Source organism: Canis lupus, chromosome 17 (genome assembly GCF_003254725.2).
Source record: "Canis lupus dingo isolate Sandy chromosome 17, ASM325472v2, whole genome shotgun sequence".
Classification (NCBI taxonomy): Eukaryota; Metazoa; Chordata; class Mammalia; order Carnivora; family Canidae; genus Canis; species Canis lupus.
In genome coordinates, this window is record NC_064259.1 from 21,200,396 (window position 1) to 21,475,455 (window position 275,060).

The 275,060-nt window shown below is 46.4% G+C and overlaps 17 protein-coding genes, 3 long non-coding RNA genes and 1 pseudogene across 56 annotated transcripts in view; 9 read left to right on the forward strand and 12 right to left on the reverse strand.

The window, feature by feature from the left end:
• Positions 1-17,892: 17,892 nt before the first annotated feature.
• Positions 17,893-18,023, reverse strand: LOC112665153 (U4 spliceosomal RNA; annotated as a pseudogene).
• Positions 18,024-25,198: 7,175 nt separating this feature from the next.
• On the reverse strand, positions 25,199-37,223 carry SLC5A6 (solute carrier family 5 member 6). 7 transcript variants are annotated; one of them, XM_025454378.3, is made up of 18 exons: positions 37,083-37,223; positions 36,333-36,398; positions 33,992-34,080; positions 32,205-32,744; positions 31,819-31,884; positions 31,429-31,480; positions 30,984-31,051; positions 30,507-30,661; positions 29,954-30,094; positions 29,638-29,767; positions 29,025-29,113; positions 28,486-28,598; positions 28,065-28,132; positions 27,553-27,639; positions 27,223-27,404; positions 26,925-27,028; positions 26,586-26,701; positions 25,199-26,180 (listed from the first exon to the last, which is right to left on the reverse strand). In XM_025454378.3, exons 4-18 carry the CDS (start codon positions 32,592-32,594, stop codon positions 26,031-26,033), a joined length of 1,911 nt encoding a protein of 636 aa, XP_025310163.1. In that variant the 5' UTR covers positions 32,595-32,744; positions 33,992-34,080; positions 36,333-36,398; positions 37,083-37,223; the 3' UTR covers positions 25,199-26,030. The 7 variants fall into 7 exon arrangements, with proteins under 7 accessions (XP_025310163.1, XP_025310160.1, XP_025310158.1 ...); XM_025454375.3 differs by lacking the exon at positions 37,083-37,223 and adding an exon at positions 36,804-36,944; XM_025454373.3 differs by lacking the exon at positions 37,083-37,223 and adding an exon at positions 36,585-36,759.
• Positions 37,160-42,199, forward strand: ATRAID (all-trans retinoic acid induced differentiation factor). The gene is made up of 7 exons (XM_025454379.3): positions 37,160-37,294; positions 38,012-38,133; positions 40,655-40,726; positions 40,937-41,008; positions 41,109-41,230; positions 41,522-41,619; positions 41,841-42,199. Exons 1-7 carry the CDS (start codon positions 37,196-37,198, stop codon positions 41,943-41,945), a joined length of 690 nt encoding a protein of 229 aa, XP_025310164.1. The 5' UTR covers positions 37,160-37,195; the 3' UTR covers positions 41,946-42,199.
• Positions 42,200-42,384: 185 nt separating this feature from the next.
• On the forward strand, positions 42,385-65,180 carry CAD (carbamoyl-phosphate synthetase 2, aspartate transcarbamylase, and dihydroorotase). 5 transcript variants are annotated; one of them, XM_025454369.3, is made up of 45 exons: positions 42,388-42,667; positions 42,927-43,066; positions 44,833-44,962; positions 45,827-45,969; positions 46,143-46,284; positions 46,486-46,657; positions 46,869-47,054; positions 47,236-47,348; positions 47,678-47,823; positions 48,084-48,215; positions 48,308-48,541; positions 48,671-48,892; positions 49,097-49,285; positions 49,534-49,658; positions 49,832-49,962; positions 53,128-53,240; positions 53,881-54,125; positions 54,323-54,569; positions 54,962-55,060; positions 55,240-55,464; positions 55,542-55,724; positions 55,933-56,151; positions 56,433-56,600; positions 57,196-57,378; positions 57,516-57,620; positions 58,051-58,290; positions 58,531-58,612; positions 58,897-59,063; positions 59,207-59,371; positions 59,551-59,682; positions 59,898-60,099; positions 60,461-60,651; positions 60,750-60,890; positions 61,084-61,185; positions 61,663-61,759; positions 62,006-62,056; positions 62,350-62,394; positions 62,499-62,668; positions 62,780-62,854; positions 63,362-63,574; positions 63,752-63,877; positions 64,077-64,232; positions 64,317-64,418; positions 64,621-64,715; positions 64,816-65,180. In XM_025454369.3, exons 1-45 carry the CDS (start codon positions 42,586-42,588, stop codon positions 64,916-64,918), a joined length of 6,729 nt encoding a protein of 2,242 aa, XP_025310154.1. In that variant the 5' UTR covers positions 42,388-42,585; the 3' UTR covers positions 64,919-65,180. The 5 variants fall into 5 exon arrangements, 2 of the variants coding, with proteins under 2 accessions (XP_025310154.1, XP_025310155.1); XM_025454370.3 differs by lacking the exon at positions 62,006-62,056; XR_007403308.1 differs by lacking the exons at positions 62,499-62,668; positions 64,077-64,232; positions 64,317-64,418; positions 64,621-64,715; positions 64,816-65,180 and having other exon boundaries at positions 42,386-42,667.
• Positions 65,181-74,235: 9,055 nt separating this feature from the next.
• On the reverse strand, positions 74,236-82,903 carry SLC30A3 (solute carrier family 30 member 3). Its single transcript, XM_025454368.3, has 8 exons — positions 82,619-82,903; positions 78,821-79,002; positions 78,016-78,162; positions 77,767-77,920; positions 76,753-76,951; positions 76,390-76,495; positions 75,998-76,132; positions 74,236-75,070 (listed from the first exon to the last, which is right to left on the reverse strand). The coding sequence occupies exons 1-8, from the start codon at positions 82,711-82,713 to the stop codon at positions 74,922-74,924; spliced, it is 1,167 nt and encodes a 388-aa protein (XP_025310153.1). The 5' UTR covers positions 82,714-82,903; the 3' UTR covers positions 74,236-74,921.
• Positions 82,904-88,617: 5,714 nt separating this feature from the next.
• Positions 88,618-96,430, reverse strand: LOC125752849 (uncharacterized). The gene is made up of 3 exons (XR_007403312.1): positions 96,164-96,430; positions 94,519-94,652; positions 88,618-88,993 (listed from the first exon to the last, which is right to left on the reverse strand). It is a non-coding gene; the product is annotated as an uncharacterized LOC125752849 (long non-coding RNA).
• A 170-nt stretch (positions 96,431-96,600) lies between these two features.
• On the forward strand, positions 96,601-100,290 carry DNAJC5G (DnaJ heat shock protein family (Hsp40) member C5 gamma). Of its 5 annotated transcripts, none has more exons than XM_025454362.3 (6): positions 96,601-96,750; positions 97,538-97,653; positions 97,960-98,173; positions 98,392-98,533; positions 99,020-99,090; positions 99,292-100,290. In XM_025454362.3, the coding sequence occupies exons 2-5, from the start codon at positions 97,541-97,543 to the stop codon at positions 99,070-99,072; spliced, it is 522 nt and encodes a 173-aa protein (XP_025310147.1). In that variant the 5' UTR covers positions 96,601-96,750; positions 97,538-97,540; the 3' UTR covers positions 99,073-99,090; positions 99,292-100,290. The 5 variants fall into 5 exon arrangements, with proteins under 5 accessions (XP_025310147.1, XP_048952046.1, XP_025310149.1 ...); XM_025454364.3 differs by having other exon boundaries at positions 96,606-96,744; XM_025454363.3 differs by having other exon boundaries at positions 96,651-96,792.
• A 902-nt stretch (positions 100,291-101,192) lies between these two features.
• On the forward strand, positions 101,193-122,354 carry TRIM54 (tripartite motif containing 54). Of its 2 annotated transcripts, none has more exons than XM_025454357.3 (9): positions 101,193-101,733; positions 117,373-117,545; positions 118,063-118,234; positions 119,774-119,869; positions 120,502-120,735; positions 120,993-121,015; positions 121,126-121,250; positions 121,419-121,512; positions 121,815-122,354. In XM_025454357.3, the coding sequence occupies exons 1-9, from the start codon at positions 101,566-101,568 to the stop codon at positions 122,167-122,169; spliced, it is 1,440 nt and encodes a 479-aa protein (XP_025310142.2). In that variant the 5' UTR covers positions 101,193-101,565; the 3' UTR covers positions 122,170-122,354. The 2 variants fall into 2 exon arrangements, with proteins under 2 accessions (XP_025310142.2, XP_035556173.2); XM_035700280.2 differs by having other exon boundaries at positions 101,200-101,733; positions 120,996-121,015.
• Positions 122,329-123,929, reverse strand: UCN (urocortin). Its single transcript, XM_025454367.3, has 2 exons — positions 123,149-123,929; positions 122,329-122,882 (listed from the first exon to the last, which is right to left on the reverse strand). The coding sequence occupies exon 2, from the start codon at positions 122,867-122,869 to the stop codon at positions 122,489-122,491; it is 381 nt and encodes a 126-aa protein (XP_025310152.1). The 5' UTR covers positions 122,870-122,882; positions 123,149-123,929; the 3' UTR covers positions 122,329-122,488.
• Positions 123,930-124,079: 150 nt separating this feature from the next.
• Positions 124,080-134,562, reverse strand: MPV17 (mitochondrial inner membrane protein MPV17). Of its 4 annotated transcripts, none has more exons than XM_025454358.3 (8): positions 134,391-134,547; positions 133,820-133,894; positions 127,025-127,140; positions 126,721-126,813; positions 126,532-126,627; positions 126,244-126,276; positions 125,936-125,988; positions 124,080-124,991 (listed from the first exon to the last, which is right to left on the reverse strand). In XM_025454358.3, the coding sequence occupies exons 2-8, from the start codon at positions 133,887-133,889 to the stop codon at positions 124,922-124,924; spliced, it is 531 nt and encodes a 176-aa protein (XP_025310143.1). In that variant the 5' UTR covers positions 133,890-133,894; positions 134,391-134,547; the 3' UTR covers positions 124,080-124,921. The 4 variants fall into 4 exon arrangements, with proteins under 4 accessions (XP_025310143.1, XP_025310144.1, XP_025310145.1 ...); XM_025454359.1 differs by lacking the exon at positions 134,391-134,547 and adding an exon at positions 134,174-134,384; XM_025454360.3 differs by lacking the exon at positions 125,936-125,988 and having other exon boundaries at positions 134,391-134,562.
• A 1,864-nt stretch (positions 134,563-136,426) lies between these two features.
• GTF3C2 (general transcription factor IIIC subunit 2) lies at positions 136,427-161,177 on the reverse strand. 4 transcript variants are annotated; one of them, XM_035700279.2, is made up of 19 exons: positions 161,155-161,177; positions 150,584-150,854; positions 150,094-150,415; positions 149,244-149,529; positions 146,839-146,933; positions 146,343-146,420; positions 146,131-146,229; positions 144,426-144,653; positions 144,155-144,266; positions 143,849-143,957; positions 142,736-142,761; positions 142,432-142,561; positions 139,758-139,902; positions 139,491-139,652; positions 139,206-139,293; positions 138,669-138,797; positions 138,086-138,235; positions 137,828-137,935; positions 136,427-137,543 (listed from the first exon to the last, which is right to left on the reverse strand). In XM_035700279.2, exons 2-19 carry the CDS (start codon positions 150,828-150,830, stop codon positions 137,325-137,327), a joined length of 2,733 nt encoding a protein of 910 aa, XP_035556172.1. In that variant the 5' UTR covers positions 150,831-150,854; positions 161,155-161,177; the 3' UTR covers positions 136,427-137,324. The 4 variants fall into 4 exon arrangements, with proteins under 4 accessions (XP_035556172.1, XP_048952041.1, XP_025310140.1 ...); XM_049096084.1 differs by lacking the exon at positions 161,155-161,177 and adding an exon at positions 160,665-160,951 and having other exon boundaries at positions 142,736-142,758; XM_025454355.3 differs by lacking the exon at positions 161,155-161,177 and adding an exon at positions 160,665-160,949.
• Positions 161,178-164,853: 3,676 nt separating this feature from the next.
• Positions 164,854-169,882, reverse strand: EIF2B4 (eukaryotic translation initiation factor 2B subunit delta). Of its 7 annotated transcripts, none has more exons than XM_025454345.3 (13): positions 169,740-169,882; positions 169,316-169,359; positions 168,847-168,985; positions 168,450-168,653; positions 167,693-167,775; positions 167,435-167,526; positions 167,085-167,199; positions 166,807-166,883; positions 166,510-166,612; positions 166,120-166,247; positions 165,802-165,979; positions 165,222-165,402; positions 164,854-165,101 (listed from the first exon to the last, which is right to left on the reverse strand). In XM_025454345.3, the coding sequence occupies exons 1-13, from the start codon at positions 169,768-169,770 to the stop codon at positions 164,902-164,904; spliced, it is 1,575 nt and encodes a 524-aa protein (XP_025310130.1). In that variant the 5' UTR covers positions 169,771-169,882; the 3' UTR covers positions 164,854-164,901. The 7 variants fall into 7 exon arrangements, with proteins under 7 accessions (XP_025310130.1, XP_025310129.1, XP_025310128.1 ...); XM_025454344.3 differs by having other exon boundaries at positions 168,450-168,656; XM_025454343.3 differs by lacking the exon at positions 169,740-169,882 and having other exon boundaries at positions 169,316-169,609.
• A 70-nt stretch (positions 169,883-169,952) lies between these two features.
• On the forward strand, positions 169,953-175,695 carry SNX17 (sorting nexin 17). The gene is made up of 15 exons (XM_025454354.3): positions 169,953-170,221; positions 170,691-170,765; positions 171,737-171,854; positions 172,369-172,433; positions 172,713-172,823; positions 172,934-173,024; positions 173,181-173,268; positions 173,525-173,594; positions 173,879-173,971; positions 174,070-174,273; positions 174,370-174,495; positions 174,658-174,735; positions 174,876-174,950; positions 175,044-175,085; positions 175,185-175,695. The coding sequence occupies exons 1-15, from the start codon at positions 170,159-170,161 to the stop codon at positions 175,296-175,298; spliced, it is 1,413 nt and encodes a 470-aa protein (XP_025310139.1). The 5' UTR covers positions 169,953-170,158; the 3' UTR covers positions 175,299-175,695.
• A 108-nt stretch (positions 175,696-175,803) lies between these two features.
• Positions 175,804-179,482, reverse strand: ZNF513 (zinc finger protein 513). Of its 3 annotated transcripts, XM_025454352.3 has the most exons (5): positions 179,048-179,208; positions 178,636-178,797; positions 177,064-177,651; positions 176,296-176,972; positions 175,804-176,082 (listed from the first exon to the last, which is right to left on the reverse strand). In XM_025454352.3, exons 1-5 carry the CDS (start codon positions 179,100-179,102, stop codon positions 176,020-176,022), a joined length of 1,545 nt encoding a protein of 514 aa, XP_025310137.1. In that variant the 5' UTR covers positions 179,103-179,208; the 3' UTR covers positions 175,804-176,019. The 3 variants fall into 3 exon arrangements, with proteins under 3 accessions (XP_025310137.1, XP_025310138.1, XP_025310136.1); XM_025454353.3 differs by lacking the exon at positions 179,048-179,208 and adding an exon at positions 179,338-179,482 and having other exon boundaries at positions 175,804-176,972; XM_025454351.3 differs by having other exon boundaries at positions 175,804-176,972.
• Positions 179,483-179,848: 366 nt separating this feature from the next.
• On the reverse strand, positions 179,849-199,775 carry PPM1G (protein phosphatase, Mg2+/Mn2+ dependent 1G). Of its 3 annotated transcripts, XM_025454350.3 has the most exons (11): positions 199,489-199,629; positions 186,058-186,156; positions 185,715-185,784; positions 185,149-185,234; positions 184,674-184,806; positions 183,199-183,614; positions 182,260-182,394; positions 181,682-181,916; positions 181,168-181,297; positions 180,782-180,884; positions 179,849-180,461 (listed from the first exon to the last, which is right to left on the reverse strand). In XM_025454350.3, exons 3-11 carry the CDS (start codon positions 185,740-185,742, stop codon positions 180,255-180,257), a joined length of 1,473 nt encoding a protein of 490 aa, XP_025310135.1. In that variant the 5' UTR covers positions 185,743-185,784; positions 186,058-186,156; positions 199,489-199,629; the 3' UTR covers positions 179,849-180,254. The 3 variants fall into 3 exon arrangements, with proteins under 3 accessions (XP_025310135.1, XP_025310133.1, XP_025310134.1); XM_025454348.3 differs by lacking the exon at positions 186,058-186,156 and having other exon boundaries at positions 199,489-199,775; XM_025454349.2 differs by lacking the exons at positions 186,058-186,156; positions 199,489-199,629 and adding an exon at positions 196,982-197,053.
• Positions 180,340-187,401, forward strand: LOC125752850 (uncharacterized). The gene is made up of 2 exons (XR_007403313.1): positions 180,340-180,477; positions 186,568-187,401. It is a non-coding gene; the product is annotated as an uncharacterized LOC125752850 (long non-coding RNA).
• An 18,762-nt stretch (positions 199,776-218,537) lies between the features above and the next one.
• Positions 218,538-231,190, forward strand: NRBP1 (nuclear receptor binding protein 1). 5 transcript variants are annotated; one of them, XM_025454333.3, is made up of 19 exons: positions 218,538-220,338; positions 223,302-223,531; positions 223,697-223,819; positions 224,011-224,112; positions 224,554-224,643; positions 224,797-224,837; positions 225,211-225,305; positions 225,794-225,817; positions 226,793-226,876; positions 227,060-227,118; positions 227,252-227,350; positions 228,814-228,946; positions 229,124-229,229; positions 229,583-229,633; positions 229,731-229,866; positions 230,044-230,097; positions 230,188-230,251; positions 230,507-230,562; positions 230,639-231,190. In XM_025454333.3, the coding sequence occupies exons 1-19, from the start codon at positions 220,167-220,169 to the stop codon at positions 230,741-230,743; spliced, it is 1,824 nt and encodes a 607-aa protein (XP_025310118.1). In that variant the 5' UTR covers positions 218,538-220,166; the 3' UTR covers positions 230,744-231,190. The 5 variants fall into 5 exon arrangements, with proteins under 5 accessions (XP_025310118.1, XP_025310120.1, XP_025310124.1 ...); XM_025454339.3 differs by lacking the exon at positions 218,538-220,338 and adding an exon at positions 220,794-220,937; XM_025454334.3 differs by lacking the exon at positions 218,538-220,338 and adding an exon at positions 220,961-221,140.
• Positions 231,191-231,231: 41 nt separating this feature from the next.
• KRTCAP3 (keratinocyte associated protein 3) lies at positions 231,232-232,928 on the forward strand. The gene is made up of 7 exons (XM_025454340.3): positions 231,232-231,392; positions 231,530-231,714; positions 231,811-231,870; positions 232,044-232,250; positions 232,370-232,504; positions 232,610-232,722; positions 232,843-232,928. The coding sequence occupies exons 1-6, from the start codon at positions 231,365-231,367 to the stop codon at positions 232,715-232,717; spliced, it is 723 nt and encodes a 240-aa protein (XP_025310125.1). The 5' UTR covers positions 231,232-231,364; the 3' UTR covers positions 232,718-232,722; positions 232,843-232,928.
• A 76-nt stretch (positions 232,929-233,004) lies between these two features.
• Positions 233,005-270,518, reverse strand: IFT172 (intraflagellar transport 172). The gene is made up of 48 exons (XM_025454331.3): positions 270,302-270,518; positions 266,829-266,972; positions 266,498-266,610; positions 266,020-266,059; positions 265,664-265,729; positions 265,372-265,451; positions 265,076-265,163; positions 263,964-264,178; positions 262,787-262,910; positions 262,293-262,388; positions 260,531-260,692; positions 260,165-260,218; positions 259,816-259,919; positions 259,554-259,639; positions 255,949-256,061; positions 254,961-255,128; positions 251,138-251,274; positions 250,864-250,971; positions 249,407-249,491; positions 249,013-249,105; positions 248,419-248,496; positions 247,942-248,190; positions 247,684-247,762; positions 247,359-247,479; positions 247,050-247,194; positions 243,797-243,886; positions 243,128-243,225; positions 242,810-242,945; positions 242,611-242,727; positions 242,154-242,296; positions 241,251-241,344; positions 241,072-241,136; positions 240,720-240,900; positions 240,368-240,477; positions 240,120-240,249; positions 237,392-237,490; positions 237,116-237,225; positions 236,921-236,984; positions 236,717-236,803; positions 236,304-236,420; positions 235,625-235,735; positions 235,324-235,443; positions 234,719-234,814; positions 234,442-234,501; positions 234,262-234,360; positions 233,786-233,939; positions 233,557-233,648; positions 233,005-233,162 (listed from the first exon to the last, which is right to left on the reverse strand). The coding sequence occupies exons 1-48, from the start codon at positions 270,338-270,340 to the stop codon at positions 233,073-233,075; spliced, it is 5,250 nt and encodes a 1,749-aa protein (XP_025310116.1). The 5' UTR covers positions 270,341-270,518; the 3' UTR covers positions 233,005-233,072.
• Positions 270,519-272,314: 1,796 nt separating this feature from the next.
• FNDC4 (fibronectin type III domain containing 4) overlaps positions 272,315-275,060 on the reverse strand; it is a 3,252-nt gene continuing 506 nt past the window's right edge. Inside the window, exons 2-7 of one of the 2 annotated variants that reach the window (XM_025454329.2) lie at positions 274,884-275,028; positions 274,689-274,804; positions 274,256-274,460; positions 273,714-273,803; positions 273,093-273,217; positions 272,315-272,927 (exon numbers count right to left, since the gene is read on the reverse strand). In XM_025454329.2, coding sequence (XP_025310114.1) covers positions 272,892-272,927; positions 273,093-273,217; positions 273,714-273,803; positions 274,256-274,460; positions 274,689-274,804; positions 274,884-275,004 — 693 coding nt within the window. In that variant the 5' untranslated portion in view covers positions 275,005-275,028 and the 3' untranslated portion in view covers positions 272,315-272,891. The remainder of the gene's footprint in view (positions 272,928-273,092; positions 273,218-273,713; positions 273,804-274,255; positions 274,461-274,688; positions 274,805-274,883; positions 275,029-275,060) is intronic. The other variant, XM_049096088.1, reaches the window with a different exon arrangement.
• LOC125752851 (uncharacterized) lies at positions 273,803-274,807 on the forward strand. The gene is made up of 2 exons (XR_007403314.1): positions 273,803-273,994; positions 274,647-274,807. It is a non-coding gene; the product is annotated as an uncharacterized LOC125752851 (long non-coding RNA).

Genomic DNA, 275,060 nt, shown 5'->3' on the forward strand with positions numbered 1-275,060 from the left:
AGCCAGCCAGGTGCCCCTTACTTTTTTTTAAGCAGCTCCACATTCAACGTGGGGCCTGAACCCATGACCTGAAATCCAGAGTCACATGCTCTACCAGCTGACCCAGCAAGGGGCCCAACTCCATCCTTTTTTTTTTTTTAAAGATCAATGTATTTATTAGAGAGCAAGAGAGTGCACGTGTGAGTGGGGGGAGGGGCAGCAGGAGAGAGAGAAATCCTCAAGCAGACACCTTACTGAGAGTGAGCCTGATGTGGGGCTGGATCCCAGGACCCTGAAATCATGACCTGAGCGGAAATCAAGAGCCGCACTCTCAACCAACTGAGATGCTCAGGCACCCCCAACTCTATTCCTTCTTGAAACACTTTTCTTTAGGTTCCCTGACCATCTGTTCCTTTTCTTCCTGGCCTTTCTTTCTCTGTTCTATTTCTAAATGTCAAAGTAGTATGGAGAAAATTAGCAAGACAAAAACCACTATAAGCAAAGTCAAAAGACAAATGATAAAACGGACAATTGTAATGGAAAAAACTCAGTTTTTCCCTTCCTAAGTAGGGGAAAACCGAGTTTCCCCCTGCTCTGTGTTTTTCTCTTGTGTGTCTTCTTTACCTTTGCAGAGAATACTGTACTTCTGACACTTCTGGTCACAAATGTATGAGGGTTTCCCCCCCACAACAGTAAGCAACTCTCCTGACACCAGCTGGATGTCCTACAATTTAAGTCAATTATCTACATTATCTACCTGAGATAGAGTCAGATCTGATAGGTAAGGGCTCAGTCCCACAAGACTGCTCCTCACTCCCACCCTCACTTCAGATACCAGTCTCAAGCTCAGGTTATCATCTGTGCGTCTTCTTTTATTTTATTTTTTTAAGATTTATTTATTTATTCATGAGAGAGAGAGAGAGAGAGGCAGAGACATAGGCACAGGCAGAAGCAGACTCCCTGCAGGGAGCCCAATGCAGAACTCATCCCAGGACTCCAGGATCACGCCCTGAGCCAAAGGCTGACACTCAACTGCTGAGCCACCCAGGCACCCATCATCTGTGCTTCTGATCTACTGGCTAGAGACTCCTCCTTGGTTTAATTAATTTGCTAGCGTGGCTCACAGAACTCAGGGAAACACGTTTTCTAGTTTATTAAAGTATATGATAAAGGAAAGAAATGAGCAGCCAGATGAGGAGACACATAGGGTGAGGTCTGGGAGGATCCCAAGAGCAAGAGTTTCTGTCCTGGTGAATGTAGGGTACATCACCCTACTGGATGTGTTTGCCAGTCTGGAAGTTCCCTGAACCCCATACTATTGGGATTTTATGGAGGCTTCCTCATGTAGGCATGATCAATTATTAACTCCATTTCCAGCCCTCTGGAAGATGAGGTGTAGGGCTGACAATTCCAAGCTTCTCATCGTAATGTGGTCTTTCTGGAGACCAGCCTCCATCTAGGAGCCCACCCAGAATCACCTCGTTAGAACAAAAGGTACAGGGATCCCTGGGTGGCTCAGCAGTTTAGTGCCTGCTTTAGGCCCAGGGCATGATTCTGGAGTCCCTGATGGAGTCCCACATCAGGCTCCCTGCATGGAGCCTGCTTCTCCCTCTGCCTCTCTCTCTCTCTCTCTCTCTCTCTCATGAATAAATTAATAAAATTCAAAAAAAAAAAAAAAAAAAAGAACAAAAGATACACCTGGTTCTCTCATCCCTTAGAAACCTGTGAGGGTTTTGAGAGTTCCTGGTGCTCTTATCATTTACAAAATTACAAGGGTTTTAGGAGCTGGGGGCAGAGGCCAACATATATATTTTCTTTTTTTTCTCATAACAGTATCTACAGGGGATCCCTGGGTGGCTCAGCGGTTAAGTGCCTGCCTTCGGCCCGGGGCGTGATTCTGGAGTCCCGGGATCAAATCCCACGTCAGGCTCCTGCATGGAGCCTGCTTCTCCCTCTGCTTCTCTCTCTCCCTGTGTCTCTTATGAATAAACAAATCTTTAAAAAAAAATCTTTAAAATCTTTAAAAAAATAATAACAGTATCTACAGATCAGGTCATGGACATAGTGATAATATCCCTAATATTTCAAGAGAATTCTCCTTATCCTAGAAATCAGTAAGAAAAAGACCAATCGGGATGCCTGGGTGGCTCAGTGGTTGAGCATCTGCCTTCGACTCAGGTCATGATCCCCGGGTCCTGGGATCGAGTTCCACATTGGGCTCCCTGCAGGGAGCCTGCTTCTCCCTCTGCCTGTGTTTCTGCCTCTCTCTGTATCTCTCATGAATAAATAAAATCTCAAAAGAAAAGAAAAGAAAAGAAAAGAAAAGAAAAGAAAAAGACCAACCACCCAATAGAAAAATGGAGAAAAAATATGAACAGATGGACCTCAGGAAAGGGATACAAATACTCTTTAAGATACAAAGATATAGACAAATTGATTAAAAATAAAGAGAAATAAAGATGAAAGTCACACCAAAATATCATTTTCAACTATCATACTGATAAAAGCCCCAAAGTTTGACAGCATGTTCTATGGGAAAACAGGCCTCACATATTGCTGTGAAATTAATATGAAAAGATTTCTGAGCTAGATCTTTAAATGGATAAAAAGAAAAGGATAAACCAGCCTATCTACTATGCTCCCAGACGTATATGATTTCCATTTTTATTTTCATAAGGATATACACAAACACAAAACAATGAAAAGCTGTTATTTGTTGCAGTGGGAACTGGAGTGGATGGGGGATAAGATGAAAGTGAGTCTTTCAAGTGTACAGCTTTTAACAAAAGAAACAAAGAACTATGGTCCAAAGAATGTCCTAAAAGGCACACCATTAGATGTGATAAAAATAAAATATTGTTTTTTAAAAAAGGTATCCAGAAGTTTTGAAATGTACCCTATGGCTATGACTCCTATATGTACAATTGCACAAAATATTTTGTATGTGTATCTGGATCCTGGCATGACTGCTTATTTCAGAGAAAGTTAATTGACAGAGAACTTTTTTTTTCTTTTTTACATCAAAAGGGTGATTAAAGGGTATCTAAAGTGCCAGAAAAAATAATGTGGTGCAATGGTTTCTTGGCAGCCCTTGAACAGGATGTTACAACACATTTCCCAAACATTCTGTTAATAGGAATCCTCCTGGTAACACAGAATGACAATGAGCTTATTTCATATGAAATGTATCAATATGGTGGCTATGAATAATCTGAGAGGCAGAGCAGGAAATGGACAGTCAAGTGAAATACTCTTACTGAACATTTACAGCATCAGAATTTGCTGTCCTTTCCATCATTCAAAATATGTTCTGACCAAGCAAGGGAAGCCACACAATCAATTGATTTAAAAAGACAAATATCATATCATTTCCCTTATATGTGAAATCTAAACAAACAAACAAAAAAAACCTGTATAGATACAGAGAACAGATTGGTGATTTCAAGAGGCAGGGAGTAGGGGGTGGGAGCAATAGGTAGATTTTTTTTTTTAGTTTAAATAAATGGAATAAAACATTTTTATAAGGACAAAATATGGAAGCCACCTGAGTGTCCATTGACAAATGAATTAATAAGCAAAATATGGCTTATATATGTACAGTGGAACATTATTCTGCCTTAAAAGAAGGAAATTCTGCAATATGTTACAACATGGATGAAAAACTTGAAGACATTAAACATAGTGAAATAAGCTAGACACAAAAAGACAAATACTGTGTGATTCCACTTACATGAGGTACTTAGAGTAGTCAAAATCATAGAGACAGAAAAGAGAATGGTGGTTTCCAGGGGCTAGATGGAGGGGTGAATGGAGAGTTATTGATTAAGAGTTTCAGTTTTACAAAATGAAAAGAATTCTGGAGGTGGATGGTGGTAATGGTTGCACAACAATATGAATGTATTTAATACCATTAAGCCATACACTTAAAAATGGTTAAGATGGTAAATTTTATGTTATGTATGTTTTACCACAAGAAAAACAAATGGAAAAAATGCAAGCTACAGTGGCTTTGTTAATATCAGACAAAGTAGGGGCACCTGGATGGCTCAGTTGGTTGAATGCCTGGGATCAAGTCCTGGGATCAAGCCCCACTTTGAGCTCCCTGCTGGGCAAGGAGTCTGCTTCTCCTTCTCCCTCTGCCTGCCACTTCCCCTGCTTGTATTCTCTCTCTCTCTGTCAAATAAATAAATAAAATCTTTAGAAAATATATCAGACAAAGTAGATTTCAGAATGATAAAACTACCGGAGATAAAGAAGAACATTTTATAATAAAAGGGCCAGTTGACAAGGAAGAAATAATAATCCTAAGTGGATATTCATATAATAACAAAGTTTTAAAACACATGAACTAAAAACTGATAGAAACAAAAGGAGAAACTGACAAATACAATTATACCTGGAGATTTCCACACTTCTCTCTGTGTAACTGATAGAACAAGTAGACAGAAAATCAATAAGACAAAGAAGCTCTGGATGGAATTAACTTGATGGAATTAACATTTATACAACAACAACAACAACAACAACAGGAAGTCTTTCTTTTCAAATGCACATGAAATATCCACATCCAATAAGGTGGACCATATTCTGGGCCATAAAATAAATCTTAACAAATTATTAAGAATTAAATCACACAAAGTATATTCTATAACCTCAAAAGAATTAGATTAAAAACAGTAACAGGAAGATATCTGAATAATTCCCAAATAATTGGATATTAGACAACACACTTCTAAGTAACCCATGGATCAAGGAAGGAGTCTTCAGTGAAATTAGAGAAAATATTTGAGCTAAACTAAAATGAAAATACAGTATATTAAAACTTGTGAAATGCAGATGAAGCACTGCTCAGAGGGAAACTTATAGCATAAAAAGCTTTTATTAGATAAAATGATCTGAAATCAATCATCTAAGCTCCCACCTTAAGAAATGTTTTAAAAAATTTTTAAATAAGAACAAATTCAACTGAAAGCATGCAAAAGAAAATAAAGATAAGAGCAGAAATCAATATAATTGAAAAGAAGAAAACAACAGAGAAAAATCAATAAAACTCTAAGCTAGTTCTTTGGGAAGGATAATAAAATTGATAAACCTCCAGCCAGACTGAAAAAAGAAGAAAATTATCCATATAGGATAAAAAGGGAAATATCACTACAGACCCTACAGATCCTAAAGACATTAGATGTAACAAGGAATATTTCAAAAAAACCAAAACCAACCAACCAACCAACCAAACAAAGCCCTCTATGCCCATAAATTTGATGACTTCGATAAAATGGACTTATTTGTTAAAAGATACAAATTACCAAAATCCATTCAAGAAGAAATATATAAGCTAAATAGTCCTATATCTATCAAAGAAATTGAATTCATTGTGAAGAGCCTTCCAACAAATAGGCTCAGATGGTTTAACTGGTAAATTCTAACAAATATTTAAGTAAGAAATAATACCGACTTGACATAATCTCTTCTAGAAAATAGAAGAGAAGGAAACACATCCCAAGCCATTTATGAAACCAACATTTCTGTCTTAGTCCAGGCTGCTATAATGAAGTAGCATAAACTGGGTGGCTTATAAACAACAGAAATTTATTTCTCAGTTACTGAGGCTGAGTCCAAGATTAGGGTGCCAGAATAGTTAGAATTCTGGTGAAGGCCCTCCCCTGGGCTACAGATTGCTGTCTTCTCATTGTATCTTTATATAGTAGAAACACTGCAAGAGAGCTCTTTGGGATCCCTTTCATAAGGACCCTAATATCATTCAAGAAGTCTTTGCCTTCATGACCTAATTTGCTCCCAAAAGCCCTACATCCTAATACCACCACATTGGGGAATAGTATTTCAACATATGAATTTTGGGGGAAACAAACTTTCAGTCCAAATGTAATTACCTTAATATCAAAACCAGAACCAGTGTGGTATTAGGTTAAAGGATTGGCACATAGGTAGAAGGAACAGAGCACAGAGTCCAAAAATAGACCAACACAATTGATTTTTTTAAAGTAGGCTCCAGGCCCAGTTTGGAGGCCAACACGGGGCTTGAACTCACAACCCTAAGATCAGGACCTGAGCTGAGATCAAGAGTCAGATGCTTAACTGACCGAGCCACCCAGACACCCCTACACAATTGATTTTTCACAAAAGTGCAATGGCAATTCAATGGAGAAATAATTGTCTTTTGAACAAATAGTGGTGGAAAAACTGGATATCTATTTGCAAAGCAAAATGATCCACCACCCATATTTCACATTTAACCCAAGAATTTATAAGAATTATATAAGAATTGTATAAGAATTTAACTCAAAATGGATCATAAATTTAAATATAACATCTAAAAGTATAAAAACTGTTTTTTTAAAGATTTTATTTATATATTAAAGAGAGAGAATGAGAAAGCACGAGCATGGGGGAGGGGTGGTGGGAGAGGGAGAAGCAGACTCCCCACTGAACAGGGACCCCAATGTAAGACTTGATCCCAGGACCCTGGGATCATGACCTGAGCTGAAGGCAGATGCTTAACTGAGCCATCCAAGCGCCCCTAAAAGTATAAACCCTTTAAAAGAAAACACAATAGGAAATCTTTGTAACTTGAACATAGGGAAAGATTCTAAGAAATGACACAAAAAGCACAATCTATAAAAGAAAAACTTGACAAATGGGATTTCATCAGGACTTAAAACTGACTCTGTGAAGAATACTCTTAAGAGAATGAAAAGACAGGGATGCCTGGGTGGCTCAGCAGTTGAGCGTCTGCCTTCGGCTCAGGACGTAATCCCAGAGTTTCGAGATTGAGTCACGCATTGGGCTCCTGCATGGAGCCTGCTTCTCCTCCCTCTGCCTATGTCTCTGCCTCTCTCTGTGTCTCTCATGAATAAATAAATAAAATATTTTTAAAAAGAGAGAATGAAAAGACAATTCATAGATGGGAAGAAAATATTTAAAAAATCACATATCAGGGGAACCCTGGGTGGCGCAGCGGTTTGGCGCCTGCCTTTGGCCCAGGGCGCGATCCTGGAGACCCGGGATCGAATCCCACGTCGGGTTGTTCCCGGTGCATGGAGCTTGCTTCTCCTTCTGCCTATGTCTCTGCCTCTCTCTCTCTGTGACTATCATAAATAAATAAAAAATTAAAAAAATAATTAAAAAAAAATCACATATCAGACAAAGGACATATATAAGATACATAAAGAACTCTCAGAATGCAGTGAAAGGAAACCAAATTTTTAAAAATACACAAAGATTTGAAACAATAAAAACACTAGAAGAGAGCACAGGCAGTAATTTCTCTGGCATTGGCTATAGCAACATTATTCTAGATATGTCTCCTGAGACAACGGAAAGAAAAGTAAAAATAAACTACTGAGACTATATCAAAATAAAAAGCTTCTGCACAGCAAAGGAAATAATCAACAAAACTAAAAGACAACCTACTGAATAGGAAAAGATACTTGCAAATGATATATCCAATAAAGGGTTAGTACCCAAAATACATAAAGAACTTACACAGCTCAACATGAAAAACAAAACAAAACAAAACAAAACCCAAATAATCTAATTAAAAATGGGCAGAAGGGATGACTCATGTCAGTTAAGTATCTGACTCTTGATCTCAGCTTAGGACCTGACCTCAGGGTCATGAGATCAAGTCCTACATTGGACTCCACACTGGGTCTGTAGCCTACTTAAACTGAGCCTGGAGCCTACTTTAAAAAAAAGGAGGGGAGGGATCCCTGGGTGGCGCAGCGGTTTGGCGCCTGCCTTTGGCCCAGGGCGCGATCCTGGAGACCCGGGATCGAATCCCACGTCGGGCTCCTGGTGCATGGAGCCTGCTTCTCCCTCTGCCTGTGTCTCTGCCTCTCTCTCTCTCTCTGTGTGTGACTATCATAAATAAATAAATAAATTTATTTAAAAAAAAAGGAGGGGGGCAGAAGTCATGGATAGACATTTCTCAAAGAAGACATATCGATGACCAACAGACAAATGAAAAGATGCTCAACAACACTCATCATCAGAGAAATGCAAATCAAAACCACAATAAGATACCACTTCATCCCAGGAAGAATGAGTAAACTAAAAAAACACAAGAAACAAGTGTTGAGGAGGATGTGGAGAAAAATGAACCCTCATGCAGTGTCGGTGGGAATGAGAACCAGTGTAGCCACTGTGGAAAACAGTATGCAGTTTTCTCAAAAATTAAAAATAGAATTACAGGGATGCCTGGATGGCTCAGTCAGTTAAGTATCTGCCTTCAGGTCAGGTCATGATCCCAGAGTCCCAGGATCAAGCCCTGTGTCAGGCTCAGGAGAGAGCTGCTTCTCCCTCTCCCCCTGCCCCCCACTCATGCGCTTGCTCTCTCTCTCTCTCAAATAAATAATCTTAAAAAAAAATAAAAATAGAATTACATATGATCTAGTATCCACTACTGAGTATTAACCCAAAGAATATGAAAACATCAATTCGAAAAAATATATGCACCCCTATGTTTATTGCACTATTTACAATAGCCATATTATGGAAGCAACCCAAATGTCAATCCATAGATGAATGGATTAAGAAGATGTGGTACATATACAATGGAATATTTCTCAGCCATAAAAATAGTGAAATCTTGCCATTTGCAACAACATGGTTGGTTCTAGAGAGTGTAATGATAAATCATTCCATCAAGAAAGATGAATACTAAATGATTTCACTCATATGTGGAATTTAAGAAAGGAAACAAATGAACAAAGAAAAAAAAAGACAAACCAAAAAATAGACTCTTAATTATGGAGAAAAAATTAATGGTTCCAAGAGGGGAGATTCATGAGGAGATGGGTGAAATGGTGAAACAGGTAAAAAGAATTAATATTACACTTATGATGAGCACTGAGCAATGTAAAAAATTGTTGAATCATTATATTGTACACCTGAAACTACTATAACACTGTATGTTAACTATACTGGAATTAAATTTTTAAAAAGTGGGGGGCAAAGATTTGAACTGACATTTCACCAAAGAAGCTATGTGGATCACAAATAAGTACATTTTGAAAAAATGCTCAAAATCATTACTCATTAGGAAACTGTAAATCAAAATCATAATGGTATACCACTTCATACCCATTGAGATGGCTATAATAAAATATACAGACAACAATAAGTGTTGATGAGGATGTGGAGACATTGGAACTCCAGTATACCATTGATGGGAATGTAAAATGGCACAACTGCTGTGAAAAAGTTTGGCAATTCCTCAAAAACTTAAACATAGAATTACCATATGATCCAGCAATTCTCTTCCTGGGTATATACCCAAGAGAACTGAAAACATGTTCACACAAAAACTTGTCCAGAAATATTCATAGCAGCATTATTTATACCAGCCAAAATGTAGAAATAACCTAAATATTTGAGTGATGAATGGATGAGCAAAATATTGTATATCCATACAATGGAGTATCATACAGCCATAAAAAGGAATGAACTATTGACACATACTACAATATGGATAAACCTTGAAAACATTATGCTAGGTGAATGCAGTTACAAAAGGCCACATGTTACATGACATGATCCCATTTATACGATCATCCAGCATCAACAAATCCAGAGATAAAAAGTAGATTAGTTATTGTCAGAAGATGGAGGTAGAGGGATTCAGCAGGTACAGGGTTTCTTTTGCAGGTTATCTTAATCAACTGCAGCTGCCATAACAAAATACTATAGACCGGGTAGCTTTTTAAAAATATTTTATTTATTTGTTCATGAGAGACATACAGAAAGAGGTAAAGACATAGGCAGAGGGAGAAGCAGGCTCCCACCAGGGAGCCTGATGTGGGATTCGATCCCCGGACCTGGGATCACGCCCTGAGCTGAAGGCAGATGCTCAACCGCTGAGCCACAAAGGTGTCAATAGAGTGAGTGGCTTAAACAACAGAAATTTATTTTTCACATTTTTGAGGACTGGGAAGTCTAAGATCAAGATACTGGCAAAGTAGGTTTTATTCTGAGGCTCTTCTCTTGGCTTGTAGACAGCCTTGTTATGTGCTTGCATGGCCTTTTCTTGGTGTGTGCACATGGAAAGAGAGATCTCTCCTCTTCTTATAAGTGCACTAATCCCATCACCCTCATAATGTCATCTATCTCTAATTACCTCCCAGAGACCCCATCTCCAAATACCTTCAAATTGGAGAGTAGGACTTCAACATGAATTTGGATGCAATTCAGTCCAGGCAGAGACTGATGGAAGTGTTCTGGAATGAGATAATGGTGGTGGTTGCACAACTTTGTGAATATACTAAAACCCACTGAATTGTATACTTAAAACACACACACACACACACACACACACACACATAGTAAGTAAGATACCATGACACATCTGCTAGAATGGCTAATATTAAAAAATAAAACAAAACACAAATGACAATATGAAGTGCTGCCAAGAATGTGGAGGAACCAAAACTCATATATTGCTGATAAGAGTGCAAAATGGTACAGCCACTCTGAAAACAGTTTGGAAGTTCCTTACAAACTTAAACATACACATACCACATGACCCAGGAACTTCACCTCATGTTATTTACCCAAGTGAAACAAAAATCTGTGTTTACAAAATAACTGAAAAACCACTACACAAATGTTTGTAGTAGCATTGTCTGTGATCACCAACACCTGGAAACAATCTAAAAAAAAGTGGCACACCTAAAAAATAGATTGCTAGTTAGCCATTAAAGGGAAAAAAGTATTGATACTACAACAGCACAGGGGACTCTCCAATGCATTATACTAAATGAAAGAAGCCAGATTCAAAAACTTACATACTTTGGCATGATTCCATTTATGTAATATCCTGGAAAGGCAGAAGTGTAGAGACAAAGAGCCAATCAGTGGTTGCCAGAGATACACTGTGCCTTCCACTCCCAACCCTTTGCTGTGTTTTGCTGGCCCAATCCACTTTCTTTTTATTGAAAGGCCCGCCACTCCCCACCTCCACCTGCAGCACCCCTCCCACCAGTGCACTTAGGCTTAAACTTCTCCATTCCACTAAATCAGTTATATTACTCCTCCATCTGATTTCATTTTCCAGAATTGTGTTGACATTTTTTAACTCTTGTCATTTTCTCTCTTCTCTTTAACCCTATGGGTTTATGGTCTTTTTATTTCTTTATTGTTATTACAGTGGGGATTTGGGAGGTAACAGATAAATACATATTCAATCTCTCATGTTAACTGACACAGCTCTCCTTTAATCAAGTCTACAACATATGGGATGCCTGGGTGGCTCAGTGGTTTGGTGCCTGTCTTCGGCCCAGGGCGTGATCCTGGAGTACCGGGATCAAGTCTTACATCGCTCCCTGCGTGGAGCCTGCTTCTCCCTTTGCCTCTTTCTCTGTGTCTTTCATGAATAAATACATAAATAAAAAATCTTTTAAAAAGTCTACAACATAAATATAGTTTAGGAAATGGATACTATTTTCTCATAAATATATATAAAGTTTATCACTGGCCAACCTCAGAAAATATAGGCATTTACCAGATATGATCTCTGTAAGTATATCCATGCAAGCCATCTGATTTTTGTCTACCAGAGGGGACACTCTTAAAAGAGTTGTCTCACGGTTTCTCGTCTGATAGTGAGAATTTCCAACTGCTGCCTAGGTTGTGGGCCAGAGTTCATGAGAGTCTGGCAAACCAACAGTTTTACATGGGGCCATGGGAGCTGGGGCAGGCCCCTAACAGTGGTAAGCTGGTGACTCAGCAAAGGAGTTGTAGATCTGTGTGTGTCAATGAGTAACATCCCAGCAGTCACACTTGTAATCAGGACCCAGAAATGCCTTCTTATTACTTACGTCATAATCATCCCCTTACATAAATGCATAAAAATAGTGTTGAAATAACACTGACTCCCATAGGAAACATTCTTATTCTCTCTCATCATTTCTATGGCATCGTGATCATCACTCCCAAGTGGTCTTTGAAAAGGCAGTAATACTCAAATCTTTCACCTCAGGAAGAATCCAAGGTCTCAGGAAGCAGCTGGGCTGTTGTTTTCCTCTTCTTTAGAGGCCACATAGCAAAGCTAAAGAATACTAGGTAGTGGCTTTTAAGACTTTGGATCACACAAATATAAACTGCAGGTTGTAGTATGCTTTACACACATCTTACTTTTAACAGTTCTGTCACTGTTCACCTTTGTCAGCTCACTCACGCACACATACACACACACACAACATACACACAAAGATAGAACTGGGCACCTTTGTGCTATGTGAAAACCCTGGGCCATGTAAACCAGGACTTTCTATTTTGTGTATAAGGGTGTACAGCGCACTTTATTGATGATACATGACAAGGTAGGGCTGCCAAAATGCCTCCCCTTATTCAAGGCATCTAGGATGGAAACGGCGTCAAGGACAAAAGATTTTCAGTGTATCAGAGGGTTTGTTTGGGGCAAGGACTCCTCAGCAGCTGGGGCCTCTGTTGATCTCCTGGGGCTGCTGTGTTCCAGGAGCTCTTATTCCTTAGAGGCCATGTGGACCATAGGTCCCTCACCCTGTTGCCATAGACAGATTCATTTTCATCACGGGAAATGAGCTTGACGAAGTGGTCATTGAGGGCATGTCAGGCCAGCATCAAAGGTGGAAGAGTAGATGTCACCATTAAAGCTGCAGGCGATAACCTGGTCCTCAGCATAGCCCAGGATGTCTTTGAGGGGGCCCTCTGATGTTCACTTCATCATCTTCTTGACGTTGTCATATTTGACGGCTTTTTCCAAATGCAGGTCAAGTCCACCACCAACACATTGTGGGTGAGGATATGGAAGGCTGTACCAGTGAGCTTCCCATTCAGCTCAGGAATGACCTTGCCCACAGTCTTTGCAATACTGGTAGAAGCAGGGATGATGTTCTGGACAGCTCCTCAGCTATCACCACGTAGCTTCTCAGTAGGGCCATCTACAGTTTTCTGGGTGGCAGTGATGGAATGTATTGTGATCGTGAGAGCCTCTCTGATGCCAAAGTCATTATGGACAACCTTAGCCAGGGAGCCAAGCAGTTAGTGGTGCAAAAGGCATTGTGGACAATCTTGAGAAAGTTGTCATACTTCTTTCTCATGGTTCATGCCCTTCACAAGCAGAAGAGGCAAACATGATGACCCTTTTGGCTCTATCCTTCAAGTGAGCCCCAGCCTTCTTCAGGTTAGTGAAGATACCAGTGGATTCTACAATAAATTCAGCACCTATCTCACTCCAGAAAGATAGAGATGGGCTTTCCATTTAATGACAAACTTCCCATTCTCAGCCTGGACTGTGCCGTTCAACTTGCCATGGGTAGAATCATACCAGGCCATGTAGACCATGTATTGAGGTCAATGAAGGTGTTATTGATGGAGACAATATTCACTTTGCCAGAGTTAAAAGCAGCCCTGGTGACCTAACATAGCCAAAGCCATTTAGTTGGGCCTTCACCATCATGTCTCAGGGACACAGCTGATGTCAAATAGGGAGGGCCAGAGAGCCAAAGGGAGCCAGGATTTTCTTGAACAGAAGTTGAAAGAAATCTTGTAAATCAAAGATGCAGACTGTTAATTGCTACTTTTAGGCACTATTGTCTTATTCTTGCTAATGGAACACTGATTTTGTTAAGTATGGTCTGGCAACAGACTCAGGAAAGATAAGGGTGTCACCCAGCAGCATTGCCAGAGTCTCAAATAAAAATATAGGACATCCAGTTAAAATTGAATTTCAGACAAACAAATAATAGGCAACCCTATTCACCTATACCACCCCCTCAACCTCCTCTGGGGATGAACTGTGATTGGTTAAGACAAGTGTGGTAATATCATTCCCCCTTGCTAAAGATTGGTTCGGAGATGGGCATATCATACACTTCTGACCAACTGCACATGGTAAAAGCTTCTAGGGGACTTCTGGGAAAGATTTTGTTCCCTGATTAAAAACAGGAGAGCCAGCACATGAGCAAGTGAGAGAAAGCACAAGATCAAGCAATGTGGGTACCAGCGTAGCTCAGTTGGTTAAGCGGCTGCCTTTGGCTCAGGTCATGATCCCAGAGCCCAGGGATGGAGCCCCACATGGAGCCCTCTGCTCTGCAGGGAGCCTGCTTCTCCCTCTCCCTCTGCCTGCCACTCCCCCTCCTTGTGTGCATTCTCTCTCTCTCTCTCTCTCTCTCTCTCTGTCAAATAAATAAATCAAATCTTAAGAAAAAAAAAGCAAGCAATGTGGAAGTTCTTCATTCTTCGTGCCTTTATTAATCTCATGTGGAAATACAGTGCTGGGAACAGCAACAGTCATTTTGTCACCATGAAGGAAAAGTCATGAGGAAGTCAGAGACATTGAGCCAGAACTCTGCCATTGTTGAACTTTTGAATGAGGCAGCTCTGGAATTTTCTTCGCCAGACTTCTTGTTATGTGAAATGATGAATGTCCTCACTGTTTGAGCTTCTTTTAGTTGGGTACTCTGTTTATGCTGCTGGAAACATCTTAAATGATTCAGCTGAAAGTATTTTGAGTCTCACTCAGTGGGTGTTAAATGGCTGTGGTTAATAGACCTAATCTCCTATCCAGATAAACAAAACTATTTTGTTATAACATCTTCTGGCCTTGAAATTTCGCATGGACTTTCTCAACTTCTCACAAAAGAATCACAGAAACCCTCCCACAGAGTTTGGGGTGGGCAGGAGACTATTTCTTGCTTCTTAGAATAGAATAATTATTCTATCTATCTAGAATAATATGGGACAGATGGATACTATTTCCCAATTGTGGGTTTGAGATAGGCAATCTTTAGCCCAGAGAAGTTGAGGTTATTGACTCTGACATATCATTAGCATCAGTAGCATCTGTGCTGTCACTTTTTTAAAAAAAATATTTTATTTATTTATTTATTTATTCATGAGAGACACAGAGAGAGACAGCCAGAGACACAGGCAGAGGGAGAAGCAGGCTCTACGCAGGGAGCTTGACGCGGGACTCAATCCCGGGACTCCAGGATCACGGCCTAGGGTGAAGGCAGCGCTAAACCACTGAACCACCCAGGCATCCCTATTTCCAAATATTTCCTATTTTATTCTGAAATGAATAAAATTTATCAACTGTTTAATGGCCACAATATGTGGCAAACACTTTTACTTTTTAAAACTTCGAATAGATTATATATGCATATGGCATGTATAGAATTCAAACCAATATGTCCCCCAGCCATCCTAGTCTCCTTTCTCCCTTCTCTGGAGGCAACCATTATTATCAGTTTCTTGTGTATCCTTCCAGACTTTTGTATACGTGAACAAATACATAAATAGCTCTTCCTAAGATACAGATGATAGAACATAATACACATTAATTATATCTTGGAGATTATCCCACATCATTATTTTTTAAACTACCTTACCCTGTTTAAGAGCTGCATTGTATTCTAATGCAAGGATGTGCCACAATGTATTAGCTATCTCCAATTAATAGACTCTTCAATGGACACTTGTCATGTTTTCTGGTTGGCCAACTCCTTTGGAACATTTTTCACGTTCATGGAAATACTCTCTAGTCTCCTTTGAAATTCCACCAACCAGCTGGCACCTATATCAATCTCCAAATCAGAAGTGGACCCTAGGAGGGTCTGAGACAAATATTTTGTTTCCTTCTAATTTGTTATTTTATCATCTATTATTTATATTATCCTTCCATATGTCTTTATACCTGTGTGAAAGTAAATCTGTGGCATAAAGTCCTAAAAATGGAAATGCTCTGAAAGAAAATATTTGCAAACACATCTGAAAAAGCACTCTTAAAACTAAACAAGAGGGGATCCCTGGGTGGCGCAGCAGTTTAGCGCTTGCCTTTGGCCCAGGGTGCGATCCTGGAGACCCGGGATTGAGTCCCACGTTGGGCTCCCGGTGCATGGAGCCTGCTTCTCCCTCTGCCTGTGTCTCTGCCTCTCTCTCTCTCTCTCTGTGTGACTATCATAAATTAAAAAAAAAAAAAAAACTAAACAAGACAACAGTCCAAATAAAAAAAATGGGCCAAAGACCTTAGTAGACACCTCACCAAAGAAGATATGCAGGTGGCAAATAAGCATATGGAAAGATGCTCTACAATATATATCATCAAAGAAATGCAAATTAAAACAACAGTGAGAAAAACTTTTTTTTTTAATAAAACAATAATGAGATACCACTGCACACTTGTTAGAATATCCAAAATCCAAAAAAACTGACAACACTAAAAGCTGAAGAGGATGGTACAGCAACAGTAACTCTCATTCCTTGCCGGCAGGGTCGCAAAATTATACCACCACTTTGGAAGATAGTTCAGCAGTTTCTTGCAAAATTAAACATACTCATCATAAGATCCAGCAATCATACTCCTTGGTATTTAACCAAATGAGTTGAAAACTTATGTCCACAGAAAAACCTGCACATAGATGTTTATAGTAGCTCTATTCATAATTGCCAAAAGTCGGAAGTGCCAAGACATCCTTCAGTAGGAGAATATATTAAAAAAAACTATGGCTTGGGACACCTGGGTGATTCAGTCGGTTAAGCCTCTGTCTTTGCCTCCGGTCATGATTCCAGAGATGCAGAATTGAGCCCTGCATTGGGCTCCCGCTCAGCAGAGTCTGCTTTTCCCTCTGCCTCTCACCCCGCTAGCACTCCCTTGCTCGCTCGCTCTCTCTCGGTCTTAAATAAACAAATTAATTAATTAATTAATCTTAAAAAAAACAAAACAAAACCCTATAACCCCAAGAGCAAGAGTCACACATTCCACTGATCAAGCCACCCAGGCGCCCCAACATGAGGAACTTTAGAAAACATATTGTTAAGCAAAAGAGGCCAATCTGAAAGGGCAATCTACTGTATGATTACAACTGTATGACATTCTAGGAATGACAGAACTATGGAAAACAGTAGAAAGATCAGTTGTTGCCAGTGATTCTAGGGGAGAGAAGGATGAATAGGTGGAGCACAGCAGATCTTTAGGACAGTAAAACTATTCTGTATAATACAGTAATGGTAGACACATGTCATTATACATTTGTCAAAACCCATAGAATGTATAACACAAAAAGTAAACCCTAATGTAAACTATGGACTTTGGTTAATAATAATGTATCAATATTGTTCTTCAATTATAGTACCACACTAATACAAGATGCAAATAATTGGGGAAATTGCATGTTAAGGGAAGGGGATAGGTGGGAAATTTCTGTGCTTTCCAATCAATTTTTTTGTAAATCTAAAACTGCTCTTGAAAAATAGAATAAAATACAAAACAACACCGTATAATGAGAACTTTTTCATACCCACTAGAATAAAAAAGATGGACAATAAGACTTGGCTAGGATATGGAACTCTCATACATTGTTGGTGGGAATGTAAAATTTGCAGACAGTTTGAAAAACAAAAAGAAAAAAAAAAGAAAAACAATCTGGTAATCCCTTAAAAGGTTAAACACAGAGTTACCATATGACCCATATGGAAACATATATCCCCATAAAAACTATCCAAAGACTGAAAGAGGAGCTCACTATAAGCACCATCAATGCTTTGGATTTTGAGGATCCCTTATTAAAAATTCATACAGGGGATCCCTGGGTGGCGCAGCGGTTTAGCGTCTGCCTTTGGCCCAGGGCGTGATCCTGGAGACCCGGAATCGAATCCCACGTCGGACTCCCGATGCATGGAGCCTGCTTCTCCCTCTGCCTGTGTCTCTCTGCCTCTCCCTCTCTCTGTGTGACTATCATAAATAAATAAAAATTTAAAAAAATAAATAAAAAAAATAAAAATTCATACAGAACATGGCTTCCTGGGATTGCCTGTCAGAATCAATAATAAATATTCACAAAGTAGACTGCATGAAAGCCACTCAGATCCAGCATTAATATCACTCTAGCATGGAAAAACTGTTTCTATGCTATTGCCAACCAGGACAATCAAATTAATTTATACATTTAATGCAGTCCCAACTAAATCTTAAGAGAATTTTTAATTAGCAATAATTGCACCTCAGATAAACCTCATTGGCTATGATACTGCCACTGCGCAAAGCTTAAGAGAATTTTTAGACTGGAATTCAAGAATTCTGATTCTTTTCTGGAAGAGAGAATGCTCAATAGTAGCCCCCCAAATCTGAAAAAGAATATTGAGTGGGAATTTGCTCTGTAATATATGAAAAAAGAAATATAAAAATATATAAAGCTATGTAAACATTAACACAAACAGATTTAGCAACATAAGGGATGAAAATAGGTCAGTAGGATAAAGTGCATAACAGATCCATATATCTCTGCAAATGAAGCTTACAATAGAGGCAACATTTTTTTAGTTAATTTCTTTAGCAGCAACATTTAAACTATATGAAGGAAGAGTAGCTTTTTAACAAATCATGTGAGATAATTGGCTATCCACTGAAGAAAAAATAACATTAGATTGAACCTCCTGCCCCATCACATCAAACACAGATGGTACAAATAAACATTTAAAGGGAAAAATATTTTAAAGGTTTTTAAATTATCTTTTAAACAATATTGGGATGGAGAATGCCTGCCTAAATAAAATACAAAACCCAGAAGCCATAAAAACGAGAAATTTGTTCTCGAAATTTTAAACTTCTGTTAAAAGGAATACTATAGTAGAGGTTATAAGAAAACAGAAAGTGCAGGGGTAAATCATTGCTCAGAATTAATACTCAGAATATATATAGAATTCTGACAATTATTTAAATCAACAGAGGATATGATCAGGAAACTCAGAGAAAAATCCAAAGCAAAAAAGAAAGAAGTAGAGGAAAACAATGAGAAGGAGAAAAGGAGGAGCAGGGGGAGGAGGAGGAGAAAAAAAGAGAGATAAAAAAAGGTGCTCAAACTCAATAGTAATCGAGAAAAGTAAATTAAATGAGACTTTTTTTCTTTTGCCCATCAGATTGTTCAACATTTAAAAGATCGCTTGTCTAATTGCTCTGTAATGTTCTAGTTGCAATATCATTCTAAAATGGTTTATAATTTCCAGTCTGATTTTATCTTTGATACAAGTTTATTCAGAAGTATTTTTTAGGGCACCTGGGTGGCTCAGTATCTGTCTTTGGCTCAAGTCATGATCCCAGGGTCCTGGGATGGAGCTCCACATTGGGCTCTCTGCTCAGTGGAGAATCTGCTTCCCCCTCTCTTCCTGTGCTCTTCTCTGCTTTTGCTTGCTTGCCCTCTCGCCCTCTCTCTAATAAATAAAATCTTTTTAAAAAAAGTATTTTTTAAACTTCCAAGTGTATAGGGCTTTAGGAAATATTTTAGTATTGGTAATACGGAATTGTTCGACACCAAAATGTGTAAGAAAGTGTAGAGAGATGAAGAGACAAGGTACCCCCCTCCACCTCTGTCTTCTTGTCATCCCATCCTCTTTCACATGCAGGGAGACTCCCCTCTTCATCATGGTTCCTTCTGTACCTTTCCAGAGACACTTTGTGCATGTATAAACAAGTTTTTCAAAAAAATATTTTATTTATTCATGAGAGACACACACAGAGAGAGAGAGAGAGAGGCAGAGACACAGGCAGAGGGAGAAGCAGGCTCCGCAGGGAGCCCGATGTGGGACTCGATCCCAGGACTCCAGGATCACACCCTGGGTTGAAGGCGGCGCTAATCCACTGAGCCACCCGGGCTGCCCTTTTTTTTAGATTTTATTTATTCATATGAGAGAGAGAGAGAAAGGCAGAGACACAGGCAGAGGGAGAAGCAGGCTCCATGCAGTGAGCCGGATGTGGGACTCAATCCCGGGACTCCAGGATCAGGCTCTGTGCCGAAGGTGGCACTAATCCGCTGAGCCACCTGGGTTGCCCACAAACAAACATTAATGTATTCTTTTCCACATCATTTTTACTACAATGACATATTATTCTCTATCTTGCTTTTCTTCTTAATGTTAGGAAACAGCTGTGTTAATGAATATTCGATTACAATTTTTTGCTGAAAAATGTACACAGAGCCTGTAACACATACTTGTAATGCTTAAAATGAACCTTTATGATATTCTCATTCAGTGAAGAACTAGAATATCGCAGGTGACTGCAAAGTCCCTCCCTGATCACATTATCCACCCTCTTCACTTGAGGTCAGCTCTCTCCCAGCCTTAGGGTTAAGCATTCTCTTGGTTTTATTGTTTTTGTTCTTTTAATGGTTTTACCACCTTTGGATGGGTCCAAAAGAATAAAGCATAATTTTTGTTTTGAACTTTAACAAATGGAATCACAGTGTTTTCTTCCATAACTTGCTTTCTTTTGATCAACACTTGTTGGTGTGTTTGGTTGCGGTTAATTTTTTAGCATTCCTGTAAGAATTAACACGAGTCGTTATGAAGTTTGGGGTTGTCTTTATATTATGTTGCTAAGAAAGTTCTTGCACATCTCCTTGGTTAGGGCAAGAATTCCTAAAGTGTGGTCCATGAACCCCTAGGGACCTCTGGGGCCTTATCCAGGAGTCACTGGAGTTGATTTTTCTTTCATGTTCATACTAAGATGTAATTTGCCCTTTTCACGCTGTGAGCATTTGCACTAATGGTACAAAAGCTATGATGGTAAAATTATAGTCAGCTTAGCACAAAATCAAGTTGACAGCTCCAACCTATACCTGGAGTCATTTTTTGCCATTTTGGGTTAAATATGTAATTGCATGTTATCTTGGTTTTAATTGGCATATCCCTGGTTCCTAATAAGACTGAATTCCTTTTGTCATATTTGTAGATCATTTGGATTTCCTCATTTGTAAAATGTCAATCCAATTCTTTTCCCCATTTTTGAGTTGTCTTTAGATTCTTAGTTGTCACATGCTCTTTAAGTGATCTTAAGGTCTTTAAAATGTTACAACTCTATTTTCCCCACCTTTTCAATGTTCTTTTTCACTTTAATGTCTTTTACTGAGACATTTTTAACATGTCAAATTCATCACTTTTCCTTGGAGTTTTTGTGACTGCCCACTAGAATATCAAGTACAAAGGTGAAATGAAATTATAATAGCATCTTCATCTGTACCTGATCTCTCAGAGAGAACTCTTAACACCTCACATTGAATTTTTCCTCTTTAAAAAGAACTTTGATTAGTTAAAAGAATTATTTTACCTTTAATTTTCGTTATAGTTTTAAAAGCTTTGTTGTAGGTTGTTTTCATAGATACACTAAATCAGATTAAGGAAGTCCTTCTAGTGCTAGTTTTTCTAAATGAATGTTGAACTTCATCGAAGTTTCTGCATCTGAGATGATAGCGATATTTTTGTCCTGTTAAGAATCCTATTGAGTTTCTTTTTTCTTTTTTTTTTTTTAATATTTTATTTATTCATGATAGATTGGGGGGGTGCAGAAACAGCCTCCATGTGGGGAGCCTGATGCGGGACTCGATCCCGGGACTCTAGGATCACGACCCAGGCCAAAGGCAGGCGCTAAACCACTGAGCCACCCAGGGATCCCCTCCTATTGAGTTTCTATTGTTAAAGCAACCTCTCATGTAAGATAAACTCAATGATATTTATTTTTTATACACATTGCTGAATTCAGTTCACTAATATTTTATGATTTTACAGCTATATTCATGAGTAACATTGACCTATTCCTTCTTATGCTGTCTGGTTTGGGTATCGGATTGATGCTATGGTAAAAGCATAAATCTAAAGTTTCATGCCTTAAATGTTGCTAGATAATAGATTAAAACTTAACAGTGAAGTCAGGTGAGCCTGGGGTTTTTCCCATTAGATGGTTTTATTTAATATTTTTTCTATTTTTTTTAATTTTTTTTTATTTATTTATGATAGTCACAGAGAGAGAGAGAGGCAGAGACACAGGCAGAGGGAGAAGCAGGCTCCATGCACCGGGAGCCTGACGTGGGATTCGATCCCGGGTCTCCAGGATCATGCCCTGGGCCAAAGGCAGGTGCCAAACCGCTGCGCCACGCAGGGATCCCTCTTTTTTTTTTTTTTAGATTTTACTTATTCATGAGAGACCGAGAGAGAGAGAGAGAGAGAGAGAGAGAGAGAGAGAGAGAGGCAGAGACACAGGCAGAGGGAGAAGCAGGCTCCATGCAGAGAGCCTGACATGGAACTTGATCCCGGGTCTCCAGGATCACGCCCTGGGCTGAAGGTGGCACTAAACCACTGAGCCACCCGGGCTGCCCTTTTTCTATTTCTTTAATGGGACTAGGACTACTCAGATATCTTATTGTTTTTGGAGTCTCTTTTAGTGATATTTTGCTAGTAATTTGTCCATTTTAATATAAAATTTCAATTTTCTTGGCCTAAAGTAGTTCATAATTTATATTAGTATCTAGGTATCTGTAATGATGTACCTTTGTCATTTCTGGAATTGTGTCTTCTCTTTTGATAATTTTTTAAAGTTTTTTTTTTAAATTTTATTTATTTATGATAGTCACAGAGAGAGAGAGAGAGAGAGAGAGAGACATAGGCAGAGGGAGAAGCAGGCTCCATGCAGGGAGCCCGACGTGGGATTCGATCCCGGGTCTCCAGGATCGCACCCTGGGCCAAAGGCAGGCGCTAAACCACTGCGCCACCCAGGGATCCCTTTTTTAAAGTTTTTAACATTTTATTTATTTATTCATGAGAGACAGAGAGAGAGGCAGAGACAGGCAGAGGAAGAAGCAGGCTCCATGCAGGGAGCTCGATGTGGGACTCGATCCTGGGTCTCCAGGATCAAGCCCTGAGCCAAAGGCAGACGCTCAACCGCTGAGCCACCCAGGCATCCCTCTCTTGAGAATTTTTGCCAGATGGTTTTATTATTCTCTCAAAGTCCCAAATTTTGACTTGTTGAGCAATGTGAAATTAGACTGCAAATCCACAGGAGAGCTTTTTAGCGATTTTCCAGATTTTTTTTTTTTTTCACTGCTCTGCTTTGCTGTAATCCAAACTCTCTTTGCATAGGGCTGGCCCCTATGTGGATGTCTTCATCACCCTGGTAGGTTGACACCACACCCTAGACTGCCTCACCCTACTTGGGCTCCCATCTGACCACAGGGCTTCCTCCCATACACATGCCCTTACTCCACTCAGGTTCACAGCCTAGGCTAGGCTGATCCCACATGCAAATGCGGTTTGAGTTCTAATTCTCCAGGTGGGACACACACACACACTGGCTCTGACAACCCACATCAAGCCACCTTCCATGTGATTGCCCTCCTCAGACTATGATGTCCAAGCTGGGCTACTCCCATGTATGGTCTCCCTCATTTCACTTGAGCTCTCATATGCACACCATACAGCCAACAGCACCAATACTACCTTGCACTGCTCCACCCAATGATTTTAGGACTGAATCATCCAGGAAGAGAAGGGGAGAGAGAAAGAACTCAGAAAATATTAACTATACCCAGAAATATTTTTCATTAAATGTTCTAGTCACATACTGCAATGTATGAGTGTACTGGCTCATAACATGAACATATTCTTACTGTGGGTCAAAGATTTGAAAGCCACTGACCTAGGAAGTTTTAGAATGATGATACAGTAGCGTCCCATTTAGTGTGTTTTTTGGACTCCCATCTCAAGACTCCTTGCCACCTGTGTGAAAACCCCATCCACACTCTTCCCTGGCAACAGATCCACTTTGCTGGGCTACTGGGAGTCAGACCTGGGCTCTAGTTCTGCCGCTCAACTTCTCGCTAGCCAAGCAATCTGGTTACCTTACACACTAAAAATGCAGATGATATGCAACATACTTCCCTCCCAAGACAAAAAATCAGGTAGTACACGAAAAGTGCTTTGAAAACTACTGTAAGGGCACCTGGGTGGCTCAGTGGCTGAGCATCTGACTTTGGCTCAGGTCGTGATCCCGGGGTACTGGTATCAACTTTCACATCAGGCTCCCTGTAGGGAGCCTTCTTCTTCCTCTACCTAGGTCTATGTCCCTCTGTGTCTCTCATGAATAAATAAAATCTAAAAACAAAGAAACAAAAACAAAAACAAAAAAACCCACACACAAAACCCAAACCTGCAAATACAATCACAACGGACATCCAAGGAATGTGTAAGTTCACTACATGCAACCTAAGTGAATCTTTAAACAACTCTGAAATTCACACTTAAAATAGATGAGATTAAAGCTTAATGTTGAATGGCTCAAAAAATATTTCAATCTAGGTCTATACATTCAGCTTCATCCTCATATTCATTAAGTGGTACTTTTAAAGATTTTAAGTAATCTCTACACCCAATGTGGGGCCCAAACTTACAACCTCAAGATCAAGCTGCCTGCCTGCTCTTCTGACTGGGCCAACCAGGTGCTATGTAAGTGGTACTTTCAAAATGTGTGAATGTTTAACTTTGTTAAAAGTGGAGCATCTTTGTTCTGTTATGGAGTCTGAATTATTTATATGAATATGGAGAACCAAATGTATTTACCATTTTCTCTTAAACATCCTGATTCTTGAAAGCTTTGAATCCTCTGGATTTTCACCCTTTCCATGCAAACATAGCCAACAAGAAAGGATTCAAACCAAATGAGGCAACCGTGAAATGACGGTGGTATCTGGTGCAGGGTCCTGGGGTGGCAGTCATTTCCTTAGATGCAAAATGGTGGCCAAGTTTAAGGCCCTTGCATGTAGGTGATGGGAACATGTATTGGAGAATGAACACATGGGAGCCTGGTTAGGTTTGGAACTCTGGCAGCTCAGTGGGGTGGGGTAGTTAGCCAAGACCAATGTCCCCTCAGCCCCTAGGATGAAGGGCTGTCTAGAGGGCAGATCTTGGGGCAGAATCCACAGGCCTGCCTGGGATTAAGTCTCTGCTGAGAGGCCTGGAGAGCCTATGTAGAGCTACTTCTGAGGAGCTGGATGAGGCTAGGGCAGGGCAGGGACCAGGGGTGAGTGGGCCTGAGCAGTGTTCTTCACAAGAGTCCAGCTAGTGTTCTATTTTTAAAGCCAAGTAACAGAATTCTTCCTCCAGCCCCAAAAGTGAAAATCCAAGCAGCAGTGATTGTTCTGATCAAGGAAAAGGTGTAGGGGCACAGAAGACAGCCACAGGGGATGAAAAACAGCAGAGGGAGAGTGTGCATCAGATGAACACAATGCTGTACCCTGAGGACATGCCAACCAGTCACCAGATCTTAAAGAGCCAGTGCCAATCCCCTTTCACCTCTCCCCAGCAGAGGAAAACCTGTGCAGAAGAAGGAGCACTTTACTCCTGCCATGGATAGGACAGGGGTGGACCAGAATAGCTGTGAACAGTACAGGAGTCCAGATTCCAGGTCCGTTAAGTTTTTATTCCCTCAGAACAGAGATATGTGGGAAAGAAACTCCAACAGAAAACGTGAACAAAAAAATGACACTAGGATAGTGTGCCAGATGGATGGCACACTCCACAGTGGACATGGTCATGCCCTGGTTTCCTAGATTGACATGTGCCCCATCTCCAAGTGCCCATAACATAGGTGGAGGGTGGGGGCAATGAGGTGGAAAGCTTCCCTACTCTATGCAAGGGAGATGAATGTACCAGTCTATTCTGAGGTCTCTCAGGAACACCAAACCTTCCCCCTCAAGAATGGAGGTAGACAGGTAAGAATGAGAGGGGTCTGGGCATCATAGACAACTGGAAAGTAGTCACAGACCCTTTGTGGGTAACAGAATCTATGCTTAAATAGTACCACAAGAGAAGCAACAGCTGGCCAAGGCAGCTTTGTGTTTCATGGTAAACATGGCCAACCTTGTCAAATCAGGCTCCAGAGCAGTGATAACTAGCACTACTGTTTCTATTTACTTCAAAGGAGCCTGATGATGGTTAATCAGAAGCCATTATCCATTTCCTAGAGGATCTGCTTCGATCCCCTTTTCTAACAAAATCCTGTCCCCCACAAGCCTGGTCCTCTAGAGAAGAGACTGTCAAGGGACAAGTAAAAACCCTGTCCTGCCCTCAGACTTCCCGTGACACGACAGCTTCTACTGCAGCCCAAACACCTAAAAACAAGGTACTTTGGTGGGCTAGATAATCCAGTCCTTGATTGTCCCTACATGGTACATCATGTGACTCATCTCTATACTACAGAATGGCCTCTAGCATTGGGATCTGAGCCCAGATCACAGTGAGGTCTCTTGGAGGATGAAGGTGGGGCTGTTCCCCTGGTGAGCTGAGCCTTCTTCAGGCACTGCCACGGCCTCATCTCTGCTGTTCTTCAACATCCCATTACTCATCTTCTCTGGAAATTCAGCAGTGTCTGCCGAGAGGTCCTAGAGAACACACAGAGCAAAAGGAGTGGAAGGGGTGGGGTGAACATGAAGACATAGGGGTGAAGGAACTCAGGCTGAAAAGGTGAAAGACCTTGCTTTGATCCCTACTGGAAGGGAGATCAACAAAGGGCGGTGGGGAAGAAAGGGAGTAGCAAAGCACAAGGTGAGTGGTGGGGGGCAGGCAGCAGAACAGAGTTGGGCACCTCTCTGGGCTGGGACCCTTCTGCCCACTAAGCCAGCACTCCACTGAGGGGAGACGCTGGGACAGTTGCTGGGGGACAGTCCAGGTTCAGACGAATAATGAGAGTTGCTGGGGAGGAAAAAGGAAAGGGATGAAAGGGAATCTGGAAGGTCTGGTAGTGATCTGGAGAAGAAAGGGTATAATCTAGACAACACAGCTGCTACCTGGCTGTAGCTTATGCAGTGAAATCGCTTCTGACAGGACAAGGGCAGGAGAGCAAGGAGTCTTGGCAACACTGGGTAAATGGTCCGAGGATTCAGGGTCCGGCCCCGCATTCCCCCTGAAGGCAAAGGTACTCCTGAGTTTCCCACCGTGTAACCAGTGTACACCCAACAAGCCATCTGTTCTCAGGGGTATGAGTCCCCAGCCCCTGCCCACCTCCCAGAGCTCAGCCAAGAAGCCCAAGGAGCCCAAAGGGCAGGGTCAGTTCTCCCTGAGTCCAGATTCCTTGAGTGGCCTACCTCAGTCTCACTTTTCTGGGTCCCCATTCAACATGCCCTTACCAGTAAGCAGACTGACAATCAGGCCCACCACAATGACAGTGGTGGAGTTGTGTGCGCTGTACCATAAATATGACAAGGAATAGAGCCGTTTCAGCCCTGTAGGTCTGGGGAGAACAGGAATAAGGATAGTCAGCAATTTGCTGACAGAGTTATTCCTCAGGGACACAGTCCCAGGATCTTGGGATGCAACACCCAACACATCCCAGAAGACTCTGGTGGCCCATTCCTTACCAAGAACTCTGGAAAACCCCTCAAAAATGAGCTATTCTCTCCAAGGAGTGAGCAAGACCCAACTCACTTGGAGAGGGTGGTTGAGGGCATCAATGTGGTCATGGTGACAGTGGTCAGGTTGCTAGGCAGGAAAAAGCTGGATGTATTAGAGGGAGAAGGAGCCATGCCGGAGGCCATGTTGGTCACTATGCTCCCGATGCCGATCCAGAAGGCCATGATGAGTCCAGCCAACAGGCCCACAATGGCACCCTGCCCAGAGACACAGTACATTCTCCTGTCATGATGCCAGTCTTAATAAATCTTCACACCAGTTCCCAGAACTCACGAGGAGAGCCCTGCCAAGCCATTCCTCACATCCACCCCTGTACACAACTGTGGAACCAGACGGATCACTCACAGGAGGGTTGGCACAAGGAAAGAACATCCCAAGGCAGAAGAGTCCCAGCAGCGGCCCCCCAACCATGCCAAAGATGCTGAGTGCTGCCTGTGGAGAACAGGATGGGGGGCGGGGGGGAAGAAAAAGGAACATTCAGGCTCAGAGACCTCCAGCCTCAGCAGTGTAGAGCACGGCCACCCATCAACACCTCAGTGCCCCATTCATCAGATCTGTCTATATCTTCTACCTGGAAACAACAGAATGCAGGATTCCAGAGGGTGAATCCTGGGAATGTTAATGGAATGTGCTTCGGGATCTCCTCTGAGACTGATCCCTAAGATGTCTCTGAGCCAACAATATCCTGGGAATGACTCTGGGGAAGGCTATTTACAGCTAAAGGTGTCCATCAAAGGTGAATTTGTAATACTCATCTCTGTACTATTTCCTTCACATCAGCTGTCTTCCTCAACTTCCTGTTTCAATCAGCTTCTTCTCTCCCTTAAAAACTAATTTCTTCTCTGCATAGTCCTTACCTGTAGCACGGGTCCCATCTGGGAAGAAATATAGGCCATTCCCAGACAAAGCAGCCCATAGCCAAAGGCTGGGGAAAAAGAAGGGAGAAAATAGGCAAAGGTAAGTTTACACATTACAAAGGGGGAAAAGTAGAGCACACCTCCTTCCCCAGCCAAACCACTATCTCTGTGTTCCTGGAAAAAGGGCATATTACCTCCTGCCCCAGCTCCAGTCCCTCCCACTTGGTCTTCCCTCCTATGTGACTCAGAGACCTTCCCAGGAAATGCCCTGATATCAACAAGGTTGTGTGCTTCGTTGGGCAAGCGCTGAGCCTAAGCTAAAGCTGGTGCTGTAAAGCAGGCTGATGACTTAAAAAGCACCCCTTCTAAGGGTGTGTCTTAGAAAAAATACAACTGAAAAGATGAGGAAGCACAATCCCACCAAGGATTCTGGAAAGCATGATGGCCTGGACTTCAGAGAACTGAGGGAACCAGGGTCGGATCAGATCTTCCATCGTAACAGTTGCCAATGAATTAAAAGCAGATGATATGGTGCTGAAAGGAGGAAGACAAAGACGAACCATACTGAGTCTGGGAGTTGAGAGGCAAAAGCAACAGGGGCCCTACTGAGGGAGTAGCACCCTAAAGGCAGGAGAGGACATATGCAGCCAGAAGCTGTCCTCACAGTTGGCAGTGGAAGAAGAAGCCAGAAGGCAAGGACATCTTGTCCTTTTCTGAATGAGGTACAGGTTTTAATCAAGTAGAATCAATTCCTGGTGTTGTAAAACAAGAATCCTTCACCAACAAGGAGGCATCTCCTGGAGAGGATATACTCTATTCTACACAGATGAGCTGTCCCTTGTCATCCACAGATGGATGGGCACATTGAGAAACTCAGAGAGGTCCCCTCCTCCGCCCATCACTTTGTGCCAAGTAGGGATCAGGTGCACCAAGCCTGAGGGAAGTGGTCAAAGGAGATACCTGAGGGAGCCACTGAAGAGGCAGGCAACAAAGAGCCCAGGCAGGCCCGGCAGGCCTTTCAGGAGATCCATCACAAAATACAGGACAAACTGCAGGCAGAGCAGAAGTGCACAGCTCTCTTGAGAAAGGAGCCCTTCCCCAAGGGAAGTCCCCAGGTGTGCCCCTACCAGTCTATGGAGAGTGGGTGATTAAATAAGAGGGTTAAGCACTGAAAGTGACCCACAGTTAGTGGAGAGAAAATGGGCTCTAGATAGAGTATAATGCAGTTCATACCCTAGCCCTGCCCCTGACTAGCAGTGTGATGAGCATTCTGACCACCTGGATGAGGCTTTTTCTTTCCCGTAAAGTGAGGCTGTGTAAGGATTAGAGAAGACCAGATACGTGACAGCTCCCAGCAAAGCGCATTACACAGTACACAGTGGTGAGCCAATTAAGAAAGGGCCCCACCCCAGCAGGGTGAGCACTATGATTAGGTGATGCCGGCCAGGGGCTGGGACCCTCATGTGCTAGACTGTAGTATCCCACAGTGAAAAACGACTTACATCCATTTCCTACCCAGGGTGAGAGTCCATTCGGGCCTCATGGGCACAGAAGGGTGCCGAGGACTTCTCACCTGGTCAGGGGCTGCTTGAGCCTGCTGGGTACTCATGGGACACTTCTGGTAGTAGACAAACATGACCAGGCCAATGAGGCAGCTCATGCAGAGGACCACCTGCTGGCAAGGGAAGACTGCATAGCAGGAGCTGCAAAGAGACCAGTGCCAACGAAACCGAGGCTGTTAATCGACACCCTTAGGCATGCCTCTGAGCCCCAGAAAACAGACCGATATCCTGACCCCAATGGGTATAACCTGCCCTAATTCCAAATGCCCCATGGAACTGGGACTCCTCTTCTCCCCTCTTCCCTGGACATCATGTCCCTGCACTCACAGCACAGCGGCCTTCTCTGTGCGGGAACTGAGGTAGCGCTGCACCTGAGCCTGGTTCACTCCATACAAGGAGAGCATCATGAAGACACCCCCGAAAGCCAATGTCCAGAAAGTGTGCCGAACAAAAGGATCTGGATCCAGCCTGCAACAGACACCAATTGCTCACTGTGGCATAGGCCCAGACAAACATAGTCTTCCTTGAACTCCTCCAATGGGGGGACTGAACAGAGTGGAGATGCTGCTGCAGGGCTAAGGAGCTACTGGAGCTACTGAAGTTAAGAACCAGGTAGACACAACAAACACTGCAGCAAGATGGAGGATAGGTCCCATTCCTCCACCCCACAGACTCATGCCAGGTACTAAAAACACTTTGACCCTCCTTCCCCACTAGCGAGATCCCTGTGATCACTCTCCATCTATGCAGTGGCAGCTTGTCTCAGTGCTGCCCCTAAGGCTTCCACAGTCTGTCCTCTGCCTGCTGCAGCCCTGAGTTCAGGCCCTAGGATGGGTTGGTTCCCAGACACTACAGATCACCGGGATAAGGGTATACTTACTCGATCCCAGAGATGCGGCCATGCTTGGAAGCCACTTCCCACACATGCACCATGCCGCCCACCTTGCGTGACCCCACTATAATAACCACCAGCTGTCCTAGGAACATAACCAGCGTCTGGAACACGTCTGTCCAGATGACTGCCTTCAGCCCACCCTGCAGGGCAAAGAAAGCATGTCTGCCACACATGTCTTTAAAACCACCCACAGTGAAGACACCATACCACCAGCAAGGAACCATACTGTCACCAGGGAGGGCTATAATTGCTGAGACTCTGCTGACATCATTCCCACCCCAACCCCTACTTTTGTACACCATCCCCTTTCCTACATCCTACCCCCCACCAAAGTCCCATTCCAACTCCTACATAGCATTTTATCCCACTCAAGAACTTTATTCCATTTCATCTACACTTTTACCTCACCCCTTTTTATTTCCTCCCTTCTCCCCCATCTCTCCTAAGACTTGGTACACTTACCAGAGCAGTATAGACAGTACAGACAATGCCTATGGTCAGCACTGAGAGCCACAGGTCAAAGCCAGTTACTGCAAACAGATAAAAACCATATTCCTATCTTTGGAAGAGGGTTTCCCAACAGAGAAACCAAAAAACCTCAGTAAGACAGGAAACATTTGGTAATTAAGGATGAAATAAATCATTCACCACAATGAAAAAGAATGTTTGAACCCCACCAAAAGGTGATGATTAACCAATTCAGATGAGACATGGTAATCTTTGATTAGCTTTCAGAGTGAGGTGAACCAAGAGGTAGAAGTAACTCTAGGAGACTAGCCAAGGGCTCATACAGTGAAGTAACTCCTAGCCAAAGTTGGATTCTTTTCTGCACTCTCCTCTAGCTGCCCCTCCCAGAGGTGTTTTCCCAGCTTGCTGTGGCTGAGAGCCAAGGGCTATTACTCCTCACCTGCATTGAGGGCCAATGATGGTGCGTAGAGCACAACTCCCATGTAGATCACCTGTTGGGTGTGGAAAAGAGAATGTGAGGGGGAAGGGAAATGAGGGTGGGTAGAGAGAAAAGATGGACTTCAGCTCCAATATCCTAATGGCCTTCCTTCATCTAGGCTCACTTCCGTCTCCCTTCTAAATCTTGGCTTGCTGCCTCCAAAGTGACTATGCTGGAACTGGAAAGAATAGGAAGCAGGATGCCTCTGGTGACTTCAGGGACACTGACCCCTAGTGGGACCTTCAATCTTGCCAGTCTGAGAGCAGGGAAAGCTCAGAATATTTCAATATACTGGAGTCTGAGTCCTGCTACCATATCTCAGGCTCAAATTATACCCTCATTTCTACTTACCATCTGGAAGATGAAAGTCACGGTCCCACAAACCCGCACAGCTTTATTGAATCGGAGCTCCAAGTACTAGAATGTATACGCATATATATAAATAAATAAAGTATTCTTCCCCACTCTATCCCCACAATTCATCCAAAACTTCCCTCAAGAAGCCCAGGAACACAAAGAAATATCCAACTCCTGACCGTTCTGGGCCTCTCAGCACAGCACCCTCCTTCCCCTCATCTGACTTCACCCAGAAAGAACTTGGAAACATGATGTGTCCCATCACTCTCATTAGGCAGAAGAGGTCCAGGGGCCCAGACTCCTCATCTTCCTTCTGCCCTCTTCCTTCTTCCCATCCCTGATCCTAATGGTCCTATGTACTCCTCTTCCTCCCTGCTTACCTCATAGGCACTGGTGAGATGCAGGCGGTAGAAGACAGGGATGAAGACATGTGCAGGGATCAGCAGGCCCAGGAAATAGGAGCAGCCCAGGAACCAATACTGGGTCCCAAAGCGGTAGATCTCAGATGGCACACCCAAGATGGCCACGGCTGATTGGAAAGTGGCCAGCAGGGACAGAGCCACAGGAAGACAGCTCATTTTGCGGTCCGCCATGAGCAGTTGGCCAACGGTGTGCTGGCCCCAGCCCCGAAGGGCATGGTAGAGGCCAATAGCAAGTGAGAAAACCAGCAGCAGAACAAACACCACATAGTCCACAAGGGAGAAGGTAGACGTGACCGTATCTGTGTCTGTGCCTGGGAGCCAGGGGCAGGTGTCCACCCCTACACTCATATCTTCACTCTGTCTGTGACCTACAGCCACTTGCTGCTCCTGGGCTCTGGGCTGCCACTCAGCTGGGCAGTAGCAGGCAGGTGGCTACAGCCTGGACTCCAGCCACGATCTCACAGTCCTTCTCCACCAAGTGACATTGTCCAAGGTGAGCTGCAAAGGAATCATCTCCTAGTCAGAATACGCTGCCTTCATGGGCACCCATCCTCAGGCCTGTGTATCCCACACCCATCAAACTTGGACCAGCCAGCTCTGTACAGCCCTTGTCGGTCTGGAGGTCCTAGTATAGCTTTGGTAGGGGAGGGAGGAAGGATGCAGCAGAGTGAGACAGCCAGGAGACAACTGCTTGCTTGTCCAAGACCATTTTTGGCATACACAGCTGTGAAATATAAGAACCTTCTTGGGGTGCCTGGGGGGAGGTGTAATCAGTTAAGTGTCCCACTCAGTTTTGGCTCAGATTGTGAGATCAAACCCTGTGCATCACGCTCTGCACACAGTGTGGAGTCTGCTTAAGATTCTCTCTCCCTATGCCCCTCAGCCTCCTCTCTAAAATAAATTAAATCTTAAAAAAATGAAAGAGAACCTTCATAGGTCTCTACCTCAATATCTCTCTCTCTCTCTCTCTCTCTCTCTCTCTCTCTCTCACACACACACACACACACACACACACACACACACAAATCAACCCTGGCCCACACACACACAAATCAACCCTGGCCCGCACTTCTTTTCAAAGATTTCCCTGCCCACTTACAGGCACAGACCCAGTCTCTATAATATACCAAGCCAGCAGACCCCAGCCTGGCGCCACAGCCCAGCAGGGAAGAAAGAATGGAGACTGGGGGCACTGGGTAACTCAGTGATTGAGAGCCTGCCTTTGGCTTGGGGCCGGATTCCAGGGTCCTGGGATCAAGTCCCATATCAGGCTCCTCACAGGGAGCCTGCTTCTCCCTCTGCCTCTCTGTGTCTCTCATAAGTAAATAAAATCTTAAAAAAAAAAAAGGAAAGAAAAAAGGAAAAAAATGGAGACTAATAACAGCATGGCTTCCTCTCTTTCCCCTAGCCTAAGCCCCCAACTCTCATATTCCCAGTGTCACCTTCCTAACAGGGTCCCTTCTCAGTACTGATCCCAAGTAAGATTATCTACATGGCAGCCCCAAACTCCATTCCACGCATCCCCAGGCCAATCTCTTCATTCTCCCCAACACTACTAGATAAGCCCTGCCACCTACCACTCAGACCCTCTCTGTATAACACTATAATCGACAGGAGATCTGGGAAGAGTGCTGGGATTCAAAAGTGAGAGGGCAACATGCTGGAACCAGAGGTTCAGAGTTACAATTACAGAAAAGCAAACCAGCCAGGTAAAGTGTTCATTTCCTCTTGGGGCAGGCACCTACCTGGAGAAGACTCTGTTCTGAGGCAGTGCTGTCTGAAGCTGTGTGTGTCTGGAGCTGGGCAGAAGCTGAGGGTCTGGCTCTATAAGTAGCTGAGGTGAAATCAGGAATTAGGGGCGGAGTGAAGCTCGGCAGCTATTTGCTCTGGCCCCTTCAGGGAACCAATCAATGCGATCCAAATGGCCCTATTACCCTGTGGCCCCCAAACTCCAGCTCAGTCCTAGAGGCTCCAGAGTGGGGAATAGGGAGCTCACATTCAACAGCATTCCTAGCTGGATTAAGCTTTCACTGTAAGTCACACTTGGCACTATGAGCTAGAGAGAATTAGAAAGGAGCCCAGAGAAATGGGAAAGTTGCTTTCCTGACTCCTGCACAAAAAATACTAATCCTCAAAGAATATAGCATTATCCTCAAAACAAGGACAGGATTATATTACTTCAAAACTTGAGAGAACGTTAAGAGATCACTATCACAACCCCCTTAGTTACCAACAAAGACACTGTGGCCCAGATGACTCAAGTGATCTTTCCAGAACCACAGAGCTGATTATCATCATCATCGATTAGAGCTCAGGTCTACTGATTCCCTGTCCATCCACTCTCCATGTACACCACAATGTCTTTAGAGGATATCCATGAGAGATACTACTCGTTGACATAGAGAAAAAAAAATTCAAAAGCATGTCAGGTTTTCAGATAGCCTAAATGATGATAGTTAATGCTTTCTGAACACCCCCCTTTCTTTTTCTTTCTTTTTTTTTTAGTGAGGCAACTCAGCTCTTTTTGCAACCCAGCGGTGTGCCATGTATGTTACAAGCTTTACTAGTGATAAACAATGAAAAAGTACCCCTTGGTATCACCTTTCGGTTTATGAACTTTGCACGAACTCTCTAGTTCTTAAGGAAACAGAAAAATTAAAGAACTTGATTAAGGTTACAAAGCATGATACAAAACAAGAAACATAGAAAGGTGCTATCTGCACGGAAGACAGGTGGCTTTCCAGGGGCCTTAGGGCAGGTGATTTACCACAGGGCTCATTCTCACTATTCCTAGAACCAGGGCAGAAGCAGAATGTTAATTGTAGTCAGTCATTCATGGAACAAAGTTTAGATTCCAACTAGTCTAGACACCTGTTAACCTATGTCTTCTGTTCTTGCCCACTAGCAGAAAGATCAGCCTGCCTGTCTTTAGTTCTTCTACACTGTGTTCTTGGGCAGATGTTGCCTGGCTGGCAAGATACGGCCTTACACAGACCAAACCTGAACTCTGAACCTCATGGGGCCAACAAAGAGAGGAAATCAGAGCCGCAACTCTTGGATCACATGTTCTACAAGTCACAAATGTTAGTATCCAGAACAATGTTCCCAAGAGGCCACTCTGGTTTAACCTAAAGATGCCCTGGGCCTTTGTACATTGCAACATACTTAGTTCTCCCTACTCCTTGGCAAATTTTACTATGATAGAGGGAATGGAAAATACTGGAGAAAAACAGAAGGTATCTGCTGTGTGCAAATAAAAAAAAACACATAGCCATAAAGGGTTAGTGATAAGGCGATGGCAATTACGGAGAGGAAAAAAGGTCTCAGCGTAGACTTGAACACAGACATACAGGAACTAGAGACTCTCCTGCTGCGGTACACTGGTGGAGCTTCTTGATAGAATTCTATTTTCATGAAGTGTAAAGAACCTTCCTGGATAAGCTGAAGAGAACCAGGCAAGACAAGAAAAACCTGATCCAGTAACAAAGTGTTCCTCCGACAGGATTTTGATTCTAAGAACAGGATAGTTAGTGGTTTTCTAAAAACTACACTGTTCTAAACCTCATGGATTTACATCTCTTTGAGACAGGGGGTGCCCAAAGGGTGGACTGGTTTCACTAAAACTGTAACACACAGTAGTGGGCTGGGAGACCCCTTTTAAAAAGTGTAATACACACAGAAAGGGAAGGGAATCATTCTACACCACCCTACCTCCCTCACACCCATCTGCACTGAATGCCTGGACTCCTCCAAAAGGCAAAAGGGGACACCTGCAGGAACAACTGTCCCAGAAAAGATTCCTTCAAAATCTGTCCTTGTGCCTTGAATTCCTCAAGGTCTGAAAGGCTTTGGTACCCTTATGAAAATACCTTAGAAAACGAATGCTTTAGAGAACGTGGTGGCCCGCTGAAAGCAAATCCTTTTAGGAGATTCCACATGTGGAAGGGAAGCCCGGGCTGGCCATTCAAGATGGGTCAGCCCTGACGAGCTTCTGCCTGGCCCTAACCAAAGGGAACACGCAGTCCCTGCGGGCGCGAGGTGCGCGGCTCCCCAGGGCTACCCTGGTAGCGCTCGGCTTTCCCTTACCTCGTGGCTCAGCCAGGGCTAAGAAGGTCCGGCCGTTCTTCCTGAGATCAGCATCGCTTCGTTTTTCTGGGAAGGAAGTGGGAGATGAGAAGGCAGGCAAGCGCTTATCCCGCCCCTCCCTCCTCACCAAGACTCCGGCCGCCACGCGGACTCCCGACTGAGGTGAAAGGGCCAGGGTGCCCGGGACCTTCCCAGGCTTGTCTCCTCCCGCCAGAGTTTGCCCTTCACTCGTCGCTCCTCTATCACCCTTACCCTCTTTATTTGCTGGCTTCCCGCCTTCCCTCCACACGTGAGGTAGCTGAACCACTACACCACGCGTTCTCAACTCAGATCTTCCCGCGCCTCCACGCGGGGAGCCGGTTCGCCCCGCCCCTGCCCTCCCCGCCTCGCGCCACTCTCAGGAAGCCCCTGGGCCCTGGCCCCCATGCGGCGGCCCGCCCCGGTCCGGCCCATCTGCAGGGTCTCCTCAACCTTTGGGCGCAGCGGCACGGCAGAGCCGGGCACGCCACGTGCCGGCTGAGTGACAGCGGAGGCCCGCCCCCTGGCCGCCTCACGTGGCGCCGCCATGTTTACTGAGGGCGGACGGAGTGGGCCCCGAGCCACAGCGGTGACGCGACCTCGGCGTCCGGAAGCGAGGAATGCGGAGCTGAGAGAGCGGCACCGGGGTAGCCTTCGCTATCAGGGAAAAAGGAGAAAGAGTTGACCAGTCCTCCCCAACGGGGACTGGGGCGCACAGAGAAGAGCTCTGACCTCAAGCAGCAGTAAGCCCCAGCCCGTGCGGGGCACTAGGCCACGCCCGGGGAGGGCTGGACCACACGCGCAAATCTCGCGAGGCGCTGAGAAGGACGAAGGGAGCAAAAAAAATGGCTCTTCACGGGTCGCGCGGTTCTTCGTTCCTGGTGCCTTGGGCAGCGGCCGTGCTCCTCGCTCTGGGCGCGGAAAGGGCCCTGGCGCTACCCGAGGTACAGAAGCAAGCTAGAGGTCGGGCCGAAGCAGAGTTGCTGGGCAGCCTCGCTTCGCGATCGCCCGCCCTCGCCTCTCCGCTCTCCCCAGCCCGCCAGTGGGTCGGATTTGGTCCTTGAGGCTTCCCCAGCTGTAGCCCAGCCGGCTGCGGCTCCCGAGTCCGCACGCTGCGCAGGTCTCCCAGTGCCCTCGACCTGCTGACGTAGACCTTTAAAATGTGATCTCCTTCTTCCTTAATCTTTGAATAACTTTAAATGTTTCGACTACTGACCGAGTCCTCTGGCTCCTCTTCAAGCTCGTCACGCGCGAATGCCGTATATCGTGCCCGGGCAGTACTGTACTTTGTGTAAAGCTCGATGAGTTCTTTTTATACCTGGCCAAACCGGGTCTGTCAGATTGAGAAGTCAATGGGGAGGGCATAATAAGTATGCCCAAGCAGTGATCCTCGAAGATGAGGGCCTTTCCTGGGCAAGGTGTGGTGCAGAAAGTCTAGTGTGTTGATTTGGCTCCTGGCTCTAGGAGAAGAAACGAATACCTTAGTCAAACTTGATGATAAAGATAGGACGCTTATCTGCCCAATGTTAAATAAGGATTCCGAAGAGTGTACTGGCAGTTAACTTTTTTTTTTTTTTTTTAATTTTTTTTTTTATGATACCTGTTTGTTCTTTTCTTAGCTTTTCTTTCTGGAATCTTAATAGTTTTTTTCTCTTCTGCAGATATGCATCCTGTGTCCAGAGAGTGTGCGAAATTTGTCAGAAGTGACCCTTTATTGTAAGCAGACACCAGGGCTAATGCTGCACAACCGCTGCTGCCTGAATCAAGAGGGCACCATTGTGGGGTGAGGGAGGAAAAGACAACTTTGGATACTGGAAGAGTTCCCGAACCGGATTCTTCTTCTTTTTTTTTTAAAGTAGTCTTCAACCTAACGCAGGGCTTGAACTTAGACCCTGAGATCAAGAACTGACATGAGGGCAGCCTGGGTAGCTCAGCGGTTTAGCGCGGCCTTCAGCCCAGGGTGTCCTGAGTCCCATGTCAGGTCCCCTGCAGGGAGCCTGCTTCTCCCTCGACCTCTCTCTCTCTCTGTCTCTCATGAATAAATAAATAAAATCTAAAAAAAAAAAAAAAAAAGACTTGACATGAGATCAAGGTCCAACACTTAACCAAATGAGCCACCCAGGCACACACACCCCCTAAACTGGATTTTTTTTTTTTTAAGATGTTATTCATTTGAAACAGAGAGAGAGAGAGAGCATGAGCAGGGGGAGAGGCAGAGGCAAGAGGGAGAAGCAGCCTCAGGGCTGGATCTCCTGTCACAGAAATCCTGACCAGAGCAGAAGGCAGACACTCAAACATCTGAGCCATCTAGGTGACACCTGCCCCCCACACTGGATTCTTAAAGGCTTGTCTGATTGGCTTTTGGGATGAATATTGATGCCTGTTTTAGGGACATCCAAACCATGATTCTCACACATTTAAATGTGTTATCGCATTTTTAGCTAGGTAAACAACCCTGTGATTCTTCCTGATTGAAATTGCAGAGAAATCATAATTTTTACCCATTAAAAAAAAAAAAAAGCCTTTTATGGATTTCTCTTAAGAGAAGCCTTGTTTTATTTTCAATTCTGGATTACTTAATGTGTGTCTCCATGAAATGACTCCCTTAGCCTCCAAGGCACTATGCTAATAGGGTATCCTTCCCTTTCAATTAATTCAGCCTTTGAGGCTAATTCCTCTTCTGCAAATTCTGTGCCCTGATGGTTAGTCCCTGCATTTTCTCCCTTTACACTCTGAGGATCCACCTCTTCTTATGGCTTCAGCTCTAACCACCATGCAGGTATTTCCCCAAACTAGATCTCTTAGTATCCTTGGCCCTCCCTCCAAGCTGAGGGTACACAAGATTCTTCTAGCGTCCTATTAAATATTTCCTCTTGAGTGTACCCTCACTTGAGAATCCTAAATGTCATCTATTCTGCTTTCATTCTCTTTGCCTAATTACCTAAATTCTTCTCTATAGCAAACTATCTGAAAATCAATTTTTTTCTATCTTTCTTTCCTCTCTGGTTTTAAAATTAGAATTGTCTGTTGCCTTCAAGATAAAGTTCAAAGCATAAACTACCACAGATTGGTCTCAATCCACCTTTCAAACATTTTTTTCCAAATATTTGTCCACTAAAACCCTTCATGAGAATCTGGCTTCAGCCAGACTCTCCTGCTTCCAAAAGCATTCCGTTTTTGTTTCTTTGTTCAGTCCCTTCTCCTTACCTGAAATTTCCTTCCTCTACCAAATTAAAACATATCTGTCCTTCAATTCTAGCATCTTCTGTGAATGATATTACTCAGTGCTAGAGTAGTAGCTCATCTTTTTTACTTTCTTTAATCCTTAGGGTAGTACCACTCAAAATTATTCGTATACTGTCCTGTGATTTCTTTCAGATTGGTTTTTTTTTTTTTAAGATTTTATTTTTATTTATTGATGAGAGACACAGAAAGGCAGAGACATAGGCAGAGGGAGAAGCAGGCTCCCTGTGGGGGGCCTGATGCAGAACTCGATCCTAGGACCCAGAGATTATGATTCTGAGCAAAAGGCACTCAAACACTGAGCCACACAGGTGCCCCTCAGATTATATTTTACTGTTCATATTGTTTATACATTTGGTGAGGGTCTTCCTCTATCACGCTGTAGGCCACTTGAAAGCTAAGATACTAAGGCTTTTCTTTTTCTCCCAATTTTTGCAGTTATTAGGCACTGTATTTAAAGAATAAAGGAACAGACAGCAATATATAGTGAAGAAAAAATAAGGTGGCATGGTCCTTAATATCCAATAATTTACCTCCCATCCATGGTAGAAAATGCACTTGGAAAAAACTTTCATTTACGTGACTTCAATTTTTTCTCCTATTTGAAGGCTTTTTGCAGATCTGAGACTCATAGTACTACAATGTGAGATTCACTTAGACAAGGAACAAATTTCTTTCAATATATGCACAGATGCATAGATACACTGATTAGAACAGTACTTTCCAATAGAACTTCCTGCCATGATGGAAATGTTCTGTATCTGCACTCTCCAATAGAGTAGCCACTGATCACATGATGAGTGGTTACTGAATACTTGAAATGTGGCCAGTGGAACTGAGAAACTGAATTTATTATTATTATTTTTTTACCTAATTGAAATAGCTACATGTAACTAGTGGTGACTGAATTGGATAGTGCAGAATTCAAACATCTACCACAGGATTTAGTTTGTGGCCCTGAACACAGCTGTATTCAATTAGTTTTAGCTGAAAAGAGGGTTATATTAGTTTACCACGGATGAGGAGAGACATAAAATTACACTGATTACTTTTTTCCCCAGGCTGGATCTCCAGAACTGTTCTCTGAAGGACCTTGGTCCAAAATTTCCTCAGGCACATACTGCTGTCATCATGTAAGTGGTTAGTTATCTTCCCTACCTAAAGGCAACTGTGGTGAAGGGTTGATAGTAAAGTCTTTGAGAATGGACTCCTAAAAACAAGTCTGAATATTAATGTCCAAACTTGGACAACTCAGAATAGGAACTGGATTACCAGCCCAAGAAGATATCTGAGTGGAAGTAGTGTTTTCCTAGAGCACAGTGCTAACAGTGTGTACTTTGCAGAGACCTGCAAGCAAACCCCCTCAAGGATGACTTGGCCAACACCTTCCGTGGCTTTACCCAGCTCCAGACTCTGTAAGTAAGGGTATAGGGTTGGGGAGAGAACCAAAGAGGGACAGCACTGTGAGCTCAGTAATTTTGAACTGTGCATTATGACTACCTATGTTGTGTTCAGGATACTGCCACAGGATGTCAGCTGTCCTGGAGGTATTAATGCCTGGAATACTGTCACCTTTTATATAAACAACCAAATCTGCCAAGGGCAAAGGAACTTTTGCAACACCACTGGGGACCAAGGTATGCTGTTTCACCTCCACCCTTCCAGGAACTGCCTTTCCTCCTTTCGTATTCACCATTTTAGATCTGACAGTAAAGTTGCTTAAGTGCTGCTTGTACAGGTTTCTGAACCTCTAACCCCTTACGAAAGATGTCGTAAGATATGTTGTATTATTTTTGTTATATTCTGATTATCTGAAATTTTCTTTTACGTCTGACCTAGAAATAATTGAGGAATCTAAGTTGAAGCAGATATTTGGGAAACCTACATAATGAGATCCAGTAATGTTTCTGTTTTTCTCTGGCTCACAGAAATTTGTCCTGAGAATGGATCCTGTGTACCTGATGGACCCGGTCTCTTGCAATGTGTCTGTGCTGATGGCTTCCATGGCTACAAGTGTATGCGCCAGGTGAGGAATTAGGCCTTCTAAATAAAGGTAAGAGACATGCATAAGGAAGAACCTCTTGGAAAGAGCCATAAGAGGAGAGCTGCCGCAAATCATCTTGAGAAGAAAACTATAAGAGAATTGCCCTGGGAAAGGGGATAGATAAACTAGGAAAGAACTAGGTGTTAGGATGTAGTCCTTGGTGTAATGATGTATGAGGGGTTTTTTTGGTCTGTCATTCACAGGGTTACTTCTCACTGCTTATGTTCTTCGGTATCCTGGGATCCACCACATTATCTATCTCCATTCTGCTTTGGGGGACCCAACGCCGAAAAGCCAAGGCTTCGTGAACCACATAAGTCTTCATACTGACATAAAGATCTTCTTGATCTTAGCCCAACCCGGGAGATTTTACCCCTAGACAACCATGGTTGGCCTGCAGATCTTCCTCAAGACTGAAGCCACCTTTGACAGAAAGATGGACGGTTGCATAGCCTTGGGGTATTGTGGACACTGCAGTCCAAGAATGGACTAGAATCGGTGCCCCATTTGTGCTGGACTATAATAAACATCTTTTTTGTCGTTCTTTTTTCTATTTTTTAGAGAGAGGCGTCCTGGCTTTGTGTATTTCTTGGTTAGAGCGGGAGAGAGTTTTGAGGTAGTCGGTTTTCTTCTCCAGGTTTCCCCGGGCTTTGCAGTGGGGCGGAGTTGGGTGGAGAGGAGACGCTGGCCACGCTGTTGCAGGCTTGGCCCCGCCCCTTACGTGCTCGGCCCCGCCCCTCACGCTGCCGGCTGCTCGCGCCGCCGCAGTCTGCCGCCGCCCAGCGCGCTTGGAGCTCCTGCGCCTTCCGCGGTCCGCGCTCTAGCCACCGGCGCGGTTAGCCACGTGGACCGACTCCTGGCGCGCCGACCTCACGTGGTTCCAGCATCGGCTGGGGCTTGCTGCGCTTCCCGCTTCTCTGTGCTCGCCCCCGCCTCAGCTCCGTTCCCATGGCGGCCCTGATGTTGGAAGATGGGTCGGTCCTGCGGGGCCAGCCCTTTGGGGCCGCTGTGTCGACTGCCGGGGAAGTGGGTAAGCAAGCTCGGGCCGGCTGCCGACCTCATCCCACTTTCTGCTGCCCCTCTTTGCCCAGCTTGCCCTGCCCAAACCCGCCATTTTCCCGCCTGCACACCCTCCCTCCCACCCCCCTTTGGTGCCCCTGTCCCCACCCCAGCCCCTTTTATCCCTCAAGGTCAAGGCAGCTTCTGCTGAGGCATTGTCATCACCCTGAGCAGTGTTGTGAAGGGTGTCCTGCCCGAGCCCGAGCCCCAGCCCTGCCTTTTTCTTGCAGTGTTTCAAACCGGTATGGTCGGCTACCCCGAGGCTCTCACTGACCCTTCCTACAAAGCACAAATCTTAGTGCTGACATATCCTCTGATCGGCAACTATGGCATCCCCACAGATGAAGTGGATGAGTTCGGTCTCAGTAAGGTAGCCACACCCAATGCTTTCTCTACTTTCCTTTTCAAATCAATGGTTATTAACTGTTAGTCAAATGAAGACATTGACATTGAGTTAGGCATCCTGGAGAGAACAAAGATACACACTGAAGTGTTAAGACAAATCCTACCCAGGACTTGAAGTACTTAGAGAAGCCGGAGCACTGGATGCCAAGCCAAAGAGTAAGGAACCCGCCGCGAAGATTTTTTAGCAGTAGAGTGATGAGGGCAATGCTTTAAGATTACATAATGGGAAAGAGACTGGAAACTGGGGTTACATCCATCCCAGTGAGTCCCAGTTCACCTACCAGTCAAGTTGATAATCATCTTCTAAACGTCCTTTCCTTACTTTGACTCATTTTGTGCCACTTTTTAGTAGAGTTTTTATCTCTAGATAAGAAAACTGAATCTCCTCCCACAGTGAGGTTCCACCTATTCCTCCTCCTTTGGAATCTGGAAACTAAGTTGCACTCTGAAAGTTCAACTAATGAAAAAAAATCAAATTAATAGTGGAAATCCCCCTAGCTTAGGTACAGTATTCCTCAAAGTGCATTTTGTCCTGGTTTCCCAGACTTTGTGAGCCTTTAGTTCTTTAATTCACCCAACACTTAGGATAGGGAACCCTAGGTAAGGGACATACTTTGTTATGCCTGGAAAGGACCATTCCTCCTCACAGATCTATAAATAACACTGCATTCTGGTTTATAATGTGATATGTTGGTTAACATATGGCAATCTTCAGCTTTGTTAGCTGTAGACACACTGACAAAATAATAATTTACAAACCTGCAAAATCAAGGCATTTAACAGAACTAGGATGAGTAAGGCCTTCTAGAGCCTCTAGCCAACCCTGGATGCCTTTGTGGTACATGTACTGTGAACGCACCAGTCTATATGCAGACTAGTCTACCTGGCCATGGAGGAATCTGCCAAACTCCTTTAGATCCCTAAAAAACGGTCTCAGTATCCATCATTTTTTAAACCTCCTACCACTAAACCATATGTGACTTAAGTATGCCATCCCTTCCCACATAAGTGACCCATTTCTCTGTTTAGTTATTAAATGCTTATCTACTGGGTTGCAAAATTTGTGTTTTGTTAAACTGATAATCCCCTACTAAGGGTTGGGGGAAGTGCATAATCATGCCTAGTGTTATACCCTGAACTTTTATTTTTGCTTGGTAAGGTATTGTACGTCTATTTTACATTCTGCTTTTATCATAGCCTGTAATTATGATCTTGTTTATTTGTATGTTGCTTTGTTAATTTTCAGGCTCCTTAAGTAGCAAATTAACAGTGAAGACGGAGACCTTGTCTTTTTGCATACTCACTGCTCCTCCCCCAACATCTCTTAACAATGCCTGGCACTAAGTGGGCACTCAGTAAATGTCGACTGCTACTATGTGTCAGGCACCTTGTTCCTGAGGAGTTCATAGTTCATAGTTCTGTGGTGGAGATACACACACACACACAGTTGTATACAATGTAAAACGCAAGAACAGTGGAAATAAAGTGAGTAAAGAAAGGAAAGGAAAATATCATTTCCAGTTGTTAAAGAGGGCCTGGTGTTCAGTGTTTCATATGGGGAAGACATTGTTGGTAAAAAACAAAAGCACAAGGTGCTTGGTGTGTTAAAGGAATGACCAGGTCGTTCAATGTAGCTGAAGTATATGGTCCCTGCCATACAATGGGTAAAGAAGTTAGGAAGACATGGTCCTGGGCTCCTCACGATTTCTTCCTTCCATCTTCCATCGGCAGTGGTTTGAATCCTCGGGGATCCATGTGGCAGGACTGGTGGTGGGAGAGTGCTGTCCCACGCCCAGCCACTGGAGTGCCACCCGCACCCTGCACCAGTGGCTGCAACAGCATGGCATACCTGGCCTGCAAGGTATGGTGCGAGCAAAATGGTATCTGGGCAGAGCCCAGGTATCCTACCAAGCCCAGGTCTCTTGTGCGTTATTGGAACTTGAGACCAAGGCTATGATAGAATGTATTGGATTTGGAAAGTTTACATTGGGGTCTGGGGATTGGAGAAGAAACAGCTTTTGATCAGATAGAAAATTTCATACATACAAAAGGAAGGAATAATATATAATGAGCCCCCAGCTTCTGTAATCATTAACTCAGGACTAAACTTATTTTACCACTATACCTAGAACCCCCTAATTTTTTCAAAGCAGGTCTCAGACATTGTACCATTTTGTCCACAGATAGTTCACTGTGAAAAAGGGATCCTTTTTAAAACATAACCATAATAACCTTATCATACCTTTAAAAAAAATAACAATTTCTTAATATCAAATATCCAGGCAAAGTTTTCTCCATTATCTAAACGTCTTTTACCGCTTATTTGAGTCTGGATCTAAGTAAGTTCTGTATGTTGCATTTGGTTGATGACTTTTTGATCAATCAGCCTTGTAACCTGTTTGACAAAAACAAGTCAGTTTTCCTTTAGAGAGTCCCACAACCTACATTTTGTTGATTATGTTCCCGTAGCGTCGTTTAGCATGTTCTTTTGTCTCCTGGTATTATTTTCTGTAAACAAATCTAGAAGTCATGGTTCAATTCAGATGTGATATTTTTAGCAAGAATACTTCATGGTAGTGTACTTCCATCAGGATGGCCCAGGATTTTGATGCCCCTAGAACAGCTGTGTGTGACTCAGGGTTCTGGAATGCAGTGCTTCTGAAAGTCTAACCTCATGCATGACTGAGTTGGGGGAGTGTGATCTCAGAGTGTGCTATTTTGACAGGAGTGGATACTCGAGAGCTGACTAAGAAGTTGCGAGAGCAAGGGTCTCTGCTGGGAAAGCTGGTCCAGGATGGGACAGAGCCTTCAGCCCTGCCATTCTTGGACCCCAATGCCCGTCCCCTGGTGCCAGAGGTCTCAATTAAGGTACAGAGGTAGAGTGGGAGAGTGTTGCAAGCTGTAGCACGGTAGTGTTATTCTGCCCATAACTGGGATGGACACTTGGGCAAATCAGAAGAGGCCTCAAAGGCAGGGGTTGGTGTATGTTTATCTGTCCTCATTGATCACAGCTGCCAACTGTTGTGCCATTTATTCCTCAGGCTCCAAGGGTATTCAATGCAGGGGGCACTCCTCGGATCCTTGCTTTGGATTGTGGCCTTAAGTATAATCAGATCCGATGCCTGTGCCAGCGTGGAGCTGAGGTCACTGTGGTACCTTGGGACCACACATTAGACAGCCAGGGTGAGTAGCTGGAGTGTGTACAGGGCTATGGACAGGCAGTGTGGGTAGAAGATCTGTCCCTTGGTCTAGTTGCTATAAGTCAACATGAGTTACAGGGAAGGAGACAGAGATCAGGGCTTTTGCTCTGTTGGTAAGGGCTGCAAGTGTGTCTCTCTCTGGTTAAACTACTGGTTTTGACATCATCTTTTCTGCCCACTCCAGAGTATGAGGGTGTCTTCCTGAGTAATGGCCCTGGTGACCCTGCCTCCTATCCCAGTGTGGTATCCACACTGAGCCGTGTCATATCTGAGCCTAATCCCCGACCTGTCTTCGGGATCTGTCTGGGACACCAGCTGTTGGCCTTAGCCATTGGGGCCAAGACATACAAGATGAGGTGGGACTTGGGAGAGAAAGGGCCCTCACTACTGACCTGAGCGGTGGGGAGTCTCGGGGATGGGAATAGACTTGGTATGCATTAGCGTTGGAACAGGAGCAGGGGCTGGTTGAGGGTCCTGAGGTCAACAGAAGCTGGGTTTGGTACAGTGGTGAAGGGTGGGACGGGGGGTGTGAAAGGGGCCTGTGACTCAGTGTGCTTCCATCTCCAGATACGGAAACCGAGGACATAATCAGCCATGCTTGCTGGTAGGCTCTGGGCGCTGCTTTCTGACATCCCAGAACCATGGGTTTGCTGTGGAAACAGACTCATTGCCAGCAGGATGGCTTCCACTCTTTACCAACGCCAATGATCGTTCCAATGAAGGCATTGTACATGATACCCTGCCATTCTTCAGGTGAGTCTGGGTGATTCTGACAGGGTGACTGAATCTGTAGGACTTGGAAGTCCCGGGGTCTTGAAAATCAAAAAATAAAGCTGAGCAGTGGGCCCCAGCCTTCTATCCTGCTACCTACTCTCAAGACTGCCAATGCCAAGCCAGAGATGATGGCCTTTTTGTGATCCCATCTCTTCAATAGTGTCCAGTTTCACCCAGAGCACCAAGCTGGTCCTTCAGATATGGAGCTTCTTTTTGATATCTTTCTGGAAACTGTGAAAGAAGCCACAGCTGGGAACCCTGGGGGCTGGACAGGTAAGCACCTGAGCAGGACTAGGTTGTATAGAACTAAGAACAGGGTTGGCTCTGGGATGGGCATAAGATGGACATACCTCAGGAAACTGAGATGCGTCTGGGAAGTTAAGGGAATGGACTGGGAAAACAACTGAGCCAAGATTATTAATTTATGCTGTTTCTGTTGAAAGGAGCTCCAGTGTCAGGAGTTCTGGTTTCTCGTCCTGCCCCTGCCACTCATTAGAGGCATGACTTGTTTTGGATCCTTCTGTAAAGTGAAAGAGTTAATGTAGATAATCTCACAGGTTTCATTCAGTTTTAATGTTCTATGACTTTCTTTGGCTCCACAGTTCGTGAGCGGCTCATTGAGCGTCTCTGTCCGCCTGGAATTCCTACCCCCGGCTCTGGGCTTCCACCACCACGAAAGGTTCTGATTTTAGGCTCTGGGGGCCTCTCCATTGGCCAAGCTGGAGAGTTTGACTACTCAGGCTCTCAGGTAAAGCATGTCCGTCTCTGCCCCTCTGGCTCTTGACTCTCAGAAATAGATAGGAATAGATAGGCATGACATTCGTTGTGGAAAGGGAACGAACCAGGAAATCTGGGAAATGTGTGGAAAAGTGAGGTGCTGAGGAATAGGAGTTGGTTATTAGGGTCTGAGAGCACAGGGAGGGAGAGAAGAGACACGCTGGTGGTCCAAGACTGTTGATAGTCATGCTTCTGCAGGCGAGGCTGATAACACCATTTTTGTTTCCCTAGGCAATTAAGGCCCTAAAGGAGGAAAACATCCAGACATTGCTGATCAACCCCAACATTGCCACAGTGCAGACTTCCCAGGGGCTGGCTGACAAAGTCTATTTCCTTCCCATAACACCTCACTATGTAACTCAGGTATGAGGAGGGGACTCATGTGGGCAGGGGGGATCCTGATCCACCTCTGGGGGCCCCCATGGTCCTAATGCTTATTGTTTCTCCTCCCTCAGGTGATCCGCAATGAGCGCCCAGATGGCATATTACTGACTTTTGGGGGCCAAACAGCTCTGAACTGTGGTGTGGAGCTGACCAAGGCCGGAGTATTAGCGCGGTATGGGGTCCGGGTCCTGGGCACACCTGTGGAAACCATTGAACTGACTGAAGATCGGCGTGCCTTTGCCTCCAGGATGGCAGAGATTGGAGAACATGTGGCCCCCAGTGAGGCGGCTAGTTCTCTTGAACAGGTTTGAGGGTGGTTGGGGGAAGGTAGAATGATGTCATTTGCTTTGTATCTTATTTTCTCCGGGGCAAAAAAAGCCTCTGTGCAGCAAGCAGTCGAGGCCTGATCTGTTTGTCTCTTCTGCCCTTTACAGGCCCAAGCAGCTGCTGAGCGGCTGGGGTATCCAGTGCTGGTGCGTGCAGCCTTTGCCCTGGGTGGCCTGGGCTCTGGCTTTGCCTCTAACAGGGACGAGCTCTCTGCTCTTGTGGCTCCCGCTTTTGCCCATACCAGCCAGGTGCTGGTAGACAAGTCCCTGAAGGGATGGAAGGAGATTGAATATGAGGTGGTGAGAGATGCCTATGGCAACTGTGTCACGGTGAGTGATGGAGGTCAGGTGGGAGTAATGTCAGGCTTATGAGCTCTAGTAAGAGTAGAGCCCAAGGCTGAGATCTTTGGGGGCTACATGTCCCTTAGATCCAGGGTGGGTGTAGCCCCAGAAGCAACAGGATCCTGGGATACAGCCTCCTGCCTCTCTTGACTCCCTTTGGCAATGATCTCCATGGGACCTTCCTTTTCACAGGTGTGTAACATGGAGAATTTGGACCCATTGGGCATCCATACTGGTGAGTCCATAGTGGTGGCTCCAAGCCAGACGCTGAATGACAGGGAATACCAGCTCCTGCGGCAGACAGCCATCAAGGTGACGCAGCACCTTGGAATTGTTGGCGAGTGCAACGTGCAGTATGCATTGAACCCCGAATCCGAGCAGGTGAGACTCTAGGTCCTGGAGCTGATATTCTAGCTTTTGGACCCCTATCCGTAATTTTGGGGCCTTTTGATCCTAGAGACCTTGGAGTAGAAGTCAGGATTGTCTGTGCTAGGGGTTGGACTGGGATAGGGGTGGTGTACTTGCTATCCTTCCTTTTGGAAAGGGCTTTGATTTGTGGCCCTTCTGATGCCTCTCTTAGTTGGGCCCTCTGGGCCAGTTATCGGGTGATTCTCTCTCTCTCTTCGCAGTATTACATTATTGAAGTGAATGCCAGGCTCTCCCGCAGCTCCGCCCTGGCCAGTAAGGCCACAGGTTATCCACTGGCCTATGTGGCAGCCAAACTAGCTCTGGGCATCCCTCTGCCTGAGCTCAGGTACGAAAGTGGGGGAAAGATCAGAGGGGTGAGGGGAGCTGAAAAAAACATTCTTGGGACAGGGATTATGAAAAGGACATTGGTCTGGATGTGTGGAGATGGAGGAAGCTATCTGGAAGCTCACTCTTTACATCCCCCACTCTGTCCTGGCACCTCCACATGATGACTCCCAGGAACTCCGTGACAGGGGGAACAGCAGCCTTTGAACCCAGCCTGGATTACTGTGTGGTGAAGATCCCTCGCTGGGACCTCAGCAAGTTCCTTCGTGTCAGCACAAAGATCGGGAGCTGCATGAAGAGCGTTGGTGAGAGAGACACGCCCCAAGAGACCCTTCCCCAGATCACCCTCTGGGATTCCAGCAGTCCTAAGAATTTAGAATGTCCACAGAGTTAGCTTCCTGGCATAGCTTTTCAGGTCCTACATTACCAGCAGCTTGGGAACATGGTTTCTCAGAACTCACAGGGACATTTCAGACTCTATAGTCCTCATCAAGAATGAGAATCAAAGGCATCTAGAAATCTGTGCCAGAATACACATACCACCTCCACTCCCAGATGGTGGGTGTGTCAGAATCTCTGGGATGGGGTGATAGCCATCAGACTAGCTCAGCTCTCCCACCTTACAAATGAGTAGGCTGAAGTCCCCACAGAAGGGAAGTGACATGGCTGAGTAGAGGGTACAGCCAAAAACAGAAAACTAGATCTAGTCGCTAGCTAAGCACACCTGTGTCACACTTTGTTGCCTGTTGTTGGCGAGACCGGGTTCGTGAAGCTCTACCCACAGCTTCATCACTAGACTGTTAATGCCAGTGACAGTTTGTTCTCTGTGCGAATTTAAATACTGATGCTTCGGGGAAGTGAGGCCTACTGTTCTATGAACGCTTCGCCATCCAAGTCAGCGTAGTGGTAGCCAGTATCAGCCCATTTCCACCAGGCACTTTCTGCCACGGTCACCAATATTTTTTTTTTCAATACAACGTTTAAGAGCAGAACAGGACATCTGAGACCTTGTTCATAAAAACAAGGAAATTTTGTAGTGAACCATGAATGAGTGTAACGGTCAACATCCAAGTAGTGGTTGAATTGTGCTGGAATTAAGTTAACGTGCTTCCCTACAGTGTCCCTTTAAGACACCCTAGACTGTTCTAAAACATTTCAGCCAAAGCATTTCACATACCACAGTGCCTCCAGCTAGGGATAAGAAAGAGCATTTCATTGTGTTCTGAATTTCCATTAAAAGAAATAGTGACTTTTTTTTTTTTTTAAGATTTTATTTATTAGAAAGAGAACACAAGCAGGAAGGAGGCACAGAGGAAGAGGGAGAAGCATACTCCCTGCTGAGCAGGGAGCTTGAAGTAGGGCTCCTTCCCAGGACCCTGGGTTCATGACCTGAGCTAAAGCCAGACACATAACCAGCTAAGCCACTCAAGTGACCCAAGAGCAATAGTAGCCTTTAAACAAGCAAGTCTAAGTAAGCTCAGATATTATTTTGGAATTTTTAGAAATCTTACAAGACTGCCAAGTTGTTCCTTCTGGAGATGAATTTCTGTTACATGAAAATTATAATAAACATGGGAATGAAGCCATAATTAAATTGTTGGTAAAAAGAAGTAGACTGAAAATGTGACAAAGATTGATTCCCAGATGAGACATTTAAATGTTTTATATCTTTTCAGTTGTTCTTTAAATGTGATCTTTGATAACTTTTTGTAACTTTTATTTATTTATTTTTTAATTCTTTTTTTTTTTAATTTTTTTTTTTTTTAATTTTTATTTATTTATGATAGTCACAGAGAGAGAGAGAGGCGCAGAGACACAGGCAGAGGGAGAAGCAGGCTCCATGCACCGGGAGCCCGATGTGGGATTCGATCCCGGGTCTCCAGGATCGCGCCCTGGGCCAAAGGCAGGCGCCAAACCGCTGCGCCACCCAGGGATCCCCATTTTTGTAACTTTTATTAAATAAGTGAGATACGTGAACCATTGGGAAATTAGCAAAGTAGTTGAACCAAACCAAAAAAGAGTAGTTATTTATAATCATTGTCACACAGAGATTAATTTGGGTATATATATGATTTCAGAATCTTCCCAGGTGTGCATATATGAATATGTTGGGTTTCTCTTTTGCCCTTTTATAATATACACTTTTATAATATAACCATGTTACAAAGGAATTGAAGAAAATCAATTATCCACTTCCCTAACACTATTAGCATTTTAATGTTTTAAGATTCTTTTAAAGGGGTGCCTGGGTGGCTCAATTGGTAAATCATCTGCCTTCGGCTCAGGTTATGATCCCCCGGGTCCTGGGGTTGAGCCCTACATTGGACTCCCTGCTCAGTGAAGGGCCTGCTTTTCCCTCTCCCGCCATTTATTGCTTCCCCTCCTTGTGTGTGTTCTTTCTCTCTCTCTGTCAAGTAAATAAAATCTTAAAAAAAAAAAAAAGTTCTTTTAAAGAATTAGGATCGTAAATAGAAAAATATAATTGGTAAGAAATACTTGAAGACCCTAGGGTAAATTTAAATTGTCAGAGGATATCACAAAACTTTATAGAAGATAAAATCAGTAGGCAGACCCAGAAGGTTGTAGAGACAGAGGAGTTCCTTCTTGTTAATAGAAATCTATGTAAAATGAGGTAACATTTTTATGAACAAAAATTATTTAAAACAGTTATACTTCTTGGAAGGTGGTTAAACTTCTACTGTGTATTATAAAACACAAACTTCGGTGGAGTAAGTAATATTTATCAAGGGCCAGAAAATTCTCCCTATGCATTATCCCTGGACTTGTGAAAATTCATCCTAAGGAAGTAGTCCAAAGACTGAAGACATCACAGCCTCGCTTAGAAGGATAAACACTTCAAAGTTAGGTGTTCTTCCATAAGTAAGCAGTTATGTTATGGTAAATCATAGAGGAATTAAACTGCTCCCACAGAGCAATGTGGGAACAAGCTTATGATGAGGGAAAAGGCAGTATAGAAACTATACGTACACTATGATCATGTATAAAAACATACATTTGGAAAAAGTCCAGGAAGAGATACTCTAAAATGAGAATTGTAAACATGACTATCTCTGGATGGATTCAAAGAATAGTAGGATCATCTTCTATTATCAGGCCTGTTGAGAAATTTGAAAGGATGAGACAGATCCCAGATGGTCACACATCACAACAGGAATAAAGCAAGTAACTGGGTAACCATCAGGGGTCAGGCCACTCTGATAAACTATAGCATGTTCTAGTATCTCTATGTCCGTTTAAGGCATTTTAATTCTGTGGCTACTAATAAACGCAAACTACGAAAATGGTAAGGAGAGGAACTTCAATTTAAGATTCCTTAATAATGAAACACCATACATACCACCACTATGGGACCTGTCCCAAGAACCTCCCAGAGACCTGACTAAATCATAGAAATTTCTGGGCAGCTCCTCCTGCCTCCAGGCCCTCAGTCCTTATATCCTGTTCTTTAGGTGAAGTTATGGGCATTGGGCGTTCTTTTGAGGAGGCCTTCCAGAAGGCTCTTCGCATGGTGGATGAGAACTGTGTGGGCTTTGATCACACAGTAAAGCCGGTCAGTGATATGGTGAGTGGCTCCTTTCCCCTGGCAGCAGCCCTGAAGTGGGTGCTTCTTTCCCCAGGCCATGGACTTAGTACCTCTAAGAGCAGTAGTCATTACTGGACATTTGCTATATTTCCACTTTGTTGAGAATTTTGTGGTTTATCTCCTCTGTCATTATAAGAGGATGTATTCTTTTTTTTTTTTTAAGATTTTATTCATGAGAGAGAGGCAGAGACACAGGCATAGAGAGGAGCAGGCTCCATGCAGGAAGCCCCATGTGGGTGGGACTCAATCCGGGGACTCCAGGATCACGCTCTGAGCCAAAGGCATACGCTTAACCGCTGAGCCACCCAGGCATCCCAAGAGGACGTATTCTTAAACTTGTTTCTACAGACAATGAAACAGGCCTAGAGAATTTGTGGAACTTGCTAATACAGTAGCTACACAGCCAGAAAGAGGCAGAGCCAGGATTTGCCTATAGGCTTTTGCAATTACAGAGTTTTTGGTCTGGCTCCTTTTCTACAGCTTCCTTTCCTAAAACAGTGGTACTCCTGCTCTCAGGCTTTTTGAGGTACTAAAAGTAGATTGGGAATATTTTGCTTAACATTTGGCCATCTCCCTCTCCACAATCCTTCCATATCCATCTGTCTGCCCTCCCCATTAGGAGTTGGAGACACCAACTGATAAGCGGATCTTTGTGGTGGCAGCTGCTCTGTGGGCTGGCTATTCGGTGGAGCGGCTGTACCAACTCACGCGCATCGACCGCTGGTTCCTGCACCGGATGAAGAGGATTATAGCACATGCCCAGCTGCTGGAACAGCATCGTGGACAGCCTTTGCCCCCAGACCTGCTGCACCAGGCCAAGCGCCTTGGCTTCTCAGACAAGCAGATTGCCCTTGCTGTTCTGAGGTCAGAGGTGGTGGTGAGGTCGGGCCTTGGGCTGAGGATGTGGGACAGAGAATCTTTATACTAGTAAGGGGCCCGTAGAAGCTTTGGAGGCTTCTGACCTTCATCCCTGAAATATTTTCCTCTCAGATCCCTGTCCTGGGATCTCAGTCTGTAGCCTACTCCCAGGGCGTATAGTTTTGACCCTTCTTCTTCTTTAGCACAGAGCTGGCTGTTCGCAAGCTGCGTCAGGAACTGGGGATCTGCCCGGCGGTGAAACAGATTGACACAGTTGCAGCTGAGTGGCCAGCCCAGACAAATTATTTGTACCTGACATACTGGGGAACCACGCACGACCTCACCTTTCGAACGCCACACGTCCTGGTCCTTGGCTCTGGCGTCTACCGTATAGGCTCCAGCGTTGAGTTTGACTGGTGTGCTGTGGGCTGCATCCGGCAGCTCCGAAAGGTCCAAGAGCTAGTCTTTCATACTGTTTTCTTTACTGTTCCATTCAGTTCCAGCAATTGCCTTCCACTCCCATTTAATCCTGGTGCTTTCTATTAATTCCTACACTTACATCTATCTTAGGGCTTTGGGAGGAGTGTGGTGGTGAGGTAGGAGTGAGGGAGTCCTCCCCTTAGGCCGTCTTGTGTCCCTCACAGGGCATGTATCTTTTCTCCAGCACTTTGTACCTACTTCTCTAATACCTACAGTGCTGATCCTACTTCCCTCCCAAGGAGGGTGTCCCTTACAGCCATTTCAGAAAAAGCTGAGGTGCTCTTTGAAGTACGGGTTTTGCCTGTTTCTCCATGTTCTTCCTCCCACCTCCTCGCTAAATCTCATTTCCCTCTCTATCACAGATGGGATATAAGACCATCATGGTGAACTACAACCCAGAGACAGTCAGCACTGATTATGACATGTGTGACCGACTCTACTTTGATGAGATCTCTTTTGAGGTGAGAGGGATGAAGACTGCTCATTAGCCTGGGTGGCCAGGGTCAAGTGGGAGTGGCTGGCTGACCTAAGATTCTTTGCAGCTTGGGTTTGAGGGGAAGTAGAGGGTGAGGAACAGTGAGCAGGAATGCTTGGATCCCTGACCACTTAGTCCTTCACTCTATTCTCCTCTTGAACTAAGGTGGTGATGGACATCTATGAGCTAGAGAACCCTGAAGGCGTGATCCTGTCCATGGGTGGGCAGCTGCCCAACAACATGGCCATGGCTTTGCATCGGCAGCAGTGCCGGGTGCTGGGCACTTCTCCGGAAGCCATCGACTCAGCTGAGAACCGTTTCAAATTCTCCCGGCTCCTAGATACCATTGGTATCAGCCAGCCTCAGTGGAGGGAGCTCAGTGACCTAGAGGTGGGCTGGGGCCAGGTGGGAGGCTGGAAGCTGGATTAAGTCATGGTTGAGTGTAACCAACCCAGCTGCACCCTTAGTCTGCTCGCCAGTTCTGCCAGACGGTGGGGTACCCCTGCGTTGTGCGCCCCTCCTATGTGCTAAGCGGCGCTGCTATGAATGTGGCCTACACCGATGGGGACCTGGAGCGTTTCCTGAGCAGTGCGGCAGCCGTCTCTAAGGAGCACCCTGTGGTCATCTCTAAGTTCATCCAGGAGGCCAAGGTAGGGCTGCAAACAAAAGAAGTCTCTGAGGGCAGGCTCTCCAGCCTGGGTGGAGACTCCCCCCTCTAGCCCTACAGCACTTTATGGGCACAGTGGACTGGGAAGGATGGCTTGTACCAAGGCTCTTAAAGGAAGGGAGCTCCCTGGGGCAAGTGGGAGAAGAAATTGGCCCCTGCTCTGGAGCACATTGCCCTCACATCCCCACTAGGAGATTGACGTGGATGCTGTGGCCCGTGATGGTGTGGTGGCAGCCATTGCCATCTCTGAGCATGTGGAGAATGCAGGTGTACATTCAGGTGATGCCACGCTGGTGACCCCACCTCAAGACATCACTGCCAAAACCCTGGAGCGGATTAAAGCCATCGTGCACGCTGTGGGCCAGGAGCTGCAGGTCACAGGACCCTTCAATCTGCAGCTCATTGCCAAGGTAGAAAGAGGGGGCTAAAGGAGGGGACTAAAGGATCTTAGCACCTCCTTATTCTGTGGAGCCACGCTGCCAGTAAGCAGCCCATGTCCTGCCTTCATTGGAGTAGATCTGAAAGTGGCAGGAAAGGGGGCCTTGCTAGAGCCCACAGTGTTGTCGGGGTTTGTGACAGTCCATCACCCTGACCCCTGTTCCCGATTGCTGACCCCCAGAGTGGTAGGTCAGGGGAGTAATGTCAGCAAGCCCAGCCTGTGCAAGGACTGACCACTCCCTCTCTGCCCCAGGATGACCAACTGAAAGTCATCGAATGCAACGTGCGTGTCTCTCGCTCCTTCCCTTTCGTCTCCAAGACACTTGGTGTGGACCTAGTAGCACTGGCCACCCGGGTCATCATGGGGGAAGAAGTGGAACCTGTGGGGCTCATGACTGGCTCCGGAGTCGTGGGGGTGAAGGTATGGAGAACTGAAACCTGGAGGTTAGCTATCAGAAGCCAAGGGAGACAGTAGGTGAGGGTTCACTCATACATAGCACAAGCACAAACCAAGCAACTCTTGTGGGCAGTGCATCACTGGGCCATCCGTAAAGGCGATGAGATGGTATTTGTCCCTGAGGAGCTCACGCTCTAGTAATGGGAGGCAAGGGAAATTGGGTCCAAAAACTGCTTCTGTATCAGTCTGTGATAAATCTACATGGTAGAGACGAGAATAAAATGCTGAAGGAGTTTACAAACAAGAGATGCCCCTTCCAAAAGGGTGACCTGGGAAGGCCTAGGAGGAGAGGTGGTACCTGAATTGAGTCCTGAAGGACAGTCAGGACATTTGATTTACAGAGCTTGTTGAGGAAGTGTTCCAAGGCCTACGAATAGGCCTTGTGGAAAGGAATAAGTGAGTGGAAACCGAGTGGTAATAAGCAGGAGACTGACCGATGTAGTGCACAGGCACAGCAGCTGCAGAGAAGGCTAATCTTGCCATTTGGATGAGACCAAAGGGAAGGGGCAAGGAGAGGTGGTCCCCTCCTGCCATGGCCTCTCTCGTCCTGCTCCCTCAGGTCCCTCAGTTCTCGTTTTCCCGTCTGGCGGGTGCTGATGTGGTGTTGGGTGTGGAGATGACCAGTACCGGGGAAGTGGCTGGCTTTGGGGAGAGCCGCTGCGAGGCATACCTCAAGGCCATGCTAAGCACTGGCTTTAAGATCCCCAAGAAGAACATCTTGCTGACCATTGGCAGCTATAAGGTACCGACTCTGGGAAGGGGGGGAATGGGTGCTGCCCAGAGAGGTGGGGGCAGGTGGCCTTGGCTCTCTGAGCCTCGGCTGTCCTTGCAGGGGAAGTCAGGAGAGACACAACCTCATCCTCCTTCTGCTTGGTTCAGAACAAAAGTGAGCTGCTCCCAACCGTGCGGCTGCTGGAGAGCCTTGGCTACAGCCTTTACGCCAGTCTGGGCACTGCTGACTTCTATACGGAGCACGGCGTCAAGGTACAGGGGTTCCTGCAGCCTACCCCGCGTTGTACCAGAGAATTATCTCTGTGTTCCCCAGCTTTTATTGTTGTACAAGTCCTGTGTGTTCCATGTAGGGCAAATGGAACGTATAGAGAAGCAAGGGAAAAAGTGTCTTATGGTTTCTTTACCACTGTTAACATCCTGATGTGTTTCTTTCCAGGGGAGTATTTCTATACATACACGTGCAGGCTCATACTGCACAGAGCCCTTGGTAACCATTGAGTAGATGTCTTTCCTGTCAGGAAATATGATTTGCTGGGAGCAGAGAGAGCCAGCCCTGGTCCCCACCCCGTGGATCCTCAGTCTCCTCCTCATGGGTTCCTGGGCCACCTGTAATCCCTTTAGGCTGTCCTTTCTGATTCCTGCCAGGCTCAGGTTAGCCCTTGACCATGTCTCTGGGGCATAGGTAACAGCTGTGGACTGGCACTTTGAGGAGGCAGTGGATGGTGAATGCCCACCACAGCGAAGCATCTTGGAGCAGCTGGCTGAGAATCACTTTGAACTAGTGATAAACCTATCGATGCGTGGGGCTGGGGGCCGGCGTCTTTCTTCCTTCGTCACCAAGGGCTACCGCACCCGGCGCCTGGCTGCTGACTTCTCCGTGCCCCTCATCATTGATATCAAGTGCACCAAACTGTTTGTGGAGGTGACTGGGGCCTGGGTGCTTGGGAGGGCAACAGCCAGTTTTAGTGGGGCAGGGGGAAGTGAGTGTGTCATGGGGCTAGGAAATCTCAGGATGAAGTAGTTATGGTAATAAGCAGGCATTTTGGCTGCAGAGAGAGGGAAGGTGGATGGAGAGAAGTAGAGCCTGGTTTATGGGAAAACCCAGTCACTACCTACGACTCCCAGGATGCCCTTAAATCAGAGCTGTGGTTTTCATTTGCAGGCACTAGGCCAGATTGGGCCAGCCCCTCCTTTGAAGGTGCACGTTGACTGTATGACCTCCCAAAAGCTCGTGCGACTACCTGGTAAGTGTATATTTTGGGAGAACCTGGCTTTTGCACTCTGGTAGCAGTTGGCACAGATCCTGGCTGTGGGGTCCACACCCTGCCTGGACGGCATAGAGTTTGAGGGCCAGAATCTTTCTTTTTGAGCTCTTTTCTCCCACCATCTGCCATACCCTTGACTGAGAAAGCTCACCACCTCTCCGCTCATTTCAGCTGCTCATTTTCCTGCCACCCCAGTTCAAGTCTTTGATGTCCTTTGTGTCTCTGAACTGTCCTCTAATCTTGCCACATCCATGTTCTTCCAGGATTAATTGACATCCATGTGCACCTTCGGGAACCAGGGGGCACACACAAGGAGGACTTTGCCTCAGGCACGGCTGCTGCCCTGGCTGGGGGCATTACTATGGTATGCGCCATGCCAAACACCCGGCCCCCCATCATTGATGCACCAGCCCTGGCCCTGGCCCAGAAGGTGAGCGCTGGCACTCCAGCTTCATGGTGACCCAGATGTGTCCCTACCTGCCTCTCAGACCCTTCCTCCCTCTGCCCCTCCCAGAAGTCTGGGGTCCCTGGCATGGATGTCAATGGGCCTTATCTCATATGTATCCCCTTCAGCTGGCAGAAGCTGGTGCCCGCTGTGACTTTACCTTATTTCTCGGAGCCTCGTCAGAAAATGCAGGGACCCTGGGTGCTGTGGCTGGGTCTGCTGCTGGGTTAAAGCTCTACCTCAACGAGACCTTCTCTGAGCTTCGGTTGGACAATGTGGCCCAGTGGATGGAGGTAGGGAGTGGGCTGGTGGGAGGAGGCAACCAAACTTTGCCTCTTAGCTTGAGGAGCGCACATCAGAGGCTAACATCAGTGAAGTGTCAAGAGCTCTGTGAGGGCTCTGGGCTGGGCTCTAATGACCTTAGATAATTAAAGGTTCTACATGCTCCCTGATAAATTCTTTCTGTCCCCAGCACTTTGAGACATGGCCATCCCACCTCCCCATCGTGGCCCACGCAGAGAGGCAGAATGTCGCTGCCATCCTCATGGTGGCCCAACTGACCCAGAGATCAGTACACATATGTCACGTGGCTCGGAAGGAGGAGGTGAGAGTACTTCAGAGGTCCAGTGTCCCTTCTGCTTTCCCAGTAATACCAAGAGGTCAGGCTACTCCTTGTGGGGACCAGCGGTTGGGGAGCATGGAACCAGCCCCCTCAAACATGTCTGCCCCATAACTTTCCTAGAGGGGGTGTCAGATGCAGGGACTCTGTAGGGTAGGGCATGAGGGAGGCCTCCTCAGATCTCCCCACTTTCCCCCCAGATCCTGCTGATTAAAGCTGCAAAGGCACGGGGGCTGCCAGTGACTTGTGAGGTGGCACCCCACCATCTATTTCTGAGCTGCGATGACCTGGAACGCTTGGGGCCAGGGAAGGGGGAGGTCCGGCCGGAGCTTGGGTCCCGCCAGGACGTGGAGGCCCTATGGGAGAACATGGCTGTCATCGACTGCTTCGCCTCAGACCATGGTGAGAGGGCCCGTAGTGTACCTCTCTGCCCAGCAGGGCTCATCCCCCAGCTCAGGGCCTCTGGGCTCTGGGGGCTGGGACTTGATCTGTGTAGCATAGCACTTGGGCTGTGATGGGTGTGCGGTAAGTACTCCCTGAAGGAACGGACAAGCAAATGAGTAAAATTATAAATGAGAGAAGGCAGGTAAAAGGTATGGTCCCCAAAAAGATGGCAGCTGTCCTGGTTTACCTGTTTTCCTTATAAGCAGAAGAGGTTAGCATCGGGGCCAGTAAGTCAGTGCAGTCCCAGTCCCAGTGGCCTGTGTGACTTCCCAGACGTGGAGATGATTGGGCCTGAGGGTACTGTTCTCTTCGCTCCCAGCCCCTCACACCTTGGAGGAGAAGTGTGGGCCCCGGCCTCCCCCTGGCTTCCCAGGGCTGGAAACCATGCTGCCACTGCTGCTGACAGCAGTCAGTGAGGGCCGGCTGAGTCTGGATGACCTGCTGCAGCGGCTGCACCACAATCCCCGCCGGATCTTCCACCTGCCTCCGCAGGAGGACACCTATGTGGAGGTGTGGGCAAGTGGGCCTGGGGTGGGGTGGGCAGCTCTGCAGCCTGTAGCTATCCTGTGGTGTGGCCCTACCCTCGTGTATCCCGTGACTCTGGGCAGGTGGATCTGGAGCACGAATGGACCATCCCCAGCCACATGCCCTTCTCCAAGGCGCACTGGACACCCTTTGAAGGGCAGAAGGTGAAGGGCACCGTCCGCCGTGTGGTCCTCCGAGGAGAGGTGGCCTATATCGACGGGCAGGTATGTGTGTGGCCCAAGCCCCATCCCAGTCACAGTTTCCTGTGTGCCATTGTCCTGCTGCCCCAGCACTTCTCTGTGGGTAGGCAAGGGTCCCTTGAGGTGCTTTTCCTCTTTGGTGGTTTGCACTCCTGTGAGGCCTCAGTCTAGCTCTTTGCCCCCTGCTCATTCTCCTGCCCCTGCCCTCTGCCTGCAGGTCTTGGTGCCCCCGGGCTATGGACAGGATGTCCGCAAGTGGCCTCAGGGAACTGTTCCCCAGCTGGCACCCCCAGCCCCTGCCGCCAGTGAGATCACCACGGTATCCACAGTGCTCCGGGATCAGGGTGGGTGTGTTGGGGGATGCAGCCAGGGACCTGGCTAGCAGCACATATGTTTTCATAGGTGATTTAGGGGGTGGAAGGCTCTGCACTTGACACTTAAAATTTCCACCATCTACCTCTTTGCTGTAAAACATAGAATAAGCTCTCAATTTAGGAGGTTACCTACCCAGGGGAAACAGGTAACCCATTAACCCAACCAGGGATCGAAACACAGGTACCCAACCAGGGATGGATTCATCTAGAGGCCTGTCATGGGGCTAGCACACACCTCTGAAAGGTTAGGTGATCTCCCTCCATCAAGGACAGCGTAGCAGAAGGATGGGCCTGAGGGGATGTGATGGAGAATGGGATCCAGTCCATCCTCACCACGGACAGTGAGCAGTTTGGCATTTCTTAAGGGATTGAACTTGAGAGTTGGGTCAGTACATTTCAAAACACTAGGCCTCTGTCTCCAGACGCCTGAGAGACCCCGTCGGGCAGTCCCAGGGCTTCCTGATGGCCGCTTCCACCTGCCACCCCGAATTCACCGAGCCTCTGATCCAGGTCTGCCAGGTAAGACAGAGATCCTATGATGTAGAGGATGGGGCCACTTGGACTTAGAGATGTGTAGAGACAGGCTCCTCTTCCCCCACAGTGTCCCTGATAGACTGGGGTCACTTTTGTTCACTTACTGTGTTCTTCCTGCCATCCCCTCATCCTAGTCTGATCCTCTGTACCCTCCTTTGCCTAAAGCAGTCTGCCCAGAGTGAGGTAGGCACCCCACAGCTTCTTCTTACGGCCCTTTCTTGTTGTGGGCAGCTGTGTTCCTCCGCCCGGGAGCTGGGATCCCACGGGGCAGCAGAACGTGGGGTAAATCCAGGTTGTTGGTTGGTGTGAGCCTGGCCGTTCCCCTTGCCTAGGATCCCCTGGCCACCTGGGGGGGCCCTGGGAGGGCACCATTGCCCACACAGAGCAGCCCCCATGGGAAATCACTTGTGTGCCCCCGGGGCTGCTGGTCCTTCTTGTTTTCCCCTAACCTGCTATAGCTACTGTTGTGTGAGTTGGTTTAACACAGACGCTGTGATCCAGAGTGTGGGGAAATGGGAGCTCTTCACAGACCTTAGTTACAGACTTACATCTTTCCTGTTTCCCTGTTTTTGTAGCTGAGGAGCCAAAGGAAAAGTCGTCTCGGAAGGCAGCTGAGCCAGGTGAGACTCCCCTGAAACATACGCTCACCTTGGGGACCTGTCTCATCTGGCCTGTGTAGGAGGAACCCTCTGACCCACCTCTTCTGCCCCGTCCCTCACTGCAGAGCTGATGGGAACTCTTGATGGCACCTGCTACCCTCCACCACCAGTACCTAGACAGGCGTCACCCCAGAACCTGGGGACCCCTGGCCTGCTGCACCCCCAGACCTCACCCCTGCTGCACTCATTAGTGGGTCAACATATCCTGTCTGTCCAGCAATTCACCAAGGATCAGGTGCCTGGGGGAGGGAGGATGGGGCCACCCAGAGCTTTGAGAATCTGAAAAGTTGGGGTAGGACCTCTGAGGGCCACTGCCTTTCCAGCTGACTTTGAGGGTCTTTCTTAGATGTCTCACCTGTTCAATGTGGCACACACGCTGCGTATGATGGTACAGAAGGAGCGAAGCCTCGACATACTCAAGGTCAGGGTCAGGGCTGTGGGTTATGGGTCCAGGATCCTGTCAGCAGGGATCTCCCTCTTCCACAGGAGGTCCCTTCATGTAAATCTAAATGCTCTACAATGTGTTACTTAGCTTTCTCTACTCTGGAAGGTTCTGTTACCCTAGGCACCCCTCAGCCCCCATGTCTGGTCTCTGAGTATTTAACTGACTTACAAGGCCCTGAGAGCCAGTGTATCAGCCTGATCTGGTCATTTGGTCTATGAATATGTATTCACGGGATAGAACTGGGGTGTTTCCTTCATCCCCAGAGAATGAGAGTATCTCATTCAAATACCTAGTAGTGGTTTCTTTGGAGGTGGAGCCTTTAACTCAGCGTGACACTGATGGAAATGTCAAGGTTAGGACAGGTCACGAGGAGGTTTGCAGGGAGAGGTTCCCTCCTGTGTAAGTCGGGGAAGCAAGCAGCAGCCTGTGCTTTCCCCAGGATGAACACACCCATGTTCACTTTGAGTCTTGCCCTCCCGCCAGGGGAAGGTAATGGCCTCCATGTTCTACGAGGTGAGCACACGCACCAGCAGCTCCTTTGCTGCAGCCATGGCCCGGCTGGGGGGCGCTGTGCTCAGCTTCTCAGAAGCCACATCTTCGGTCCAGAAGGGTGAATCCCTGGCTGACTCAGTGCAGACCATGAGCTGCTATGCCGACGTCGTCGTGCTTCGGCATCCCCAGCCTGGAGCAGTGGAGGTGAGGCAAGCTACACACTGGAACAGGGTTCATGAGGATGGATCTAGGGACATGACTGCAAGTCTCTGTCTGGGCCAGACAGGGAAGGGGACCCAGGAAGAGTGGGGCTTGGGCAAGGAGCGGGGGCCACTGAGATGCAGAAGACAAGGTTCTCCTTTCTTGTTCTCATGTTCACAGCTGGCAGCCAAGCACTGCCGGAGGCCAGTGATCAATGCTGGGGATGGGGTTGGAGAGCATCCCACCCAGGCCCTGCTGGACATCTTCACCATCCGGGAGGAGCTTGGGACTGTCAATGGCATGACGGTGAGGGTAGTGGGTCAGGGTTAGAGGCCTGCCAGGGGTAGGTCTGGAGAGTGAGGCAGCTGGGAAGTACCTTCTCTGCTCCAAAGCATGCTGCATGCAGCAAGGGGGCCTATATCCTGGTCCTGAGTCTGAAAGCTTTGAAGCGGGAGGGCAGGTGCTTGATCTGAGGGCCCTCTTGGTGATTGGCTTCCTCCCCTAGATCACAATGGTGGGGGACCTGAAGCATGGACGCACAGTGCATTCTCTGGCCTGCCTGCTCACCCAGTACCGTGTCAGCCTGCGTTATGTGGCCCCTCCCAGCCTGCGCATGCCATCCAATGTGCGGGCCTTTGTGGCGGCCCGTGGCACCAAGCAGGTGAGCCCAGGAGGCCATGAGGGACATGGTTTGGGCAGTGAGAGCCTGGCACTGCATTCACTCTGGTTCTGCCTCACCCTCCAGGAGGAATTTGAGAGCATTGAGGAAGCCCTGCCCGACACTGATGTGCTCTACATGACTCGAATCCAGAAGGAACGCTTTGAGTCTAGCCAGGAGTATGAAGCTGTGAGTGCCGCGGTTGAGGGGAGGCCGGGGCTGGAGCTTCGAGGCATCCAAATTAGTGGATGGGACGGCTGGAAGCTTGATCAGGCCTCTTGGTTGTGATAACCATGTGTGGCTGTGGAAGGGATCCTGGAGGAATCCAGGCTTATGGCCACACAGCCACCCCAGCCCTGAGACACTGACATGGCCCCTGTCTGCCTCACAGTGCTTTGGCCAGTTCATCCTCACTCCCCACATCATGACACGGGCCAAGAAGAAGATGGTGGTGATGCACCCAATGCCTCGAGTCAATGAGATCAGGTGACATGACTTTAGAATTGAGGCTACACTGGGGGTGGGCACCTGGTCTAAGACAGTCCATCTTGTGGGCTGTGTGCTAACCATTGTCCTTCTCTTGCAGTGTGGAGGTGGACTCAGACCCCCGAGCAGCCTACTTCCGCCAGGCCGAGAATGGCATGTACATACGCATGGCTCTGTTAGCCACTGTGCTGGGCCGCTTCTAGGGCTTGACTCCTCAGATTCTTCTTGTCAGGCCCAGCTGCTGGGCATGAAATCGGTGCCCCCCACGGGGGCAGCACACTTAGGAGATGCTCTGGGGCGTCCAGATAGCTCATGTGCCCATATGCACATCTGCAGACCACGTGTCAGGCACTGGACTGGACTGGAGTGTTCTAGCATGGGGGTGGGGCCCCGTCTCCCTTAATGTACCGCAAACCTGTAAAGTCATTTTTCTACTGACTAAATAAACAGCTAAGCTGCTTGTAAGTGCCTGCTTCCTCACATGTATCCTGGCTTCAGCAGAGGATGCTAGTTTAATGGGCAGGACTTTCTTCTGGAACTTGAGAACGGTTTCCCAAATCCAAGAGCAGCCTTACTGGGCAGGCTCTTGCTTTGGCCAGGGCCAAGCAGCCAGGCTCAGCATTTTCAGAGCCGTGGCTCTCTGGGGTCTGGGCAGGAATGTGCTGTTCTGTTGGTGCGGAGTCCTGTGCTGCACTGAGCCATAGCCCACTGTCTTTCCTCAATAAATTTGCACTCAAAATTCTGATGCAAGTTACAGGGTACTATCTGGCAAGGCCTTTCCTCTTCTTCCCTCTGTGGTCAGTCCTTTTCTTCAGTGGTTGAGGTGGCCCTTGTGTCCTCAAAACCTGGTCTTGGAATTCACGTGCCGTCACTGTTAGGAGCCCCTCCTACCTACTATCCCTGGGAGCCTCTGGCTGACACTGGACTTCCCAGACTGGACCAGGGGCACAGGGGCAGATGCCATGGAGGGCTGAAGAGCACTTGGCTTAGAAACCTTGGGCTTAGGGACTGGGGTAAAGTAGCTCATGTGTCTTTGCAGGTCAGGGCTTCTGTGGATCATAAAAGTGTATGAGCTATTCTGTTCCATTCCATGAACTTTAGTAGCATTAAAGAAATTTCTTAATTCAGCAGACTTGACTTACCACCCTACCTCCCACCCCTAAGGATGAACAAGATCACTTGAGGCCTCAGCTAATAAGGCATCCGATGATCTCTACAGACTGGACTGCCACATGCTGGCTGGCACGTGGTGGTCCAAAGTGCACCAGCATCATTCAGGAAGAACCCACTTCCTGCAAAGAGCTATTAGCATGTTACAGAGATGGGAAAGAAGGGACTCATTTTTTGAAAACGATGTGAGCACAAACTTCCACATATTCTCATGTAATCTTAGTATCCACTTTCTAACCATTTTACAGATGCTGAAACTGGCTCATAAACAAAAAGTTACCAGGTGGCTTACCCAGAGTTACATAGCTAAGATTCATATGTGGGACCACTTGAGTTCAAACCCATCTTTCTAGTAAAACAAAAAGGAAAGAGTCACTTCAGGCTTTAAGGGCATCCAAAACCAGAGTGAGAGAAAAGCTGCCAAATCTAAAGCAGAGAATGAGGCTAAGGTATCTGGGGAGCCAGTTTTCAGAAGAGAGATCAACACAAACCCGGGCTCCTGTCCATGGAGTAGGGTTTGAGCCATTACCCGAGAAAAGGGCAGGCCCAGGCAGGTGGGATGAGAAGAGAATATTTTTGCCAGCACAGCTTGAACACAGGAGTAACCCTGGGTCTGGAGCACTGAGGAGGGGCTCTACACCTGGACCCAGCAGAGCACTCTGGCTTTGACTGTTAGGGTTGGGGGAAGCCACAGACCAGACAAAGAGGTTTGGGTGTGCATTCCAACAGAAACAGAATTCATAACCACAGGCCCTGTTGGAGGGAGGGTGGGACTAGGTATAACTCCATCAGCTCCTGCAGAGCTGGGACCTGGCTTCCTGGCCCTGGCCCTGACCCTGACAAGTTCTCTCACAGGGGGCCTGGAGGACTTTGTGGGTTAGAAAGAGTATCATTTAGAGAACACTTATCCTTTCTAGAGCTTCAGTTACCCTTCTGAGGTTATTCAAACAAATCAAGAGATTATTTTCCCAAGTACCTGGGAACGTGTCACACACAGATTCCCACAGAACTCGGAGAGCCTAGTCCTCAAGTAGAAGGGTTTGTGCCAAACAGCACACACATTCTACTCAGTTGCTAAGTGGTGGGAGGTGTTCTGCTCTGTTCCTTTCTTTGGCTCTCCTAATCATAACACAGCTCTAAGTTGAATAAACTTCTTTCCCCTATAACCAGAAATGAGATCTTAGTACCTTGGGAAATAAATGAAGCTATCAGCAAGAAATAAAAACAGCGCTTTAAACAAAATATCCATACTTAAGGCTGTTTCATGTCCATTGAGAAACAATCTCATACACTCCATGTGGTTGTCATTAACTATAAAAAGTTAAAAAAAAAAAAGTTTTCTGGTCTCCTTTCCTCCTGAGAATCTTCAGCAATTTGATCTATTTCTTTTTTTTTTTAAGTTAACATTGCTCTAATTCTGTGCCAAGCACTGTTCTAGCATTTTACAAATATTAAGTCGTTTTTACTTTTACTTTTGGATGAACCCTTTAGCTATATCCCTCTGTGAAAAAGGGTCTGACTCAATGTGTTCCCGTATTATCATTGCAAAGTCATTTTCCCCAACTCTTTACTCTCTACACTTGTGAAGAAGAAAATCTCAAAATAGGCATTCCCACTTTTGTCCTATTCCTACCTGTTACCATTAATGAGCTGCAACCATGGCAAGTTGGTGCAGCTTTGGGCTTTAGCTGAAAGGGTAGCGTTGGGAGTTCCCAGTGTAACACTGGTAGGTGTCTATAATTCTGTGACAATACTCCTTAGACAGTGGGGGGACATGGGCCGGTGGAGATGAGGAGCAGACAGCGAGTGCCAGGATAAGTGAGTGCACGGGGAGGACTAACCTTGCAGCGGCATCTGGAAGAGATGGGGGATAGGAGCCATTCCATCAGGGAAGCCAACTAGAATGTTGTTGCACAAAAGGCAGATGATGGATGACAATGGTCTGGACTAAGGCAGAAAGGGATGTTATGAAATATGAAAATCCTAAGGATAGGAAGGACTAAAAGTCTTCCAGGCATGGGACATTGAGATGGGGAGAATGAGGGCTGATGCAGATCAGAGAGCCAGTTTGGGATACAGAAGGATGTATTCTGTTTGGGTGTGATGCTTTTCAGCTGCTGTGGGACATATGTGGAGATACAGTGGAGATAATGAAACTGGGGAGTTGGGGCAACATGCAACAGATAAATAATGTGATTACATAAGGGACATTACTAATATAACCCAAGCACTAAGAAAAGTACTGAGCCCATACCGGGGGCTCAGTAAACATTTGTTGACTGAATCGTCAGCATAAAGGTAATCGAAGCTCTTTAATTTTTTTTTAATTTTTATTTATTTATGATAGTCACACAGAGAGAGAGAGAGAGAGGCAGAGACAGAAGCAGGCTCCATGCACCGGGAGCCCGACGTGGGATTCAATCCCAGGTCTCCAGGATCGCGCCCTGGGCCAAAGGCAGGCGCCAAACCAGGGATCCCAATCAAAACTCTCTAAATATGTACCTCTGGATTAGTTCACCGAGAGAATGAGAGCAAGGAGAAATGAGCAGAATCTCAGAAAGGGTGGAGGAGAACTCAGAAGAAAGCCATCAAAGAGTCCCAGAGTTGCAGGTGTGTGAGGTCTGGAATGAGGTGTCAGCAGGTGAGATTCTGAAGGAGATCCAAGAGAATGAAGTCTGAGGCAGGGACTTGGTATCATAGTTACTCTGATGCTTTCTGGCTATAAGGGGGACACCACATTTCATGGGGTTAGTGATGGACTGGTCTAGAAGCTGTCATTCACCAAGAGGCAAGGAAAAAATGTGTGTGGCCTTAGGACCAGAAAGAGACCTGAAGAAGCTGGGAAAGCTGTGATGAATCCTTAGGAGAGTAATAAAAGGGTCACCAAGCGGGGCTTAGTAGGAAGACAAACTGTGAGCTTGTGGTGAGGTGGGGGGAAGCAATGTCCAGGGCAGGACCAGGGACAGGCGAGTCACTCACCTTGGAGGACTCTGGCAATGTCAATGACTTCTTCCCTGAGAAGCACTTGATTAGTTACCACCAAATGCTGCTGCAGATTTGTCCTGGAGGGTCAGCTTGTAAGGCACCGGCTCATTTGCCTATGGGTGGGAGCCTGGGGACTAAGATGGCACTTAATAGGGACACCTGGCTGGCTCAGTCAGTAGAGTAGGTGACTTGATCTCGAGGTTGCAAGTTCAAGCCACATGTTGGGGAGATTATTTAAAAATAATTTTTTAAAAAAAGATGGTACCTTTTAGACTTTGTATGACTCTCACACCCATTTGTTTACTCTTTTTCTCCATTCATTCCTTCACTTACAGCCATTACTGAATGTCTAAGTGCCAGGCAAACATGAGGAAAGCAGTGCCTCCGTCCACCCCCACCACCCCCTCCGGGCTCTGTAAATCTGTATGATTTACAGAGCAATCTCACCCCATCACTGTGCTTCCCAGAAGTCCTGTGTGACCGAGTTCTGAACCGAACCCTGCTCTGGTGCAGCAGGTGGGCAGGATGGAAGGGAACAGAGAGGCAATCTCTGGGCCAAGAAAAAGCATGTTTGCTAGTGTAAGGCCTGAAACCTGCTTATTTTGGTAAGCTTTAACTGTCTTTTAGTTCCTGGGTTTGGTTCCATCTTCTCTCTCCTTAGGCTTTTGGCTCCAGCTCTTTTAAAATTTATAGTCTGTCTTGGTTGAGCCAAAGAGAACAAGAGAGTGGAATTGAATGTTCAGACTGTTTGGGTCAGAGAGAAAGTCAGGCAGTGATCCCTGGGACCAGGTGCCACAGGCATAGCACCAAATTGGAGAGAAAATCTTAGAAGGGGTGTACCTGGAGGCCCCCTACAGTGCTTTCCTGTTCTATTCTGGGAAGCTCTTGTTTCCCTCTAAGAATGGAAGCTGTTCTGTACAAGGAACCTATAGCCTTCTCCTAGAAACATAGTACTAAGCTAGGGTGGGAGAGGGTATATTGATGGCTGCTGCACTTTCCTTCTCTCCCATCCTGAGGCACCCACTTGGGAACTGACCAGAAAGTCTCCCACAGGGAGTAGGAGCTCTGGTGCTGCAGGGGAGGAGGGGAATAGCTTATGAGTGGCCCTGAGAGTCAGCCCTGAAAGGGAGGAAACCTGTTCTCTGCATTAGCTCCTTCAGGTCCAGTTGGGGCTGCTTCCTGGGGCTTCAAGATGCTGCAGCCAGGTGGGTGGGGGGGGGGGAAGGCTGGGGTAGAGAGAGGGCAGGGAGTGGGGGGCTGAAGGAGACAGGCACTGGCTCTGACCACAGGAGGCCCCTCCTACCTGCACCTTTTCGCTGCCCACTTTCTCCCGCTATCCTAGCAACAGGACCCACTTTGTAGGCCCATCTGTGATCGCCTCCGCCTCTGCCCCACTGCTTAGCACCCCTTAGAAGGCGTCGACCTGGTGGTGATGGGATGGGCCTGGTGATCAAAGCAGAGACAGAGAAGCCCTGGGAACTCCCAGAGTTGGGGACAAAGACTCCTTCAAGTACAAAGGGAACTCCCTGAACGCAGTTCTCCACGGGGCTGGGGCAATCTGCCAGGAACCGGGGAGGGCTCTTCCCACCCAGCCTCGGTCCCTAAATAACCTCCAGAGCCTCCGGCCGCCTCTGCTGCTATCCTGGCGTGGGCCTCAGGGGGGCGCTGCTCCCCCTCTGATGGCCTGGCTAAAGGCGGCGGGACTGGGCTCCCAGCTCACTGAAGTCCCTGGAAGGGAAGCAGGGTCACCAGAATGAGGAGCACCCCAACTTATCACCCTGGGCTTCCTCCTGGCCTCAGGCAGGCTGTGCCCCTGGGCCGCCGGGCCTGCAGGTCTCGCCGCCGGTCGGTGAGGGTCCGCTCCGCCCCCGCCCGGCCAGCAGGCCCAGGTGAGCCCCGAGCGAGGGGGGCGGGGCCGGCCCTTCTGCCCGGATGTTCCCACGCCCCGTCTCCGGGCGCGCACCTGCTTCTGGCTTTCCTGTCTGCTCCTTGGTCTCGCATCTCTCTCTCTCTCTCTCCTCTCTCTCTCTCTCTCTCTCTCTCTCTCTCTCTCTCTCACACACACACACACACACACACTCACTCACTCACTCACTCACTCCTGACAACTGCATTAAGCACGACCGGCCTGTCCCTCGCTCCACCCACCCCTTGTCCACCCCATCTTTCTCTGGTCCCTGCCTGCCTCGCAGGCCGCCCTCTCCCCTCATCCCCTGGTTAACCAGCTGTGTAAAGAGCTGCCAGGGCTGGGCTGATGGATGGGCCCTTCCCCAGCTTCCCTTCCATCCCCTCCCTGCCAGCCCTGTCTCCTCACCTCACCTTCTACTACATATTTTATCATCAGGGAAGGGCACCAGGAGGAAAGGACCTTCTGGATAAGCAAGTGGAGGTGGGTGGGGGAGATAATGGGGGGATGCGGGCAGCTCCTGCAGATAAGGATTTCCTCAGCTCCCCGGAGAGGGCTACATGAATGAGGGAGAAAGCTCCTGATCCTTCTGTCCTGACTGAGCAAAGACTGAAGCTGGGAGGTGGGTGGGCAGGGAGGGCAGTGTGTAAAAGGCCTGCAGCCTTAGAGCAGCCAGAACTAAGTTTGCATCTCAACCCTGACAGTTATACTTGGGCACGTATGCTTCAGTTTCTCCATCTGAAAAGTGTAGGTCAAACCATCTAGGGTGTCTTGCACCCAGTGTAAGCTCAGTAGATTTGGGCTCCTATCCCTGCTATTAGGGTGCTGGGTCACCCTGTTCCCCTGAAATCTCGCACCTGCATCCTGGATTCCACCCAAGAAAACCTATTCCTACATGCCCTCTATGTACCAGGCACATTCATGCCACAGTGCTATGTAATCCTTCCTTTTATAATTAGGAAAGCAGGAACTCAGAGAGGTTAAAGTGACCAGTGTATTAATAGAAGACCAAGGCAGAACCAAGAAGCCTGAGTCCAGAGCCCCTGTATCTGCCATGCCAGCTGGCAGCAGGTTGCTGGAAAAGCTGAGCAAAGGTTTGCTGAGAAATTGGACCGGGCAGAGCTTCCAAGAGGCCTGAGTGGGGGGTGAGAACCCCAACTCTGCTACTGGTCACTTGCTGGGTGACCTCGGGGAAGTCCTTTTCCCTCTCTGAGCCTTAGCTTCCATTTTCTCATCTTGCCAGGGTGTAGGGCAAAAATGGACTGCATCCTTTGTGAGGTCTCATTTCACCCAGAACACTGTTCCCCACCCTGCAAAGGGACCCAACAATGTGATAAAGAGTGGGGGCTGCAGCTTAAGGCTGGTCATAGGGTGGAAATCTCGTCCTTCATTTTCCCCACCCTCCATTTCCTTCCTTTTCCCAACCCCCATCATGTCGCTTGGGGCCTATAATCAATGAGTCGTAAAATGAGAAAGTATCAGGAACTAGCAAAGCATGGAGAGCAGCTGGGGCAGCCTCAGCAGCCCCGAGCGTGATGGACTGCCAGCCCTTCACCTCAGCCCAGCCTCCCACGCCTGACTTGACTCAGGCCAGCCAGCCAGCCAGCCAAGACTCACTCAGCCTTGGGGGCACGGGGGTGCAGCTGAGACCAGAGTGGGGAGGCAGGCCTATTTTCAATGAGTCCAAAAGCCTCACCTTACACAGAGCGATGAAATCTAAGTGTATTGACATGGAAAGACACATCCAGGATGTATGGTTGAATCATAAAAGCAGGTTTCATGATCTCACCTATAAAGTGATCCCACCTATGTTATTATGTAGAACTGTTTGTACGAACGTAAAAATATAGGCAGAGAGACTCCAAACTGTAAATAGCAGTTACTTCTGGGAGTAATAGAATAGGGGAAACACTCACTTTCTACTTTATACACTTTTCCTTTGTTGGATTTTTTAAAAAATATTTTATTTATTTATTCATGAGAGAGAGAGGCAGAGACACAGGCAGAGGGAGAAGCAGGCTCCTTGCCAGGACCCTGATGCAGGACTCGATCCTGAGACTCCAGTATTACGCCCTGGGCCAAAGGCAGGCACTGAACTGCTGAGGCCCCCAGGGATCCCCATCCTTTGTTGGATTTTTTTTTTTTTAGGATTTATTTATTTATGATAGACATAGAGAGAGAGAAAGGGAGGCAGAGACACAGGAGGAGGGAGAAGTAGGCTCCATGCAGGAGCCTGACGTGGGACTCAATCCCAGGTCTCCAGGATCACGCCCTGGGCTGCAGGCGGCGCCAAACCGCCACGCCACCCGAGCTGCCCCCTTTGCTGGATTCTTAAGGCAAGCATATATTGTTTTTATAATAATTTTTAAAAGATCATTTTATATTAAAGATATTTCCACTATGCAAAGGAAAGCCTTGCAGAAGTATGCACGGGCTAATGAAAATACTCAGTGTCTTTGCTTCAGGCTGGAATTGTATCAACCTAGGGTGGCAGGGCCTGCAAACTCCTGCTGATCCAAAGCACTAGATCTAAAATCAAAGCACAGAGTTTGATTTCTTAGAAGAGAAAATCCACAGTCCCTTAAGTTTAAGGGATCCCTTAATAGTAACAATAATCCCTTAAGTTTGCTTTATAAAGGGCAGCCCCGGTGGCCCCACGGTTTAGCGCCACCTTCACCCCAGGATATGATCCTGGAAGCCTGGGATCTCGTCCCTCTTCTCCCTCTGCCTGTGTCTCTGTCTCTGTCTCTCTCTGTCTCTCATGAATAAATAAATAAAAATCTTAAAAAAAAAAAAAAAAGTTTGGGATCCCTGGGTGACGCAACGGTTTAGCGCCTGCCTTTGGCCCAGGGCGCGATCCTGGAGACCTGGGATCGAATCCCACATCAGGCTCCTGGTGCATGGAGCCTGCTTCTCCCTCTGCCTATGTCTCTGCCTCTCTCTCTCTCTCTGTGTGACTATCATAAATAAATAAATTAATTAATTTTTAAAAAAGTATATAAAAAAAAAAGTTTGGTTTATAAAGACTAACTCTGTCCAAATATATGATTCTTTAAGACAAAGGGGGATAGTAACAGAGGTCCTTGGTGTCCGCAGCCCAAAGAGTGTGGTGCAACCACTCTTCCCCAAAGGGACTAAGCTTCCTCTGACCAGCCCGAGGCCCGGATGGCCTATAGGAGTATTTAGGAATGACTCTCCAGGATCCCTTGGCTCCTTGCCTTCCAACTTTCTCCTGCAACCAAGCCCAGGGCATGCAAGGACTCTCCCTGAGCCGGAGACCCAGGCATGCAGTAGGGGAAGGTAACAAAGGGACTGGTGGGTTTTAGCCTACAAGGGATTGGATATTTGAGGGTGGAGAAGGTGGAGGAGCTGGGTGGGAGGGAGGAGGGCTGTGGGAGGTCACTCTGGCTATGAGGCTCTCTTTCCCTCTTCTGAGGAGTCAGTACACGGACTGGAAGATGCAGTTAGACACAAGTTTATTGGTGGAGCTGTGGTGGAGTCCTCCCTCTCTCTGGGATAGCCGAGGGCACAGCACCAACAGAGGGATGGACAGACAGATCCCCAAAAGGACACATGGATGGTGCAGACTCAGAGAGACCATAGCACAGCCACAGAGGCACAGAGACACACAGGCCACAGCACCAAGAAACACATACACATGGAGACAAAACCACAAGGCTAGAACAAACAGACAAAGTGCGGGTTTTGGGGCTCCTGCATAGACAGAGCGAGGGCCACATGGGGAGGGGGCCCCTGCTGACCTCCCCCAGGCATAGGCACACCAACAGCACACAGACAGGCAGATGCCCCCAGCCAGCCAGCCAGCCAGCCTGCCACACAGACAAATGAACTGCATGGAAAGGACGCTTGTGCTCCCTAAACCACAGGGAGTGGGGACCAAGGGATTTCTACACACCCCCACTGATTAACTCCCATTCAGCCTGACTCCTGCCTCCCCACCCCCCCCACACACACACACTTTGGTCTTGTCCACTGGACCTGGGGGCTAGGGAATGGGCAGATGGAAGGAGGGAGAGAGGAAGGGGTACGGGACCAGCTGTCCCTTCTCCGAGAGCAGGGAGGCAGGTACTGAGAGTCCGGGCCTGAGCCAGGGCCTGGCAGTAGGGTGAGGGCGGGGCCTTGGCTCAGGCTTGGGGGGGCTCCCGGCAGCGCAGGCACTGGGCCATCTCGGGCTGGTACTGCTCAACCTGCAGGGTACAGCTGGAGAATCCAAACCGGGAGTGGAGCTGGGATGTGGCTTCAGCCAGGACAGCTTCAGGGTCAGCCGTGGAGTCTGTGGGAGAGTGATAAGAGGCAGCAGGTTCCCAGGGGACTTGGGAACCAGGCAGGGGCCAAGATAAGGACGGGTGAAGGGGGACCCAATGGTTTGCACAGCATTAAAGCCAGGCTTGAATTAGGAGCTTTATTTTCTTTCTGTATTGTACCAACAGCATAAAAATGCCAAAGAAAAGGTTGGAGAGATTCACCCCCTAGTCAGCCATGCCACCATGCTAACCACCAAACTATTCTTATTTTTCTATTCTCTTCTGCTCTTTGACTATCAATAAACAGCTGTATGTTTCAGCAGCCACAGCACCCGATTCTCCAAGACAATCCAGATGTTAAATATTTTCTCATTGTCACTCTAAAGTTACCATCAACTATCCCACAAAGTATAATATTTTTGGCATCCAAATTGCATGTCTCTGATTGCTTCTTGCATCTGGAAGAAACTCAAAAAGCCTTTGTCAGCTTGTGAGTCACCATATATATTTTTAATAGTTGAATCATAATGTAGATATAATTTTACATTCAGCTTTTTCCTCTTAGCATTATACCATAAACATTTTTCCTAGTTGCCACACAGTGTTCATAATCATCAGTTTGAATAGTCCCGTGATACCCCACGGTCACAACTTACCTAATGTGCCCTGTTACTAGACTTATTACTATTAGTGATCTTTTAAAGGGTTGCTGGTTCTCTGCACTACTTCAGAGAGGGTGTCACCTCCCCCCAAAATACCCTGTCCAGGGTTCCTTGTCTCCAACATGCACATACATATGAAAAAGAGATCAAGAAAGAGAGATGGACCTGCAATTCCAGCAATTCAGATTATCTTCCTAGGTTTAGAAAGGGAGCCAGGCTGGGGCGGGGAGAGGCGGGTTGAGGGGGTGGGAAATATCTCTAGGAGGTAACTGGCTAGGGCCAGTGTGTACTCACCAATGGCCAGGTGTGCGGAGGCAACATGGTAAGTAAGCGTAAGGGACCAGAGATGCAACTCATGAGTTGCCCGGACTCCTGGCACGGACATCAGTGTGTCCCGCACGGGCTCAAACCCCACGCTTCGGGGGGAACCTGCAAAAAGCACCCACCATGCCTTATTACCAAGGCCCCTCCTGCCCAAGGACAGCCCCTTACCAGACTCTACCTCCCCCATTCTGTGTCTGCTCACCATTAACCCCCACAATTCACTCTGTGCCCGAATCCTCCTTCTAGCAATAGACCCCAGGACCCAGGCCTTCACCCGACACTCTCTTGAAAGAAGAGAGGTGGCTCAGAGCTGGAGCAAGGTCAGAGAGGATCCAGGTGAGGAACTGTGACATCTGACTTACCTTCCATGAGGACACGAAGAACATCTCGGAGGGTGGGAGCTGTAGATCCCAGGGCACAGATGGAGAAGAGGAAGGTGCTGATGGGGTCAGCTGCCTTGTACTGAGGCTGTAGGGAAAGAGACCTCTGAGCCCAGGAAACAGGAACCTTCCAGAGGAAGACCTAGGGGTGTCTTAGACAAACAGGACCCAAGAGGCCCCTGAGAGCCCTGCTGGGGGAAAGGGACCATGCCCCGAGCAGGGATTTCGGGGGAGCTAGGAGCTTGGCGGGGGTGGTGGGGGTGGGGGAGAGGCCAAGGGTCCAAGGAGGGGGTTAGGGTGTGGAGCTGGGGGAGGAAGGCCCGGGCAGGCTTGTGTGCACAGTACCTTGAAGTAGATGAGGACAGAGGCGGCCAGTACCCCAAGGCTCTGCAGGAGGTCCCCCAGCACATGCACAAAGGCTGCCCGGACGCTGGTGTTCCCCAGGGGCAGGGGCTCCCCGGGCCCCTCCTCCAGCGGTGCATACTCCGCCCCCCTAGACCCGTGGCTGTGGGGGGGCCCAGCCTGGTGCAGCACAAAGGCCATTCTGAGGGGGAAGCAGAGCAGCTCAGCCCACGCGGCCCATTCCTGGCCTCCTCTGCCCTATTTCCACATTCTCTCCACCTCCCCCTACCCCCCCCCGGAGCTCTTTCCCCACCTATTTTCTCCCTACTTTCCCAGCCCCAGACAAAGACAACATCGGCCAAGGGAGACAAATCATGTAGCCTGGGGGACATAACACTGTACTTGGTGCTGGAGATATGGATTCACATCCTGACCCTGCTATTTACACCTGTGCAAATCACCTAGCTACCTCTTCCATTCTGTTTCTGTTTCATTAACTGTACACTAGGACTGATACTGTCTACATCATGGGGTGGTTGTGGGGCTCAGATGAGACACTGCTGCCGAAAGCCCCCAGCAGAGTGGCTGGTACACAGCAGGCCCTTAATAAATGCCTGCTTACTGGGATCCCTGGGTGGCGCAGCGGTTTGGCGCCTGCCTTTGGCCCAGGGCGCGATCCTGGAGACCCGGGATCGAATCCCACATCGGGCTTCCGGTGCATGGAGCCTGCTTCTCCCTCTGCCTGTGTCTCTGCCTCTCTCTCTTTCTCTCTCTGTGACTATCATAAATAAATAAACATTTAAAAAAAATTAAAAAAAAATGCCTGCTTACTGGGTTCTAGGTCTTTCTCCCAACTGTTTTAAGGCAGCCCTAGGGCAGGCGACAGGTGAGAACTGTGTATGTGTATGTGTGTGTGTTGCATGCCTGTTGGGGAGGGGAGAGAGCCAGCTCTCCCACCTGGGAGGAGGACCCCTCGCCCTGAGCCCCACATGGTGCCTGCTCCATACTGGCACGTACAGCAGATTGGCACAGACTGCGATGCTGGCGGTCAGCAGCATGGCACCCCCCTCGATGTGGTAGTCGCTGTGCAGCAGGCGGATGAAGGCCAGGTACAGGAGGATGCCAGTGACCATCCAGAGGGAGACCACAGAGGCCAAAGCCCCCAGAGTCTCTGCAGGGGGAGACAAGCTATCAGAGACCTGCCCGGGACCCTAGGAGGTACCTTCTGGTAAGATCAGAGGCTCACTGGGCTATGCAGGGCCTTACCTGAGCGGTGCCACCCAAAGGTCATGGTGCGGGTGGCTGGACGGGTAGAGAGCCACAGGGAGAAGAGGCTGCCTATCATGCTGCCCACATCTGCCAGCAGGTGGGCTGCATCGGTCATAATGGCCAGGCTGTGCGCCAAATACCCACCTGCAAGGATAAAGCAGTGTACTCTGGGTCCAGTTAGAAAGTAGCATGAGCTGTGGCAGCATGTGGATAAGCAGGGAGAAAAACTGGGGGGCCCTGCACCAAAATGTGAACTGTGTTTTTCTCTGGTGATGGGACTACAGGAAGTTCTTATTTGCTTCTTTTCACTCATCCACATTTCTAGTTTCTATAATGACACATTTTCATATCAAGAAAATAGGACTTTTAAAAGACTCAGCTAGGGATGCCTGGGTGGCTCAGTGGTGGAGTGTCTGCCTTTGGCTCAGGGCGTGATCCTAGGGTCCTGGAATCGACTCCTGCATTGGGCTCCCTGCAGGGAGCCTGCTTTTCCCTCTGCCTATGTCTCTGCTTCTCTCTGTGTGTCTCTCATGAATAAATAAATAAAATCTTAAAAAATAAAAGACTCAGCTAATGCTGAGAAGCTGCCCTGGCACCCCCCCTCCGCTGCGGACCTTGCCCTGAATTCCCCTTGGTGCTGTCTCCCATCCTCTCCCGCTCCCTGAGTCCTGAGCACCCAGGTCTCCACTGCAGCCATCTCCTTCTCTGCATGTCCACCAGGAACGTTGCTGGGACTCTGGGCGGAGAGTGGCTCAGGCCGGGGTCAAGAGGACGGGGTTGGAGGAGCAGCCCTCTGACTTACCAACCACTTCCCCGGCCATGAAGACGCAGCACACGGCACAGGCGGCACACAGCTGCCTCTGTGCCTGCAGCCTCTCAGGGGTGAGGCCCGGCTGTGGTAGGGGGTCCCTGTGGCAGTGGTGGAAGGGCAACTCCACAGATTTGGGTTCCTCAGGGACGGCCTCCGAGGGCTCTGTGAAGAGACTGAGATGGGTAGCGTGATTCAAACTGGTGCATGGCCATGGTCTGACCTGTTCCTCAGTCCCGCTAGACAGGCTTCATTAGCCGTGGCCCAACACTCGCTCTGTCTGTCCCAAGGCCTGCTCAAACCTGGGAGCCTCAGAGACAGGGGCCACGTGAGAGAGTGGGGCTAAGAAACCGCTCAGAGCCCAGCCTCCCTTTTCTGTCATACACAGAGCCATGGAATTTCACAGCTGGAAAGCACTGTAGAGATGGTCTCGTCTAACACTTGTTACAGAAATGACAAGTATGAGACTCAGAGAGGGGGAAGACATATGGAGGCCACACGGCGAGTTCGTGGTATAGAGTAGACTCTACCATAACGAATTGATAGACACCATAAGGAACACAAGTGAGCAGGAACTTGCTGACCTCCAGGAGCTTTTGGTGAACAAGATGAAGGTGTATCTAGTGCTATGACAGTAGCAAGAGAGTAGCTATTGCCATAAAGCCAAATGCTGTCAGGGCTGGGAGGATAGAGGAGTAGACGAATTAGAGTGAAATCAGAGAAACTGAAGGATGGGGAGGGTTTTGGTAAAGACTGGGTGAACATGCCAGGCAGAGGCAACAGGAAGGGAAGGTGGTGTCAAAGGGTGAGCATACAATCCTGGCCTTGGTGCTTCCCTCCCAGATCCAGGTCCCAGTGTCTCCATCTAGATCCTTCCCCTTCCCTATGTAGACATGCAGCTGAAATGTGGCCATTTAAAAGAGTGGAATGTTGGGATCCAGAAAAATCTGATATTTCAGATCCCAGAGTTGGGGTTGTTATAGGGAGTATGAAGCACAGACTGCTGTGGCTGGGGAGGCAGTGGGAGGATGCTGGATTTGGAGGCTGCCCCATGTTAGCTGGACCTTGGTCTGATCATAAGCACCTAGCAGAGGCCACCTTAACTGTACAGTGCCAAGCCCCCCTTGGTGAATGAATGGGGCTGGGGCCTCACCTGGTATGCCAGACATTGAGCTCAGGCTGTTTTAGGTTCATACTGGCCCAATTCTTAACCCCATGACTACCAAGTCTGAACCCCAGCAAGGCCAGAACCTTCCCACGGAACAAAGGATGTAATAGAAAATACAGTCCTAGAAATACTCATGGAGGTGTGACTAGAATACCCATGAGTGAAATCGAAGGCTCTAGGTTGAAAAGTGGTCACAGCAGTAAAGTGAGGAGGGAAGCCTGGGGTCTTCCGGCTCAGAAAAGCTCTGCCAAGTGGGTGAATTGAGGTGTGAGGGAGGTGGGGGGACATTTGGTGCTTCTAGGGAAGATTCAAGTGCTGGCAGGTAGATTAATTTCTTGGAATTTTCTTCCAAGACTTAGTATCTCAATGTGTATGATTCTGGTGTGTTTCCAGAGGAGACAGGGAAATGAGGGTGGCTCTGAAACCCATCCTCATTCTTCAATGAGGTATACATATAGTTGGGCGCCTGGGAATCAGGTGGCAGGTGGTATACACATGGTGAAGCCTGGTCTAGTGGGAGAGACAGATGTTTCACCGATGACTTACTAGGCAAGGAGAGGCTGGGGCCAGGAGGATTATGAACGAAGGACTTTGGAGCACCAGGGAGGGAGTGACCACCTGTGATGGGGGTGAGGACAACTTCACAGAGGGAGAGATGTTCAACATGAGACCTAGGTGAAAAAGAGGGCTCCATACACATGGGATGTCAATGACAAGATAAGTGGCTAGGAGTTTTAAGTATCAGGAGCCAGGCCAAGGGCTGAGGAGGGAAGCAAGGGCTCAAAGGAACATGGAGGGATATACACTGATTGATTTCACATATCTTTCCCAAGCCCTGAGATGACCTTGCTGATGTATATTAGTCTGAGAGGGAGAGAGGAGAGAAGATGGAAGGGTTCAGACTAGACCAGGCCACAGATTCCCTGCACAGAATTTTAGAGGAGGGGCAGGTAGGTTAGGGAAGAGTCTCTTTCAGAAAATACTGCAGGATTTGGTGACTAATGGTCATATGAGGATGAAAATGAGCCGGGAGTCAGAGATGCGGGTCTGGATAGCAAGCACAGGCTGCGTGGCTTTGGGGCAGTGGGCAAGATGCCTTTTTTGTAAGGCACAGAGTAGCCAGTCATCAAGGTAGCCACCCATCAACAGGCTACTCCCTTTTGTTCTGCATGAATTGGGCACTAAAGAAGCCTCATTGTTGGGGTGCCTGGCTGGCTCAGTTGGTAGAGCATGCGACTCTTAATCTCAGGGTCATGAGCTCAAGCTCCACCTTGGGCATGGAGCCTACTTTAAAAAAAATACATTAGAAAAAAAAGAAGCCTCATTGTTGGTGTGAGTGGGTGTGTGCGTGAGTGTGTATATGGGTGGGGGGCTACATGCTGTTTAGAGAGAAAGAAAGGCAGTTTTCTCTCCTTGACATTCTGAAACCCCCAACAAACAAGTAATATTGAGTGAGGTAGAGGGGAAGTTTGGGGAGGGGACAGGGCCTGAAGCAGAGTCAAAAGGATATGTGAAGAGCCAGCCAGTGTCTTGGCTGGAGCCTCCACAGCTGCCCACGTCTGCAGTCCCCTGCAGGAAGGAGTCAGACGGGAAGTCTGTCCTCCCTTCTGTTCATCCACTCCCCCACCCACTCAGGTTTACGGCCCTCGCCCAGGGAAAGAGCGAGAAACACACAGAGGAACCAGAGACAAAGGGAAAGGTGCTCGGAGGGAAAAAGAACGGTTGGGAGAAATGAAGAAGGGGGGGGGGGGGGAAGCCGACGAGAAAGAGCTAGAGAGCCTGTCAAATTTCCGAGACAAACGGACGGTCAGCCAACAGACAAAATGGCCAGCGGAGGTGGCCAGGATGGGCCTGGCGCGGCGCTCCGAGGGCCAAGTCGCACAGAGCCGGCGGGCGCCGGGCGCGGGAGGCCGGCGGGACGCGGAGGAGGTTCTCCGGCCGCCCCCGGCCCGCTGTCCCGGCCGCTCCGCGCGCCTCATTTCACACCTCGCCGCCCCCGGCCCCGTCTGTGCGGAGCCGGGAATACCCCCTGCCGCCCAGACCGCACCTGCTCCTTCGCTGCCACCCCCTCGCCTCCCAGCGGCCGCCGCCCCCCAGGGGCCGGGAAGAACCGCCGTGGAGCCCGGGCCCATCTTCGGTCCGGGTGCGCACAGCTGGCGGTGGCTGGAGGGGGCGCCGCGAGCCCGGCGCACGGAGGAAAGGGCCAGGGGCCTGCAGCGGGGGCTCCGAAGGCGGGGCGGCCAGATGCCCCCACCAGCAGGGCGCCCGAGCAATGCAGACATCGGGGCACCGGGCGCGGACTCCGGCCCGACGGAGGGGCAGCTGCTCGCGGGAAAGTCAGATGCGGCGAGGGCGGCTGAGGGGTCCGGAGGCTTGGGGGACGCGCCGGGGAGCCGATTTGCGGGACCGAGAAAAACCGTGGCCGGGAGGAGCATAGCAGGCTGCTGGGAGGGGCGGGGGCTTCTGGCCGTGTGGCCGGGGAGGACAGACCCGGCGCCGCGAAGCCGAGGGAGTTGCGGTGCGCTGGGGCGGCCAGCCGGGGCCGCGCCGAGGGAGACAACGAAAGGGGCGGATGGCACGAGGGTGGCGCCCCCAGGCTGAGGGCTGGCCCAGGTCTGTCCTACCTCTTCAAGCGCAGGCCGCCACCGGCGCCGCCGCGGTCCCGGGGGCTCACCAGGCGAGTGGTCTCCGAGCCCCCCGTGGCAGGAGAGGGCTCCATGTCTCCGCGGCCCCGACCGTCTAGGCCCCACCGAGGAAGAGAGAGGCGGGGCCGGCCCTGCACCAAGTCCGAGCGGCCAGCCGACCCTCGGACTCCCCGCAGGGCCGCGGGGCCACCAGAGTGGAGGGAACTGCAGCGACTGTGGCGCGGGGAGTCCGAACTGCAGATCCCGCTGCCTTTGGAGCCCCGCCCCGCGTGGGGCGAGCTCCCCAAGCCCCGCCTCCAGGCTCCCGGGCCTCTCCCCCATGCCTAAGCCCCGCCCCCGGAGCCCGGCCCCCATAACCAAAGCCCCATTTCCCAGTGCCAGAGCCAGGTGGGGGCGACGCAAGTCCTCTGCGCCCCCTCAGGGTTCTAGAAAACACCTAATCTCCATAGCCCCGCCCCCACCCAAGTCCCGCCCGCCGGTTCTAAGCCAAGCTCCCAAAACCTAGGCACCTCTCGACCAACCTTCCCCCAAGAAACACCTCCCTTCGCAAGCCTGCACGGGGGGGGGGGTCCTCCAACCCCTCCCGACAGAGGCACAAACAGGTGTGGGTCCATCACCTAGCTCGAGAGAACCAGAAAGAGCGTGGGGTGCGCAGAGACATATCCGGGAGAACTCCAGGGACTCTGGCCAGAAACCCCTGTGTGGAGGATGTGGGGTCGGAATTTGCATGCAAAATCTGCTGCCAAGCACTGTACCGCTCATTATCATTTATTTTTATAGAGACACTGGGTGACAAAAGCTTCCTGTTCTCCTCCAATCCATTACTATCCCTATTTTTCAGATGAGTAAACTGAGTTCCAGAGTTAGAAGCCTCTAGGGTCGTGCAGCCGGGTAATAAAATGCTGGGACTGGAACCCCATCCTCTTTCCCTCTCCAGTTCAGGGCGCCGCGCTGGCCACTGGAGAGGGCGCGCACGGCAGTCTTGTCACTCACAGTCTGGGGCAATCGGAGGAGGAGGGAGTGATGCCACCTCTCTGGTCACACAAACCATTGTTCTTAGAGGGAGGTGGAAGCTTGTCAGCAAGTGATTCTTTGCCTCCGACCCTCTAGCACCTGGATGGGCATTCTCTCATTCTGCCTCGTTTTGCCCCGTTTTAACTACAGCCCAGGGGATGGATGGAGTGACTTACAGCAAAGTGGGTGGCTGAGCCCCGGGTTAAACCTTCAACTGCTCAATGCTCTCTGCCCCTCACACCTGCCGCCACTGTAGGATGAAATGGGAGTGGGCATCACATTGTGCCCTCCAAGCTGTGACACTCTGTGAAGAGGAGGGTCTGGAGGAGGAGGAGGGAGAAAACTGAGCTTGGATGGGGAAGCGTGGAGGGTGGGAGTGGCTAGTGAGTCCAGCAGAGAAACCCATCAACCGGCACCCTTCCTGAAGAACACACTGGGCGTCGCTCATTTAGGGTTCTCGTCCCAAGGTTATTATCCCAAACGTTGCGACTGAGTGTACACTCCGCCCCCCCCCCCCAAAAAAAAAACCCGAACAAACACCAGGAACACGTGCCAGATAGAGTGGTTGGAAGAGATGGGGTTAACCTGGGAGAGCTTCGCGGAGGAGGTGAGGCTTGAACGGATTAGGCAAGCTGGGCTGCGGGCTGGCTGCTCAGGCGGGGGAGAGTGAGGCCCTTGCCAAGGTTTGCGGGCGGCGTGCACCAAGGGAGCGTACTGCGCTGGGAAACGGTGCGGAACAGAACCGAAGGGTCTGCGCGAGCCCCCCGCGCCGCATCTACACCCACGCTGCGCCCGGGGCCAGCGCCAGCCTTTATTCGGCACACTCCCCGCTACTCCCAGCGGAAGACTCAGCCCAAAGCCCACGCAAGGAGAGGGGCGAGGGAGTGAGGGTGGGGGTCCTTTCTCCCTCCAACCTCCCTTAGAGGAGTGGGGCCTCAGCTCCTTCCTCGGGCCTGGGGGTGCAAGCTGAGGTAGCGAGAGGGGAAACCACCGGCCAAGGTCACCTTGTAGGTCCTTGTTAGAGCACGGTTGGAACTCTTGTTCGTCTAGGTCAGGACCCCCGGCAGGTGCCGCTTGGCGCCGTCGGTTTTCGAAGCTCCGCACGGGGCCTGGGGTTTCCCCAATTCTGAGAGCCCTGGAGCTGGGATGCGGAGGGGCCACCGCGCACTCAAGGGCTGGGATGCTGTAGCCTCGCCTGAAGCGGCCAGGGCAGGAGAGCTCGAGACTGGGGAGAAATCGCGGAGCCCTGTGCGGGGAAGGGGCTTCTAGGCACGCCTTAGCCAATGACGACAACAGGGGACTTAACAACAATGGCCTCCTCCGGGATTTCCCTTCCCGGGCAGTCAGTCCACAGAGCGCAGACAGCAGCCCCGGGTTCCCGGGAGGGGGCGCAGACGCCGGCACATGCCCGCCCGCTACAGGGCGGGGAGCGAGCGGGCGGGAGGGGAAAGAAGTCTGGGAGCAGGTGGATGACAGGGCTGTCCTCGGCCGCAGCTCCCTCGGTGTCGGGCCTTGGAACGTGCTGCCTCCAGAAGCCGAGGGCACCAGCGGGGAGAATACCAACAGTTGCCTGTGCTTGGAAATTTATGCAAGAAAAGCCTGGCAGCGAAACAGAGTGCTTGCACCTGTTTCTCAAAGAGCCATCAAGTGGCCCTATGAAAATCTTTGCAAAGGGTCCTCTTGAATGCCAGATCTGAGGAAGGTATTCTGCATCTGCTAGGAGCTAGGAAAATTATGCAGGAGTTAGAAGGGCAGCTTAGAGCTGGCTTTAAGGAACTGGAATCTTGTAAGAACTATTCATTCAACATTTACTGAACACTTATTTCCTGCCATGCACTTTGCTAGGGTAACTGGGAATTCCCAGTGAACAAGATAGATGCATTTCCTCCCCCTCCTGGTTTTAACTTGATTCTAAGAGATTTCTATTCTGCTGTCTTTGGTTACTGGTTTACCCACATCCTCTTAATGTCTGTCCTGTCGCCTTAGGTATCAATTCTCCCTAAGGAGATTCCTTAGGCCACTTTGATCAAGTCCCAAAGGGGTGAAGGAAGCAGGAAGCCCTGGAAGTTCTCAGGATAGGTCAGTGCCAGAACAGAGGGTGGCAGAGCAGGTCAGAAGGGGCCTCCTGGGAATCCAGGCTGGAGCAGTTCATACTGGGAGAGAAAGAGAGCAAGGTCCTGAAGTCAGTATTTGGCCGGGCTAGGAATCTCAGACAAGATTGGGAATCCAAGCATTCGGGCAATGGGTTAACACTGGAAAGGTCCAAGCCAGGTTGAAGGGTATAGGCAGAGGTAACAAGAGAGTCCAATTTCCATTCCATTCTCTGCTCAAGTGTTCCTCCAGGAAGCTTTTCTAAACCCCTTCCCCAACCAGGCTGAAGTTTTCCAGTGCTTTTCCAGTGCTCTCAAGGCCCGCTGTGCTTATGTGATGGTGGCACTCAGCACACTGAAACAAAATGGTATGTTTGTCTCTTCACTAGAATACAAGCTTTCTGAAGGCAAGAATTATCTTTCTCATCACGGTATTCCTGGGGCCCCCCAATGGCTGACACATAGTCCTCCATACAGCCACCCCAGAAAAAAAGGGGCTGGTTGTCAGAGTGGAATCAAGATGGAGAAAGCAGGATTTTAGCTGGAGATAGAAAGGATGAGGGAGGGCTAGAGCTGAATTATTACCTCCTCCTAGAGGCTTTCCCTGATTCCCCGACTAGGTTGGATCTCACGTTACATATTCTCATTGCACACTTCTTTTCTTCCTCAGCATTTTTTTTAATTTTTATTTATTTATGATAGTCACAGAGAGAGAGAGAGAGGCAGAGACACAGGCAGAGGGAGAAGCAGGCTCCATGCACCGGGAGCCCGACATGGGATTCGATCCCGGGTCTCCAGGATCATGCCCTAGGCCAAAGGCAGGTGCTAAACCGCTGCGCCACCCAGGGATCCCTCTTCCTCAGCATTTATCAAACTGTAATTACATCATTATTTGGGAATTACTTGTTTCTTTTAAAAATTTTTTTTTAATTTTTATTTATTTATGATAGTCACACAGAGAGAGAGAGAGAGAGAGAGGCAGAGACACAGGCAGAGGGAGAAGCAGGCTCCATGCACCAGGAGCCCGACATGGGATTCGATCCCGGGTCTCCAGGATCGCACCCTGGGCCAAAGGCAGGCGCCAAACCGCTGCGCCACCCAGGGATCCCGAATTACTTGTTTCTTCACTTGGCTTCCAGGATACCATAATCTGGTTTTCCTCCCACTTTACTGACTGCTTATTCTCAGGCTCCTTTGCTGGTTCCTCCTCATCTTCTCAACCCTTTTTTTTTTTTTTTTTAAGAATTTTTTTTTTAAGATTTTATTTATTTATTCATGAGAGATACAGAGAGAGAGGCAGAGACACAGGCAGAGGGAGAAGCAGGCTCCATGCAGGGAGCCCGGCGTGGGACTCAATCCTGGGACTCCGGGATCATGTCCTGAGCCAAAGGCAGACACTCAACCGCTGAGCCACTCAGGCATCCCTCTTCTCAACCCTTTAATGCTGGAATGGTCCAGGACTTGGTCACCCTCTTCTCTTACCTTTCTAACACTCTTGGAGTGTTTTATCCATGGATATATTATCCAGTCTCAAGGCTTAAAATACTATCTAGAAACTGCAGAAAGCAGTGGTTGTTGAAGCTCTATGATAGGTAGATGAGGGAATCATTGTGCTATTCTATATTTGTTTGAAATTTTCTGTTTAAAAAAAGCTTAACAAAATAAACAGCATCTATACAATGATCCCCAGATCTCTCACTTGAACTCCAGACTCAAATACCCAGATGTCAGCTTGACCTCACTTCCTTAGCATCTACTAGGCACCTCAAGCTTCATTGGTCTAAAACGGAGCACCTGATTATCACCCCATCCCAAACCTTTCCTTTCAGCTTTCCTCCTATGCCTGAACATGGGGACTCTATCCTTTCACTTGTTCAAGCCAGAAACCTTAGAGTTACCCCTGATACCTTTATACTCACCCCACATCCAATCTGGCAGCAAATCCTGCTCCCACCCTGGTCCCAACTACCATCATCTGTCTTCTTGATTACTGCAGTAGCTTCTGTGGTTATATTCATTTTTCTACTTTTATTGTCCTACAATCTATCCTCAATCCAGTGACTAGACCACTAGGCCAGATCCCAGCACCTCCCCATGTCAGTCAGTACCAGCCAAAGGTTTTCCAATGGCCTGCAAAGTCCTACAGGCCCCTCTGATCTCATTTTGATACCACTCTCACCTCCATCCCCAGCCACTCTGGCCTTTGTACAGGTCCTACAACACACCAGGCATGCTTCCACCCTAGGACCTTTGCATTTACTCCTTTACATGCAATGTACTCTGTCAGATGTCTACATGTTTCACCTGAGGACCCACTCTAGGTCTTGACTCAAATGTCACCTTCACCAGCCTTCCTTGCTTATCATTTTAAAAACTGCAATCCCACCTCAAAGATTCTCTATCTGCATCCCCTGCTTTATGTTGCTCCATAGACACTATTACCAACTAAAATACTATATTTTACTTATTTTGTTTACTATCTATCTGCTTTCACCAGAATGCAAGCTCCATGATGGCAGACATTTTTGTCTGTTTTATAAGCTGCCATATCCCCAGTATCCAGAATAGTCTCTGGCACATGATAAAATCTAATAAACATTTGTTGAAGACATTAATGAATGTCTGTCCTCCACACTAGGCTATAATCTATGAGTACAAAGAAGAGTTTGACTGGTTATCATTGTATCCAAAATATTAGGCATGTAGCAATGTTTAACAGATATTTGTTGAGTAAGTGAACTGATTAATGAAAAAGGACAATTCACAAGGGAAAATGGTGCAAGGGCAATGGCATGGAAGGGTCACCTTAGAACAACAGTAAACAATGCACTTGGAGGGCTAAGTTGGTATCAAGTTGTAGAGTTTATTGCCAGATTTTTTTTTTTAATTTTATTTATTTATGATAGGCACACACAGAGAGAGAGAGAGGCAGAGCCATAGGCAGAGGGAGAAGCAGGCTCCATGCACCGGGAGCCCGTCTGGGACCCGATCCGGGATTGCGCCCTGGGCCAAAGGCAGGCGCTAAACCACTGCGCCACCCAGGGATCCCCTATTGCCAGATTTAAAAGGTTGTTTTGCATCCTGTAGGCCATGAGCAAAGAAGTGCTGATGATAGAAGCATTGCTTTACAAACGCTGATATGGCCATATCCAAGGATGAGACTGGTGGTAAGGAGAACAGTTAGAAGGCTAGAACAACAGACAGTGTGATATGGAAATCCTTTAACTGCGATTCTTCAAGACTGTAGGAGCTGAAAAGAAGGGACACATGAAAGAACAATTTTGAAAAAAAAATTAGTAAAACTTTTGGCCTGAATTGGGGAAAAGAATGAATCCACAGACAAGTGATGTTTGGGTTTCTTGAGAATCATTACCTTGGAAATAGCCAGAACATATGCCAGTCTCCCACTACCTCCAAACTATATTCCCCATACTGGTTCTTAACAGAGAAACCAAGAGGAACAATCAGTATGGGGAATATAATTTAGAGGCAGCAGGAGACTGGCATGTGGATAATCCTAAACTAACTCTAAAGCCTACTTATGACATCTGAAGCCATAGGCATAGATTGGATCTCTGGAGAGGAGAAAGCACAAGTAGAAGCTTAAAGACCAAACCATACAGAATATCCACAGTCAGGAAATGAGAGATTGAGGAGGGGCCAGAAGGGGGGGCAGGGCAGGAAACTTATTGGAGATATAGGAGGAGAACAAGAATAATGCAGAACCACAGAAATGAAAAGACGTGAAATGTAATAGAAAATGAAAAAAGTGATTTAAGGCCCAAAGCCTTCCCTGAAAGAGAGCTTGGTATTTTTCACTTCATTCAATCACACTGCCCGAATTCTACTAGTTATTTCTTTTATGTTAGTAGGAATGGAGACAGTAGGGTATTAACACTCATTCTCACTACAAGCTAAATTATAGTAGGGTTTTAGTTTTGTTTTTTAAAGATTTTATTTTTGGGGCTCCAGGTCGTGATCCCCGGGTCCTGGGACAAAGTCCTACATCAGGCTCCCTACAGGTAGCCTCCTTATCCTTTCACCTATATTTCTGCCTCTCTGTGTGTGTCTCTCATAAATATTTTTTTTAAGTAAAGATTTTATTTTTAAGTAATCTCTACACCCAACATGGGGCTCGAATGTCCAACCTGGAAATCAAGAGTCACATGCCCCACCTACTGAGCCAGCCAGGTGCCCTTGAATCATTGTATTTTAATCTGATTGCTTTCCACCTAACCTTTACGGATGAGCTCATTTTATGGAGGTAACAGTTTTCACTAGAAATATTGAAAGAGGGGCAGCCTTGGTGGCACAGTGGTTTAGCACTGCCTGCAGCCCAGGGCATGATCCTGGAGATCTGGGATCGAGTCCCATGTCAGGCTCCTGCATGGAGCCTGCTTCTCCCTCTGTCTGTGTCTCTGCCTTTTCCTCTCTGTGTGTGTGTGTCTGTCATGAATAAATAAATAAAATCTTTTTTAAAAGTTAGTTTATAAAAAGAAAGAAAGAAAGAAATATTGAAAGAATGGGCACCTAGGTGGCTCAGTCAGTTAGGCATCTGACTCTTGATTTTGGCTCAGGTCATGATCTCAGGGTTGTGGGATGGAGCCCTGCTTCTGCTTGGGACTGAATATGAAGCCTGCTTGAGATTCTCTCCAACTTCCTCTGCTCCTGCCTTGTCCTCCACTCTCCCCCTCACTCATAAGCACTCAAGTGTGCTCTCCCTGCCCCCCCCCAAAAAAAAAAGTATTGAAAGAAAAAGTGAGAGAGGTAATTTTGGAGTTCTAACAGCTTAGGGAGGACTGGTGGGAATATTTTGGATAGGAAGAGGGCAACATGAGGGTGCTGGGTAGGGGAACAAGGAAATGTGGTTCTCTTAGATTCTAAGAGGCTGGGAGAAGGATGCACAAAGAGGATGAAACAATTCCCATGACAATTTGCAAATCTTCCTAGAGGAAGGATCCTAAGTTTTCCCTTCTTCCCAGAGACAAAATGAAAAGCAACTTCTCTCTTTACAAAATTGGGAAGTGACCAGATAGAAAGGATGATGATATGATGATGATGACGAAAATAACATAACACTTACCATGTCCCAAGCACTGTTCAGATTAAATATTTAGTCCTCCTAACAACCCTAAGGGGTACACACTATTATTTCCATTTTACAGGTAAGATAGCTGTGCCCTGTCAGCCTGCCCTTAGCTCTGTAGTCTGGGGTTGCAGGTCAGAGAGGACAGGAGTATGCAGCAGCCTCTTTGGCCTGGAAGCCCTCCACCTCCCACCCAGATGTCTGCCCCGGGGAAGGACGGGCAAACAAACTGGGCCAGTGATATTTTTCTCACATGTGGAGAGAGCATGCCTTCGGCTGGAAGGAGTGAAAGAGGGACATTACCAGACACCATGGAAAAGATAGATATCAACTACAGTTTTGGTCTGTCTATAGATCTCAATTTTATTTTTTTTTTAAGATTTATTTAGGGGGCAGCCCCGGTGGCCCAGCGGTTTAGCACCTGCCTTCAGCCCAGGGCATGATCCTGGAGACCAGGGATCGAGTCCCACGTCAGGTTCCCTGCATGGAGCCTGCTTCTCCCTCTGCCTCTCTCTCTGTGTGTCTCTCATGAATAAATAAGTAAAATCTTTTAAAAAAATAAAAAATAAAGATTATTTATTTGAGGCACCTGGGTGGCTCAGTGGTTGAGTGTATGCCTTTGGCTCAGGTCATGATCCTGAGGTTGTAGGATCAAGTCCTGCATTGGGCTCCCCACAGGGAGCCTGCTTCTCTCTCTGCCTATGTCTCTGCCTCTCTTTGTGTGTTTCTCATGAATAAATAAATAAAATCTTTAAAAAAAATATTTTAGGGATCCCTGGGTGGCGCAGCAGTTTGGCGCCTGCCTTTGGCCCAGGGCACGATCCTGGAGACCCGGGATCGAATCCCATGTCGGGCTCCCGGTGCATGGAGCCTGCTTCTCCCTCTGCCTGTGTCTCTGCCTCTCTCTCTGTGTGTGTGACTATCATAAATAATAAATAAAAATTAAAAAAAAATATTTTACTTATTTGAATGAGAGAGAGAGTGGGAAGGGGCCGAGGGAGAGAATCTTCAAGCAGACTCCCCACTTAGCACAGAGCCTGATGTGGGGCTCAATCCCAGGACCCTGAGATCATGACCTGAGCTGAAACCAAGAGTCAGATGCCCAATCGACTAAGCCACCCAGGTGTCCCTAGACCTCAACTTTAAAGTGAGAAGGGAGCTGGTATGTATAAAGAGCAGACACAGCATAGACTCTTAATTCAAAAGACTTGGATCTGGACCTCACTGATTGACTTTGAGCAGGGCCACACTTTCTTCAATTACACAATGAAGGCATTAGATGAGAGTTAAGCCTCTGAGGACCTTTCCAACTCAAAAACTATATAATTCTAGAACCTAGTGGTTGGGTATGACAAATTATGATCTCTCTCTCCCACCGCATATGCTCAAGAGCATATTTTGGGTATAAATATGTCAATGTCTGCTGTCTGTATATGTGTATTCCAGCTATATGACTAAAACTTTAGCTGTTTGTGGGTAAACAAGGGATGCTTCATGGTTTCCTCCAGGAGAGACCAAACAGCTCTGTGAGATAGTAAACTATAAGATCAGTGACTTAAGGGCAAATGACTCTAAAAAGGTTTTGGTCTGAAATCATTCTTTAGCATAGTTATTTTTTCTGTTCTTTTTACAACCAAATCTAATCTAGTTTTGACATCAACCCTGTGAAATAGCACAGTTTTTTACAGAAGAGGAAAAAGAGGCTCCACGATTAAGTGATTTGTTCAGGATCACACAGCTCATTACAGCCAGATCAAAAAACCAAGATCTAGGGCTTCTGACTCTGGGCTTGTGTGTTCTGGCTAGTACTGTGCAGGGGGGTCAAAAGAGACCCTGTGCATAGACACAGAGCAGGTGGGGTCTGTTTCTAGGTCAAGACAAAGTAGAGAGCCTCTAGCTAAAGATGCCAGGCTGACTTGTCTGTCCTCTTCCCATGTTGGCAGCCTACTGGCTGCATTGCCCTTTCATTCAGAGTAGAAGCTCAGGGGACTTAAAGATAATGGCTATTTCAAGAGCCATGAACTATGATTAGAATTAATTTGGGGATTCCTGGGTAACTCAGTGGTTTAGCGCCCGCCTTTGGCCCAGGGTGTTATCCTGGAATCCCAGGATCGAGTCCCACATCAGGTTCCCTGCATGGAGCCTGCTTCTCCCTCTGCCTGTGTCTCTGCCTCTGTGTGTGTGTGTGTCTCTCATGAATAAATAAATAAAATCAGGGGATCCCTGGGTGGCGCAGCGGTTTAGCGCCTGCCTTTGGCCTAGGGCGCGATCCTGGAGACCCGGGATTGAATCCCACATCGGGCTCCCGGTGTATGGAGCCTGCTTCTCCCTCTGCCTATGTCTCTGCCTCACTCTCTCTGTGACTATCATAAATAAATAAAAAATTTAAAAAATAAATAAATAAACAAATAAATAAAATCTTTTAAAAAAAGAATTAATTAGAATGTCAGGGGGCAATGATAAGAAGTAATAACATTCTGGGGCCTCTGGCAAGACGTGGGAGATGTTTACTAACTCTTTTCAGAGAAGAACCTGATTTGCCTCTTTCTCTGGGGTCACTTCTATGAAGCAGGGATGTGATCACACCATCTCTCATGGTTGCCATGAGAATCAAAGGAGATTGTTAGGTTACAGTGCCTCTGAAAAGGCACACAACGTTTGCTTATTCATTCAACCTACTGACATTCGTTGAGCACCTACAATATCCCAGGAACGGTGTTAGGAACTGAAGGAAAACTCAGACAGGAACCAAGGAGCTCTGAGTCACCATTACTATCTCCCCTACCGCCTCTTCTTAATTCCTTTTGTCTCTTCTCACCCAGGGCCGTATGAGGGAAAATGGTCTCTTTTGCCTTCCAAGTCCCCAGTTAAGTGCAGCCCTAGGGAATTCCTGCTAGGTCCCATCCTCTAGGCCTACATTGGACCAGCAGAGGGCTCCCTCTGCTGTAGTTTGTCCAACAAATCATTAATTCACTTGCTGTGAACCAGGCACAGTTCTAGGTGCCGGGTGAATCATAGTGAACAAAGCTACAAGGTCCCTGCCCTCAGAGAGTTCATTTTGTACTGGGGAAGGCAGATCTTAAATAAATTAACACACAAATAAACATATATTCACAAATTGTGGTGAGTGTGTTATGAGGTGGGGAGAGAGAAGCAGAACCCAATTTAGAAAGCCTATGTGGGGAGACATGAAGCTGAGATTCTAGAAAGATAAGTCAGCTAGCAGACAGCCTAAGGAGGAGTCTTCCAGGCAGAGCGAGTAGAATGGCCTAAGGCCCTTGACTTGGGAGGGAACATGGTGTCTTCAAAGAACTGACAGAAAAGCAGTGCAGCGGAGACCAGAGCAAGCAAAACAGTGGTGCCTGACAGAGCTAGAGTGAGAGGCAGAGGCCAGAACATGCTGGGCCTACAGACTGAGGTAAGGAATTCACTGTAAGTGCTCTGCACTTCTAGGGCCTTCTGCTAGTGTTAGTAAAGAGACAACCCAGGGATGCCTGGGTGGCTCAGCGGTTGAGCATCTGCCTTTGGCTCAGGGCATGATCCTGGGATCTGGGATCGAGTCTCACTTTGGCTCCTTGCAGGAAGCCTGCTTCTGTCTCTGCCTCTGTGAGTGTGTATGTCTCTCATGATTAAATAAATAAAATCTTAAGAAACAAACAAACAAAAAAAGACAACCCAGGTGGGGGTACCTGGGTAGCTCAGTTGGTTAAGCATCTGCCTCCAGCTCAGGTCATGATCTTGGGGTCCTGGGCTCTCTGCTTGATAGGGAGCCTGCTTCTCCCTTTCCTCTGCCTGCTGCTCCACCTGCTTTTGTCCTCTCTCTCTGCCAAATAAACAAATAAAATATTTTTTAAAAAATAAAAAGAAACAACCCGGGTTGCTCTGCTAGCTCTGCCATCCTATGATGGTGATGAAAAGCTGGGAGTTAGCTAGGGTAATTTACCAGAGTACAAATCACGACCACCAACACCACACACACACACACACAAATGTCATTTTCAGCTCCTTTGTTTTAGGTAACTGACCTATAAACTCAGAACCTATGAACTGGACAATTGATGCCAAAGGTTTTTTTTTTTTTAATTTTTTTATTGGAGTTCAATTTGCCAACATATAGCATAACACCCAGTGCTCATCCTGCTATGCCAAAGCTTTTCATCCCCACCCCTATACTGATCACAGATCTACAGAAATAAGTTAGTTAATTCACTGGTCATTGTGCCTATCACACTCCTTAGGTTACTCAGATGGCTTGTATCTCTTGGGATGGAGTGTTGATTTACCCCCTAAAACCTAGAAGAGGGTGTAAATGTGCACAAATAACTGTAATAAAGGGAAGAGAGTGATAAAAGTCACACGAGGTGGAACAGAGTAGTATTATTTAAGTAATAAAGCTCTTTCAAATACAAGCTACAGGAGCTATTGCATGCTCATCTGTAAAGAAAATCAACATTATCAAGTGGTAGTAAATTATAAGTGGTGCAACCACTGCCTCCCATAGTAGATCACAGGAAGCAAAGCCAGGTGGAGTTAGGTGCTCTCAAGCCCTGCAGGTGGGATGTAAATTGGTACTTTGGCTGTCTTTCTGGGAAGAAAGTTAAGAGCCTCTAAAAAATTCGCTTTGATCCAGTAATTCCACTTCCAGGAATCCACCTCAAGGGGGCAGGGAAGAGATTTATTTGAAGATTTATAGACAAGAATTTTATTTTATTTTATTATTTATTTTATTTTATTTATTAATTTTTTTTAAAAGAATTTTCGTTATGAGGGCAGTCCGGATGGCTCAGCGGTTTAGCGCCGCCTTCGGCCCAGGGCCTGATCCTGGAGACCCCGGATCGAGTCCCATGTCGGGCTCCCTGCATGGAGCCTGCTTCTCCCTCTGCTTGTGTCTCTGCACCTCTCTCTGTCTCTCATAAATAAATAAAACCTTTAAAAAAAAAAAAAGAATTTCCGTTATGAGATTATTCTCTATCAAATGGCTAGAAACAACTTAAGAGTCCAACCTGGATAATAAGAATACATGATACATCCTTAGATATAATATTTTCTGAAAAGTGGTAGTGACTTTTTGAGAACTCAAGATACCGTTTACCACTTAAGGGAACGTGCAAACTAATAATTACAATATAACAGGATAACTGCTGTGACAGAGCAAGATGGGAACAACTGGAGGAAAGAGGGAAGGAGTCCCAGGATATTCGAGGTGGATCTTAAAGCATGTGTAGGAGTTTGAAGGCAGAAGGGAAAGAAAGGACGAAGTGGAGACGCCTATATTCTGCAAAAGAAGACTGGGAAGGTAACAGACCGCTTGAGAAAGGCTTGCAGGAGCCATACCTTTCATACAACCCCGGCGTGCAAACCGATAATGTTTCGTCAAGTGAGTGCAGGAGCCCAGCCCTGCAGGTGACTGGTGAACCTCTCCCAAGGCGGAAAGGTTGGGGATCCCTGGGTGGCGCAGCGGTTTAGCGCCTGCCTTTGGCCCGGGGCGCGATCCTGGAGACCCGGGATCGAATCCCACGTCGGGCTCCCGGTGCATGGAGCCTGCTTCTCCCTCTGCCTGTGTCTCTGCCTCTCCTCTCGGTCTCTGTGTGACTATCATTAAAAAAAAAAAAAAAAAAAAAAAAAAAAAAAAAAAAAAAGCCCAAGGCGGAAAGGTTGGCCCGCGGCCACGCCCACCGGAAGCGCTGGAAATGTCGTGAGGCCGCTGGCACAGGGCTAATCCCTGTGCTCAGGAGCGAAATAAGTCCCAGGGCTCACGTAGCCTCACCCCTAGATTTTCCAGCGGCGCCAAAAAGCGACCTGGAGTGTTGGCGCAGCGCGCAAGCGCAGTTGGCCGCTGGCCCTCGGCGGTGTGAAGTTTCACACCCGGATGGAGGTTGGGTGAGGCCTCACCAGCTGAAGAGAGCGACCCTGAGGTAGAGGTAGAGCACCAGGCCGAGCAGGGAGTCCACACGGAGCCAGAGGTCACCTGGGAACCAGAGTATTCCCTTCTGAGCATGTTGCCTTGGCCCTCATGGGCCACAGCCTCCCAAGCTGTCTCCCACTGCCCGGGGTCCTGCTCCCCGGTCTCAGGCCGGTCGGGGCCCCCACAGTTACCCCTTTCGCTTTGGTCCTCATCCCTTGAATCATCACCGTGTTCTCCCCGCTGCCCCATCTCTGAGGTTTGAGAGCAGAGGCCAGGGAAAAGAAGAACGTCTCTGGCCTTGTGGCAGCACTGCCACTTTAAGACGCCTGATTTCTCTTTGGTGGCTCAGGGTTTGGTCTGAATTGTTTCTCCCTTGAAAATTGTGCCTCTCCCGGCTTCCTGACCCAACCTGTTCAAGGACAGCGCTGCCCTGGTCTTTCCAACCCAGCAGTGAGCTTGGACAGGGCCAGGGCTGTTTGCCTAAGGTACTAGTAGTTCCAGACAAAATCGCTCTCTTCCCATGGTTTAGACCTCCCCTTGTCTGGAGGGCTGTGTAGCTGAAGGACGCTGGGAAATGCAAGGAGATGTTTGCTCTTTAACATTTGAATTTAGATGTCTTTTCTGGTCACCTGCACCTTCCTGCCAGTCACAGAGCCCACTCATTGTTGTCTTATACTTGTCTCTTTGTAGTCATTTTACCTACCTAGACCCAGAAGGCAATGAGTTTCCTGTCACTGGAAGTTCACTCCTCTGTGGCCTCGCCTGTGGAAGTTCTCACAAATGCTTCTTCCCCTCTGACCCAGATCATGTCTCATTTGGATGAAGCAGCCCGCCAGCTGTCCAAAAGTGGGACAACTCTCTATGCCGTGCTGGAGCTGAAGAAAGGTGCCTCACCTGAAGACATCAAAAAGGCTTACAGGTTCAAACATCAGCCTCTTATTAAACCCCAGAATTCCCCGCCTGCCTTAAGCCCTTCTCTTTCTACCTTGCTTTCTGACCCATTAAATCCTCACGCCTTCACTTTGGGTCACATGGGGCCATCATCCATTTCAATGTGGCATGGCCAGGAATTTAGATGTGGGCTGCTTGCCTCCCTCCTTTGCGCCACATCTCATGCATTCTTCTTTTCATCTAGAGACCTATCCCTGTCATTCATCCTACCTCCTTCCCCAGCCATTCCCCCACCATCCTCTCCCCACCCTCCTTTTGGGTATTGCCTGGGTAGGAAACTGGCCTTGAAGTATCATCCAGACAAGAATCCAGGGGATGCTCAAGCAGCAGAAATATTCAAAGAGATCAACACAGCCCACTCCATACTGAGTGACCCTAAGAAGCGGAAAATCTACGACCGGCATGGCTCATTGGGAATATATATATATGATCACTTTGGCGAAGAAGGCGTCACGTACTATTTTACGATGAATAGTTGTTGGTTCAAGGTATACAATTGTTCCTAGTCCCTTAAGTATAAGGAAGGAGGAGTGGCCCTCCTCTTGTCCAATAGCTGACCCTTCTCTCCCAGGACAGATCCTTCTGTTTTCTCATTTTCTTGGTGCTAAGGGGATTGAGGGAGGGGAGTGAAATGGAACTAAGAACTGCTGGGTTGAAAAAAAAAAAAAGAACTGCTGGGTTGAGGCCATCCTTTCCTACCTTTCAGACACTTGTCCTCCTGTGCGCTCTGCTCACCTGTTGCTGTTGCTGCTGCTGCTGCTGCTTTTGCTGTGGAACACTTAAGCCACCATCTGAGGAGGTTGCCAAAAGATATCAGCAGAATGTCCAGAATCAGCCTCCGAGGTCAGGTGAGAGCCATAGACAGATTCTGAGGTAAGAGCTGGATTAGGAATGAAAGAAATTGTTGGGGGTGAAACTCTGAACACCTAGTGTGGGAGTCTCAAGTCAGTTTTGAGGTAAAGTGAAGAAAGAGAAGGGGATATACTCTGAGGGGCTTATGCCAAAACTGATGGTTTGAATGTAGTATTGGCCTCTCATGACTGTTAGGCTAAGGAATGGGGTGGCAATTAAGGTAAGGAATGGTGGGAGAGTATCTAGAAAAGGCAGTAGTTGAAGACAAGCTAGTGGATGATGTTTATTGCCTTTACTGGGAGGGGAGATGAGGTGTCTGAGGAGATCATCTCCATCCCAAGGAGTTAAAGTGAGGCTTGACTGAAGTTCACTCTAGTGCCACCTAGTAATGCTGATGTGTAACTGCAGGGTAATGGTTTTCTCACCACTATATTCAAAATTGTTACTAAGTAATTGTATATGTTTTTCAAATTCCATCATAGGAAACAAGAGAAATTTTAGAAGAGGGGAAGATGATAGCGAAGATGATTTCTAAAATATGAAGAGGAGTGAGGTATATATGGAAGCTAAAATGCAGCAATAATCAAAGGATAAGAAAAAAACATACACTAACTTGTAATGAGTCATTAGTAGAAAGTTTGTATCTTATACTATAGACTTCAGGTGTTTATATCCTTACCCACAGGGGGCTTGCTTTGAATTCTGGGTCATCGTTCCTTCTGGTTAATAAGATGCCAACCTCTTTTGCCCACAGGTGCTGACCCAGCAAAGGGTGCCTGCCCATCCCACTGGACACGTTGAAGAGAGGAGCAAATAGCCCTGTCCTGACATTGACCCTGATTTCCCCCTCTTTTTTTTTTTTATAAGCATCCCAACTTCGGAAGCATTGATGGCATCTATCCCAGTGTGGATACCACCTCTGTCCTTGATGATACCACTGACCCGGGCAATACAAGGCCACCCAGCTATTCTTTTTAGCTCCAGTCCCAATTTTAATCTGTTTAGATAACAGCCCTCCCATCCCTACCCTTATGACTTCTCAGACAGTGGTGAGCATTCTTTTTCCTGTGCACTCTTTTTTCCTGTGCCTTGGGATTTGAGCCAATTTCAGCTGGTAGGGGCCCTGAGTCACTTGTAGTATCTCCACCAAGATCCTGATAACTGAGCAGGGTGGTTCCTATCCCAGAGCTACTCATCAGCTAACCCTCCTTTGTTGCAACACTGCACCAAGAACTTTTAGCATCAGCCTCATTCCTATAACCAGCACACCTTTCTGGGGCTGGTCTCACTTCTCCTGGTGCCCATGCACTTGATGTTGTCAGCCTCATTCTATGCCACCATGACTCAGCTCAGGCAAATTATGAATGCATTTGAGGTGTAGAGGTAGTTATCTCACCTTTGGATTCTGTCTGGACCACCACAGCACAACACTCCTCACCATGGGTCCTGTGGGCTGACCAAAGTTCATACATCAGTGGTTGCTTGCCTCCATCCTTTTTACCACATCTTATGCAGGCTTATCACCATATATGTTGTTCTTAAAATGGGCATGAAACATTTTATAGGGAAAAGATACTACTTTTACAGACCCTTTCCCCACTCGTGCCTCTTCATATTGCCTGTTTGGTAACCTCTCCACACCATTTATTTCCCATCCACCCAAGGTCAGAACTGAGTAACTCCTCAAACTTCTCTCTCCTGACTGGGAGAGGGACTAAGAAATGTCAGTAAATAAACGATCTTTTTTGTCCAACCCAATGCATTTGTTGGACCTCAAAAAGACGAATCATGCCTGGGATAGAGCAAAAGGCCCATGGGAGAAAAAGACAGAGGGTGGGTGCCCCTATCTGAGACCAGCCTGCTTTGGAAAGGAGGAGTCCAGAACAACTATAGAGTTGGGGCAGAGGCTTCCTGGAGCCTTGTGATTATGACTTTGTCAGTGCTCTAAAATTTCCCTGGAGACCAATTCCCCTGGTGCCCAAAATAGGTTCCTGGCACTCGGGTCCTTTCTGCTCAGCTCAACTTCTCTTGATTTCCCAACAAATTTAAAGTCCTTGGAGTTGCTCCAGTGATGTGTTCATGGACCAGATTCCCACACTTTCTCAGAGGCATGCTCATGAGGTCGTTCCAGGCCCTGGGGCAGCTGCCAGCTCTAGCGCCCTTAGCTTCTTTTCCTAGGGTGATACAAGAAAGTTCTAGGCAAGAACAAGAATGGACCGGAAGTTTTGGACCAGAGTCTTTCCCTCTAGTGTCTGATGCCCCTGTTTTGAATCACAGGGTTCAGCGGAACAGGGTGAGGATCACAGGTTGAGCCTTGGAGGTCCTGACTAGGTTTTGAGATCTCTCCTTCCACCCTGAGCCATGTATGGTTCTCATCCAGGCCATTTTAGATTCTGCATTGTTGCCCTAGAAGAAGAGCCCACACCAGAGCATGGGGGTCAGGGGCTCACCAGAGCCTACTGAGCGTGAGAGCTTGACATCTTTGCAGACCCACCTTTCACCATAAGAGTGGAGCTCACTCCTGCTCTTATGAGAGTCACCCATTCCTGAGTGAGTCAGGGTCACTCACTTGGTGACAGCTGTGGCTCGCCTTACATGAGCTAAATTGGGAGTTGGAATGTCATGCAGATGCCCCTTGTTCCCCACCCCCATGTTAAAATTAATCTCCTCTCTGGGAAGTGAGGGACAAACAGTACTGCCCATAGAGTGAACAAGAATCATTTGGGAAACAAAAGGAGAAATTTTCAGGGACAGAATCATTCAGGAAGGGAGGGACAGATAAAGCTACATGTGCCTGGCTGGGGTACAGAGCAAGGAATAAAGAGAAGTATCTGAAAACAGCTATCTGAAGACGAGGTGAATTGTTGGAGGAAGGGACAGGAGAGATAGCAGACCTATTTCAAGAGTGAGCAGTAGAAGGGACCATAAGAATCTACGGGCTGTCTAAAGTAAACGAGGAAGGGTCCAGGGGCAGTGAGGGAAGGCCAGGACTAGGGCCAAGGCCAGGGCAGGCATAATCGCTGAGGGGATGAACTTCACAGTGGGTTTCAAGCCGCTGCTAGGGGATGCACATAGCATGGACAACCTGGAGAAGCAGCTCATTTGCCCCATCTGCCTGGAGATGTTCTCCAAACCGGTGGTGATCCTGCCCTGCCAGCACAACCTGTGCCGAAAGTGTGCCAACGATGTCTTCCAGGTGGGCCAGGGATCGGGGGAGGGCAGGGCCAGGTAAAGCAGTGTAGATTTGTGGGAGACTTCTCATCAGGTCAGAGCTGAGACCAGAAGGTGATGGGGCAGAGTACTCTATGAAGTGGGTGGTGTCTGTCCTGGCGGAAGAGCAGAAGATTCGGGGTCCTAGTAGATCCCAAAGTAAGCATGAGTCAGCAACTGCTCTGCAGGCTGGCAAGGACAGCCTATGCATGCCTGGACAGCAGCTGGAAAGCTGGTATCTGCAGAAGAGAGAAGACCCCCATAGAAACTAGAAACTGGGAGGGAGGTGGTCCTACCCTAAGCTGCTTAACAATCTGTACTGGACTCTCTATTCCAGTCTAGAGTTTCAGATTTTGAGAATGATATGGAAGATTTGGAGAAAATATCAATGAGATAATGAAACATTAAAAAATAAGCCCTATGAGCACAGTCCATGATGAAAGTATTTGTATTTGAGGCCAAGCTTAACACATCCATCTTTTGGGGCAGAGTGGGAGTGGGTAGGAGATTGGGAATTCTCCCCAACTAAAGTTCACACTTGTGCCCCACTCCAGATTGGTCAATAAAGGGGCCTGCTGGTTAAAAAGCATTGTGGTCACTTAAGTAGAGAGAATGTAGAGAAATGCAACCAGCTTTGGTTTATGTGCGGTCATGGGGCAAAGCATAGCTAATCAAATTCACAGATGTCATTTTAGCTACTGGTTTCAAAAAGAAATGCAGCATATACCAGAATGGTTTATAAATGGATTTTCTATTTTGACCTCTGCCACTGGAAGAAAGATCAGAGAAAGTAAGGGGAAAAGTTGCATACACATACACACACACACACACACACCCCTTGCAAATGAAGTAAAATATCTGAATAAACCAGAGCTAGCTAGCTTAGTAGGCAGGGCAGTGTTAAGGAACATCACTAACACATATTCTTCACCTGTATCAGAATTCAGGGAGAAATGTGTTGAACGCAAATGATTTTAAAGTTAACCAAGAAAATGCTTCTTTTTTTTTTTTTTTTTTTTTTTTTTTTTTTTGTTCTTTGGGGCAGCATGTTTGGGAAAAAATAATGGGCTGGCTAAGTCAGGCTGTCCCATAGCTGTGCCCTGTGACCTATCCTTGGCAGTCTGCCATCTTCCTGTTGAAGCCCATTCCCATCTCCTATTCTTCTGTGTCTTAGCCTGCCGTTACATTGTTTGGCTCCAGAATATCTCAGAGCCAAGGATTTTCCCTCTCTGGGAAGGGCTGACTGCTCTGTCTGCTTATCCTGGACATCAAGTCATGTACTAGAGGCTTCGCCTTGCCCACTATTTTAGTTTTCCTCAGGCTAAGTACATTTCTGAACATCCTTCAGTCAGATGCCTAGGAGGGAATGGCAACAAGGTTTTGCCATCACTTTTCATGAATTTGTAGTGAAACATCTTTCCATTAGATCTGGAAATACATGAAAGCAAAGAGAAGTTTTGAAAGTGAAGGTAATCTGTCCTATTAAAAAAAAAAAAGCCACCAGAGTATCAAAGTACGAAGCATATAGTATCATCGGGCAGAGGGTCCCAGGGAAAAGCTCTCTGTATGGAGGCTACAGAATGTTTAAGTGGCCTCCCTTGTTCTAGTCAGTGCTCTATATCCAGGTGCACCATTTTGGTGCCTTAAAGCTCTGAAATACTGATTGGACCCAGAGAGAACTGAGACTGGGCTGAACCCTATGCAGAATGTTTGGGAAACAACATGGTTCCCAGAACTTTGAGATGGTTCTGTGGATCTGGACTGATATGTCTCTTTTAAAGTGCAGAGCACCCCTGGGCATCCCCCACCAAGGAGAAGAGTGAACAGCTCATTTCCTTGCTCTGCTTTATTTGGGGCAGCCTGGTGGGAGGCTGACCCAGTTCTTTGGCTGCACTTATGTATATACATCTCAGTAGTTCTCCCTCTGAAAGATGAGCATATTTAGTTTTTTCACACATTGCCTCCACATTTTGACAACTGTAGGCATAATCAGATTGTCTGTTTTCTAAGTATGGGAACAAGAATAAGACTTTTGGTAACTCTATCTTAAAACCACTTAGGAAGAATACCCTGAGAACATTGCCTAGAAAGTTAATAGAACTTATAAAAGTTACAGTGTCACACACACACACACACACTTTAAAAAATAGTATAGGAGTTTATAGCATGAAAAATGACTACCTCAGGCTCTCACTTCCCTTCTCCAAATAGAGGTAGCCATTTCCAATTTTCTTGGGTACCCTCCCAGAGATTTTCCATGGATAGGTCCACCTATGTTTGTGTGTTTAAATTACACTCATTGTCCTAAATCTGCTTTTGTTCACTTACTCTTTCTGTAGTTGTTCCATCTGCACACATTCAGATCCGCATTTTCATTTTAAAATGGCTGCAGAAGTGTGCCTGGGTGGCTCAGTCTGTTAAGCTTCTGACTCTTGATTGTGGCTCAGGTCATGATCTCAGGATCATGAGATCAAAACCCTGTGTGAGGTTGAGCCTGGGTCCTGCTTGAAATTCTCTTTCTTCCTCTCCCTCTGCCTCTCCCTGCCCTTCCCCCACTCTCGCTCTATAAATAAATAAATAAATGGTTGCATAGTGTTCCATTGTTATGATTGGACTGCAGTCTATTTAAATCAGTCCTCTGAAACATTTAGATGGTGTCCAGTGTTTTGCTGTCCTAAAAACTGCTGTGATGGACAACAAACAAGAATTTTAGGGTATTGTGGGGCACCTTGCTGACTCAGTTGGTAGAGCATGAGATCTTGATCTTGATCTCGGGGTTGTGAGTTCAAGCCCACGTTGGGTACAGAGGTTACTTAAACATTAAATTTTTTTTAAATAAAAGAAGTTTAGAGAATTGTGATTTTATAACATCGGGTTAATTAGAGAGCCAGGAAAAAAAATCTGGAAAGTTAAAACTTTTAATTGAAAATGTTGAACAGTATTAAGGGTTTGGGAGAAAATCATCCAGAATCCTACCTCCCCCAACACAGTGATTTTCACATTTGTGTATTACTTTCAAGCTCCTGTGGCCATGCATATCTTTATATAGCTGCCATCACAATTTAACTAGTTTTATTTAGAACTGTAATACTTCTCTCCCTCACTCTGAATTTAAAGGGAAAAGACACCGAAATATCACATTAACCCCCTCTAATTTCTCCCTCCCTCTTTCTCCACACTTGCACCCACTCAGCTACCAAGCACTTTGACTAGAGGAAAGCTGTTGGTGTGGGAATTTGACACAAACATCTTCCCATGCGTTTCTGTATTTGTAAACTCTATTCACTCCTAAACTCCTTTAAGCAAGCCTTCAGTTTATTTTTATACCTGCCCCCACTTCACTGTGGGCACTTGTTTATGAGCTGCAACCTGTTGTAATTTAACAGACAACCAGAAGGCCTTAGAAGAAGGTTGTTGAGGAACAGCTTTTCTGGAAGGTGTCCATTTAGGGAGAGATTTGCAGATATGAGCATACGAAGAAAAGGGCCACCTGCTCTAATAAGGGGCAGCCTGGGAAAGCTATGACTTCTGTTTCACTCCACCCTGAAATCTAATTCCTTATCGGTTCATTGTAAAGACCTGCTGTCATCAAGGAGAGGCCCATCTCCTGAGGGCACCAGGACCTCCGGAGCCCAACCATGGCAGGTCTCCTTTATGAGAAATCAGTTCACTGAGAGTTTGTGAATGCCATTTACCTTGTAGCAGAGTTAAGGATCTTGCTTACTTGATGGAAGAAACTTACTTAATGGAGAACAAAAACCTAGACTGAGACTAGCTCCTGGGTTCTGATCCCACCAGCTTCTTCCTTTCTTGTCATGTGATGTCAATCGGGCTATTTTACCTCTCAAGCCTGTTGACATATAGATTCAAAGGATGCTTTAACATCCTTGTAATTCTAACAATCTGATTTCACAAATTCAAGAAACCTTATTATGGATTTCTTTTTTTTTTTAAGTTTATTCGCTAATTTTTTTAGTAATCTCTATACCCATCATGGGGCTCGAACTCACATTACTGAGATCAAGAGTAGCATGCTCTTCTGACTAAGCCAGCCAGCCACCCCTGGATTTTCCTTTTTAAAGCATTTTTTATTCTGTTACCAGTGTCCTAATTTTGACTCACTCTTCTGCTTTTCAATCTTCCTTCCAGCCAGTCTCCTGTCACAGAGCCTTGGTGCCAGGCTCTTTGCTAGGTCAGGCAGAGCCAGCCCTCCACTAAGAATCCCTCTCCTACCCACAGCTCAGCTTTTGCCGACATCTGAATTATTCCAAGACTCTTCAATATTTTTCCAAATGTCTGGTCTTCTGTCTACCATTTTCCTGTGGTTTCTCCAGTATACTCTGAAGATCTGGCTCAGAAGACCTGCATGGTCCACTATTCATCATTGGCCAGATCACCATTTTGGGGAGATAGCCTCCAGATCAGCAGGGGGAAGGGCAGAGGGAGAGGGAAAAGGCAGGTTCCCTGCTGAGCAAGGAGCCTGGTGTGTGGCTCAATGTAGGGCTCTATCCCAGGCCCCTGGGATCATGACTTGAGCCGAAGGCAGGTGCCAAACCATTCAAGCCACCCAGGTACCGCTAGATGGAACATTTCTATTAGATGCTATGAAACATTACCAAAAAAAAAAAAAAAAAAAAAAAGGGAAGTACCATATAGCCTAAAAGACATCTCTCGGCATGTATGCCACACGAAAGCCTTGAACATAGCCTAGAATTAAATTCTATTTATTTACTCCATTCCATTTCATCCTCCACAGTAGAGAAAGAATAGTTATTTCATGTCCTGTAGTTCTATGTGGTCATATACTCTTAGGATTGTTAACAACTCTTTGTGCAATGCTTTATCACTTACAGAGTACGTTCACATGAGTGATTCCATTTGAGTTAGATAGAATGGATGTGATTTCCATTTTATAAGGAGAGCTGGACACAGCTTATAGACATACAAACAGAGGGACAGAGCAGGGACATAAATCTAGGTCTTCTATTTCCTAGAGTCTCTACACATCATCTCATTGGCACAGGAAATTTTTCTCTATGGGACTGACTTTCTTGTGAAAATGTAAGATCTCAGGAAAGAACAAAGACATTTCTGTGTGCAATAGAGCCCATCAGTTATTTTTTCAGTCCTTTTTTGAGTTAAGTACAGGTCTATTGCCATATGCCTCTACACAATTGTTTACAAAAGTTTATATCTTAAAGAAGATGTTAATTCAAAGATGCATTATATCCAGTGTAGTTTATTGAGTTCAGAGCAGGTCTATTCCCTGTACTTCTACACAGTCATCTACAAAAACTTGTATCTTTTTTTTTTACTGTTTTTATTTTAATTCCAGTTAACATACAGTGTTATTTCTTAGTCTTGAAATAGATAAACAGAAGCAGAAGATGGGATTTTGCTAACTTGCTATTAGTCAGTTGAGAGATCGTTAGTCCAATGTAGAGACGATCAGCTATGAAGTTATCATAAGCATGTTGCCGTCCACACCTTAGTATGTGAGATTCCTGTGTGTGGTGAGACCATGTAGAACTTACAATCAGAGCAGGAAGTAATCTATTTTTGGGCCATGGACCCCTTTGTCAGTTTGTAAAGCCTGTGGGCCCTAAAGGCAATGTCTGTGGCTTATGTAAGAAAAATATTTTTAAATGCATAAAATATAACTCCTATGATTATAAAGACACTGGATCATATTAGAACACGGCATGCATTCTCATACATTCTCAACAGGGCTGATATTGCCCCAAGTATATCCACAGCATTAGAATTTCTTGTTATGATTTTATTTTAAAATTTTTATTTAGTTTTTACTTTCATGTAAAAGTTCTCCCCAACTTCATTGAGATATAATTGACAAAATTATACATATTTAACATGTGCAAATTTAAGGATTTGATATTGCGAAATAATCACCATAACCAAGTGACTTAACATATCCATTCCCTCACATAGTTACCACTGTGTGTATGGTGTACTGCTCTCTTAGCAGTTGCCAAGTATACAATATACCATGACTAATTCCAGTCACCATGCTATACATCAGATCTCCAGAACTGATTCATCTTATAATGGAAAGTGTGCACCCTTTGACCAGAATCTTCTCATTTCCCCCAATACTGGGAACCACCTTTCTACTCTATGCTTCTATGAGTTTCGCTTTTGTAGATTTTTGGCACTAAAATTTAATGGGGGAAGGAATTGATATCGGGGGCAGGGAATGTCTTAAAAGATTCCTGGAAGGAGCAGTAATGAATACAAGCTTGAGAAGCACTGGAATAAATTACCAGAGTAATTAGAACATGTTTGATAGAGTAATGTATGTGCTTCTGGATTAACATATTAAATCACTAGATCAAGCAGTGGGCTTCAAGTAGTTTAGAAGTAGTGATAAGCATAAATTATTTTCGGATATTTGAGCAACAACAATAATGTGATGTGAAAATGCCTGTGATTTCTGTGGGCAACAAAATACCACTAAAACTACTGTGGTTTGTTGCTTACCTTTATAACCTAGGAAATGCCCAGTTTCTGCTAAAGGCTAGTGAAAATCAAGGTGTGATTTTTTTTTTTTTTTTTTTTTTTTTTTGTCATCCGTGTTTACAGAAATCTAGTCAAGGATCTTTGGGGGCTGCATTCCCCAAGTTAAATACTCTTGCATTTCAGGCACCAGCATCTTCCCAAGTATCAGGCTTGAAATGCCTGAATAGTCTTTGACTTTCTCTTCTGCCCCTGACCTAACCATGTCTATGTGAATGGTCAGCCCTACTGATCTACCTCTGGCATCCCTCATCTTTCCAAGATAACTCAGGGAGGGGGTAGGCCCATGACTTGCTTTGACTATGGCACTTGCTTCCCAATTGATCTGTGCCTTTAACCTCTCTCTCTCTTCACACCTATCTAAATTACCTCGCCTAGATTAATATTCACTCTCATTTTCTCTCCTAGTTCAGAAACCTTGCCTACAAAATTAAGTTCAGATCTTTACCCTTGAATTCAAAGCCCTCTGATTTTACCATAATTTTTAAAAAATAAAATTTAAAAGGGATGCTTGGGTGGTTCAGTCCATTAAGCATCTAACCCTTGCTTTCAGCTCAGATCATAATCTCATGGGTCATGAGATTGAGCCCTGCATTGGGCTCTGTGCTCAATGGGAGTCTGCTTGAGGAGTCTCTCCCTCTGCCCTCTCGCCAATCTCTCTCTTTCTCTCTCTCTAAAATAAATAAAATTGGGATGCCTGGGTGGCTCAGCGGTTGAGTGTCTGCCATTGGCTCTGGGTGTCATCCCAGAATTCCAGGATCGAGTCCCACATCAGGCTTTTCACAGGGAGCCTGCATCTCCCTCTGCCTATGTCTCTGTATCTCTCATGAATAAAGTCCTTTAAAAATAATAATAAATAATAAAATAAATAAAATATCTAAAAAAATTAATAAATAACATTTGAAAGCCCTTCATTTAAAAACTTACCTTTCTAGCTGCCCCCCCCCATGTCTCCACAGTTTGTAGTTTAAAATCCTATAGTCTCTCTGGTCTCCTAAAACTCTTTACTACCTAGCCGTCTGCTACCTGTGTACTGTCTTCAAATGGTAGTTCTTGAACATCCCCTCCCTTGAACCACCATGGTTCTTTACAGTTCTAGTGATTTATCTTCGTGGTTTTTATGGCACTCTGGCGCCCCCTTTCCAGTCATGTCAGGACTGAGCATTGCATTTTTTAATATTTTATTTTATTTTTTCTTAAGTACCACATCCGACGTGGTGCTGGAACTCAACCCCAAGATCAAGAGTCGTATGCTCCACCAACTGAGCCAGTAGGCACCCCGAATTTTTAAAAAGTAAAAGTTCTTTTTCAAACCTCAAAGTCTTTTTTTTTTTTTAAGATTTTATTTATTTATTCATAGAGACACACAGAGAGAGAGGCAGAGACACAGGCAGAGGGAGAAGCAGGCTTCATGCAGGGAGCCCAACATGGGACTCGATCCCGGGTCTCCAGGATCAGGCCCTGGGCTGAAGGCAGGCGCCAAACCGCTGAGCCACCTGGGCTGCCCAGCCTCAAAGTCTTTGTACAAAATTTGGAAATTATAAAAAAAAGGAAGGAATAACCCACAATTCTATCACTCAGTAATAATTATTGAAAAAATATTTAACTTTTATTTTTATGCATTTTAAAAGTGATTCCTTATTGAGTGACATTTGAGAAATGTAGATGAATACAAAGAAGAAAATTTTTATTTATTTATTTTTTAAAGATTTTATTTATTTATTCATAGAGACAGAGAGAGAGAGGCAGAGGAGAAGCAGGCATCATAGGGAGAGCCTGATGTGGGACTGGATCCAGGGTCTCCAGGATCACACCCTGGGCTGCAGGCGGCGCTAAACCACTGCACCACCAGGGTTGCCCAGAAGAAAATTTTTAAATCATCCATTTCAAAATTGGGATCCTATTTATAAATTTATATCCTACTTTTTTCATTTAAAATCATAACATGAAAAAAAAATAAAAATAAAATCCTAACATGAGTATCTCCCCGGGCTATGAAGAACTGTGCTAAAGATAATTGCATAATAATTCCATAACTTGTTTAATTGTTCTTCTACTGTCAAATAACCAGTATATTTCCAATATGAAAATAAATTATTATTTATTATGATTACAAAAATAGTACAGGTGTATTATATAAAATTCAAACCTCATAGATAATACAAGTGATAGAACATGTAAATACATCTAAACACACTAGGACTATTTCAGAGATGGGATTTCAGGAACTACTTATATCTGACAGCAAGAGGGTCCTCCATGGATAGCTATGGGGAGGCACAAACAAGAGAGACCTTGGATCACAGGAGTCAAAGTTAGAGATAGTGGCCTCAGTGGTGTGAGAGGGCAAGGTTGTTATAAAAACCACCAGCTCCCTTCCCCATCTCACAGGCAGATACCCTCACAGGTCAGGGTATCTGAAATTCTTTTTTTTTTTTTTTAAGATTTTATTTATTTATTCATGAGAAATACAGAGAGAGAGGCAGAGACACAGGCAGAGGGAGAAGCAGGCTCCCTTCAGGGAGCCTGATGGGGAACTCCATCCGAGGACCCTGGGATCATGACCTGAGTGGAAAGCAGGTGCTCAACCACTGAGCCACCCAGGTGCCCTGGCATCTGAAATTCTTAACCATATTATATCCATCAAGGCCCATTGCTCAGGGAACCTCAGCCTTTGGAGGAGGTGCTAAGTGCAGATCCTTCTTTTTAGATATGAGGAGATTGAGACCCTGAGAGAAATTGTTTTCCTAAGGTCATAAATGGCAAATCCAAATCCAGATCTTCAGATCATTGCTACTTTTCATTTATTGTGCTGCTTTAAATGCCTTCTGTTAAAATATAGAAATGATGGGGTGTCTGGGTGGCTCAGTGAGTTAAGCATCTGCCTTTGGCTCAGGTCATGATCCCAGGGTCCTGGCTCCCTGCTCAGCAGGGAGCTTGTTTCTCTCTCTCCCTCTGCTTGTGCTCTCTTGCTCTCCCAAATAAATAAAATCTTTAAAAATAATAATAAAATATAGAAATATTACCAAGAAAGGGTAACAATTTTATCCATATATCCAGTATAGATGACTTTCTCAAAATAATCACCCAGCATTTGAAAAAAAAAAAAAATAGGGGGGGACATGAGACAAGTTTCGATTGAGGAGGGAGTCAGGAAAGGGTTAGAGTGACTCCCCAGATTTCATTCTCGTTTTGCCTTCCTAATTTTTGCCATAGCTGTGTACCACCTGTGCTATGATTGATTATTTCTCTTAAAAGGACTCACTTTTGAAGCGTATTAAATATTTACTTGATCTTCATTCTAAATGACAAAATCCTCGAAAAATCACTAGCTATATGGACTGGTTATTTTTTCTAATATGCACAAATTAAATACATGAAAATTTTCAGTGTCCATCCTTATACCACCTAAAATCTTCATGCCTTTCATCAGTATGTATACCATACTTGGGGAAACACTGAGCTAGCTCACAGATAACACAGAGTGGGCCTCTAAGCAACATGAATGTGCCAAGAATTAAAGAGCATGGAAAACCCAAAAGATAAACTTAACTGGGGGATCCCTGGGTGGCTCAGTGGTTTAATGCCTGTCTTTGGCCCAGGGCATGACCCTGGAGTCCCAAGATCGAGTCCCAAGATCGAGTCCCAAGATCGAGTCCCACATCAGGCTTCCTGCATGGAGCCTGCTTCTCCCTCTGCCTGTGTCTCTACCTCTGTGTGTGTGTGTGTGTGTCTCTCAGGAATAAAAAAATAAAAATATTAAAAAAAAAGATAAACTCAGCTATTTCATTATTAGTCACATTTAGCAGTAATGTGAAAGGGTGCACGTGTGCGCTCACACACAAACGCAGACACACACACATATGCATGCCAGGGACTGACTAGCAAAGGATGTGGGGCATGGAGGTGGGTAGAGGAAACAGTGCTGAAGCAATCACAGAAAGGAGGGGATGCCCTGGAGCTTAAGAGGAAAGCCAGCCAGCTCGCCCAGGTAGGATATGACAGGAGGACCTGAGCTTTGGCAGGAGACTATGGGACCCGTGGATGGCTGGGAAACCTGTGGTGGGCTGTGGTACCTACTCCAGGGAGCAGCACCAGCCAAACTGCAAAGAAGGCAGAGGTGTGACCCCCTCCCTACTACCTGCTATTGAGCTCTCCAGCTCTCCAGAAAGGTGCTCTTCAAACAAAGGATTTAGATTGGACTTGCTGAAACCGATTGTCTTTCAGACCCCTGGGTCCCAAGAGAATGGCAGTGATTAGCCAATGGGATGAGCTGCTAAAATGTCTTTACAGGCAGGGCAAGTGGGGAAGAGGTAGTGTGCTTTCTGGTCCACCTGAGTCTGAAGGGTTTTTAAAAAAAATTTTTTAGGGGCACTTAGGTGGCTCAGTGGTTAAGCACCTGAATTCTTGTTTGGGCTCATCAGTGATCTCATGGAATTGTGATCTCATGGGGTCTCAAGATTGAGCACTCAGCAGGGGATCTACTTGGGGATTCTCTCTCTGCTCCTCCCCTCACTCTCTCTCTCCCCTTCTCTCCAATGAGTAAATCTTTTAAAAAACAACAATAAAAAAACCAACCTACTTTTTAAAGATTGTGGCACAATGCATAATATATGTTTATCATCTTAACTATTCTTTAGTGTGTAGTTCAATGTCATTAACTATATTCACATTGTTGTATAACCATTCCAAACTGAAACTCTGTACCCACTAAAATAACAACCCACTGCCACACTCCCTAGGCCCTGGCAACCCCCATCCTACTTTTTATCTCTGTGAATTTGACTATTTCAGGTACCTCATATAAGAGGGATCATGCAATATTTGTCCTTTCGTGATAGGCTGATTTCACCTAGCACAATGTCCTCAAGGGTGACCCATACCGTACCATGTAGTCCTGATTACTTTTATCCTGCTATTTTCCACTACCATCTATGTGACTTCTATCAGCGTCATGCATTCTACTTCCCACTATAGTGTCAAATGTGGATTTTGTTTCTATGCTGATAAGATATTTTACATGATTTCTTAATTCTGCCAGTTCAATTCTCTTCTCTAGCTCTGATCACTTATAGCTCTTCTTTAAAAAAAAAAAAAAGTATTTATTTATTTATTTATTTATTTATTTATTTATTTATTTATTTATAGAGCATGAGAGAGAGTGCACACACACAGGGTGTGGGTGGTGGCAAGGAGCAGAGGGAAAGAGACACGAAAACTCAGCATAAAGCCCAGAGCCAGATGCGGGGCTCAACCACACAACCCTGAGATTATGATCTGAACTGAAATTAAGAGTCAGCCACTTAGCCAACTGAGCCACCCAGTGCCCCTTTACTTACATCTCTTCTTTAATCAAAGAGACTATGTTTTCTTTATTTCTTTAAAAAGGTTAGACTGAGTTTCTTTTTTCTTTTTTTTTTTTTGAAAGAGTTTCTTAGAGCAATTCTTCTTCCGAAATATTCTTCCTCTGTCCTTTGCTTGTCATGCCTCTTTTTCCTTTTTTTTTTTTTTTTTTAATTTATTATCTTGGCTTATATCTCCTATTGGATCCTTTCTGCTTGCCATTCCTCTTTGAATAGGGGTAGTTCTATTTGAGGCTGAGGGTGAATCCTTTACTCAACCCTCTGTTTACCTTGGCTTTCTTCCACTGTTCACTTAAATCTAAACTGGCTAGCTAGATATTATCATTGATTTGCAATCTCTGTTTAGTCCTTTGGCTTCTTTGGTGAATTAGAGGGGTATGACCTGGATTAGTAGGCAATTGAGTGTCTCAGTTTGGTTCTGTTGCCTCAGAACACTTTTCACACATAATCTGAGGAACTGTCTCTCGGCGGGGCATGTGGAAATCCATGGGAGGAAGTCTCCCTGAGATTTGAGCTATTTCCTTTCCTTTTCACAGACAAATAGGTCATTCTGGTTGCAAGCTGGGCCCTTATCTTGCTTTGTTGGGTTTGGGTTTGATGGCTCATATTTTGTTTATCTCTGCTCAAATAACATCAGTCCACAGTTGCACAGCTGACTTACATTGTTTTTCCTTTCCTTTATGAAGGGTTGGTTAAACAGATTCACTAAAATCTGTTTAGCCTGAGATTCAGAGAGGCAAATGTTAGCTCTGGGCATCATTCTTCAGGTGGCCTCAATTTTATTGCATCTGACAATGTGGTATATTGATTTTTAGGGTGGACTCTGGGGTCAGAGTGCTTGAGTTCAAATATTGGTTCTGCCACCCATTATCTGATGACCGTGAGCAATTGATTTAACATCTCTCGGCTACAATTTCCTATCTTTGAAATGCAGCTAATAGTAGTACCTATTTCATAAGGTTGATAAGAGGCTTAAATGAGTTAATACAAATGAAAGGACTTAGAGCAAAACCTGGCATAAAGTATGTGCCCAATTAGCCACTGTTACTATAGCTCCTATAGTCCAAGTGAGGGAGTAAATGTTCATTTTCTCCACCATATTTACAAGAAATTCTTGAGGGTTAAATTCAGTGATGCCTGGGAAGCCCATAGCGTGGTGCTCAATACATAATAGGCCCTCAAAACATGTGTCAAATGTTAAATAATGAGTATGGAGAAAGGGGGGAGACAGTGTGGGAGGAAAATAGGTGAAAGACACTACTCAGAAGTTTGTGCTCTGCCCTAAGACTTTAGAATATTGCCCCCTTTCCAGCCATTCAAACATTCACTGAGCACCTTCAGATGCTAGCCACCAGCTAATCAAAGAGAAGTAAGATCCCTCCAGGGTTAGGGTTCTCCCAACACATCCTTACTCACTTGTATTATAAATAATGAAAGCTAATTGTATTAAGCAAAAGCCAGGTGTTCTTACACTTTAACCCATTCCCTAAACTAAACTCAGCAGTATTGATACAATTCTAGCTATGGAGAAGGACAAAGGCACAGACACAACCTTGGATAATCTCAAATTAAACCATTTGGCTTTATGATGGCCTGAAGTGTTAACTTCTTATAATTTACAAGAAATCCCCCCAAAATGTGACATTTGTGGCATGCCAGTCACTCTTGCCAAGACAGGTTTGCGCACTTCACAGGAGCCACATTTCCTGCCTTGTCTACATCTCTTGCTTTTAAAGGTTCAAACAAGACCGTGGACTTGGATGCCCTCTATGTATTCTGGGTGCTGTCACACACACATAAGGGGCCCTCTGGCTGATAACCAGTATAAGGATTTGGAGAATTTCATCAAACTCACCCACAGGAAATACATCTAAATTTTCAAAGTCATAGGTGACTATTTTCTTCATTACTCTCTCTGAGTCCATGGTCTTCCAGCCAGTCAAGACTAGGTCCTCCAGTAAATGACAGAAAACCCAAAATAGCACTGGCTTAAGGAAGCTAAAAATGTGTTTCTTCTCTCAAGCAGAAATATAGGTAGGCACTCCAGGACTGCTTCATCAGAGACTCACTTCTTTTATCTTGTTGCCATTGTCATCATGTGACTACCTCCTGGCTCAACATGGCTGCTTCAACTTGAGCCATTCCATCTTCATTCCAGCCAGCAGGAAGGAGAAAAGAGTAGGCGGTGCCCCTCCCATTATAGACACTTCCTAGAAATGGCACAAAACATTGCTATCTACATCCCAGAATGCAGTCGCCTGGTCACACTCAGCTGGAAGGGAGGCTTGCACACACAGCCTTTATTCCATGTGTCTTGGTTAAAAAATTCAGAGGCTCTATTATTGAGGACAAGGTGAATATGGAAGAACAAGAAGTCTCTGCCAGTCTCTTATCTCTGCTGCTGTCCATAGTGGACTCTTTTGTCTTCTCTGAAGACCAGCTTTTCTGTTCACACTTTCTGACCTCTCCCACTTTCCACTTCCACTTGCACAAGACTACAGGTGGCCACAGTCAACTTTTTGCCTAACTCCACAGGTCTTTTCAGTTTCAAAGCTGCAAGTGGTCTAGCCACCGCCACTTCCCAGTTTCAATTCCAAATTCTGGAGAAGCAAATTTGATTGGTTCTGCTTGGATCAGGTGATCACTTTCTCAACTCTGAGCCAATCATCTGTGGCCTGGACCGTGGCAGGGTTCTTGCTTTTAGGATGGGATGGAGCAAGTTCTCTTAGAGGTGTAAGTGATGACCATCTCTTGTAAATCTTCCTTCTGAGCTCACTCTTTTTTTTTTTTTTTAATTTTTATTTATTTATGATAGTCACAGAGAGAGAGAGAGAGAGAGAGAGAGAGAGAGAGAGGCAAAGACATAGGCAGAGGGAGAAGCAGGCTCCATGCACCGGGAGCCCGACGTGGGATTCCATCCCGGGTCTCCAGGATTGCGCCCTGGGCCGAAGGCAGGCGCCAAACCGCTGCGCCACCCAGGGGTCCCTGAGCTCACTCTTATCATACATAATACCCAGCTTGCTGGATGTAGTTGTCGGTTTGCTGGGTTTGCTTGCCTTTAGGGCAGGGATGTGTTTGTTTATATCTTATCCCCAGGGCTTCACAATTACCTGGCATGCTTAATATTTGTTGTAGAATAAATAATTCAATCTAGTCCTTAATTTTACAGAGATTGAATGCTTGCTCAAATTTACACAGTAGAACAGTGTTAGGGGCAGCAGTCCTGACTCAGTCTCTAAAATAGTTTCCTAGAATTACCCAGCATGACATGGCTTGTGTGCCCCATTGTTCAGCATTTGTTTCAACTTCCCTGCCAACGGCTCCAGAGAATCTCCCCCAGATGTGGTCCAAGAGAGCCTCAGGAGGACATCGCCTGCACCACAGAATCCATTTCCAATCTTGGCCTTCCTGTCAACATCAGTGTCTCCCCACATGTGCAAGCTGGGCCTTTTTGAAGAGATTCCATCCTGACTGGGCCTTTACCAAAGTTAGGCTCTGGGTGCAGGGATACTTAAGAAGTAATGAGGCAACAGTGGGAAATAAGATCTCCATGGCTACCCATCTGCGCTGCTCTCAGAGGAGGAAGGCCCCGCCATTGGAAAGAGCTGATGTCTCCTCTTCCACCATTCTCCTGCACCTCAGCCCTTTCCTGACCTTTCCTCCTGCCTCCTCCCTGTTCCCTCATGCCTGCCTCACTGCCTGTTCTCTCATGCTACTTGTCTCTATAGGCCTCGAACCCTCTGTGGCAATCCCGGGGCTCCACCACTGTGTCTTCAGGAGGCCGTTTCCGCTGCCCATCTTGCAGGCATGAGGTTGTCCTGGACAGACATGGTGTGTATGGCCTGCAGCGAAACCTGCTAGTAGAGAACATTATTGACATTTACAAGCAGGAGTCTTCCCGGTGAGCTGTTGGGACCTCTTGTCTCTCTAAGGAGCAGGGCCTGGGACACAGAGGGGGAACTCATCAGCCAAAAGGGAAGGGCTGAAATGACCAGCCTGTTTCTTTAGTTTAGAGATAAGAGTGCCGGACCCTAGGAGGGGGAAGGACTTGCCCCAGGTCACCCAGCTCAGGGGTCTCTGATCCTGGTCATGCTTCCCTTGCACCCTCTCCAGCTGGGGAGTGGCTGGTGGTCCACCAGCAAAGTCCTTGCCAGCCCTCTGTGACGTCCTGCCCTGTGAGACTTCCTTGCCCCCTGGAATAGAGGCTGTTCTCGAATCTAGCTCTTTGTATTCCTCTAATGAAGAGCACTATGGAAGTCACTCACCTGCTCAGCCCCAGCCCCAGCCCCAGCTGTGACTGGTAGCTGGCAAAGGCTGAAGAGAAGGTATTCCTGGGGCCCCACAATCGTAGGACCCACCTCTCTCCAGCCTGGCCACTGACCCTTGACCCTTCTGCCACCCTGCCCGCTCCCCTCCAGGCCACTGCACTCCAAGGCCGAGCAGCACCTCATGTGTGAGGAGCACGAAGAGGAGAAGATCAATATCTACTGCCTGAGCTGTGAAGTGCCCACCTGCTCTCTCTGTAAGGTCTTCGGTGCCCACAAGGACTGTGAGGTGGCCCCACTGCCCACCATTTACAAACGTCAGAAGGTATCAAGCAGTGGAGGGAGCAGGCATGGTGGGGCTGGGGACAGTGAACAGGGTCTCCAACTTCAGCCTCTCATTCCACTTGGTTTTAAAGGCTGGCAGATCAGGGCTACAGTCCCAGCTCTATGCATGACTCAGTGTGACCTTAGGTAAGTCACTCGACCTCTCTGACCCTGACTTTCCTCACTTATAAAATGAGGGTGAAAATGCCAACTTGTAAAGTTATTTTAAGGATACAATTAGATGGATACAAGCAACTTCAGTTTGGCAGCCTAGATACTCTCCAGGCCCTCTCACTACCACACAACTACATTTGACATAAAACATAATTTTAAAACTATATCAGTGGGGCACCCGTGTGGCTCAGTCGGTTGAGCATCTGACTCTTGATTTCAAATCAGGTCATGATTTCAGGGTTGTGAGATCAAGCTGCATGTTGGGCTCCATGCTCTACTTTGAGATCCTCTCCCTCTGCCCCTCCCCCTAGTCTCTCTCTCTCATGAACAAAATGAATCTTTTAAAAAAGGGAAATAAAAATTATATCAGAGGACAAATGTTGGCAGTATTCCTGAGCTAGACAGCTGAGACTATGCCTCCAGACTCCTGAAAGGTGGACACCTGAACTGAAGACCTCCACAAATCTTGGGTTAAACTGGAATCTCAGGAACTAAGGTAGTCAGATGTGCCACCGGCTTTTGACAAAAGCAAATGCAGAATCTGCGTGGAGGAAACCCACCCAATTTAGGCTCTTAGGGTTTCCTTAGATTAAGAACAACAAAATATTAATTCAAAAGTGAAGATACAGAAAGAAGTGTACCTGAGTGAAGTCGGTAGAAACCAAAATTAGAGATTAGACCTCTGAGGAATTCAGATATTGGAAATATTAAAGAATTGGGAATTACTGTGCATAAAATGATTTCTTAAAAGGATGGAATAAAACCTTAGCAATAATAGATTGCCAAACATGCAGATTTAACAAAGAGCCAAATAGAGCTTTTAAAAATGAAAATGTGATTGTTGAAATAAGACATCCAAAGGGTAAATTAAATAACAGATTCCTCTGAAGAAAGAATTAGCAAACAGGAAGGCAGGCCTGAAAAAGTAGCCTAGGATGCAGCACTGGGAGAGGAGAAGGATGAGCACATATGTCTCCTCAGAGTCACAGAATGAGCAAATAAAGAGAATGGAGATGAGGTAATAGTATCCTAAGGAATAATTACGAAGAATTTTTCTGAATTGATGGAAGGCGTGAATCTACAGACGAAGCATTTAGTCCAGGGCCTGGCAATTGGTGGATATTTGGCAAATGTCTGTCCCTTTCTCATTTGTTGATGGAGGCCCTCCTCTTTCCATCTCCTTACAGAATCCACAAATGTGCTTTCACACTTCTTGGACAGTACCAAGCCACTAGATCTCTGGAATAGCTACACTGCTGGTGGAGTGGAGGGACAGTCCTCTCCTAGGCAGCCCTGGCTGGGGTGGGAAGGGTACAGCTCTAGACAGGGTCCTCCAGCTCTAAGTGCTGGCCTGTGTGTGTGGCAGAGCGAGCTCAGTGATGGCATCGCAATGCTGGTGGCAGGCAACGACCGTGTGCAAGCAGTGATCACACAGATGGAGGAAGTGTGCCAGACCATCGAGGTGAGTCTGGGTTGGGAGAGAGGGGAAATTTCTGGGTTCCTGGTGGAGGAGGGAATCACAATTAGTGGGATATGCTTAGCCAAGCTACTAGGTTTGAGTTCCCAGGGTAGCTCCGTGACTTTGGTCCAGTTACTTCACTTCTCTATGCTTTGTTTTAAACATATAAAATAATGATAATAATATGATGGCTACCTCACTGGGTATTTTTGAGAATTAAATGAGATAATATAAGTAAAAACTAGGACCAGAGATACTTCCGAACTCCTTTAAAATATTGTATTTGCTAAAGAGAGAAAATCTCAAGTTTTCACAAGAAAAAAAATTGTAACTATATGTAATGATAGATAACTAGACTTGTGATCATTTCACAATATGTACAAATATGATCATTTCACAATATGTACATTTCACTACATTGTACATCTGAAACTAATATAATGCTAAAAGTCAATTATATCCCAATTTTTAAAAATCTTGTAATTGGTATTACTGAAAAGACCTGGGTTATCAGCAGCCCGTGGCTATGGGTGGGGTACTTTCCTTCCTGTCTGTGCCGCCTGTTTACTGGGGAGTGGGACAAGTAGGTGCGTGCTCTCCCAGCTAGAAATCTTATCCTTGCTCCGCTCTTTCAGGACAACAGCCGGAGGCAGAAGCAGCTGCTTAACCAGAGGTTCGAGGCCCTGTGCTCCGTGCTGGAGGAGCGCAAGGCCGAGCTGCTGCAGGCGCTGGCCCGCGAGCAGGAGGAGAAGCTGCAGCGCGTCCGGGGCCTCATCCGCCAGTATGGAGACCACCTAGAAGCCTCCTCTAAGCTCGTGGAGTCCGCCATCCAGTCCATGGAGGAGCCACAGATGGCGCTGTACCTCCAGGTGGGCGCTGGGGGAGGGCGGGAGGCCGCAGAGTGGCGGCAGTGGGGGCCTTGGCACCAGGAGGGCTGGGCTCCAGTCTTACCTCTGGCAGCCAACTGCCCCACGGCCTCGGGCAAGTCACCCAGTCTGAGTCTGTTTTCTCCTCAACGACCCGGGATATGCATCCGCGCCTACCGCGCAGGACTGTGGGCGCCAGCAATGGGACTTTGCCAGCGCTTGGCGCGGTGCTTACGCTCACCCTCCCTTCTTCCCTGCAGCAGGCCAAGGAGCTGATCAATAAGTGAGTAGGCGGAGCGGGAGAGGCAAAGAGGGGCTGCCTGGGCTCGGCTGCCCCGCAGAGCGGGTTGAGGGTGCTGCGGCGACTCCAGCTGAGCGGCTGCCGCGCCGCAGGGTCGGGACAATGTCGAAAGTGGAGCTGGCAGGACGGCCAGAACCGGGCTATGAAAGCATGGAGCAGTTCACCGTGAGCGTGGAGCACGTGGCCGAAATGCTGAGGACCATCGACTTCCAGCCCGGTGAGGGAGTGAGGATGGGAGGGGGCGGCGGGCGCTGGGACTGGGCGTCCCGAGGCGACGCGGGGAAGGGGGACGGGGGACGGGGGACGGGGGACGGGGGGGGGGGGGGGGGGAGGTCGCGGCCAGAGAAGCAGGGACTCCACCTCACGGGGTCTTCCTGGGGGACAGGCGCTTCCGGGGAGGAAGAGGATGAGGAGGTGGCATTGGACGGGGAAGAGGGCAGCGCAGGGCCGGAGGAAGGAGCGGCCGGATGGGCCGGAAGGTGAGTGTGGCCCGAGGGGCCTGGCGGGGCTGGCTCGACGCCCCGGGCCCCTCTGCAGTGAGGCCGCCCTGCGGCACCAGCGATCTTTGGTGGCCTCCCCACCCCCAGCGGGAGGGGCGCCCCCTAGCGCGCGTGCAGAAGTACACTCTCTTTCCCACCAGCCTTTCCTCTGGGGCTTTGGGAGACCAGGTTGGGTCGGGAGGTAGAGGAGAAAGCCACGTGGCTGGGGGAGAAGGGGCGAGCTGGGGTTCGGAGCTGCCTTGTTCCTCTGGAACGCCCGCCCACCGAGCTTTCTTTCCCAGGCACTGGCGGGCACTGAGCTGCTCCCTGTTGGGGAGCCCGCGCACCGGGGCCTGGCGCTGGGGTCGCGGAGGACCTGCTCAGAGACCGCTGCGCCACCCAGCTCGGCGCCCAGCCGCGGGGGAGGGGCTCAATAAAGGGCTAATGTGTTCAGACCCGCAGCTCCTTTCACTGCTCACTCTCAGTCTCGGCTTCCGAGTGACCCCATCACCATCCTGCCCTTCTCCGGATCCGGGCCCATTTGAGGGACGGAAGTGGAATGACCCCTGCGGGGCATCTCCTTGGTATCAAGCACGGTTTGGCGAGCTCAGTGCCAAGGGAAAAGGGTCGGGGTGGTGCGGCGGCACCAGCACCTGAGTTCTTGGGGGAACGATGGAGATGCGGACCCCGGGTGAAGGCCCTTCTGCCCGAGCCCTCGCGCCAGCATCTAGTTCCCCCCCGCCGGCCTGGGAGGTCGCACTTTCCCACGGGCTCCCACCCTGCTGTGGTTCCCTGCGCCCCACAACCGAGGCCAAAGGCTCTTCAGCACTTTTATTAAAAACTGGTGACGCACAGAGTGCTCAGGGCATCCCTGGGCCGCTCTAATCTGGCGGGACTGGGTCACTTCCAGTCGCGCACGTCCGGGCCCGGGGAGAGGGGACGGGGTCGAGGTTATCGCGGCTGCAGACGCCGCCGATCACTTGCCCACCGACTCGAATATGATGCGGTTCTGCTCGGCGCGCTCCCGCTGGCTCTGCGTCCGCGCCAGCTCCAGCAGGGTCCGCAGCAGGTGGAAAGTGAGATCAATGGACAGCGGAGGGTCGTCCCGCCTGGGCCGCTCGCCCGCGGTCCGGGATCCCCACCGGCCCGGCCCCGCGCGGCGCGGGAAGCGTTCGGCCAGCAGCAGGAGCAGCGCGCGGGCGCCGCCGTCCTGGTTCCGCGCCCCGGGGTTCCAGCGCAGACTTGGGTCCTGGACCCCGGCCGCCGCCGCCTCCCGGCTCCATTGGCTGCTCCCCGGGCGCAGCTGTGCCAGGAGCAGCAGCGCCATCAGCAGCGCCGCGCGTCCCCTCTGCTTCATGGTGCCGCCGGCCCTGGACAGACAGGGGGAGCGCGGGGTGAGGTGCGTCCCGGGCAGTCGCAAGTGGCGCCACTCCCCTTCCCACGCGCATCCAGCCCCGCGGCCGGGCCCCTGCGGCTGCCGCCTGGTGCCCACAGCCTTCCCTCCAGTCCCAGCTGCTGCCCCAGCCCGGTGCCACCCTGTCCTCCCTCTCTCCCTTGAGGCGGGCGAGTCGTGGTGGGAGAGCTGAGCGCCGTCCTGGTGCTTCAGGAGTCAGGCTGGATGCTCCCAGCTACTCACAGGTTGCCGGAGAGTGTCCTCACGCTGCAGGACGGGGCTCCAGTCTCCGGCCGTCGGGTGGGCTGAGGGCGCCTTGGGGAACACGGGGTCTGTCCCGGGACCGCCGCCAGCCTTATATAGCCCCAGGACAGCTCGGACTGACGTCAGCGAGGGACATGTACTGATTGTAGAAGCAGTGACGGCCGCAGCTTGGAGTCCGGCCGCTTGCTTGCAAGACCCAGAGGGGCGCACCTCACAACCCTCCACTCTGGGTCCTGCTGCCAGTGCTGCAAGCGCCCCTGCCTTCAGGGCGGGAGAAGCTGCTGGGGCATTACCATTGCTCTGGGAGCCATGAGAGTCCTTTACCTGCGTATGACAGCCAGTAGGGACTAGGGCCAGCCCCCTTATCAGACCAGTCAGGTGGCCGATGTTCTATGGCACACAGAAGAGAGGCTGGACCTCAGGGCTGTCGGTGGTGATCACTCTGCTCTTGGCCTCTAGAAGGGGCCAGAGGCATCGGGAGAAGGTTGTGCTGCTCAGGCCTAGTCCCTAGTCCTTAGTATCAGTTCTGCAAACTAAGGCAATCCGGAGCACAGCTGGCTCCCAGCTCCCACTCTGCTACCATCCCAGAGGCAGCAAGGCAGTGAGGCAGCCCACCTGCCAGGATTCTTGAGCTTATTCCAGCCCCATGGTCTAAATTCTAGGGTGGTCTGGCTGAGGCACCATTTATTTTAAAAAGAGCCTCTGGCCTCTGGGGGCTTTCAGACCACAAAAGGCAGGTCCATCTGCTTCTGAGTTTGCTGCAAAGTAGTGTTTTTACCAAGTTAGTTTTCTTCTGGGAATCACAGCAGTAGTATTACTGTACCTTTGACCTCCAGTTAAGATCACTTGGTAGGAAGTAAGGGAACCTTAGTCTCTTCATGCTGCTATACCAAAAATACAATCAACTCTGTATTTTATAAACATCATTTATTTCTCACAGTTCTAGAAGCTGGGAGGTCCAAGCCCATGGCACTGGTAGATGTGGTATTCACTAACTTTTCCTTCTTGGTGTGTCCTCACATGGTGGGAGGGGTGAGGGATCTGTCTGGGGCTGTTTTAAAAGGGCACGAATCCCTCATGACCTAATCACCTCCCAGAGGCCCCACTGCCTAATGCCATCACCCTGGGCATTAGGTTTGCAACAGATGAATTCTGGAGGGCATACAAACATTCATCTATAACATGTGTGTTCAAGTTTCCACTCTGCCACTGGTTGGTGGTGTGGACTTGCCATCTCACTTCTGTGGACCTCAGCATGCTCATCCGTGGGAGAACATTGGGATTGGTTGTCTCTAGACTTCTTTCTAGCTCTAGAAGTTCTAACTGCCCCCATAGATTTCTGCAAGTTTCAAACTATGTATTTAATAACAGATTTCCGGAGGCACCATATAAAGTGTTTAGGGCCCCAGAAGAGCCAGAGCTCCAGGTGGGCTGGGAAGGTTATAGAGAGCAGATGTGTCTGTGAAGTGTGGGGACAAGTGGCATTGCTGGGATACAGGTACAAACTACAGCTAACAAGACTGTACACAATTACAGAGTGCCTACTGTGTGGTGGGCATAAGACCATTATAAAGGTTGAAATTATTTCAAAAGGAGTCAGGTGCTAAGCCTGTTAAGTTCTGAGTGGCAACGGGACCCCAGGAAAGCCGATGGAGGGCCTTTCATTCTCCATGAGCACTTGGAGGAGGCCATCTGGCCACACTGGGGGTCATGCTGCAGCACGGCAGGCGCCGACACCGGAGTGAGGCCGGCCTAGAGCCGGTGTGCCTTCCATGACAGGTAGGAGTTCCAGATGACAGCAACACACTGGACGACAGCCAGCCTGCAGAACAGAGGTGGCATTGTCAGGGTGAAAGAGGAGGAAGAGCAAGCAAAGGGGCAGAGCTGGGAAAGGAGGGCTTGGTTTCTGAGCACGTCCACACTGAGGTCTCCTTCCTTCAGCCCCGAGGGACAGAGGGACGTGTGGCTCGGGCCAGAGGACAAGCAGGTCGGGGTCAGGTATCATCCCAGAGCTCTGTGTCCTGGACAAGAGCCTACAAGTGGAACACCCTCATGTCGCTGAGCATGGCTCTTATTTGGTCCTGACCAGGCTCCTGCTGCATACACATCTCTGTCCACCTTTGAACTGGCTGAGATTTTTATCTTCTAAAAATGTGCTGCCCGCCATATCCCTCTCTTGATTGTAAATTTTCCTCTCTCTACATTCAGAGTGTTGCAAGGACTCTGGTGTCGAGGATCTGGTCTACAAGTCTTCCTTTAAGCTATGCTATTCACATAATATTGACTTTGTTCCCTCTGAAGAGTGTCCCTGCTCCCAATGTCCCCTCACTCCCAACAATTTTAACTACTCCTCTTGAGTTGCACTGTATTTTTACTGTGGCTTCAGCAACTGCCTTTATTATTAAGGTCAAATAGTAGTCTGCAGTGGACCCACCAGCCCAGGTTCCTACTTGGCTCTTGGATATACCTTCCTGTCTAAGCTAGCCCCACCCCCATCCCCCCTGCCCGGCACTGTCCCTGCAGGTATGCCACCAAAGGTGAGGGCTGGGCAGGATGACAGGGAGATGAAAGGTCAGTGGGCAGGTCCTGGGATAGGTTCCGTAAAGGAGAAGAAGTTCTGAATAAAATGCTTGAGAGTCTGAGGAGCTCTGACCGGAGCAGTGTTCTGGGAGGGTCTAAAGTGATTCAAGGTTGACAGAAGAATCATGCTGTGTCCAGCTGTTGTGATGTGCATCGCTCAGAGGGTCGGGTAAGGATCTGTCTTACCTGTAATGAAGGGGAACCAGGTAGAAGTTGGCTAACTGCACAGCAGGCCAGAGCTACAAGAGAAGGAGGGTAAAGGTTGGGGGGCTGCCTCCACCACCCGACCCCCAGACTCACTGCCTGGTCCTACTCCACCTTCTGCAGACAAGAACAAAGTGGACCACTGGGTAAGTGCTTCCCTGGTGTGATGCACACATAGGATGAGAGAGTTATCCTGTCTGAGGGATTTCTACATCAGGAGGGCCCCGTCCCCGAGCACTTCTGGACCCAAGAAAGCAGGAGAACTGGGCAGCTGCGGTGTCAGCGCTTACATAGTAGTTGGTGAGGAGGGCATCAGGATAGTCCTGAGGAGACAGAGAGGAAAAGCTGACATGTGCACTTACTGCCACGCAGCCCCCACCTCCCGCCTGCAGAGCGCGCCCAGCACAGACCAGTTCAAAGACCACACTCCCACCACTGCCCCTTAGCTCCTCTTCTCCAGAGCCTGGGACTCTGCCTGCACGTCCCCCTGCTCACCCCCACCAAACCTGCCTTGTTCCCCTGGGCCTCCCAGGCTGCCAGAGACCGATCCCCTCTCCCCTCCCCCCAGCCCAGCTCACCCGCCGGAGCTTGGCCCAGTTGTCCTGGGCTGACAGGCCATTGAGTGCTCCTACTAGTGGGAGGAAACAGCCTAGAAAACATGGGGCAAAGCCCCCCTAGGGAGAGAAATTAAAGCTCTGTGAGCACCCAAACCCCCGCCCTCCCCTAGCACAGCTCCCGCTTCCCGAGTCCCTCTCCCTTCTGCTCACCTGGTCCAACAGCATCTTCTTTAGTGCATCAGCCTTGGCGGTGCCAGGGATGAGCCGGTCCAAAACCCGGTACCAGCCTCCTACTACAGGGCCCTAGAGGAAACCCCAGGGAGGACAGACAGCATGTGGTAAGCTCAGAGAGCACATCACAAAGCTCCTCTCTCAAGGTTAGAAGCCAAATCCAAGTGGAACCAGACACTCAAGGCTGGTTTAGATGTGAAAGAGGCCAAGGGAAACTAAAGAATGACATGGAACTAAGACCACCGTCCAGTCCTCCAGCAGCCCGGCTGTGGGTGGAACTTACCACAAAGCCACAGCCCAGGAAGGCCATGGTCAGGGTCCGGCCAGTCTGGTGTCCCCGGAGACCTCGCTTCTCCACCAGCTGCTGTGAGATAATGTCACCCAGGCCCATCAGGGACCCTGTGCAGGGTACACGGGTGTTGTCAGGACACCTCCTGGAGATGGGCTGCCATTCCAGGTAGGGAATAAGTCCCTGAATGAGGCTCTGACACTCTGAGCCTAAGAGATGGTGGGGCAAATGACTGGTCCTTTACTGCTGCTTCAAAGTTCTCCTCTCCCAAGGATGGTGACACCTCCCCTGTGTCCTGCCAGAAACCGGGATGAACAGCCTTGATCAGACCAGGGCCCACAGACTCTGTACGGAGTAATAAAGGGAAGTCACAGTCAGAGACTCCAGATGAAGGAGAATCTAAGGTGCTTGGGGCTGAGAACCACAGACTATCAAAATTGGAAAGGCCTTCCAGATAATTCCATCCAAACTCATTTTCGAGGTATGAAATAAAGGTCTGGGACCTCACATAACCAGTAAGTGGCAGAACCAAGGCAAGAACGAGGTGGCCTGATTTCCTACACAGTGATTTGTCCAAGACCCGTACTGTGAATAGATCATGTGTAGAATGAGGAACCCTGGGGCTTTTCCCCCGCTCCACAACTAGACACTGGCAAGTGTCCTTCACCTCAGTCTTGGGGTCTCTCTTTGTGGAGGACAGCAAGAATAATTCTCTTTCTAAAACCTGAGTGCTTACATGGTCCCAGGCAGGAATATCACTGAACTGGTAAGAGTCCCCACATGGAGAAGTCCTGGGCACCTCCTAGCAGATATCAGGTAAAGCCATACCCGCCCCCCCCCCATTCACAACCTCAGACTGAGTGGACAATAGATTTATAGCCATTTCTCCCCCAGGCCTGTGTACCTGCTTCCCCTTCCCTCACTCACACAGACACCCTGCTCCAAGCAATCCTAGTCAGACACCCACATCCAGAAACCGAGATAGAAACTGTCATTGTTTACAGAGCCCCCCATCAGTCATAGTGACGTGATGGTTTCCAGCAAACAGACACACGCACACACACACAGGGCCACTTGGGAATGACCATATGATCTCCAGCTCGCCTGTCCATCTCTCTGAGTAATGAGAGGCCCCCTCCAGCCCCATACCCACCACTGTCCCTGTGCCCTCAATTAGCACCAAGCAAACACATCCTTTAACCCTAGTCCTTAGTACAGAGCTGGCTCTGACGTCCATGCTGGCTGCATACTCACTGCGCTTCCCCTGCACCCTCCACAAAGCCCTGCCCCTGAGCAGTCTCATCAGAGGCAGCGAAGGAAGGCCAAGGGCTGGGGCTGTGACCCCCGCCCCACCCCCCAGGTGAGCTAGGCTGCTGGCCTCAGCTGCTGGCACTCCTGGCCACACAGCAGCTCTGGGACCCCCGGCGCACCCATCATGGCAGGCCTGCCTCTCCTCATCTTGAAACTCTCAAAGTGCTGTAGGCTTTTCCTAGAACATGCTAGCCACGACCTCCCCGAGGGCAGGAGAGAATCCTAGACATCTTTGGTCTCTTATTCCCCACCACGTCTAACCAAGTGCTTGGCAGGTCCTCAGAAAACCAACCAAGGAAAACTGTCAAAGGTACTGCCCCCAACAGGCCCAATCTGGGAAAGGCAGCAGTGCTTCCTTGAGCAGCCCACCGGGCCACATGTCAGGCTCAAGGTGGAAGGACCCGTGGAATTGAAGGCTTGCTCCCTGCTCCCTGCAATTAGCACTTACTCCCTACCCCTTGCCTTACCTCCCCCAGGGAGGGCTCGTTGCTGTGGCCATGCATGGAGGGAAGGGTGCCCAGAGAAGGCCCGGGGAGGGCGGAACAGAAGGCAGTCACTTCTTAAATGAAGAGACTTAATGGTTTGACGTTCTGCTTTGGCAAGATGTTTACAGTTTACAAATGGCCCTCACACATTGAAAGTTCTGGGAGGTAGGGCCACACCTCCATCTAATGTCTTTAAGAGATGAGGTTATTTGGTAAGGATCAGAGTGGGGGCTGAACCCAGGCCTTCTCTCGAGGAACAGGAGGCTAGGGAATCACAGAGGGGCCAAGGCTTGAGCTCAGGGGTCAGTGGCAGTTAGGCAGCCTCTGCGGCTTCTACTTGCAAGAGCTTCCTGCCGGAACAAGGCCCTGAAAGCCGCATGTCAGAGACACTTCTTGGACTAATGCACTTCCTGTCTTTTACTCCCCAGGAGGTGACCCTCTCTGTTCCTTGTCACCGTGTGGGGAGGGCAGGCATCAATATTCCTGAGTCACAGCAGTCGCAGAGAGGGAGGTGTGGGTTTTCATTCTTTGTGGCTGGCCAACAGTCACCCAACAAGCAAAAGCAGAGCAGGAATGAAAAGCATAGTCCGGGAAGCCAGCAGCCTCTGAGAAAGATGGATTCCAGGAGCCCAGACCGTGCTCATTGAGCCCAAGGGACTACTGAGTGGAAGGGCAGCAGTGAGGGAGTAGGCGCACAGCTCTGTAGCCCCTTCCAGCCCTGTCCATTTCAGACACAACGGTGCTCAGTGGCTCCTCCTCTGCTCGCAGATCATCAGGACCCTGGGCCTGCAGCAACTCCAGGGTGGCCTAAGGCTTTGGTCTGAACTCAGAGCAAGGCCTGTCTCTCTGGCCCAAGTGAGTCTGAGCAAGAAGAGCTGACACTGAGATTCCTCATTCTACCTTCCCCAGTGCCAGAGCCCAAACAGGCCTCAGTCAGATTCTGGGAGTCCTCCTGGACATAATCGGTTGGTCCAGATCTTTCAGTGCTCTGGCTCCCCATTCCTCAGACTTGTTTCCAGGGGGTTGGAATGAGAGGCTTGCAGAGACGTAATGCTTGAGCCCTGATGGGGCAGGACAAGGGGCTGCCGCGCAGTGATGCCCAATGCCAGGCTGGGCGTGCAGCCCAGTAGGCAGACGCTGGCGCAGGTGTGACATCATGCTCTTGGGTAGGTGCCAGTTCTCATGCCGTCACTTGCCACCGGATTCAGTGGAGTGAGGGGGTTGGGGGAGTCTACCTCTGAGCACCCATCTATCTGGGACCACCCTCTGCCCACCAGTGGGAAAGCCCCAACTTCCACACCATCTTCCTAGTTCCCTACTTCCTCTATTTTGTTCCTCTCCTGGCTTTTGCAATATGGGGTCTTTGATACAAGAAAATAAAATGCTCATGGAAGAGAAGGCTGGGGGGCAGGAGATGTGTCCTTGAGTACAGTAGGCCTGGGGTGGCAGGTAGAGCTATTGGCAGGGGGCCAGCGGTGCTGCTGACTCACTCTTCCCCAGAAGCCTCCACATTAAATAGCTGCCTGGCCTGGGGGCCATCTCTGATAGACCCCGGACAACTGCAGCCTAGCAGGGAAAGGGGGGAGTGCATCCTCTGGGATGGGTCTGAATGCTCTCTCCATTCCTAGCCCGAAGCTGTCCTACTGCTAGAAGATGAGACAAAATGGAGGGTCTGCAGCTTGTCAGATATGTAAGCCCAGACCAACGGGGGCTACGCTCTACCTTCTGAGGCCCCAATAGTCTCAAGTACAGGGCAGGGCACTGAAAGCGCACTATATTCTAAGGCCATTTCTACCACTGACTGAGGGGATCAGTGTGGGTCACCGCACCCTCTGCCACTCCTGCTCTACGGGATCGGGATCAGGATCAGGATCGGGGGGCTGGACTAGATGCTCCACTGCCTGCTGAGTTTTCACATCCTGGCGGAATTCAGACTCCAGGGAAACCAGTGTCTGCAGAAGCTCAGCTGCCCCATAGCAGGACTAGAATGGCCAAAAATGGGTGGAGCTGGGCCCAGGAACCACTGGAGACTGGAAGGGGTCTCCAGAGAGAGGGAAAGGCTGACTCAGGCTCTGTACAACATATCGTGGTCCTTTTCCCAGGCTGCTCTGCTCCTGAATTTAACTTGGCCAACACTAGATGTATCAGATACTTCTTCTGAACCATTTCAGATCTCGATTAACTTATCCCTTACTCCAGCCACTCCTGCTGCTCAACCTGACTGATCCTGCCTCAGGCCTGGGTCATAGCTGGGGATGCACCATCCATGCTTAACCCCAGGGATGGCGCCCAGGCAACCCAGCAGCACACAGATGTTGACAGCCCATGTGGCAAACCTTTCACCAATGTGAAATGAGAGCTGGTACGTAACTGTTTCTTTTCTCCAGAAAACACTGTTTTTCCCTTTGGTCTGAAGAAGCGTTTCAAAGAGCTTCTTAGTTTCAGGGGATGGAGCAGCCATGTGCCCTAAGCAATATGCTATTTGATCTTCCTTCTCCCTGCTCTCCCCCCCCGCCCCAGGATTATTTCCTGCCCCCTTACAAAGTACCTGTGCCAGCCTCAGGCTCTGCTGCTTGGAGAGCCAAGGCTGAGATAGTCACCCATATTTGAATTTAAGGCAAATGGAACAAACTCAGACGAAATACCACTAGACAAAGAATGGTGCAGGGGCGCCTGGGTGGCTCAGTTGGTTAAGCACCCAACTCTTGGTTTCAGCTCAGGTCATGATCTCAGGGTCGTGAGATCAAGCCCTGCTTCGGACTCTGTGAGGAGTGTGGAGTCTGTTTGAGAGTCTCTCTTCTCCCTCGGCCCCTCCTGCTTCTGCTCTCTTTCTCTCGCTCTAAAAAATAAATAAATAAATCTAAAAAAAAAAAAAAAAGAACAGCTTGTCGTGTGTGGATTGCCAACACTCAAGAAAATGCCAAGCTCAGGAGTCTTTATGTCTATTAAGCATTTTTTATTTTTTTTATTTCTAAAGCCTTTTCACAGAGAGAACCCTTACGGTGGCTCTGTGAGGTCAGCTAAGTAGACTCAACTCCTGAACGAGGAAACTGAGGCTCCAAGGGGTTTACTGACTGACTTGCCTCAGTTCATGCAGCTTCCGAGGACTACAGCTCTAAAATTAAAACCCTGCTCTTCCAACTCCAAGTCTGAAATCTCTCTTATGTCTTCCAGTATAAGGAGCTATCCCAGGGGGCCTTAGGAAGCACTGTGCTGAAAACAGCTTGATGAGCCAAACCTACCTCCTTCTTTTATTTGTAGTTTGATCCAATATACTAACAGCAGGGAAGAAGTCTGGGAAAAGTGCTACCTAGAAAGTGCTTCAGGGCGACACGGAGATGATGAGGTAATGCAGGCTCCAGCATGGACAGACCAGCACCCCAGTTTGGCCACGTCTGCATGGGGACCTCTCTGAAATCCAGCTCCTCCTCTTGTACCTTTCTGAGGTAGGGAAACACAAGGACTCTCCCTCCCCCTCTATTCTTGATGGCCATGAGGGGGGAACCTTCCTTCCAGCAGTTAAAGGCCCTGAGGGAGTCAGGCTGGCAAAGGGCCCAGCGTGTCAGTCCCCATCACAGCCACACAGTCCAGTATGAGTCACTACCCACGCAACCAGGTGAGTCATGCAGGCTGACGGACACTCTGAGGACAGGACGGGGTGGTTAGGCACGGAGGTTGGAGAGGAGCCCGGGGAGGGGCAAAATCGTCTGCCCCTTGGCCAGTCACCCAGTGAAGTTTCTAGTGTTGATGTGGGGCTGTTCCAGTAAAAGGCCTGCTGTTCTTCCCTGGATTCCATAGCCTGCCACTCCTCTCAATGGTCTTCCTCTCAGAAGCCCAGAGTCCTCCCTAGAATCCTCACCTCTTCCTCTAAACATAGGCCAGATCCCATCTTAACCTGATCATTCTTGCACTGCCCCCAGTCACACACCTTCTAGTTCTCCCCCCCTATTAAACATACTTATCTCTATGCCATCCCCTCGCTTCTCAGCTAATGTGCAAAATAAAGATGGTAACGAATGCCGGTAAGTCACTGGGCTACCTTTGTGAGACTGCTATCCAATCACTGGATTTGGAGTAAACATAAATCACTGATTAGTATATTGTTTGGGGATGCATACATAGGTAGTAAAACTATGAAGAAAGCAAAAGAGGAATATAAACAAAAATCCAGGAAAGGAGTTATTTCTTGGCTTGTTAGAAACAGGTGCTCAAGGGGTCTCAAGCTGGATACTGATATAAGAGTAATCAGTTTTAATACTGTTTAAACTGTACATACATGTCCCAACTATTCTTTTGTATCTTAAGATATATTTCATGATTAAAAAAATGAAGAAAAATAAAATGGGGTAAAAATCCTAATCCCAGCACTTAAGATGTGTAATCTAATGTGGACTCAAGTAATCCTAGCTCACAAATCTTGGTGGGGACTCTATGAGATAATATGTTGAAAGCGTTTTGCACACTGTAAGATGTTAGAGAAGCATCTGCTATTGTTAGTTTTCTTTTTTAAAAAACGACTTTATTTATTTATTTGGGAGAGAGAGACAGAGATCATGACTGCGATAGCACAAGCAGGGTGGAGAGGGAGCAGCAGACTCCCCGCTGAGCAGGGAGCCTGACTCAGGGCTCTATCCTGGGACTCCAGGACCATGACCCCAGCAGAAGGCAGAGGCTTAACTGACTCAGCCATCCAGACACCCCTCTATTGTTAGTTTTCTAAGTTAAGTTCTCCTAGGGCAATGCCTTTCACCTGAAGGGAGAAAAGTCCTTCACTTTTTGGGGGCTTTCAGATCCTACTTTACAGCTAGGTATATCCTTTCCTTGAGGATAGCCTTGGGGACCCACCCTTCAAAAGACTGGGGACAGCCTTAGATGAGATACAGCCAACACTTCAAGGGGGCTCAAGAGAAGCAAAAAATGAGGGAGGTGTGGTGAGGTGAGCTTCTGCCTCCCAAATCAGCCTGCCTGCTCCCACTCAGATCTATTCACTCACCAGCTGTCAGGACCTGTACTTTCCACGGGTGAACAGTCAGGGCTCGCTGGTATGCCCGCCAGAGTGCCATGATTCCTGTCAAGCCAAGAGGAGAGGGGGGTCACCCCCACTGCCCATCCCCACAATTAAAGAGCGCTTGGCTTTCCCTTGGGCCCACTCCCTCTCCCCGTCCCACTTCCATGTCCTAGAGGGGCAGTGGGCTCAGGAGGGATGCTTCCTGTGACAGGGGTCGCCTCAGACAGTCAGGTAACAGAAGCGGGCTGTAGGAGGCTGCGGAATCTCGGTGGCAGTCCCCCCCCCCCCCCCCAATCCCTCAGCCTTAACGCAGAGCCACCTAGGGGCCTCCTTCCCTACCGAGACCCTCCTGAGGAGAGGTTTGCTCCGGCTTTCACCCAGAGCCTGGTAGGTCCCCAAATTCACTTAGTTGGAACCAGCTCGTATGCTTCCTGAGCCCAACTCCACACCGGAAACAGGGCCTCTCATTCCCTGGGCCTGGACCAGTCACACGCGCCTTGGGTGCTCCAGGCCCGGGACGGTTCGCGCCCGGGAAGGAGACTCGCGCGGCACTCACCTGCGCTGGCGTCCAGCCCCTCCCACGTGACCAGGCCGGGGCAGGACTTCCGCCGCAAGACTCGCCCCTTCCGGCCGGCTGACCGCCGAGCTTTCTCCGCCCGCCGCCGGGGCTGGAGTGGGAGTGGACTGAGCGTAACAGGCGTGGAGAGCCGCTCAGCCGTCGGTCAGCGAGCGCGGGTCTCGGTGGGGCCCCGCCTGCCGTTCTGCCCACCTGGGGCCGCCCGCTGCCTCCTCCTGCCCCTCCTCTCCCCGAAGCCCGGGCTTCTCAACCTGGTAGACGCTCCCTGCTCCCTCCCCCGGAACTGGCCAAGGTGCTGACGCCCTTCATGGTCTCGGGAATCCCTCTGGAAACTATAAGCCTAGTTAACTGCGGGTTATCTTTCCAGTGACGCTGGGTTCTTCACTAGTCTTGATTGCGAACTCCTGAATGGGTGAAACTGGGTCTTCTTCGTACCTGTCGTCCTCCTAGTGCTTGGTTCAGTCTTTGTCCACAGTAGCCTTTAAAAGTGCCACGTAAAGCGAACTCCTCCGTGGAAAGCATGCGATTCCAGAACCTCAGAAGGTCCTGGTACTGGTTTTGTGAAGTAGCGGTCTCCGCAGCCTTGGTCACCACTAGACCTGAACTTACAGTTCTTCTTCTGTTGGACTGTTTTTCAAACCGGGCTCCTCCTCAGTATTAGACGTTTATAAGGAGATGTTTTGGGCATATCACTCACTACAGGTTCTTCTTTACCTCAGCTTTTAAAATGTTTCTAGAAAGAGCTACTTTTAAAAAAAGGGGTCCACAACTCAGTATCTAGAAATCACTAGATTAGGTGATTTCTTAACCCCTTTCCAGCCTTAACATTCTAAAGTCTTGTGAATATAGTGCAACATCCTTTTGAGGGTGGTGGAAATGACAAGATCCCTGGCAGAGTTGTCAGGCTGGCAGCCTTTGCTTAACTTACCCTGGGAACCCACACTTCAGGAAGCAGCTACACCTGTCTTTCAGGTTCTCTACCTGGCTAGTGCTAGCGCCCATTTACTCAATTCCTATGTGATTACCACAGGGAGAATCCTGTTACAGGTACTGGAGAAACACAATGAGGAAGCAAAGTAATACGATGTCACAGACATTTAACCAAAGGCTCCTATATGCAAAACACTGTGCCAGGAGTGAATTTACACTAGTAAATGTAATAGGAGACCAAATGTGGTAGGTTGGAAAGCTGTTCTCTGCAGTCAGTCTACGTTCAAATCCCAGCAACCACTGCTTAGTAAAGGGACCTTATTCAGACTACTCAAACTCAGAATCTTATCTTTACAAGTAAAATGCGGCAATATCTACTTCATAATTAACTAACACGTGCAAAATACCTGAAATCGATCCAGTGTTTAATAAACACTCATTTGTCCTTTTTCTTCCTTCCCTCTTGAGAATACATGAGGGAGAATTTTTACTAGAGAAATCTGGGAAGCTCCATAGTAAAAGGTGAAATTTGAGCTGGGACCTTGAAGGATGAATGGGACTTATATGGATATGACTGGGGGGAGGGGAGGAACGACAGTATGAGCAAAGGCACAAAGGATGAGAACATGAATCCATATAGTATAAAATGGATACATTGGGAGGGAAGGCTTAAGTAGAATGGCCTTTAGAGAAAAGGGTTTATAGTAGACAGAGAGCAAGGGCTGAAAGCATTCTCTGGATACACAGAAGAGGCAGAAACGCGGTTTGCAGATTATTTGGCCAACCCATCTACAGACAGAGCCAGTGGGTTTTGTTCCAGGTAGGCACTAGTGTCCACTCCCTTCAGTTGCAGCTGGCTGCATATTTTTATTTCCTGAGGTCATCTGACTACTTCCCCCAAACTTGATTGTACTCCCATATATTCTAAGACTATGGTTTGCCTACTTCTCATTGCTGGAGTCTGACTTTGCTTATAAGGCAATATTACAGTCCCTAGGAGTCTGCAGCTTTCCACAAGGACTCTAACAAGAAGAGATATAACAATACATACAGTACTTGAGTTTTAAACACCTCCTATACAGAGATTTCAAATAAAGCAGCTAGACATGTTTAATAAGTCAATAATGTGACAATATCATGAAGGATCAAAAATCATGACGTGTAAATAATGGTTATAGTAACTGAAGATATTTAATCTAGAGAAGAAAAGACTTGGGAAACACATGATAGCTATTTTTAAATATACTTAAAAGGGCAATCACAGGGAAAAATGACTAGATTTCCTATTACCCATGGTGAAATTTATAGAAGTATACTCTGACTTGATATAAAGGAAGATTTTTTTTAAAATATGACTGCCTAGGAGTGTTCAAGTAGGGTCAGATGACCAGTGATTGGGAATATTTCATAAGCAGGAGTGAGTAGGATCTGAGCCACTGTTCTACTGGTAGGGTGTTTGTGGTGTTCCTCAGTTAAAGTACTACAAGCAGCTTCAGTCCAATAAATGACTATCACCCCTCCTGGGCCTGTGTGTTGGTTACTTGAGAAGGCAGTAATACTGGATCCTGGAATATAGTCACACAGGACCCTTCATGCGGATACCCTTTTGTGTTCTCCAAACACCCACTCACGTGTGGTCTCAAAAACACCCAGTACCTTTACTTAGCTTTACGCACTTCACAATATGCTCAATATGAGCAATTTGACTCCCAAGCCTAGGTCAGGCCTGAGTGTTACTCATGAGCCATAGTTTTAGGCTGAGGAGCCTTGAGAGTTTGTGGAGGGATAGCCCCCCTGCCCGCAGGGGGCTGTGATGACAGAAGTCTGTAGGAGAGGTATCTAAGGAGTCCTGGCAAGGCTGGTCTAAAGATCCAGGTCTGGCAGCATCACTATCCATGAGGACCCCAGTTCCTATGGCTCTGTACATGGGGGGGCCATTTGTTCCTGGCAGACTTCATTCCAGAGGTCCTGTGTGGACCACGACTAGGGACCGGGCAGAAGGCGATGGCTAGTTGGAGGGAAGCCAGGCCCTTTAATAGGGGAGGACGGCTGGAACATAGCACTAAAGTGGGCTCGACTTTCAAGCTGCATACGGTGGCCCAGTGGTGAGGTGAGTCCACGGACAAAATGGATCCGAACCAGCCCTGACTGTCCCCCAGATACCAGCCATCCATAAGAATCCAGGTTGGGACTGAATCGGACCTGCAAAGAGAACAGAAAACAAGAGATATTCACCGTTGATGCTTTTGGGTAGTCCTACCTGTAAGGGGGGATAAAAAGGGCGACAGTCTAAAAGGACAGGACCATGATGGGGTGAGAGAGGTAGAAATCACGTAGGTCTGTCATGTTCTGCAGGATGCAGAGCCAGAGCTGTCTTTCTTACTTAGCGGTCTCTGCTGCCTTTTCATCCCTCACTTCATTGATTGTAGGTCTAGAGTTGGGAGGAAATGCGAGTGAAGGGTGAAGATGAGAGACAAGGTTTTTACCTTGTGAATTGCCTCGAGCTGCAGCCTGTCCAAGCAGAGCTGTGAATGCCCCTCTCCTTCCTGCATGCGCAGCATTGGCTCCCTGTGGAGCAGATCATGGAAGGAACTCTAGGGAGAGAAGGATAATAGAAGAGAGAAAGCCAGCAGCTTCTTAGTCTTGCATCTTGGTGCTGCAACTCCTTACAATGCCCTACTATACCAGGACTAAAGTCTTCTGCTTTTTAAAATGCCACACCCATTCTCCTGGCCTCAATTTACCAAATCTGTGTCTTGAAAGAGCAAGTAGTGATGGTTGACAGTTTCAGCATAAGTTCGAGCCTTAGGAGGGTTGGGGGCCTCAGATGAAGCAGAATGATCTCGACCTTCAGGGCTGTCCTGATATGGCATCAGATCTGCTTTATATATAGGCTAGAAAGGAGACCATGAGATTAGGTCCTATAATACTGGAGACAGAATAAAAGAGAAAATTGATGGGGCGCATGGGTGACTTAGTTGGTTAAGCGTCTGACTCTTGATCTCAGCTCAGGTCTTGATCTCAGGGTTGTGAGTTCAAGCCCTGTGTTGGGCTCCACACTGGACATGGTTTAAAAAAAAGAGAGAAATTGGTTTTGGGCAGGAAAGACTTAAAAGATGGAAGAAGGTAATATGTTTAAACAAATGTACAGATGCACTATGATAGGGAAGATTATGTACAATTCTGTGCTAAGACTTCAAGGGATAATATCAGGTCTGGGAGAACTCATCCAAATTTGTACCTACTACTTCATAGTTCTAATTTAGGAGGTCATGTGGATTAGGACCCAACAGATGGTGCTATACCATTAAATATTCATATACGTACGAATCTTCGCTCTACAGGTCGCTTGACATTTATTGGGTTCAGTGCCATATCAGGCAATATAGCTGCAATGAGCTCCCCAGATATATCTCCTGCGGCTATTGTCCCAAGCCAGTCGGATCCTGAAAGACTCTAATAAGAAGAGACAGATTTCTTTCATTCACTCATATTGTTTCAGTTCTGTGAACTGGTAACAACTCCACAGTCTGAAGTGGGAAATACATACAGAAACAAAAATGAGTTTATTGGGTGGTGGGATGGGGTAGGTGGGTGATGGGCATTGAGGAGGGCATGGGATAGGATGAGCACTGGGTGTTATATATAACTGATGAATCACTGACCTCTACCTCTGAAACCAACAATACATTATATGTTAATTAATTGAATTTAAATTTTTAAAAATGAGTTTACCATAACCTTTATCCCTGATGATACAGTTACCATACATCTATCCCTTCTATCCCCTATTGCTGCCTCTTCCTGACCCCCAGTAGCTGAGTAAGGGAATCGTTTTCCTGTGTAATGAAGACAGGGGCTCACCCAGACAGTGCCTTTTCGAGGAGCAGTGAAATAGGCCTTGAAACCAAGGTAACCAGCATCAATATAATGAATTCCACAGAGTCCGTAACTATAAGAGAAAGACAAAATAAAACTTTCCTTTTTCCAAGATTGGATTCATTTCCCTTCCCCCATTCCCTCCAGAACTCCAACTACCTCAATGAAACAGCTTTCAACCCTCCTCTCCCCACAACAGTCTAGCACATTTTGCCCCCCCAACCCTTAGGGTCTGTCCCCAGAGCTCCTCTTGTGCGCATCCTGCCGTACGAGGCATAGCAGTTGTCCTGGGCCACAGTAACACCATTGTAGGGTAGGAGCCAGGCCAGCTCTGTACTCAAGAAGCGCTTGATAGAGTTTATGGGTTCATAAGGTCGTCGAAGATCCCAGAATTTGATTTTGCGGTCGCTCCCCGCAGAGACAAGGAAATGACTGTGCAAAGAGGGGAGAGGAGGGAGAAGATCAAATCTGATCAGGTCTGGGAGCACCAGCCTTTTCAGGCTTCACCTCCCACCCCACAGCTCTGCTGTCCTGTACCTGTTAGCTTTGCACCACTGAAGTGTACGCACAGCCTGGTCATGGGCTAGGAAACACTGAAAGGGGTAGAGTTTCAAGGAGCCGTCAGAGAGCCGGATCCGCTGCAGGGGTGAATTAGTGGGAAGGTTCCAAAAAACCACCATGCCTGAGGTAGGGACAGAATGTGTAGGTATTAAAGGCCAGTTCTCTCTTCTTTGCTGTAATGTCTTTCTCGGGCTCCTAGGACCTTTGTCTTTTCCCCTCAGAGGTGACCCCCTTATGAAAGGATGTAGGGATCATAATTAGCTAGCCAACATTCCCTCTGTGATATTTCAGCTCCAACTCTTATCAACAAAAAATAGCTTAGTCTGGGACTTGCAGTTGAAAGACAGAATGAATACACCCAGTAGCCTCTATTCCCTACTAAACAGAAACAAAGGGATTTTTATTTTTGGTTTTTTAAAAGATTTTTATTTATTTATTCATGAGACACAGAGACAGAGAGACAGAACGCAGGCAGAGGGAGAAGCAGGCTCCATGCAGGGAGCCTGACGTGGGACTCAATCCCGGGATTCCAGGATCACGCCCTGGGCAGAAGGCAGGCGCTAAACCACTGAGCCACCTACGGATCCCCAACAAAGGGATTTTTAAAAAGCAAAAACCCACTAGGACAAGGGTTGGCAAACTACAGCCCTTAGGCCAAATACAGCCTGCTGTCTGCTTTGGTAAATAAAGTCTGACTGGAACAGTCACTCGTTCGTTTACCTAATGTATGGCTGCCTTCATTTCTCAATGGCAGAGTTGAGTAGTTCCAACAATGGTCAAACAGCCCACAACACATAAAATATTCACTATCTGGACCTTTTAGAGAAACATCTGCCAACTCTGCTCTAAGACAAAAGAGAACAGGCAAGGAGCCAAAAGCAACAAGATGTAGAGAAACAGAAATCAAAAGAACAAAGAGAAACAAACTCTGCTGACTCTAAAACAGGCTGCTCCTGGCCAGGCTAGCAGAGGAGGGAATCAAAAACATAACTTTGATAAAAGTAAAAGACAAATTAAAGAAAAATAAGAATTTAATAAACAATAGCTGAGGAAACTGTAGCTAAAAACTCAGGAAATGTAGCACCTCTGAAACTTTCTTGGAAAAACTTATTGGCAGCGACCTCCAGCTGAGCCAGATCAGTCATGTAGCAACAAGGATGGACTCAGAGGGGCAGACTGATGGACATGGGTGATAATTTCAATACAGAAATCTAACTCGGGGATTTTTAAGACAGCAAAACAGCATCAAGACTGATGAACTCTGATGACATAGGATCATCACACCAAAAGAAACACACTTAAAAGACAGAGAGGGACAGGAAGCATGAGCATGCTAATTTCCTGACCTTCTGGGATGAGACTGATGAGGTCTAACCATGAAATTGTTCCCTGAGGACTCCAACTACCGAATATTCTTATTTATGATCCTTTTCTCTCTCCCCTTTTAAACCTTAAGAGTATCTTTAAGGAACTAACGTCTGTGGTGAAGGAACATTTATGTGGAGCTTAGCCCATCTCTCGGTTTCAATCTTTTTCTTTTATAAAATTAAAGTGTAATTAAATTTCATACATTTTCATTTAAAATGGCTTATACAGGGGCACCTGGCTGGCTCAGTTGATGAAGCACGTGACTCCTGACTTTGTGGTTGTGAGTTTGAGCCCCATGTTGGGTGTGGAGATTAAAAATGAAATCTTAAAAAAAAAAAAAAAAGAAAAAGAAATCTTTAAAATAGCTTATATGGTATGATCCCATCGTTAGAATTCTCTCTTAACATCTGATCTTTTAATCTTTTATATGCATAGAAAACTCCATAAAAAGGATGTTCTTTTATGCTTTTTTTCTTTAAAGATTGTATTTATATTTTTAACTTTATTTATTTACTTTTTAAAGATTTTATTTATTTATTCATGAGAGACAGAAACAGAGAGAGAGAGAGAGAGAGGCAGAGACACAGGCAGGAGAAGCAGGCTCCATGCAGGGGAGCCCAACGTGGGACTCGATCATGGGTCTCCAGGATCAGGCCCTGGGCACTAAAATGCTGAGCCACCCGGGCTGTCCGTATTTATTTATTTGTGAGAGAGCAAGTGAGAGCATGATCTGGGGGGAGGGGAGAGGCAGAGGGAGAAGCAGACTCCCACTGAGTAGGGAGCCCAACACGGGGCTCAATCCCATGGCCCCAAGATCATGATCTGAGCCACAGGCAGATGCTTACTTAACCTACTGAGCCTACCCAGGTGCCCTTGTTCATCTATTCTCAATTATGTTTTTCTGAGTAGAAAACTTCTAGTGACCCTTCTTTCTAAATTTTAAAAAAAGATTTTATTTATTTATTTGAGAAACAGGGAGAGAGTGAGCAAGAGAGAGACCAGGAGTGGAGTGAGGGGCAGAGGGAGAAGCAGTCTCCCCATTGAGCAGGGAGACTGATGTGGGACTAGATTCCAGGACCCCAGTATCATGACCCAAGCCAAAGGCAGACATCCAACCGAATGAGCCATCCAGATGCCCCAGACTTTTTCTTTGTTTTTTTTTTTTTACATTGCTTAAACATAATGCCCAACACTGAACCAAAAAGGAAACAACCAAAAAACAAGCATACATAAAGTTTAAAGAGCAATAGACCCTTATGCTCTCTTTGTTCTTTTTTTTTACCATTATAGTAGCCAGCAGCCAGGTGGTGGTGGGGCCGGGTGGGCATCCAGGCCAGGCTAAGGCACTGACCGCACTCAGAGGGGTCCGAAGCTTGCATAGACCCCACCTGAAGGGTTGCCACACATTGTACCTGCAGGAATAGAATAGTCAGGACTAGGGTTATGGATACCTACCATTTGCAACAAAGGCTCAAATCAGTGTTTAATCCAGCAGGGAGGAGAGGCAGAAAGACACTCACTGTGGAATCGGTAAAGAAGGCTCAAGAAGATGGAGCCTTGGCTAAGGTAGCAGGTTGCTCACTCACCTTATAGATGGCAGGCTTCATTGCTTCTGTGAGAGAAGGAAAGCATTAACTGATGCTCTGGGAACAGAGGACTGAAATCCTGCCTTGCTCTTAGATCACACCCCAGATCTGAGAATGACCTTCCCTGACACCCATCTCTCCTCCAACACATTGATGAATCTACCTCTATCAGCCCCCATCTTCTTTTCTCCCCCACTGTTGTACATGAGCATATCCCTCCCCCTATCAGAATGGCTAACTGCTCTACTCCACTCTCTTTCCAAGTTCTCTCACCTTTTCTAGAATCTTGCTCATTTGGTTATCTTTCCTTTTTCCTGAATGATCCACTTTCTCTCTCCCTACTGGGTCATTCTCATATTCAGACATAAACATGCACTACAGCCTTCTAACTAAATGAAACACACAAACAAAACCCTTCCTTTAAACCTTGTTCACCTCCAGCACCACCCTCATCTATGTTTTCCCCTTCACAGCCAAACTACTTGAAAGAAGTGTCTATGCATCTGTCTTCACTTCCTTACTGCCTATTCCCTCCTCAGCCCACTCCTCCACCAGACCACCAAATATGGGATTTCTCAGGGCTCAAACCTGGGTACCCTTTTCTTTAAATACTCAGTACAGTTGAAAAACAAATAGGAGCTGCCTTTCACTAACCCTTCCTCTTCTTGCTCAACTTCAGCTCTCCAGTCTTTCCCTCTATTCCCAATTAAAAGATTGTTTATGTGCACTGTGTTTATGTATACATAGCAGTGAGGGCAGGAGAGGTCAAGTAAAGGACTGGAGGCAGGAGAAGAGCAGGAGAAGAGAGTGGCAGGGAAGATCAGCCTTAGCAGCTCTTTACACAGCCAACCAGCCGTGGTAGCAGGAGGAGAGGGCCTGCAAGCACCCAGCAGGGAAAGGCAGGGAAAGGAGAGTGGCTGAAAGAGCCCAGTGACAAAACTGTAGCATAGAGCACACCTTGCAGGCTGCTAAAGAAAAAGGTCAAGGACAATAGGTGTGAAGTCAGAGTAGATGGGGTGCTGAGTGAGGCTCTGTCCTAGAGGTGGGGGGACTTTAGGGGAGACAGGCCCTGCTACAGCAGCACCACGTCCCCCTGCCCACTGTGCTACTTACCTGGGGGCTGCTGAGCCAGCAGGGCCTCTGGATGGGGCAGACTGAACAGCAGCACCTTCCCGTCTGAGCAGGCAAGAGCCAAGAGGCCCAACCTGGGCAGGAGAGGAGCCTAGAGGGAAGACCAGATCTGTGCTGAGGCTTGCTGCCTTTAGGGCCTCTCAGAAAACTTTTAAGGTTTTAGTCCCTGGAAATGCCATAGAGTTGCTGGGAAAACTCCATCCTCCGTGTCAACTCTGGGAACTCATAGGGTCTGGTCTCTCTGTTCTGATTGAGTCCTAGGGCATCCCACAAACAACAGGGAGGTACCTTCCGGGGGGTGCCTGGAAGTTCCCATGCTCCACTGGGGCAGAATTTGAGGTCCCAGATGCAGCCGTGGTCACAAGCGATCCCATAGACAAAGTGAGCCCTGTTGCCAGGACTGAGGAGAGAAAGCACAAGGGGAGAATGGGCCTGGGGCCGCCAGCCTGTGCTCCACCCCATCTCAATCCAAGCCAAGTCCCCCCAGCGCCCCTGCCCAGCCCCATCCTTCTCTTCTCCTCAACCACCCTCCTATGGCAGCATCCCAGCCCCACCTCACCAGCTTTCTTGCTGCAAGGTCCCAAGGCCCCAGACTTGGAGCAGCCCAGGACCCGAGTGAAGCTGGCTCAGTGGGTGTGTCTCATTCATGTCAGGACTGGAGAAAAGAGCCACATACTGCGAAGCTGCTGCCCCCTCTGGCACTGGACACCAGTCCAGAGCCCAGAGGGGTCCCCCTGTGAAGAAGGACACATCCCAGCGTTCTGGGTGTGCTGTGATCGAGCTAAATCTAGAGAAAAGTCAAAGATGGGATGAAGAAAGGGATTAACAAAACATAATAAGGACTTAAGTAGGTGAAAGGATAAATTAACATCCAAACAATGGAATATTATTTGACACTAATCAGAAAGGAGTTCTCAAGCCGTAAAAAGGCATGGAAGAACCCTAAATGCATATTACCAAGTGAAAGAAGCCCACCCGAAAAGACTATACACTGTATGATCCCAGCAATGTAACATTTTGGAAAAGGCAAAACTCTAAAGACAATCAAAAGATCTGTGACAGCGACAATAAGAGCAGAGGGCAGGATGAGTGGTTAGAACACAGAGGATTTTTAGGGCAGTAAAACTACTCTGTATGACACCATAGTGACAAAGATAGCTCATTATACATTTGTCCAAACCCACAGAATGTACAACATCAAGAGTGAAACCTAGTGTAAATTATGGACGAGTGAGGACATGTCAGTATAGGTTCATCAACTGTAACAGATGTACCATCTGGTGGGGGATACTGATAACCAGGGAGCTGTGTATGTGGAGTGGGGGACAGGGGTATATGGGAGATCTCTGTATCTTCCTCTCAGTTTTGCTATGAACCTAAAACTGCTCCAAAAAAATGAAGTCTTTAAAAAAGAGAAACAGGGATGCCTGGTGGCTCAGTGATTGAGCACCTGCCTTCAGTCCAGAGCTTGATCCTGGAGTGCCAGGATTGAGTCCTACATCGGGCTCCCTGCATGGAGCCCGTTTCTCCCTCTGCCTGTGTCTCTGCCTCTCTCTCTGTGTCTCTCATGAATAAATAATATCTTTAAAAAAATAAAAAAACAGTAATGAAGACAGAATGGTAGTTCCACCTGGAGCTGGTATGAACTGGCTTAAGCCAGGGCCAGAAAAGCAAGAATGGTCTACAGGTGAGAATTTGTATCTTCCTCCTTTCCTTCCAAAGCCTGTCTAGCTCTAGTTTACCTTCAAAGCTGATAGGCTGTGTGTTCTGGTTTACTACAGTGTTCTCTCCAGGGCCAGCCTGTCTGGATCTATCTGAGTACATGTGAACTGGTAAAATGGTCTGGCACTCCATCTCCCTCGCTTCCCTCAGTCTGAGCAGTGATAAGCACTGCAAATTAGAAAGGGGGTGACCAAAAAAAAAAAAAAGAAAGAAAGGGGGTGACCAGATCTAGCCAGGACTCCTGTGTTAGTCCAACTGGAACAGCATCAGGGGAAGAATGGAGCCAATTTGTCATCCCTTTCAGATTTTTATCTATTCATGAGAGACACAGAGAGAGAGAGAGGCAGAGACATAGGCAGAGGGAGAAGCAAGCTGCCCTCGGGGAGCCCAATGTGGGACTCAATCCTAGAACCCCAGGTCATGCTCTGAGCCAAAGGCAGACACTCAACCACTGAGCCACCCAGGCATTCCGGTCATCCCTTTCAATACTCATTTTTCCTATTTCTATCTCCCAGAATCAGAAACAGATATGCAATCTTCACCTGTTTATTCGGTAGAGTGTGCCATCTTCAGGAATTCCTTCACGTTGGACAGAGAATAGTGGAGACTTCTCCTCCTGGGGCAGGTAGGGAGCCGCCTCACTGGGGATGGAGGTGGGAACAGTGTGAATTTTGGAAGTTTCACTCATCCTAGGATTCCCTCCCCGTCTGCAGTGGTGTCACCCCCTAAGCTTTAGAATGTCTCTTTAACTTACAGTTCAGATAGCAAGTGCCACTTCCAGGCCAGGGGAATCCATTCTGCAAACTCCCAGTATGAATGCTTCTGTTCTCGGCTAGAGGAACAGAAGAAGCATTAATGAAGGAGAAGAGAGGTTCTAGAGCAACGCTGTTCAGTAAACCTTTCTGCAGTGATGGAAGTGATTTATGATCTGTGTTGTCTGATAGATACACTAGCTGCATGCTGCAAGTAGCTACTGGGCACTTGAAATGTGGCTAGTGGAACTGAGAAACTGGACTTTTAATTTTAATTAATTTTACATTACATTTAAATGGCCATACACAGCTAGTAGCTAACATGTTGGACAGCACAGCTCTGGAGCTCTTACCTTCACAGCAGTGCCTTTTAGTTATGAATATCTTCAGTGTCCTGCCCTGGGAGTACTTCCCCTCTTTCCCATGGCCCTCCTTCTAAATGGTCCTTTACACGCTGCCACCACCCTCTCATCCCCAGCCCCCTTCCTCAAGTCTCACAGGTCCTTGGTGAGATGGAGGCACTTCCAAACAGGAGCCATGATGTGATTTGGTAAGCCATTGGGAGACATTCCCCGGCAGTGTGGCTTCTGCTTCTGAGGAGCAAATGAAAAAAAGTGTAAGGGAGGCAATTTTATAGATTAGAGAAAGTCCCCAGAAGGCAGCTTTCCCAGCTTTTACTTTTCTTGGCACTGCTTCCTCTCTAGCCTCTGACTTATCAGCACCTTAAAAGATTGATGTTTCTACCTTTCCCACTCCTCCATAAAAACTGCCAAATACTTAACTGCAAAGCCTGTTAAGTATTTTCTATTCACCTTCCTTGGCATTCAGTTCAAAGGACTTGCATTTGCTTCCTGAAACTCCTGCCTCATGGGATAATATCTCCTTATTCTTCCTGCTTCTGTGATATTCCCCCATAGGCACTCCCTTCTCCAACAGGTTGGGGTGATGATGGAATTACCCAGAGTCTCTCTGTCTTCTCTTCAACCCTCTGAGATACATGTACTCTGGATACTCTCATCCCATGTCCATGGCTTTGATTACCATCATTATGCCTGATTATCAAGTTGACATCTTAGTAAATGTAAACTTTACCCAGTTTCAGCTTTTCTATAAATTCTAGACTTTTTTTTTAAAAATTTTTATTTATTTATGATAGTCACAGAGAGAGAGAGAGAGAGAGAGAGAGAGAGAGAGAGGCAGAGACACAGGCAGAGGGAGAAGCAGGCTCCATGCACCGGGAGCCCGATGTGGGATTCGATCCCAGGTCTCCAGGATCGCGCCCTGCGCCAAAGGCAGGTGCCAAACCGCTGCGCCACCCAGGGATCCCAAATTCTAGACTTTTACAGTGTGGTGCCAACCCATATTATAGAGCCTAAAGCAAAAGAAAAATCAGTAATACAGTTCCTGTATTTATTTAAAACTTTGATATTTTGTTCATCATAAATTTGTTGTATTATTTTTTAAGACTTTGAGAGAGAGACAGAGAACACGAGCCAGGGGAGGGGCAGAAGGAGGAGAAGCAGACTCCTCACTGAACAGGGAGCTCAATGCAGGGTTCAATCCCAGGGCCCTGAGATCATGACCTGAGCTGAAGGCAGACACTTAACCAACTGAGCCATCCAGGTGCTCTGCATTATTTTTATTTATTTTTTAAATGCTGCATCAAAATCTTTATCTTGATTCCCAAAGAATTTGGTGCTCCCTTAAATGTTGCGCTTGAGACAAGGAAAGCACTGGTCTCATGCACATGACTGGCCACCAGACATCTCCAGTAGGATGGCTCATGGCACACAGGCACCTCCAACTTAGCATGTCAGAAAGTAAGCCCATCACCTCCCATGCTCACTTTAACTACCCCCCCATTCCTCTGTTCTGAAGTCCAGTACTTGAGAGTACCATCTAAGCTAGAAACTCCTACTCCTGCCTTTCCAGCAACTGCCAAGTGCTGTTAATTATCTTAAATGTCTCTTGCACCTAACTCCCCACTTTCACTTTGCTTCACAGCCTGACTCAGGCCTTCCCTACCACTATCTGGATAACTGAAGCTGTCTTCTGACTGTCCACTGCAGACCAACTTATTGTGTCCTATCTGACTTTTCTACTTAAAAACCTTTGCAGGGAGGAGAGGCAGAGGGAAGGAGAGAGAACCTCAAGCAGGCTCCATGCCCAGCATGGAGCCTGAGGTGGACCTCGATCTCACAACTCTGAGATCATGACCTGAGCCAAAATCAATAGTCAGATGATGCTTAACTGGACTGCGCCACCTAGGTGCCCCATCAACTGTACATTTTTAAATGGCAAAATTTATGTTATGTATATTTTACCATAATTCAACAAATACCTATGTTGGTCCTACCAGTCTTTGTCCTACTATCCTCTCGATTTTAATCCCCCCACTGCTCCCCCACCGCCACCCCTTCTTCTGCTGGTCCCACAGGGCACTTCTATACCTTTGGAAATTTGCTGAGAGCTCTCAATAGCCCTCCCCTGGGAATTCCTGGGAAAACAAATCTCTGGCAAACTTCTATTCTCCTTTCAACACCTAGCCCTACCATCACTTCTCCGGTGAAGCCCAAGTAGTTCACTGCCCTCCTTTACATGCCAAAACCATTTTGTTCCTTCCCAGTGAAGCCCTTATTACATGGTGGACTCTGTGAGGCAGAAGGCTCTCTTAGTCACATGTATTTCCTAGTGCAGAGTAGATGCTCAATATCTGAATGAGTAACCTCATGTACTTACATCCCCAGTCCCAACTCGTTCAACTGTTTTTTGAGGGTGTCCCTTTCTTCTTTTACCTATTTTAGCCATCAGTTACAAGACCAAAGCTTTCCACTGGGGAACCTTGCAGACCCCCCCTAACAAGCCCCCTATTTCCCATTCACTTTCTTGTTCACTCAGATTACCGCTGAAGTAGATCCTCGTGGGGTGCTTTGCGGCACTACAGGCTCGGGGTCAGATGAGCTCTCGCTTGGGGCCTCACTTTCATCTCCATCTTCAGCCTCGACCTGGAGAACAAAGTCTTCATCCCGTGCAGTATCATCCTCCTCTTCGCCACCTTGACAGGCTGCCTGCTGCCGGGTTTTCTTCGGTTTGGCAGGGCTGCTCACCTTGGGGCTCTCAGGACAGGACACTGGAGCAGGTAGTGCTGTTGAGAGCTCTTCAGCCAGTTCCTGAAGGTACAGAAGCGCCCTGCAGGACAGGGCAGAGTCAGAGCCACATTCACAAACACTTAACTGAGAGCCCACCTTTCCAGACACTTGGCTGATTCTAATCTCCCTGGGTCCTCCCAGTGACCCAGCGAAGCAGCTACTAATTTCCCTTTCCCTTTTGATAAAGAACCAGAAATCTAGGGAAGTTAATGGAGTTGGCCAAGACAGGACTCAGATTATGTATGTGGAATCTGAACCCAGGTTGGCCAACTCCAAGTCCAAGGCACTTTCACGCTACCAGTCAGAGATCAGTAAGAGCCCAGGGAAGAATAGAAGGGCACATAGAGACCAATATATACTGGACAGGAAAATTGCAACAAAGACCTGGAGGAAACTGAAAATGTGAGAGGATATAAGGCACAGAGGACAATCTCCTAGAAAGACAAACTCAGCAACAGATAACTAAGTTGCTGTGGTAAGAGCTAGAAGATGGCTCAAGTCCCCAGAACCCTCCCACTTACCTGACGCCTCGTCACAGCCTTTGAACTCTCCAACATCTGCCCCCCTCAACCCCCTCCACTGAGCTGCACCCCACAATCCTTACACTTGGGCAGCCCTTCGACGGGGTCGTTCTCCAGGAGGGGTCTCAAAGTCCTCAGGGGGCCTCTTTGGAGGTGGAGATTCTGGATGTTCTAGGTCTTTGGACAACTTCAGTAGTAGCAGCTCTGCCTTGGACCTTCGACCTCGTTTCTTAGGCATGGGGGTAGACAGAGGGTTGGATTGATCTAAGAGACCAGGAACCAGAGGGGCTGATGGAGGATTAGGTTGTTGGGGCCTTTTGGGGCCTTTCCGTGTGCTACCACCTCTCTTCCGGCCAGGCTTTGAGGCCCTCGGCTTTGAGACCTTTGACATCTCTGAAGAAAGATCTGTAGAGAAGAAGAATATGGGTCTATGAGATGGGACCAGATCTCAAACCTCTTTGGAATAGATTATACCATACCCAGCTTGATAAGATCCTATGGTTTCACCCTGTTTTCTTTCATCTTAATGTAAAAATGGGGAGATAAAAAGAGGAAGGGACAAGGTACACATACCTTGCTGTTCAAGTCTGGAGAGGCTTTCTTGTTCTTGAGGGAGCCTTCTCTCATCAAGGGAATCCTCAAATCCAGTCAAAGGTGTAGGTAAAGACATCTCTATGGAAGCTTCAGCACTAGTTGTTTCTGAAGAGGCCTTGACATCAAGCTGGTTTAGCACCTCTTGTCCAGGAGAGTCTACCACAGTCATGTTCCCCACGGGGCCGGCCTCCCCCAGGGCAACACAGCCGACCCCGTAGGTATCCATCAGCACCCCCTAAAATGGCTGCCCCTGCAGAGAGACATACACATAAGTAGAAGCAAAAGCTATTTGCACTGGCTCAGATTTTCTACTTTCCTATCTTTTCTCCTCTCATCTCACCCGCTGCCCAGCTCCCAACCAGAAACCCAAGCTCCTTGATCATTCATTCATTTAACAATAATTACTAAACATCTTCTATGTTAGGCACTATTCTAAGAACTGGTAATTTGACAATAAACAAAACAGACAAAGTCCCTGCCCTCATGGAGTTTGCACACTAGAAGAGCTAGCAATAAACAGATAATAAGAAAGCTACCATTTATTTATTAAATGCTTACTAAGTACTAAGCATTATATTCTTCAGCCAATTTAATTTAAAGCTCTTAAGTTTTCTTGTAAGACTAATGCAGTGAATGAGCCATTATGCAACCTCTTTCCCTAAAAACCCAATGATATGAATCACCCTCTTCCCCTCAAAAAATAAAAAAAGAGAGAAAAAAATCTTCCCCGAATTCTTAAACTTCCTAGGAGTAGACTACAAAGAATAGATGCCAGATATATAAAATTTAGACCGAAATGAAGGAGGATACCTAGAGCTAACACCCATCTTTGTGAATACTAGTCAAGGAAAATATTTATTTAATAAGAGTTTTCTAGTGCCCTGCCGTTAATCTTTCACCTGAATAGGGGAGGTAGATGGCTATGAGATAATTAAAGAACATCCTACTACATTAAGAGACCTTTCCCACATTGAAGAATGAACTAAAAAACTGTCACGAACCTTCATTTTTATTTTTTAATTTACTTGAGAGAGACAGAGACAGGACACGAGTACATGCACACAAGTGGGGAGGGGCAGAGGGAAAGTCTCAAGCATACTCTCGCTGAGTGCAAACCCCAAAGCAGAGCCCAAATCGGGGCCAATTCCACCACCCTGAGATCATTACCTAAGCCAAAACCATGAGTCAGTCGTTTAACCAACTGAGTCACCCAGGAGCCCCCCTTCATTTTTTTTCAAACCCAGAAAATCATTGTACAACCATGAGCCAAAGTAAACTGACAGAGATAAACAGAAACGCTGATCACCAAACCAAAAAGCTGAGCAACACGCAACCCTGCAAAGGCCCAGTTTTTGGCCAGAATAACCTGCCTGTCTATGACAAAGAAGGAGAAAATACTCAAATCCCAGGAGAGAATCCCCTATAGGTCTGTATATGTCTTAAGGATAAATAACTCATTAGCCTTGGTGGTAAAGTGTGTTAATACAGATACCATAAGAAATATAATATAAGGGTGCCTGGGTGGCTCAGTCAGTAAACATCTGCCTTTGGCTCAGGTCATGATCCCAGAGTCCTGGGATCAAGCCGCACATCAAACTCCCTGCTCAGCAAGGAGTCTGCTTTTCCTTCTCCTTCTGCCTGACACTCCCCCTGCTTGTGTTCTCTCTCTGTGTCAAATAAATAAATAAATAAACAAACAAACAAATAAATAAATAAAATCTTTTAAGAGAGAGAGAGAGAGAGAGATCATACAAATTAAACTTCCCAACTATCTCTCCTAAAGAAGCTATAATCTAAATATATTATAAACTGTAACAACAGCTCAATCCTCTAACTCAGGTACAAAGGAACATTGTGCTAAAGACACACTGTTAGAATGCCAAAGTAACTAGAGGTCAATGAGAATCTACCTACCTTGTTCTTTGGTAAATAGCAAGCCCTGAGAGAACTACTCCATTCAGAATCAGTAACAAACAAAACGGATCCACCTGAAATCTATGCATAGACACTACAAAAAGAAAAAAAATGAAACAAACAACAAAAAAAGATGAAATGTATTCTGTCAAAGCCTCCAGAAAACAGAAGAAAATCTGCAACAAAAACTTCTATACTTTCAAAAAAAAAAAAAAAAAAAACCCTCAAATCCAAAGATACCGTGGAATCTAGGAAATAAGAGATCAAAGAAAACAAAGTGAAAAGGGAGCAGTCATAAGGAAAGAAACTGAATAAACAAAATCATCATGAAATGAAATGAAAACTAGAGGAGAGGCAAATGTTGAAACTCTGCTGCTGAAAAGAGGTAAAAGTGGTTAGTGAGATGATGTGGATGGAAAAGAAGGAGGGAGCCAACATATGAATAATTGATGATCCCAATGAAGAGAGATGAAAAATGAGAACAGAAGTGTTAAAGTGTTAAAAAACAAAAGGAGAAAATTTCCTGAAATAAAAAAATACTTTCCTGAAATAAAGGAAGACCCCAGTCTAAAAGGGAAGCAAAAATCAATAAAGAATCACCAAGACCAAGAAATACCCAAGTGAAGACACTAAATTTCTCCAACAAAAAAGAAAAATAAAAATCAAGTCATCCTCAGAGTTTTCAGAAACATATGATGCCAGAAGCTAAAAACACTAAGAGGGTCAAGAGAATTTTTTTTTTTAAGATTTTATTTATTGATTTGAGAGAGAGAGAGAGAGAGAGAACCAGTGGGGGAGAGGCAGAGGGATAAGTAGACTTCCCACTGAATGCATAGCCTGATGTGGGGCTCCCAGGACCCGAGATCATGACCTGAGGCAAAATTAGCCACTTAACCAACTGAGCCACCCAGGGACCCCAAGAAAATTCTTCATTTAACTGAGACATCATTCACATAAAGGCAACAGGATAATATTCTCAATATGCAAGTTTCTAGGAATTAAAAAACTTACATACCCTTAGTTTAAAAAATCCCCTTGAAGACCTACTTTAGCCAAGTAAAGATAAATCAATATGAAAAACTTCCTAATGGAGAAGCTGTAGTATAAAGACTGGCAGTATACATTTAGTCCAGTGATACATGACCTGAATTTACACACCTGTGGTAACTACCACTATAAAATAGATTGTAATTTAAAATTTTGAAAGTCAAAATTTTTACATTTTGCAATGTAAAAAGTGCTATTATTCTGACTGTAGTAGATGAAGACAAAGAAGTATCCTGATTTTGCTTGTAAGGTTGATAAATGGAAAAATAAAGGTTTATTAATACCATTTAATTAAACATTAAAAGCAGTCTACTATATTGCTTCCAAAATACCTAGCAGCCATAGGAACCAGAAGGAATTGCTTTAAAGGCTACAAAGTAAGAGACTGAAAATAAAAGAAACACAAAGAAAAGAAAAAAACCTACAAAGATGACAAAAGATAAAGATATAGAACAACAACCAAAGATCAACTCATCCACTAAAACTATAGGCTTTGAAAGAGATGCCTAAAACAAAGGAACTCAAAGAGCTGAAAGTCAAAAGACACATAAAAAATATACAGGGCAAATGTAGACAAAGAAAAGAGTTTTGTTGGTAATAGCAAAGTTGAATTCAGGGGATAAAGTACAAAAAGGGACAAAAAGGGAATACTTTATAATAAATAAAATTTCAAATTATATAAAAGATAAATGTCATGAACTGTTAGATAGCAAATGACATAGCATCAAAATAAGGCAAAATCTTCAGGAAATCCAAGAACTGTTTTTTTAAGATTTTATTTTATTTTATTAATTAATATTAATTAATTAATTAATTTATGAGAGACACAGAGAGAGAGAGGCAGAGACACAGGCAGAGGGAGAAGCAGGCTCTATGCAGGGAGCCCGACGTGGAACTTGATCCTGGGTCTCTAGGATCAGGCCCTGGGCTGAAGGCGGCACTAAATCGCTGGGCCACCCGGGCTGCCCTAAGATTTTATTTTTATTTATTCATGAGAGACACCGAGATAGAGGCAGAGACACAGGCAGAGGGAGAAGCAGGCTTCCCACAGGGACCTCAATGTGGGATTCAATCCTCGGACCCTGGGATTGAGTCCCACATCATGATCTGAACTGAAGGCAGATGCTAAACCACTGAACCACCCAAGTGTCCCCCAAGAACCACTTCTTTTAACCACTAACATCACATAGATAAGGACCAAGAAGACATGAATGATTATTTTAAATCTTTTTTTTTTTAATTTTTATTTATTTATGATAGTCACACACAGAGAGAGAGAGAGAGGCAGAGACACAGGCAGAGGGAGAAGCAGGCTCCATGCCCCAGGAGCCCGACGTGGGATTCGATCCCGGGTCTCCAGGATTGCGCCCTGGGCTGAAGGCAGGCGCTAAACCGCTGCGCCACCCAGGGATCCCGAATGATTATTTTATAATCATAATAAATGATTATCGAGGTTCAGTTGCATAGAATAGAATCCTCTCTAGACCAGCTAAAAGGGACTTATTATATAGGGTATTACGCATGGTTCACATAAGTGGTTCCTAAAGTGTGGTCCTGGCAGCATCAGCATCACTTGGAAATTTGTTAAAATGCAAATTTTCAGTCCTATCACAGATCTACTGAATCTGAACTCTAGGGTGAGGCCAGCACTTTGTGTTCTCAAAACCCTTTAGATTATTTGGATGGATGCACATGCAAGCTTGAGAACTACACATGCACATGCAGGATCACTGCGACGGGGGTGGGGGTGGGGGACAGTTTAGGAACAAGTGCTTGTCAAAATGGGAAATTGTCTGGCAGCTGCTGGTTCAAGAACAGGGCTTCTCCTCCTACACTATGATGTGGAGGCCCCTGCGACAGCTGATGGTTCCAGGAACTGCCTCTGCATTGATCAGAAAGTGACCTGACTAAACAGGGAAGACCCTTCTCTGGTTCCCAGATCCAGAATCATACCTCTGTCACAATCTGTACCAGCAAAATGTATGGTCTCCTGGCCTGCCTCCTATCTAAACTTGGTCCAAATTTGAGTTCTCCAAAAGCATATTTGATTGGCAAGACCTAAATTATATTTAGAATCTTGGATGGAAAAAAAATTCCAGGAATTGAAATTTCTAGCTTTCTAGGCTCTCAAATGGAGCTTTGTCCTTCACTCACATCCCACTACCCCATGGTAGAAAGTGGGATCAATGTCTTGTCAATTCCTCTCCACCGTGTGCATATAAGTTGCCAGAGCGCTAGCAATTACACATTCTCTCTAATCAGTCCCTATGCTCCCTTTCCTCCAACATCTGATCCCCTGGTTCTCAGCAGATGATTTTGCCTCTGATTTCTAAAACAAAACCCAAAGCCATTAGGTGGGACATACTTCAATGTCTGGTCAAGTAGCCTAACATTCCCTGCATCTGAACCCCTCAGCTACTTCCAATTGTGTTCTAGCTCTATTCCCCCACCTTCTAAGGGCACTGAAATTATTTAACCTTTTCCTTTACATTGGCTATTTCCTAACTGCATTTAAATGTCTCTAATTCTCATCTTAACGGACATACAACAATCCTTCAACCCATATTCTTCCTGCCTCTCAGTCAAACTTTTAATGAGTTGTCTGCCCTTGATGTTTTAATTTCCCTACTTCATTTAGACTAGGATATTGCCCTCCAACTCATCAAAGAAACTAAAGTCATCAATAATTGCTGTGTCAACTAATGCAATGGATGCTTCTGAGTCTCGTTTAACTTGATCTCTCAGCAGCACCCACACTACAGACCACACCTTTCTTGAAACATTTTTTCTTGAGAAGAAATTCAAGTGCAATAAAGTTTCAGATTTTGGCAAAATTTCCTCAGTCTTTTACAGCTGTCTTACACCTATTTGGCAGCTTCTTTGTTTCTTTGCAAATGTACTTCTTTTTTCTTTCCAAGCTTTCAACTTACTTTGCTTTCTTTTCTTTTTGAGGATTGTTTTTTTTTTTATTTAAAAACAATTTTTTTAAAGAATTTATTTATTTATTCATGAGAGACACAGAGAGAGAGCAGAGACACAGGCAGAGGGGAAGTAGGCTCCATGCAGGAAGCCTGATGCAGGACTTGATCCGGGGACCCAGGGATCATACCCTGAGCCTGAGCCGAAGGCAGACAGATGCCCAAACACCGAGCCACCCAGGCATCCCTTTGAGGATTGTTTTTATAAAAATTTTAGTTGACACAAAATACTTGTAAACACACATAGAATATAGCAAATAGCAATAAAGCACCTGTTTATCTGCCACATTTCAACTGAGCTTTAATAGCAACAACTCTTTCATACTCAATTTCTTTAGGATTTAAATAAATATATATATATATATTATGACATAAAAAATGTTGAGAACCAACACAAATGACTCTTAGCAGGCATTAAACTCAACCAGTGGGAATAGAATGAGCAGGCCTATTGGAGAAAAGTCTATAGGCTTCAAGCATTCAGTGTGCATGGGCATCTGTCTGTATGCTTCACAGAGGAAACAGAGAACGGTTAACACAGGAAGCTAGTTAAATAGGTATCAATTAAGAGAACTTCTACGTATATCTTAAAGATTTTCCACATCAGTACACTTACATATATCTCATTCTTCTTGGTTACTATCCAGTGTTCCATAGAATTATAGTTCATTTGGATATTCTCCATTTGATGGACAACTGAATCACAACACTATTACAAACAATACTGCTATAAATATTTTAGTAGAGAACTCTCCATTAATGAGAAATTATTTTCTGGACTAATGATCTGACATGGAATTATCATTAGTGGTAGAAGGATATACACATTTCAAAATTTAATAGATACTGCAAACAGCTCACCAAAACAAAAAACAATTATAATCCCACTATAACCATTTATCAGTACTCATTTTACCACACCCTTGCCAATCTTTAATTTTTGCCAGTCTGATGAAGGAATGCTTTCTTATTTTATTTTTTTGGATTATCCTGATGATTGAGGTTAGCAACTTCTTTTTATCTTTTGTGTGTGTACACACACTCAAGTATGTATTTTTTTTTTTTTAAGATTTGAGAAAGAGAGACCGCAATCAGGAGGGGGAGAGGGAGAGAGAATCTCAAGCCAACTCCTTGCTCAATGTGGAGCCCCACACAGGGCTTGATCTCACTACATTCAGATCAGCACCTGAGCTGAAACCAAGAGTCTGTCACTTAACCAACTGTGCCACTCAGGTGCCCTGGACATCTGTATCTTTTTATAATTGCCCATACAAATGATTTGCCCTCACATCTATAGGACAAATCAATGTTTTCTCTATTGATCTGTGGAGTTGTTATTTATGTCGCAAAAACTTTGTTTCTACCTTTTTTTTTTTTTTTTTAAAAGAGGGCAGCCCTGGTGGCTCAGCGGTTTAGCGCCACCTTCAGCCTGGGGTGTGGTCCTGGAGACCCGGGATCGAGTCCCACATTGGGTTCCCTGCATGGAGCCTGCTTCTCTCTCTCTCTCTCATGAATAAATAAAATCCTAAAAAAAAAAAAAAAAAAAAAAAAACCAGGGGGGATGCCTGGGGGGCTCAGTGGTTGAGCATCTGCCTTTCACTCAGGGAGTGATCCTGGAGTCCCGGGATCGAGTGTCAAGTTCCGCATGGGGCTCCCTGCATGAAACCTGCTTCTCCCTCTGTCTCTCATGAATAAATAAAATCTTAAAAAAAAAAAGAAAAAAGAGTTCAACATTTAACCGACTGAGCCACCCAGATGACTTTGTTTCTACCTTTTTTTTTTTTTTTGAAGACTTTTTATTTATTTATTCATGAGAGACAGAGAGAGGCAGAGACACAGGCAGAGGGAGAAACAGGCTCCTTGTGTAGAGCCCGATGTGGAGCTCCATCCCAGGATCCCCAGGGATCACAACCTGAGCCAAAGGCAGAAGCTTAACCACTGAGCCTCCCAAGTGCCCCTGTTTCTTTTTTTTTTTCTTTTTTTTTTTTAGTTATTTATGATAGTCACAGAGAGAGAGAGAGAGGGGGGCAGAGACACAGGCAGAGGGAGAAGCAGGCTCCATGCACTGGGAGGCGGACGTGGGATCCCTCCCTGTTTCTTTTTTAAAAACTTTGTTTATGACATTTCTTGCTAAACTGAAATTTTACTTTCCAAGTTAAATTCCTCAATCTTTTCCCTTATAAATTGTTTTGGTTCTTTTTTTTTGGGGGGGGGGGTCTTAAAAAGACATTTCCTACCCTGCTGATATATACATACCCTATTTTATTTTCTTCTAATACTTTTTCTAGTTTTGAATCTTAAATGTAGCTCTTTAGTCCATGTGGAATTCTTTTTTTTTTTTTTTAAGATTTTATTTATTTATTCATGAGAAAAACAGAGAGGGAGAGGCAGAGACACAGGCAGAGGGAGAAGCAGGTTCCATGCAGGGAGACGTGGGACTCGACCTGGGTCTCCCAAGATCACGCCCTGGGCTGAAGGGGTCACTAAACCGCTGAGCCACCAGGGCTGCCCAGTCCATGTGGAATTCTAAGAGATATGAGTATTTACTTACTTCATCTTTACCTCACTTGAAAATTTCATATGACTTGCCTGATTCACTACTGAATCCAGAATCTGGTACATATTAAGTGCAATAATTAAACTTTGTTGATTTAATGACTAACTTCTCAAGCTGCAAAAAATCCGTTGAAGGATTCACTTCTCCAGAAGGCAGTAGCGGAGTATGGTGGTTAATTTCCTTTTATGATTTCACAATGCAAACTCTAGACTCAAGTAAAGAAAGGATGTTTTAATAAATCTGTGCTAGAATTTATAAAAGTTTACGTTTGCACCTCAACTTGTTTGGAATACTGCTTCAAGGCTGCCAGGATCTCCCTAGTTAAGGAAAATAGTTAACACAGTTCCTCAAGTATGGAATTACTTTAAACACACTGTTTGGTCTAATACACTGTTTCCCAAAGTGTTCCTATGGTACAGCTGGTGGTACGTACGACGATTTTAGTGATACAAAAATGAACGATTTTATTAGACCTTTTATATTTTAACTTTAACTTTTATTTTAACTCTAGCCCTTGGGGCGCCTGGGTGGCTCAGCCTGAGTCTCGATTTCTTCTCAGGTTGGGATCTCAGGGTCGTGAGACCGAGCTCAGGAATCCGGCTCCCCGCTGGGCTTGGAGCCAGTTTAAGATTCCCTCCTCCCCGGCCCATCCCCCACCCCCTCCGCGCGCGCGCTCTCTCAAAACAAAACAAAAGCCAAAAAAACTCTAGCCCGTGAAACCCATGGTTCCATCTATCTTGCTTAGATTGAGATTAAGGCACTTAAACTTGAAAACAAACCAGTTTAAAGAAAACTACTAAGAAAATAATAGCACATTAGATAAGAAGGGATGGCAAAAAGTATTCAAACAACAGGAAAGGCCGAAGTTTAACAATACGCCGCTAGGGCGAAGAGGCTTCGCCGTACACTACACTTCTCTAACAAAGTGAGTTAGTACGGGTGGGGCTGAAGTCGCCACCTCTGCCTGCCCCAGTAGACAGCCAACTTGCCGCGGGATAAAAGTACTAGAAGGGAAACATAACTGGCCCTTGGCTGCGCCAATGGGGTTGCAGCGCGCGGGGCACAACCCCGGGGTTAGAGGAGCCTCACGGAGGAAGTGGCTGGGACACAGCAGGATGAGGAGACTAACCCGCTACCCCTCCAGCAGGGACCGCCGGCCCTTCCTCCGTAATGGGCGTGGGGGCAGCTTCCACCACTAGTCTGTGCTGAGCTGGGAGCGAGCCCTGAGTTTTCTGAGGCTCAGGACTACGGAGGTTCGCGGAGTCCGAGAGATGCAATGTAAGCAGCGCCGCGGCCCGGCCACAGGATGCCGTGCTACCCGCACAGCATCGAGGAAGAAGGCAAGAGCCGTGGTTAGGAGGGATGAGGGATGTCCGGTTGCACTACAGGGAAGGAGGTGGGGAGTGTGATGGTTTCTGTAGCAGTGCGGGGACTGGAGGTCGCGATGCTGTGCAGAGAGGGAACAGCGGAGCCAAGAGCTAGTTCCCAATATCTTAGTGCTATGGGAAAAGGAGGAGGAGGAGTAATCGTGGGGCCCCCGCACACCCCGCTGCGGTACACTCACCCTCACCAAAGTCCTTCCGGAAGTCCAAGTTCGAAGATGGCGCCGTCTATCTAGTCGCGGTTTTATGACGAAATCTGGTAGCTACTCTTTATTGACCCCTCCCCCCCACTCCTCTACCCGTGCCTCCAGTGCACAAGGTAAACACGTGAGCGTGGTGCAGACTTTGTGCCCGAAGACGTTTTCTCAGACTATGTATTCCATAATGCAGTGCGGCGAGAGTCCCGCGCCCTTTCGAGCGAGCGAGGCTCCCGGCCTTTAGCCGCGCCGGGGACGCTGCGTGGCCTTCTGGGAATTGCAGTGTCAAGAAAGCAAGATTGACGCCTGCGCGGTGACGGTCGCTGCGCCCCGCGGGTTCCCACGGGGCCTGTACGCGAGCCTCGAGTTTGCGGCGCGCCCAGGCCTTGCCGCCGCTCCCGAGCGCTGAAGCCTACCTAATGGTCAAGATTACCAGCCGTGTAGCAGGCAGGGCCGGGCTGGACTGAGTAACTACCTCGGCACGGTCAGAGTGGAGAACTCAGACCGAGAGGCGGAGGGAGGATAGCTTGGGCCTCCACCGAGGGCAGCCATTCATGAAGTCCTGGATGGGTGCTCCAAAGACCAAAAGGGGCCTGGGGAAAGGACAGAGGGAAACCACTAGGAAAGCCTGGCGTGGGCACGCTCGCTGCACTCTTCTGAGTACAAGCCAGGCTTGGCCCGTGGCCTTGTTTCGGCACAGGCCTTCCCTGCTCCCTCCCTGAGAGATGGGATGCCAGTGAACAAAGAAAGAACGTAACAAATCTCTGCCCTTTCCGGAGACATTTAAAGTCATATAAGTTTTACAGGTCTCAGCATACTAACTAGAAGAGTTCAAGATGTATAAATAGGGACAGGAAAGACTGGAGTAAACCAGTCTTTGTCTTCCCCAAGAATTCCCCCCCCTATTAAATTCCTTTAGTTACACAAAACATTTGAGAAAAACGTGGGAGGAGCTAGCTAAGACTTTAAAAAAAAAAAAAAAAAAAAAAAAAGCCTGAGTTAAGGGACTCACCCCAACTGCCTTAGCGAATTTAGGCTGTGCCTAACTTAGGCTGTGCCTAACTTAGGTTGTGCCGGGGCTTAGGACCAGCTTTGTGACAACACAAAATTGGGTGCGGCTCAGGCAGCAGTTCCCCTAATCCGTACTATCTTAAATACTTGTCTGATGGGACAGCTCTAGGAAATGTCTCTCCACTCCTGTTGCCTCAGATCAGGCCATCTTTGACTTAACTGCAAAATCTTTTATATTACTTGTATTCACTTTTGGAATAAGATATTCACGTGGCTCAAAATTCAAAGGATACATAAAGTGGAGACTCCCTTCTACCTGTCTCCACATGCACACAATCAGTTCCTAGTTACAGATCCAAGATATTTTATTTATACACATATGAAATGCATATATATCTTTACCCTTTTAATTCAAACAATGAATACACACACTGTCCTGCATCTGCCTTCTTTTAACTGAGTGTACCTTGGAGATTGTCCTTTTTTTTGGTATTAAAACCTTCCTCAGGGTAGTCCTGGTGGCTCAGTGGTTTAGCACCATCTTCCGCCCAGGGCCTGATCCTGGAGACCCGGGATCGAGTCCCACGCCCGGCTCCATGCATGGAGCCTGCTTCGCCCTCTGCCTGTGTCTCTGCCTCTCTTTCTGTGTCTCTCATGAATAAATAAGTAAAATCTTAAAAAAAAAAAAAAAACCTTCCTCATTCTTTATTATGGCTGCTTAGTAATGATATAAATGTAGGAAATAGTTGACCCTTGAACACAGGGGTCAGGGGTGCTAACCCCTGTGCAGTGGAAAATCTCTCCCCAAAAACTTTACTGAATAGCCTGCTGTTGGCTGGAAGCCTATAAACTGTCAATACATATTTTGTATGTCAATATGTATTATATACAGTATTTCTTACAGTAAGCTAAAAAAATACAGTAAGCTAGAGAAAGGAAAATGTTAAAATCATAAGGAGAAAATACATTTACAGTACCGTAGCATAACAACAACAAAAAAATCGGTGGACCCACACAGTTCAAACCCATGTTGTTTAAGGGTCAACTATAATTTGAGTTAGTCCCTTGTTCTTATTAATGGGTATTTAGGTGGTTTCTAATCTTTTGCAATTGTAAACAATTCTGCTACAAATAACCTGTTACTTCAAATGTGTAATCTATGGGTAGGAAGCATTATAAATTTCTGGAGGCAGAGTTGCTGGACCAAAGTTTTGATGCATTTATAATTTTGATTGACAAGCAATCTTTCTATTGATCTGTTTCTCTGCCTCTAATCTCTACCAGTTATCTTTCTAAAGTATAGAGCTGACCCTGTGGATCCTCTGCTTAATTTTAATGATTAATATGCTCAATAACTTAACCCATGAGCTGATAAATCTTTTTTTTTTTTTTTTAAGAGAAAGCCAACTATTCTATAACTACACATTGTATGACACTGGAAGTAGTGATCAATTCCTGTAAACTAGCAAATAAAAGGAAAGAAACACTTATCTCATCTTTGTAGTATGAACTATAATTCAGAATAAGTAGAAGGAATTCTTTTTAGAAGATTATCAGCTAGCAAATATGGAAAGAATCCTAGAATTAGGGGAAAAAATAATTTTGCATCCCCTAATGAAATAATCGAAGCAGTAACCACCAGTGAATGAAACCACTAAATGAAAACTTGAGAAAATTTAAAATGTCAAACTTTAAAACTGGATCCACTCAAAACTAAACAGCTATTATTTGCCTCCTGATGTGACGCTATATGAAATGCAACACCACTTACGAAGTATTCTTGCCCAAAAAGTTGAATGGAGTTAGAGGAATGAGTTAATTGACACTACATGGAAACCAAAAGTCAAATCCAGTGGAGAACATTTTATAAGACAACCTTATTTCCGGAACAAATCTTGTCTGAGAACAGAAGGGAGGTTGAGGAGACTACTTCTGATTACAATAAATTGAACACCTGCTAACCAAATGTAATGTACAGATTTGTTTGGATCCTAATTCAAACAAACCAACTGTAAAAAAGCCAGTTTTTGAGACAATCAAGAAAATTTGATTATGGATTGAGCAATACTAAGAATTTAATAGGTATAACAACACAGTAAATGTCTGTATTTCTTACAGACACAAACTGAGGTTTGTAGGAGTGAAATGATACAATATCTTGGATTTCCTCTAAAGTAACTTCAGCAAGGGAAAAAAAAAAAAGGAAATAAAAAGCGAGCACACGTGGCCAATCTTGATAATTATTGTTTCTGGGACAGGGATTCTTAGCACAGTTCACTCTACACACATGTACACACAAAATGGAGGACTCTCCCATTTTTTTAGACTAATCACAATGGTAAAGACTCACAGTCTGGCCCCAACCCAACCTACCTTTGCAGCTTTATCTTTCACTCTCCACATAAGCCTCGGGTCTAGCTTCACTATACTGTACTGGACACTTTGGATTGGCCACTCGGTTTCTGAATTCAAGCTATTCCAGCTGCTGATGTGCCTTCCCATTCTTTTCCAACTGGGAAACTCCCTACCCTCGTAGGTCACATGCTCCCTGTGAAGTCCTCTCCAACCTTAATAGATTTCCTGGTATCATCTATGGTTGCCTCCTAGGAACACTGTTCATATGAATAGTGGAACTTCTCTCATACTGCAGATACTATCCACTTCCACCATGATGAATGAATATTTGTCAATGGCAGATAGCATAGAAATTAGGGCACAGTCTTAATTTATAATTGCCTGAGATTACAAGCTGCTTGTTACTCTTATCCTGGACAAGAGCCTCTCCATGCCTTAGCTGTGTTGCCTTGCCAAGTAGCAACCTCCATGTCTGTTTTCTTATCTGTAAAATTTCTTTTCATGGAGCTACCTTAACCTTCCCAAACAGATCAGAAAGGGGTTAAAGCACTTTCCAACACGTAGGTACTCAATGTTAAAAATACTAAATAATATGTAATGACTTAATATGTCAATATATTCTATTAATGATTCTAAAATACTAAAAATATCTCTCTGAAAAGAAAAAAATAAAAATAAAATAAAAAAATAGAAAATAAAATAAAATAAAAATATCTCTCTGATTTTTCCCTATATTCCTCCTCATACCTAGCTCAGTGTCTGTAACCTAAGTGATGGCGATACTAAAAGACATACAAAGGCACCCGAGTTTCTGAATGCAGGGAGTATGTCATTTATTGACCCTGTGTTCCCCCACTCACTGGTCGCTACTCTTGACTCGTAGAACAACCGGTACAGAACTGCAAGGAATCATCCCCAGCTCCGTGATCACCAGATCCACCAGTTCCGGGGGGGTCACGTCATAGACTAGATTTAACAACCGCAGGGACAGGTGGTTCTGCCAGTTAGCCAGGGCCACATGTTCTCCTCGCTCACAAAGCAGATCATCGGGGTCATCTGCAATGGGAGACGTACCCATTTATGTCCTTGTGGAAAACAAGATGTAGTTCGACCTTCCCTCCTCCCTTCCAAAATTCAGATCTTTGAAACCTTCTCTCTGCCTCCTGGGCTCCTTACCTAGCTCATTAGAGACAAAAGCATCAGTCTGCACACGCTCACAGAACTTGTATGTTTCACAGCAGACCAGCACTGGCACATTATGGGCTCGTGCCACCAGGGCCAGCTGTGCTGTCCCTACCCGTGACATCACGGACCCGTTGGCCAGGAGTGCGTGAGCTCCCAATAGCACCTTAGAAACCTATTTATTTTGAACAGTGGAGAGGGAGAGAAAATGTGATATGTGATTAATGCACAATCAGGTTCCCCACTTCCTGCCCAGGATAGCAATATTAAGGGCAATAACAGAACTTAATGATAGTTCTTCTTAGAAAACACCTGACCATTGACCCCACTGCACCTCCCACAAGAAAATAAAACTCTGAAGTTACTTTTGTCCTGTCTCCTCTTCATGGCTGCTAATTTACTGTTCATATGACACTGTGCTATAACATGTTGTAGATGTTTTTCCTATTAAATACAAACAGGGCTATAAAAGTTTAGTATTTTTAAATAATTGTAACCTTGGGAAGACAGGATTTTATCTATACCACTACACCCTTTTACCTCCAACTTTGGAGTCCCTTTCCTCTGCCCTCACCTCTGGGAGCACATAGGAGGCTGCAGGAATCAGCAGGTAGGAGGCAGGGACCCCAGCACGGACCAGAGAACGTAGTGTGTGCCTTCCCTCCAGCCGTGGCCGGCTGTCCACCACTACCACCCGAAACCGCCGGCCCTTAGCCCAAGCCTCCTGAAGGATTCGTGATACCAGAGACGAGCTGGAGTGAATGGAGAGGAGGATTCAGTTATAGATGTCACTAACGGACAGGCAGCCAGCTCACTGCTAAAGGGCAAAGGGGCAATCTTTTCTTCAGATTGTTATACCCCCCAATTTTCTGTCATAGGGTCCGGACCATACCATCCATATACCAGGATCACATCTCCATTATTGATCTTCTTATAAGCAAAGCGGGAAATTGCCTGAGCTGCAAGCACAATCTTCTCTTGCACATACCGATCAATGGCTGCTCGAAGTTCTGACTTGGCCTAAATGGATTAAGATGCTTAGGGAACAAGAAATGGACACATTTCTTCCTTTGATGATCATGCCAGATGCTTGAGTATGTGTACAATGATGGTTGAAAGTGGGCCAAAAGGGGGCCCAAAGGTGGCATAAGTCAGCCAGCCCAACCACTTCCTTAACCCTTGACCAGGGCAGAATGGCCTCACTGTCACTTCTGGGAGTCCTGATTGTGTTTCTCAGCTGTACCCTCAGGGGTATGCTTTGCTCATTCCTCATATTCATCACCTCCTCTTCCCGCTTGGAGCTGCTCACACCCGTGATCTCCTTGTTAAGGAACTTGATGGCGTTGTACATGCTTGCTGACAGGGGACGGCACTGAGTCAGGAAGCTACAAAGACAATACCTCGTGTTTGTGTGACTCTATAATGTGCGACTCTACAACTTACATTCGTGCTTAAATATGTTTTCTTTAATAAAGAAGACAAAGAACAGAAAAATAAAATAAGAGGTAAAAGAGCAAGAGAGAGGGTACAAAAAGAGGACTAGGTGAGGGGGCAGCAGACTTGCGGTGGTTGTCCTTACCTGAAGTAGGGCTTTAGTTTATTCACTAGATCCCTTGAGAGTTCTTCATTGGGAGGTGTTGTGTAATCTTGAATTACCTATAAGGTACACAAAGTTATCAGCAAAACATCTCCTAATAAAGGGCTCTGAAAGGGGGCTAAGGCAAGTTTCACTGAACAAAGCGTTCTGAAGGTGGAGTCATTCCCTCTGTCCCTCAGAGATTACTTTGGGTAAGAGGAATCTGGGGTAGTGCTGGGGAAGGTGGGACTGGGTCACAGAGGGAACAAGACAGGGCTTACCTGCTGCAAGGCACGAAGCAGGGCAATACACCGGGCATTGGAGCCACTGACCAGGCCCTGGGAGTACTGCAGCCCGAGTCGCACCATGGCTGGGTGGATCACAGAGGATGGGATGCTGATGGGATGGCGGTGTCACACACTTTGCAAGGGAGCTTGAGTACCTACTGCCCACCTGCCCCTGATGAAAAGGAACTTCCTTCACTAGCACAGACACCCCCATTTCCTCTAGAGCTTTGCCTTGTGTGCAGGCTTCTTCCCATAGACCCCATCTCAAATTTCCAGTCACTTTCAATACTAAGTTACCACAACTCCTAGAACTTAAAAGTTACAACAATTTCATAGAATCCTACCTCATATATTGAGTCAGAGAGTTTTGTCTGCTGTACTGGGGTAGGTGGGAGAAAAGACTGACTTTGGATCCATAATCGTTTCGTGTAGGAACCTTGACAAAATAAGAGACAGGACCAATGGAAAATAAACAGTGAGGCTACTTGGCCCCAAATACCCTGTCTTCTTCAGGGTATCATTTGTCTCGAGCACCTTTCCCCCCTTCCTCTAACCCATCTCCCTTAGGCAATTTCTGGCCAGGCATTGAAACCACTTCCTACCTGTTGCTGCTCTGGTTTTTTAGCAAGCCTTCTCAGAAGTGTAAGGTCATCAACCTGAGTGTGCTCAGGGAGACGCTTCACTCCTAAAAGATAATGACCATGTTTTCAAGACACTGTAGGTGATAATGAGAAATCTGCTTTTAAGGAATAAGGGACATCAAGAAAGATGGATGGGGGAGATGAAAAACGGGGAAAAAAAGAGTAGAAGAAATAGAGATAGGATGAGGTTGAGTGGAGAATTCTGAACTCTTGGTCCCAAGGCTAAGAATGGGAAGGGAGAACTGTTTTACTGTGGGAAAGCCTGAGCTAACACAAGAATTAAAATAAAAACAGAGGGACACCTGGGTGGCTCAGCGGTTTAGCACCTGCCTTCAGCCCAGGGTGTGATCCTGGAGTCTCGGGATCAAGTCCCACATTGGGCTCCCTGCACGGAGCCTGCTTCTCCTTCTGTCTGTGTCTCTGCCTCTCTCTCTCTCTCTCTCTGTCTCTCATTAATAAGTAACTAATCTTTAAAAAGAATAATAAAATCAAAACAGAGGGATGCCTGGGTGGCTCAGCAGTTGAGCATCTGCTTTCAGTTCAGGGCATGATCCCAGGGTCGGGAGATTGAGTCACGTATCGGGCTCCCTGCAAGGAACATGCTTCTCTCTCTGTCAATGTCTCCACCTCTTTCTCTGCGTCTCTCATAAATAAATAAATAAAATCTTAAAAAAAATAATAAAATCAAAACAGAGGTCTTGAAACAAAGGGAAGGTACCTGAAGGGGTTTCTCCAGCAGTGCTGGGGCAGGCCCGAGGTGGTGGCCCTCCTTGTTCTCCTTTCCTTGCCTGTTTCAGGGCCCGCTCAGCCTCCTGCTTAGCCCGCCGTTCAGCACGAAGTTCAGCTTTACTTCGACCAGTTGGAACTTTCTCCCCAGCAGTGGCCAACTGACTGCCTGGTCCTGGCAGTTCTTTGGCTGGGCCTACTAAAGACAGAAAGAAGACATGCCCAAGCCCCAGGCAGGTAATATCTATGCCCCAGCCAAAGCTTCTCTGCTCATCTAAATTTCCTTACTGCCTACTTGTTCAAACCAACTTTGTCCCGTCTCCTCCTCTTCTCTCCCACACATCCCTCTACGAGTTCCACACCCCAGTCATTTAAAAAAGCCTTCGCACCTTGCTGCTGGGCTGCAGGTACAACAGGGGCAGTTTTTTCTGGTTCTGCTCCCTTTTCCTCCTTCCGCTTCTTCTTCTGCTGTTTTTTTTCCTTCCGAAGCTGCAACTTCTCTTCTTGGGTCATCTCCCTCCCCACTGCCTGAGACACAAACATAGAATACAGCTCTTCCCCAAGTCCAAAGATAAAAAACAAAAACAAAATACTACTGGTGCCTTCCTAAGATTCCCATAAGGTAAAGCCCCCAATCCTGACTCCAACCAGCTGTTAACAAGATTACATCCCATAGAGATGGAAGCTTCTCCTCCAGGTTCAGAGTCACATACTGTTAGGGATGAAAAAAAAACTGTAAAAATCTGGCGTTCCGGAGAAATAAAGTGAAACGAGGATGGAGGCTGGGGCCCAATGAAGCTGCCACACAGCCTCCTGCGTAGAGCCTGACAGGCGTTTTCCGAGGGCACTCTCACTTACCCCAGGCCGAGTAGAAAGCTCCGCCTTCATCCCAGACCCCGAATCTGCATCAGAAAACAGATCACAAAGTGAGCCTGAGAGGCTCCGGGAGGGTTTGTAGGAGCTCGTACTCGCCGCGGCTGGCTGCTGGGTCTGCATGACCACGGCTCCGCCACCAGGCGGGAGGCAAGCCAGGGATCCGCGTGGAGACGCAAGGTGCGGCAAGATCAAAGGAAGGCGGGGGAGGCAGCCGGCCTGGGCCCCCGCCCTTCTCTCCAGAGCCAGGCGGGACGCGGCGCGGGGCTGCGCCCCAGGCAGTACACCCCAGAGTCCGGAGAGGCACCGGAACGGAGCGACAGGACCCAGAGGGACTCAGGGCTCGGCCGCAGCCGCCCGCTGCGCGGCGGCTCGCGTACCAGTTCGTGTGCCCCCGCCCTTCACTCACCCTCACGAACAGCCACAGCCACGGCAGCCATCACCCTCGGTCCTAGGCTCCGCCCGCCGCGGTCCCAGGGCCTACAGCGCCACCTGGGCCGACCCCCGCGGCGCACAGCCCTCCGCGGACTACAATCTCCGACGTGCACTGGGGCCCCGCCCGGGCTACGGGCGCCGATTAGGGCCCTCTCAGCTTTGGGCTCCCGGGCGTGGCAGTCGGCTCTTGCTCTTTAGACTACAGTTCCCAGCATGCCCGGGGCGCTGCGCCCCGGAGCGGACGTCCCACCACCCTTCCCACCTCCGATCTCAGCACCCCCCCCCCAAAATGGCGAGTGAGGCAGCGGGGACGCGCTGAGCGGCGGAGGCGAGCGTGTAAAGCCGCTGCGGCCCTGTCAGTCCGGAGCCCGGCTGGGCCCTGCCGCAGGGAACATGCACTTTTCCATTCCTGAAACCGAGTCCCGCAGCGGGGACAGCGGCGGCTCCGCCTATGTGGTGAGGAGCGGCCGGAGCCGGGCCGGGCAGGGGCGGGGATAACGGGCCGGAGCCCTCTCCCAGCGGCCTCCGAGGCCTGGCCGCCACCCTTGGGGCCTGGTCCCAAGCCGCCGACTGCCGACGGCTTCGCTAGGAGCTTATATCCCGTCTCAGATGCGCCCAGAGGTCGCCCCATCTCCTCCAGGTCCTTTGTTCGCCCGCGTCGTCTCCCCCTGGATGGGCTGCGGCCGCTCTGGTGGGCGTCATTGGCCTCTTGGGGAGGGAGACTGCGCGACACTAGGGCCCGAGTTGCCCCCGGGCTGGTCCTTCTGCTTTAGAACTTGACCCTGGGGAAACAGACTAATAAACCCTCGGACAATCTCGGTGCGTTACTCAGGCGTAGCTTGTGCCAGACGACTTCTGGCCAGCGTTTTCAAGGGGGTCGCCCAGACCGAGACCCTAAAACGCTTGCCTGCTTTTGTGTCTTCAGGCCTACAACATTCACGTGAATGGAGTCCTGCATTGCCGGGTGCGCTACAGCCAGCTCCTGGGGCTGCACGAGCAGGTGGGACCAGCACCCCTGCCTTGAGGCAGCTTTCAAGCCCTTTCCTACACCTGGGCATCGGTGTCTCCATTTCTCCCCACTTGGCTTCCTTGTAGATGTTCCCCTTTAATCACTGCCGCTGGGGAGGATCTGGTGCTTTATCTTAGGATTGACATTTCCGGGGAACTCCCTAAGAAGCTTAGTGTCTGCTGCTGTAACTGCTCTTCCTTATATTCACATCCGCCTTTCTGCTTCCCTGTCGGCAGTCTTACTTCAGCCTTTGCCTGTGCATGGAAAAACTGACCTCCCCCCTCCCTTCTTTGCTGCCAAAGCACATTCCTTCTGTCATCTGAGCTGCAACTTGAAATTCTTTTCCCTTCTCATACAGATCATTCACAGGATCCTTCTGTGTTCTTTAGCTCATTTCAGTGGCCTAGCTGTTCAGTTATCCTTATGTATCTCTGACGCAATGTTTCTATGTTCTCCTCACCAGATTTCGAGCTCTCTTCAACTCAGTGCAGAGTCCTGGTTCTACTGATGACTAGCTGTGCAGCCTTGAGCAATTTCTTTGGGCCTAGTTTCTAAGACCTAAAAATGTATTTGTCGATCTGCAAAGTCCCTTTAAGTCTTAAAACCTTTTGTGAACCTATTTTGCTATATTTAACTGGGAACATAAATTTTCCTTAAAAAGCTCTTTGGTTCCAGTGAGGGTTCAATGAACACAGTCTTGCTAGATAATCAAAGGCTTTCCCTAGGCCCTGGCCCTACACAAACCCTACCCACACCGTGAAGGGGCTGACGTGTACATAGTAAGATAAGAAAGAACTTATGTTTAGGACACTCCGAGAAAGGAATAATTTCCTGGATGACTAGGGTACATGGGGGAGGGAGGGAAGGGAAAGGGAGCCTAAAAGAACATTGTGACTGACTGTGGATTGCGTCTTCTCTTTCGCTATGTTTATGTGAAGGGTTGTATCTCTTTCTCCAAATAGCTTCGGAAGGAGTATGGGGCCAATGTCCTTCCTGCATTTCCCCCAAAGAAGCTTTTCTCTCTGACACCTGCTGAGGTGGAACAGCGGAGAGAGCAGTTAGAAAAGTACATGCAAGCTGGTGAGTGGCTGGAGGGAACTTTAGGCTGTGTTGAGAGCTATGGAAAGAGACTCAAAACAGCTGGTTCTGTAGACTTGGCCTAAATTAATTTCTACATCTGGGGATTCTCTTGATTTGTTAATTAGGAAAAGTAAATAGCATGTAGGAATGCTCTAGGTATTTGTAAAGCTATTTGGTCAATATACTAATATAGTTTGGAAATACCACTGTAACACTATGTAGCCTTAAAGCAGTTTAGATTGGTGGGGAGAACTGAATTTGTATCTGACATGCTTTAGATTAACATCATTGTTATTTCCCTAGTTCTATAGACTGGACTCAACTAGATGGCAGCCAAGGGTGGGGCAGGTGAAGAATTTATGCAAACAGTGAGTGAGGTGAGGCCAGCTGGGGGATGTGACAGGCCATCATCAGCCCAGGAAATGGGGTAGGGGAGGAAACTACCAAGAAAAGAGCTGGGGGGAGTCAAGAGGGAGTTCTAAATTACTGGAACATTGTTCTCTTGTCTCCTCAGTTCGGCAGGACCCACTGCTTGGGAGCAGTGAGACCTTTAATAGCTTCCTGCGTCGGGCACAACAGGTAAGGTTCTGGGTGGGACCGAGATTTAAGGGAAGCATTTTCCTATAGGGCCATGTCGTTTTAAGGCAGTGGCTACAGAGAAATCATCTTGGCACCTATTTTTTTATGGGATGGGACTTTTGCTGTACCAATGAGATCAAGAAAACCCAGCCTGTAATTAAGCAGCTGAGAATAAAGACACTAGGAAGGACCTAGACATGAGTTGGGGATGGGTCAGAGCTAGACATGGGGCAGGTGTTAACAAGGTGGTGTCTCTGTTCTTATGTATGTTCACACCAGGAGACACAGCAGGTCCCCACAGAGGAGGTTTCCTTGGAAGTGCTGCTCAGCAACGGGCAGAAAGTTCTGGTCAATGTGCTAACTTCAGATCAGACTGAAGATGTCCTAGAGGTGAGGTACTAGTATTGCAGTGCCCCACCTCCCCTGCACCCCAGGGTTCCAGGTTTAGGGGTAATTGTAACAGCTAGTATGATGAGCTCTACTTGCTTCCTGATTCCTAGGCTGTGGCTGCAAAACTGGATCTTCCAGATGACTTGATTGGATACTTTAGTCTCTTTCTAGTTCGAGAGAAAGAGGATGGAACCTTTTCTTGTGAGTTTCTGTGGACTTGACTGCTTCCTTGTGCTTCTAGGGGTAAATTTGCCCTGCCAATTCCTCCCAAAATATGACATTTCCTCAGGGCTCCTCTCTTGACTTTTCTCTCCTTGAATCTCATGACATTTTCCTTTTTTTCTTTTTAACTCATAGTCGTACGGAAGTTGCAAGAGTTTGAGCTGCCTTATGTGTCTGTTACCAGCCTTCGGAGTCAAGAGTATAAGATTGTGCTAAGGAAGAGGTCAGGGCTGGGCTTGGAGGAGGGGGAGGTACTGGATTGGATTACTGGGCCATGTACTAAGAAGAACCTGGACAAGGGGATAGTGCTGGGTGTTTCTACTAGGCCTTCCAGGCTTCTTCCCACTATACTACCATTTGCCCAATAGTTTTAGATTGTTCCTGTCTTCTTTTTTTTTTTTGTTCCTGTCTTCTATCCACGTCTCTTGCCTTACCCCAGCTTAGCCCCGTTACCCCTTTCCACCCCCTTGGCCTCACAGTTATTGGGATTCTGCCTATGATGACGATGTCATGGAGAACCGGGTTGGCCTGAACCTGCTATATGCTCAGGTGAGCTTGGAGCTGCCTCAGAACCCTTCCCCTGAAATAGATACTGGTGCCCCCACTCTGCAAAGAAAACTTTTCATGTCTTTACTTCCAGTTCTGGGGAGAGTTCCTAGAATACTGTCAGGGCACCTGGCAACAACCTGCTCCCCCTACTTTGTAAGCTGCCATAGTCAAGGTCTTACTGCAAGGAGGTCACTCAAGCATGGGGCTAAGGATCAGGCTGGACAGAGGTAACTGGACCTCTGACTGGAAGTCCCCAACCCCCTCATCCTTTCTCTCTGTTGTAGACAGTATCAGACATTGAGCGTGGGTGGATTCTGGTCACCAAGGAGCAACACCGGCAGCTCAAATCTCTGCAAGAGAAGGTCTCCAAGAAGGAGGTGGGCCCGTTTTCCTATCTCCTTCCAAGGGCTGTTTTCTGACACACATACCCCACTCCCCCGCCGCTGACCCACCCCGTGTGGTGACTGGGTTTCAGTTCCTACGACTGGCTCAGACCCTGCGGCACTATGGCTACTTGCGCTTTGATGCCTGTGTGGCTGACTTCCCAGAGAAGGACTGTCCCGTGGTGGTGAGCGCAGGCAACAGTGAGCTCAGCCTCCAGCTCCGCTTGCCTGGCCAGCAACTCCGTGAAGGCTCCTTCCGGGTCACCCGCATGCGGTGCTGGCGGGTCACCTCCTCTGTGAGTTGGGGTAGGCCTTTGGGATGGTGGCCTGGCAAGCCTTGAGCTTTGGGATTGGTCAGGATGATCTCAGCCTAACTCTCCTTTGTCTCCCAGGTGCCACTGCCCAGTGGAAGCACAAGTAGCCCAGGCCGGGGCCGGGGTGAGGTGCGCCTGGAACTGGCTTTTGAATACCTCATGAGCAAGGACCGGCTACAGTGGGTCACCATCACCAGCCCCCAGGTGTGAGCTCACCCTCAGGCCTCCTCTGGAGCCCATTGCACCGTCTCTTAGATACCCAAGTCTAGGGCTTCCAGGACTCCATGTGAGTGGGAGCCCTTGTCTTAGGGGTGCTGGGCTCAGAATGACAACTCTAGTCAGGCTGAGCTCTCTTCTTGCCCTCAGGCTATCATGATGAGTATCTGCTTGCAGTCCATGGTAGATGAACTGATGGTGAAGAAATCTGGTGGCAGCATCAGGAAGGTAAGCAACAGGTGTGGACCAGGCAGCTGAGTGGTTGTGCTCTCCCCACCTCTTGTCTTAGGGCTTCTCCCAAGAGGAAGAAGTGATAGGGATTCCAAAGGGATTCTGTCCTTATCAGCACTTCATGTCTCCATCCCTAGATGCTGCGCCGGCGAGTGGGGGGCACCCTGAGACGCTCAGACAGCCAGCAAGCAGTGAAGTCCCCGCCCCTGCTTGTAAGTGTCACTTTCAGATCAGTACCCCATCTCCCAGCCTGGCCTTATTTTCCCCACTGAGGTCTCTGACACCTCTGCCTTTTCCTTCCCCAGGAGTCACCTGATGCCAGCCGGGAGTCCATGGTTAAACTCTCAGTGAGTTTCCCATGAGGGTTGGTGAGGTTGGTGGTTGGTGTTGGTAGGGGGATTTCACGAGGCTTGAGTCATCTGACCCCAACCCTACCTTTGTTACAGAGCAAGCTGAGTGCCGTGAGCTTGCGGGGGATTGGCAGTCCCAGCACAGATGCCAGTGCCAGTGATGTCCACGGCAATTTTGCCTTCGAGGGCATTGGAGATGAGGATCTGTGATCTCCAGTGCTCAGATGTCTGCCCTATACCCTGGAGGAATGTTCAGAAACTTGCCCTGTGCCTGTATCCCCCAAGCCAGGGGCGGGAGGGGTCTTTTCTTTCCTTCCTTCCCCTTTCTTCTCTTGGCCAGGGGCTTCCTAACCCACCTTCCCTTCCACCCTCTGGGCTGGCTGCACAAAGGATTCTTCTCTTTCCAGAGCTAGCCCTCAATGCCAAATTAGCATTTAGTATTTTGCACAAACTCCAAGGGACCATGGCTACCTGCCTTGGGGAGGAACCACAGCTTCCCCTGGGGCTGCTTCTGGCTTCTTGGGGCCATGGGCCAAGGGGATGGGCAGAGGTCTATGTATGGTCTGGCCCAACTCCCCATCATTAAACTCAGCCTGATTGCTGCCTACCTCTGGTTCCCTTTCACTGCCCTCCCCCTTCCCCATCATGGCACAGACTGCTGTGCTAAGGTGAGGTGGAGCTGTGCTTGCCACTGCCAATTCAGCATAGACATGGCTTTGTTAGTGTTTCCTTTATTATAAAGCACTGAAATAAGTTAAATAAACAGGTGGGAGGCTGGGCAGTCCCCCAGCCAGTTCCTCTGCTGCCCCTGGGAGCAGTGGAGGTGAATACAGGGCCCTTCTCACTGAGCTCATTAAGTGCATCAGTCAAGTAAGGCCCCTGGTCCATATGGGCCCCTTGCCCATGGGGTTTGGGCTGGTCCATATAGTGCCTAGGGTAGTCTGTGGAGCCCCTGGCCAGCGGGGGAGGAAGTAGAAGGTGACTTCTGGTCCATCTGTATAAAACGTACAGGAGAGTCAGGGCTAATCCACAGGGCCCTGAGGGAGAACAACCTAGTTCAGGGTGAGTCTGTATGGAGAGCCCGGCTACCTGCAGTGCTCAGGGGTGTGGGACCCCGAGAGCTCAACACAGAGGAGGGGCTATGAGGCGGGGCCCAACCCTCAGAGGCAGAGAGGCCAGGCCCTCCTGCCCCACCATGGCCATGCACCTTCTGGTGGCGTTTGTAGTTGTCCCAGTGGCCTGTGGTGTAGGCGCAGGTGGCACAGCGGAAGGGCTTCTCGCCTGTGTGCCGCAGCATGTGGCGTTTGAGGTTCATGCTCTGATTGCAGCTGTAGTTGCAAAGGCTACACCGAAAAGGTTTGTCCCCAGAGTGGATACGACCATGACGCTTGAGGTTGGCCAGGTTGCCACAGGCATAGGGGCAGAGGGGGCACTTGTAGGGCTTCTCTCCTGTGTGGACACGCTGGTGCCGTTTCAGGTTATCCAGATGAGCAGAGGCATAGGGACAGCGAGCACAGCGGAAAGGCTTCTCGCCACTGTGCGTCTTCATATGCCGAGCCAGGTGGTTGGGATAGTGGGTGGCAAAGGGGCAGAGGCTACAGGCGAAGCCTTTGTCACTGGGGCCCTGGGGTCCCCCGCTGGCACCCCCTCCGGCCTCTCCTCGCATGCAGCGCCCACACATGGCAGCTCCCAGCCGACTACCCTCCCCCTCCTCCAGCTCTTGTCCACAGTTCCGGCAGGTCCAAGGGAACAGCAGCTCTGGCAGTGGTTCTGATCCAGTCCCACAGAGGCCCTCCCCTTCACCCCGCAGCTGCCCACAGTCCGGCAGGAAACTGGCACCACCTGGTGGCACATGGAGGCTCAAATCTGGAAGCAGCAGAGCATCTGTGGAGACAATGAGGCCTGAGCCATGAATCCGAATATCCCTAGGGCCACCCACCCATGTCCCAGGTTCTTTTGGTTCCCAGCTCTTTACCTTCAGGTCGCCGGGGCACTGCCCCCTCCTGCTCTGTGGGACTGGGAGGCCGGGTGGGACGTGGAGCACAGCAGCGGAAGCCACAGGTCGGGCAGGGAGGAGTGGGGGGCCCCGCGTGGGTGCGCTGATGCCGCCTCAGGTTGCCCAGGCTGCTGCAGGCAAAGGGGCAGTGGGGACAGCGGTAGGGCTTCTCGCCAGTGTGGGTGCGGGTATGTCGCGTCAGGTTGACGAGCTGGGCTGAGGCGTAGGGGCAGCGGCCACAGCGGAACGGCTTCTCCCCGCTGTGTGTCTGCATGTGCCGCTTCAGGTGGCTCGAGTAGTGGGACACGAAGGCGCAGAGGCGGCATGAGTATAGTAGCCGTGGGGGCAGCGGGGGCCCCCCACCCGGCCCTCCTGCCCCACAACACGGCCCCTCACCTGTCGGCCCCCCACACAGCTGGCAGGCTGGGCCTGGCCTCTCACCCCTGGCCTCCCCTGGACCCCTGGCTGGTTCCTCAACTTCACTCTCGGCACTTAGCGGCCGGCCGCCCCCAGACTCGTCATCACTCAGCCCGTAGGGAAGCCCAGGCCTGGCCCCCAGAGAGTCTCCTGGTAAGACATAAGAAGAGACATCAACACAGGGTAGGACCAGACTCCAAACTTGCGTTCTCAGTGGTCTCCCCCTTGCGTGGTCCCACCCTTTACTTCAGTGATCCTGAAAACTGAATTATCTGCTTCTGAGTTCGTACTAACCTAGTGATGACAGCTGTACCTAACTCCACTGCACAGAAAAAGGTCAAAGGCTCACAGTGGACCACAGACTGAAATGAATCAATAATGTAATTAGCTGATTCTTGGAATAAGAAAGTAAAAATACACAAGGCAGAGGCCTGAGACCTTATTTTAAGCTCTATCTTAGTAAGATCCTTTTCAGTAACAGAACTGATTATAAAATAAAAACGATGTCAAGGGTGAGGCAAAATCTGGAATGCCGTGGTAACAAAGTAATGTACCTAAAAGATGGATTTTCTTTTACATGGATTCCCTCAATGACTTTCAAAAACATCCTTCATATAGGTGGCATAAGTGGGTAGGTGGTGCAGCAAATTAGGATGGGGTGATGTTAGGATCACTGGGAAAAGGAATGTGCAAGAATACTTGAGGGTAGGGACCAAAACCTCAATAACAAAGCTTATAATACTGCAGGTGAAGGGGAATTAGATTAGCCATAACTTAATTTGAATAAGATATTATTTCCCTGAAACTCTTAAAGTAAACTTCACATAAGGAATGTGCTAGGCAGGAAAACAAGGTTATTAAAAGGGCATTAACTTTTAACCAGTTGCTCCATGTGATTCATCCCCTGTCCTATTCATACCACCTTTGGACCAGGCCCCAGAACTTCCCCTCAACAAAGTGATGGAGCTCACTGGACCCTTAGGCAAGTGAAAAAGTCTAGCTCAAATCTAAACCAAATCACCCCTAGTTTGGCACTGTTCCGTGTTTTGCTCACTGGCACTAAATCCTAATCGACCTCTTGAAGGACTGAGGTTCTGGTGGTCGCTAATCCTTGATCAAGTCCCTCAAACCCACCTTCAGAGTCTCTCTCGAAGCCCATGAGCTGGTCGCTGTTGCCGTCACCTTCCTCCTCTTCCTCTTCCTCTTCCTCCTCAAACTCCAGATCCTGGCCTAGTAGCAAATCACTCTCCAATACCAGGGCCCCGGGTCCTTCATCGAGGGAGTCTTCGGTATCCACTGAAGAGGGGAGGGGGCTTGAAGATTCTCCCTCAGGAACCGTGCCCATCATCCACACCCCGGGAGCCAGCCCTCGCAGCCCGTACTTCCCGAACTCGCAGACCCTCTCGGGTTCCCTTAGTAGCTCGGTAGGAAGCTAGGAGTCCAGATCGCCCACCCCATACCTCAGGAGTCCCCCTCCACCCCGACCTGAACCCACTCCACTGACCCCACCCCCGCTCCTCCCCCCTCGCGGCCCCTGACCCCTGACCTTTGACCCCCTCGCATTTCACGGGCTGCGGGTGGCTCTGCTTCCTTCGGGGCATCGTGACCGGCTCCAGCCCGACGCGCCTCCGGCCTGTGGCCGCCCGGCCCCGCCCCTCCCAATCCGGCCTGCCCGCCCGCCCTTCTTCTCAGGGCCCGCGGGCCGCCCCCATGCAGCGGCGCGGGCCCCGGGCAGCCCCCTGCCCTGGCCCCGGCGCCCAGCTCAGGCCGCTCCCGCCGCCGCCGCCGCGTCCATTCATGGAGCCCCCTACCCCCCCTACGGAGACCAGCTGGTACCTCCGTCCTCGCTTCCGCTTCCGCTTCCGCAAAGCCACACGGGACATGTAGTCCGTGGAAAGCAGAAGCGGCGAAGACGTCCACTGCGTGACCAGGAAGTGATTGTGACGAAAAGAAGCAGGCGAGCCAATCAGAAATGAGATAGAAACCAGGCGGGTGAGAAGGGCCAGAGAAGCCCTTGGCCTTGCTTTCAGTCTTAAGAGTTGCCCGGCTGGTCCTAACCCCTTTCTGGAGGAACTAGGAAACTATTCCTGACTCCGAAAGGGAGTGAGGATGAGCCGCGACGCTAGGCCAGTCTGCCAGCAGCGTGGGGAGCTGCAATAACTTGGGCCCTCTCTGCCCACCCCCCACCCTCACCCCCATCCCCTCGCGCGCGCGCGCGCGCGCACACACACACACACACACACACACACACACACACACACGCTACCAAGGAGGTTGTCTGGGGCTGAGGAATTCTAGGTAGGCTGGACAGGGCAGCAGTATTGAATAAAGGACACCATGGGCACAATTAGGTTTTGGCCTTTAGTCTGAAAAAGTGTTGATTGAAAGTGTACAACAGAGAGCGGGTGCGAGCGGCTGGGGGCCATGGAGCCGCCAATAAAAAAGAATGTCCTTAAATAAAGTTCACAGAGTAAAAACCAGAAGAACCGCCAGTCTTCCCTCCAACACAACAGAGCACAGGCACAGAACCGGTGATGAGCCCCTAGGAGCAAGGAGGAGGCTGGGGAAGACAGCAGAGGCTCCCAGGCTGCTGTGTGGAGGGAGAGCCCTCTTTGGAATGGGCTGAATAAAGCCACCCAGCTCCCCCTGCACACCTCATAACCACTGCTAAGGCTAAAGGAAAAAGACAAAACTCAGTCTCAGGTCCAGAGGGCTCAGAAAACAGTCTAGGTGGGCAGGGATTCAGACACCCGTTAGTCCCGCTTGGCCTTCTTCTTAATGTCACTGTTGCCATTTTCTTCAGCCCCCTCAGAAGAAAGCACCTCCTCCAGTTTCCGCTTGCCACTCTCTGGCTGAAGCTCTGCTGTGTTTCGGGGCTTGAAGCAAATGATGATGCAGGTCATGTTGTCACACCCTGTACCATCCCCAGAAGTGTCTGGTGCCAGGCACTGATCCAGCAGCTACAAAAGGGACAAGGTAGGTGGCTCAGCTTCAGGATTTGAATAACCTTCCTAGGAACCTAAACTCCCACAAGAGGACTGACCCTGCTGAAGACAGGGTGGCAGAAGGAGGGGAAGAGGCAACAGATGTCACAAAACAGGCCACTTGCTAGTGCATAATGCACAAGGATAAGTCAGGGAAATGAAGGAAGGTCGAATGTTCTAGTCAGGTTTGGCATCTGTCAGTAATTAGTGATACTTCCCAGCTCTGGTCTTGGCTCAAAAGATAAAACCTTGGCTATGCAAACCAGGCGCCCTCACTCCTCCACCCAGGCACTCACCTCTTCCACAATGGATGACAATAACCGAAGCTCCCCATTTTCATCACGCTGACTGATCTTTGATTGAATAAAGTCTATAACTTCCTGGCTGCTCATCACATTCCTGGGGTCAAAAACAATACACTCTTCTTTAGTCTCACCAAAGCAGAATAGAGGAATGTAGAGAGAAGTGATGGCCCCCAGGGCCAATAAAAACCCCTACAGAGTGCCTTAGGCCTGGGGTTTTTTACATTAAGATGTCTGCCTAGGCTCTAAACCTAAAGCAGCTTGAGAAAAGTGGTGAACGCAAGGCGTTAGAGGATGATAAAGCCAACCAGCTCAGAGCCCTTCAAGAGAAGTAATGCTGCATAAAAAAGGGAATTTTAGGGCATTCCACTGGTGCTCACCATATGCCATCACAGGCAATGACCATGAATTCGTGGTCGTCAGTGAGAGTCAGCACCTTGATGTCAGGCAGGGCTGAAATCATCTGTTCCTCAGGTGGCAAGTTCTTATTTCTCTTGTAGAAGTGGTCTCCTGAAATAAAAGAACGGTTGGTTGATGAATAGTTTAAGCAATCCCCAAAGACTTGTGCTCGAAGCTGGTCAACCCTTGCCATTCACTTCCCTTCTTTACAAAGTTCCATAATCTAAGTGAATGGAAAACTGAGTTCTAGTTTTTCTAGTTTCAGCCCTATCTTCAGGTTGCTAAACCTTAGGTAGGTCACTAACCTGTCTTTTTAATCATCCAAAAATGACAGCTATCTTACCTATCTCATGGAAATATTTTACAGACAAAAGTCACAGATAATGAAAGGACGTGGAAAGGTACAAGGGCCTATTAAGATTAAAGTTTGCCACTAGGTAGTCTGAAGAGAGAATAAGACCCCAAAAATCTTTCCCACACTTTTGTGTCCCTTACCAATGGCTCTGGAGAGGTTGAGGCCCCCGTTGACTCGCCCATCCATGGTGACCTTGCCACCAGCATTCTTGATGCGTGCTAGCTCCACTTCATCCTCTGGTTTGTGGTCATAGGACATGTCTAAAGCTTTGCCAGCCTCAGATACCACACAACGAGAGTCTCCTGCATTGGCTACAATCAATTGCTTCCCTCGTATCAGAGCCACCACCGCTGTTGTACCGCTGTCAGAGCCAGGCTTGAGAGGAAGAAAGAGAGCATCATGGGAGCTTCTGGACCCAAACTTCTCATTGGTACTCCCCTGACCATTCACTTTATGCTTTCTCCTCTCACTGGGACCACAAAGAGAACTTTAACAAAGAGGAGGGGCATAGATTTAATCTTTCCAAAGACTAGAACATGCTCTCTATTCTGAGCTAACCGTACCCTAAAGACCTAGTTCCTCTGGTAGCAAAAATCCCCCCATAACCAGGACTTCAGTAGTAAGCCAGCAAGGGGATTCCCTGTCCCCAAATCACAATCAAGGGAATCATATCTGCCTCTTGGTTTTTCTAAACTTGCTGCTCCCCTTCCCTACACACCTCCTCCTTGCCTTCCATGCCCGGCACCATCATCTCTTCTTCTTCTTCGTCCTCTTCAGCCTCCTCAGTGTCATCCTCATCTTCCTCATTCTCTGCCTCTTCACTGCTGTAGCCATCCTCTTCCTCACTGCATTCCTGCCAGAGGGATAATCCCAGGCTGCTGAGACTGGGATGAACCCCTGCCCCCCTCCCCCCAACTCATACTCAGAACCAAGAGGCCCTGACTGAACACTGATTCTGAGAGCACTGAAAGATCCAACTGTATGATTGTGATAGAAAAGTCTCGAGGAGGGAAGACGGCTAGATGGGTATAACTGATATCCTCCTGAGCTGAGTTCAGCACTCACTGGGTTCAGCACTCACGGGGAGGAAATCCTACGAAGGCCAGGAATCTCAGCCAAAAGCACCTTCCAGCATCATGGCCAGAAAATAAGTGGCCCAGAGAAGGAAATACCCAAATATCCAAAGTAACAACCTCCTTGTTCTCTCACTAGGAGACAGATTCTGAAAGGCTAGAACTAGATCTATTTGTTTTAGTTCCAACAAAAGAAGTTTCAAAGGCTAAGGGTTCCTATGTTGGTGGAAATAACGAATTCAAGAAAAGCTTGGTATATAGTAGGTCTTGGGGCCTGATCTAAAAATTGAAGTTGGGGTATCTGGCTGGCTTAGTCAGGAGAGCATGTGACTCTTGATCTTGGGGTCATGAGTTCAAGCCCCATGTTTGGGTGTACAGATTACTAAAGAAAGGAAAGAAAGAAAGGAAAGAAAGAAAAAGAAAGAAAAGACAGAAGAAAAGAAAGGGAAGGAAGAGAGGGAGGGGAGGGAGGGAGGAAGGAGAAAAGAAAGAGAAGAAAAGAAAAAAGAACCAACAGCTATGCATGGTGACCAAAAAGGCCCTCTCTGCAGATTCAGCAGCTGTCTGCTCCCACAGGCCCTTACCTCACTGTCTTCCTCTTCCTCTTCTGCCTCATCTGACTCATCCTCACTGTCCTCAAAGAACTTGGACTTAGCAACTCGAGGCAGCTTATCAGACGCTGAAGAGCAGGAAGGCCCAGCCTCACCAGTGGGAGTGCCAGGCTCACCACCTTGGCCTGCCTCAGTCCCACGTTCAGAGTTGGAGGAAAGGCCTGCGTGAGCCTTGATTGTGGGGCCATTTTCCTCTGAAGAAGTTTCCCTAGATGGGTCCTCAGGTCCTGCCTCCCCGTTGAGGCCCTGGGACCCTGGTTCCTCCCCTGTCCCAGTTCCAGATTTGCTGTGGGGAACACCCTTGTGACAGTTCTGCCCGTAGCGTGTCAGCAGCTCTTCAATAGTCATGGTGGCCTCTTCGTGAAGCAGTGCAGCCTCCTCATTGTCCACTGCGGGGAAGAGGCTGAATCAGCATCCCCATGCCATACTCTTCATGGAATGAGCCCCCCTTCCCAGCTCCATAGCCCTTCCAGCGTGAGTTCCAACTCCCCCACCACCACTCACTCCTAAGGCTCTCCTCACCTATCAAGTCTCAGAACACCCTTTTGCTTCCTCCTCAAGTAATATCTGCCTGCAGAGACTTCCTTTGGTCTTTGTCTTTCACCCTCTTCTTTGTCAAAGGAACACTAGTTAATGTAGTTCTTTTATCACCTCACATTCTTGATTAAGTTGGAAACATCCTTATGGCTGAGGATCCAGGAAGCCCACAATGCTAGTGTGAGGCCTACAGCCCAGGCTTACTGACTGGCTGCTGAAAAAAGGTCACATAAAGGAACACCTGGGTACCTCAGTCTGTTAAATGTCTGCTTCAACTCAGGTCATGATCCCAGACTCCTGAGATCGAGCTCTACACTGGGCTCCCTGCTCAGCCTGCCCTCTCCCTCTGCTGTTTCCCCTGTTTGTGCTCTGTGGTATGCGCTCGCACGCACACTCTGTGTTAATAAACAAAATCTTAAAAAAAAAAAAAAAGTCACATAAATGTAAACAGGAACCAGAGAGACCTCATCACAATGACAAAAAATAATGTATGGAAAAATGCTTCTAACTATGGACACAAGGTACAAAGGTTTTTTTCTCCTTTCATAACCTCATGTAATATAGGAGAACATAAGAGTTCTTTAAAGTGAGGACTCCCCAAGTCCATAAGAAGTCATCCTTTCTTAGAATTGACACATAAAAAATACATATTAAAGAAGAGTTCTTGGGACACCTGGGTGGCTCAGTGGTTGAGCATCTGCCTTAGGCTCACACCATGATCTCAGGGTCCTGGGATCAAGTCCCACATGGGGCTCCCTATAGGGAGCCTGCTTCTCCCTCTGCCTATGTCTCTGCCTCTCTCTCTGTGTCTCTCATGAATAAATAAATAAAACCTTAAAAATATATATATACATAAAATAAAGAAGAGTTCTTTAAAATGCTAATTTCCTCTCAAGGGATGCCACACTCACCATCATCTTCATCAGCTACTTTTTCTTTTTCATCCTCATCCTCAGTGGGTCGCCCTGCAATCTGTGCCAGCTCCTTAATGACTTCCTCAGTGGTCAGTTTGGCATCAATAGCCAAGAAGGCATCTTCTAATGCCTGGACATAAGCCAAAAAGTATGAGGCAAAAGTAGGAAAAAGTACAATAGGTACAAAATGAATCACCTATATACAATCTGGGTACAAAGATGGCATGCAAATTCCAGTGTGGACCACCAAAGAGGAGTCACTCACATATAAATAACAGCTCAGCTCAGAGACCTGGGAGTAATGAAGCAGCTCTAAAAAGGTCCAAGTGGGAATAAGTTTGTTTGGGGTATAGAATTCTTTAAGAAATACAATAAGCAGCAGCTTACTGGCAACAAGAAAGGAAAAGCCAAGGACTGTAAAACAAGGGAAAGCCTATATAAAGCGGAGAAGGAGCACTACAAAAAAACAGACCTTTTGTAGCTTGCCTTCTTTGTAGGCCTTCTGATCTTTGATGATATCAGGAAGATATTTGGCACAGTACAAGGCAACTTCCTCCCCTAGAAGAAAGGTAAGGTCACCCAGAGCACTGCTTCTCACATATGAAGTGATATAGTATTTACATGCCATACTGGAGAGGACCCCAAGGGTCAAGGAAATGACATCTTATATAACTGAAACCTATCTGAAAGACAACTGCTTAGTAAATTCTGATCCAGAAAATGGATTTTACCATCAAACCTCTCAGGGCTATATTAATATACCTTTTGTCTTTTCTCACCTGTATACTTAGTTCTCAGTAAAAAAAAGTAAATTCTAATGTAGAAAGAGGCTTTTTGGATTAAAATAAGGCCTGCTGAGATTATAAACCAATATAACATCCTTTAGGAAGATAGACTGGCAGAACGGAGAAAAACAGCACTGGGAAGGAAATGGTATCTTAGGACCAGAACCTTAGAAAAGAACAAAAGACCTATTCTTGCCCCCTAAAGTCTGGAAATGGGGTTCAAAATGTCACCCATATGATCTACGAAAGTTACCTCCATGTCCATCATAGACAGAAAACATGGCTGTCTCACTGTCCAGCTCAGGAATACAGTTGTGAGCATCCTAGAAAAAAGAGAGCATAATTAGCATTTCTCAAGGTCAAAAGATGTCCTTCCTTGGGCACCTCAGGTCGTGAGGATCGCCTTCATGCCTTAATCTCACTAACCCTTCCCTGGCTGACCTACATGGCCTAGAAATAAGAAAGGAAAATGGGATGATAAAATAAAATAAATCAGCGGAGGGAGAAAGGAAGGGGGTGGGGGGGGCAAGGGAGGGAAGTAGGGGAGGAAAGGAAGGGGGGAGGGAGGAAGGGAGAGAGATGAATCAGGTCACTACCTCTGCAGTCTAGCAGCCTCAGCCTAGGAGATCTCAGTCCAGATGGCAGAATGTTTGGTTGTTGGAACTCTAGACCTGACCCTTTTGGATTTGTGGCAACTATGGGAAGAACCAGAATAAAGGATCTTTAAAGTCACTTCCAGACCCATTCACTTGGATCAGTGAATTTCAAGGAAGAAAATGTTAGGGAAGACAGCATAAAGAGACCTGAGGGCATTACCAACCTAAAAAGTTTCTAGGAGAATCCTAAAACAACCTAAGTGAAAGCACTAAAATTTGTAAAATTATATATACACTTATACCACCACTCCCCAAAGCCCTATCTAAACAAATTATTCCCCTCTTCTCTCAAAGTTTAACTCACTCAGTAGTTACTCTCAGGCTATGCTGAGGATACATTTACAAAAGAATCTTCCCAACAAATAATGCTATTAAGCTACACTGTGTTTAGTATTTGTTAACTGGAATTTACAATGCCCCAAATAATCAGCCTTCCCACCTCCTACCCAGAGATGGAAATAAGAAATCATTCAACACTGATGGCACAGCACACCTAAAGAGAAGTCTGCAATGGTCCTGCTGTAGCAACACTGCGGTTGGAAGGCTGGGCTTGATCAAATTCTTCTAATAACATTCTAACATCCCAAACAAATATTCCAGACCATGCCACAGTTCAAGCCAAGACTGGTGAACCTAGGTGAGAGTGTGCTGCAGCTTACTCTGCCCCATCTTGGAATACAACCTCACCTCCCTTTCAGGTACTTTCTACAAACAAAATGAATATAATCAACTATTTACTTTGATTGATTATTCTTGTGTAAGGTAATGGTTCTCCTTCCTCTTTCGGGCATTTAAAATTTTCTAGTATCAATAGTTAGGAAATCAGTACGGTGATTCTTCTGTTGTCCCTGAAATAAGACTATGCCTTCATTATACAAATCTAAAAAATAAAAACTATTTTAAGGTAGCAAATGAGAGAATGGAAAAATAACTACTTTGTATATCCCTCTGATGGATTCCAGGAGAAAGTGTCCCAGAATCTAAGGGGCTCCTATGGAGGGCCCTCAAAAGCCTATCTAAATTATCAACAACCACTTCTAAGTTTCATCCCCAAGACCTGGAGAGCACCATAGACCAAAGGACATCTTGTGGTTCTCTAAGAATTTGTTATTCCTTCATCAAATATCTGAGTATCCATTAAGTGCCATGATCAGTTCTGGGTGTTTGGGGTGTATCAGTGAATAAAATGAAACCTGCACTTCATAAAAAACAACAAAAACTTAAAATCTCATAAGGAAATAACACAATAAATACAATAAATAGTTAAATAAAAAAATAGTTAAATCATATATATAGCATGATATTATAACTCCTATGGAAAGATGATAGTGCTATGGAATAAAGAAAAGGTAGAATAGAGGACTGAGTTGGATTAGTGAAAAGTGGTGGAAGAAGTGAATTGGCATGGGACACAGTGTGGTACAGGCTTGCTGAAGCCATAAGAAACTGTACTTCAGCAGTCACTACCTAAGTCATGCCAGATCTAATTACTATCAGCAAAACAGCTGTGTCATATTAATGTTGACTTTAATTCTGTTGATTGTGTGGTGTGGTTTGTTGGCATGGAATTTATGCCCAGTTCTGTTTGTACTCATTTAAGTAACATTAAATTAAAATTGTTTTAGTGAACTCTGGAGTTCCACAAGTAATGCTTTCCTTTAAAAAAAAAAGATCCATGGAAGAGCTCCAAGATATTTTGTTAAATAAGGAAAGTAAAGTGCAGAAGGAAAGCAAAGTACAGAATGATATATTTAGCAAGCGGCTTTTGTGTAAGAAGACCATAGAAATAGACACTTGTCTTTTCATACTGTAATACTACATGGATACACAGAAAACTAGAGAAAAGCAGTTAACTGGTGGTGGTGGTGGGGGGGGGTTGTGTAGACGGATGGGAGTGAGATGAGCCACCGGAATGTTTAGCTTTTTCAAAAGTAAGTTAAATGTTTTAAAAAGACTCAATGTATCACTAAAATGTGAGAAACTGCTCCAACTAATTCCACTTTTTGAGAGGGGAGGGAAGAGCAATCTTCTTGTCCACTCCTTCCCAGTGGAACAGGACAGTCCGACTCTGTCCTGCAATGCCACTCTAAATCACAGCTGTACCATGAGATGCAAATCCATCTGAACCCACACCTCTATTCAAATCATTTTTTTTTTACTTCATCTGCTCCTCACAAAACCATGTGATGCATTTGATATATGAATATATGATAAAAACAGCAAAGAAATGAATATTAAAGACAAGGAAATACCCTCGTGTGCAAATTAGAATAATGAAAAAGATAACCAGTGGTGACAGGAGGGAAGTAAAAACACATTCTCATATCCTGATCAACAGGAATATAAATTAGTATAGCCTTCCTGGAGCACAATTTCATAATACATACGAAAATTTCAACTGTTCATGCCCTTTGATCTAGTCATTGGACTTCTAAAAGTTTATTTTATGGAAGTAATAAGGAGGGTACAAGGGTATGTATAAGAATGTTCACTATAGCATTATTTATAATAAAAAACAATTATGAAACATCCAAATTTCCATGGAGAGATTAGATTATAAGTGGTACATCCCTCCAACAGAATGTAGCTATTAGAAATGAATATGTGTTCATTTGAAAGTGGTAAAAGGAGAAAAAAATAAAAAGCATTTGTATGTATATGCTAGGTCTGGAAGACCACAACACAGATCAAACTGTAATGGAGAGTAAGAGTTGGGTAATAACTATTTTCTGTATTTTAACATTTAAAATTTTTTACAATATGCCATACTGTTCCAGTTTGAATGATAATGAAGACAAAATGAACCTATGAACTGTCCTCAAGTGACCACACTATGATATACTGCATAATTTCTGGCCAGGTATCTCTCTACATGTGCCTCCATTTTTTCTCCTATAATATGGAATAAGAATAGTTACCTTACCCTTATTGCCTTATTGTGGTGTAGTTACAAGATATGTAGAACTCCTCTTAAGCTGGAATTTAACATAAAAATATATATATTCTGCTCTAAAATTCAGCACCTAGCTCAAATATTTCTTCTTTATTCTTAGTCTCAAAGAGGAATGCCCACCATAATGATTCATCTTATATCTTGAGGTCTCATTTCCTAGGACTATTCCACATTACCTTCTCTTCTACTTCCTGGTAAGGCTCTGGATCTATTTTATCACTTGGAACTGTTCTACCTTCTCTAAAGCACTTTAGTTTCCCCCTTTGCATCTCTATTCAGAGCCTCCCTACCTTTACCCTTGCTTTTCTTTCGTTCTGACCTTTCTGAGACAGAGCCAAGTATTTCAACACTGTCTCTTAGCAATCGAGAAAAACTCATCCAACCTTGTATAACCCGACCAACTGCTTTCTTTACCCCTGAATCAGAGCCAGTAAGTATTGCTAGTCATAAAATGTCAGGAAATCATGTTGATTGTGCACCCTAGTTCCATGCACTATTTTTTTTCACGTGTTCTGTATTGACGCTTAAATATATTAACCAGAGTCAGTCACAAACCTTCCCCACACTGTTCAAGTTCTCAATGCTCTTCTTTCACTCTTAACAGATGAGCTAACCTCTTGCTTTACTTTGATCAAGGTCGTATTTCAAGAACTACCTCATCATCTCTATTCTACCTCAAAATCTCTCTACAGCTTTACCTAACCTCTCTTTCACTTCTGCCTCCCAAAGCATTGTTTCTCCCCCTTTTTTAATTCAACAAAGCCTGTATTAAACCATTTATTGGAAACTGCTTAAAATTATCTCCTCTTTTTAGATTTATACTTCCTCTTAAACCTCTAATCTCAAAACCTTTTCTTTCAAGATCTTTACTTCACAAAGCAGGCAGTAACCATAACAGCAATCCAAACAGTCATTTTGCAGGCTTTATTTTTTTCCAAATAGTGTATGTAATTAAAACAGTGAAAACCATGTCGGCTTTCTTTAAAATTCTCTTGGGTTCTGTGAAGTTGCCTGTTTCTACAAGATGTCCCTTCACTTCAAACTTAACATATAAACAGAAACTCAGCAGTCTTCAAAAAATCAGAACTTCCCCTGTAGGTTTTATTTCTATTCATGGAATCTTAACTTTCCTAGGCAACACTTAATACCAGTCCACCTTGACTTCCTGGCTCTCTTCCACCATCCAATCACCAAGTCCTACTAAGTTTTCCTTCATTACTTTGTTCCTGGATTACTTCACTTTTATTAGCATTTTATCTCCTTCCTGCTTCTACTCTCTGCCCCTGTAATCCAGCCTACATATTACACATATCCAGATGACAGATTATCCTTTCCAATGTAACACTTTATTGCTAAAAGCTTCAATGGATTTTACTGGATGTTAAGACTGATTCTACACAACTTACAGGCAATTTAAGGTACTCAATCATCATTCCTACCCATCTCTATAACCTAATCTCTTAATTTTCATACAACTCCCCAAAAGAAGAAACTACTCCACTCTTGACACTGACCACTCCACCCCAACAAAGTACTTAAGCATGCCTCAGAATCTTTCCTCCTGCCCCTCCTTCTAATAATCCTTCTCGTTCTTCTCCTACTTTCCTCTCCTTTTGTTCCCACTTACACGCTCTCCTTAAGGTCCAGTTAGTCTCACCAACTCCAAGAAATCTTTCTTAATCACACCAATACTCTTATGATCATTCCTCTCTCTAAGCTCATTTAATATTTACTGTCTCTACCAATAATATGGTTATTCAGCATATACCATCTTGCATTGTTATTTCGTATTCTATGGAAGAAAAGAAGAGTCTTAGACCCGAAACTATATTGTAAGTTTTGAAAACAAAGACTCAATTTCTTTACAGCTTTGGGGCCTAAAACTATGTTCTGCAACATAGTAGGACTTCCATGTTGTTTATGATGCTGAGTTCCTGGCTGCTTCAGGACAAATACCTTATGGATGCCTCCTCCTTCATTTTCTATCCTAAACCTAGAGATGTATCATAACACAATGACTGCTGATAGTCTGAAGGAGATGACTCAGTATACACAGGTCACCTGAGTCAGGCCCTTGGGCCTTGCCTTACTTAAAATCACATGTCATACAGAACATTCTGACCTTCTAAACAACCAATGGATCTGTATTAATAAAATCCTGGTTATCCTGCCTCATGTTAATCTCCTAAGGTCATAAACACATCCACAAATGTTCCTATGTAACTAGATGATCAACCATTTATATTTATGATACATAAATTTACCTCAATCTTTACAAGCCAACATAAAAAGTTTGAAGGTGGCTGGGAAGCAAACTACATTTTAGTTTTTAAAATTATATGACTTTTAAAATTATATGCCATAGGGATCCCTGGGTGGCGCAGCGGTTTGGCGCCTGCCTTTGGCCCAGGGCGCGATCCTGGAGACCCAGGATCGAATCCCACATCGGGCTCCCGGTGCATGGAGCCTGCTTCTCCCTCTGCCTGTGTCTCTGCCTCTCTCTCTCTCTGTGACTATCATGAATAAATAAATAAAATCTTAATAAATAATAAAATCTTTAAAAAAAAATAAAATAAAATAAAATAAAATAAAATTATATGCCATATATCACTTCAATGCCAAAGAATGAGTATTTTGTGTCTCCTTAAAATTCATATGTTAAAATGTAATCCCCAACATGATGCTACTTGGAGGTGGGTGTTTCAGAGGTAATTAGGTCATGAAGGAGGAGCCCTCATGAATGAGATTAGTGTCCTTATAAAAGAGACCCCAAAGAATTCCCTTGCCTTGAAGATACAGCTTAGAAGACAGACATCTATGAACCAGAAAGTAGGCCCTCAGCAAACACCTCAGTCTTGGACTTAATAGGGTCTTGAAGATATATCTGTACACCCATGTTCACAGCAACTTTATCCACAATACCCAAAATGTAGAAACAACTATGAATGGATAAACAAAATGTGGTATATTCACACAATGGATACTGTTCAGCCTTAAAAAGAAATTCTGACAAAAAAAAAAAAAAAGAAATTCTGACACATGCTATAACGTGGATGAACCTGGAGGATATTATGCTAAGTGAAAGAAGCCAGTCACAAAATGACAAATGTGTCTTTCTATGAGGTACCTAGGGTATTCAAATTCATAGAAATAGGAAGTAGAATGGTTGCCGAGGGCAGGGGGAATGGAGAGCTATTTAACTGGTATAGAGTTTCAGTTTTACAAGATGAAAATAGTTCTGGTGATTGGCTGCCCAACTGTGTGAATGTACTTATTAATAGTAACTGTACATTTTAAAATGGTGAAGATGGTAGATTTTATGTTATGTATACTTTACCACAACTTAAAATAATTAAAACATGCACATGCGCGCACGCACACAACACACACACACACACACACACACACACACACAAACCTCCCACGAAGAAAAGCCCAGTCTCAGACAGCTTTATTGGTAAATTTTACCAAATATTTTTTAGAAATTAATAATGCCAATTCTTCACAAACTTTGCCAATGTATAGAAGAGGAAGCAACACTTCCCAACTCATTCTAAGGCCAATATTATCCTGATACCAAAACCAGACATCACAAGAAAACTACACAATATTGTTAAAGGTAGCAATACTCCTCAACTGCATCTATAGATTCAGCACAATCCCTTTCAAAATTCCAAATGCCTTTTGCATAGATATTGACAAGTTGATCCTAAATTCGTATGGAAATGCAAGGGACCCAGAAAAGAAGAAATGAGAAAAAGAACAAAGTTGGAAAATTCACACTTCCTAATTTCAAAACTTACCACAAAGCTATATAACCAAGACAGTGTGGTACTGACATAACAATAAGTACATAGATCAATGGAATGGAATTAAGAGTCCAGAAATAACCCCTCATTATTTATAGTCAAATGATCTTAACAATGATTCCAAGATAATTCAGTGAGGGAAAGAACAGGCTTTTTACCAAAAAGCTGGGAATGGATATCCACATGCACAAGCATGAAATTGGATCTCTTCCTTAAACCATCCACAAAAATTAACCCAAAATGGATGTAAGAGCTAATACTATAAAATTCTTAATAGAGAAACAGACTTCATCAAAATTAAACATTTTTGTACTTCAAAGGACACAAACCAAAAAAAGCAAAAGGGTAGCCCACAGAATAGGAGAAAATATTTGAAAATCATATCTGATAAAGAACTTGTATCCAAAATATATAAAAGATTCTTACATCACAATAAAAAGACAAAAAATGATGACCCAATAAAAAGAGACAAAGGACCTAAACAAACATTTGTCCAATGATCTATAAGTGGCGTTTAACACAAGAAAAGATGCTCAAACATCGTAAGCTACCAGGGAAATATAATCAAAATCACAATGAGATATGATTTCACACCCCACTATAATGGCTATAATAAAAAAGGTAAGTGTAGGAAGGCTCTAGAGAAGCTAACACTCTCATATATTGCTGGTAAGAATGCAAAACAATGCGACCACTTTGGAAAATAGTTAGGCAGCTCCTCAAAATGTTAAACATGGAGTTACTATATGACCCAGCAATTCCTCTCCTATAATATATTCAAGAGAAATAAAAATTTATTTCCACAGAAAAATTTGTAAATGTGGGGATGTCTGGGTGGCTCAGCAGTTGAGCACCTGCCTTCAGCCCAGGGCGTGATCCGGGAGTCCCAGGATAGAGTCCCATATCAGGCTCCCTGCATGGAGCCTGCTTCTCTCTATGCCTAGGTCTCTGCCTCTTTCTCTTTCTCTGTGTATCTCTCATGAATAAATAAAATCTTTTTAAAAAATTTGTAAATGTATGTTCCCAGCATCATTATTCATCATAGCCAAAATGTGGAAACCCAAATATCCATTAACTTATGAATGGATAAACAAAATATCCATACAACGGAATATTATTCAGCCATAATAAAGGAGGAAGTACTGATAAATGATACAACATGAATGACTCTTAGAACTACAACTTAGGGACCCCTGGGTGGCTCAGCCATTGAGCATCTATCTGCCTTTGGCTCAGGGAGTGATTCCAGAGTTGTGGGATCGAGTCACACATCAGGCTCCCTGCATGGAGCCTGCTGCTCCCTCTGCCTCCGTCTCTGCCTCTCTCTCTGCCTCTCATGAATAAATAAATAAAATCTTGGGACACCTGGGTGGCTCAGAAGTTAAGCACCTGCCTTTGTCTCAGGGCGCAATCCTGGAGTCCCGGGATCGAGTCCCACACATCAGGCTCCCTGTATGGGGCCTGCTTCTTCCTCTGCTTATGTCTCTGCCTCTCCCTCTCTGTGTCTCTCATGAATAAAAAAAAAAGAAAAAAAAATCTTAAAAAAAAAAACAAAAAACCTATTTAGAGGGGTGCCTAAGTGGTTCAGTCAAGCACCTGCCTTTAGCTCAGATCATGATTTGGGGTCCTGGGATCCAGCCCAGGGTCCAGCTCTCTGCTCACTGGGGAATCTGCTTCTCCCTCTGGCACCCCCACCCTCCATCCTGCTTACCCTCTCTCTCAAATAAAATCTTTTTTAAAAATAAGAAACATTGTTTAGGGCAGCCCTGGTGGCGCAGCAGTTTGGCACCGCCTGCAGCCTGGGGTGTGATCCTGGAGACTCGGGATCGAGTCCCACATCGGGCTCCCTGCATGGAGCCTGCTTCTCCCTCTGCCTGTGTCTCTGCCTCTCTCTCTCTGTGTCTATGAATAAATAAATAAAATCTTTAAAAAAAAACAAAAAAACATTGTTTAGTAAAAGAAGGCAGGCATAAAAGATAACATTTATAATTCCATTTTTATGAAATGTTAAAAATAGGTAAATCCATAGAGATATAATATAAATTGGTGGTTGCCAGGGGTTAAAGGGGGGGGGGGGGGGGACAGAGACTGACTGGTAATGGCTACAAGTTTTCTTCTTGAGTGATAAAACTGTTCTAAAATGGATAGTGGTGATGGATGAACAACTCTGTGAATATATTAACCACTGAAATGTATGCTTTAAATGGATACAGTATATGAATTATCTCTCAATAAAATTGTTTAAAACGAAATCTGTATATAATTTTTAAAATACTGTATATGACTTAAAGTTAATAGACTCCATCTTTGAACAGGCTCTAAAGGGAAATAGAAAACAACTCCACTTTAAATCAGTATTCAGGGATCCCTGGGTGGCGCAGCGGATTAGCGCCTGCCTTTGGCCCAGGGCACGATCCTGGAGACCCGGGATCGAATCCCACGTCAGGCTCCCGGTGCATGGAGCCTGCTTCTCCCTCTGCCTATGTCTCTGCCTCTCTCTCTCTCTCTCTCTCTCTCTCTCTGTGTGACTATCATAAATTAAAAAAAAAAAAAAGTCCCCTCCTAGAGGGAACATACCTCAACATAATAAAGGTCATATATTTAAAAAAAGTAATAATAAATCAGTATTCAGCTTAAAGGATGCCACTATACATCAGCAATGCCTTAAGTTGAGTTCTAAAGATTTATGCTTCCAGACAGCATAATTTTAAAATCAGCTTACAATGGCAAGAACTACTGATCAGATCTGTTAAACTTCTACACTCAAATTCAAAGTACAGTTCCCTGGGGATCCCTGGGTGGCGCAGTGGTTTAGCGCCTGCCTTTGGCCCAGGGCGCGATCCTGGAGACCCGGGATCGAGTCCCACATCAGGCTCCCGGTGCATGGAGCCTGCTTCTCCCTCTGCCTGTGTCTGTGTCTCTGCCTCTCTCTCTCTCTCTCTCTCTCTATCATAAATAAATAAAAATTTACAAAAAAAAAAAAAAAGTACAGTTCCTTACCTGACCTCTCAAAGTACAATTCCAAGATGATAACCCAATAGAGGGTTGGGGTGGAGAAGCAGTAGTAACATCTGCTACAGGATTGGGCAACTGAAATAATTTATGTAAAATATTCTTGAAATCTTAAGGAATAAATTCTGATTGTAACTTCCAGTTGCTTAAGAACTTATAAAGGAATAGTATAATAGAAAACAATTTCCCCATATTCATGGACATACATTTGATATCATTTGATATGGTCTCTGAATTTTGAAGAAAAGGTACCACATGCTAATCAAATGAAAAGAATGTCCTCTTATAGAAGTTGCTTAACTGCATCCCAGACAAAAGAATTCTGATCTGGTTCAGTAAATAAAAAGTGCTTTAAGATATAGAGATGAGGCATTAATCTGAGGATCAGTTAATGCTCTTCAGCATCAGATACCATCTCTTAAGTAGAACCCCACAGAATGCTTATGGTATCCCATTTTATATTTTTGCTCCGTTATATAATAATTGAAACTGTCATGTAGGTATCTTAAGAATTTTCTGCTTAGCATTATTCTACCTTCAATTCTAGATGACCCTATATGACCACTAATAAACCAGCTTCTATAGGGTAGGAAACAGCCACCTTCTCAAAAGTATACTCTTAATATTGATACTACTGTTTAAAAGAAGGCAAATATAATTCATAGAATTTTTTTTTAAATCCTAATTCCCCTGGGAATCCCTGGGTGGCTCAGCAGTTTAGCTCCTGCCTTCCGCCCAGGGTGTGATCCTGGAGTCCCGGGATCGAGTCCCACGTCAGGCTCCCTGCATGGAGCCTGCTTCTCCCTCTGCCTGTGTCTCTGCCTCTCTCTCTGTGTCTTTCAGTGAATAAATAAAAATTTTTTTAAAAAGCCATATAAAAAAAAATCCTAACTCCCCCCAAAAAAGTAGTTTTGTCACTTCCAAGAGAATCTCACAACCCAAAACTTAAAGTACCCACGTCCCTTTAAGACTGTATCAACTAAAAGCATTTTCAGATTGGATTTATTAGCCATCAAAAACTCAAAGCCTTTCCGTATGTATTTCTCAGGCACCCTTCCACAACCTACCTGTTAACCCACAAAATACATACCTCAACCAGCTTGAGGGTCCCTCCAAACCATGAAGAAGGAAGAAGGGAAGGGAACATCAACTGTGGTATTTTGTTTACCCCTCCTCAAAACACCCTGGTTCCACAGCAAGAGGGGCTGGAGAGAGGCAGAAAGTATAAAATGCCAGCTATTGACAGTTGCCATCCTTGCCTCAAGAGAAGGGGTAATACAGTACTCTCTAAGACTGAATCTAGGTGCATCAATTAGGATTTTAGCAACCTCTGTAATGTGTATTGACATAAACTTACCTCAAAGGAAACATTAGGACCAAGAAAATAAGGTCAATAGACTTAATAAATAGGTGGAATTGAGCCCTAAAGGTTAAGAGGAACAGGTGTGTACACTTTCTGAAAAGAGCAGATTCACTTAAGAGGCTACAAATCATAGTTATTTTCTTGTCATAGTAAAGAAACTATGTTATGCTTTGAAGAGAAAGGAAACAAAGCCAAAAGGAAAAGTATTCATGCAGCAGCAAAGGATCCCAAATAGGACTTCAAGAGGATATGATTAAAGGTAACCATTCAAACAAAGGTAAATTCAGAAACAGCATAATAGGAAGATTTTAAAACCCAAACAGGTTACCTCTCAGGAGAAAGATTAGGATATAAGGAATAGTCTAACAAGTTCTCTACAAACCAAACAGCTGCTGATGAAAAAAAAGTCATTTTCTAATTACCAAAGGAGAAACCAAAATAAAGGGAAATACCCTGCAGAGAAGCAAACAGAACAGACTCACTGGGCAAATAACTTGGAAAACTAAATATCCAAGCAACTCAGTTAATAAAGAAAACTAGGAAAAAGAGAAAAAAAAAAAAAAAACAGAAAAACCAAGGTGCAGAAGTAGAAAATAAGGAATAAGAAACCTGAAGGAAAAGCCTTACTCTAAGATGAAAGCGTCACCTCCAATCTTACAATATTAACAGAAAATGCCATAGAAATGGAATCTATGAACTAGCAACTAACCCAGACCCAGCCTTACATTAAGGTTTTTCTTTTGAAGCAAAATCCAGATACTTCTAATATTCATACAATCATATTTACTAAACACCCAGGAGCACCCCACTAAAATATGAAATGCTATACTTCATGTTGACACAGATGATAATAGTGTCCAGTAAGTGCCTCAAACAATTTCATCCCACAGATTCTTTCCACCAAGGCACAAGTGTCCTAATCTTTCTGGGCCTCATCTTCCCAGCTATAAAACTTGGGAGCCAAACTACAGGAGATGAACTATAAGATTCCCCTCATTCCTGAAATGTTATACCTAATGACAGAACTGTTTAAAGTCGGCTGTGGATATAAAATTGGGAGTCTGAGAACCAACCATTTAAGTTTATACTGTCATTCCAGAGCTAACCACAGGGAGGAGCGAGGGATTTGAAGAAATTCCCAAGGGAGACAGTATTAGGTTGTTACCTGAAGCCCACCTAGTAAGTAGATAAACCCTTAATCCCAGAAATAATTAGAGCATTTCTCTGGCCCTTCTGCTTAGATCTCACAACACTCTTCACAAAGACATGTCTTACATACGTCTTTCTCCCTTTCCTTCATGCACGGTCTTCCCTGTTCTTCCTTGTAGTTTTACATCCATTTTGCCCAATACTACTACTCTTTATCCAGAAATTTTCCACCTCTTTTATCCAGAAGAAATCTAGAAAAGAAAAATCCCTTCTTTATAGATTAGTTCTTTATAGGCTATGATGGAATGACTGTACACCAAGGAAACTATAAACTATAACAAGCACAGACAAATGACAATTAGGGAGTAAGTTTTAGAAAAACCCCGAGGAAAAAAATATCAAGCATAATAAAAAAAAAAAAGGAATGATACCGATTGGCACAACTCAAGTTTGCCAAAGGTCGTAAAAGGCCCTGAAGAGAATACAAACGACTGACAATTCCTGGAGGTCAGATCGAGCCTCTGAAATTAACAATCAGTGCCAAGAGCCAAGCAACTGGGTGTTGAAGAATGAATTTGAAACAGACTACTTGCCCAGGCTTCCTTTCACTGTCATACTGCTCGTCCAAAGAGGCCTCTCACAGCACATATTTAAGAAAACAAAACGAAAAAGTAGTCATGCCCATCTATTCTCCTCGTCCTCGCAAAAGTAAGTGAATAAATAGCGCCTCTTTTCATCTTCACTCCCACACTACACCTCACACCGTTTACGAGCCTGGAGGGCTGGGTTGGCAGGAGACGATGGCGCGAAGGCACAGGGAGAGGGCGGTCAGTGGGCGGAAGGTGCCTCTCCCCACATGGCCGAGCTCTCGCCGCTAAACTGGCCACCAGCACACGGTCCTCAAGCACCGGCAGTTCCCTCTCGGCCCCGGGCCCAGTCGCTGCCGCCCGTCAAACTGCTGCCGCAGCCGCAGCTGCAGGCTCCCGATACCGACCCTTCCCCGGGGATGACCCCATCCCCCCGCTCCCTTTCTCCGTCAGGTTCCCGCCCTGCAGCGGCCCGCCTCTGGGCCTCTCCCGCCTCACCTCCATGGAGACGCGCCAGCCTTGCATGGCGGAGAAGCCGTAGGGCAGCGGCAGGCGAGAGGCGCCGACCCCGTCCCCGGAGCACTTCACCGTGTTGGGCTGGGAGAGGTAGGCACCCATGGCGGCGGCTGGCCGGCGGCCTCAGGGGCAGGCGAGCGGGGCGCGACCCGTGCCGGAGCCGGAGCCCCGGGGGCGCGCGTGGCAGGAGCGGGCCCGGCTGCACGGCCGACGCAAGGTGCCGGTGAAAGGCGCGAGGCCGGCCAGGAGGCGGTAACGGGACGGGAGCAGAGAGGGAGCGGAAGCGGAAACGGCGCCACTCCAGACCCCGCCCGGCCGGCGCGGCGCGGCGCGGCACGGCACGGCGCTGCGGGCAGTCATTTCCTTAGCAACGCGCCCCGCCCGCGGGGACAACGGCCCGCCCAACCGCCGCTCCCGCGAGACTGGTGCGGCCACGCCTACCAACCGCCGCGGCTTGCCTCGGGCGGCCCCGCCAGCGACCCGCAACCAGTGGCCGGTGCCTGCTGTCCCCCGCGACCCCGCCCTGCCTCTGCTCCCCTACCCCGGCCCCTCGCGTGTTTGTCGAAGCTCTTTCGTGTGGGGCCCGGCGCTTCCGATCCATCCTCCAGTGTCTCAGCCCCCTCTCCCCACCGCGCGCCTAATGGGCTCCGCAAACCTGCCCCATTCGCCTCGATTAAAGTTAACTAGTATTTGTTCTGAGTGCACGAAGTACCTGGCTTTAGAGAGTCTATTCTGACAAAAGAAAATGAAATCCTCAATCTGTAACATCATTGGGGTTAACACAATGCAGAACAGTCTCGGCTGGGTGAGAAGAAATCAAAGGAGCAGAGGACGAGCTATTATTGCTTGACGTCCTCAGGATGCCCCAGAACTCATTATGCCTGGGAGAAGAGAATAATGTTACCAGGTTGCAGGGGTGAGAGAAGCATGTAAACTCCCATTTGGGACGATTTTTGAGGAAGCTGGCTGACATCGTTGGGAACTGATTTTGAGTAGTATTATTAGATAAGGTAGAGATGGTCTTAAGCGCCAAGATGGGTGACTTGGACTTCACAGTTATCCTGACGTAGCATTTTAGGACTCTTAGTCCAGTCTTTGTGTCCAGTGTAGACTGAAGGAAGAAAGTCTGAACACTAACTGGTTTAAAGGGCTCTTAATCGAAGCGTGAGATGAGGACTGGGACTAAGGTGGAAGGTGGGAACAGAGATGAACAAATGAGACAAGAAATCATCAGGATTTAGTAACAGATTGTGGAGTCAAGGAATGGAAGAAAAAGGAGAAACCCTCCAAACTATGAGCAAGTCGATTCCTTTTTTTTTTTTTTTTTAAGATTTTATTTATTCGTGAAAGACACAGAAAGAGAGGCAGAGACACAGGCAGAGGGAGAAGCAGGCTCCATGCAGGGAGCCCAATGTGGGACTCGATCCTGGGACTCCAGGATCACACCCTGGGCAGAAGGTAGATGCTCAACCGCTGAGCCACCTGGGCTGCCCAACTCGATTCCTTTAAAATTAAAAACTAATTATACTTCCTCTGGCTCTTCAGATAGTCCAAATTCCTTAACATAGTTTACCGGACTCTTCATGCCTGAACTAATTCTAACATCCCACCTTCTCTCCATTTCCACTACAACTCAATGCTTCAGCAGTACATCTTTGGATTCCTCCAAAGTAATGCTTTCTCCTATGCCTTTACCTGTGAAACACACCACCACATCCACCCTTTGTCATCCTCCAAGAAGTTTTCTCTCATAACCATATACTAATTTGGGTTCTCCATGTGTTTATCTTTCCTAAAGCCTTTATGAAGGCAAAAAAAAAACCTATCAGATTTAACTATTATTGTATACCCCAGCATCTCCAGCAAAATCCTTGTATGTGCTCAATGTCTTTGTTGGATGAATAAATAATACCAAGGTTTTGACCCTGAATGACAAAAATTGGTGGAGCCATTAAAAGGAAATGGTGTGGCATGGGTGGGTGTGTATGTACTAGTTTTGGAAGAAAATGATGGGTTTAGTTTAAGGTGACTAGATATCTAAACATTGAAAACATTGAAGGCCATGAGGGTAGAAGGTGCTAATTAGGTCTGTAGATCGTAATAAACCCAGATGAGATCTCTGTACACAGCAGAGTAACAGGAACATGAAATTAGTCTCCCCCCCCCCAATGATGGAATGTGGCATTGTGAAAAAAACATGATTTTTGACATGTATTAACGTATGTGGTCTTTCACAAGTTGTTAATTCTCTCTCTGGCTCAATTCCTCTTGGAAAACAAACATACAATATCTACTTTTTCCAATTGTTTTAAGGTTAAAAGTTGCTGAATACAAAGTACTGAGTTTTCATAAATGCTGTATTATTCAACCACAGACTACCGTTTATTAAATATCTACATGCACGCTAAATATGGGATGGAGGGGTGCCTGGGTGGCTCAGTTGGTTAAGAATCTGCCTTCAGCTCAGGTCATGATCTTCGGGTCCTGGGATTGAGCCCTGAGTCAGGCTTCCTGCTCAGTGGGGAGTCTGCTTCTCTCTCTCTCTCTCTCCCTCCTTCTGCCCCTCCCCACTGCTTGTTCTCTCTTTCTCTGTCAAAGAAGTCCTTAAAAAATATAAATATGGGATGGAAATGACATTAAATTATTTGAAATTATTTAAAAAGTAGATGATCTGAAACAAAATGAGTAATAGACCAAAAAAAGTGGAAAAAATATGACTCAAGGAAACAACAAGGTACTGGGAAGGTGGTGGTGTCTCAGGGGTAAAGGAGATGGTAAGGGGGCTCATAGACATGGGAAAAGAGACAAAGAGTATGAAGATTATCCTCTCCCTACTCCATTCCCATGTCCCCCAAAATCACTAAGATATACTTCCAAGGACACAAAGATGTCATACTTTGATAGCGAGCAAAAAAAATTTTTTAAACTAAATTCCAAAATATTATCTTAGTAGATTGACTTTCCTGAGTATTTAAGTTATTAGCTTCAAAAATGTAACTAATCAAACATCATCACAGACGAAGATCTTGAACATTTACTTTAGGGGCTGGCCCAATGATTAAAAAGTTATCTAAAATAAATGGCAAGCTAGGGTACCTGCGTGGCTCAGCCATTTAAGCATCTGACTCTTGATTTTGGCTCTGGTGATGATCTCAGGATTGTGAGATCAAGCCTGGAGTGGGGCTCCTTGCTCAGAAGGGAGTTTGCTTGAGATTTTCTCTGCTTCTCCCTCTGCCCCCTCCCCTGCTCACACAGGTACACCTACACTCTCTAAGTAAATAAAGCCTTTAAAATACATGCCAGAGTTATCCAGCAACAAGAGATAAAGGCATGGTATTGGTTTGTTGTACATAGAAAATAAGCATTTGGCAATTCCTACACATATTCACAGTTATGTATCCCAATATCACCTTTGCTTTATTTAAAATACCACTAGACTGCTTACATTTTCTTAGCTCCCAAATTGATCAAGCACTGAAGATAAACTAACAAATACTAGTCATTTTTAAAACAGTTTTGTTTCTTTTAGCCTCTCATGAGTCTCTTTCCAGTTACTTCTCATGGGAGAAAGAAGAAAACAGGAGAAGGTAGGGTTTTTAAAAATATTTTATTTATTCATGAAAGACACACAGAGAGAGTCAGAGACACAGGTAGAGGGAGAAGCAGGCTCCATATAGGGAGCCTGAAGAGGGACTCGATCCCAGGACTCCAGGATCAAGCCCTGAGACAAAGGCAGATGCTCAACTGCTGAGCCACCCAGGTGTCCCAGGAGAAGGTAGTTCAAGTCAGTGTTTTTCATATATGAGAAATCGTGAACCATTGAGACATACTTCTACAGGTCCCAAGGGATTCCTGGGCCACCACACCCCCACTCCCCAGGCCAGGCAACATTGCCTTAAAATTAAAAAGTTAACTCCAGAGTATAATGTGACACTAGTTTAATTGTTAAACATAAACTCAAGATCACTCAAAATATAAAGTGTTAATCCAGATGATCCAAAATAGGCTAACATACATATTGTAAGACTTAAAGCAGAAAGTTTTAAAATGCTCATAGAAAATTCATAGTGCCTTGGAAATACAAGAACCCCAGAGGGTGGCCGACCACAGATTAAGAAATTCAATCTGCATATGCAAGATATTAAGTGAAGAGAGAATGAGAGGAAGGTGAGAAGTTGGGAAGTTGGTCCTCCCAGGCTTCCCTGCCCTCCTCGGGCTTTTGACTCGCTATGTACTTACTTCATGTCCTGTTTCTGATGAAATTACACTATTCATAAGATATTGTCTTTAGAAGCTCAGCAGTGTGTGTGTGCGTGTGTGTGTGTGTTTTTAAGATTTTATTTTTAAGCAATCTCTACACCCAACATGAGGCTCGCAAACTGGAGATCAGGAGTTGCACAGGGTACCAACTGAACCAACCAGGCACCAGAGCAGCTCAGTAGTTTTGATACTACTATGTTCTTTCCTGTGTGTGATTAAAGGTGAAAGGTTGATCCAAGAAAGGAAAAAAAAAAAAAAAAACAAGTGTGGGGCAAGATTTGGAGCCAGGAAAGAAGGAATGCAGATATTTTGAAGTTACCAGGAAAAAGAGGGGAAAGAGTCCATTTCAGAGGTTCTGGACCAACCCATACACCTCTTTGTACTCTTAGTTTTATTTTTATTTATTTATTTATTTATTTTTAAGATTTTATTTATTTATTCATGAGATACACACAGAGAGGGAGAGAGAGGCAGAGACACAGGCAGAGGGAGAAGTAGGCTCCATGTAGGGAGCCTGATGTGGGACTCGATCCTGGGACTCCAGGATTACGCCCTGGGCCAAAGGCAGGTGCTAAACCACTGAGCCATCCAGGGATCCCCGTACTCTTAGTTTTAAAAGGTGCTCAATAAATGCAACTTTTTTTTTATGTCAAAGAAGTGTTATATTTTAAAGTTGCAGTCTTCTAGGGCACCTGAGTGTTTCAGTTGGGTGAGTGTCTGGCTCTTGGTTTCAGATCAGGTGATGATCTCAGGGTGGTGGGACAGAGAAACCCAATCCCACCCGAGGGTCAGTCTCCATACTCAGCAGGGGGTTGGCTTGAGGATTCTCTCCCAATGCCCCTCTCCCTACTCTTTCTTTCAAATAAATCTTTGGGGAAAAAATTAAAGTTGCAGTCTTCCAATAAAAAAATATACCAAAAAAAGACGTATATATCTTATGACAAAAATAAAGTTGCAGTCTTTTTTTTTTATAAAGATTTTATTTATTCATGAGAGACACAAAGAGAGAGAGAGAGAGAGAGAGAGAGAGAGAGAGAGAGAGGCAGAGACCTAGGCAGAGGGAGAAGCAGGCTCCATGCAGGGAGCCTGACGTGGGACTTGATCTGGGGTCTCCAGGATCACGCCCTGGGCCAAAGGCAGCGCTAGACCGCTGAGCCACCAGGGCTGCCCAAGTTGCAGTCTTTTATTTCTAGAAGCCTAGACATAAATTCATCTTGCAGCTGTCCACTGTTACTCCTGGAAATCACCAGAATGAGCCCTCTACACATATATAAAAGAAATACTCACCTTTATCCTAAAGAAAATCTTAAAATGACATTAACCAAAATTCAGATGTTTCAGACTGAGATGCTGGAATTAATTTATTTATTAGTAATATAAAATGTTTCCTGGGTGGCTTAGCCTGTTAAATATCTGTCTTGGGCTCAGGTCCTGGTCCTGGGGTCCTGGAATGGAGCTCCACATCAGGCTCCCTGCCCAATGGGAAGTCTGCTTTTCTCTGCCCCTCTCCCCACTCATGCACTCTGTCTGTCAAATAAATAAAATCTTTAAAAAATGTTTTGCTGAAAAAAAAGTTTTGCTGGAGTTCATTTTTTGTTAGTAATATAAAATGTTTTGCAGGACTGTGCCCTTGCAGAAAAAAAGAGATTACTCTCCCCCTAAATAAGAATATAGATTAGAATGTCTCTATTTTTTTAATTTTATTTATTTATTCAGGAGAGACACAGAGAGAGGCAGAGACATACTCAAAGGGCAAAGCAGGCTCCCTGCGAGGTGCGGGATGCAGGACTCAATCCCAGGACTCCGGGATCACAACCTGACCCAAAGGCAGATGCTCAACCACTGAGCCACCCAGGTGCCTTAGACTAGAATCTCTTTAAAAAAATCCTTACCTGTTCTCAGGAGACCTGTGCATGTTTTTATTCAAGTGTTTGCTCACCGGTGATCACAAAGCTGGAGCCACCCCGAGGAGTATATGAATCTTACTTCTGCATATAAGAACAGACTGTCATGAACAACTGGCATATCACAAAATGGTGTTATGTATACCCAAATTATCCAAAGTCACTATGTCTGGAAACTGGAGACCAGAAAGTGTCAGTGACTCCTGGGATTGTGTTAATAAGCAGGCCGCATTAATAAGCAGGCCAATGTCGGGGTGAGTTTTTCCCCTAAAGAAAAGGATAGTTCCTCAGTCAGATATTCTAGAATGGGAATAAGCAGGCCTTGAACTGGAAAATAAAGATTCTTTCCAGATCCATGCCTATTCCTGGCATTAGGATTCCAAGAAGTGTCATAGCCTGGAGATCCTGCAGGAGGAGTGGGCCAGCTGAGCTGGCTCTGCCTTATCAGGAACCTGAAGAACAGCCACTTCTAGTAGCAGCTATGGGCTCCCCTTTATTTTTAATGTCTGTGCCCCTGTGCCTTGTTAGATAGTTTGGACTGAGCTAAGCATTGGGGCATAAAGAGATCTAGGTCTCGTGGGTGGGACCATGTGGAGAGCCCAAAGGAGGTGATGGCAAAGTTCAAGGGCAGTGGTGTTTGGGAGCACAGTCAGCTGGCAAAAGCAATAGTAATTTCCAGGGCATACTTACCCATTTCTTAGGGATTCCTAAAATCCTTTAGTAAGAAAACTCCTTTGCTATATAGGCTGTTGAGAATTGAAGACACACTAGTTGAGTCTGACAGATCGGCCCATGAAAACCACTGGGTTACTTAGAAAAACCCTGCTGCTTCTTGTAGTCATCATGAGGACAAACGTTCTTAACTGAGGTTCACATTCAAAGTAATGAATGACCTCACACATGTAATCCGTTGGCTCTACAGTTTGTTGGGGACAAACAGCAGTAATAGGCAACCTGCCAGCTGGAATCCCGCTGTCCACCAAAATGGCTTTCTTTCCACTGTTCCGTTTATTCCTTCCAAATGGTTCTTTCTTCAACCTTGGTAGTTTCCTCATGTGTATGTTTAGCTCAGTTCACAGACAAAATCTTGAGAGGATCCTTCTACAAAGCTCCTAGTTATTTCTGTTTGTAACTCCATTCTTTCTGGCTCTCTGCCCTAGAAATGTTGGCCACTTTGGTCTCTCTGAACTCTTAACTCTGTCTTCTCAATGCAGTGATACTGTCAGGCTCTCTTTGGGTTTCCTCTCTCCACAAAGTGGCCTGAAAACTCTTTCTAGGCAGCAAGCTGGGGTACTCATAGAATTTTACTTCATTTGTTTTCCTTCCCTCAGGGATAACTATCCTGTGCATGCTGTTATCTAATATCTGAAAACTGTTGCTTTATGTTTTTTAACCAGTGTTCTGTAGGGCAAAGGCAGGAGGGTATATTTGGGTCCTGTTATACCATCATGGCCAGAAGTGGAAAGTTGTCCCAAGCATTTTTTGTTTTTTAATTCTATTTATTTGAGAGAGAGAGAGAGAGAGAGAGTGAGAAAGAGAAAGAGAGAGAGAACACACAAGGGAGGAGAGAGCCTGAGGTAGGGCTCCATCCCAGAACCCTGGGATCATGACCGGAGCCAAAGGCAGATGCTTAACCAACTGAGCCACCCAGGTGCCCCTTTCTGAACTGGTTTTATCAATTCTTGTTTAAAATAGATCTTTTAGTGACATTGAGTAGGTGGGTTTTTTTTTTAAAGCCCTTCATCATTTCTGGCATATCAAAATATATTTTTGCCTTCACTCTTTAAATACAATTTGGCTGGAGATAAAATTCTAGGTTTACAAGGAAGGGTTTTATCAGTCTTACTGGCATTCCATAGATAATCCATTTTTTCTCATGTCTCTGGTAGCTTTTTTTTTAAAGATTTTATTTGTTTGTTTGTTTGTTTGTTTATGAGAGAGAGAGAGAGAGAGAGAGAGAGAGAGAGAGAGAGAGAGAGAAAGAGAGAAGCAGGCTCCATGCAAGGAGCCTAACGTGGGACTCGGATCTCCAGGATCACGCCCCGGGAGGAAGGTGGCACTAAACCGCTGAGCCCCCCGGGCTGCCCACCCCCCCTTTTAAAAAAGGTTTTATTTATTTATTCATGAGAGACACAGACACAGGGAGAAGCAGGCTCCATGCAGGGAGCCTGACGTGGGACTCCATCCTGGGTCTCCAGGATCACACCGTGGGCTGAAGGCGGCGCTAAACCGCTAAGCCACCCAGGGATCCCATATCCTTGATATTTTGTAAATATCCCTATGATATGCCTCAGCAGGTGTTTATTTTATTAGCACTAAGATCTTATTTTAAAAATTTGGGGTCTAATGTCTTTAGCAACACTTAAAAAGTTTTGTGTTTTCAGACACTGTTTCACCATCATTCTCTTAAAAAAAAAAAAAAAATAGGGAAGCCTGGGTAGCTCAGCGGTTGGGCGCCTGCTTCCGCTAAGGTCGTGGTCCCGCTCAGGGATCAAGTCCCACATCAGGCTCCCTCAGGGGAGCCTGCTTCTCCGTTTCTCCCTCTGCCTATCTCTCTCTCTCTCTCTCTGTCTGTCTTTCATGAGTAAATAAATAAATCTTGGGCAGCCAGGGTGACTCAGTGATTTAGTGCCGCCTTCAGTCCAAGGCGTGATCCTGGAGACCTGAGATCGAGTCCCACGTCGGGCTACTTGCATGGAGCCTGCTTCTCTCTCTGCCTATGTCTCTGTCTCTGCCTCTCTCTCTCTCTCTCTCTCATGAATAAATAAATAAATAAAATCTTTAATAAATAAATAAATCGTAAAAAAATAAAAAATAAAAAATATTTATTTGAAGGAGAGATAGATCACAAGCAGAGAGGAGGGGTAGAGGGAGAGGGAGAAGCAGACTCCCCGCTGAGCAGGGAGTCTGATGTGGGATTCCACCCCAGGACCGCAGGATCATGGCCTGAGCCAAATCAGACGCTTAAGCAACTGAGCCACCCAGGAACCCTCGCCATCATTCTCTTTATAGTTTTCTAGAACTATCATTATACATGTTGGGCTTTTAATACAGCATCCCTCTCTCAACTGTATATGTGTCTCTGTATGGCATTCTGAATGAATTAACTTTTCTCTCTTCAATTATACCTGGTTTAGAGCTCTTACTTTTTATTTTCACTATTTTATTTCTCTTAGTCCCAGAAAACAAGGAGTTCCTTTACTTGCTTTTGGAGAGGGCTTTGTCACCCTCTGTTCCAAGCTTGCTCCAACAATAACAAGTGTCTTTATCAGATTCTCTCTCTAGTTTTCTCATTTACTTTCTTAAGAATGTACTCCCTGGAGAGTTTTTTCTTCTTTCCCAGATATAAGAAACTTTGTAAAAACAAAGGTTAAATTTCAAAGTGAGAAGCCAGAGTTGAGGTAAAGGGTAAAAAATAACACCTACATTGGAAATCTTAAACTCTTACTGCTAAAAAGTGAGGCATCTGTCACAAAAGTTGGAGTGGAAAAATCGTAAGTTTTATGGTCTAATTTATCTTCTGAGTCTGGAGGGTCAGAAAAAAGTAGTGTTTAGTCTTTTCTGGACTCTTCTTCCCTCCTTTAACTGCTAGCTGAACTCCTATTCTTTATTTTTTTAAAAAAGATTTATTTATTTACTTATGATAGAGAGAGAGGCAGAGACACAGGAGGAGGGAGAAGGAGGCTCCATGCCAGGAGCCCGACGAGGGACTCGGTCCCGGGACTCCAGGATCGCACCCTGGGCCAAAGGCAGGCACTAAACCGCTGAGCCACCCAGGGATCCCCCCATTCATTCTTTAAAAGCCAGGCCAGGGGAAGGTGGAGGGGGAGGGAAAAAATAAAATAAAATAAAATAATAAATAAATAAATAAATAAATAAAACCCAGGCCAGACATGTTCCCTGGGAAACCTTCTGTATTAGTTTCCTAAATCTGTTGTAATAAATCACCACAAATTTGGTGACTTAAAACACCACAAATTAATTTTCTAATTAATTTTCTTACAGTTCTGGAGACCAAATATCAGAAATCAATTTCACTGGTTTAAAGTTTTTTTTTCTTTAAAGTATATATATATATATATATATATATATATATATATTTTTTTTTTTTAAAGATTATATTTATTTATTCATGAGAGACACAGAGAGAGAGAGAGGCAGAGACACAGGCAGAGGGAGAAGCAAGCTCCATGCAGGGAGCCTGACTCGATCCTGGGCCTCCAGGATCACACCCTGGGCTAAAGGCAGGCGCTAAACCGCTGAGCCACCCAGGGATCTCCCCACTGGTTTAAAGTTAAGGTATCACCAATTCTGGTTCCTTCTAAGGACTCTAGGGAAGAATTCATTTCTTTGTCTTTTCTGGCTTTGGGAGGCTGCCTGCATTCCTTGGTATCACTCCAACCTCTTGCTTCCGTGGTTACATTTCTTTCAGTTCTGTAGTCAAATCTCCCTCTGCCTCCCTCTTTTATGAGCACTTTGTGATTACGTTTAGTGTCTATCCTGATAATCCAGGATAATCTGACCATCTCAAAATCCATAATATTATCTTCAAAATCCCTTTTCTATTTGAGATAATATTCGCAAGGTCCAAGGATTAGAATGTGGATACCTTTGGGGGCCATTATTCAGCCTATTACATCTTCCCAGTTATTTTTCTTCCACGAAGTCAATCATGTCCTTCCCTATTCAGCCTATGGAATTTATACATATTTCTGTTTTTGCTCTTGTTAAGTGTTGTAACAAATTTACTCTTTAAGTTTTTAAAGATTTATTAGAGAGTGCATGCGTGTATGCACAAATACAAGTGGGGGAAGGGGCAAAGGGAGAGAAAATGAGAGAATCCTCAAGCATACTCCCTGCTGAGTGTCTTGATCCCAGGACCCCAAGACCATGACCCAAGCTGAAATAGATTCAGACCCCTAACCAACCAAGTCACCCAGGCTCCCCAAGTGTCATACAGCTATCATCTCAAATAAATAGGAGCTCTTTGAAGACACGAACTTTGTCTTATTCATTTGTTACCCTACTGCCTAGTGTGGTGCCTGGCACATAGTCAGCACTAAACAAATATTTGTTTAATTAAATTGAATTTTGCTCTCTGATTAAAGCCTGGAAGTACAACTGTAAGCTGTAAAATAACGGAGTCTTAGACTACCAGTGTTAAAGGGATCACCAAAGGGCTTTCCTTATAGTCTGAATCTATGTTTTATCAGGATATAATTTTAGATTTAGGAAGGTTGTCTTTATTACAACAAAAGTAAAAACAGGGATCCCTGGGTGGCGCAGTGGTTTAGCGCCTGCCTTTGGCCCAGGGCGTGATCCTGGAGACCCGGGATCAAATCCCACGTCAGGCTCCCGGTGCATGGAGCCTGCTTCTCCCTCTGCCTGTGTCTCTGCCTCTCTCTCTCTCACTGTGTGCCTATCATAAATAAATAAAAATTAAAAAAAAAATTAAAAAAAAAAAAAAGTAAAAACAGAAAAGGTTCACATTAGGGTTTTGGCCCAGAAAAACCTGGAATGACCTGATAATTCTTTTAAACTTCTACATTCCAGGGAGATAAGACAGATATTACCTTTATGCCAGCAAAACATAGAGCAAAATAAATTATAGATGAATTTGGGGATCTCTGGGTGGCTCAGTGGTTTCGCGCCTGCCTTTGGCCCAGGGCGCGATCCTGGAGTCCCGGGATCGAGTTCCGCGTCGGGCTCCTGGCATGGGGCCAGCTTCTCCCTCTGCCTGTGTCTCTGCCTCTCTCTCTCTCTCTATGTCTATCATAAATAAATAAAAATAAATCTTTAAAAAATTATAGATGAATTTGACTTAAGCATAATTGAATATAATTGTGGAAATCAAATAATCTCAGGTGAATTATTAATTTACATGGGATGTCTGCTTTTTTATCCCCCAGCGCCCCTATTTATTTATACATTGTTTATCTTAGAAGTTGACTCAACTTCTTATGACATGACATAGAGGTATAGAGTTAAATAATGTTCCTATTTAATTAAACAGGGAAGCTCAGAGGCCTAAGTAGTGAGGCAATGATCCAAGGAATCATAGCTAGACAGGGATAAGGTATACTTGGGTGATAGTCTTTACCCTTCAGCCTAATGACAGTTTAAAAACTATCAGGCCAGGCAACTTGCAGCAGAATCACCTGGGAAGATTATTAGACATACAGATACCTGAGTCCTCCCCCTCCCCCAGATTTAGATCCAGTTGATTCCAGGAAAATCCTGGAAATGTGTATGTTTTAAAGTGCGTCAGATAACACAATTATCAAGAAATTTAGGTTTCTCTTAATTTGAGGTCCAAAAGAAATGTAAATGCCAAGCTTGGGGCAAAGGAGCTTTTCTGTTTTTTTTTTTTGTTGGTTTGTTTTTTACAGATTGATTGATTGATTAATTAATTGATACATGAGAGACACACAGAGAGGCAGAGACATAGGCAGAGGGAGAAACAGGCTCCCTGCAAGGAGCTGGAGATCTTGGGATCACAGGGCAGACGCTCAACCATTGAACCACCCAGGGGTCCCAGCAAAGAAGCATTTTTGTTCTTTTGATTATGTCTTCAATTTGAAAGAGGCTCTTTTGAATAAAAGGGTCTATGTCATGGGCCTAGAGGAATGATCAGATTGAAGGCATGAGTGAGTCTTACACTGAAGAAGAGAAGCTTGGAGCAGAAAGCCAAGAGATTTTCCAACTGCCCTGATCTATGGAAACCAAGATCTTGAAAGAGTCTACATAGTTTTATTGAGGTATGCTTTTTCCCACCCTAAGATTCACCCACTGTGAATTCAAAGATTTTTAGTACATTTATAGAGTTGTGCAACCAGCATGTCAAAATGCAACCTGTAGTCCACTTGGAAGATGAGGTCAGCAGGTCACTTGGCATGTTTAAAATTAGACAAATAGATATGGGTAGTCTCAAAGCATTGCCTTTTTTTAATTCGTTTGTTTTTTGTTTTTACATTTTTTAAAAAGATTTATTTATTCATGATAGACACAGAGAGAGAGAGAGACAGAGACAGAGACAGAGAGAGGCAGACACAAGCAAGCTCCAGAGACAGAGAGAGGCAGACACAAGCAAGCTCCATGCCAGGAGCCCGATGCGGGACTAGATCCCAGGACTCCAGGATCGCACCCTGGGCCAAAGGCAGGCGCCAAACCGCTGAGCCACCCAGGGATCCCCTATTTTTTGTTTTTACTTTTATTTTTAGAGAGAGATCACACATTAAAGGTGGGGAAAGGCTGAGGGAGAGGGAAAGGGAGAATCCCAAGCAGGTGCCACGCCCAGCACCAAGTCCCATCTCAAGACTAAATCCCACCACCCTGAGATCATGACTCAGCTGAAATTAAGAGTCAGATGCTCACCCAGGGGCCCCTGCCTTTCTTTATTCTATGATTATCTAATGCATTGTTTCTTTGTTAAATATTGTTGCCTTTTTTTTTTTTTAAAGATGTTATTTATTTATTCATGAGAGACAGAAAGAGAGAGAGGCAGAGACACAGGCAGAGAGAGAAGCAGGCTCCATGCAGGGAGCCCTACACGGGACTTGATCCCAAGTCCCCAGGATCCTGCCTCCGGCTGAAGGCGGCGCTAAACCGCTGAGCCAGCCGGGCTGCCCAATATTGTTTCTTTTTTGAAGAAAAATAATGTGCTACCTATGTAAGGCACAAAGTTCAAAAGGCATGAATGGATATTTAAGAAGTTTCCCTCCAACCCTGTCACCCAGTCATCTGGTTTCTATTCCCAATAAATTGATTTTTTTTAAAGATTTTTATTTATTTATTCATTCATGAAAGACACAGAGAAAGAGAGAGAGGCAGAGACACAGGCAGAGGGAGAAGCAGGCTCCATGCAGGGAACACCATGCGATAAGCAACTCCTGAGACTCCAGGATAACGCCCTGGGCTGAAGGCAGGTGCTAAACCGCTGAGCCACCCAGGTGTCTCTAAATTGATTCTTGAGGTGGATTACTGACATCCGATGGGAATATTTAGGTAAATTAGGTTTGAAGTGACACTGGAGTACCGAATACTGTCTTGGAGCTTGGGAAGAAAGAGTACTAGAGATAAATAAAAATATTATTCAGGTGATACGCTGAATGGAATATATTTTCTAAAGCATGGTATAGAGAGAACAAAGAATATGACTTTGAGCATATTAGTAAGCACTTTAATAGCTAGGAGGGAAGGATAGAAAAAGAAGAAAAATTAGGATAAGAAGCTGAAAGAGAAATGAATCAGTATTAATGAGAAGGGAGGAGTTTTAAGAATGAGCTGTTCAGTAGTCCCAAATGCTAAAGAGGTCATGCAAAATGAAGAATGAAAAATGGCTTTAGGAGTGGAAGTTTATAATATACTGAGAGAAAAGCTTCAGCAGAGAAAGAGATAAGGATGAGATTCATATTGTAAGAGATTAGGAAGACAATGGGATTTTTCTCATATACAAAGAGCTCTTGTAAGCCAGTGAGAAAAAGATGACCAACCCCAGTAAAAAAATTCAAAAAGGAACAGGAGCAGGGAAAAAAATGAGGAGAAAATGCAACTGGGCAATAAACATAGGAAAACAATGGTGCTGCAACAACTGGACATCTACATGCAAAAAAAAGAATCTAGACACAGACCTTATACACTTCACAAAAAGTAACCCAATATGGGGGTGCCTGGGTGGCTCAGTGGTTGAGCAGTCTGCCTTTGGCTCAGGTCATGATCCCAAGGTCCTGGGATTAAGTCCTGCATTGGGCTCCTTCTCCTTCTGCCTATGTGTCTGCCTCTGTCTCTGTGTCTTTCATGAATAAATAAATAAAATCTAAAAAAAAATTAACCCAATATCGATTATAGGCCTAAATATAAAATGCAAACCTCTACAACTCCTAGAAGAGAATATAGGAGAAAATCTAGATTACCTTGGGTATGCTGAAGCCTTTTTAGATAGAACACCAAATATATGATCCATGTAGGAAATAATTGATAAGCTGGACTTCAATAAAATTAAAAACTTCTGCTCTATTGAAGACAATGTCAAGAGAATTAGAAGACAAGCCATAAACTGGGAGAAAATATTTGCAAAAGACTCATGATAAAAGATTTATCCAAAGTATACTAAGAACACATAAAACTCAGCAAGAAAAAAACAACCTTATTAAAATATTGGTCAAAAACCCTCACAGATACTTCACCAAGAACATATACAGGTGGTAAAAAAGCATATGAAAAGGTGCTCCACATCATTTGTCATCATAGAAATGAAAACCTAAAAAATGAGATCCCATAAGACATCTATTAGAATGGCCAAAATCCAGAACACTAACACCAAATACTGGTGAGCGTGTGGAACAACACAAACTCTCATACATTGCTGGTAGGAATGCAAATTGTACAACCAATTTCAAAGATTTTATTTATCTATTTGAAAGAGAGAGCTCACACATGATTTGCGGGGAGGGGCAGAGGAGAGGGAGAAACAGATTCCCCATTGAGCAGGGAGCCTGAAATCCAGCTCCATCCCAAGACCGTAAGATCATGACCTAAGCCCAAGGCAGAGACTCAACTGAATGATCCATGTAGGCACCCCAGCCTAATAGTTTCTTATAAAGCTAAACATCTTTCTTTAAAAGATTTTAAATAATCTCTATACCCAAGGTGGGGCTCCAACTCATGACCCCAAGATCAAGAGTTGCATGATCTACCAACTGAGCCAGCCAGGTGCCCCAAAACTAAACATAATCTTAACAATCCAAAAATCGCACTCCTTGGCCAGAGGAACCCTCTTATACTATTGGTAGGACTGCAAGCTGGTACAGCCACTCTGGACAAGGGTATGAAGGCTTCTCCAAAAGTTCAAAATAGAGCTACCCTGGGGGCACCAGGGCAGCTCAGTGGTTGAGCGTGTGCCTTTGGCTCAGGTTGTGATCCTGGGGTCCTGGGATTGAGTCTTGCATTAGGCTCCCTCTGCCTATGTCTCTACCTCTCTCTGTGTGTCTCTGATAAATAAATAAAATCTTTAAAAAAAAAATAGAGCTAACATATGATCCAGCAATTGCACTATTGGGTATTTACCTCAAAGATACAAATGTAGTGATGTGAAGGGGCACCTGCATCCCAAAGTTTATAGTAGCAATGCTCACAATAGCCAAACTATGGAAAGAGTCTAGATGTCCACCAACAAATGAATAAAGGAGATATGGTATACACACACACACACACACACACACACACAATGGAATATTACTCAGCCATCAAAAAAGAGATCTTGCCATTTGCAACGATGTGGATGGAACTAGAGGGTATTATGTAAAGCAGAATAAGTCAGTCAGAGAAAGACAATTATATAATTTCACTCACATGTGGGATTTAAGAAACAAAACAGAGGAGCATAGGAGAAGGGAGGGGAAAATAAAACAAGACAGAATCAGAGAGGGAGACAAACCAAAGAGACGTAATCATAGGAAACAAACTGAGGGGTTGCTGGGAGAGGGGGTGGGGGGGATGGGCTAACTAGGTGATGTGCATTAAGGAGGGCATGTGATGTTATGAGCATTGGGTGTTCTATACAACTGATGAATTCACTAAACTATACCTCTGACACTAATAATACATTATATGGTAATTAATTGATTTTAAGTAAATAAAAAGAAATAAACTTCATAAATTACCTATTAAAAAAAAGAAATCTCACTCCTTGGTGTTTACCCAAGGAGTTGAAAACTTATGTCCACACAAAAACCACACAGATATTTATGGGAGCTTTATCATAATTGGCAAAAGTTAGAAGCAAATAAGATGTCCTTTAGTAGGTGAATGGATAAAATTAACTGGTACATCTAGACCATCGCATATTATTCAGTGCTAAAAAGAAATGAGCTATCAAGCCATGAAAACACATGAAGGACCCTTAAATGCATATCATTAAGTGAAAGAAGCCAACCTGAAAAGGTTGCATACTATAGGATTCCAAGTATATGACCTCCGGAAAAGGCAAAACTATGGAGATTAATATTAGTCGTTGCTAGGGTTGTGAAGGCAGAGTACAAAGGATTTTTAGAGCAGTAACAATGCTTTGTATAATGATAGATATATATCATTAGATGTTTTTCCAAACCTATAGAATGTACAATACCAAGAGTGAACCATAAGGTACACTATGGATTTTGGGTGATTAGGATAGGTCAATGTAAGTTTGTCCTCAATAAAATGTATATCTTTCTGGTGAGTGATGTTGATACTTTTTTTTTTTTGAAAAGCCAGCATAAAGCACTTTTATTGCAATAATAAAACTTGAAACTCATACGTAGTGTGGGCAGGTTGGGGTGGGGGTGGTAGGCAGCAATAATTTCTCTCACCAAATCACTACACAGGACAGCAAAGGGGTGAGAGGGGGAGGAGGAAAAGCCAGGAAACTCTGAGATCAGCTGGGGGAGCCTAACATCAAAAACCAGGAGATGCTGAAGCTGTGATGACCAGCATCATTTTCTCAAGACAACACTCAAGGGTTTGTCATGATGGCTGGGCTTTCATTGGGTGTTATGTGTCTACAAACAGCACCTTCAATTACACTTCACATGGGGTGAAGTAATAAATGGGAAATCTCTGAACCTTCTCAATTTTGATGTAAACCTAAAATTGCTTTCTTAAAAGAAAGGTTTATTAGAGAGAGAGAGAGCATATGTGGGTGCATGGTGAGGGCAGAAGGGAGAAGGAAAGAGAATCTCAAGCACATACTGTGCTCAGCAAGGATCCTGATACGGAGCTCAATCCCACGACCCTGAGATCATGTCCTGAGTTGAAATCAAGAGTTGGATGCTTTTTATTTTCTTTTTAATTTTTTATGATAGTCACAGAGAGAGAGAGAGAGAGAGGCAGAGACACAGGCAGAGGGAGAAGCAAGCTCCATGCAGGGAGCCCGACGTGGGACTCGATCCCCGGCCTCCAGGATGGCGCCCGGGGCCAAAGGCAGGCGCTAAACCGCTGTACCACCCAGGGATCCCAAGAGTTGGATGCTTAACTGATTAAGCCACTCAAGTGCCTCTAAACCCTAACATACTTTTTTTTTTTTTTTAAGTTTTATTTACTCTTGAGAGAACAGAGAGAAGCAGAAACATAGGCAGAGGGAGAAGCAGACTCCCTGAGGGGAGCCCGATGTGGGACTTGGTCCAGGGGCCCCCAGACCATGCCCTGAGTCCAAGGCAGATGCTCAACCACTGAGCCGGCCAGGTGTCCCCTTTACATACTCTTGATATTGTTATTTGATATCTTTTTTTTTTAATTTTTATTTATTTATGATAGTCACAGAGAGAGAGAGAGGCAGAGACACAGGCAGAGGGAGAAGCAGGCTCCATGCACCGGGAGCCTGATGTGGGATTCGATCCCGGGTCTCCAGGATCGCGCCCTGGGCCAAAGGCAGGCGCAAAACCACTGTGCCACCCAGGGATCCCTGATATCTTTTTGAAGAGTAACTTGGCAATATCCATTCAAGTTAAAATGTTCTTAGCTCCTGACTTAGCAATTCTACTTATATAACCATATAAAAATAATTTTCACAAGCAGGCAAAGATATGTGCAAGACTTTACTTCAGCTTTACTTATAATAATAAATGTTGGAAATAACCCTGATGCCCCCTGGTAGTTAGTAAGTAAACGCTGGACAATGGAATACTTCACAGTGGCTAAAAGATTAAAATAGTGCTATATGAGGGGATCCGTGGGTGGCTCAGTGGTTTAGCGCCTGCCCTCAGCCCAGGGCGTGATCCTGGAGTCCCGCATCGGGCTTCCTGCTTCCTGCATGGCACCTGCTTCTCCCTCTGCCTGTGTCTCTCATGAATAAATAAAATCTTAAAAAAAAAAGAAAAACAAGGAGTAATTTGAAAAAGATTATGTATTATCAGCTTGCTTTCATTTTAAATTATATGCACATATATTAATACATGCACAGAAAAATGGATACATACATCAAAATCTTAATTCTTCTGTTGAAATAGGATTACAAGAGATTTTCACATTCTATAGCAATTGTTAATTCACAATATTCCATAGGATTCCTGTAAGGATTAAATGAGTTAATATGTCATAAGGCAATTGAAACAGTGGACCATAGCACATAGAAGATATTACATAAATATTTTTGAAATATTGTTTACAATAAATTTTATTAAAGCAGAATAAAATGAGGTGGCGAAAATGCAGTGTTTGAGCTGTTTAAACATGAAAAGTTAGAAATAAAATGAGAGCTGGAGGACGCCAATGGGTCCTCTATGCATATTTGAAAGAAGGAGTTAGTTAAAAAGGAAAGGTTAATAATGATAAGGTCCAAACAGAAGAGAATGGGAAACTATAATAATATTAACTGATATTTAATGAATGTTTATAGGGGAGCAGGTGCCCCAATTGCCTTGGAGCCCACAAGGAGAAAGGGTTAACCTGGAGAAAGGGAGAAACAACCTTCCTTTGAAGATTAGAACAAAAAGATTTTTAACTTCAGTCTTTTGAAATTATATGCTAAATTTAGGGGACAAATTCATTTCCTAAATATCCAAAACAAGATCCATAACTTTCATCAGATTTCTAAAAGAATGTGTGAGCCCTCTGAAACGTAAAAGAATCAAGGATGAAAGATTGGTTGCAAAAGTATTTTGAGATGAAGAGATAAGAAAACGAGAGGGCTTTTGCCATATATTCTTCTTTACATTAGTTAAGAGGATTAAGAGATACCCTTTAAGGACAGTGAAATTTAGTGATTATCGCATTGCCAAGTTCTGAAAACCGATTCATCCTCCTCCCTTCAAAATACACGTCTAATGGCAGAGCGAATTTCTACCGCTCAGGCTCAGCGTTTAGTTTTCGCAGACCAATGGGCTCACCCCGGATCTTTCCCTTTCACTTCCTTGAAGTCAATCCAAATTCTTTCCAAACATCTTTTCAAGGAAGCCTTTGATAAATCTTACTGTTTGGATGCTAGATCTGGCTCCTATCAACTTTTGGTGAATAGCCTTAATGCCTCTGATTTCGTTTTTTGCATGTGTCAGTTAGCCTTTCAATTTCTTATACGGATCAAACGAGTCATCTGTGAAAACCTCCTGCAAAGTTTTGGCAAAGGTCGGTGCTATGCAATTTTCAGGATACGTTCAGGAAAAATTTTAAGCTGAAGAACTGGTGTCCTGCGCAGTCTCGCCCCTTACAAATAATGAAAGTGGGTGGGCGCTCCTCCCGGTGTGAGGCTACGTCTTTCGCTCCTTTTGTCTTTTAGTCGGAACAGAACTGTCATGGCGCCTTCAAGAGGAGACGGAAGGCCTTCCTTTCGCCCGGCGGACTCATCGGGGGCACCTGGACTGGACGGAGGGGTGGACAGTGAGACCAACCCCAGCCGAGACCCAACACACCGATGCCTCCGAGAGGTCTCAACCGGACAGGCTCAAGGGGAGGAGACCGGCTTGGAGACTATGGCAGCGAGCGGCCGTCTTCCCGGGGCACCGCCCACCTTGGCCGCCCCATCCAATGGCAACCCAACGGCAGTGCGGCACCGCCCATCTGTTGGTCGGGACGCCGCGAGGGCGGGGCCCGCAGTTCGGTTGCGCTGCGGAGCGCAGCTGTGAGGGAGTCTCTCTGGTCCGCGGCCCCGAACCCGAGCTGGAGCTGAAGCGCAGGCTGCGGGGAGCGGAGTCGGGAGGTGAGCGCCGAGGGGAGGGAGCGGGAGGGACGGGTTCGGCGACCGGACAGAAGGGTCGGCTTCCGCGGCCCGACGCGCCGGGACCCCGGCAGGCGGGTGTCTGGAGGCTGCTCTGCTCGCTCGGCGGCCCGAGGCCCGGCCCGCCGGAGCCCAGGGGCCGCCCCGGCCCCACAGTCTCGGCCGGGCCCTCCCGGCCTGCCCTGAGTGGCGGCCACCCGGAATTCTGCCGGCGCGGGGCGCGGGGCGCGAGGCCCTGGCGTTCGTGTCGAACTGGGGCTGACGAGAGGCGGGGCCGGCCGCGGGGGCGGGGGCGGCGGTGGCGGGCCCCGCGGCCTGCGGAAGCGCAGCGTCGGGGCCGCGCCTGCTGGCGGAGGCCGGCGCGCCGACAGCGCGGGGGCGTGGCCTGCGCCCCTGACGGCGCCGCGGGGCTGGCCTTTGATGAGGTGGCGGCGGCTGGCTCCCGGGCCTGCGGGACCCGCGGCGCTCGCAAGCAGACGGCGGGCAGGGGACCTGTTGGAGCGTGAGGCCGTTCCCTGCGCTTGCTTTGACGTCTGACCACACAACCCTGTGGGTCCCGGAGGCCCTGTGGTCGGCTCGGGGTGAGGGCAGCCCAGAGGCCTGTGGCCTGCGAGCTGTTGCTGAGGAGTTGAAATGCAGAGGGGCTGCAGTCCAGTAAATGAAAGTCTCCGAGAAAAACTTTGCGCGACGATCTACCTACACTGCTCAGAAGTGAACACAGTATTCTCGGGGTGGCTGGAAGCGGCGAGGAGATTCCCTTGTAGGGGCGTGAATGGCCTTTTCCGTATGTGATCTCTTAAACCTCTGAACGACCCTGAGAAGAAAACCCCAGCGTTGCAAAGGTTTCTTCATCGGGAGGGGAAGTGCTAGGGCATCTTGGGCAGTGCCTTGGTTTTGCCTGCTGGGGAAAGATTGGGGAGGGAGAAAACAAGGACACGGCTGTGACTGGTAAAGGTTTGGCTTCTTTTGTGGTGCTTTACTGTGGATTGTCTGTGACCTGGGTCAAGAGGTTTCCTTAGAATCCATTGGCTACAGGCTTCCTGTATCGGAGCTCCAGTGGTATTTACTATTGTCATCTAGCTGGAATTTTTACTTAGCTGTTCAGATTCAAGATGCATTCTATAAATATAGCTGCTCTAGAAAGTAATCCCTATGAACTTTCTTACCATTTTCTTAGTTGCTTTTCAGGGGGGAAGAAAAAGGAAAGTGATCTCTAACTGGTGTTCTGGTACATTACTAAGACAGCTTTCTTGTCTGGTTGAATAAAGTCTATGATAGGCAGGACCTAGATAATAACAGGCAAAGAATATCTTGCCAGATTTTCTCTGTAGTGCTTTATGGTTATCTGGTATTTACTAGAATGTCATCTTAATAAGAATCTGATTTGGGTTAAACATAGTGTAAATTGGGGGTGGAGATTGGCAGAAGGGAGTATCCAGGAGTTCTAAAATAAGAGCTTTTTGAAAGATTGTTGTTGATCAGAGGCTTCTGTATTCTGAATTTAGAGGAGGAAGTCTACTTTCCAGAATGTCACTTTCATATGGAGCACTCCTTTGAGCCCAGCACACACAGATTTCAGCTCCGTCATAGCCTTTGTTCTTAGAGAGATGGAATAACATTCAGTGGTTGTCCTGCAACTGTCTGGATAAGTTAGCGACATTTAGCTTGTGAGAATTCTTTTTCTTCCAAATAGCCATGTGCCTTAAAAAAATATTGTACTATATAGTATTTTTTCTTGTAACTGCTGTATTTTGAGTTATTTGTTCTTTTTAAAAATTTTTTTGTTTTAAAGATTTTACTCATTTATTTGAGAGAGAGTGAGCTTGAGCAGGGGAAGTGGGAGCCAGACTCGGGGCTCAATCCCAAGATCATGTCCTGAGCTGAAGGAAGATGCTTAACAGACTGAGCCAACCCGGCACTCCTTGAGTTATTTGTTTATGAGGGAATATCTCTGTCAGATCTGGTATCCCCGAGGGTGGAGCCTTTGAGCTGTTTGGATGAAATGAAAGCTGGAAGCTGAAAGTTCTAGATTTGTTTAAATTTGTGGTTCCATAAATGTGGGCATCTCATTTATTTTATTCACTATTTTATCTCTGGTACCTAGCCCAGTGCTTGGCCTACAGTAAGTGCTTAATAAATATTTGTTGAATGAGTGAATGAAAAAAAAATGTTGCTAACCAATACCCATTTGCACACTCACATCACAGGGGAGGTGAGGGCATCAGGGATGAAGTCACTAACCACTGCCAGTTACCTGGCCCAAGGGTATCCTCAGCATGGACTAGTAGACTTGATCTATGTGTAGGAGGGATGGATAGCAAATGCCAGAATTCTAGTGGAATAAATTAGCTTGAGGGTTTCATCTGGATAAATTGGCTGAGAGTGCTACAGGTCCAGACTTAGGGCTGAATCAGTGAAAGATTTTGGGGTCTAGAGTCATCTGAATAGGGCCGTGTAGCTTAGTTCTTGAACACATAAAGGCAGGTGAAGTTTTAAAGGAAGATTGTTGGGTGAGTATTGCTGAGAAGGAATGGTGTCTGTCCCTGATTTGGCTGTTCATTTGAACCTGAAAAATGGGAGTTATATTGTCATAAATCTTAGGTTTGCCACTCCTCATGGGTCATCTTCAACCACGATAGCTTCACTTCTCTAGACTAAGAAGTAGTTAATGTTTCAATGTTCAGACAGAATTAATTTGATTTTGGATTTAAAGGAAACAAGGGAGACCGATGTTTTGTTTTGTTTTTTAACCCCAGATGAGGTTATTAGGATTAAGCATGGAGCCCAACATGGGGCTTGAACTCATGACCCTGAGATCAAGACCTGAGCTGAGATCAAGAGTTGGATGCTTAACTGAGCCACCCAAGTGCCCCAGGATTAAATCTTTATAGATCTATCCTGACCCTTTCTGCCTTCTTCCTTCATCCTTGCCCCAACCAATACAGGCCTGAGTGTTCGTTCCAGCATGTCGGAGGGGGAGTCCCAGACAGTAGTCAGCAGTGGCTCAGACCCAAAGGTAGAATCCTCATCCTCAGCTCCTGGCCTGACATCAGTGTCACCTCCTGTGACCTCCACCACCTCAGCTGCTTCCCCAGAGGAAGAAGAAGAAAGTGAAGATGAGTCTGAGATCTTGGAAGAGTCACCATGTGGACGCTGGCAGAAGAGGCGGGAGGAGGTAAAGTGATGGTAGTGTCACTCTGGGGGGAGTGGAAAGGGAAAGTCTCAAAGGGTCACACCAAACTTTAACAGATCAGAGCCTAGGAGAGGATGATCATTTGGAGTATTAAAATGGTTTATACGATAACTTTAGTAATTCCTTTCCATTTGGATTTCTTCTCAGGTGAATCAACGGAATGTACCAGGTATTGACAGTGCATACCTGGCCATGGATACAGAGGAGGGTGTAGAGGTTGTGTGGAATGAGGTCCAGTTCTCTGAGCGCAAGAACTACAAGCTGCAGGAGGTAGGTAATGGTGAAAGAATGTAGCCCGTAGGGTATTAGAATGCAGGCGTTAAAGAGAAATTGGTGTTGAGAAGCTGATTAGGAGGAGAGGATGTTGGGGTTAGATTATTTCTGGGGAGGGATAGGGAATGGCTTTTCAGGATTACAGTAATTTCTGAACCTTGTTATCCCACTCTCTCTCCTGCCCTCAGGAAAAAGTCCGTGCTGTGTTTGATAATCTGATTCAGTTGGAACATCTCAACATTGTTAAGTTTCATAAGTATTGGGCTGACATTAAAGAGAACAAGGCCAGGGTAAGAACTTTTTCTTAAGCTTACTGCAAAGAGACTAGCTACATTTATTGTTCTTTTTACATTCAGAGATGAAAATAGATAGTTTTGAAACAAAACTGGAATCAGCTATTGTGGAGGTGAGAGTAGGGCTTTGCCTACTATGATCTATGATGCCTTTTGTTTGGTTATGGACGGGGCAGAAATGAGCAAACTTTTGTTTCCTTTCCATAGCTCTTATTGTTCAGTAGGGTTTTTTCTTTCTTTTTTTTTTTTTTTTCTGTTTGTTTGTTTGTTTGGTTTTGTCCTGTTAAATCTAAGGAAGTGTTGCTAACAACAAAAGGAGGGAAACTTAAAATAATCACCACCACCAGGTTTCAGATCTAATATATATCTGGTATATGTGTCAACAGATAGGGAATCATTCCTACTCTAAGGTTTTATTTGAGTGTTTTGCCTCTCCAGGTTATTTTTATCACAGAATACATGTCATCTGGGAGTCTTAAGCAATTTCTGAAGAAGACCAAAAAGAATCACAAGACTATGAATGAAAAGGTATGAAGGGAGAGCAGACAAAGCTTTAGGCTAGTTTGGGTGTTTTAAAAAGATTATATTAATCATGAAGCTAAGCAGGAAGGGATGGAGGAAAACTAGTTGGAGGGTTAAGAGAAGGGATTACTGCTGACCCTTTGACTACACTGTTTCCAGGCTTGGAAGCGCTGGTGCACGCAAATCCTCTCTGCCCTTAGGTAAGTAGGATCTGGTTAGTGTTTTTCCCCTGATTTAGTTTCTGGTTTAGTTCCTCCAAAGAGATTTTAAGGCACTACTCTGCTGTTTTTTTCTGCCTCAGCCCACTTTTTTTTGAGTCCTCTACTGTCAAGATTAGGCCCCTATGGTCTTTTAAAGGGTCCATTGTAATGCCCTAACCACAATACTATCTCCCACCTCTTTCTCCTAGTGCTTATCCAGCTATTTAACTCATCAGGCATAATGGAGATTCAGAGTGTGGGGATTATCTTTGTGGTGACCAGCAGGAGACCAGGCCCTTGCTCCTCTTAACCCTTGGGTTCCCCCTGCCCTTAATTTCCCAGTGGCCCCTCTAACAGCCCAGTGCCCCCACAGCTACCTGCACTCCTGTGACCCCCCCATCATCCATGGGAACCTGACCTGTGACACCATCTTCATCCAGCACAACGGACTCATCAAGATTGGCTCTGGTGAGGGGAGGGAGAGGTTCTGGGCAGGGGAGCCTCGGGAATTTGGGAACCATGGGGGTAAGATGAAAGGAGTGGGAGAGTAGAGCAAAATTCTGAGGTGTGGGCTGGTGGTAAGAGATAGGACTCTGCTAGGGGTCATTCATAGGGAGAGGCCAGTCAATTAGGGGGTAGGGTCTAATCTTAAACATTTTTTTTTGGAGGGAAGTGGGTTAATCCAGAGATCTTGGTAGGACGTTGGGAAAGGGCAAGAGATGGGTCTAAGGTCTGACTTGAGCCCCTGTGGCCAGACCCTACGCAAGGAGGTTCCAGGCTGTGTCTGCTGTGAGTGCTTTCATTTGCCGTGTATCTGTGTGCAGTGTATAACGTTTCTGTGTGCTGTGTTTGTGTGTGGTTTGTGTGTCCATTTGTCTGGGGCTTGGCTGCTCCATCGCTCACAACTTTTCTCTGTTTTCCTCCCTCCCGCTTACGGGCTGCTCTGTTCCCAACAGTCTTTCATAGGATTTTTGCTAATGGTGAGAGCTCCCTGTTGCCCCACTTGGGGCTCTGTTTGTGCTCCCTCTGCTCCTCTTTGCGGCTGCCCAGTGCATGCAGTCGTGGGAGCAAGCCCCGTTCCCCTACCTTCCCTGCCTACTTATGCCTGCTTGGCTTCTCCCTACCAGCCCTCCACCTGCTTGCCCTTCCATAATTTGCTTGTTTCCTGTGGATTGTGCCTGGCCGGCCATTTATGTCCTGGATTCTTATTTCCCTTCATCATCAGGCTGGTTCCCTAAATCATACTGTGCTCCCAGACACTCTGTGATTCGTAGTCATTGTTTATGATCTGAGTGAGTCCAAATTGGGCCCGGCCCTGGTTCCTCGTTCAGGCCTGTGGCAGGAATGTTGAGGAATAAGAGAGTAGAGGAGGAGTTTCACATTTTGGTGGATTAAACATGAGAATGATTCAAGGGTGTTGGTTCAGCTTTGAGCTGTTTTGAGTTTCAGTCAGCAAAGTTGGGTGAGAAGGAGGCTGTCTAGTTGGTTGTATTGTTAATCCTTCTTACTCTTTTTTATCCAAGTTTCTGAGATCTTTAAATTGTCCCAGGTTAGGAAGGGCTGCCTATGTTTTTATGCTAATTTGCAGGTGTCTGAAAGAACTAGACCAAACATTTTCATGTGACAGGGATTAGATATTCTTGAGTTTGGGGGAAGGTTTTCCTTAGCCTCCATTGCTGCTTGGCCAGCCCAAGGCTCCCATATACCTATTAGTTTAGTGTGGTATGTTTGTTGTTACTGAGTTAGGGACCTTAAGTGAGAAGCGCTAGACCCAAGAAAGGGGAAGTAGGTGGTGTTCATGTTTAGTTTGTGGTTCAAGATAAGAAGAGGACAGGTTTGCACTTTCAGTGTTAAGAGTCTTCAGGAGAGAATTTGGCTTTTGGGGAACCTCTCTCTGGAGTGAGACTATGCTTTGTTGATGGTGGTCAGATTGTGGGTATCTCCCCTACTCCCAGTGGCTCCTGACACTATCAACAATCATGTGAAGACTTGTCGGGAAGAGCAGAAGAACCTACACTTCTTTGCACCGGAGTATGGAGGTGAGGCACCTCAGTTTCTCTGCCCTCTCTGTTCCCCAGGTTTCCACCTTATAACCTGAGGCCCAGAGGTAATAGAACTGAAACTTCTAGTTTCTGCTGGCATACAAAAAGTTTTTAAAAGGCATTTCTGCCACCCTCTGCCCCTATCCTCTGATTCACCAAAGGCTTCTCTGTTTTCCCTAGAGGTCACTAATGTGACAACAGCAGTAGACATCTACTCCTTTGGCATGTGTGCACTGGAGGTGAGGAAACCACAAGCAGTGGTGATAGAAAGGGATCAGATTATAAGATGGGAGGGGAGGCCAACTAAGGTCTTGAGGGAGTGATTCTGGAGCACTGAAATTCTGAAGTCTTTTCTGTTCCCCCTCACTGCAGATGGCAGTGCTGGAGATTCAGGGCAATGGAGAGTCCTCATATGTGCCACAGGAAGCTATCAGCAGTGCCATCCAGCTTCTAGAAGACCCATTACAGAGGGTAATAATCTTTTGGGTCACTCTATCAGCAGTTTGAAATGTCTTGAGGTTTTTCTTCCTTTTTACTTGGAATATGCTGTCTTCTAAGAGTCAGAGAACAGAAAGCAGAAAGGACAGGCAAAAGCAGTGAATATTTAAATATTTTCCTAGGTGGTGCCTACCTTGTTTTTTGTATACACACACAGGTTAAGGGTTTAAGATGGGTAGTATTGAGGGTAAAGGTTGTATATTAATATAGGTGTATCTGTGTCAAGGTAAATAATTTAATGGTTACCTCAAGGTAATTGGTATATGCTATCAGACAACCATCTTGATATTTTTATTTTATTTTATTTTATTTTATTTTATTTTATTTTATTTTATTTATTTATTTATTTATTTATTTTTAATATTTTATTAATTTACTCATGAGAGACACACACAGAGAGTCAGAGACACAGGCAGAGGGAGAAGCAGGCTCCATGCAGGGAGCCTGACGTGGGACTCGATCCCAGGTTTCCAGGATCACACCCTGGGCTGAAGGCGGTGCTAAACCGCTGAGCCACCCGGGCTGCCCCCATCTTGATATTTTTAAACAAACTGATGAGTTTGAATTAAATCCATCACTTAGGGTTTCGTATGCGTGTGTTTGTTTGTGTGTGTGTGTGTGTGTATGTATGTTGTATGTATGTATGTTTTAGGAGGGGAAAGTGCCTTGAAATAACAAACTAAGATTTAAAGGATGTAGCTTTATGAATCAGTAGGTAGATTATAGTTAAGTAAAGGCTGGACAGGAAGGTCTGAACAAGAATAGTTTGTAACTCATTAGATAGTGTTACAGCTCAGTTAGTGCGGAGTAAATTTCTGGTTCTGTGTGTTAGGTTGGAGCATTCAAGTGACAGATTAGGCATATGACCTTGGCCTTTGAGTTTGTAAGGAGGAAAAGAAAAGCCCGTTAATCGTCATGGCCTACAGGAAGTGGGAAGGGTAGGCCGTGTGTGTAGAGGAAGCTTGGGGAAAGCCAGTGAATTTAATAAATGATTGTAGGAGACAAAGGAAATTGTGGTAGTAGGCTTGAGAAATAAAAAGATGGTGAGTACTATTGAGCACAACAGATAGGTTTGGAAACAGAGAGGTGAACTTTGGTGAGAGAGAGGAAGGTAAGGTAGGCAGTGAGTGGGCTTATAAAGCAGAGAAGTAGAAAATCAGGAAAAAGAATTCGTAAGTTTGAATAGAAAAAAAAAAAGTTTATGGTTGGATAGTAGAAAAACCATTAAAACCAGAAAACCAGTGAACAGCACCTTCCATGTTATACCTCAGCATCTTCAGAGCCCTTTCAAATACATGTAGCAGTTTGTTCCCTCAACTGGTGCTGATCACCTAGTATGTAGGCCTGTGCTAAGTATGATGAGTGATGAAGTAGCACGATGAGTGCAGTGGCCTGGTTGCCAGATGCCTACTCTCCTTCCTTGTTCCCTTTTCTAGGAGTTCATTCAAAAGTGCCTGCATTCTGAGCCTGCTCGCAGACCAACAGCCAGAGAACTTCTTTTCCACCCAGCACTGTTTGAAGTGCCCTCGCTCAAACTCCTTGCTGCCCACTGCATTGTGGGACACCAACGTGAGTCTTCTTGGCCCTACTAGGAATTTTCTTCCCATCTGGAGCCTTAATAACTATCACTGGCATGCTCTCTTCCCTCTTCCATTTCCAAAGGAGTTCTTTACCCCCCAGGACCCCTGGGCTTTCCATGACATTAATCTATCTCTCCATAACTTCCCATCTTATCATGCCCTCTAGACATGATCCCTGAGAATGCTCTGGAGGAGATCACCAAAAACATGGATACCAGTGCTGTACTGGCTGAAATCCCTGCAGGACCAGGAAGAGAACCAGTTCAGACTTTGTGAGTAACTGAGAGGGTCTGAAAGGGACAGATTTGTCACTACCATCGAAGGTTCTGTCAACTGTCCATTCTTTGGGAATTGTTTTTTTTTTTTTTTTTTTTAATTTTTATTTTTTTATTTATTTATGATAGTTACAGAGAGAGAGAGAGGCAGAGACACAGGCAGAGGGAGAAGCAGGCTCCATGCACCGGGAGCCCGATGTGGGATTCGATCCCGGGTCTCCAGGATCGCGCCCTGGGCCAAAGGCAGGCGCTAAACCGCTGCGCCACCCAGGGATCCCTCTTTGGGAATTGTTGAATCTGTTTTGTTTATTTCCTTTCTTTTTATATGCTTTCTCTCTTTTCTTCTGCAGGTACTCTCAGTCACCAGCTCTGGAATTGGATAAATTCCTTGAAGATGTCAGGTGAGAGAAGGTCGAGAGGAAAGGCTTGCTGGAGGAAGCAGGGTGGGTGTTCTAAGGCATTCAAAGAGCCTGTGTGACCTGTCTGACCTCCCTCTAGGAATGGGATCTACCCCTTGACAGCCTTTGGGCTACCTCGGCCCCAGCAGCCACAGCAGGAGGAGGTGACATCACCTGTTGTGCCCCCCTCTGTCAAGACTCCAACACCCGAACCAGCTGAGGTGGAGACCCGCAAGGTGGGGCTCTGCGGGGGTGGAGGTCTCTGGTCATGGTGTTGGGAAGAAGAGGACACGTCAAATAAGGCTTTGTCCTTCAGAGAAAAGAATGTTCCTGTGGACTGGAAAGTATTCCAGCTGTTGGCTTTTTATGGCCTAGTGTCTCTTGTCATGACCCTCTGTGTGCCCTCTCCCTAGGTGGTGCTGATGCAGTGCAACATTGAGTCCGTGGAGGAGGGTGTCAAACACCATGTAAGGCTCAGGGCTAGGGCTGCATGGGGCTAGGTGGCTGGGGGTGGGGGGAGAAGAGGAGCCTCATTTTCTGACCATCCTATTCTCCAGCTGACACTTCTTCTGAAGCTGGAAGACAAACTCAACCGGCACCTGAGCTGTGACCTGATGCCAAGTGAGTCTCTCCTTTCCCTCAGAGGATGAGAGCCCGTGAGCCTTATCTGTGAGGAACATTCTTAGGGGTGGGGAAGAAGGCTACAAGGCAGCAACACATCGACGCACAAAGAACGAATATCTTAGCTCCTAAAACTGGAGGGCAGTTTTGCTTGTTTCGTTCTTTCGCAGTGAGGCTGACCCAACCAGGGCTGTTGGAAGGGCTCTGGGCCCCTGACTCCCACACTTTGCTCACCGTCTCCCTTTTCTCTGTCAGATGAGAACATCCCCGAGTTGGCAGCTGAGCTGGTGCAGCTGGGCTTCATTAGCGAGGTGAGCTTTCTGCCTTCAGCTGCTCTGGCTGCTGCATTCTCCTCTTGCCCTGTCTCACCCAGCTCTTCTCCTCCAGGCTGACCAGAGCCGACTGACTTCTCTGCTAGAGGAGACCCTGAACAAGTTCAATTTTGCCAGGAACAGCACCCTCAACTCAGCCGCTGTCACCGTCTCCTCTTAGAGCTCACCCGGGCCAGGCCCCTAATCAGAGCTGCAGCCGTCACTAGACGCGCCCGCAGCCTTCCTGCCTCTCCCCCCCAGTCAGTATTACCCTGTGAAGCCCCTTCTCTCCTTTATTATTCAGGAGGGCTTTGGGGCTCCCTGGTTCTGGGCATCACCCTCCCCTTCCCCTTCTCTTCCTCCCCTCTGCACTTTGTTTACTTGTTTTGCACAGACGTGGGCCTGGGCCTTCTCAGCAGCCGCCTTCTAGTTGGGGGCTAGTAGCTGATCTGCCGGCTCCCGCCCAGCCTGTGTGGAAAGGAGGCCCACGGGCACTGGGGGAGCTGAATTCTACAATCCCGCTGGGGCGGACGGGGCGGGAGAGAAGGGTGGTGCTGCAGTGGTGGCCCTGGGGGGCCATTCGATTCGCCTCAGTTGCTGCTGTAATAAAAGTCTACTTTTTGCTAAAGCGTCCCGTGTGTGTGTTTGCGCGCCTTCCCCGCTAGAGGGAGCGGGCTGGCAGCCCCGCCCGGGGCGCGGGGTTGGGCCTCCAGGTGCGGAGCGGGCGGAACTGGCTGGGAGAGCGAGGGCGGGGCCGCGAGGCCAGGTAGAGCTGCCCTGCGGCTGGGCGCGGAGGGCCGCGATGAGGTGCTGCCGCCTCTACACCTTCGGTAACTTCCGGCCCTGGTTCGCTGCCCTGCGTCCGCCGGGGACCCGTCCCACAGCCCTCCGCTCACTCGGGCGGCCACCAGGGGGGCCCTCCGGTTCCTTTCCCGGCTCAGGCCTGCCTCTCCCCGGTGCTTTGCAGACGCGGCCAGCGGCCCCCGGCGGCTTATGCGCGTGGGCCTCGCGCTCATCCTGGTGGGCCACGTGAACCTGCTCCTGGGGGCCGTGCTGCACGGCACAGTCCTGCGACACGTAGCCAATCCCCGCGGCGCCGTCACCCCGGAGTACACCACGGCCAATGTCATCTCCGTGGGATCCGGGCTGCTGGTGAGCGGGGCGGGGCCGCGGGCGTGGGGGCGGGGCGGCGGGCCGTGGGGCGGCGGGCTGTAGAGCGGCGCAGCCTTCAGGCTTTGTGTCTTCCAGAGTGTTTCCGTGGGACTTGTGGCCCTCTTGGCATCCAGGAACCTTCTGCTCCCACGACTGGTGAGAGGGGATTTCTGGAGCTTTAATGGGGCCTTGAGTCAGGGAAATGAGGACCTGACTCAGCTTCATCTTCAAGTGGGAGGAGGAGCCTCAACTAGAGAAACCAAAGTATCTTTATCAGTGGGAGAGTCAGCGACGCGCAGCCGCTCACCCTGATCTTCTGCCCCTGCCAGCACTGGGCCCTGCTGGCCGTAGCGCTGATGAACCTGCTCCTGTCCGCCGCCTGCTCCCTGGGCCTCCTCCTTGCCGTGTCGCTCACTGTGGCCAACGGTGGCCGTCGTCTTATTGCTGACTGCCATCCAGGACTGCTGGACCCTTTGCTACCGCTAGACCAGGGGCCTGGGCAGGCTGACTGCCCGTTTGACCCCACGAGAATCTATGTGAGTGCATGCTCTTCTCAGCCTTTCTGCAGCCTGCAGGTCTTGGTCTTGCCCTGTCAGCCTCCCCTACATGCCTGCCCTGCTCCCTCTCAGTTCCCCACCTTCCTGCTTCGCCCCAGGATACAGCCTTGGCTCTCTGGATCCCTTCTGTGTTCATGTCTGCAGCGGAGGCTGCCCTGTCTGGTTACTGCTGCGTGGCTGCACTCACTCTCCGTGGGGTGGGGCCCTACAGGAAGGAAGGGCTTCAGGAGCAGGTAAGGAGGACGGACAAGAAAGTCCATTCAGCAATGACTGGCTGTGTGGGAAAGGTGCTGAACTGGAATTCAGAGCAGGAGTAGTAACTCCATCCATCTCGACAGCTGGAGGAACTGACAGACCTTGACCTTCCTAAGTGTACAAGGCAGGAAAATGAGCAGCTACTGGATCAAAATCAGGAAATCCAGGCATTGCAGAAAAGCTGGGCTTAAGACAGGTAATCCATGAGGAGTGGGGCCTGGGAGAGGGTGGAGGCAGGGAATCACTCTTAGAACTGGGTCAGGTCCTCTGCTGTCCTGCTTGCCTTATGACCCCCGTTCTCCCTTCAACGGAGCAGGTGCCGATCCAGAGGCTCAGTTCACAACGGTGACATAAACCCCAGGATGACGTAAACAGCTGTAATAAAAGAACTCTTTCCTTCTACTTGGTTATGATTCCTTTTGGGAAAAGGGCACCAGACTGATATTGGGGATGACTTTGATCAAAGAACACAGTGGTCTCCATTACCTACAAGACTTTAATTTAATGAGGGAGAGAATCCAGTAACTCCTCCCTGAGCCCTCCCAGTTACTGAAAGGAAAAACTGGTGCTGGGTAGCCCTCCACACCACTGACTAATGAATTTCAGCACATCTTGGCACACGGGGCTGTGGGAAGTCTGTGGACAAACAGGAGAACAAGAGAGGAACTCATTAATGCTAAGGAAAAGCATTCCTTCTCTAAAGAAAATCAGCCCCATCTTAGAAGGTAGAGCAAAGTTCAGGGCCTGCACCTGCCTTCTTGACACTCCCACCCATCCTCTCTTGGTTTTGTGGTTTCCTTCAGTGCTGCTCTCCCTCTCTAACCTTTTTTTTTTTTTTTAAGATTTATTTATTTACTTATTTATGATAGAGAGAGAGAGAGAGGGGCAGAGACACAGGAGGAGGGAGAAGCAGGCTCCATGCCGGGAGCCCGACATGGGACTCGATCCCGGGACTCCAGGATCACGCCCTGGGCCGAAGGCAGGCGCCAAACCGCTGAGCCACCCATGGATCCCCATCTCCCTCTCTAACCTTGATAGCCATAAGGAACTTATTCCAGTTGTCCTTGTTGGCTGCCTTCCCTGGCCGCTTAAATTCAATTTTGTTCCTCAGAATGGGGTACCCTGTGGGAGGAGAAAAAAAGATGAACTGGCATTTGAGGGGGAAAACCAAGAGCGATTTCAGAGTCAAATACTTTCTTGGTCCTGCTATTTTCCCTTTCCACCCACCACAGAACGTGGGGGGCTACAGGATTCTGTACCTGTAATGAGGCAGGGTAGTGCCCGAACTCCAGTGCTCACTGCCACCAGGGAAGCTTCGTAGGCACCACGCTCATCCCGAGGTAGAACCTGCTCCAGCCGCTGGTCCATTGAGACCGTGAGTACCCAGTCTCGAACCTCTTCCCTCTGAGCCTCCTGGGAAAGATAGAAGAGCAGTAGCTTCACACAGGGCAGGTTATGCAGAAGGCGTTGAGTTAGGAGTCTTACTAAACTGTCATCCTGTGCATCATCTATTTTTTTTACCCATACATGATCCTCCTTGGATGGGGTTCATGGTCACCACTTTTTTTTTTCTCTGCTTCTACTTTCACTGACAGAAAACTGAGGGCTGAGGCCCTTCCAAAGATGTTGCCAGCTGATGCCCATAACAAAGGTTAGGAGGACCAACATGAAGTGTCCCCCCTTCACAATGCCTCACACTGGTGAGGCCTTCCATTCTTCAATCTCGTCACCTTACCGGCACATGCTGCTTGGCTGGAAGTGGCACCTCAAAGGGAATGTCTGTATCCTGAAAGTCAGAGTGGTCAAGGGCATCCAGAGTTCCTTCTTCAATTGCCTGTAGCAGAGTGGGCAGCCATGAGATAGACACAGCTGGTGACAGGCAAAACTACCCTCCAGGCACAACTTCTCTACTCACATCAGTCAGATCCAAAAAGCGGTTGAGGAAGATGAATGCCATGTTCTCCCAGCCAACTGCCTGCAGCGAGAGAAGGTGCAAGTGGGAGTGAACAGCTGGGCTTGGATGCTGCTTTTCCGGGATGCAGGGGGAGGAACACAGGAAGACACAGGAAAACGATGTCCTCCATAATATCAGCCTCACACTCAGCTTTGCTCTACCTGAGGACAAGATACTCTACCTTCCAACTTTTGATTTCCCTCTCTCCTTGGCCACACCCTTCCTTGTCCCAGCTCACCTTGGCAGCAATGCCTGCTTCATAGAAGGCCTTGTCTGCAGGTAGTAGCTGGGTGTGGCGTAAGAGCGAAACAGAAAGCCTGGCAGCCACAGTTTCCTACAGATTAAAGTCAAAGCATTATGATCCTGGCACTGGAGCAACTGAGCTACCAAACCAGTGATCTTATAAGGCAGCCCCAGAACCAGAAAACCAATAAAATCAGTTGCTCTGGATCTTGAGTGGTTCTGGGTCTTAGTCTTTTTCATCTCCCCAAAGAACTAGGCCTAGATTATTTCTATCATGCAAGTACACACAATAAATATACAATATGCTATCCCGAATAAGCCAAAAGGATATATTCTAAGAGATCAATACAGAAATTGTGGGGATTGAATGTTTTATAATGATGCTGGAGCTATGTGGGCAGAGAGCCCGAAGGAGGCCAGTGGAGGAGCCCAGGAAGAAGACCATCCTTAGTGAGGCTAAAGGGCTAAAGATTTCTTTAAACATAGGAGAAACTAGGAGAGGAGTAGACCAAGCTGGAGCATCTGGGACTTGAATTCATTCAGCCTGATACATCTGAAGATGTGTCCATAAGACGGAGTGCTCCTCCTCTCCCATCTCACCAGCTGTTTGACACTCTGGGCCGCTGAGCGAGTGGCATAGTAATGAGCAATCAGAAGCATCGTCTCAAACTCCTCATGGGCTGGGGTGTTGACCTCACTAGACTTCACCAGGTTCTCACACTAGAGCAGGAAGAGAGCACAGCCTGGGTCAGAGTTGGAGGAGAGCCAGAGCCACAGGGTGGTCGGCTACCGGCCACCTGGACAGACAAAGGTGTAGTCTGTCTGTGTGCATGAGAGAAGAGCTAGGGACAGGGAGAGGTGGGGTAGACTTGTCACCCTGTTGTGGACCTGACTTTCTCACCAAGTTAAAGAGCACATCCCGAAGATCAGCCCAGTTGTGATAGGCTTCAGCACTGTTGGTCCCAGGTGAGCTCACCATGTCGGTGAAGATCCTTTTGTAGATATTGAAGTTCTAGGGGTAGTTGGGAAAGGAGAGCTGAGTGAGAATGAATAACTAGAAGAGAAAGTACATGTGGGGCCAAAGAGGAAATAAGCAGTATGTGTGTGGAGGGGCTAGGGGGCAATGATGGAGAAAGCATTGATCATTTTTAGGGAAGAGAAAGAAGAGTAAGAAAATAACTTTCTTACAATTAGTGCTCTGCGTGTGGACAAATGTGTGAATGCGAATGCAGTCACAGTGTTAACGGGCCGATGTTCCAGGGAGCTGAGATGCTCAGATAGGAGAGCAGTGTTTAGTCTCTGAAGGAAGCTAATGAGACCTTAGAGGTGAGTGTAGGATTCATTTCTGTTCCTTGTGTGAGCTAAGAGCATGAGCAGCTTCAGCTAAGGTTGCTAAAGGTTTCCTCAAATGATAAATCTGTAGAGGCTGTACATTTCAGAAGAGGCCAGTGGGGGTCTCTGGGCCTGATGCTCTCTAAAAGAATGCTTTGAGAAGACAGTTTCTGAGGGGATGGGTGGTTCTTCAGAAGAATGTAAGAATTTCCTTGAGGAAACATTCACTCCAAGGAGCAGGTTGGTACCTGTGGGTTAGCAGGGGCTCCATGCTGCACATACAGGGCCAGCGCCTGGCCATAGCCACCTTCTCGGATCAGGTGAGTCGCATACAAAGCCACGTACTTGTGCAGAATCTTGTAGTTCTGTCCCGGGGATGGAGGAGAAGCATGGGAAGGTTGGGATCAGTAGGACCAGGCAGTGAGGGTGGAGTGGTTAACTTGAGGCCATGGATTTGTTTAGGAGGCAAAGGCCTATGCAAGTCAGGCCCAGCTAGGCCTCTAACCCCAGTTTCAAGAGGATCGAAGACTGATTCTCTGATGATGCTGGGTATGGATCTTTGGGGTTGGGCTTTGGAGGAAGTAAGAGAGAGAGCTCTGGGTCAAGGGGAGCCAAGGGCAAACATCCAGAAGAACTACGGATGGGAGGAGGACAGCAGTACCTGCTTGGTAGCTGTTTCAATGCACTTGTCCCACTGGCCCTGCTCCACATACAGGTCCAAAGCAGCCACCACATCCACACCCACCAGCTATGGATCAGTGGAAAAGAGAGTTAAGAGGACAGAGATGACATGAGTGGGGAGAGGAGGGAGAGAATCCCTTGAGCCTTCATGCATTCTGCCTCTTATTAACTCTGCAAGTCTCACCGAGTCCACTTTGCCCTGGTTCTTGAGGAACTCTTTATAATGCTGGTCCACATAGTCTTCATACCTGCGAAGATGTGCAGAGATCTAGCACTGCATGGTCCCGAAATGCACACCCTTCCCATGAGAACCTCCTCTTCCTCTTTACAAAAAGAAGCAAGGGAAGAATTTCTTGGAGAGAAGGGGTCAGGAGCTTACCGGGGATCTAACTCCTTGGCCACACGCTTAGCCTTGTTCCACTCCTCACCCTCAATGAAAGCATCGATCGCCTCTTTGACTAGGTCCAGGTTCAGATAGAGCTCTGCTGCCTGCATGATGGGAAATCAGAGCCTGGAGAAATCTGTGATTCCACAGAACTAAGTGCAGGTCACACCTCCCAGGAGGCCTACCTCACATACCCTCCTGGGTGTAGATGGCATCATTCCAGCCCTCCCCATGGAATCTATTTCTTTTCCGTTCCAGCACTCTACTTACTGCACTATGCTTTCCAATTCCAATCAGCTGGGGTCCCACAGCTTGAACTACTTCCAGACTGCGTTGGGGAGGCAGAAACTTGATGGCGAGTTCAGCCGCCTGAGTGGTTGAATGGGGAGGAGAGACAGATACATGACAGACATGTCCTCAGTCTCTGTTTTTTCCGTCCAGTTACCAACCTTCTCTCCTGCACTCTCCTTTACCTTCTACCCTCCTGGGCAAGGCCTGTCTCATGGTCCCTCACAGTTCCTCAGAGCCTTGAAAAGACCACAGTGGACCTACCTGTTCCTCTCAGCTCCTCTGTCAGACACTCGCTATGCTGTCTGAGGTCACTGCATTTGGTCCTACCACCTCAAACTGGTTTCTCAAGTTCTTTGTCACAGAGTTTGGGTAGCGTGGTATCAAGAAAGAAGGCATTCTGCAGCTATTTGTGCTGGGCTTTCCTTTTTTTTTTTTTTTTTAAAGATTTTATTTATTTATTCATGAGAGACACACAGAGAGAGAAACAGAGACACAGGCAGAGGGAGAAGCAGGCTCCATGCAGGAAGCCTGATGTGGGACTCAATCCCAGGACTCTGGGATCACACCTTGAGTCAAAGGCAGATGTTCAACTGCTTAGCTACCCAGGCGTCCCTGTGCTGGCGTTTCCTGAGCCTCAGTTTCTTCACCTGTAAGAATGATGACTGGTCTAAATTTGTACCATCTGGAACAGAAGCCACTAGTCACATGTGGCTAGTTCCAACTGAGATGTGCTATCAGCTTAAATACACACTGGGTTTCACAGACTTAATATGAAGGAAGGAATGTAAAATATCTCAATAAATTGAGAAATAAATAATATCAATAATATATCCATCAATAAAATACTGATTTCATGCTGAAATGAGTTTAGAAACATTTGGGGACACCTGGGTGGCTCAGCGGTTGAGCGTCTGACTTCGGCTCAGGTCGTGATCCTGGAGTCCCGGGATCAAGTCCTACATCGGGCTCCCTGCATGGAGCCTGCTTCTCCCTCTGCCTATGTCTCTGCCCCCCACCGCCTTCTCTCTCTCATGAATAAATAAAATGTTTAAAAAAAAAAGATATTTGAGGGGCACCTGGGTGGCTCAGTGGTTGAGCATCTGCCTTCGGCTCAGGTCATGATCCTGGGGTCCTGGGATCAAGTCTCGCATCGGCTCCCTGCGTGGAGCCTGCTTCTCCCTCTGCATGTCTCTGCCTCTCTCTCTCTGTCTCTCATGAATAAATAAATAAATAAAATAAAATAAAATATTTGATTAGGTAAAATATAATTATTTTTTTGTGTTCCTTTTTACTTATTTGAATGCGGCTACAAGGAAATTTTTAAACTAACATGTGTGACTTACCTTTGTGACTTGCATTCTACCTCTATTGGGACAGTGCTGGCCTCGATGACTTTGGAGACACCTTCCAACCCTAAAACTCAGTAATTCTACAAACCCGAGCATTCTATAAGTTTACTCTATGTCCACTGTGATGTTGACAACTTTACCAGATTTTAATTTCCACATACGTGGTCCATTTTAGTGACAGTCTATGCCAATCCTCCTGGTCTCTCCCCTATCTTGGCTCACCTTCTTTGTCTGCCAAGATAAAGTTTAAAGTGCCCCATCCAGGAAGCTAATCTGAAGAGGGTATAGTCATGCACAGATGCTAATAAACAATGCTCCAGAGTAAAACACAGTGGATGCTTCATCAACATCTGCTGCTTAAATCTGCTAAATTTGCATAACAGTCCTTCTTTCTACTTCCTTCTCTCCAAACTATTCTAGGGGCTATTCAATTACAAGGCCTCCTAAATCTGAGGGAAATTCTGCAGGGGCATCACCACATCAACATTTATTTAGGGAAATGATCAATCTCAACCCCCTCCCCACAACTCCTAATACCATATTTCTCTGAATCAAAAATCCATCATTTATTTATGTTTTGTTTCAGAGAGAGACAGAGAATGCGAGTGGGGAGGAGTCGAGGGAGGAGAGAGGATCTCAAGCAGATTCCATGCCCAGTGCACAGCCCGATGTGGAACTAGATCTCACAACCCTGAGATCATGACCAGAGCCAAAATCAAGAATCAGACACTTAACTGACTGAGCCACATAGGCACCCTAGACACATCACTTAAAACTTCACATGCATCCCAATTTCTAAGATACTAAAATGTGATTATATGTTTGTTTTAGAATCACATTTAGAAATGTGATTATATGTTTTATAAACAGCATGTTTATATGAAACATGCTGGCTTGGCTTAATCTGCTAGATGGTTCTTTTCAGGAGCTTCTGGTAGGGGAAGAACCTCTGCTTTCTTCATGGCCTCCACATGGCCCCAGCCCTGGTCTCTGGATTTGCCCTTCCAGCTCTGGTTCTGGACCTACCTCCTCCCTCACAAAGCCTCCCTGACCCCTACAGCCCACAGAGATCTCACCCTTCTCTGAACTCCATCTTGAATCACATCCTTTAGTTTTCACTGAGATACACAATTAATTGAGCCCCATTGGTCTAATTTCCCCCAATTTCTGGCTCTGCCTTAGATCCCCTCTTCTAGCCTTCCTAGGCTCTGGCTCTAGCATCCAGTGAACACTCCGGAGATACCCACTGCCTGAGTGAACAGAGAGGCACAGGAGGGAAAAGGAACATCCGAGGAGGAGTGCTGGGTGTGAGGGTGGTCTGGGAAGCCGGGGGCCAGGAAGCGTGTGGCAGGCCTCACCTTCATCCAGCACTTTTCCATCAGGCTGCCGCTGCTGGAGTCCCGCACTTTAAGATAGCAGTCCACCGCACGGCCATACTCCCCTGCCTGCTCCCACTGCCGAGCTTGCTCCACCAGCCCCTCCAGGCCCCTGAGAGGATGAGAGGATGCGTGAGCAGGGACAGGGTGGGCAGCATGGCCTATCCTGTGCCTACCTTGTGACCCACCCTCCAGGCCCTGCCGATACCTGCTGCCTCCTGGCTTCATACCTGGCCCCCTTCTTGGTAGCTTCCCGCTCATACTCTTCCTGCAGAGCCTCCAGCTGGCCTGGTACATAGTCCTTGCAGATCCGCAGAGCATCACTCCATAATCCAGCCTCCTGCTCAGGTTTACAGGTATCAGGGAGGCAGAGGCAAGGAGAAGAGCTTCCCACTGCCATGCAGGTGCTATGTGCTATGGGCCCCTGATCCGTGGGCCCTTGGACCTTTCTCCTCCTTGTCTCCTTCCCCCTCCCCAGTGCTAACTCCATGGATCTTTCCTGGTGGCAGGGCTCAGTGTAGTGCTCTGTGGGTTCTCCTACCCTCTCACCCTCCTCTCATGGCCCCAAATCCAGTGCCCTACCTTATAATAATTGAGGGCCAGGCCTGGCCTCTGGGCCCGAAGCAGCAGCCCTTCTGCTTTCTGAAAGTCCTTCTCCTCCAAAGCCTCCCGGGCCTGCCGCAAGAGCACCTCGGCGACGCTGTCAGGATCGTGGGCCTCGGCCACACGCTGAGCTGCCTCCCAATCCTGATTGTGGAAAAACCTGCTCCCAGGTGAGGAACAGGAAAGGCTAAGTACAGGACCGAAGCCTCGACAGTGGGAGGCAAACAGCCATGTCATGGAGGGGGTAGAAGATTTATTGGTACTAGGTCAGATGCCAGGTCCTGTGGCTGCGCTTGGGAGGATGGGAGAAAGGAATTTAGGGGTAACTCACATGAGGACTGCTTCCTTGGGTTTACCAGCCCTGATGAATTCAGCTTCGGCCTCTTCAAATTTACCCTACAGGGACAGAAAGGCAGCCACACATGATAAGCAGCAGATTACCATCACCGGCAGCCAGGAGACAGGAGGAGGTCAGGGTCAAAAGCAACTGGAGAAGAATCACATCTATACCTCATCCTCCAGGTACATAGCGTATCGGAGATGAATCTCAGGGGTTTTGTGCTTGAGGGCCAGCCGAGAGAGTTCAAAAGCAAATTCAAATGAGCTGAAATGGAAGGTGGAAATAAGGTCTCCCTACTCAATACTTCATTTTATTAGACAAGAGCAGAAACAGGGCAAAGACAGTGGGAGGAAAAAGGACAGATTAAGAAAGACAATGCCTGTGAAGTGACAGGGAAGCACATATGACACATAAAGGAAGATGTGGATCAGGAAACACTTGAAAAAGCCTGTGCCTCCCCCCATAGGCAGATGTGAAGGGGCCGGATGGGCATGAGGAAGGGGCCTGCAGCGAGCCTCCCAGCACTATGCTGCCCACTGCCCTCGGAAGCCAGGGCTCCTGGTTCTCTAGCACATCTACACTAGCAGAAAAACGCTTGCTTAAGAAAAGCTCTTCCTGCATTTAACACATTTAATAATCATGCTTCCATCACTCAGAGGTAAGACACTCGCTTAATATGCCTTGGCCTGAGAAGCTGTTCTCTCTGGGGTGCCTGGCTGGCTCAGTTGATAAAGTGAGTGACTCCTGATCTCAGGGTTGTGAGTTCAAGCTCCACATTGGGTGTAGAGATGACTTAAAAAGATCTTTAAAAAGCAAAACAAAACAAAACAAAAAGCCCTGTTCTCTCTCCAGCTTCTCTTTAGAACAGTTAAACAGTAAACACTGTTCTGAGCCCCCAGGGAAGAGGAGAAGAGCTACAGATTCATTCTTGCCTCTATCAAGTTCTTCCAAGGATTCCTTCACTCTAGCCTCAGTTTTTAGAAATGCTTCTCAGTTATACAGCAATTTTCTTTGTCTCTATAGAGAGGCTCTGTTTGGCAAAGGGCCAGTGGGGAGAAGCCTTAGGGCCTCACCAGTTGTCCGCAGCGTGGTCAATGGCAGCTTCCAGGAGTCCCAGCTTATTAAGCAATCTAACTGCAGACTCTCCTCCCAGGCTTTTTGCCCACAGATAGGCCACATGTTTGTGGGCATTAGCTTCTCCATGAGCCTTGGCCACCTGTGAAGCAAAGGCATTTGGCAATCCTCCCACGCAGGGGCACATGGCTGCTACCTCACCTCTGACCCGATTTCAGCTTTGACAAGGATGAAGTACTTCTACTAGAACAGGGAGAGGGTTACGTTCCAGGGTCTATTAACCTGCATAGGGTCCAAGGATGGACTTCAGTAGTCCACAGAACCTTCATACTGTATGTGAAATTTTGCCTACTGGTGTGGACATTTTTCAAAGATACCCAAGACCAGTTCAGAATTAGTCACCTGAGGGTGGGAAAGAGGGATGGACGTGCCCCCAGTGCAACCTGGACTACTTACCCGGTAGGCCTCCTCCCAAAGCCCACTGGACCGGTACATGTTCACTGTTGCTTTCCATTCCTGAGCCTCCAGGTAGTGATACTCAGCCTCCTGAAGTCGGCCTTCAGCCTCCAGCTCCTGGAGAAAGGTGGGTCAGGATGGAGAAAGGGGGCATGAAGACTGCTTGAGGAAGGGATGGCAGAGACAGGAGAGGGCTCACCTTGCCCAGGTGTAGGTGTGTGTCACTGAGGAGATCTGGATGGTGCTTCCCTACCAGGCGGATCATATCTTCATACAACTTGTGCTTTTTGAACATGGTGATGGCAAGATCAGGTTCTTCCACTGTCACATATAGCCTGGGGATGGGAGACACACCCAGGGCCTCCTAGACCCAGATGCCTGCCACAAGAGTCATCCCTAAGAGATTCTGTCACTGCCTTCTAGGCAGAGGGCACATCGGCACATACTCTCAGACCTGTCCCACCCTGCAGCCCAAAGCCTCATCTCCCTCCATGCCTCCCCTGGGGATGCAGCTCACCTTTCAGCCTCACGGTACTTGCCCTGCTTCTCCATCTCCTGAGCCTGGGTGATGTATAGCACTGACACATCCTCGGGTCTCATGCACTTCACTGCCAGCTGTGCAGACACACAAAGCCAGAGTAGCCTTGCCAGTTTGCAAGGGAGGCAGAGGGATATGCGTTACAGCCAGGGAGGCGGGACTCAGGGGCCACCTGTTTTCTCAGCAACTCTGAACTTTCCCAACAACCACAGGAGTTTGCTTACTGCTGCTTTCCTAGTCAGTCCAGGGAATTCCAAGTCCATCAGGTGTAAAGTGAGAACTGTCTTCTGCTCAAGCAGAAGGGCCAGAGATGCCTTGTGCTGGGGCATCCATCCATTCCTACTCCCATGCTCCCATTACCCACCGAGCTCTGGGAACAGGAGTGGAACAAAGTTGCCACTGTGACTAGAGCTTGGGGAGGGATATTTCAGACTTCCAGCTCTCAGGCCCTTCTGCTTTCTTCAGAATTATAGGTTTGGGAATGAGGGCCTCTTTATCCTTGCCTTTCCCTGTGGCTAGGGATCAAAGCTCTCTAGACTTTATTTTGGGACTCCTCGGCTTTCAGGGAAACCTGAAAAGGGGGGAGATCAGAGAACCAAGGAGAGTGGCAACACACCCAAAGAGGTGGAATTCTCTGATAAACTCTACCTTGTGGGCTTGCTCCCAGCGGCCAGCCTGAGTATACATGTCTATTGCATCTTTTGTCTGGTCTCCCTTAATATAGAGTTCCTCAGCAATCTGTGGTTGAGAGAGGTAGATACAAAAGGCCAAGAGTCAAAGAAGTCAAACTCTCCCTCTTCACAGATGACATGATACTGTACATAGAAAACACAAAAGACTCCACCCCAAGATTGCTAGAACTCATATAGCAATGCGGAAGTGTGGCAGGATACAAAATCAATGCCCAGAAATCAGTGGCATTTCTATACACTAACAATGAGACTGAAGAAAGAGAAATTAAGAAGTCAGTCCCATTTACAATTACACCCAAAAGCATAAGATACCTAGGAATAAACCTAACCAAAGAGATAAAGCATCTATACCCTAAAAACTACAGAATACTTCTGAAAGAAATTGAGGAAGACACAAAGAGATGGAAAAATATTCCATGCTTATGGATTGGAAGAATTAATATTGTGAAAATGCCAACGTTACCCAGGGAAATTTACACATTTAATGCAATCCCTATCAAAATACCATGGACTTTCTTCAGAGAGTTGGAACAAATCATCTTAAGATTTGTGTGGAATCAGAAAAGACCCCGAACAGCCAGGTGAATATTAAAAAAGAAAACCATAGCTGGGGGCATCACAATGCCAGATTTCAGGTTGTACTACAAAGCTGTGGTCATTAAGACAGTGTGGTACTGGCACAAAAACAGACACACAGATCAATGGAACAGAATAGAGAATCCAGAAGTGGACCTTGAACTTTATGGTCAACTAATATTCGACAAAGCAGGAAAGACTATCCACTGGAAAAAAGACAGTCTCTTCAATAAATGGTGCTGGGAAGATTGGACATCCACATGCAGAAGAATGAAACTAGACCACTCTCTTGCACCATACACAAAGATAAACTCAAAATGGATGAAAGATCTAAATGTGAGACAAGAATCCATCAAAGTCCTAGAGGAGAACACGGGAAACACCCTTTTTGAACTTGGCCACAGCCATAGGTTATGAAGCTAATCCCGGAGTCCCACCAGCAACCATGAGTGGTTCCATGATGGGAAGCAACATGCGTGCTGAGCACTTTGGGCAGGGAAGTGCGGGACCTGTGGGTGGACAGGGTCCTAGAGGAATGGGGCCTGGAACTCCAGCAGGATATGGTAGAGGGAGAGAAGAGTATGAAGGCCCAAACAAAAAGCCCCGATTTTAGATGTGATATCTAGGTTTTTATTCCAGTTTGTTTTTGTCTTTTCTTGTTTAGATACCAATCTTTTAAATTCTTGCATTTTAGTAAGAAAGCTACCTTTTTATGGATGTTAGCAGTTTATTGACCTAATATTTGTAAATGGTCTGTTTGGGCAGGTAAAATTATGTAATGCAGTGTTTCAAACAGGGGAATTTTTTTCCTTTTTATTTCTTTTTTTTAAAAGATTTATTTATTTATTTATGATAGACAGAGATAGAGAGAGAGAGAGAGAGAGAGAGAGAGAGGCAGAGACACAGTAGGAGGGAGAAGCAGGCTCCATGCTGGGAGCCTGATGCCGGACTCGATCCTGGGACTCAAGGATCGCACCCTGGACCAAAGGCAGGCGCTAAACCGCTGAGCCACCCAGGGATCCCCCCACCTTTTTTTTAACTGTATAATGTCCCTCAAGTTACGGCAGTGTACCTTGTGCCACTGAATTTCCAAAGTGTACCAATTTTTTTTTTTACTGTGCTTCAAATAAATAGAAAAAATAGTTATATATATATAAAAAAAAGAACTTGGCCACAGCAACTTCTTGCAAGATACATCCACGAAGGCAAGAGAAACAAAAGCAAAAATGAATTACTGGGACTTCATCAAGATAAAAAGCTTCTGCACAGCAAAAGAAACAGTCAACAAAACTAAAAGACAACCTACAGAATGCGAGAAGATATTTGCAAATGATCTATCAGATAAAGGGCTAGTATCCAAGATCTATAAAGAACTTATGAAACTCAACAGCAAAGAAACAAACAATCCAATCATGAAACGGGCAAAAGACACGAACATAAATTTCACAGAGGAAGACACAGACACGGCCAACAAGCACATGAGAAAATACTCCACATCACCTGCCATCAGGGAAATACAAATCAAAACCACAATGAGATACCACCTTGCACCAGTGAGAATGGGGAAAATGAACAAGACAGGAAACAACAAATGTTGGAGAGGATGTGGAGAAAGGGGAACCCTCTTGCACTGTTGGTGGGAATGTGAACTGGTGCAGCCACTCTGGAAAACTGTGTGGAGGTTCCTCAAAGAGTTAAAGATAGATCTGCCCTATGACCCAGCAATTGCACTGCTGGGGATTTACCCCAAAGATACAGATGGAGTGAAACACCAGGACACCTGCACCCCGATGTTTCTAGCAGCAATGTCCACAATAGCCAAACTGTGGAAGGAGCCTCGGTGTCCATCAAAAGATGAATGAATAAAGAAGATGTGGTCTACGTATACACTGGAATATTACTCAGCCATTAGAAACGACAAATACCCACCATTTGCTTCGAGGTGGATGGACCTAGAGGATATTATGCTGAGTGAAATAAGTCAATCAGAAAAGGATAAACATTATATGGTCTCATTCATTTGGGGAATATAAAAATTAGTGAAAGAGAATAAAGGGAAAGGAGAGAAAATGAGTGAAAATATCAGTGAGGGTGACAAAACATGAGAGAGACACCTAACTCTGGGAAATGAACAAGGGGTAGTGGAAGGGGAGGTGGGCAGGGGGCTGGGGTGACTGGGTGATGGGCACTGAGGGGGACACGGCGGGATGAGCACTGGGTGTTATGCTAAATGTTGGCAAATTGAACTCCAATAAAAAATAAAATAAAATTAAATTAAAATTAAAAAACGAAACAAAAAAGGCCAAGAGCAAGAGTCAAAGCAGCTGCAGGAGGAAAGAAGAAATCTCAGCTGGGATGAAGGAGAGCCGTGGATACCATTATTCCACAATGAGCGAGAAGAAAAGAGAGCAATGGGTGTCTCATACCTTCTACTGTTTTGAAAAAAAGACCAGCCAAAAACAGAATGAGGACAACACAACGGCAGTTTAAAAGGACCTTGCATTCTGGGTGGCTGGTGCTTTTGGGACCCAGAAAGAAGGATTTGGTGAGGTGGCCCCCACTTCCTGTTCTGGGTTCTCTCCTTGTTACCCTGTACTGTATTGCCCCCAGCTCCAGAAAGGGATTCTCCTCACCTCATACTCCTGCAGAGACGCATAGTGTTGGGCCACACGGGGATAGTATTTGGACGCAGTGTTCTGGTCCTGGAGATCTAATATATAAATTGCCTTTTTCCACTGGCGGGCACCCAGGGCAGCCTCAATTGCCTTAATGGAGCACCTGGCAGAGTTGGGAAAGGCATCCATACGTATAAGGAAAGAGGAGGTAGGGAGAAACCGCAAGCATACTCCAACCTATATTTTGCCATCTCTCTTCCAGCGCTGGCGCCCTCACTTGTCCCATCACCTTAGACCTCATGCCCAAGCTCCTTTGCGCCCCTCTACCTGGCTTCAATGTAGTGATTAATGGCTGCATCCAGCTGCTTCTGCTGCACCAAATGATCCCCCCATGCCTCTTCCAGTCTCACTACTTCCACTGGGAATGCCAACCGAGCCAGCTCCACCGCTGCCAGAGACAGAGAGAGCACTCAGATAAGACTTCCAGGGATGGGACTCAGGAAAAGTAAGACAAGGAAATGGGGTGTGGAAAATAAGGGAGAAGGGAAGGAATGGAGAAGAGCCGATCGAACTGAACAGATGCACAAAACAGGTGCTGGGGACTATCTGGGTAAGACTCTAACAGTGAAGGCTGGGCTGTGCGTGGTAGTACCTTTCATGAATGCGTTGCCTTTACAGTAGCACTCCAGGGCCCGCTGTGGATTTTGAATCTTCTCGAAGAGATCACCGGCCTGTTAACACACACCACATGACTACAACGATAGCCCTACTATACAAAGAATCAAGTATCAGCCCCTAAGGGAGGAGACTGAGCCACCAGTCATGGGGACGTGCTGCATTCCAGGCCTCCTCTGGATAGGAGGGGCCCTGAGCTCTGGAGATGAGGACAGGAATGGGAAGCCAGTCACACCCTTTCATACAGCTCCCCCTTGACAAGGGCTGCAGTGATGTGTTCCACCAGCTCTGTGTTGGCTAGCAGTTCCTCCCGGGCCAGCACCAGTCGAGCAGCTTTGGCAGGGAGCCCTGCTTTGAGGTAGAGGCTGATGGCTGCTAGTCCATCCCCTTGGCTCTCCTGTAGTTCACCTGCTCGCTCCTCTTGCTGGGTGTCCATCAGCCACTGATAGTAACCCCGGCGCAGCTTCTCCAGGGCCGGGTGCCCCTAGATGTGCAAGAGAGGCAAGAGGAGTCACATCCCTCCTTCCTGCCCTGCTGCTTCCTAAGCTTCTCCAATCCCACTGTAACAATGGAAATCCTCCCGGTCACCACCATCCTAACTCCCAGCCCCCCAACTCTGTTCTAGTTCCTATAGCATCCTTGATTAGAGAAGGTCTATGATATTGGTGGAACTGAGTTGTGAGCACTGTGGAGAAGACAGAATTGGTCATACCTTGGCCTGAGCCACTGCGATACACTCATCCCAACGGTGTAGCTCCTGGTACATGTCCATGGCCTCCTCGACAGCATTCTGGGGAGGATCCGGGCAGAGGAAAGAGGGACACCAGGAAGACATATGAGGACCAGAAATCAGCAGGCTGTTCTCAGTCTGGCTACGATGCCAGCCTGTGTGGACTGAAAACTTCATCCTTTACTTCTGTACAAGCATTGGTCCATTTATTATGAAGGTAAAAGCAGCTTAAGCCTCAGGGCATCTTATTTGCATAGGCCCCTTCCAAGGCAGGTTTTTCTTAAAGAGGGCTCCTCAAATTGTGTAAGCTTTCATTTCAGGCCCCACAAACCTGGATCTGCCTGTGTGCACAAGAACTGCCAGGACAGGCTCTGGAGTACAGGGGGAGACAGCAGACAGTTTATGAAAGAGACATAACTGTAAGGACTAATGCAGAGGGGAAGTGAGGAGTGAAATTAGCTGCACAAACCTTTCTAAAAGCTCTCCCCAGTCCTCTTTCTTCTTCTCTGTTTGCCTTGCTTCCCTTCCCCACCAACCCCACTCCCCTCTTCAATCTGGTTCCTCTGCTCCCATTACCTGTTCCAAGAAGATCATTTCAGCCAGCTTGTAGTTCTTCTCTAGCATGGCTAGGCGTGCTCGGACCTGGTAAAAGTCTGTTCCTTCTCCACCCTGTGGGGAGGAAGAAGGTTCTGTTATTCTGTTGGTGCTGCCAGAGCCATTCTGTCTGTGTGAGCTTAAACAGGAAGGCCACAAAAGACGAGGAAGCTAAGAGATTGGAAAGCTGAAAAACTTCATGGGCTTAGAGGATGAGATCTGGCAAGTAATTCCAGAGTGGTTTGACTTGAGGGTGGAGGTGGGGTAGGAAGAATAGAGCAAAGAAGCCATGGCTGGAAAGCCAGAGATCATGGGGCTGATCATGAAGAGAAATCTTAGCTTGAGAGACTGAATAATTCAGGAGGATAATACTTGCATATTCCCGAGACACTTGATCTGCAATCTCATTGGTCTCGTGCAGGAATCGAGCTTTTGCTACATGGCCCAAAGCAGAAAAGCACCTATAGTATGGAGGCAACCATAGTAACAGCAGTATTACTATAGGATCATCATGAATTCACTGGCTCAGCAGATACACACTGAGCATTGATTACGTGCCAGGCACTGTTTTTGCCACTGGCAACATAAGGGGATGAGACAGATGAGGGCCTTGCTCTCACAGAACTTACTTTCTAGTGGAAACAAATAATTAGTAAGCAAATAAAGATATTTCAGAGAATGAGGAGTGAAATAAAATAGTGTGAAATTACATATAAACAGTCGAGCTGGTAGTCAGAGAAGGCCTATCTGAGGGGCTGAGATCTAAACACAAGAAAACGTCAGTCATGGCAAGATGGGGAAAAATTATTCCAGGCAGAGGGAATAGTACATGTATAGGTGCCATGGAAGGAGTGAGTGTGATATGCTCAAAGGGCCCAAAGGATGCCAGGGTGGCTGGAGACTAATGGGCAAGGAGGTACCTGGTATAAGGAGGAGGCAGAGGCCCAGTACTGTAGGGCCTTAGGATACGGCAAAGAGTATGTATGGGTCTTATACTAAGTAGAACAGTAAGCTACTGGCAAGTTCTGAGAAAATAAAAAAAGACAATATCTAATTTATGGTTTAAAAAATTATCTCAGCTATTATGCGATGAATAGATGGTATGTGAGACTAAGAGACTTTTGTGACACTGCAGGTAGTTGAGGTGTGGTCTATTCTAGGGTGGAGATAGTAGAGCTGGACAGTAAAAGCTTCAGGAAATGTTCTAAAGATGCTAGGTCAGGGCCGAGGAGAAGCTGGTAGTCTAGCTGTGGGGGTATGGGAAAGAAGGGGTCCAAGAGGACTCCTGGACAAAAACAGCAGCAATTGACGTTTACTGAGCACTTAGAATCTGCACTCTTTGCACAGATTCTCTCACTTTCTTCGCTGCCACCACACTTTCTTTACTGCCCTAGGAGGTAAATTGTATTAATACCCTCATTTTACAGAGAGAAAATTGAGAAACCAAGGCTTGGAAAGGTTGGTTCACTTAGCCTAAGGTTATATAAGCTGATAGAGCCAAGATAACTCAGAGTCTAGAGTCCCAAGTTTGTCCTACTAACTACACTCCTATACCACATTCGGAAATACACATCAACTGTGGAGTGGAGGGTATGGATGTTAAAACTCTGAAAGGGCACCTACTTATAAGAAAGGGAAGCAAAAACAAGAAAAGACATGCTCCTATAACCTAGGATGTAAGAATGTTTGGAATAACTACATGAAAGGGTTCTAAGATTGTTGTTGGCATGGAAAGGAAGCTGTGCCTAGGCACTGGGAGGAGTGGCCTACTGGCACAATACCTCCTGGCTATCCTTCCTAGCTGCCCAGAACCTCGGTTCTGGTCTACCGCACCTCTCGGCAATGTGGAGCTGCCTTGCCTCTAGCGCCAGTTTGCTCAAAGTTTTCCACATTGCCTCTGTTTCAGGGGTCATTTCCAGAGTCTCCAAGAAGGCTGTTGCCCTGAAGAGAGAAGAAAAGAAAGCAATAGTCCAGCGTCAGCAAGACAAGGAGGAAAACTGGTGATGGGGCAAGGGGCAACATGGCCAGTTTTCTGGCCCATCCCAGGTCCTCCCTCCTCAGAACCAGACTCTCCCACACCCCGTGGGTTATTAGCCCAGCCTCTCACCGGGTGTAGTTGCCATCATCGATGGCTGTTCCAAATTCGATAAGGCCTTCATCCAGCGTGTAGGCAACTGTAGTCACACCTTCGGTCACCATCACCTCGGTCTTCCCCCCACCCCGTTCCAGACCTATGACATCGCCCTGTAAAATTTCAATTCCCCCACCCCAAATTCCAGGTTAGTGTTTCCACAGATGCCATCACAGAATGGACCCACCCTTATCTAAACCCTAGTGCTCACAGACTGCGGGGAATTACAGTGGCCTTTGCCTAACATTTAGTTTCTCTCAAGCAGGTAAGAATTCCTTGTCTATGCTAATACCTTCAGGTTAAACTACACTCAGCTGTGCCCACACTAATGCCTGGAGGTAAACTGACAAAGTGTGCATCCACTTCTGCTTCCAGCTTGAGTCCTCGGTTGAAATACAACTTCAACCTGGGACATACTATTTAATGCATTTATTGCTGAATTCATCTGAAGAAATCACTAGGCATGTGGATAAAGGGGAACCCTCTTACACTGCTGGTGGGAATGCAAGCTGGTGCAGCCACTCTGGAAAACAGTATGGATGTTCCTCAAAAAGTTAAAAATAGAGCTACCCTGTGACCCAGTGATTGCACCACTAGGTATTTACCCAAAGATACAAATATAGTGATCCAAAGGGGCACCTGCACCCCAATGTTTAGAGCAAAAATGTCCACAATAGCTGAACTATGGAAAGAGTCCAGATGTCCATCAACAGGTGAATGGATAAAGATGTGGTATATATATACACACACAATGGACTAGCACTACTCAGCCATCAAAAAAAAAAAAAAAAGAAATCTAGTCATTTGCAATGACGTGGATGGATCTAGAGGATATTATGCTGAGTGAAATAAGTCAATCACAGAAAGATAATTATCATATGATAATTATGTGGAGTTTAAGAAACAAAACAGATGATCAGAGGGGAAGAAAGGAAAAAATAAAACAAGATGAAATCATTGAGGGAGATAAACCATGAGACTCTTAATCATAGGAAACAAACTGAGGGTGGTTGGAGGGGAGGGGGTTGGGGGGGACAGGGTAACTGAGTGATGGACATTAAGTGTGTGATGTAATGAGCACTGGGTGTTATATAAGACTGGCAAATCACTGACCTCTACCTCTGAAACCAATAATACATTATATGTTAATTAATTGAATTTAAATAAAATAAAAAAATCACTAGGCATGTTTCTTACCCTGTCTCCTACTGGAAGGAAGGGAGGGAAAGAGGGAGAGGAGGAGGGAGGGAGGGGAAGGAAAGGAAGTGAAGAAAAAGAAGAAAGGAGAGAGAAGGAAGGAAGGAAGGAAGGAAGGAAGGCAGGCAGGCAAGCAGGTAAGCAAGCAAGCTAGCTAAAACCTGAGCAGGGAAAAACAGAAGGAGAACAAGTGGAAAGGGTACAATTGCCCTGATGGCAAACACAGTAGCGGAAGAATAAACCAGGGATCCTCCAGCAGGATGAATCTGAGAATCCATCAGTCATGAAATCTGGGATCCTTTCTTCAGGAAAGGGAAGAAAAGTCATTAATATGCCTGATTCCTACAGAAGCAAACACTGATCATCTCTGGAGGAAAATATGTCCGTGTTAGGCCCTTGAGATTCTAACAGATTATATTCAATGTAACATGAGCTCCCAATAAAAAAAATAGTACCAAAATAAAATATAAGTGAACCACCATATAAGAGTAAACAATAACTACAGCACTTTTGGGCCTGCAAGGATTTCCAGTATTAAAAATGAGTATTAAAAATTCCAGTATTAAAAATTATGGAGTATAAATGTAAAATGTTTAAAAACCTAAAAGATGGAATGAAAAATTAAGCAAGAGACAAGAGACTATCAAAAGTGGCCAGGCTGTACTTGCTTCAGCAGCACATACTAGGAAAAATGACCAGGCAGACTGGACAAAGAACCAAATAAAACTATATGAAAAATTCAATATTTGAAGTAAAAAAAAACTCAGTAAATGGTTTCAATAGCAGATGAGATGATGGTGAAAGCAAATCCTTGACCTGCAAGAAATTACCCAGAATGTAGCATGGAGTGAAAAAGAGAAAGGAAGAATAAGAGAGGTTATAGAAGCACAAAGAACAAGAAATGGAACACATGCCTAATTAGAGTTCTGAGGGGGAGACTGGAGAATGCAAGAGAAGAAGCAACATTTGAAGAGCTCATGGCTGAGGAACAACTGGGTTCCTCGTAAATATGCTCTCTTACACGCATATACATGGAGCATGATGAGTAAAAGGACATTTACATGCAGATGTATTATAGTGAAGTTTCAGAGTGCTGAAAAAAAAGACTTTAAAAGCCGCAAGAAAGAAAGGACAGAAAGGGCTATTAATAAGCTTCTCAGAACAAAGGAAGTCAGTCAGTGGGACAGTATTTGTGAAAGGCTAAGAAAAACTGCCAATCTGGAATTGAGTAGGGAGTCCAAGTATCTTTCAAGAACAGGCCAAATAAAAACATTTTCAGATAATTCCATTTCAGGAATTTCAGAAACTGAGCATTTGTCTTTATTTTTTTTTAATTAATTAATTTATTTTTTATTAATGATAGTCACAGAGAGAGAGAGAGAGAGGCAGAGACATAGGCAGAGGGAGAAGCAGGTTCCATGCACCGGGAGCCCGATGTGGGATTCGATCCCGGGTCTCCAGGATCGCGCCCTGGGCCAAAGGCAGGCGCCAAACCGCTGAGCCACCCACGGATCCCCGCATTTGTCTTTAAAACACTTTCTCTCAAGGAGAAGAAAAATAACTCCAGAGGGAAGATCAATGTAAAAGAAAAAGTGAACAGAGAAACTGGTACTATGATGGTAAAAGTAAACAAGTTCTGGCTGCGTAAGAGAATAATATCTAACTTTGTGGATAACAAAATACTGAACAGGGACCTCTGGATGGCTCAGGCGTTGAGTGTCTGCCTTTAGTCTGGGGATCGAGTCCCACATCGGGCTCCCTGCCAGCAGCCTTCTCCCTCTACCTATGTCTCTGCCTCTCTCTCTCTTTCTCATGAATAAATGAAATCTTTAAACAAAATGGCAAAGGGGAGGTGATCAAAGTTAAGGTCCTCGTATCATTTGCCGGGAAGTTAGATGCTAAATAACTTGAGACTATTAATTTAAGTATATGGTAAACTTCTGAGGGTAACCACTGTAGGAATAAAATGTAAAACTACCAAAGCAAAAAGATGAAAAATGGTGTTTAAAAAAGGACAAAACAACCCCCAAGCCCCAAACTTAGTCTAAAACGAGGCAAGAAAGGAGGAAAAAAAGAGATATAGAAAAAGGACAAAAAAAAAAAACTCTCAAGTGCTCTACATATACCCATATCAGTCATCCCAGCCTAGCACAAGGGCTTCTCTTGTTTTCACAGTTCTTCCCAGATTTTGGAAGACCACTGGAATGTAAGTGATGCTGGCGGGATAGACAGAGTGTCTGACCTTCAGGCTGATTAAGAACGAACTCTGAATGGCGTACAACAGAGAAGCAGCACACAGGAACAGACACAGAACTGCCCTTCCCATGGAGGCTCTTCCAGCTTAAGAAAACTCATTATGAATCTGGTGAATTCCTAGGGCCACTGTAATAGGGATATTACAAGGACTTAATGTCAGGAATCTGAAGAAGGATGGTTCTGGAACCCAGGCCACTGTGGGGAAGGAGTATAAGCTTTACTTGCCAACTCTCTTACAGAGATTATGGGTGGTGGTCCAGAGAAAACCAAATAACCTTGGGAGCTTCCTCAGGGTCCTAATCAATCAGTTTGACACTATGTCTAAGGTGCTCTGGTGTCAACATACCCTAATAGAGGACATGGTGACCCTCTCAGGTGCCTCAATGTTGTACCACACACACAAGCTGTTTCGGTTCTGAGCTACCAGCACATCACTTCCTGGGACCCATTGCACGTAGGAGCAGAAGTTGAGGATCATTGTCTTAGTGCAGCTTTCAATATCGTATAGATGTAACTAAAGAAGGAAGAGGTAATACAATTAGAAGGGGATATAGAATGTTTTCTGATCTTGACCATTTCTTTAATGGTGAAATGTGGTGAACTGACCCACCAGTCAAGTAGATGCTGAATTTCAAAGTTTAATAACCTGCAACACTTGAAGTTTATGTTGACTTGGTATATGCTGACACTGGCCAATAAGAGATAACCGAGTAAGCAAAGATCTACACCCAGAAATTTAAGTTAGGGGAAGGACAGACTTTCATTCTTAGAGTAACTCTGGGCCAGGGTTGCCAGATTGGATTACAAAAGTAAGGTCACCAGGCAAATTAAATGGTCTGGAAACTTGTGATGTGGCTTTCACAGCACAATGAAAATGAAATGAATAATCACCAGACAGACTCTCTGCCCTTGAGGCTGAGCTCTTTGGTGTACTTCATTGAGATCAGAGTCAATAAAGGGCTCATGAGGGACTTTCCTCAAGCCAGCTTTAATTCTGTCAGATAAGTGTAGCTGAAGGACACTGGAACGAGTGTGGGTAAAGGTCAGCTAGGCATGTGGAGGTGATGCAGTTTCACGAGGGCAAAGATTTGTGAAGTAAGAGAGAAACCAGCTCCCAAATTCCCCTCTGGACTTTGGTGCCATCTCCTTAAGGGTAATATAGGTTGGGCTATGATGTCAGCCCAATGTTGATTCTTCTGTGCCTTTTGCTATGTTAATGGCACAGCACCAAAAAATTATGTCCATCCTGCCCCCTACAATCCCTGATAGCAGGTACTACCACATCCTCTATGGACTGACTACTCAATGGCTAAGGCCTTAGTAACCCTCCTTACACGAAGTTTCCGGTCCCTGAAGAGAAGCTTGTGCCCAGTTTCATTAAGTTCCAGCCAATCCACACGGCTGTCGTGGCTGATGGTGCCAATGTTGTAGCCACCAATCAGATCCACTACGAAGTAAAGGAGACAGGCGTTAAGAAGACAGATTCCACAAAATCATATATAGGACACGAGGCAGCCTGCAAAAGTCTTGCCTTCAATTGTATGCTGGGCTTTAAGAATGATGCATCAGTCTACGGTTATGAGGAATGCAAACAGTCAATAAAACATAATTTTGCTAAGGTGCTTACAATACTAGATTTCTACTAAAATTTAACTCTGTAGTTAACTCCAAAGGTCTAGATGTGTCAAGAAATGTGATTCCTCTCTGGGATTCTTGGGGTTGTCTCATAGCCCATCAGAACAGATCAGAGCAACTGGCTTCTGTTACTCACAAAATCCTCTGGAAGGCAGCATTGAGCACATTAAGAAAGAGCCCTATTCCTATTCCAGCACGCCAATGAGAGAAAGCTGATGGATGAGATGACCTTCATGAACATTTTTGCTACAAGGAGTTGCCTGCACTTTGAGTGCCTATGATGTAAGAGTACTGAGAGGTCAACAGTGGTGAAGGCCCACAGACAAAACAGGAGGAACCTCTGACTCAAGTTAGGTTGATCATGCTGAGGATGAGTATTTTAGTTTGGTGTGAATTTTGTAGACAATATAGGAAATGATCACACTTAGACCACTCAGCATTGGCTAGGATGCTTTCAGGGGGTCTCCTGAACACAGCCCATTAACTACTCTTATTTGTATACATTACCAGCGTGCAATGTCCTGCCTTTGTTATACATGCTGAAGCTAAAGGCCAAATGCCAGCTAATGTCTACAACTGGGAAGACCAACTTAAAAATGAAATTTCCTTTAATTAAAATGCAACATGATAAAGCCGTATGTTTTAAAGTCCCAATTTCTAAGTAGAAGCATAAAATACTAGAGCTATGGGGACCCTATTTCTGTGAACACCCTGAAATCACACACAAAATCGTATGTTTATGTATGTTCTTCTGGGAAAGGTCTATGATTTTAATTAGATATTCAAAGAGGCTGGTAACAAAAAAGGTTAAGAGAAGAACTCTGTCATTTTATACACTACTGAAGATGAGCCCTGTGGAGTGGGGTGACTTGTCCAAAGTCTCACAGAACATTATTGCCACTGGAACATAGGGCCACCAGACTATATTATTTCTATTATAGATACTTACATTTCTGAGCTCAATCATCTGATGTGATATATAAAATTCATGAAATATAAAAGTATCTTAAGAACAGACTCATATATTTGGAAACTTGATTTATAAGAGGTGACATTACAAATTTGTGAGTACAGAATGGACTTCCAATAAATGGTTAAACATGGAAAAAGTAAAACATGATCTATACCCACATTATGCACAAAAATTAATTCCAGGTGAAAGTAAATTTTAAAAAATTAAAGGAGGGAGTAGAAAACTTTTTCTTTTTTATTTTTTTTAAAGATTTTATTTATTTATTCATAGAGACACAGATAGAGAATGAGAGGCAGAGACACAGGCAGAGGGAGAAGCAGGCTCCATGCAGAGAGCCCGACGTGGGACTGGATCCAGGGTCTCCAGGATCATGCCCTGGGCTGCAGGCGGTGCTAAACCGCTGCGCCACCGGGGCTGCCCAACTTTTTCTCTTTTAAAGTTTTGTTTAAGTAATCTCTACACTCAACATGGGGCTTGAACTCATGACCCCGAGATCAAAAGTCACATGCTCCTTTGAGCCAGCCAGGTGCCTCAAGGAAACTTCTTAAACAAGACCTCAAAAATCACAAACTATTTCTTAAAAAGTGATTAAATGGGCAGCCTGGGTGGCTCAGGGGTTTAGCGCCACCTTCAGTCCAGGGCGTGGTCCTGGAGACCCGGGATAGAGTCCCATGTCAGGCTCCCTGCATGGAGCCTGCTTCTCCCTCTGCCTGTGTCTCTGCCTCTCTTTCTTTGTGTGTCTCTATGAATAAATAAATAAAATCTTTTTTTAAAAAAGTGATTAAATGAACCACATTAAAATTAAAAATGTCTGAACACTAAAAGAGGCTAAGACAAAATATCCACAATATAAATGACCATCAAAGGCTAGATACGCACATACACAGAAATCCTTCAAGTCAATAAGGAAGAGATAACCTGATCTTAAAAATAGGCAAGGGAGGGGATCCCTGGGTGGCTCAGCGGTTTGGCGCCTGCCTTTGGCTCAGGGCACGATCCTGCAGTCCCGGGATCGAGTACCGCATCAGGCTCCTTGCACGGAGCCTGCTTCTCCCTCTGCCTGTGTCTCTGCCTCTCTCTTTCTCTATGTCTATCATGAATAAATAAAACCTTCAAATAAATAAAGTATTAAAAAAATAGGAAAGGGATAAGAACTGGCAATACGCAGAAGAAGAAATCCAAATGGCCAATGAACAAATGAACAACAGAAATTAATACAATGAGATATTATTTCATGTATGTCAGATTGAGCCAAATTATGAAATCAGGCAATTCTGAGTATTGAAGAGAATGCAGAACACTGGGACCTCTAACTGTTGGTGGGAATGTAAATTGGTACAATCTCTTTGGAGAGCAATTTGGAAATATTTAGTGAAATTGCAGATGTACCTCTTCTATGATTCAGCAGTTCCACCTAGGTGTAAATCTTAGAGAACCAAAATAGTAGAAACAGTGAAAAACCAACTTACATGTCCCTCAATAAGAGAAGAGCTAAAAGATCCAAAGTAAATATAATGAAAGGTCAGGACATGATAGAACTGGGTGTGGGTACGCAAGTAATAATAATATTATTAATAGCTAACATTTGTTGCTTATTATGTGCCAGACATTAATCTGAGTGCTTTTCATATAAGATAGGTACTATTTTTTTAAAGGTAGTTACTATTTTTATCCCCATTTTGTGGTTGAAGAAATTGAGATATAGAAAGGGTAAGGAACTTACCTAAGATCACACAGAAGTGGAGAGGTTTGACTCCAGACCCTTGTTCTTACCAACTATGCTATATGGATATGTTATTCCCTATATTTCTTAGGAAATACTATGCTATTCTATATGCATTTTTCTGTGCTTAAAACATTTCATGATACAGAGTTAACTATTAATATACAAAAGATTTATTTATGTGAACATTTGTGAAATTCAAATAAAGTTTGTCATCACTGGCTACTAATGACAAAGTCTACAGAAAATAAGTCCCCTTCAAGTTGTAATTGTCTATTATCCTAGGAAATCTAAACAGGAAAATTCATAAATTCACGAATGTTTCCTCTCTAAATTTATAATTTCCAACCCTAAGATACATGCCTAAAGAACAGGAATAATTGTATGGACAGGCCAATATATGTAACAGTGTATCTGTATCTATATATCTAGATACAAACTCACAGACATGGATTTGTACATTTCACATATCCTCTGTAAGAGCGGGGTCACATATTTACCTGGTGCCTCTCAGAAACCTGGATTCTCCACTGTACACAATCTTGTGATATGGAAGTGTATTGTAAATATCTATTTTGTTATCAGAATTATGAGAGAGTCTTACTCACCTATAGCAATAGTTTTAATATCAACAAGATAAGCCAATTTCTTATTGTCTTCCATTCCTCCCTGACGCCTCTCATTAATGCGGACGCTGAAACATGAAGGGTGAGGTAAGGTGGAATGAGCTTGGGCCATCAAGATGTTTATCAAGGGCCCCGAAGTAACACATGGGATGCAGTTTTTAGATTCATCTTCAGGACCACGAGTTAAAAGTTAAAAAAGGAATTCTTTTAGGTTTCAAAAATTTAGAGAACCTTTTGGGGTTACCTGATGAGGTGGGGGTTCATGAACTCAGTACGTACAGAACCCAGGGTATCATTACTCCCATACTCCACTAGAGTTAGCTCTCCAGCATTGAAGATCATACATACCTGGGGATGAATGGAAGAGTCATGTGGTGGGAAGTTTACATGAAGAGAGAGACCAAAGTAGTAGAGGGAGGTATCCTGCTAGTTCAAAGTGACTCCCACTTTTCTCTTTATTCTGTTCCTCTGCCTACTTCACTCTCCCTTCTTTATCTGCTCTCTTCTCAACCCCTGGCCATTTGCTATCCTTCTGACATAGGAGCTAGAAGGAGGTTTATTGAGATGGTGATGGTTAATCAAGCTCTACTCACATTTTCATTTTCAAAGAAATACTTCTCATTGCCCCCAGATCCCTGCCAAGCAACCTGTAAGGGAGGGAGAAGACATAAGGAACAATGTGGATAACTATCCAAGACAATGCTGAAAGAATGACAGGGGAGGAGGCAGAGAGACTGAGTTCAGGACAGTCTTGATATTGCACAAAAGAGATGCTGGGTCAGATTTTACCCTACGTTTCTCGGTCTCTGAGAGATGAGGTAAAAATAGCCCAATGGTGGGGATTCACATTCCAGAATTCCCCAACCCCAGCATGTTATATCTTTCTCCCTCAGGACCCTGGCTCCCTTGAAGTAGCAACTCAAGATACTGATTCCCACCCCTCCATTCATGGTTCCTACCTCACTGAGGCGATTAGTGTTCAGGTCCCCCAGCAGCAGTGTGTCTGATGTGTGGGCCACCAGATAACGTTCCTTTCCCAGGATTTTCACCTCTTCCACTTCATAACCATAGTGTGACTTGAGTACCACTCGGGTCCCCGATGACAGGTTCTTCACAATCACCTTGGAAGGTACAAGTCTGATCTCCCAATCCCAAAGAGGGGTGAACATGCTGTGCCCCTTCTCCACTCCAGTATCAAACTAATAAAGCTAATATCTTTAATATTACCTAGCCTAGGTTATTGTTGGTAAAAATAACACCTCACATTCACATGGTGCTTTACTATTTATGCTTTCAAAGATTCTCTCGATACTTATAACACATAATATATAATACATATGGGGCAAAACCAATCATTCTCTCTACATCTCTATACCTCTTGTGAAAGTGTTTGTGATTACTTTAATCACATGTACAATACTGTCGTTTCATAAACCTGTTTCCTTTGCTAGAATGATCTTGATTAAGGAACACTATACTACAGATAATTATCTTTGTATTCTCAATACCTAACAGTGCTCACACATAGAGAATGGATAGAAAATGAAAGAATGGGGGCATCTGGTTGGCTCAGTCCAGGAGCATGTAACTCTTGATTTCAGGGTTGTGGGTTCAAGCCCCATGTTGGGTGTAGAAATTACTTAAAGGTAAAATCTTAAAGAAAAACAAGAGGGAGCGCCTGAGTGGCTCAGTTGGTTAAGCATCTGCATTTGGTTCAGGTCATGGTCTTAGGGTCTTGGGATCGAGCCCTGCATTGAGCCCCACATCAGGCTCCCTGCTCACTGGGGAGCCTGCTGCTCCCTCTCCCCCTACCCACATTCATGCTCTCTCTATAATTAAAGTACATAAAATCTTAAAAAAAGAAAAAAAGAAGAGACCAACAAATAATAAATGGAATGAAAAAAGGATAGAGGTAGAGAAAAGAGAAAAGTGGTCTCAGAAACTAAGAATTACCTTACAACGTCATACACAGTGAGTTCAGAGGCCCTAAAGCAATGCTATTTACGTGCATAATTCTAAGCTCCTCAATTGACTGCATATAGGTAGTAAAAATTTTTTTTCTTTCTTTTTTTTTTTTGTTTAGAGGGACAGTTAATAGGTTGAGGGAGAGGGAGACAGAAAATCTAAGCAGGCTCCATACCCAGCCCAGAGCCTGATGCGGGGCTTGAGCTCACAAACCTGAGATCATGACTTGAGCCAAAACCAAGAGTCTGACACTTAACTCACTGAGTCACCCAGACACTCCAGGTAGTAAAATTTTATTTTATTTTATTTTTTAAAATTTATTTATTTATGATAGTCAGAGAGAGAGAGAGAGAGAGAGAGAGAGGCAGAGACACAGGCAGAGACACAAGCAGAGGGAGAAGCAGGCTCCATGCACTGGGAGCCCGATGTGGGACTCGATCCCGGGTCTCCAGGATCGTGCCCTGGGCCAAAGGCAGGCGCCAAACCGCTGCGCCACCCAGGGATCCCAGTAGTAAAATTTTAAACTAGGAAGATGTAAGTGGCAATCTCTGTACCCCTTAGGTCTGGTGTTTAAATCTTTTCTTATAATAAGCCGGAAGTACAATAACTTCGAAAGTTGCCCAACACATTCTGTTCTCTAGAACGGCTCTGCCAGGGGTTAAATTTGACACTGTCTGTGTCCAGAAGGCAAGAAAGCATCACAAGGATGAATGAACGCTGGTAAGATCTTGGCATAGCAGGCTATCAGCTGCTTACCTGGCTAGGTCCCACATACGTCAACTCAAACTTATTCTTATAAATGCTCCTCCGGAGGCAGCAGTCAAACTGTTCCACTCCACCACAGAGTGTGCCCTAGAAGGGAGGTTGAGAACATAAAAGGTAACAGGCATGGGGAGGATATCTAGAGACATTCTCAAAACCTAGGTTCTAGAATCTAGAGAAGAGTTGGCAGTAAAAGGGCTGGCAGTTTTTGGAAGTACCAGATGGGAAGAGGTGGCAACCATAGGACTCAAGGATAGTGATGGGATGAAAGGGAGAAATCAGCCCTGCCTACAGAATTCTTTGTCTCTTTTGGCTTCCAATAAAGTGTGAATTTCTCTTTCCTGCCTTTAATGTCATATTTTTAGGTTGGAGTCAAAAGGGAAGAGGAGATTCTCTAGTTTCAGGACAGAGTGCTTTAGGAGAAGGCAGGATTTTTCCTAGTTTGGAGAAAGTCACCCATGCAGAAAGGGACTACTAGTGAAACACACCGCACAGAGTCGTGAGCCATCCCGTTTCCAGGCCAAGGCAGTGACGGTGTATAAGTTGGCAATCTCCTTGGGCTTTGCCTCTTCCCAGACGCTTCTTCGAGGGCTCCAGTTGAGCACCCGAAGTCTGAAATTAAGTAGGTGGTTTTTAGAAGAAACGGAGGCTGAGCAAAAGAGTTGAAATAGGTGGGTAACTGAAGGAGATGAGTCTTGCTGTATTAGAGAAGGAAGTAAAAGAGAACACACAAGCTAAGTAATTTCACTGGAGAGGACAAAAAGGTTCAAAGGAAGGAAGCTGGGAAAATCCAAGTCAAAAGTAAAATGGAGTAAGAATGATGGGAGCGGAGAAAACAAAAAGGAGATCTTAGCTGGTGAGAAAAATAAGCTGTCAGCAATAGAAAAATAAGGAAAAAGAAAAGAGAAACAGTAAGAAACAGAAAAAGGAAGGAGGAAACACACATGAGATTGACAAAGGGTTGACAAAGCTGATGAGAGAAGACCCAGACCTAGCTGTTTATTTACTGTTCCATCCATCCCTCCATTCATTCGCCAAACATTTAAGTATAGGTTATATATTAGATGTTAATTTGGGCACTGGAGATTAAAAAAAAAAAAAAGAATAGGTCCTCTTCTCAAGGGCATCTCAATTTTGCCAGATAGCTATAAACACAAAGTGTAATATAATGTGAGAAACATGGGACGCCTGAGTGGCTCAGTGGTTGAGCATCTGCCTTCAGCTCAGGGTGTGATTCTGGAGTCCCGGGATCAAGTACCACATCTGGCTCCCTGCATGAAGCCTGCTTCTCCCTCTGTGTCTCTGCCTCTCTATCTCGGTGTCTCTCATGAATAAATAAATAAAATCTTAAAAAAGTAATAATGTGACAAACACTAAGCCAGTGGTCTGAAAAGAGGCAATAGTCATACAAAGAGAATAGAGATGAATTCGACTGTGGAGTCCCAGAGAGAGGCACAGAGACAAAATCCTGGTGCATTCTGGAACTGCCAGAGTGCCAACGGATGGTGGGAGCAGGAAAAAGGAAGTGTGTGAATTAAAAGTTGAGGATCTCTTTCAATATCCACTTGATTCTCATCCAGTTTCCCACTCTGGTTGAGAATAACTGGCTAAAGCAGAGTGTACATAGGGAAAGCAGACAAAAGATGCACATGGAAAGGGACCCACCTGTCATAACTTCCCAACACAACAGACTGGCCTCCAGGACTTGCGGCGGCTGTGGTGAACTCCCGCTCATTAGGGTCACGGCTGTAATCGAAAGTTTGTAGTACATGGCCTTCCTTCCCATAGGCCACAATCCTCCGATCACAGCCTGCAGCCACGATGCTGTTGGTTGCCCAAGCCAAGGCATAGGGTGGGCATGGGTGGTTAACCAACTTCCCCTAAGACAGAAGGGGAGCATTTCAATCACTAATTCTGACAGCTCCAGTTGGGCATTTCTCCTTTCTAGCACCTAACACGCTCACTCTGATCATCCTACTCTGTGTAAATCTTTCAACATTTTCCCACACCAACACATCCTAATCTGGAGGACTTCACAAATTGTCTTTCTGTTTTATATTGTCACACACATATGTATGACATACATACATGCTTATTGACATTGTGCTCAAGAGGAAGCCTCAAAATACATGTTGGAGTCCTTTAAAAAAAAATCTATAAAGCCTCCAAGGAAGATATCCTAGACATTGACCAACGTTGGGTAGGCCCACAGGGAGCATATGACTCTTATTTTTAGGGGAAATAAATTTAATTATTACATGAGTAATTTTTTTTTTTTTGAGCTTTAGCTATTTAAGTAATCTCTACACCCAACATGGGGCTCGAACTCACAACCTTGAGATCAAGATTCACATGCTCCACCAACTGAGCCAGAAAGGCGCCCTATGCAAATAATTCTTAATATAAGGTATTCAAACAACAGAGAATTATAGAGAGTAAATTATGAACATTTCATTTATCCCCCATCTTTTCCCTCTCGAGAGTAAATGACTTTTTTCCCTTATGAATTTGTATACATAAATATACTTTTTACATAGATGAGAATAATTTTTACTTTCCCTTACTCTCAGAATCCCTTCCACTTGACTCCCTCTTTCCCACAAGTATTAAGCTCTAGCCTCCTGAACACAAATTCTCTCTGTGGCTGTATCCAAATGGCCCCCCTCCCACCTCTCTCCTCTAGCTACCTCCCCTAGCACATCAATCTTAATGTCTGCCCTCCTCTAGAAGGGGTCTTGGGCTTCCTTACCCCATGACACAGCATGCTTTAATCATACCTGTGACTCTCCAGAGCCTTCATCATCAAAGAAATATCTAACAATGGTGCCATCTGCATGACCAGAGAGAATTCCTTTCCCAGAGCAACTAAAAAGGGGAAGAGGAGTCAAGGAAAGAGATTATTCTGTCTCACCAAGGAATCCCCTTTCTCTGTCAAACATCAGCCTATCTGGCCTTCCTGCTACCAGTCCTACCAGTCCTCTTCACCTTCCATATTACAGTGTCCCAGTCCCAACATCCGCATCACCTCTTCCTACAATTCCAAGCTCTTAGGATACTGATCTTCCTTACTTACTTTGTTGTCAGTGATACCACGTAAGAATCTGTCCCATAGATGGTAGATGATTTATTAGTTTTAGTGTTTGCTAAACGAACCTGGAAACGGGAAAATGGATACAAGTCTGATTGGGCTACTTTCAATCCCACCAAGATCCTAAAGAAAGAAAAATAAATAACAAAAAAACTGGTCCTTCTGTATTCTCCCCCAATACACAACTTGACCCTAAGGGAGAAATTTAACCATATTTCTCTTTCCAGAACCATTATCTCCACCCACCACCTCTCCTGTGTTTCTCTTCCTCTGTTACCTTCCCTTCAGCCAGTCCAAAGACAATGATGTGCTCCGCTGGCCACTGCAGACAAGTGACAGCACTCTGTAAGAAGAAAATCATGAAAAGGATAATCCTGTCTATGTAGTTTATCACATTTCTAACAAACTGAACCCCCTGCCACATGCCACCACCCCAGTTGCCTATAGGGGAGAAGACACAACTGGGCTCAAGGAGGAAAGTAAATGAGGATGAGCAGCCAGGCAGCACCATCCTTGTAGTTGGAAAAGTCAGATTCATATGTTAAAAAAATGCAACTCCTGGTTAATTTGTAAGTAGATATATTGATACATGTTCGTTCATCCTAATCTCCCAGAAACAGGTCTGGACGTTACCGTCTGGATGAATTTGTTACAGATGACTTTCTTGTCACCCCTGCCAAATAAAAGGAGGGAAAGCATATTAAAAACACTTTCATAAATAAATTGCCACATATGATGCTGGGGGAAGGGAAGAGAGCACAGACACCTTCCCTGCTCCCCTAGTGTTTCCTACCATTCCACAGGAGCCCTGAAAGGAGGCATAAGATGTAGCCTGAGCAGCTTTGGAACAATAACAAAGATGCTCTACCACCGTGGTCTCTCCAGAACCTCACAGGCCCTCATATTGACCTTAGGCTGATTCCACCAGGGATGGGATCTCAGAACACATGGAGCAAGCAAAGGTAGGGAAGCAACGACAGGCTCTAGAGGGCCTTTGTCCATGTCCCAGCTTGGATTATCATCTTCTCCACTCCCCCTTCCCCAATGAGGCATTTCTTCCTGCCCTCTCCTTCTTTTCTAGGTCACCCCATCTCCCAGTCTCTATTCTCACCAATCTTCTCCAATCTTGTACACATAGATGATGTTGTCGGTCTGTCCTATGGCAATTTTAGTGGAATCAGGAGAAAAAGCCATGCCTTTCACCATATAGCTCTTCCTGCCATACTAAGGGTTAAAAAAAGAAAAAAAAAGTAATGAGTACATATGAAAGAGAAAAGAGAAGAAGAGGTATATGTGTGATTATAATGAGCTTGAGGGATTTGTCCTGAGAAAAGAAGAGGCAGGCCATTTCCAATGCCGAAGGCTGGGGAGTCAATTATGAAGTTTTCCAGATTTCTAAGGCCCCATCAACAGGTTAAGTACACACAGAGTACTCTCTTCACCTTCATGTCAGCTGGTTTGGTGGAAAATTTGTCTCTCCGCTCCCCATGCTCATCATATAGCAACACCACTCGGTCCACTGTGCAGACAGCAAATTTGGCATTGTTGTGGGACCAAGCCATGCAGGTCACCTTCGCAGCTCCATCCTGCAGAGACAGCGGGGGGAAAAAATAAACCTAGATGCTCTTCTAGAACAACAAAAGTTTTCTAGTTCCTTTAGTTCTAGTGTGATTTGGTCAATTTTCCTCATCATAGTCCTTAAAATAAACAGATGTTTGTGATGCATCCTGGTCTCCAAGAAGATAAAACCCTGGACCAGGAGAACAAGGGGCTTTAGCAAACTATTAGGCAAATGCACTAAGAGGTGGCATGCTAAATCAACTGTACCAATGTGCCCCTGCAATGGCCTCACTCTCTCATATCCTAGGACTGCTACTGAAATAAATTCAATTGGTCTGATAGGTCTTTTTAAAAAAATAAGTTTTGGTCTTTAGTCATTCATTCAATATTTTTTGAATACCTTATTGAGAAAGGCATGTGGCCAGGAACTGAGAGGGGGACAAAGAACAAAACATGGTCCTTGTCCCAGGCTAATAAGATGGAGCAAAACCAGGGGCACCTGGGCGGCTCAACAACAGTTGAACGTCTGCCTTTGGCTCAGCACATGAACCCTGGGGTCCTGGGATCAAGTCCCGCATTGGGCTCCCCCACAGGGAGCCTGCTTCTCCCCCTGCCTATGTCTCTGCCTCTCTCTGTGTGTCTCTCAAGAATAAATGGATGAAATCTTAAAAAAAAAAAAAAAAGATGGGTACAAAAACAGGAAAACTCCCGTAAGAGAGGCATATACAAAGCATGGTAATAGTTTGGAGAAGCCTAAGGTAATTTTATGTTTAAATGATCAACTTTGGGGGATCCCTGGGTGGCGCAGCGGTTTAGCGCCTGCCTTTGGCCCAGGGCGCGATCCTGGAGATTCGGGATCGAATCCCACATCGGGCTCCCGGTGCATGGAGCCTGCTTCTCCCTCTGCCTGTGTCTCTGCCTCTCTCTCTGTGTGCCTATCATAAGTAAATAAAAATTAAAAAAAAATAAAATAAATGATCAACTTTGGGACACCTGGGTGGCTCAGTGGTTAAGCATCTGCCTTCAGCTCAGGGCATGATCCCAGATTCCCGAGATCAAGTCCCACATTGGGCTCCTTGCATGGAGCCTGCTTCTCCTTCCTCTGCCAGTGTCTCTGCCTCTCTTTCTGTCTCTCTCATGAATAAATAAAATCTTGAAAAAAATAAATGATCAACTTTAAGCTTTGAAGAATGGATGCAGTTAAGTGAGAGGAATTATCTGAGGTAGAAGGAATGATATGAGCAAAGGCAAGTCTGGTCAAGAAATAATAATTAAAAAAAAAAATTAAAAAAAAAAAAAAGAAATAATAATTTAATTTAGCTGCAACTACCTTGCAAATAGAACAGAGGAGGTAAGGCAGGAAAGACAGTGAGTCCAGCTCAAGAAAGATCTTTGAAATTTGGCCAAGGAGTTTGGGCTTATTTCGTGGGAAAGGGAGAGACAGTGAAAGTTCCAGAATAGGGAGTAAGACAATTAGAGTTGAGACTTAGGATGAATATGCCGCCCGGTTAGTTTTTTTGGATCCCCCCTCCCCCGCCCAAGGACTATGCACTGCACAGAAGCCCAATTTAGAAGTGACCATCTCCCAGTGAATTATTTTTGCCACATCTGTCTGCCACCAGCCCTGGTCCTCACTTAATGGTTCTGCACTAAGGATTTCCCTCCTTGAAATTAAACATTTAGCTTCTGCTCCAATTGCATGATTAATTACTTGGGCTCTAGAGCTCTGGTTTCAAACTTTGTTAATTTTCACTCCTAATCCACTTACCTGTGAAGTCAGAGATTTAAAAAAAAAATGCTTTCTTTATCAAAATTCTCAGAGTCAGAATATAGCCACACCACCACCTTCACCACCCTCCAACTCTTGATTAAATTAGGTTTGAAGGGCTCCTCAATAACCATTGTTCATCTTCCTTCATCATTTTGCCAACTCTGGGCATTCGCCCTTCCCTGCATCATGACATCCTATTTTCAAAGACTGAAGGAGGTTTTCATTTTCAATAATTCCATTAGGGTAAAGAAATCTTTAAATTACATTTTCAGGGGCAGTTTACTGAGCCAATGAGTACACTTCTCTTTTCTTCTCATTTCCCTCTGTTCTTTTTTTTTTTTTTTTTAAGTTTCAGTTTATTTATGATAGTCACACAGAGAGAGAGAGAGAGAGAGAGAGAGAGAGGCAGAGACATAGGCAGAGGGAGAAGCAGGCTCCATGCACCGGGAGCCCAACGTGGGATTCGATCCCGGGTCCCCAGGATCGCGCCCTGGGCCAACGGCAGGCGCCAAACCGTTGTGCCACCCAGGGATCCCCATTTCCCTCTGTTCTAATGCCACATCTTCTGTGAAGCCTTCCTGATTCCTCACAGCAGTCGTAAGGATTACATGAGGTAGGGAACAGAATAATGAAAGCTAATCTTTAACAAGATCTTACCACAGGCTAGGCACTTTGATAAGTGCTTAATATGCACTCTCCTTTTACCTCATAACGCTGAGACAGATGCCATTTTTGGGTACATCTTACAACCAGAAACTTGAGGTTCAGAAAGGTTAAGTAATCTGCTCAGGTTTACATACACAGTTTAGAAGTGGCAGAACCAAGATTTAAGTCCACGTATGTCTGATTCCACAAACCACAATCTTAACAACTAATGCTGCCCTGCTACCTATTAAACATTCACTTGTGACAGATATTTTCACTAGCTTTGTATGATTTTGTCCTTTGAATTTTGCTCTCCTCTCTTGTCTATCAGTTTTAATACTGCTTTTAAGTTTGCAATGGCCTTTGTGTACATTACTTCCTTTAACTCTTCCTCCAAATCCCCCTCAGGTTGCTAATTATTGTTACTCCCGTTTTCCACTCAGAGACTTTGTGTGACGAGGGCCAAAGTCAGCGGTATTGGGTCATTTATTTAAAGTAGAGCTGGCCCTGGGACTTGGATTCTGGTCTCCCAGCTCCAAAACGCAGCCTTTCTTTAGCATGGTTCCTCCCCCAGGGCCCCGCCTCTTCTGAATCTGAAATCTTCATCATCAGAATGAACGTGAGGTCTTCTGCACCCCTCCTCTGGGGCTTGCACCTAGAGCCCTCGTTTCTTTGGGTGCAGACTTAGGCTCGTAGTTTACAAGCGCGCCCACCACGGGGCCTCCTCGTCCACAACTGAAGTTAAATGAACGGGCATGAAAGCTACCGAGGCTAAGAGGCCCGTCTCGCCTACTGCACACTATCGAGCAGAGTCGAATCATCCTTAGAGCCTTCAGTCTTCCGCATACAGTAGGCGCTCAACATCGTGACATTTCAGTTCCCCCTTTTCTTTGCAACGTTAAGGCGGGCGGGGAAGGGAAGAGGCACGCAACTCCTCACCTGAGGGCTCAGCAGGGTCCTCAGGTGCTTCAACTGCATGACGAACACCTGCCTCTCAGCTGCCACCAGTCAGCGACAACTCCCGTGGTTACCTGGACAACCCGCCACGCAGCCGCAGCGACTGCCGCTGACGCAGATGCGAGCGGGGCGCAACACACTTCGCAAGGTCACCACGTAGGTTCGCGGCGATGCAAACAGAACGTGCGCAGGCGCAGTGAGGCCTAGGGCGGGACAACGAGAGGGATGGAATCCTCTCCTTAACGAGCCAATCCCGGCGTTGCCTGCAAACCCAAGCTCAAGCCACGCCCACGAGTCCTAGGCCACCTCGAGGTCCTACGTAATCGCGGTGTTTCTCGCGCTGTGTTGCGAGTAAGTGTGGCTGAATGCATTATTTTGATCTTCACTACCTCGGAGGAAATCAGGGTAGTTGCTTCCATACGTTTTGCAGCGGATGGAATTGAACCCAAATAGGTTATATGACTCGCAGGGGATCGCAAGGCTGGCTAATAATGATTGCTAACTGAATACTCAGTATGCGCCTGCCAGGTACTGTGCATCATCTCATTCAATCTCAAAGCTGCCTTTTGAAGGGGTTGGCATTATTAGTCCCATTTTACATACCAGGAGTCTCAGGATTAGAGGGGCCACTTACCCAAACTAATAGTAAAGGCTATAACTGGGATTCAAGCCTGAGCTGGTGCTTTTAAACACCCTGTGTATTCGTTCTGAACTCCTAGCTCCCTGTCTCCATGCCATGCTTCTTATACTCTGTGCTACTTCCATCCCAAGAAACGATGTGTCCAGAGTCTGAGAGATGAGTGTTTTGAAACCAGTGGCCAATGAGAGGTGCTACTATACAATTAGGTAGCAGTGGATTAAAGACTGCTGCCCAGATCGGGATGCTTTTGTGGTTCAAGGCAGAGGGCAAACCGGAGCTTGGCTCGCCCGATTGCCTAAGATTAAGTCCTGTGATAACTGGGGTTGGAGCTTGGTTAAGTAAAAAGGATATTGACTTCTTGATCTGTATAGATCAATAATTCTGAAAGGGATCTGGGGTCCCTTTCAGAATTATTGTTCTAAATTCTTGTAACATACCAGAGCCTGAGATGCAGAAAAGGCGAGTTAGGAGAATTATTCTTATACCTCCTCTGGAAAAATCTGAAGCTGAGAAGACCTATACTTCTCCAGAAAGGGTAGCATATGCTGTCCAAGCAGATTCTGGGTTCTGAAGCCTTTCCCCCACCGTGGTTGCAAATGTCAATAGATATTTCTCTCACTGGCACCATCCCCCCCAGCCCCTTGGTATTTAGGGAAGAGTAGAGGAAAGCCCCTATTTATACAGGAAACAAGTAGCCCCAGAACCCAAAGTATAAGTCTTTTGACAGGGGAATTCCAATCCCTCAGTTTTATTTCCATAATCCTCCTCTGGATGTAGTGGCAGAGAGTGAATATAAACTCATTTACACTTTACAATTATTATTGACTTTGACCGGATGAACAGAGACAGACAAAAGGGAAAGCCAGAGGGCAGGGAAGAATAGGTATGGGAATGCACAGGATAGGAGCACATGGATCCATTAGTATAGCTGCTCTGTCCTTTGTCCCAAGATACTATTCAGTCCTTTTCTGGAAATTGACTCAGGCTTGATGGAGGAATCGGAGGAATAAATGGTGAAGAGCTTGGTTATCAATGTGGGCAGTGAACCTAAAAGGTTACTGACCCCTCTCATGTGGTATAACTTTTCACTTCCCCTGGTGCAGGAGAACTGGTATCTTCCTTTCTTTTGCTTCTCCCCCCTTCTCACTGAACAAAACAAAAGGAAGTAGGGCTCTAGTTTTCTATACCCATTTCTGGCCTCCTCCTCACCCCCTCCCAGGCTAGAGAATCAAAATAACACCTTAAAATCAGAGTGCTCCTGTCGAGTTGGTGGTGGTGTGAGAGGCCCTTGTAGTCAAGGGAGAGACAGTGGGGAAATGTCTTCAACATACTATACGGTATACCATACAGTCAGCTCCAGTTTGTCCAAGAACCTTTATTGGAAAAATGTCCAAGGGCTGAGATCACCAGCAGCTGAATGGGCTACCAGGTGAGAGGGGAGCACCTGAGGCTCCATGGAAGACATTGGAGTAGTGCAGTGCAGCATCTGCCTCCAGACCCAGGCAATTCCTTTTCATTGCTGGGGGAGGGGAAGTAGCCAAAGAAACACCCCTCTCTGAGACCCAGAGGCAAGATGTGGGGGCAGCTGGGGATGCCAAGAGTCCTGATGCAGGTGAAATGGGGGCCCCATTTGGGACCTAGTGGGATATGGTTGAACAAGTGACTCTCCCCTGGATCTGGGGGATGGAAGGACATATCCCATCTGATAGCCATTCCTCAGGTCCCGGGGCACAGACCCTAAGAGACCTACCTTCTGGCCCTGCTCACAGTGGAAAGAGGATGGATACCAGGCCTGAGATTGTGGGAGTGTCATTACCCTCTGGGAAACTGTGGGATCCTTCACTCTTGGGCACATCACTGCCTGAAGCTCTCCCTGACCCTATCCCATCCCCAGGTTGTTAGTGCATCCATTTTCTGGTTCTGTTTCTTCACTCATACATCAATGGTGTTGATGGACGGTGACTTTTTCTGTAAAAGAAAAAGGCTTGAGTCTCTGATTTCAGGAAGGAAATAGCCGCCTGCATCCCAAATATCCATCTTCCCTCTTTTCCTACCCCTCTTTGGCCTTCTCCCTTTCCCTGGCTGCTCCTAGAAGCAAGATCACCGTTCCCTCCCTCATTCACCGCACATCACCTGTCTTGTCCCCACTGGCCTTCCCTGAGGACTCTGTTCCGGCCCCTTCCCCTTCTCCTTGGGGTTGTTGTTGGAGTCGTTGTCCTTGATGATATCATACTGACGGCAGAATAGCCCAATTACAGCTGAAACACAACAATACAATCTGCACCTTGATCTTGACCTCCCTACTCACAGCCGTGAAGGGCAGTGAGATACCCACAGAGTTTCTAGAAAACCTGAGAGGAGAACCCTTGAATTTCTAGTACTCGTGTGAGCATCACCCTCTTAATCTTCCTCTTCTCAAACTTTTTTTTTATGACTTTTAATTTTTAGGTATTCATGAGAGACACAGAGAGAGAGAGAAAGGCAGAGACATAGGCAGAGGGAAAAGCAGGCTCCCTGTGGGGACCCGGATGCGGGACTTGATCCCAGGACCCTGGGACCACAACCTGAGCTAAAGGAAGATGCTCAGCCATGAAGCCACCCACGCACCCTTTCTCCTCAAACTTCTGCTCACCCCCCTCGACTAAGCATCTCCCCACTCAAAATCTCTCCCTATCTCTTCTCTCCTTCACCACCTCCCTCCTGCACTGAGCCCCACTCCCCGGTCCTTGGTCCCCGGTCCAGCTGCTCACTCACCAGCCCACATGAGCAACACCACCACAATGATGACCACTTCCCCCGTCTGTAGGGGTCGCTCTCCATCCAGACCCTCCACTGTGATGTCACCTGAGGAGGAGGAGATAGCCTCCAGGTTATGGGGAGCTGCTAGAGAGCTCTTCTCTGCAGACAGGTAAGGATGGAGAGTCTGGGGACTAGTGTCGGGGCAGACCGACCCATCACAGGGTTGCCTCTCTTAGCCTCTCTAGGAAGCTGTTGGTGGACAGGTAGTTAGAGACCAAAAAGCAGGAAGGCTGTGGGTGAGTACTCACGCAGGCTGTGGTGGCCGTGAACTGAGGTTGGTTAAGCCCTTCTCCCAAACGATTCATTATCAGCCTGTTTATACCCAGTCCCCTGCCAACCTTTTCCCTGCGTTTCTTGGCAGTATGATGAGTTAAATCATCCTTTTATTCATCTAAGCTAGACTGCTGCTTGATTGGGGGAACATAACAGGCTGAAGGCCGGTAAAAAAGCCAGGGAATCCAATGCTTTCGGGGGTGGAGAATAGCTGAGACCCTCACCTGGGCTTGAGCTGTTTGAGGGTAGCCGGTCAGAACCCTTGAGAGTTCGGAAGTGCACCCGAGGCCCTGGGGGGCTCTCTCCTCGGAGCCCGATGCTCCTGACCTGCACTGTGTAGTCACTGTCTTCAGCCAAGCCCCAGAGGGCACAGGCCCGAGTGGTAGTGTTCACCTCCCGGATCACACGCTGCCCAGGGCCATTCTGTCGCTGCAGGGAGATGATGGGACAGGAGGGCAGTCTCACACCAGTCCCAGGACTCTTGAACATGCAAGCAGTCCACAGAGTAAGGGTGAGAAGGGCAGCCGGAGCCAGGGAACACCCGCTCCCAGATTCCCCCACCACCAGGTGGTGAGCTGAGGTCTGGGGTGGGGGCAACTGAAGGAATGTTCACAGATCCAAGGACACAGGTTGAGGGAGCAGAAGGGTGATTCATACTTGCTGGGAAATGGAGTAGCCAATGACGATGTTGCCTTCTGGGACGTCCCAGGATACAGTGGCCGAGTTGGCTCTGAGGTGAGTGACTGTCACATTCACAGGAGAGGGAGGTCGGTCTGTGGGTGCCAGAGTTAACAGATTAACAGGTTCCACCGGCGGACTAGCTCTGGTTGATGCTACTACCCCTTTACTCACCTGCTCGCACAAAGCCCAGGTCACAACTGACCAGCAGGAGGACCGTGGGGCTTAAATATGGGGAGAGAGGCATCAGCGAAGCCATGGTCCCCACCGAGTCCGCTGGGAGGCACCGGGGCATCCGCTTGACATCCAGGCGGGGCTCCTGGAGGTGGCAGGAGTTGTGGGGGCGGGGGT

What these genes read in the sequence shown, in the direction of transcription:
- MPV17 (XM_025454358.3), bottom strand. Translation starts at nt 133,889, where the DNA reads ATGGCACTCTGGCGGGCATACCAGCGAGCCCTGACTGTTCACCCGTGG. An exon ending in AGAAGATGCTGTTGGACCAG is followed by an intron (nt 126,628 to 126,720) that starts GTGAGCAGAAGG and finishes TTCTCTCCCTAG; the next exon opens with GGGGGCTTTGCCCCATGTTT. An exon ending in ACTGGGCCAAGCTCCGGCGG is followed by an intron (nt 126,277 to 126,531) that starts GTGAGCTGGGCT and finishes CTGTCTCCTCAG; the next exon opens with GACTATCCTGATGCCCTCCT.
- GTF3C2 (XM_035700279.2), bottom strand. Translation starts at nt 150,830, where the DNA reads ATGGATACCTACGGGGTCGGCTGTGTTGCCCTGGGGGAGGCCGGCCCC. An exon ending in CGTCGAAGGGCTGCCCAAGT is followed by an intron (nt 149,530 to 150,093) that starts GTAAGGATTGTG and finishes CCTGTCCTGCAG; the next exon opens with GGCGCTTCTGTACCTTCAGG. An exon ending in CTCCATCTCACCAAGGACCT is followed by an intron (nt 146,421 to 146,838) that starts GTGAGACTTGAG and finishes CTGTTCCTCTAG; the next exon opens with CCGAGAACAGAAGCATTCAT.
- IFT172 (XM_025454331.3), bottom strand. Translation starts at nt 270,340, where the DNA reads ATGCAGTTGAAGCACCTGAGGACCCTGCTGAGCCCTCAG. An exon ending in GTGTTGGGAAGTTATGACAG is followed by an intron (nt 262,911 to 263,963) that starts GTGGGTCCCTTT and finishes ACTTAATTTCAG; the next exon opens with ACTTCGGGTGCTCAACTGGA. An exon ending in AGTTCCTTATGGCTATCAAG is followed by an intron (nt 233,163 to 233,556) that starts GTTAGAGAGGGA and finishes GTTTGTCCACAG; the next exon opens with ACTTCCCACAGCCCCGTGTG.
- NRBP1 (XM_025454333.3), top strand. Translation starts at nt 220,167, where the DNA reads ATGGCAACCCAACGGCAGTGCGGCACCGCCCATCTGTTGGTCGGGACG. An exon ending in CAAATCCTCTCTGCCCTTAG is followed by an intron (nt 224,838 to 225,210) that starts GTAAGTAGGATC and finishes GTGCCCCCACAG; the next exon opens with CTACCTGCACTCCTGTGACC. An exon ending in CTGCATTGTGGGACACCAAC is followed by an intron (nt 228,947 to 229,123) that starts GTGAGTCTTCTT and finishes CATGCCCTCTAG; the next exon opens with ACATGATCCCTGAGAATGCT.
- CAD (XM_025454369.3), top strand. Translation starts at nt 42,586, where the DNA reads ATGGCGGCCCTGATGTTGGAAGATGGGTCGGTCCTGCGGGGCCAGCCC. An exon ending in GCCAAGACATACAAGATGAG is followed by an intron (nt 46,658 to 46,868) that starts GTGGGACTTGGG and finishes TTCCATCTCCAG; the next exon opens with ATACGGAAACCGAGGACATA. An exon ending in TTGATGAGATCTCTTTTGAG is followed by an intron (nt 55,061 to 55,239) that starts GTGAGAGGGATG and finishes TCTTGAACTAAG; the next exon opens with GTGGTGATGGACATCTATGA.
- UCN (XM_025454367.3), bottom strand. Translation starts at nt 122,869, where the DNA reads ATGAAGCAGAGGGGACGCGCGGCGCTGCTGATGGCGCTGCTGCTCCTG.
- SLC30A3 (XM_025454368.3), bottom strand. Translation starts at nt 82,713, where the DNA reads ATGGAGCCCTCTCCTGCCACGGGGGGCTCGGAGACCACTCGCCTGGTG. An exon ending in CATGGCCGGGGAAGTGGTTG is followed by an intron (nt 78,163 to 78,820) that starts GTAAGTCAGAGG and finishes TTATCCTTGCAG; the next exon opens with GTGGGTATTTGGCGCACAGC. An exon ending in CTCCGCACACCTGGCCATTG is followed by an intron (nt 75,071 to 75,997) that starts GTGAGTACACAC and finishes ACTCTCCCACAG; the next exon opens with ACTCCACGGCTGACCCTGAA.
- PPM1G (XM_025454348.3), bottom strand. Translation starts at nt 199,608, where the DNA reads ATGGGTGCCTACCTCTCCCAGCCCAACACGGTGAAGTGCTCCGGGGAC. An exon ending in TGTCTATGATGGACATGGAG is followed by an intron (nt 185,235 to 185,714) that starts GTAACTTTCGTA and finishes CCTTTCTTCTAG; the next exon opens with GGGAGGAAGTTGCCTTGTAC. An exon ending in ATTGCCTGTGATGGCATATG is followed by an intron (nt 180,885 to 181,167) that starts GTGAGCACCAGT and finishes TTTTGACCCCAG; the next exon opens with GAATGTGATGAGCAGCCAGG.
- ZNF513 (XM_025454351.3), bottom strand. Translation starts at nt 179,102, where the DNA reads ATGCCCCGAAGGAAGCAGAGCCACCCGCAGCCCGTGAAATGCGAGGGG. An exon ending in GAAATGCGAGGGGGTCAAAG is followed by an intron (nt 178,798 to 179,047) that starts GTCAGGGGTCAG and finishes TCCCCTCTTCAG; the next exon opens with TGGATACCGAAGACTCCCTC. An exon ending in CTTCGAGAGAGACTCTGAAG is followed by an intron (nt 177,652 to 178,635) that starts GTGGGTTTGAGG and finishes ATGTCTTACCAG; the next exon opens with GAGACTCTCTGGGGGCCAGG.
- SLC5A6 (XM_025454376.3), bottom strand. Translation starts at nt 32,594, where the DNA reads ATGAGTGTAGGGGTGGACACCTGCCCCTGGCTCCCAGGCACAGACACA. An exon ending in CTCAAGCAGCCCCTGACCAG is followed by an intron (nt 29,114 to 29,637) that starts GTGAGAAGTCCT and finishes CTCTGCCTGCAG; the next exon opens with TTTGTCCTGTATTTTGTGAT. An exon ending in AGATGGGACCCGTGCTACAG is followed by an intron (nt 27,640 to 28,064) that starts GTAAGGACTATG and finishes TGTTCTCCACAG; the next exon opens with GCAGCACTCAGCATCTTTGG.
- KRTCAP3 (XM_025454340.3), top strand. Translation starts at nt 231,365, where the DNA reads ATGAGGTGCTGCCGCCTCTACACCTTCG. An exon ending in CTGCCGCCTCTACACCTTCG is followed by an intron (nt 231,393 to 231,529) that starts GTAACTTCCGGC and finishes GGTGCTTTGCAG; the next exon opens with ACGCGGCCAGCGGCCCCCGG. An exon ending in AGGAAGGGCTTCAGGAGCAG is followed by an intron (nt 232,505 to 232,609) that starts GTAAGGAGGACG and finishes CCATCTCGACAG; the next exon opens with CTGGAGGAACTGACAGACCT.
- SNX17 (XM_025454354.3), top strand. Translation starts at nt 170,159, where the DNA reads ATGCACTTTTCCATTCCTGAAACCGAGTCCCGCAGCGGGGACAGCGGC. An exon ending in AAGATTGTGCTAAGGAAGAG is followed by an intron (nt 173,269 to 173,524) that starts GTCAGGGCTGGG and finishes TTGGCCTCACAG; the next exon opens with TTATTGGGATTCTGCCTATG. An exon ending in GCTGGCGGGTCACCTCCTCT is followed by an intron (nt 174,274 to 174,369) that starts GTGAGTTGGGGT and finishes TTTGTCTCCCAG; the next exon opens with GTGCCACTGCCCAGTGGAAG.
- DNAJC5G (XM_025454362.3), top strand. Translation starts at nt 97,541, where the DNA reads ATGTCTCATTTGGATGAAGCAGCCCGCCAGCTGTCCAAAAGTGGGACA. An exon ending in TGAATAGTTGTTGGTTCAAG is followed by an intron (nt 98,174 to 98,391) that starts GTATACAATTGT and finishes CCTACCTTTCAG; the next exon opens with ACACTTGTCCTCCTGTGCGC. An exon ending in GAATCAGCCTCCGAGGTCAG is followed by an intron (nt 98,534 to 99,019) that starts GTGAGAGCCATA and finishes ATTCCATCATAG; the next exon opens with GAAACAAGAGAAATTTTAGA.
- EIF2B4 (XM_025454342.3), bottom strand. Translation starts at nt 169,453, where the DNA reads ATGCAGACCCAGCAGCCAGCCGCGGCGAGTACGAGCTCCTACAAACCC. An exon ending in AAAAACCAGAGCAGCAACAG is followed by an intron (nt 167,527 to 167,692) that starts GTAGGAAGTGGT and finishes TATTTTGTCAAG; the next exon opens with GTTCCTACACGAAACGATTA. An exon ending in CCTCCTATGTGCTCCCAGAG is followed by an intron (nt 165,403 to 165,801) that starts GTGAGGGCAGAG and finishes CAAAATAAATAG; the next exon opens with GTTTCTAAGGTGCTATTGGG.
- ATRAID (XM_025454379.3), top strand. Translation starts at nt 37,196, where the DNA reads ATGGCTCTTCACGGGTCGCGCGGTTCTTCGTTCCTGGTGCCTTGGGCA. An exon ending in GCACATACTGCTGTCATCAT is followed by an intron (nt 40,727 to 40,936) that starts GTAAGTGGTTAG and finishes TGTACTTTGCAG; the next exon opens with AGACCTGCAAGCAAACCCCC. An exon ending in GCTACAAGTGTATGCGCCAG is followed by an intron (nt 41,620 to 41,840) that starts GTGAGGAATTAG and finishes TGTCATTCACAG; the next exon opens with GGTTACTTCTCACTGCTTAT.
- TRIM54 (XM_025454357.3), top strand. Translation starts at nt 101,566, where the DNA reads ATGAACTTCACAGTGGGTTTCAAGCCGCTGCTAGGGGATGCACATAGC. An exon ending in GACCATCGACTTCCAGCCCG is followed by an intron (nt 121,251 to 121,418) that starts GTGAGGGAGTGA and finishes CCTGGGGGACAG; the next exon opens with GCGCTTCCGGGGAGGAAGAG. An exon ending in GCGGCCGGATGGGCCGGAAG is followed by an intron (nt 121,513 to 121,814) that starts GTGAGTGTGGCC and finishes TTTCTTTCCCAG; the next exon opens with GCACTGGCGGGCACTGAGCT.